This window comes from Xenopus laevis, chromosome 2S (assembly GCF_017654675.1).
Source record: "Xenopus laevis strain J_2021 chromosome 2S, Xenopus_laevis_v10.1, whole genome shotgun sequence".
NCBI classification, from domain to species: domain Eukaryota; kingdom Metazoa; phylum Chordata; class Amphibia; order Anura; family Pipidae; genus Xenopus; species Xenopus laevis.
In genome coordinates this window covers 13,701,994-13,990,351 of record NC_054374.1, presented here as the reverse complement: position 1 = coordinate 13,990,351, position 288,358 = coordinate 13,701,994, and the positions used below count along the sequence as shown (strand labels likewise).

The window sequence follows — 288,358 nt, the reverse complement described above, 5'->3', positions numbered from 1 at the left end:
TAGCCTGGTATTTTTATATATGAAGAATCAACATAAATCTGTTCCACTCTGCTTGTACAGTAATTAACCTAAGGTAGGAAATACATTTGCACACAGTTGGTAACATACAGTGGGGCAGTCACCTAGGAGACAGAATGACAGGCCACTTTGGCCACCTATTATTCAAATTCTGCTCTCCTGGTGATTTTTACTGCTTGCCTGCCTGTATGAAACCAATAGTACTGGGCAAGGTTGGTTCAGTTTAATGCTGTGACCATTCAGTTCGAAACGAACGATTCGGAGGATTTTAATTCATCGATCCAATGATTTTCCTTCGATAAAAAAAATACTTAGAAAACTTATGGGGACCTTCCCCATAGGCTAACATTGTACCTCGGTAGGTTTTAGGTGGCAAAGTTTTTTTTAAAGAGACAGTACTTCGACTATCGGTTTTTAGTTCAAATCGTTCGATTCAAAGTTGAAGTCGTAGTCGATGGTCGAAGTAGCCAAAAAAAACCCTTTGAAATTCGACGTTTTTTTTCCTTCTAATCCGAGCTAAGTAAATGTGCCCTTAAATATACCCAATACGACTGTTTTATCTCCAACAAGAATTCATTATATCTTCATTAGGATGAAGAACAAGTTCATCTTTCAATATTATACAGAAAAAAGAAATCATTTTTAATCATTAGAATTATTTGATTAAAATGGAGTCCATGGCAGATAGTCTTCCTAATTCAGGAGTTTTCTGGTTAACGGGTTTTCAGATAATAGATCCCTTATACCTTATAATATTTGCTGTGATTTTTCAGTTATTATTTTCTCAAGTCTATATTGCTTTTATTCTAAAACATTTTTACTTCTACAAGTTAATAACATTAATAGATGCCTTCATTTATTAATGCCCCACCCATGTGCATAACATTTCTGCTGTACTACATAGAGATGCATGTGTTTCTGGCAATTCGTTAAAAATTTTCCGCCTCTCTATGGTTATTATCAAGTGCTTTGTCTTTTCACTATCACCCCTACATAATAAAATAAAAGATTAATTTTGATGTAATTTTATGCCTCTGGAATAGGCGATTTAATCATTTCACCTATTTAGCATTTATATTAACGGAATTATTGGTTTTATTCCCACAACTGTCTGGCTGCTTAATATTAGATGCCGTTTAACCCCACTTGTATAATATTGTATGAAGACATTCTAACAATCTGACCCTCCCCTTAAGGATTTTACTTTATCTGCCTTCTGTCAGGTACCAGGCGAAAAATAAGACAACGAAATTAACAAGGAATTTAATTTACTACTTTGGCAAATGTGGACGGAAATGAAAATGTCCCTTTGCCATTTATCATGAAACAAAGGGGGGTTCATAAGGTGAAACACATTTATTTTTAAGCATTGGGACATTTCAGTGTTGTAGAATTGCAGTTGGGAATTTTGGCTTTTCGCAGATTTTGCATTGGAGAGTCAGTTAGTAACAATGGGAGCCACAGAAACTGCTGTATGTACTGAACATACGGAGCTCATATATTAAATCCCAGTTATTTATACCCCCTGCTTTATTTATTTGAATAAAACAATTGCTAGCGATGATGCTGGACATTTTCTTATTTTTAACATAATTACAGAAATATTGGCAAGAAACGCAATTTAATAAGCAGGCCAGCCTGTTAGGTCATATTTTCATTCCGGGCAGTTTGTGCAGCCAGATGTGAGTTTGTGTGTTATTTACATTGGTTTCACTGCCACAATAGTGAAGCGCTGAGTGTATAGAAAGCCAAACGTATTTCAGGGGTGGCTGCAGGGGAGCTATTTAAATAGGTTGTGCAACAGCCTCAGTGCTGATTGGGGCAAAGCAGAACCCAAAATTCATAGTTTTTTTTATTGTTACAAATTCACATCTATGTTTTATTAGATCAGTATAAATAGAATTATATAAGAACTACACCCATCTTCCTTGGTTTTTAAATGTTAGCCCCTTGCAGAAGTACCCCCTGCCATAGGGCGCCAGATCCCCCTGCAAAATAATCTTCAGAGGGGTCTGACAATGCCCACCCAACCCCTCTCTTGCTTGCACTGTAGTGCACAAATATTGAAAGAAGAAGAGATGCTGGAGAGACTTCTACGCTATAGAGAAAGCTGACCCCACTGTTTCCCCATGATAGCAAGGTTTGTATCCTCTGCCCTCTACAAACCATGTTGGTGCCTGTGCACCCTATACTGGCTATGTACCTGTGGAGATGCATAATGTGGGTTGTGGCAGCCATCTTTGTTCATGTGACAACAGTTTGTGTCACCCTGGCCATTTTTGAGAATTAAGATATGGTACATTGGAAGCCAAAATGGTCCTTCCAGGGAAATGGATCAGCTCCAAAATCTGAAAAGGCCTGACCCTATTCTGACATTAACCTTTATGGGAACTACTTAAGGTGACAAAACATGGGTAGATTCACTTGTTTGGCGAGGTTGCCAAACGAGCAGACCTAGGATCGTTGTGCCCACCTTGAAGACCAGGAATGCAGGTGGTGGAATCAAGGACTCATTCTGTCAGGAATTTTAAGCCCAATTGTCATGGCCAGATATTGATGGAGGAAACCTGTCGGGGGCCCCATAAACTGGCTAAAAAGCTGCTAACTTTGTCTGTCGGTGGCTTTTATCAGCCCGTGTATGGCCACCTTTAGAGTAAAGATGTGCAAAACCTTTATCCTCCTACATTTTTGTAAAATTTGGCTTGACATACTCTATATACGATATGCTGTAAATAGGCTCTCAAATAAGCAGTTTTAGGTGCGTAGGCCCGCACCTGGGCTCTCAATTTCTAAAGTGAGGATAAAATGCCTATTTTATGATTTTGTAAGTTAAAGCCACATTTGCAACAAGCTGTTTGTGACCAGCATTTGCTTTAAGAGGGCTTCATCCCTTCAATGAAGAGCACAGCATTATCTTACACTATAACCAAATAACCTACTTCCTTTGTTATGGAACTCACAAAAGCTCGGTTTTCATAATTTTAATCAATTTCTGAAATTTTAGAAAAGCTCTATTAGAATGATATTTTCATGATCTTCCAGGAAACATTCTGGTGAAAGCCTTCAGTTCAGAAAAGGGACAATTGGAGCCTGAATATTAAACAGAACTTTACATTTTACTCCAAGAGGATACAAATAATATGAAATTACTAAGGTTGGAGGTTAAAGCCGCAATGGAGGGGGCTGATCTTTGCAATTTGCAACTCATTTCATCTTGGGTCTCATGTTTAATTCATTCAAACATTCAATTGGAGTCAAATAACCCAAACATTTATTTCTGCCATCTATAAATTTAAATATAAATGGCCTAGCCAATGGTGCAAACAATATTTGAATCATTTTTTTGTACACTCTCTACTTTTCGGCACTTAAGACCATTGGTCCTAATGTATTCTATTGTCTGCCATTTTTTAATTTAAAGGAACAGCACCCCTTATTACAGTAATAACAGTAGCGATCTTAGTTGGTTACTGAAAGAGAGATGTCATTGCATATAATGTTAATGTGACACCCAATTAATATATATCATATTGTTATACATGGCTTACTGTGAATTAGAGTACTCTTCACGCTTAATGGTAGAAAATGAGCCTACGAGGACACTTGTAAAACAAATAATAGCAATTTGCTGAATATGACAGGTGCAAAAGTATATTGCTTGTTGCTCATTAGATTAGAATGAGATACTTAAAGGCTGTTGTGTAATTTTGGTCATTTATCATTCTAGTCAAAGGCCCTTTGTAGAGCTGAATTTTGAAGAGCTGTGTACTGTTATACTGTCACAGCTGCTATCACTAAAACAGATGTTTCAAGGCCAAAAAAAGGGCTTAGCTAATTTCCATGGAAAGGCTTTTAAAGAAAGAAACGTTTTGGCACCTAAGTCTCCGAATGGGTGGAAGGGCTTGATCCAGGTGCAACAGCAGCCTACCTAAGTGATGTACAACTGCAATAAGGGAGAAAAATGATAGCGGTGAGAGAGTTGCAAAAAAATATATATATTTCCAAGATAACAGCAGGAACTAAAAGGGTTTTCGGTGTTAAAGTATACAATTAGGCCCAGTTTGAACATTCGTAATTTATTATTAGGAAATTACTTAACACGATTTGCTCCACAAGAGGGCCACAAGGGTGCTAAAAAGCTTAAACAGAGTTTCACTACGATTAGAACATCTTAACAGCTTAAAGAGTGTTGGAATCATTTTTTCTTTGGAGAATTAGAAGCCCTAGGCTACATTTACTAGTAGAGATAAGATGTGAAGTGCCATTTTTTCCATTTTTCCATATACCAATGTTTGCTGAAAACTCACGCAAAGATGTGTGGCTAAATTTTTGCACATAATCTAGGGATATGGATATGGAAACTCTGAAATTGCAGAGAAGTTATGGTGGCAGCATAACCTGTAAGTGCAATGGTCAAAGGAACGCTGCACTTTGCACTTTGTCAATGACAGTTTCTCTCTTGTACCTTGTGCATGACTCTGCCCTTCACTCCCCCTGTTCTGGAAATTGTCTGGTTGCTTCTATTGATGCAGGAGAAACGTATGGATACCACACTCCAGCAAACCAGATGGTAGCTCTAAGGTTCCCACAGTGGCCACGTCAATCGCCGTGCTGTAGGCATGTTAAAATAATAAAGTGAACACGTCATGCTCACACTGAAAGCTAAATATTATGCCAGCTGGACAGAAATGTCAGTGCAATTGTGCCCATTTTGCATCCAAAGTGCAAGCAAAAGTGCATCCATTTATACAGCAATGATGCTTGTATGGTAAGAAAACCATTGCATAGTGGGTAATTGTGGGTAAAATGCATGTTTATTGCTTTTGAAATTGCACATTGCACACTGTGGTGCAGTATGTAAATTATACTGATAACTCCTTTTCCCAGACCAATGCAGAAAGGCGTTAGGGTTATATCAAGAATAAAGTGACTATCCCTCTATTAAATGGGAAGAATATGGGAAGGGTGTTGTTATATGGGAAAAATAATTCCCCAAAAAGTTTGTTTTGCTTTCCATGGGCTTTGCCCAGTCAGCAACAACGGGAATAATAGGAAGCTGTAGCTTCTCTTTACTGCCATATCTGCCTATGCATTATTATATTTTCTGACCTACCCATTTCCCAAACCATTTGATATCCCTACTACACGGATATCAGTGGGGATTGATGAGCATTGGGATTGGTATGTATATGGCCATTTTATGCTGCTTAGGTTTAGTGACCAAGACCATTATGTACATGACCAAACCAGGTGCAGAGGAGAAGGCAGGTAAAAAGGGCATAGCAGAGGGACCCAAAAGAGTTCATTTTTCCCTACTGCTTAGGAACTCCCTGATAACCTATGTCCTGTTTAAGGAAAGTGCTCCCCATTGGCCCACGGTTAGATTACCAGATACTGGTTCCTTAGTGCATAAAATGGGAGGGATCATGTGCTCTTTCTGGACCCTATCATAGCAGAAGGCAAGTGAGCTTGAGGTGAAGATAGAGAAGAGGTTGCATCCTAAGGATTTAATTTCTTAGAGAAGGTGGGGAAACAAGGACCCCATGATTGAGGTTAGGAATTGCATTGTTTAATAATACATCCCAGGGGGATTACAGTTCCAAGGAAATAAATTTTTGCTCAACTTTTCTGTTGCCCTACCTAAGTTGTAAGTCAACTACATCAACATTTGTGGTTTTAAAGAGATTTTATGTGACCACCCCTTTAACACAAATATGGTTGGAAATTAGTGGCCACTTTGGAAATGGCTCACAAGTCGCGACACGTTTTTCTTGCTGCTTTTTTATGGCAACAGTGCACATAGTTTCTGTAATATATATATTATTCACAGGAAATGCTATTGTATCTTATATTTTGTGAAGATGAAACTAAAGTTGATATACAGTAAATTGCCATTGTATCTGTTCCATCTACATACACCATTGCATAGATTTTTGTATTGACCGCAAAATGAACTTAGCGCTTTGTCTAATTTTGCCCTGTGATGTCTAATCAGACAACGATAATGTTGAAAGCGGAAAAGAACTTGCCTTGCTGCGATAAAGCACTTTTTAATTAATTTGCTCTGCTGTTTTCTTTTAATAAGCCTTTTAATAAACCATTGCGTAGTCTAAAAAATACAGCCGTTTCTGCAGTTCTACAGAACAAAGGATCTGTGAACTGCTTCGTGCTTGGCATAGGCTAAAGCAGGAAATTATGTTCCTCACCTGAAAAAGTGATTCTCTTTATTATCAGTGTTGTTTAGAGATGATCAAAGTGGCAAGGATTGGCTACTAGTCCCATGATTTTGCTGGGAAGATGTTCAATCACCAAATTGTGAACAGCGCTTCACCTAGTGCAAAGGCCCTAATTTTCATCTTCCAGAAGGTCTTTCTGTATTCATATGTAATCAAACCATCAATCACACCTTGTTGAGCCTCCAAACAGCAAAATGCAGAATAAGCATCTGGGCACCTCAATAAACAAATAACTACCCCAGGGAAAACAGAATTAAACTACTCATAAACATAGAGATATTGTAGTTGGATACAAAACTTCTTACATTTCAAGTGCATGGCCAATGAACAACTGGAACAGACATCCTCATGACATGAGTATCACTTAAGGTGGCCATAGACGTAGATAGCTGCTCATTTTGCGATGTCCAATGGGCTTCTTCGGATCGCGGGGCCGATTAAACACACAGATGCGGCACAGATTTTTTAACCTACCCGCTCGAGATCTGCCCAACTTTCGGCCACATATCGATTGGGGAAGCCCGTCGGATGGCCTCACACACAAGCCAATAAGCTGCCAACACGGTATTTCATTGTATTTTGTTGATTGGGAGGTGGGTTTGGCTCAGAAGCTAAATATTGTTTCATGTAAAGTCAGGACGGAATGATAGTGGTAAAACATATTTCTTGACTGACTCCTACCTACCTAACATCTTGATCCAGGGACTAGTCCGATTTCTATCTTGGGGTCAGGAAGGAATTTTTTCCCCTTTGAGGCAAACTGGAGAGGCTTCAAATGTTTGTTTTTTTTTGCCTTTCTCTGGATCAACTAGCAGTTAGGCAGGTTATATATAGACTTACTGTAAAAGTTTGAACTTGATGGAGATTAACCTAAATTACTATGTTAAAATGCATCTTTACATGTATGCAAGTCAGTTTACAGGGCATCTCATATTCAAGATGTTGCTATTTATGCTAATGCTTAATATATCTCTAAATGATCACTTCTTGTCTTCTAAACTATCAAAGGGGTTATTTATGATTGGCAGAACAATGTGCAAAGTGTGAAAAATAGGCTCAATGTGCCTTGTTTTTTTATACTTTGCTCCTTGTCCTACCGTGCAACCCCTTTGGGTTTTGGACTTTGCACCCCAGAATGGATAGCAACGGTCTGCACTTTCCTAGTGAATACACAGCTTTCTGCTTGGCCAGATATCTACTGGACAGGTTTAAGAATTCCCCTGGGGTGAGGACTGTATCAGCTCGTTGATGCAGTCCCAACCTCATGTCCTGCATTGGCCTCTATTATAATCCAATCTTTGTCCTAAGGTCCAAACAATAGGATCAGGCTGATATGGCCATAGATGGCCACATCAAGCAAAGATCCACTTGACTCATTTGGCGACCTTGCCAGATGAGTGGATCTTCAGGAGTATGGCTACCTTAACACACACACATTACTCTATTAATGCATTATAGACTTATTAAGGATGTTACAATAAATACAATCAGTGATACACAGTGGTTAATACAACTCACTAAAACAAAAAGAAACCTATTTTCCATATCCAACTGTCTAGGATAAAATAAAAATATAGTGTAGGAGCTTACATTTATAGTGTCAGTTCTCTATGCAGACCCATCCTTTTAAACCAGGCGCTCACATATTATTTGCACCAACTGAAGCAGTGCTAAATTAACCCTTCTAGGATACACTGGAATGTTGTTGAACTACAATAAGTAGCAGTGCTGGATGTCACCCAAGGCTGCTGCCACTGCTTGATAAATGAACCTAATTAAGCATTATAGGAAACATCCCTCTTCAGTGTTGACATATACAAAACATTGCCTCTTTAGCATCATGGTGTACTGTACAAAATCACATGTATTTATAAAGCTGTGTAATGCTTATATGCAAATGTGAAGCCGAGTGTAAAATTCTGGCATCAAATGAGACGTTGACTTAAAGAAAACATCGCTAGTCATTGCATTCTGCCACATTTTATTGACTTCAATGGGTTATACCAGGTGAGGTTGTGTAAGATAATTTTATAATGTTCATAATTATCTTAGAGTAAAATATGTTACGCATCTTAAATATTACACAGACTAAATCATGATGCATATTATCACTTTATAATTATTTGTTCTTAAAATATTTCCATACTTAAAACCATGAAAGGACTAGATATGGCCCTATGGGAAGGACAATTAGGGGCATTTATGTGCTCCATGATGCCTGAGGGGCCCCCTGTGCTTGTATTTTGTCCCTGTGTTTTAGCTATAGTCTGGAACCAGTCAGCTCACCACAGTGCACCACCTGCAAAATATTTAATAAAGCACAGTGTCGGACTGATGTGTCGGGCCCACCTGCACTGCAACTTCAAGGGTCCTCATCCACCTCTGCCCCCACCTGCTTACTTCCATCCTTGCTGCTGTGATCAGGGGAGGGAGAGCTGTGTGGGCAGGTTTGGGTTGGTGAGGCCCATGAAGACTGGGGCCCACCAGGTTTTTCCTGGTCTCCCACCAGCCGAGGCCAACACTAATAAAGCTTAAAAGTACACTACATATTTTAGACCTAGCCCTTGGCACAAAGCAACTGCCTATGTTTCATTTGCATTATGGACAACCTACCAAATATCAAAATAAAGACAAGAAGGAATCAGTCAGCTTACTACAGTGTCCCAAATGAAAGCACTCTACATGTTTGTTTATGGATTAGCCTTGGCATAATGCACCTTTCTTCCTACAGTTCATGGCTTGACTCATAACTCATGGCTTCATTGACAAGCTACCAAATATCAAACTGAAGACAGGAAGGAATCAGTCAGTTCACTGCAGTATTCAAACTGCAATGTACATTTTTTGGACCAATCCCATGGCAAACTGCACCTCCCCTGCCTACATTTCAATATCTTCAAGGGCAAGCCACCAGTTATCAAATTGAAGACAGGAAAGAATTGGTGAGCTCCTGCAGCATCCCAACTGCAAAATGTGTATTGAAAGAATGATTTATGCCTAACCCTTGGCAAAATGGATCTTCTCTCCCACAATGGCTTATGGCCAAGCTACAAATATCAAAAGGAAGACAGGAAGGAATGAATCACCCACACATGTGCTCCAACTGCAAAATATTTATTGAAACAGCAAAACCACTTTACATTTTTTTGGGCCTAGCCCTTAACACAATGTACCTGCCCTGTCTACATTACAATTGTAACCCATTTTGGCCTCCCCCTGGTGCCAAGGTGGTACATCACAATATTTCCAACTTACAGGTCCTGGGTCCCCTTTGCAAGGAATACTGGGAATTCTTCTTCGGCAGTGCCTCCACCTAATGGGATTCAGGAATACACCTGCGGGTGGCCCCATTAGGAATAACATGCAACACACACTTTGCTTTTATAAAAACAACAACTTTATATAAAGAAAATGTAATTTAAAGGGTAAGTAAAAAGACATTTACATAATACTATATAACCCATTCCCATGGGAACCTGTGACAGTCCATTGCCTGTCCCTCCATGCCAGGCAAAGTCCTGCACTACTCATTTGCAGATTAAAGTCTCAGTCCCTTATCCCAAATGAGTACAATAGGTCCCAAGTAGCACTAGCAGCCCAAAAACCTCTCCTTCAGGATTTAGTATTGGCTCCCTCGTGGCAGGCATAAACAAAGCCTGGGTCACTAACGGAATATGCTGGATCCTCTCTTTTTCCATCCTCCTCTGGCATCACTCACGCTGGGGATTCATTCAGACGGGCAGGCTCATCTAGAGCTGGAGCAGGGATCCACAGCGATGAATCCATTCCATGAACATATGCAGCTCAGCTTCAGACATAGCTCCCAGCACTGTCTATAGCGCGAGCACACTGTTGCTGAATCCATGGCTGAACTGTAGCTCCCAGAACTGTATATAGCGAAAGCATTTCACATTCAGTTGGGAAATACGGGGCTCCCGACCCTGTCGATCAAGCTCCTAGGAATGAGGTCGCCATCCCACCCTTAGAGGCCTTCCTGCCTCTACATAGTGGCAGCTGAACTCAATATGCCTTAGTGAAATACAATAAGCAGACATCCTCCAGCAGTAATGGCTGACTAAGCACATGGCAATCTCCCGTTATAGGGCACAGTAGCGTCACCTTGTGGCTGCTTTTGGGATCAGCCATGCTGCACCAGTCACAAGGGCTCTACCCCTTAGGAAACCCTGTATCCTTCATGAAGCTCCAAATGAAATTAAGCCTGCGGGTTCCTACAAATGGTTTATGGACAAGCTACCAATATAAAAATGAAGAGAGGAAGGAATGAGTCAGCTCACTATAATGTACAAAACTGCAATGTATTGATTGAAGCAGTGAAAGCACTGTAGCCCATTGGGTTGAGCCTGAAATATGAAGTGTGATTTCACTGCTTCAATAAATACATCGAACACTGCATATTAGATGCCTAATTCTGTCCTGTCTTTATTCTGATACAGATATTGGACCTGTTCTGAAATCAGAAACCAATCAGAAATATCTGAGTTCCTATTTGTCTGTAATAATAAAACAGTATTATGTACTCAACCCCAGCTAAGAAATAATTAATTCATATTAAAAGGCAATACAATCCTATTGGCTTAAATTTATGTTTAAATTATTTTTAGTAAACTTAAGGGCAATATAATTAAAAATCACAAGTGTTATTTGAAATGGTGTTTTTTGCGAATCTTCAGTGCTGCTCACTGTAAAATCATCCACTGGCGAATATTATGTTGCTCATTATCACTAAACAAAGGTTAGCATTAACGCCTGCTCTCGAGTTTCATTAAAAAAAAAACACTTTAAGATTGCAAAATTGTATTATATGTTCACAAAAGCCATTTGTTCACAAACATTGCAAGGAAGTAGTTGAGGTCAAAAAGAGCACAAACATGGTCGCTAATGTTGGCAAAGTTGTTTTTTGCAAACATTTTTAGTGCTTATTACATTCCACCATTAAAGAATGGACATCTGAATTATGGAAAACTCCAGGTCCTGAGCATTCTGGATAACAGGTCCTATACCTGTACTGTAAACAATCAGAATAACAAACATTGGCAGCTGTACATTCTGTACAAGAAGGATTGGTATTCTACAAGCCACCAAATAACCTGAGCAACATGCTAATCCCTACTGACAACTTTCACTCTTCCTTCTGCAAATGACTAGTGACTGAAAACTACAGGACCAAGGCTACTCAGCTTCTTGTCTCCTAACTTGCTCCACAGTATGGAACAACCTGCCAGACAGTAGACCATAGGGGGGGGGGTTACTTATAACCTCCCACAATTCCTTGGTTCACTTTTAATCCCATCTGTATTCTCTGGTTTCTGCATGGAAATGCTATTTTCTAACACATGGTCTCTTCTTGTAAAATTGGCAAGGAAAGCCTTTTCTCACCTTTTTAGTCCCCAGCAGTTGTTTGTGCTTCAAAATCTCTTATCGGCTATGTCATCTCCCACCAGGAACTCATTATAAACACCAAAAATTGTGAATGAGAACATGGTTGTAAAATTTCTCAAAGGGCAAGTAATGCTGAACAAGACCTAGGGGGTTATTTATCAAAGTCCGAATTTATCTCAATATTTTATGCTACAAAATACGATCAAATCTGCTCAGGTTTATTATTAAATTTTCCCAAAAATATACTTTGCGGGAATAAAATCAGATTTTCACAAATTTTTCGGACTTTTTCATCTGATTTTCATGATTTTTTCGTAATTTTCAACCAAAAACTCTGAAAACTTTGGGGTATTGCATGAAACCCAGCGCACATCAAAAAATCATTGGGACTTCTCCTACTGACTTACAGTATATGCAACCTCGATAGGTCTGAGATGCCGGATTTTCAGATTCTGACTTTTCCATCGGGGTTTAATAAATTCCAAAAATTCGTGATTTTTTAAAAGTCAGATTTTATAAAAAAAAAAAAATCACAAATTTTTCATAATTTTTGCATTCGGAGTTTAGTAAATAACCCCCTAAATATATTTGCCCATCAAACACACATTCACTATTTCATGGCAATTAGTTAGAAAGCTTTGTATCCCTTAGGGCAGAGACACACGCAAAGATTCAGCGAGATTTAGTTGCCAGCCAACAAATCGCCACTTCTTTGGGTGACTAATCTCCCTGAAAAGACTTCCCGCCGACTTTTTTGGGGAGATTAATCACCCTAAGAAGAGGCAATTTCTTGCCGGGCGACTAAATCTCCACAAATCTTTAATCAAGTAATTTTTTCAAAATCATTTACATTTTCCTTGTACAGTTATGGAACCTGTTCTCCAGAATGCTTGGGACCCAGGGTTTTCTGGATAATGGATCTTTCTGTAATTTGGATCTTCATACCTTAAGTCTACTAGAAAATCATATAAACATTAAATACACCCAATAGGTTGGTTCTGCTTCCGATAAGGATTAATTAGATCTCAGTTTGGATCAAGTAAAAGGTACTGTTTTATTATTACAGAAATGTAGACTATTTGGATAAAAAGGAGTCTATGGGAGACAGCCATTCCATAATTTGGAGTGTTTTCCAGATAACGGGTTTGCATATAATGGATCCCATACCTGTAATGATAAAACAGTAACTTGTACTTCATCCCAACTAAGATATAATTAGTCTATTGGAAGCAAAACCAGCCTATTGGGTTTATTTAATGTTTACGTGATTTTCTAGTAGACTTAAGGTATGGAAATCCAAACCAGGGAAAGATCCCTTATCCAGAAAACCCCAGGTCCAAAGTATTCTGGATGAGAGGTCCCATAGCTTTATTACTATTAAAATCCATTTATACACTGTGTTGTTATTTTTGTTCCCACAGAATGATTTGCAGTCCTGAGCCGTACACATATATTGTGCATCTGCTTGAAAGTTTGCAATAGTGTTAATGTACCCCCTAAGGTCTCCAAACATTTTATTATTCACACAAATTAATTGAAATATCTGCTTGTAATTACTCTGCGCTGCTCTCCAGCTCTCCATTTGCTTATTACATATTACCCAGTCACAGGAGGGGTTTAAACAACCCAGTAGGAAATTGAGGAAGGTGTATGTTTTGGAAAGTTACTTCTCAGTCAGTTAATTATGGAAAATGAATCATGTTTATTTCACACGTTACACTGAGGAGCCTTCTTAGCAGCTTGAGTGCAAAACGTGTCAGCTCCTGACCTCTCGCAGACTCAAGGGTAAATGCAGAACAATACATGAAAAAATAGAAATATTTCACAGATATTTCATGTATATAGAGTGTTTGACTTAGTTTCCATAAAAATATGCAACACCTCGATCTTTATGCCAAGTATGAATAGGTTTTATTTAAAGGAACCCTTAGCAAGGTTATTGAATTTTGGGATTATGGAATTTTGTGGATAACCCTGGAAAGCATGTGTTCTTCCAGTAAAGTGAATTTGAATAGTGATGGTGTGATTTTTAGGGATGCACCGAATCCACTATTTGGGATTCGGCCGAATCCTTGGTGAAAGATTTTGACGAATACCAAACCGAATCTGAATCCTAAATTGCATATGCCAATTAGTGTCAGGAAAGGAAAAAGTGGAAAAAAAATCTTCTTTTGTAACAAAAAGTCACGAGATTTCCCTACCAGCCCCTAATTTACATATGCAAATTAGGATTTGGATTCGGTTCGGCCAGGAAGAAGGATTAGACCGAATCCGAATCCTGCTGAAAAAGGCCGAATCCCGAACCGAATCCTGGATTCGGTGTATCCCTAGTGATTTTGCGAAAAATTTCTGCGTTTCTCCGGCACAAATAAATCCGTAAATTTCAATGCCACAATTTTGATGACAATTTACCACACGCCCTTTGACTTTAATGCAATTTGATAAATAAGCGTGTCAAATTGTTGCCGGCGTCAGAACTGATGCCGGCATCAAAACTCGTGTTTAAAATCTTTCGCCGTTTTGCGAATTTCGCTGGAAAATCATAGATTTTTTGGCCAGGCAAAATGGGAGGAATTCACCCATCTCTAGATTTGAATATTAATATTGCTTGCATCAACTGTATCTTGGAAAAAATGCATCCCATCCATAGTCCTCTATGACATTCAGGACAAGGAATTCTGAAGGTTTTGATGAGGATTTATTTAACTTGTCCTGGTATTTATATGGCGCAGACAAATTCCCTCAGAATGATTTTACAACATTCACTGCGCCAGTGTAAGGTCCCTGTCACATTCACCCACACTACGGTCAATTTTATCAGAATCCAATTAACCTGCTTGTATGTTTGAGTGTGTTTTGAGTGTGAGGAAACCCTCCCAGACAAGGAGAACATACAAAGTCCTTGCAGACAGTGCCTTGCCTGGGATTACATTTGGACCTTAGCACTGCAAGGCATAAGTGTTACCCTGTGAGTCACTGTGTTGATTTTTATTGATTTAACATGATTCCATTACTGATCTTTGATGAATCTACCCCGTTGTTTTTACAGTCATCCAGGTATAATTTAGGGAATTTTCAAAGCAGGGAAGGATTCAACATTCTTCTGCGGGCCCCACTCACTACTTTTGTCCACACTGAGGTCCAACCTACACTTTAGTAAATAAAATGCTTTGGAAATAATCACTTGGTAAACCTAAGCAAGGATTTTTATGATGTAGTTTTTATTTCTAAATTACACTATTTACATTGCAAATAATTCACTCTGCAATATAAAATTTCATTCCTGAACCAGCCAATGTGGTTTTTTTTTAGTTGTAAAATTGGTGTGTAGGTGCATCTCAGGTCATTTTGGAAACAATCTCTCTGGTTCATTACAGAATGAGAAAATAGTTATTTCCAGGTGTGAAAAGAACCAGTCAATAAAACACATGTATACACATGTATTGGTCAGTTATCTGTAATCCCCTTATAATCCAAAATATGAAAATAACATTTCCCACAGTGGCCTAGTTAGATGAACAATTTAACAATACCTTGCACCATTTAATAATACCTTGCACTTTGTTGTAACTTTGTTCAGCTTTTATTCATCCTACGAGGAATGTTCAGATTCTGACCGTACCTTTCTATGCAACAATTGAAACTAACATTCAGATAAAAATAACAATCTGACAATGTTGTGGCCATTAAATAGTTGGCTAGTGTTGAGCAAAAATTATCACCAGGTTTGGCATCGAAAAAGACCCTCAATTTATTTGGCAATTTTTTTGCAGTTTCGTGAATTTAACGGCAAAGCGAAATGAGTCAGATTTGCCCCTCACTAAGTCAGACAACAATCGTACGAAAGACAACCGGACTCACGATTATATCTGTGAGTCTATGGCCAGCTTTAGTTAGCAGGTTGACATTATAAAATATTATCCTTAAATTGATTACACAAACCTTCACAAATATCTTCACATGTGTATATTTGCTGTTCTTGAGAACCGTCTGATACTTTTCAGATACTTACAGATTTGAAGTTTTCTTTGAAAAGCAGACTGCATCAGATATAATGATACGTATTTGCCAGAAATTACAAGGCAGATACTGATGCTTAACTTTGAAGGCACTCTGCAAGGTTGACATAAGACAATTGTCTCCAGTTTGCCCTTGTTTCATAGCGTACATAGTAACGCAGAGAACATGACAAGCGATGACATATAATACAGTTTGGTTGTAGAGGACACGCATTGGGGAAACATTCAAGGACATTCCAGTCTCAGAGATCCAGAAGAATTCATCATTTGCACGTGTCATATATTTTATCATTGGAGGGAACAAGGAGAACATATTTCAAGGACATGAAAGGAGGAAAATATCTATATTTAATTTTTACTGCATCAGTGTTTTTAGATGCAAAACGCTCTCTCTCTCTCTCTCTCTCTCTCTCTCTCTCTCTCTCTCTCTCTCTTTCTCTCTCTGTATATATACATGCAGCTATGAAATAACATAGTGCTTAATAATTATGCAAATCTAAATGTGTAATAACAGGGCTGGTTTAAGAGTTTAGAATTGAAACTGTAGATCATGCAAAAAACACAGGATTGTATTAATTTATTTTACTATATGTATTTTATATATATATATATATATATATATATATATATATATATATATATATATATATATATATATATATATATATATATATATATATATATATATATATATATATATATATATATATATATATATATATATATATATATATATAGTGGGTGTTTGGGTCCCATAATAAGATCTTGGGATACCAGAATTTATAAATTGCATTCCCCATAGCTTGGGCCCCTATAAAAAAAAACTGGAAAACAAAATTGCAGGACCTTATTTTGTTTGGTTTAGTCTCCTTTTCTTTTTATTTTTTTTTTTAGTTTTGAATGAAGTTTCTGACGCAACTACACCAGTTGTACCAGTGCAGCAAAACAGTACATTATAATTCCATTCCACTTTAAAACACTTTCATTTTTTTCTGTTCCTTTAAGACTGTGACCTCATGGAATTTGATTTACAAAAACCCTTCAAGGTAGGCTTGCCTGCTCAGGAACATGTCATCAGGGTGAGCTAGTACAGATGTACAGCTCTCTTGGCAGTCTAACTCTTTGACATTGTTCATGGACAGTCACTTTGATCCCATATGTGTTCATTTAGCTTAGATCCCACGAGATCAGAGTGGGCTGGACTGTAATTCGTACAGGCCCATTGCACTCCTTAATGCTGACGCAAAAATCTTAGCAAAAGTCCTGGCAACACGCTTAGCGCCCATACTCTCTACCCTAATTTCCCCTGATCAGACAGGTTTTATGCCTGGCCGATCCACGGATATAAACATTAGGAGACTGTTCACAAATATTTCCATTACACACGATAACTCTGGTAGTAGACTGATTGCCTCTTTGGATAACGAAAAGGCCTTTGATTCAGTTGAATGGGACTATCTGTGGGCCACGTTGGGCAGGGTGGGCATCCCCTCATCGTACATTGACTGGATCAGAGCATTATATCAATTACCTGTAGCAAGAATCCGCACCAATAACAAATTGTCCGCTCCATTCCCGATCCTTAGAGGTACTAGGCAGGGCTGTCCTCTCTCTCCGCTGTTGTTTGCACTAGCCATGGAACCTATGGCCTGCCGGATCAGGTCCTCCCAAGTAATTGAAGGGCTAAAGCTTGGAGATCTAACTGAAGTCATTTCAATGTATGCTGATGATACTCTATTATATTTACCAAACCCTCACCTGGCGCTAACAGAAGCTCTAGCCATTATAAATGACCACACTAATTATTCTGGACTCAGGATCAACTGGTCCAAGTCAGTGCTTTTTCCGGTAGACCCTCTCCCTCCAGACAATCCCCAAAGGACTCTGGGTCTTAACTGGGTGTCCACCTTTAAATATCTAGGGATTTGGATCCATGCTGATCTAACTAAATACACGGAACTTAATATTCTGCCTCAAATAAGATACATGGAACAGAAAAGGAATGCCTGGGCGAATCTACCGCTATCTCTAATAGGTAGAATAAATCTACTTAAAATGGTAATACTGCCGAAATTAACTTATGCATTTCGTCAATCTCCCATGAGAATTCCACACACGGTCTTCTCTAAATTAAAAAGCCTGACGCTCATGATGTACTGGAACAATAAAATCCCCAGATTAGCTCTCACCACTTTACAACTTCCAATCCGGCAGGGAGGTTTAGCAGCCCCCAATCTCTTCCTTTATTATTTAGCAACACAGTTAGTGGTTGTGAGGAATTGGGCCATTTCTGATGGCACGAATGCGTCCATAATACTTGAAGCTAAACTGGCAGGGTCCTTTGAAGGATTAAAGAATCTGCCATATCGTGGCGCCTCTTACAATATTAGGATCTCCCCCCTGATGAAAGACACTATAAAGGCCTGGCAGTTGGCTCTTAGTTATTATCCTAAACATCAACATCAATGCTCTAGCTTTGCCCCACTATGGTGTAACCCCTATCTAAAGCAGCTAGAGTTAATTCCAGACCCTCAGCTCTGGGCGAGATATAATATAAAATACATGTCTAATGTCATAGCGGACGGTAAACTTCTTGATTTTCAAGCTCTGAAGGTAATTTATACTTTACCGAATACTATGTTTTTCAGATATCTGCAATTACGACATGCCTTTGTAACTCAATTTCGTAGTGACACTGTAGACATTACACTGAATGGCTTGGAGGCTGGGTTACATAAACAGGCGTTAGGCAAGCCACTGTCGTATTTTTATGCACAATTACAGGATGCTAGGAGTGCCCCACTTAACAAACTTCGAATAAAATGGCAACGTGACATTCCTGAGCTCAAGCAAGAACAATGGGATGAATCACTTAATTTCATCTTTGAGGGAGTGATTAGCAGTAAAGACAGAATGACACAAATTAATTACCTGCATAGAGTTTACTTTACCCCACATCGTCTGCATACGATAAATTCTTCCATTAGCTCGGAGTGCCCCAGATGTCAGCACTCACCTGCGGATTTTTTCCATATGGTGTGGGTCTGCCCTGTGATAAAAACGTACTGGAGGGCAGTTGTGCAATTCATTACAGAACAAACTGGTATCTTTGTACCATTGGAGCCCAGAGTACTTTTATTGAGCCAGGTAGAAGACGTGTCTCCAAGGAGGGCGCACTGTACATTAATTTCTATACTCTGTATGTATGCTAAAAAATTGATTGCGCTAAACTGGAAATCTAGGGGTGGACCCAGGGTTCATGACTGGGAACAGCTAGTGGATAAATCTCTACCAATGTACAAACTTACATATATGAAAAGGGGCTGTCCTGAGAAATTTAATAAGGTGTGGGGATTGTGGATTGACCAGGACCCTGAGCTTGATCCACCTTGATTTCCTAACTGTATATACTGTGTTCCCATTATCCTTTACCTGTATAATAAAATCCAGGGGCAAATGAAGATGTTATGGGAACGACTGCTGGTTTACTATCTCTTCATTGTGTGTAACTTAACAAGCATTGTGGCTAGTATCACGTGAACAAATGAAGGGTTGGGAACGGTTTTGAGATGTTTTAACGGTGACTTGTTGCGAAGTACTAAAGGTAGTAAATAAGGTAATGGATACTCTGTGGATACCTGGGATTGCTGATGATAGAACTGTATTGTAATGACATTCAATGATATGTTTAGGATTTGAAGAATCTCACAGAGACCATGTTATTGCTTTTGCTGTTTATGTTTTATTTTTAAATCTAAAAGGTTTACATGATACACTTAGTATGGAACAAAAATTGTATTTATGGCAGATGTGTTAACTGACTGTACCATATATTTCAATAAAAAGAATTGTTAAAAAAAAAAAGAGTGGGCTGGACATAACTACACCAAATTTTTTTTTACATAATCATGGGCAGTTATGAAGCATTTTGAAACAAGTTAGTTTTAGGTATGGCCTGTTCAAAAAAAAAATGTATTTGCTGATGAGTTATGAGTTTGATGAGTTAAAGAGCTATGTAAAAAAAATAATCCATATATTGGGTGTAATAATAAAAAAGTCTGTGTGTATATACTGTATATATATATATATATATATATATATATATATATATATATATATATATATATATATGTATGTATATACTAAACTCAAGGAATGTGATGGCTTGATCTGATTGCTTACTTTCTTTCCTGGTTCAAAGTAATGAATTGGAAAGTCTCAAATCCAATAAACAAAGCACAAGACTGGCAAAGATGTGGGATTATCTCATATAAACTCTGACGGTCATTCTTTGAGCTGTGATTGGCTTTCTACTACAGACAATCAATTAAGTTTGTTTGTGGAACTCTGATTCTGTTTGGCAAATCTTTTCTTTGGCATCACAACAATATACATGACCTGAAATCAACTTCTTTGCCATTCACTTTGAAGATGGCATGGCATTTTATGCATTTTTTCTTGTGTTTTTTTTCTGTTCTTTGCTCTGAATTATTTTCATCTCTTTTTTTTTTTACTGCTAATAGTCAAACATTGCTTTGTAGGAAGGCAAATAATGAAACTGGCTTTTAATAGACTATTTTCTCTGCGCAAACAGAACACGCTTAAATGTATTTGAATATAATTGTAAATCATAAATAATGTAGAAACACTCCTTTTGCAGTGATAAAACATGTCTTTTTACTTGATATTTGATAACATTTTATGAACTATGGAGAACAAAACTGGATTTCCTTCAGTAATCCTTGTGCTTCACATACAAAAGAGTTAGGGTCTCTTCACTCAAAGTGCTTTACTTGTGGACCCACTTCCCTGAGTCTACATATCATGATCAGAAATCCCTGCACTACACCCATGAGCCCCAATAAGATTGAAACCCATCTGTAGTTGGGATCTGGATCTGCCCCGCTAGCTTTAGCATGTAGGATATGCCATAAAATTAAAATGGAGAAATAGTGAATTCCTACCCAGGATTCCTTTTAAATGAGGTGAAAGTCTCCTGCACAATTACACTTGTGTTTTAGAGCAAATCAGATGCAACCGTGCTAAACTAAAATGTTGCCAATTGTGTCGCTTGTCGTCAAAACGATATCAGTGTCTGATTTATTACATACAACTCTGCTTTGCTTATTAACTCTGGAACTACTGCCAGTGATTCTCAACAGAAGGTGGGAGAGTTGCTGCAACTGTGAGAACAACTATAGGGAATTGCAAGAAGAGTCTTTTGCACACAAGTAATTAATGCCATCACTACTCATAACCACAGAGTTAAGTTTTGTGTGGCTGCTATGACTGTGGTTGAAGGTGAGCCTATATGTACTTTGCACAAAAAGGTAAACAACAAACTACAAAGACATGCTGAAGTTCATAATGGTCAGATAACATGAACTTAACTATCAGTACCAGCTTATAATTACCCTTCAAATGGTATGTAAGCATTAAGGACATGGGAATTTTAGGTGCTTTTCTCATGAAGTTTAGAGTAACGAAAAAGATGGGACTAAAAATGTACAAAATTGCCTTCTATGGAAATCACTTGAAATCAGTTATTCAAATTGTGTGTGTAATTTAACCTTTCTCATCTTTCTGATTATTTCATTTTGGCAAAATAATTTATAAAATTTAAGCTGACAACTCCTATAAAATGTAATTATCATTTTAGACCAAAAATGTCTTTTGGAAGTGCTCCTTTGGATTCAGCTGTATAAATAGGATTTTTTGTTTTACAACTGCCTTCGTCATGACATTTACTGTGGGTGGCCTGCTCTTTCTTTATCGCTCCTCTTTTATTAAAAACAAAGCTACTTTGTCCAATACATTTTGAGCTATATGTATTACAAAATTGTTAAGTTCCTTATAAAAGAGCCTTTTGGCCGGCAACTCCTACAAGAAATCCATTTAGGCAACGTGGAAGGTTAAATGTTATGTCTCTGAAAAATGAAAATGTTTCCGGTGCTAGAACAAAAAAAAGGTCATTTTATTTTACCAGTAAAAAAAAAAAACGAAATTGATTATGTTTATTTTCAGAGATCAGTTTTGGTATCTGCCAAATGTAGTATTCCACGAGTTTTAACTCCAGCCAAAATCCCAGCAATGATTAAACCAGATGTATCTGTTTCTAAGAATTTTTGTATTACTACTGACAATGTTTTTTTTTTACCGGTACTTAATTAAAATTTGCAGATTTAGACAATTATGTTTAATTGGTAAAAACATTTTTTCAATTTTCATTTTTATTATAGATATTTAAAAAAAATTACAAAATAAAGTAACATACAGTATAAAAGCATTAAGAAATTACATGTACAGAGCAACATGTTAGTTATGTTTTGTTAATAATTACAATTTCAGTGTTGTGTTATTAATTACAATTACAATGTTAGAATTACAATAATAATTACAATGTTATGTTAATGTTAAATATATGTTTATAATTAGCATAAAAAATAGTAAGGCAAAGGAAAAAGTAAAGGAAAAAAGAAAGAAAGAGAGAGAAAGAAAGAAAGAAAGAAAGAAAGAAAGAAAGAAAGAAAGAAAGAAAGAAAGAAAGAAAGAAAGAAAGAAAGAAAGAAAGAAAGAAAGAGGTAACTACATGAAACTATTTCAATGAATGGTGAAATTTTTGATTTCTCAACAAGTATTTGTGTATCATATATATTTCTATATCCCTAAAATTACCGGGGTTCTATTGATTATATAAAAAAGAAGAACAGAGCTGTCCCACTCTCAAGGAATCCACAGGACCAAAAAAAATAAAGTAAAAAGCTATATTTATTAGTTGAAGTTAAAAACATCTCCATGGGCCCTACGCACTTCATACCCTAGCCCCTAGGGTATGAAACGCGTAGGGTCCATGGAGATGTGACATTTTTAACTTCAACTAATAAATATAGATTTTAACTTTGTTTTTTGAACCTGTGGATTCCTTGAGTGTCGGACAGCCCTGATCTTTTTTTTTACATATACTAGTTTGCCGGTCCCTGAAGCTGGACCACCTGATTTACTTGGTGAGCAATTCACATTCATATCTATATTGATATTCTGGAGCACCTACTTTCTTTTGTTTCAAACAGGGATGTAACAAATGTTTATATTTTTTATATCTTTTATATCTGGAAAGGTCTATTTCCTATGACGGACGAATGGCTAGTATCAGAGGGTTTATATCTATTATTTGAAACCCCCAATCCTCTGTTACGAACGCCAGGCCCAAGACAGGGATGGACTATAAGGGCAAATGGTCAACTGTGGACAATGGTCACTCATATAACTTATAGTAGGCCATACAAATAAATGATCTCCGCTCTGTTATTTAGATTCCAGAGTGTCAGCATAGTGTCAGCATGTCTCTTATGCCCTTTTGCAGAAGTTTTGCTCAATAGCTGTCTGTACCACAATGGAAATGTTTAGCCAACAGATATTTACGAGGCTGTGGACAGTTGGAACCAGAAATCTCTTATGTTGCAAAACTGCACATCTTACAGGAATGTATAAATGTATATGTCAGTAAGTCTCTTTACCAGACCATGTATGGTATTTCCGTGTACCCCTTGTCACAATTACTGTAAATGCCTTCTGAAAGTTATATAACGCTTGGACCAAGAGGTGTGTCTTTGGGGAGTCCTTGGGTGACATTCTGTGTGTTACTCTAACAGCTTACCCAGACAAAACTGTTATGTTGTATTCTGTATAAATAAATTGCCTGACTATTACTAAAGGTTTTCCTTTACCGAGTTTTGTTTTACATGAGGTCAAAATGTCACTACTAAAAATACCATCACAATGGGTCAGCAAACTATAAGGTTCCAGGAGTTTAGAGATCATAGTCAGGTACTGACTGCTGAAATTTGACTGGCATATCTACTAATAATTTGGAAGGCATTATTATAAAATGTTTGCTTTGGGGTCTGACACATTCTAGGCTCAGTCTGTTATTTCCATATATGTAAATTTAAGTAGGAGCTGTTTAATTTGGTCCCAATAAGGATGAATAATAACAAAATGCCACATAGTATGGGTGAGTTTAACTTCTGGTTGTTCTCCATCAGGTGTCAGGAAAACTGGAGCATATTTGAGATAGGCACCACTGTAAGGGTATTTTAAATGTATTTTTCTGTAACCTAGTTCATATACTGTAGCTGTTTTATAAGACTCCACCACCATTAATGAACATTCATCATCTATACAGGTGCAACTTAAGTCCCTTTCCCATTTTCATTTGAATCTGTTCATAGGAAAGTAGTGACGTTTTGTATTTTTCATTCAAATATTTGCTCAATGAAAAGGTAAGAAAAGTCTTAAATGATAAAGTAATGCAATTCTAATACTGGATATGTGTCAATCGAAGGCAGTAATACCAATATTAAATTACTGACAATGTGCCTTTTCTCCAACACTATAAACTGCTTATTTATTATTCAGTTTATACTGGCTTAAAAATATAATGAGCCATCATGATCACACAGGAATTTTGTATGTAAATTCTTCTTTTTTTTCTGATTTTGATGAGATGACAATGGAAGTATAAATAACCGATCTCAATAGGGATATTTCTGTGAACAACTGTCAATCTACATTGGTCCTACACAGGGATTAAATGCAGTCATGGGGCTGATCCATCTGTTCTGCACCATTTCAAAACTCAATGTTGCAATGTCATGTGAAAACAGTAATTAAAAACATAAAGTATAAATAAAAATACATAACTAGGGCCCATTGCTTATAGGGGTTCAAAAATATGCAAAGTCCCGTTCTTTTTTGCAACCACAATACAATATTGTTTCCTCCCATTTCAGTATACTTTTACCCTATATAATTGAGTTATTGGGCTAGGTGGCAGTACTTGGTATAAACAAAATCATTAACTTTGGAGACCATCAGAACCATCTAAAATGACCAAAAGGGCATGGTTTTTGAGCAAACTCTGTTTTTAAAAAAACATTTTGAATAAAAATGATGTATACTAACACTAATATTATATTGGGGGGGACTAACTCCCTTGTGAATTTCAGTTTTACCCCAGTGCATAGCCCACACAGCACACACCACAACCGTATCACTTCCAATTGTCAGAAATTAAATGTTCCCCAGTTGCACCTCCCAAGCTACAGAACTGCAGCGTTGTATTGGTAGCTGCCATCTTTGTTTGTGTCACCATTGTTTCACCACAGAATGAGCACATGCACACTGGAAACTTACTACTGGTAACTTACTACTTACGCAGGTGGCAGCGATGTGAAAGTCAAAGGCTTTGGGTCGGTGTGGACTGGGTCTACAGCAAGAAAATATGCACTGGGGTTTAGTTTTCCTTTAATATAATAAAAATACGAGTAAATCTACAGAGTGCTTAATTTGTCAGCAGGAATGATAGGGTGCACACAAAGCAATTAGATATACACAAACATCGAGGAAATATAGCTTTCTGCATAAATTGTTTCAAAACTAACCTGATACAGGCATGGGGTCTGTTATCCGGCAACCCTTTTTCTCTGTAATAATAAAACAGTAGCTTGTGTTTGACCCAATCTAAGATATAATTAATCCTTATTGGAATCAAAACCAGTTTATTGGGTTTATTTAATATTTACATGATTTTCTAATAGACATAAGGTATGAAGAATAAGATCCAAATTAAAGAAAGATCTGTCCCAATCATTCTGGACAACAGTTCCCCGTAGTACTTTATTTATACAAACCCCATTCATAAGAGGCCAGCTTTACAAATTGCCACCGTGCCCAAATATTGAGAAGGCATGTAGAGAAATGCATGTCAATCTGAGATAACACAATAACCAGGAGGGATAATTGATATCTGCCTAATAGGTATTTGCCTTAGTAAAGCTCTAATAGCAAGTGTTTTTGTCTCTAGGTGGGTCACTGTCAGTAAATCATCCAGCAGTGCATGTATTTATACAAACAGGATGTACCATTAATAAGGTTTATTTGCCTTGTTTTTTGTCCATTAGCACAATCATACTGGAGGTTATTTATAATTAGAATGACACCACATATCCCCCGTACACACAACTAGTCAGTCTGGACCATTTGTATTAGAAAGTCTTGACTTTTCACCTTCAGATGTTTTGTTCAATAAAAAACTAATCCCATTACTATAAACCTTGTTAAATTGCATTTCTAAATTTATTTAAAATGCTTTCCCAATGTAATTTTTTTAGATCAAGATTTTGTGATCAATGTATACGCTGTAAATGCCATCTTGAATTTTCTTCTGTTCTCTTTGTATTTCTATTTGTATCTCTTTGGCACCCATGGTTTAATATCAAACATACAGCACAAGTAGAATTTTTTTAATGTGTTAATGAATTTCCTCTTTATATTTTTCAATACATTTTATTTATGATCTCTGTATCACCCAAATGACACAGTTTGAACTCTCACATTTACAATTCCCTGAACATTAGTGATCTTATCTCTTTATCTGTTTATTTGAGTTTCCCATTAGTTAGTCCATTTATCAACGTGCTGCTTTTAAACATACAGTATTATCTAATTTATACTCCAGGCTTGCTTTACAATTTTAACACTGCCTGTTATTAATTATAGATTTGTTTATATCTTTTCTTTATTTTTTCTTTTTTTAATGCATTTAATTTTTACTTTAAATAAGACACAGTCATGACAACATCACCATTGTATTTATACCATTTATTATAATGCTTCATTTATCAATGCCCCATTCCTGTCCTGCTGTATTTTATGTTTTTAACAATTAATTAGACCCAAGAATCTTGAAATGGATCTTAGTTTAAGTCCTTTACTGTTTGAAAAGAGAGGTCAATTTTTATTGTGTCTCAAAAACATGGCATACTCTAAAACACTGCTTCTCAGCCATCTCTTTGTCATAGTAGGAATCGCTCGATAGGCTTCACTAAAGCTTTTTACAAGAAATGTTGTAATTTTGGTATATTTAAAAATATAGCTGGTCTGGCAAAGTTTTCATTGAAACTGATGTCATAATAGAAGTTTCACTTGTGTGTAAATTGGCTGTTTATTGGGGCCTATATATTATTTAATCTGAAAATATGGCACAATTATTAGAAAGCGGGATGTATCCTTCAGTAGGCAAAAACATGCTACCCTAATTCTTGTAGTATTTGTTTTCCTGCAGAGAATTATCAGATTCACATTTTATATTCAAATGGATTGGGGCTGGTTCTGATGTAAACTAGTAAGAGTGAAAACTCAATAGAAATCTAAGGGTGAAATCTAAAACTGAACAGGTTTTTATAATAATACCTGGGAGGTGGCGGGGACGCCTCCACTCCCTGCGTGCTGCTCCTGACTCAGGCCCTGTCTTCATCAGTCTGCTTCTGGATTTGCATGCTGCTAGGCTATCTTTGGTTTTATTTGGCGCGCTGAGTCTGATGTCATCTCGCTTGGCACAAAATTTGAATATTGTATACCTTGCACAACATACTGTAGGTTTATTTCCAATAGTTTCTGGGTGTGATTCTACTATGTATAAACCTGTTCTTGCCCTTGCCTGTCCTTAACCTTGTCTAGTTTTTTGCCTGTCCTGACTCTATCCTGCTTTTAACTACCATCTTAGAACATGATTCTGTACTGTGCTACTGTTGTGTTTGAGCCGGCCTGTGACCTCAACTACCCTCTTGCCTCTGATTTGGTACCGCTCTGTCCTATCGGTATTGACCCGTCTTTTCCACAATCATGCTCCTAGTTCCCCATTCATCCTGTTAATGTTTGGTTCCCTTCCCTGCCCAGAACTCTCTTCCTGGTCCTCTCACTTTAAGACCTGGTGGCATCTGAGTAGCAGAGTGCTCCTCCCGAAGCAAAAGGAACAGTTAAATGTGGAAGCGTGAGCTGAGGCCAGAATCTTGGGAAATGCAACAGTTTTTCTCATCAAATTGAAACAGGCTATGTAATCTATGAATTGCCAGACTCAATTAGATCTATCTCCTTATTCTGTTCCAGATTGTCCCATGCAGTCAGATGAAATTTAATGAGAAAATCTTATCTCACTGTTTATTACATGAAAACTCTATTGAATTCTATAGGGGAAAACTAAAAACTGAATTAGGAGAAAACTTTTTTCTCCTCAACTCGAATCTGACCTATACATTTTCATGTGAGAAACCATAAAATATAATGGAGCTGATTTAATTTGATGCCAAAAAACTTATGCTGGCATTAAGCTTTCATGCTTGTTTAACTATAGCCACTATTAAATAAAAAATAATGAGCCTACTCTACCTCATGTCAATATTAATTTTAACTTAAATTCATGATTGGCAGGTGGATTTAGTTTTTTTTGGGGGGGGGGTTTGATAACAAGGTTCCTTGAAAAACTCTTTTAAAAATAGGTTTGATTTATTTGTCCAAAGCTATAGAATCCATTTCTGTCATATTTCAACTAATAAAAAAATGGGTGCCAAAGTTTAAAAGAAAAATGTTGCATTCATACTAACTGGATATAATTGAAATGACTTGACAACATAGAATGGATTAGGTGTAAAACACAGGCAGTGACAAGGCCAAGGCAATATTCATGGATTTACTTAGAATTTATGAACGGTGGGAAGAGAGAATATACACAAATTTAATATATGATGGATTCATGGAATTCTGTTTGCTGGCTATACATTTTTCTTTACATGATCATTTGTTATCCTGCTAATTTTTCACACATGCCTAAGAATTTATGACAAGATAACATTTCCATTAGCTGTCCATCCATAAGGAAGAGATGAACACATTTGCAGACATAGATCTCCTCATATTAAACATGTTCATGGCTTTGTTCTGCATATCTTTATTTATTAGGCATGCCCATTTTGTTTGGATAAGGGTTTCTTCCAATATTTCACATATTTATCTTTATTTAACCTGCTAGCAAAACAGGAATCTGTGATGGAAGAAAGAGCAGAAAAAAGTTATGGGATATACAGCCAGATGTTTAAGCATAATATTTATCAAGCCAGAAGAATTAAAGTTGTTGCCTCTGATATATCAGGTTTTGCTACATTTCTTCGGAAATACAAACTGGACAGGAGAACAAATGTTACACTAATCTTGGCTCTTCCTTTCACATCTGGTGTTGTTGACAGGTAGCTTAGAATGCAAAGTGCAGTCATCATCAGTATACATGGGTCTAGCCTGTCCCAAGCACCACATTTTTAATTTTTTTAAATTTTTTTAAAATAAAATTCAGTACACAGTCCCATAAGGGCTAAGAAATGAGGTATGGATGGTAGAGCTATCAGTGTTTGTGCTTGTAAGCAGTGGCTATCAGTAGCAGAAGAAAGTAGGAACACTCCTTATACCTACATGTAGCAACTTTTTTTGACCATTACTTATTTACTTTTTTTTGTAGTTGTTTGTATGAAAATTGGAAACATTAAAATATGTATTGCTTAAAAATGTGCTATGCCATGCACGATCATGCTCAAGATATACCCCAAACCAAATCCACTCCTTGCAAGCTTTACACTTTTTAGATTTGGACTATCACATGGGTCCAGGATCTCCACCGAACCATGTTCTGTCTTGGACTCCTCTCTGCCCTTCACCCACACAGTGCCAATCCTATCCAGAAGTGAAAATCAGTGTTTGTAGCTAAAGTTGTTAGAAATAGACCAAAATCAGGATATTAGGTAAAAGAGTTTACCTAAATCTCAGTATTTAGTTTTTTATGTACACCTTGGGGCTTCCTTTGAATTTAAAGAGTCAATATTCACATATATATAAAACATGTATACGATCATGGGAGTAAATATGATGACATTTTATTTATACCTTGGGGCTTCCTTGGAATTTATAGAGTCAATATTCACATATATAAAACATGTATACGATAATGGAAATATTATATGATGATATTTACAAATTACTCTTGATTTGTATTATCCAAATTAGTATTGGAGAATTTTGAATTCTCCCCCATCACTGTCATTATTGAGTTTGTGTTTCTTGCAATGCATTCGATTATTTCTCACATGTAACTTATTGATTATTAGGACTTCCTTGTGGTCAGGTGAGTCATGAAACAACCAATTAAACAATTTGTGATCCCTTCTTTATTGGCGAGGACATACCTTTCACCCTACTTCCCTTACCCAATAAGTGCACAATGAGTTTGAATTAAGCTCTGTCTTAAACCTAAGCCATTTTAGTACTTCCACCCCTTAAATTTAGAATACTTTATATTACCCAATGTAAATACACATTAACCATGATCTTTGCTAAAATTTCCATTGTAAGCTACAAACTGTTATCCATTTTATAGTTTTCTTCATGTTGCAGTCATCTGTGTAGATGCATATGTTTTATTGCAGTAGGTCATGCTACTTTGACATGCCTCCCTGGAATCAAAGCACACAAATTTTACAAGATGTATACCAAGTGGACTTGTTTTCAGTATAATGCAGTTATTTAAAATGTTTCAAATCCCCATAAAAATACTATGCATTTCCTGTAATAACATTTTGAATTCATGTATGTATGTGTCTGATTTAATGTTGTGGCTCGAGTAGTCTTTTGTGATTTAAATGCTGTTTTGCACTCTATGTTATTAGGCAATGAATCTGTAAATGATAATGTGCTAATCATTTCCAGGCTGAACAAAACCTGTTAAGATATATATTTCATAGGACAATAAATCACAAATATGTTGGGACCCCAGCTCTTTACATTAATAAATAATGGTCGCAGATATATTGTACATACTGATAAGGAATATTACTGCTGTAGGAAACAATAAATAAAAATAAGATAAGATGTAAATTATTTATTTTCCTCAATGTATGTCGCAGAAATACTACTTCTCAGAAACAGTTATTTTTGGGACATTGGGGTCGATTTCTAAAGTATACTATTAGATAATGCCTATTAGATGAAGTTTTTCATGTAATTTCCATGTAATTCATATAATCTGCATTAGTACAAGAATTGAATATCGATATAAAGTAGCACTATGCATGTTTTTGTCATGGTTTATCGTAGTATGGGGCATGGAATCATTTATGGTACATACTCTTTTTTTATGTGTGTAAATTACTTAAATGCAAAAAAAAATCTTGAATGAGATGCCAAATATAACACATAGGAGCATATTTATCAAGGGTTAATTTTTGAATTGAAAAAACTTAGAAATTCGAAATCAAAAAGACCAATCAAAATTAAGTCAAAGTTTTTTTTTGTTGACTAGGTCCGTTTTCGATCTAATAGGTCCGTATTCAGCCGAATAGGTCCATATTCAGCCAAATTTAGGAATAGCACATTCGATCGAATTTGATTTGAATCCACCAATTGACTCGAAATAGGTTCTAGGAGGTCCCCCATAGGCTAAAACAGCAATTTGGCAGGTTTTAGATGTTGAATGGTTGAAGTTTTCGATATTTGAATTTTCTAATTTTTTTAAAATTCTAATCGAATTTTGACTATTCCCTAATCAAAGTACACAAAAAAAGCTCGAAATTCGATTTTTTTTTCATTCAGCTTTGACCTTTGATAAATCTGCCCTGTTGAAAGGGTTACAAAAATACACTTTAAGTCAAAACATGAGTAGGTTCCACAAAAATCCCCAAAAAAGTGTTTCTGCAGCAGCATTTTTCTGTGGTTTATTAATTGGGTTGAGTTTTCTTGTGTATTCAAGGACACTAGCATTTCTTTTATGAAATCATCAATGGACCCGAGGCCACTCAAGTAAATTTACGTGAGAAATAATAAATCTGAGGTTAAAAAGGTGACATTTACAGACTTATTTATTCAAAATTAAATAAATTTAGGAGCTTATTTATTTAAATGTAATTAATTTAAGGGTTTATTAGATCACCTTTTGCAGCAATCCAAGGAAATTACAACAAAAAATGAATCCTGAATCTGAGTTATCAATCGTAAAAAATTTCAAATTCGAATTATAAAAATTTTGCAGTTAAAACCTGGTGAACATCTGATGTATATTCAGCATTTAAGCTATATATTGTTTAAGTTTTCCTAACAGTCGAATTTGTAACAATGAATGGAAGAATTTAAGTTGTAAGTGATTCAATTTTTTTATACAAATGATTGCGATCAAGTTTTTCAATTCCAGGTTTTTTTTTCACCATCAGTTTTGATTAATTGATAAACAGTCCTCCTCATGAATGAAGAAGCTGGTTTTAACTCTGGCCTGGTATCCTTTAGCAAATTGTGCCAGCTTGGGTGTTTCAGGAAGGGTCAATGGCGACCATAAACTGTCTAAGGTCAAATCTTTTTGAAAAAAAGCCTTTTTAAATTTGAATCTTGGATGAAATTGCATTTTGAGAGGTTGCACTTTGTCTTAGTTATTGTCATTGTGTAATATGCACCTGATAAACAGGTATAAGGCTGAGTACTGATTTTTTTTTTCTTTTTTTGGTATCAGCTGTAACATTCTATGGGTTTAGTGCAGTTAGGTGGTACTGTAGAAACAGGTACAGATACAACCAAACATTAAACTTTTTTAACATTAAACACAGGTCAGTTGGCTTAAATTTGTACTAGAACTCAGTTGAATAACTATATGAAGGGTAAAGCAATGTGCAGTGTATATCTTCTTTCTGACTGCATTGATTTGCCTTCTTGTTTGCTTCTAGTTTGTTGACATTGCAAGTATTATCACCTTAGGGAGCATCACCATTTCAAGGATGAAGCCTAGAAGCCAATGATTTGGAGTCACTTCATTCTACTGTGCAAACCCTGATAAGAAGTTTAACAGACACTGACTGCAAATTTAAAGCAGCCAAATTCCAATATGTTGCCTTCAAGCCAGTCTTGGGAGTGACAAATTTGCCCTTGATATATGACCGGCACTACGTAAGGCATCTGAAACGGCTCATATAATATTACTGTAACTAATGCTGTTGTGCATAAAACCATAAACATGATTTAAGAAATATGTTTGCGGTTGCCCCGGTTGTAATGATATATTTAGTGGTTTTTACTGTTAGTCAGAGGAGTATATATAATGTTTTCTTTTTTTTTTTAGTTAATGAATTTTTATTTATGGATTTGTGGGAGCAGAGAAATCAGCAGTTTTAATGCTAAATCATTCAAACCATTAAATAGATTTGCAAGTGCTGCTTCATGTTACACAGTGCAAACTCCATTAAAACATTGGGGCCACTTTTAGGATAGAGAAGACAAGGCTCCCCAGTCTCAGAGGGCCATAAAATACCCGTTGTAATATTACTATGAAGGGTTATACTGTCTAATGCAAGTTGGTAGGAATGTATCTATTATGTGTGCAAGGTAATGCAATATATATATATATATATATATATATATATATATATATATATATATATATATATATATATATATATATATATTGCATTACCTATATATACTATATATATATATATATATATATATATATATATATATATATATATATATATATATATATATATATATATATATATATATCTATATATATATCTATATCTATATATATATATATATATATATATATATATATATATTTATTATATAGCTGATAGCATGACCCCTGTTATAAATGCAATAAATGCAATATATATATATATATATATATATATATATATATATATATATATATATATATTGCATTACCTATATATATACTATATATATATATATATATATATATATATATCTATATATATATATATATATATATATATATATATATATATATATATATATATATATATATATTATATAGCTGATAGCATGACCCCTGTTATAAATATAAGGATATTTAAAGTCACAGTGAGTCACCAGAGTTCCATGATTTGCAGAAGGCAGAAGACCATGGATGGGTTTTGTTTAACAGGCCATGAAACTGTGAGACGTTGTACCTATTTTGTTTGTTATTTTGAGAATTATTAGACTACTGGAAAGCAATACACTATACAGTATATTATATAGGTGATAGCATAACCCCTGTTATAAATATAAGGATATTTAAAGGGGTACTATAACAAAATGAAAATTTAATATCAGCTTCCTCATACTGTAAGAAACTTCTAAATACAATCAATTGTTTCTGAAATAATCAAGTTTATCTTCACTATCCCTCTCTCAGCATCTGTTTCTCTTCATTCTGTCTTCATGCAGCAGTTGGGTGTCATTGACAGTTAGATCCAATATATCTTAAAGGGGGGGTGCACTTTCCTAGCAGATGAATTAGAGTTCACTAGGGATGTAGCGAACTGCCGAGTATGTGTTCGCGAACGCCGTTCGCGAACACCGGCAAAAAATGCGAACAGTTCGCGAACTTCGAACATCCGAAAATCGTTCGATTCGAACGATCGAAGGATTTTAATCTGTTCGCGTCCGCCGCAAGTTCGCGAACGTCGCGCGACGTTCGCCAATAGGCGTTCGCGTCAAAATCGTTCGACCATTCGACCATTCGATCGCTAAAATCGAACGATTTTCGTTCGAATCGAACGATCGAAGCCATTCGATCGAATGATTTCATTCAATCCAATGGCTTCGATCGTTCGATTCGAACGACAATCGTTCGATTTTAGCGATCGAATGGTCGAATGGTCGAACGATTTTGACACGAACGCCTATTGGCGAACGTCGCGCGACGTTCGCGAACTTGCGGCGGACGCGAACAGTCGAAGTTCGCGCGAACTAGTTCGCCGGCGAACAGTTCGCTACATCCCTAGAGTTCACTCAAATAACTGATTCAAATACAAACAAAATCTAACAAAATAACTGCCTTTTGCACATATCCTGCACATAGAGAGACAGAATTTCTGCTGAGCTCTAATACATCTTCTAGGCAAAAGGAGCCCCTTGTAAGATATATTGGATCATTCATCTGGCACCCAACTCCTGAATGAGGAGAAACAGATGCTGAGAGAGGAATAGTGAAGATAAACTTGATTATTTCAAAAACGGTACAGAATTACAGAAATAACGGTACAGCTAAAGCTAATATAAAATTTTCATTTTCGCGATAGTTCCTCTTTAAAGTCACCATGATTCACCAGAGTTCCATGATTTGCAGAAGGCAGAAGACCGTGGATGGGCGATGTACCTATTTTGTTTGTTATTTTGAGAAAGAATTATTAGATTGTGTTTTACATCAGGAAAATCCAACCTATAGAATTTGTTGTTGTTGAACTTTATTCCAAACAGCAAGAGAGATAGTTTTTATATAGTCTATTTATTGGACAAGTTGGGGATTCCCAATGTTCATCCATCTATCTATCTATCTATCTATCTATCTATCTAGCTATCTATCTATCTATCTATCTATCTTGGATGTCTTTATGACCTAGGCACAAATAAATTGTATGTAAATAAGTACGCATTCTCGTTTTCTCATTTGATGCAAGTAGAATTGCAATCTAATGCTGAGTATAGCCCTTTCACATAAACCATATAGGCAAGAATAGCATTCAATCACAGATTCTATCAGGCAAAAATACCAATTTTTAAATTAGTGCTATAGTCTGATGGAATACTTATTCATATTTGCCCTGTACGTGTCTTCAAAGGGAACCTAACACATCATGTGGAAATGCATCCTTTTCAGAGTCAGGCAATGATTATTTCAGCTATTGGGATGCAAAGTAATTTGTTAAATCTGTATATCCATCTCCTTCCAAGGCAATCTTTTATCATCATTCAGTTGTCAATAACACCAGCAATGTGAATCAGTGTGCATATTTAACATTAAAAGTCAGACTCAGAAGACTTTTCGTTCTTTTATCTGCATCTCTTTAGGAAATACAAAATCAGAAAGTGAGGAAGAAGTGATATATGAAAATGTTCACACATCTGTTCCCGATTATATCATTGCTAATTGATTTACTGCACTACCTGTGGGTGGTAATGCCAAATACAGCAGTCGTATCCGGGAGAAATGGGAAAGCCATAAGAAGGAATCGTTGAAGGAATTTAAAGCTTCTCCATGAAGACAGTTGTGTTTTCCCTCACTATAGGTGGTGCTGTAGTAAGCTGTGTTTGGCCTTTATTGTCTCTGCTGGACACCAACCACACCATACATAATTGTGCAGATGCTGCTACACTCCCTTCCAGTAAATGTGTCTTTTCACAACTTGCCATTTTATTGATCCCATTGAATACAAGAGAATCTTCTCAACTTTGCATCAACAGAAATAGCCAACCGATGCAGTATCATATAGTTTTGTGACTTTCTTACTCTAGGAAATGGTTTGTCTGTGAGTGGGGAGACTGAAAAGCCAGTATGCTGGCTAATTGGCCAGTGTTCCCTCTAATTTGTTTTGTGGACTTACAAAGCTGGGACTGCGTACACCATTGTTGTTCCAACAAACATTTTGTGTGTGCACAATAAGGAGACTAGTTAATTGAAAAATGGTATGCAACTGCAGCATATACAAATCTGGCAAGTTTCTATTGAAGTAAATACTTTCAATTTTTAAGTTGTTTTGTATATATATGTCAGAGATTAAGGAAAATAAATTGTTATTGCTCAGGAAAAAACTTAACAGCAATATTTGTTCAATGATCAAATTTAAAAAAATATATAAAAAATAAATTGACCTCTATATGATGCTCTTGACCTCAGCTCTTGCCAGAACCAGCTCAGTTTTATTTGCACTTTTACATTTATTTATTTTTTTCATTTATGTTGGGCTTAGATAGCCTCTTTCTGTGTCTTGCTCTGCTAATTCCCATGTCTGTTAATCAACTGGTTTCTGCTTCATTGTTTCAGAAATCAGAAACTGCAGTGAAAAGAATTACTTTCAACACCCCTTCTGTCGTTGCTACACTCTATGTGGCTTTCACCTGATGGTATGGGACACACCTGAGCCACCCAACAGTGGATACCTGGTACTTATTAGCACAGTGCCTCCACCTAGTGGGATCTGGGAATGCACCTCTGGGTGGCCCCACTAGAAAACAGTAATAATGCAAACACAGACGTTGTGAACTAAATAACTGTTTATCTAAAATAAATGCAAAGGATGCTCAACAACAACAGTCCTGACTGCTGCATCACTAGCTAACTAAGGCCAGTGCAACCTCTCTATCTAACCAAAGAAATAAAGTCCTTTTCTCAGTCCCAAGAAACTTAAATCACTCATTTAATAAATGATGATACTTCCCAGTCTTTTCAGATATTCACTCTTCAGGTATGTCAAGCACTGCAGTGCAACTCCAGCCCTTTGGATATTCAGATGGGAATCCCTCAGATGGGAATCCCTCACTCCCTCACCAGTCAGGACTCCTCTCACACTGGCTTCCCTGTGCCAGCCTGATCCAAATGCCTGCTTTTTGTGGGGTCTTTCAGCTCTCTGGACCCACCGACAGTTCTCTCTACCACGTCTCTCTCTCTGCCAGACCTTTCTCTCAGAGGCTTTCCTGTTTCCTCTTCCTGCCAGTTACTCTCAGGCTTCCGTGTAACTTCCTGCAGCTCTGAGATCACTGTGCAGCTGGTTACTACTACAGGGAACTGTTGCAGAATGGTGGTGAAGGCATAGATTCTACACTACCTTCCCACAGACATATAGAAATAATGTTAGAAACAACTTCAGATATCACCTTTTAGGGTAGAGATTCGGGGAGATTAGTCGCACGTCGACAGATCTCCTCTTCTGGGTGACTAATCTCCCCGAACTGCCTTCCCCTGCCTTCCTGCCGACTAGATTGTAAATTGCCGGCGGGATGGCACTCAGAGCAATTCGTTTTCCAAAGTCGCAAAAAAATGCCTCACGAGGAAACTTATTACGACTTTAGAAAACAAAGCACTCCGAGTGCCATCCCGCCATCGATTTACAATCTCCTCTAATCTGATTGTGTGTCTCTGCCCTTAAAATGCCCTAGGGATTAGTGAAAAATAGCAGAAAATGTTACTATGATGGAAGATAGCCTGAACAAGAATTTTCGACACATCTCAGGGAAATCAGTGAAAAAAATCAAGGATCTCACTATTAAAATACAGTAGGTTAAAAGGCTTCCAATGTTGCCCATTTTACCCTACTACTATATTGTCCAGTGCCGTTATATTCCGCAAATGTGTTATTATTTTAATCCAAGAACACCTGGTGGTATTAGTAAATTAATTCAAACACAGAATTCCATTAAACATGTTTTTAATCAGTTTGAAAAAAAAGCTATTAACAGTTGTAAACTGAGCAATCTTTGAATCCCCCCATGGAAAGGACTATAAGGTGAATTGTGGGCAAGTAAAGTACGCCCTCTAAACAAATGTTATTGTAGAAGAATGGCAATCAAGTTTCTCTTAATTAGCTTGTCATTTTGTATTTATCATTGTAATGTTTGTTTTACAATGCTTTATTAAATCTGGCTTTTTGACAAAGAGCTGGCTGGCAGCATCTCCCGCTGTGTAGCATATGGTGTTACATCTAATGAATATTAATGCAGTCTTCTACAAACCATCTTGAGGGACTGTCACAGAACTTATAACTTGGAGTCTCCCGCAGATGGCAGGCTTTCTGTGACTTGCCCTGTTTGCTTTAGTTGCAATTCAGCTCTTTTACAATTTCCCTTTTTTAACTATATTTTTGCTAAAATGCTTAGTTATAGAAAGGAAACTTTTGACAAAATATAAAGCATAGATTATTGCCTTGCAGCAGAATGGTTATTAAGTAAATGCTGGGCATCAGAATTTTAAAGAATGTGCTTGAATAACTTTATAACATTTTCAGAGTCACATAATTACACCAGTGTGAATTCGGACACAATAGCCATGTTTATTACTCACAAAGCAGTTTCCCTCGTGATTCCAGCACATTGCAGTTGCTGGGGGAGATGGGCTTGATTCAGTTGCAGCTGATGCATCAAAATCGTTGCATTTGAATTTTGAATCAGATGCAATTGTGTTGAAAATGTTCTAGGTCCACTTGGTGTCATTTTTGCCATTTCAAACATTAGAAAGCTGTGCTAGGAGAAGGAAACCAAACCAATGATGTTTAAAAAACGTTTTAATATAAATAATGAAATGTGAATAAAAGTCACAGTGAACATGACATAACATGATAGTAAAAAAATGCATTTTTAGGCCACACATTTTCTAGCGTTCCTAAATTCTTAATATAAGAAAAATATTAAATAAAAATCTCACCACCTAAAACCTAGTGAGCCAGTAGTAGTGTTTGTTCAGCATTCATAAAAGCTGTCGACTGCAGAAAAAACGAAATCAAATGTTTCTCCATGACAAAATGTGATCAGGATTAACCCATTCGAGAATGTTAGTAAACATGGAAACAGCGTTGCAACTTTATTTTTATGAGATTATGTGAGTCTAGTCTAAGAAGAATACAATTGCAGCACAATTGCACCCATATGGACACATAATATAATCGGTTTAGTTTACTTTGTGTTGGAATTGTGTCACTTCTGGTACACAGCATTAACAATGGCATAAGCATCCAAGTAATGATGCATTACCCACAAGGGCAAGGTGGCCTGGGATCCGGCCTGGAGGCACAGTGGTGTGGTAAGTGGAAGAAGTGGAGGGTGGGTTAGATTACAAGCTGGGATGAACTGGAGGGGGATTTTTTAAAAGTGGTGCACCATCCTGGGCCTTCACGTAAATATTTCTGCCACTGTGTCCAACTCACAAAGTACATTGGCACACACTACGGGGGTTATTTATTAAACTTTGATTGCAAAAATCACGAATTTTTCGGAATTTATTAAACCCAGAGGATGGAAAAGTCAGAATCAGAAAATCTGGCATCTCAGACCTGTCGAGGTTGTATTTAAGTCAATGGGAGAAGTCCCAATGATTTTTTGATGTGCGTTGGGTTTCGTGAAATACCCCAAAGTTTTCAGAGTTTTCAGGTTAAGAATCCAAAAAAATAATGAAAATCAGTTAAAAAAAAAAACCTGAAAAAATCGTGGAAAATTAGATTTTTTGATGCAAAGCAAATTTTCGGGAAAATTTAAAAATAAATAAGCGTAAAAAACCCGATTTGATCAGATTTGATCGGAGTTTGTAGCAGAAAATATTGAGATAAATTCGGACTTTGATAAATAACCCCCTACAAGTAGCAACACCTTGCTAGGAGCATGTATAGCTGCTAGTACCTTTTGTTTCACAAAAGTTGTTGTTCAAAAAATTGTTACTTGTTTGCTTTTGTTTTGCATCCAAATTAGTGCTTTGCACTTGGAGTTAAAATTAAAAAAAGATAATTTTTAGTTTATGAAAAACTGTCTAAATTTGAAATCTTCAAAAACAGTGACGTAACTACCGGGGGAGCAGGGGGTGTGATTGGGCCAGGGCCCGCACCCCCTCGGGGGCCCCCCCGGCAGCTCACACGCCACTCTTAAATGGGAAATGCGGCCGTTTCCGGCTTACGGAGGGGGGGCGGGGCCCGGCTGCACGTCCCGCGCCTGGGCCCGCCCCTTTTGGTAACGTCTCTGTTAAAAAATATCTGTAAATAACTTGCCTTGTTTCACTTCATGCATTAAGATGAATGAATATATTGGTTCTGATCCCATATCATTTGAAATCCTCTTTAAAGAAAAAATAACATGAGCCAAATGAAGTCACAATAAGATTTGACATAAGACCCTGTAGTAAGTCCCTCTGTGATACATGCACACCACTATTGCTAATTTAAAAGATTATTCCTGCAAATTTGGTAAAGTAGAATTTTTTTTTGTCATGCAGACCTGTTAACTTGTTCATTGGATGCTGGAAAATGAATACATCCCAGCAGCTATGACAGACCGGAATTGCACATGAACTATGAGGAAACATTTGGAACTGTCTGTTCTAATCTGTGGTTGACCGACCTTCACGTTTTCTTGAGTGCAAATTAGCTAATACAGATGGAAGAAACTAAAAAGAAGTATATTTTCCACCTAAACCCCAGACATTGATTTGACGCCAACTACTGAGTCAGTTGTCTGAGAAACAGCAAAAACAAGTGAAGTGAATTTAATAAATCTTTTAATTTCTTTTACAAGAAACGCAGCGGTCACTAGTCTATATGATAAGTGCACAATGTTTCATTCCACCAGGCAAGCTTTGCTCCATCAAATACAAGAAAGCTCAGATGAAAAACCTTATTCTGCACTTTAGCTTTTTTTATTACTGTTTGGGCTAGCCTTGTTTTCCATTTTTTTTGTTTTATATGTTAGCTAATTGAGCTCCTACGCTGGCTAATAGTTCAGGGCATGTAAGAATTGCTTCATTGTAGAGAGAAAGAATTGAAACTTTTACTAAAATTTGCAAATTGGATATTCTTGATTTTGACTGGCTAAAGGCCATTTGATCCTCTGACATACTCACCAAGACATTAGGAAGTAAAATTCCCTGTATAGTTTTAGTGGCCAGTGATAGTCCAGTTATGCTTCAAACCCTGCCATTTCTAAGCACTAATGAGATCCAACAAGACTGAAAGAGGCTGTCTGCAAGTTTGGATATATGGCTCTGAACTATTAGGCTGTATCTGTATTTTAAAACCATTGGTTCTGGATGCATAGTTGGCTAAAGGACATAAAGGAATGATTTGCATGTCTCCTCCCATGATGCCTTATGTTACAGTTAAACTCTAATTTTTTGTATTAAAGCAATGCTATGTATATGGCACGAGGCAAATAAATACCTTCTGTTTTCAGAATGCATTATGCTGCATGTCTTGCACATTGAGGGTTTTGTTGGCTACTTTTATCCCGTATCACCCTAACCAAGTTAGGTTCTCTTCTATGGAATACTAGAAACACAGTTGCTTGATTGGACTGAAACTCCTCCCATTCCTGACATCAACCAGACTCCATATGCAAATGAAACGTAAATGACAAATATCCCCTCTTTCCTTTATGTATACTGCTAAAGGAATATATTAAGAGGTTAAAGTATAATTCTCTGAAAAGGTTAACTGACCCAGTTTGAAGTTTCATCCTTGCATTAGACTCCATTGTTTACTTCATTTATGAGAACAATCTTTCTTTCTTTCCTTAACCTTCAATAGTGTGATAAAAATGCATTTGTTTTCGCTATTATGGAAATTACATTGTATACCTATTACATTTAGGGGCTTATTTATTATGCTGTGTAAAACAAAATCCACCAGAAAAACAGTGTAAAAAAACAAGTGTGATATTTAACGCCATTCGATTTTCCGGTTATATTTTACACTGCTTCAGGCCTTTGTCAGTCAGTTCCCATGGAAGTTGCTCAAAGAAAAATGTGTAATAAAATGATGCCATGTTTATGTTGTTTTTTTACATGGTGATGTGTTAGTTTGTCATTTTTTACACCACATAATAAATCTGTCCTATTGGAATGAACCCCAGCCTAAGTATATAATATAAGTAAGTTTAATACTGTGATGATTTTAAAATAATAATAAGCAGTATTTCTTTCTTTCTTTAATTCATTTACATTTTCTTTCTTTGGTTTCACCAATTTTCTATCTCACTCTTATCAATTCTGGATCAGTTAAAGTCACCTTCATGAGTCAGTTGAAGGCATCATCCAAAGAAGTGGATAACTGTACATGTTACTTTTCATGAAATCATTAGTTCCGAGTTGCAACCGATAACTTCTGTCAGGTTATATAATCTATATGAAGGATCCCACGTAGGCAATTTAAAAAATTTTCCTGAGTGCCCAATCACAAGCATCCACGTAAAACAACCATTTTTTTTGAAGACCCCCAATTCAGACAAAAGTATAAATTATTTAACCAAACAGAAGTTTTCGGTTGCAACTCGGAACTAATGATTTCATGAAAAGTAGCATGTACAGTTATGTAACATTTAGATATGCATTTAGATGTGCTTATTACTTAATTTTGTTTTTACTTTTTATGACATTTATTTTTTATTAAAAAAAAAACGTATCTCCATCTATACAGTATGTTCAGTTAAGTCATTTTAAAAAATAATCCAGTTTAATGTTTCTTATAACATGATAGGAACTTAGGTCCAATTTAGTTCTTGTCTAACAAACTTTTTCATACGGAACAGTTTTGCAACAAAATTCATAGTTTCATCGGTGGCAACATTTTTTGTGGAATTTTCTTTTCTTTACACTCTGTGCAGACAGCTGTATTCAGTACCGTTCCTGATTAATGAAAAATTAAAATATGGTTTTTGTCAGCCTGATTAGGAAAATTTTCCATAGTTTTGCAAATAGTGCTGCCACCTATTCGGTTTTGACCTAAACAGTTTGGTTTTTCTTAAAGGAACAGTAACATCAAAAAAAAATTTAAAAAAATTTGTTAGTTTAGAACAAAAAAAAAACCACCAAGGCCAATTATACTTTAAAATCACAAAGTCTTTATTAAGAAATAACTTACCAAATCTCCACTTCCGCTCCTCTTCAGAAAATGACGACCATCCATCCTGTGGTGGTCGATTTCTCCTCCCTGGCTATTCACTGACAGCGTGCAGCTGGGAGAGTGTGCATCCCCTTGTCAAGCAGCGGGCTTCTTGCGGCTCTGCAGGATGGACATGGTGATCAGAGCAATTTACCAGTTGGGGGCTTCACCAATGTGCTCCTGCCAACCCTACCCCACCCCTTGTTCGGGTCTTTGGTGGAGGAGCAGCACCTGTCCTTCTCTGCAGCTCTTGCTGGTGACAGCACAGCTCAGCGCACAGAACGATGTCCCTGACAACTCAAGCCTGTCCTATGGACCCCTGGAAGACGAGATCCTTGTTGCAAACTGCGGGATCCAAGTGCCCTTTGGCAGGTCAGTTTCCTGGATCCCATGTACGACCTGCTGATCCCGGGAGACAAGTGTCACCTCACCATGTTGGACAACGACCCCCTGTCTCAGAGGCCGGGCCGCCTGCCCCCAACAGGTTTCAGTGTGAGTTCCCAGGAAGTCAACTACTCGCACCTCGGCGCCCGCAGCCCCTCCAGAGACCGAGTGAGGTTGCTGCTGCGCTATGACGGCCCCACACGCACCCTTGTCATCCCCTTCTGGCTCGAGGTGGAGGTGCTGTTCAGGTCTCAACTGTCTGTTCAGCCTTCTGAAACCCGAACAATAACTTGGCCAATAAATAAAAAACATCTAAATACAATTAATTCAGAAATACAATTCTGAATGATGCAATAAACCTTGTGTCATAACCCCACCCAACATCACTGAGCCCACCCCTGACATCATCATGCCCACCCGCAGCATCACTGCCTCGATGCCACCAGCCCTGTCCCTTATGTTCGGGTTAAGCAACCGGAAAAGGTTTGCAAACTTTTACACGGCATGTTCTAAATTTACTCACCCTCCTCTATCCCCCCTCCCCTGGCCAGTGCTTTGGGCTTTTATTGGATTCTGCCCTTCACTCCTTATATACAATTACAAGTTTTAGGTTGAAACTTAGAACAAAGGATTTCATGAAAAGTAGCATTTACAGTTATGTTATATTTAGATATGCATTTAGATGTGCTTATTACTTTTTTTAAACTTTTTATGACATCTATTTTTTATTTATTAAAAAACGTATCTCCATCCAAATGTCCAGTTAAACCATTTTATAAAATAATCCAGCTTAATGTTTATTATAACATATTATGAATTTAGGTCCGATATAGTTATTGTCTAATAAATATACAAGAAACAAAGAAAAATAATAAGTACATACACAAAAATAAGAAAGATATTATGAATGTTAAGCAAACTGTCCTTTATGTTCAGATTTAGCCACCAGATACATGAAAAAGTTTACTCACCCTCCTGTATCCCCCCTCCCCTGGCCAGATATACAATTAATAACTAAATTCATCATTCCTTATTAGTGATGGGCGCATAAATTCGCCTGGCGCAAATTTGCGGTGAATTTCCACATTTCGCCGCTGGCGAAATAAATGTGCGAAACGCGCTCGAAAATTTGCTGGAGACCCGCGTCTGAAAAGTCGCTCACGTCAAAATTCAGCGTGCCAACACTATTCAGATGCCCATTGACTTTAACCCTGGCATCAAAATTGACATGGGCAATTTCCGAGTTTTACAAATTTTTTGCAAATTTTTCTGGGGGAAATTTCAGGCTGAAACGGGAGAAATTCAACCATCACCAGTGATGGGCAAATTTATTCGCCAGGCGCGAATTTGCATTGAATTTCCGCGTTTTGTCACCAGTGAATAAATATGCGAATTTGCCATGAAAATTTGCCTTTTCGTGAATTTCGCGTCGAAGCACAATGGGACAAATTCGCCCATCACTACCCACCACTATTCCTTATGTATAGAAAATATACATACATACACATTGTCATTTTTACCTTAAGAATATTTGTAAAATAGTTCTGAAATGTTTTATCATGTAGAAAAATGTGCTTTGCTTTTCCCCCCCATGATCAGAATCTTTTTTGAATACTGAAAAATATACTTCCCATCTTCTATAGCAACTCACTAGGTGCTACATGTCAATATTATTATTTAATATATGCTTGATCTCAATTTGATTATGGATTGTGGTTAGCACTTGACAAAACCATAAAGGGCCAGATTTAATATCCAATGGTTATCATGTGAAAACTCCATTGAAGGTTCATTTCAATGAGAAAAATATATCTCCTAATTCAAATCCAGATTTTCCCACTTCAATTGAGCTTTCCTGTGATAAACCTTGGGATTTTCTCATTGAATTGAATCTGGCCCAATGTCAGGGTGCCACTGTGTATACATTCTTTATAACAAATCATGGAGTCAGCTCTTTTCAAATGGATTAAAATTCATGTGGTATACGAAAACTACTAGACAATTCCCAGTGCTGTTAATCAGAGATCATGTCCAAATCTTGTCACTAATCTGACTGACAAGGGTGAAAATGTTTAATAGCTTTTTTCCTTTTTTTATACAATATTGCTTATATTAAAAATATCAAGTAACAGGTTGTAATAATTAACTGAACAATACAACATGTTGGAACAATTTGTTACAATTGTAAAAAGATCAAACTTGTGTTTAAAAACAAGTTAACCTATTTGGGTTTAAACCTTTTCAGTCCTATTCACTACTAGAGGTAACAGTAGACTGCATCACATGCACTGTAATTGCTTCGTATATAAACTGGCTAATGCACTGGACAACTTAAGTGCGTTTATGTGAATTTTTTTTTTTTTTTCATTTTCCGATTCAGTAACATAACTTTAATTTTCTCTCCTAACCAAAAATATTTAATATTGGAACACTTGAAAATGATCAATCATCTTGTTAAACGTTAAGCCAGAATTAAATTTCACAGCTGCTGCAACTTTGGCTGGCTTGAAGTTGTGATCTGTTCTTTGTTATTGGAACAATTCATGTATGAAACCCTTTGTGAATTCGCATAAACCAATGACATATAGTATTCTGACATATGGCTACATTTTTATCTGGTTTCTGGAGGGTCAGCTTGCTGTAATGAAGCTTTATGGTTGGGGGGAAATACAGCTGCACTTTTTTTATTCAATGTGGAATTTCCAGGTTAGACGTTGCAGGTATTATTACAAAGTGAAACTGTTGAAGTCATAGAAGTCAGAGATGATCCGACAGGAATGTTTCTGATTAGGTCACAAAGCCATATGGTCACAATATCTCACAGTAAGTTGTGTGGGTTTACTAAAAATAAGTAGCAATGCCGGGTCTCAAAAGAGAAGCTAAATACCTTCAAGCCTTTTGCACGAGCCATTACAAATTACCTGCACTTTTCTGATTGCTCTCTTGCATCTGAGGAAGTTATAATAATGGACGAGATTTCCCACAACATTCTACTATATAACTGTGTTTCACATAGGTTTTTCCCTTGGTTGGTGCACACTTTTAAAGGAAAGCTATACCCCCAAAATTAATATTTAAGTTACAGATACTTTTATCATATTTAGTGACATATTAAAGAATCTTACCACAACTGAAATATAAATTTAAGTAAGTATTGCACTTTTTCATCTTTTCCCTTAAACCCCATTATTATGATATTCTCTGTGCTGCCTCAGAGATCACCTGACCAGAAATACTGCAGCTCTAACTGTAAAAGGAAGAGGTGTGGAAGCAAAAGACTGAATTTAGTCAGTTAATTGGTTCATGTGACCCAACATGTATGGTTTGTTTGGTTTGCATGTGTGCAATGTGAATCATAGGATCTCAGCTTCTGCTTATAGCAGAGGTCCCCAACCTTTTTTTACATTCAAATATAAAAAAAGTTGGGGAGGAACCCAGCATGACAAAAAGTCCCAGGTGGTTCCAAATGAGGGCTTTCAGCAGTTATTTGCTAGCCCCTGTGTAGACTTGGCAGTACATCTGGTTTTATGCAACCAAAACTTGCCTCCAAGACAGGAATTCAAAATTAAGCACCTGCTTTAAGGCCACTGGGAGTAACAGCCAATGAGTTGGGGAGCAAAATGTTGCTTACGAGCAACTGGTTGGGTACCACTGGCTTATAGTATAAGTCCCTTGACCTCTAGACCTTTCAACCTTGTTGAAAATGTAAATAGAGCTGTGATTATAGTGTCTGAAATTGGCACTGCTGTGTTTGATATATTGCTTAAATGTGCTACAGGGTACTTGGCTATAAATAAAGGCTTCAATTACTGATGTCCAATAACAGCTGTTGTACAGCTACAGAAAAGCAATAATGGAAATGTAGCTCTCCCACAACAGTATGGCTAATACAGTTGAAGTTCAAGGAATTTTGATAACTAGTAAGCAACATTGTTAGCCATTTGTCCCATTCTCTTTCTACTTCTTGTATAAAAAAACAAACTGTCCAAGGGTACTTTGCTGAGGAGCATCCATGATGCTCTTTGTGTGAATTTGAGCAGTTTTGAACTCTACTGTGCGTTTACCCATCCTGAGTTCAAATAAGGAACACCTGGGAGCCAAGGGAATATGGCAGAATGTGTTCTTCAAGTAATCTTGGTTTTTTATGAATAAGTACAAAAGCATAACCCAATACAAGAGGTTTTTAGGAACGGACAGGGAATGACTAACACCCCCCCCATAAAATGCCTTAAGAATGAGTTTGACAATCTCTGCAATAGTCTGAAAGATGTACATTAGAAGGGAGGAGTATAAACAAAAAATATAAGCATAACTGAGGGACAGCTTGGGGAGCAGTTGAACTTAATTCTCACGTCATCACATAAGGCCTGTGTCATATTGCCGACGTGACTCAGTTCTTAATTTCTCTTCTGGGAGGCTGGAAGTTGAATTGTCTATTGGAAGTGTGACCATAATTAAAAAATAAATAAATGGTCATTTACGTATGCAAGTGCAATGTTTTTTTTAATCCGAAAGCAGCATTTTCCCACAGTTCCATTGTAATTGTGGCCAATAGGGGGAGTTGCAGCAGAAGCAATTGGGCCCGGGAGGAGGGACAGACACACAGGTGCAGAGAACAACTATACAGAAGTGCAAGAAGTTACTTTGGACTCAGAGATCAGATCTACCTTCATTTTCTTTTGAGATTAGATGAAGTTTTAAAAGGATTATGAAAAATATGGGGAGTCGCCAGAGAAACTTGTGGGAGAGAAGAAGAGAAGTGTCCACTAAAGTGGAAGCACCTAGCAGCAGTGTTCATAAGGTTAAAACTCCACAGGAGATTTTGTTGAATGTTGGCAGATCAACAAAACACATCCTACAAGTCGGAAATAGTTGTGTTGGTCAAAATATAATAGGACTGATACAAAAATCTCATTTGTAAAATACACTGCAAATTTTCCATTTGACGCGGCTGTTGGATGTGAACATGGCATGCTATATCTTCATCAAAGAGATAAGATTTGAAGGTGTCTAACCAACTTTTTTCCATTGAAATTAAATATTGAGGGTCGAATTGAAAAATTTAATTTTTAAATTCGAATTTTGAGCTAATTTTAGTGTACTTTGGTGGGCTTTGAAAAGTTTTTTTTTTTTAAATCCTTCAATTCCAATTTGATCGAATACGATCCGAATTCGAATCGCACAATCAAATACAGCCTATTCACCTGAAGTTCAAAAATTCCTTTTTTTAATAAATTTCGGTTGGTCTTTTTTTATTAAAATTTCGAGTTGACGGGAGTTTAAAAAAACTCCCATCACCTCGAAATTCGACCCTTGATAAATCTGCCCCTGAATATCGGATGTAGATGCATGAACAAACTATACCATCCAGCTTTATCTGATCCAACTTAACATTCAAGCTATAGGGGGATCAGATTTTATACAGTAGAGTTCTACAAATCTTGTGTTGTTTCATAGTGTTGAATAGTGTTGCATGGCAAAATCAGATAAAATCTGACCCATAAAATCTGATCAAAAATTCTCATGTAGTTTTACCCTAAGAGACTGTATTAGGGACAACCTGTGCTTTAAAAAGCCCCACAGAAGATGTATGCAGCGATCAAGATATAAAAAGATAATGGCATGCATGATGGTGCCATTCACTGCCACCCATTAAACGGCAGCAAAACAAATTCATGCCTAATACAAGCTATAAAAAGCTTTCAAAGTACCTCTGAAACTATTATATACATAACTGCTATGGTAAATTGGAATTCCTCTTTAAAAAAACACATTATGACTTTTTGTTTTATTCATGATGCAAATAATGCATCATCTAAATCTAATATTGATGAAGTTACAAAACCTGAAACAAATCGAATGGAATTTATTGTAGGGTTAAATTGCGTTTTGTATTGTCTAAAAAAAGGGTAAGATAAAAAATTTTATGAAACCACATGATACCAAATGAAATATTCCTCTGACCCCGAGGTTGAGATCACAGGGCAGATACATTGGGTTTGATATGATTGTGGAATAAAAAAAGCAAATCAGTGTTTATGTTAATTTAATAGATAGGCTCCCTGCCAAACTTTTTCTGTGCTTCTTTCTTTACAAAACTGTCAGAATTGTGATGTGTTTGTGGTGTCTTGGTTCAGAGAGAGAGAGCAGAAGCAATGAGGTCAAATCATTATTGCATTGTAAAACAAAGGGTTCAATCATGATACATTATGCTTCAACGGAAAGACATTGTTTCTCAGTGACTACACATATACAGACAATGCTGGATTCCAACAAAGCTGCCAATTTATATTCTGCCAATAAATCCTTATCATATTTAGTCTAAGCCTTAAGGAAAGCGTGTATGTTTTGGCAGAGTAAATGTTAGAATCAAAAAAGCTTATGTCAATGAATAAAATCTATTTTCTTGTGAAAGGAAGAAAATCACATTCCTTTACTAAAATAAATAAATAAATGTACTAACATGTACTAACTAATTGTTAACACCACTTGCTGTTGCTTTATTCATCAATTAGTCATTTTGATTTCTGTAGAAGGAACTGAAAGCAGTTCTTCTCTCAGCTTGTTGCTGGTATGGCATGACTGTCAGGGTTTAATTGTGTTGTTCTTTGTATTGATTCTGTTTCTTTTGAAGCACTCTCCTATTTATTTAGCATCCAAACTTCCAGACTGTTGCCTGGTCCCTAGGGTTATTAACCTGTGAAGTTTTCAAGCTCTAAGGGGAGCCTATGGTTCAAATCCACCTAAGTAGCATTATCACCGTGCATTGAAGTCATCCTGCAAGCTCTGGTCAGCCAGTGTCCCTCTATAAACCAAGGCATCCAGGAATGATGTCAGGATACTATGATCTGGAGTTAATCCAGTTATTAAAGGTCCATTGACACTAAGGGGCAGATTTATCAAGGGTTGAATTGAAAATTCAAAGTAAAAAATTTGAATTTCGAGCTATTTTGTGTACTTTAACTAGGGAATAGCCCAAATAGTCCAATTGGTGGACTTAGAAAAATCAAAGGTCTTTTTTGGAAAAACTTCTAATCGAACTCCATCGAATGCACTATTACTTTGATTCATGCGATTCAAATTCATTCGAAAACTGACCTATTCGGTCGAAAAAGGACCTAGTCGGCCAAAAAAACCTTTGATTTAATTTTGTTTGGTCTTTTTGAATTCAAATTTCAAATTTGAAATTCGACCCTTGATAAATCTGCCCCTAAATTTGACCCTTGATAAATCTGCCCCAAGTGCTATGCCTTCTCGTAGATCATTATCTTGGTAGGTTACCTTGCCTGCATTAAAGTCAATGGGTATTTTTTTAAAGCGACTTTTTTTGTCTCTGCAACATTTTCCTATTGCCGACTTTTTTGTCACAAATTTTTGCAGCAGTTTCGTGAATTTCGCAGCAAATCCAATCTCTGGCAAAAAAATTAGCCGATCACTAGCCTCTGTTTTTTTGTTTTGCTGTATAAAAGCTTCTTCTTTTTACCAAACTGCTGCCTGCCTGTCTGTGTTCTCAGATTTCTCCTTGATCCTCACTAAACCCTTATGTCTTTGTCACAAAGAGCATTGATTCTGCCCTCTATAGGCCTGGCAATTATAGTACAAAAATGTAAATATTTAAAAGACCATAAAAATAAAAAAATAATAAGACCAAACACAAACTTTCTAAAATGAAACTCGGAGGCCCATTTATTAAAGATTGAATTTTAGTGTTAGAGCTTTTTGAAACCATGATTAAACAAATTTTCTCTAAAACCACACATGCAATGAAAGTTATTAAAAGATCAGATTATAAAAAGTACAAACAGAAAAAAAAATGGGCTAAAAAAATGCAAAAAAAAATATTTTGTAGATGAATAAAAAATGTAATAAACAGCTGTGGAGGATCCTGCACATTTTTTTAACACATAGGCAATGTGAATGGGTTCTCCTTATGATCATCCCTTGTTTAATAGACAAGTAGTTGATTGTAGTGATGAGCGAATTTTCTCCACGAGATTGCTGCAAAAATATTTTTTTTTGCCAAGCGAAACAGGTCAGGTTCACCCATCACTAGATTGGTGTTGTCTATTGCATTGCTGTTTGCTCTTGGCAGGTCTACAAAAATACTCAAGTATATGGATCAAATGTTGGTAAAGACTTTCCTTCCGTTCTCAATGTATTAGGTTCATCAAACAGAGTTGGGAGTCGCCAAACTTCCTTATCTTCATAAGTCACAATATATCACTCTGGAGAACCTATGCTTTTCCCAACAGGTAATCTTTTATTGAATTGCACTACATGAGGAAGGATCGCCTTGATCCGAAACATGTAGTGCAATTCAATAAAAGATTACCTGTTGGGAAAAGCATTGGTTCTCCAGAGTGATGTATTGTGACCTACAAAAATATTCAACACATGAAGGAAACGGTACAATGAAAACATACATTATCTATGGTAAATTAGAAGTAAATACTTTTTTAAGAAATATAAAATGAGAGGGGGGTTTCTACCCTGAGAAGCTGTCTATCGGGAAAAAGAACAAGTAAATTAATACTGAGATCATCCATCGATGCAGGTAAATTTTGAAGAAACCCTTCTCTAGGAGTATATTTATAGAGAGACAAATAAATTCACATTTCAGAGGAGATTTTTGTGACCAGGTCGCTTGACAAGAGTGGAGCATTGTTGCAAATAGATTGTAGGGAAGGAATTCTTGAGACAAGAGAAAATTATGGTCAAGGTCAAAGCATTAAATAAATCCAGAAATACAGAGGAAAAGAGCATAAACATGAAGATATCAAAATGACAAGTCAGCAGTAGACTTCAAAAGAAATTTTAAAAAAATATTCATGTATGCATATGTAATCATGTTTCATTGGGGGATAGGCAAACAAAGAAGAAAAGAGACAGCACTCCTGAGATTATAACAACAGTTACTATAAAAATGTATATAAAGATAGGTTGTCAATGTTTTCCTTTTTATTGCCAGTCTGGTTTTACAGCAAAATGAAGCTGACTTTAACATGTCCTGCCCTTTGGCTCTTTACTCCTTCATGCTGCCAGCTGTGGCTGCCTATATTCATTTTCTGTGAATTTAATATGTTCCACTTCTGTAAAAGAGACTGCTCCTTCTCATTGAAATGACTTTAGTTGGAGAATTATTACTATGCATCACCGTGCTGTTTATTTTGTAGCTTAAAACTCTGTGAATGCCAAGTTTTATTTACATATTTTTCTCAATAAATTGTTTTAACTATTTTTATTACATCAGGGGTGAATTTTTTGTACTGTACTTTATCAAACCTGAGAAGTGTATTGCAGTTCTTGAAGAGCGTAATGGAGAGTAGTTGGATAGGACTGTAAGCAAAACCTAATCTGCTGAGCTGAAAATATGGGGCACATTTACTTAGCTAGTGTGAAGGATTAGAATAAAAAATACTTCAAATTTCGAAGAATTTTTTTGTCTACTTCGACCATAGAATTGGCTACTGTGACCTTCGACTACGACTTTGACTCGAATCGAACGATTGGAACTAAAAATCGTTCGACTATTCGACCATTCGATAGTCGAAGTACTGTCTCTTTAAAAAAAAACTTTGACCACCTACTTGCCACTTAAAACCTACCGAGCACCAATGTTAGCCTATGGGGAAGGTCCCCATAGGCTTTCTAGGCAATTTGGGATCAAAGGAAAATCGTTCGATCGATGGATTAAAATCCTTAGAATTGTTCGATTTGGAGGATTTAATCGCTCGATCGAACGATTTTTCCTTCAATCGTTCAATTGAAGGAATTGTGCTAAATCCTTCGACTTCGATATTCGAAGTCGAAGGATTTAACTTCGAGGGTTAATTAACCCTCGATATTCGACCAATAGTAAATGTGCCCCTATGTGTCTGTTATAGGTCAATTGAGATTTAGTGGTTTTAAACCTTTGATATACAGTTGAATATACAGAGGAACCTAAATCTATGTTCCTATATTCAGAAGTGAACTTTACAAAACAGCACTCATTTGGGCAGTTCAAGACAGGAGCTGGAGGTACTAGGAAAGATAGACATTTTTGGAACATTAAATTGGCTCATCAGCTGGTATAATACAGTTTTCACTGAAGGAAAGGGGCACTATGCTCATGTGTTTGAATCTTACCTGATTTCCCAAAGTTTGGCTCACTGTTTACTGTGTTTGCAGTCAACGCTTACGGAAGATAATATAGAATTCATTATTTCACTCCATTTAACTTTGCTGGAAGCATTTTATTGACTGCCACTCATTTAATACAGAGGCTGGTTATTTGCATGTTGCTCCAAAATGATACTTAACATTGTTTAGGCTGCATAATGTTTCTTATGTTGGGTATTTCTCCATGGCAACTCCATATACCCTGGGAAACCAAACAGTGGCAGGCTAGTTGAAGAATGGCTGTTTTAACAGTGGTTGTACTATCTACAGATTTACTAGGCACTGATTTACAAGCTGCGAATGAATAGAAGCCTTCAACAACAGGAAGCTTTGCTATTAAAACCCTTACGTTCAGCAGGAGCCTGGAGTCAAACTGTACAGCTTACAGGAAAGCTCACACCAGGATCCCAAGTAATCATCCCACTAAACCATAAGGAAATGTCTTCATCTCTCTTACGCGGCCCTTAATCAGATATTGGCAGTGCAGCTTTGATCAGAATATAGGGAGACTTAGCTTAACTATCGTGAATGCAAATAAAAATAAACCCTGAAAATGGAGTTCTATTGAAGTGTACATATATTTTCTAAATCAATTGCTTTAAAAGTAGTTAATAACATAAGCCACATTTTTCAAACCAGGAATGCATTGTAAATGGTTTCAATGGGTACATAGTTTGGTTCTAATTTCAGTGGCAAATCTATAAAGCATTTATTTTTTAGATTTAAAATCTTTGCTAAATTTGTTTTATGATGTTTCTCTGTGAAGGCCATGAGCAAAGTGTATGATCCATCGGCAGCTGTTTTAGAACTGCTCTCGGGCCCTATGACATCAGTCTATAGTTAGGAATGACCCCTGTCAACTTCTAGAGAAAACAAAGCAAAAAGGACCTAATGATAAAATCATCTTTACATGTCTCCATCATATAAAATACAATACAGTATGTACAGGTAACAAAAATAATGTAGGAGCACAAGTACAAAATGAATAAATGTACTTGTGTTGGTGAGAACATAGTAGAGAAGAAAGGAAATGTATGACTAATGCTGGTATAGAGTTATGCCTTATCTTACCTAAGAGTAACATAATACATAGGAGTTTACAGACATTGATCATCATGCATCAGTTTTTTGCACAGTGGGAAAATAGTCTGTACCTTGCACATACACAGTAGGGCAAATTCTGTATGTTTTTGAGTATGGAAGGAAACCAGAGCAAGGCATGGCAAAATATATAGGTTCCTGTAGCAACTTCATCTTTGGATAGATTGGGTGAGCTTTGGTGAGATACCCATGTGTACTGTCTGGTACTGCCAACTTAACACCTACGTAGACCTCTACACTGCTACAGGTGCACAGAGGTAGGAGGCACACATCTTGCAACTGACTTCTTTCATCCTACACCCATGGAATGGTGGGAAGACTTCCATATCATTCCAGGAAAAAATAATGGCACATCACTAAAACTCTGTAGTTGCTATGTATTCTGTGCTGCATCCCCAGCCCTACCCAAATTATTCCTAGTGCTTTCAAAAGTTTCATGGTATTGTAAAAGATTATAGCCTAAGCCATGCCCATAAATGTCTGGCTATTCCTTTATGTTGAAATACTACTGATAGACTGCCAATTTCTTACTTCACAAACAAATTTATACACATGGACACCCTGCTGATTCTTAGCTGGAGGTTACCTTTAAAACAGATTTCATATACGCTATTTCATACCAGGTCAATACAAATGCTGAATCAGATTTATGATTAAATGAATGTTGAATTGGTATATAGAAAATATCAGTCATGTTTGTAAAGCTCATACAATTCTCTTTAACATATTAGCATTTTTTGTCGTCATGAATTCCTTTTGATGGATCTATAAGGTTTACATTTAAAATATAAAAAATTTTATCATTTGAATTTAAATATTGCATTTTTTTATATTAGAATTCCATATAGAAAATGAAGGATGCACAGCTACCTTTTCATCTGAAAAAGATGGTAAAGCAAGGGTGCAGATCTGTAGCTTGAAAAGGTCAGGCTTGTGGGTGGGGCTGAGCAAATTTACTTTCAGCCCTGGATTTAGACTTTGTTTTATGGAGGCAGGCCAGAAAGATGCTGAATAAGAAGGCTAAAAAACATAAAAGTGAAGACCAATTGATCTAGGAGGCTCAATAAATGCTTGCGTGAAATGAAACATGCCATGCTCTGGCAGTCTGCAATTTTTTGAAAAAGATATTGATTATCTCATCTGGAATGTGGGCTCTATTAGCCCACGCTAATAGAGCCCACATTCAGTGAAGAGTGGCTGACATGGAGGCAGCAGGGAGGAGCCAGTGGGAAGAATAGCAGTAAGCAGGGGGTTTTGCACAATGAAGAAAGAAGAATTGATGTGATAAAAGTAAGTCTTGATTGACTGATGGAGAAGAAGGCAATGAGGAATGGCTAATGTGGAGGTAGAGGGGAGTAGCTGGTGTGAAGCATGGTAGCGGGCAAGGGGTTATGTTGAGGAGGATACTGCCATAATGCAGAAGAATGGGCTGATGTAATAAATGTCAGTCTGGACTGGATTATAAAAAAGAGGATAATGTGGAATAGTATATGTTTTTTAAAGGAATAGGGAGTCAATCATTTTGATCCAGGGACTAGTCCGATTACCTTTTTGGAGAGGCTTCAGATGGTTTTTTTTTTTGCCTTCCTCTGGATCAACTAGCAGTTAGGCAGAAAAAAAAACGAAAACAAACTAAAAGGTTGAACTTGATGGACGTGTGTCTTTTTTCAACCTTACTTATGATGTTACTATGTTACTATGTATTTGAAATAGATGGGGGGCTGTGTTTTTAATAAAATAAAAGGGAAGTGGTAGGGATAAGTGGAAAATAATTATGTGGCTTCCAACAGAAGGGCTGATGTGGCAATGAGTAGCCTTGTGTGCAAGAGGTCACTCCATACCTCCAGCAGAGGTAGGAAAACATGTCTGATTATGAAGAGAGAGTAAAAATAAGGAATGGATGATGTGGGAGAGGGTAGTAAAAAGCAGGAAATACTATGCAGAAGAGGGGTTATTGGCATGCAGCATGGGTTTACCATAAGGCTTCTTAGGCTTTTTTTGGTATATTGCAGCTGAAGCACCGGAGAGCAAATGTTTGCTTTTCCATGAATTTCTATTATATTTTCATTTACTTATTTATTTAGCTTCTGCTCCCCATTTGAACTCATCAAACCAAAATAATGTGCAAAATAAAAATGTTGCCAGGTCCATCCAGTGCAAAAAATGGAACTCATTGGGGGGGAGGATACACAACTTTCATAATGGTTGCCCTGAGAGTGAATGCCTAATTTAGTGACCACCAAACTCCCAAACTGTTTCCTTTACACATTTTTCTGACTGCAATTAGAACTCTGCTTATGATGCAGTAGAGGGCCAGCACAATTGTGTACAGTATAAGTATTTACTTAAATTCTCTAAAAATTACAGTTATGATTGCACCATGTTCGTACTTGTCCCACTGTATCAATAAAATTGGATCATTTATTCTATCTTGCACATTGCCTGCACTTAATTCCCTATTTTTCTCATCTACCCATGCTGGCACAAAATTAAATAGCACTGTAAAGTAAATTACACCCTTCCCAAAAGACTGACCCTACTGAACTCACCACAGTCTTAAATATCTCCTGCATACTACAGCTCATGTGGTGCTGGGACATAGGGGCAAAGCAGTAAGCATGTAAAAAAGAAAAATAAAACAGGCATTTAACAGAAAAGTATATGAGCTGCTAACTTAAGTGGCACCTGTGGAGCAACTTAACATTAGGTATGCCAAAAACACGTCATGTACATTTTTTTTTTCTTTTTCTTCTCTGTAGAGCTGTACTATGATTCCACGGCTGAAAATCTGTAGAGTTACCAAATCTTTCATGGTTACTGACAACCATCATACATACCTTGTATGATGGCTTCATATTCAAAGGAATATAACATTATGCACAGTAGTGTTTATCTTCGATTTACTTTTAATATATAGCATTTATAGTGTTTATATTTATATGTATAAATAAATATATATGAATGAAACATGCCTATACAATTGGTTGCAATTTCAAAGGGACCCATGATAGTAATGGCACACGAGGGACCATTTACAGCTGCAGACACAACCATTTTTACGGAAGGGAACTTTGATGCTACTGCCACTTTTGAGCCAGGAGATAGCTCCAGGGTTCCTTTGGCACTCAGCATCAATAGGTGCAACACACTTTTGTCTAAATATTTGGATCAATATGTCTCAAGCCAAGCAACAGAAATTACCCAAGTGGACTTTCAGCACAGTTGCATCTGATTTGTGTCTGAGTGCATGCATTATTGATGTTGGCACATCGTCTATATGTCAGACATATAATCTCCCAGGGAAGTACAGCAAAGATATTTCTACCCTGCTGTTTTGTACCTCTGTGTTTTGGGGGACAAAATCTCTCTATCACGTGCAACTGTAATTTTTTGTAGGGGATCATTGCTTGTAAACTCAGAATACCATATTCTCCACTGTGCCAAATTTTCCACTTTATACATGATTAGTTAAAGGGATACTGTCATGGGAAAAAAATAATTTTCCAAAATGAATCAGTTAATAGTGCTGCTCCAGCAGAATTCTGCACTGAAATCCATTCCTCTAAAAGAGCAAACAGATTTTTTTATATTCAATTTTGAAATCTGACACAGGGCTAGACATATTGTCAATTTCCCAGCTGCCCCAAGTCATGTGACTTGTGCTCTGATAAACTTCAATCACTCTTTACTGCTGCAAGTTGGAGTGAAATCACCCCCTCCCTTTCCCCCTCCCAGCAGCCAAACAAAAGAACAATGGGAAGGTAACCAGATAGCAGCTCTCTAACACAAGATAACAGCTGCCTGGTAGATCTAAGAACAGCACTCAATAGTAAAAACCCATGTCCCACTGAGACACATTCAGTTACATTGAGAAGGAAAAACAGCAGCCTGCCAGAAAGCATTTCTCTCCTGAAGTGCAGGCACAAGTCACATGACCTGGGGCAGCTGGGAAATTGACAAAATGCCTAGCCCCATGTCAGATTTTAAAATTGAATATAAAAAAATCTGTCTGCTCTTTTGAGAAATGGATTTCAGTGCAGAATTCTGCTGGAGTAGCACTATTAACTGATGCGTTTTGAAAAAAACATGTTTTCCGATGACAGGATCCCTTTAATCAGCCCCATGTATGCATTTTTTCTATTCTGTAGTGTGCCAGTGTTGAACAATTCATATTTATGGTGTCAGTGTGAATGTTTGCCTGATTAAAACATTCATAGACAAACCAAGAAGATGTTCAAATAGTTCAGGGAAAAATGTTGGTGTCCAAGAGATTAAAAGAAGACGAATACTATAACGGTTTAATTAAGAATCTTTAAGATCCTTTTTTTTTCCATGCAGGCAGTTATTCTCAACATGAAGAAGAGATCAGACTTAAATAAACACAATTTGTCTTTATTCTACATATGGCTTTAGATTAAAGCAAGTCCAAGAGCATTAATCATGGAAAAGAACTCCAACGGGAAATTAGTTTTGAAACACAGGAATATGTGTCTCCCTTTCATTTTAGTATTCTTTCTTTTCAAACAGTATGTTAGAGCATCTTATTATTGATGTGCAATTTTAGAAGTGTATCATTTAATCTTTATTTCATTTTAATTATTCATTGAATTTAAAGATGCGTTATCAAATCATAAACATACTTAGGAGGAGCACCGGAGATCAATTGAAATTATAAAGAGAGCATGGCTGAACAAATGCTCCACATGATACTTGTTTTTGGGAGTTTAATAATTCCCATCTGAATACATCCTCAATACAGGAATATGCTGCATTTAATGAATGGAGCCTGATTGTTGTCAGGTTACCGTACAACTTTATTTACCTTTAAGCTGGCCTTGGATCATTTAACATATGTCTCTCTAATGTAATATTTATAATATAATATAGAGCAAGAAACAAGTAATATCACTGAAAGAATTAACACAACACGGACACTTGGGGGCAGATTTATCAAGGTTCAAAGTGAAAATTTGAATTTTCAAATTTGAATTCCAAATTCAAATTTTTCAAGTTTTTTTATGGCCAAAACTGTCAAATTCGACTAGGGAATTGTTAAAATTCGATTTGAGTTTTTTCAAAATTCTAATTTGATTTTCAAAATTTATCATACACTGACACTTTAAGAATTCAAATTAAACTATTTGCCACCTTAAAACTGCCAAATTGCTGTTTTAGCCTATGGAAGACATTGTGGGATCAGTTTGTTGTTTGCAGCCTTCCTGACATTCAAGTTATTTTTTTGACAAAAAAAAAACTCGAATAGAGTTTAAAAACTTGAATCAAATTCGATTCAAATTTGCTGGTCGATCCTATTCACCTGAGTTTGAAAAATTAGATTTTTATAATAAATTACCATTGGTCGAATTTTGGGTTCATGGGAGTTTAAAATAACTAGAAGGATCATATCGTCACTTATGGGCATGTCTTGTTTGATATGAAGAAAATATAACTTTTCATCATTCATACATTGATCCAGGAAAAAGCAATGAACCCTCTCTTGCACTTGTTAGCTTTGCCTCTACAGCATAACAAATAGCATTTTATCCTTACTACATTTTGGGAAGCAGAATATTTTTCTTGATCAACATATTAGTTCCTAAAACAATAATTAAGAACAAAAATGACCTTTTGTTAAACAAAGAAGATATCTAGGCATATTGCAAATACTGGGCAAATTTAAATTGCTAAGAATTTAAGAATTTTAAAAAAATTAACATACTATGGAGGTTTACTAAGGGGATTTTTCCACTAATCTGTGGTTTTCATATATTTCTTAAAATATCTAAAAAAGTAATTTATTAATTTATTAAGTGCCGAGGTGCTATAGAAGTCAAAAGAAGGTGAGCTAATCTTATTGAACCACTTTTAATCGAATCACACTTTTAGAGGTTTTTGGGGGGTTTTTTCATTAGGAATTGTCCGAAACACTTGAAATTTTAGAGGTTTTTGAGGTATTCATATTTTTATCAAATTTTCAGCATTTTTTTCAGCACTTTTATTTGGATCTTTTAATAAATTCATTGTCATTTGTGGTTTTAGAGTTTATGAGTTTAGTCATGGTTTCCAAAACCTCTAATAACCAATTACATTCAACCTTAAATAACTAAGCCTCCACAAGTTAACTACCACTTTAATAAAAGCCACTGCTATTGCTGTCTTTACACATCTGCCTTGGTAAAAGGGGTTTAAATATTGCTAAAATATTAGTAAATCTAAAGAATCAAAAACTGTTATGAATAATCATTTAGACTATACAAGAGAGACAAAAAAATCTAGAACCTGGTGTTTGATGCAAATATAGGGTATATTATACAGGATGCTACAAACCTGGGGACTTTTGGAGCACCCTGTAGGCCATGTGAACTGGTAACTGGAGATGAGTTGGAAGGTCTATTTCCCTTAGGTTCATCATCTACTCCCTCATGTACAGCAGTCCTGAGTGGGTTTTATTCCCCTAGAAAGTCTTACGTAGGGAATAAGTAGCAGGTTTATTTCTGCTTGGAACCAGATAGAGTTTAGAGTCCAGTGAGAGTAGAAAGATGGGATAGTGGGAGGGGGTGTGTATTTTATATAGAAAAAAAGTAGAAAGTAGACAAAAAAATAGAAAAAAGAATCCCAGGAGGGGACCAGTATTAGAAACACCACAACTTCGCGCAAGGCAGATTGGTTCGCAAAGTGAATTTATTTGCCCTGTGCATGGTTATATTTATAAAGCTGAATAAGTGTGGTGCAAACAGAATTGCATTTTTTTTTCACAATGCGACAATGTCTTTCACAATGTCTTTAAGAGCTTTTTAAATATGTCAAAAATTCGCAAATTGCGAATATTTATGCACACACTCTGTGACTGAAATACGCCACAATTTTGGTGGCGGAGAAAATATTTGCATAACAGTTTCCCAAAGTGCAAATTTAAGTTACTGTCTCAGCGCGCTATTTGCGAAAATGTATTCACAATGCGAATTCGCAAAAAACGGAAAGACAGGCACAGCAGTGCAATTTTTTAGCATTCAGGAAAAAACATGGGCAATACAACCATTTGTGAAAAAATATGCGCTGCGCAAACTTTATGAATGACCCCCCTGTGTCTTATTTAGAGCCCAATTGTGCCAAGGGTTTTGTTTTGTTTCATTTTGTATTAGTTTTGTCACAGAGGCTAAAATGATATAATGAAGTGGATATTGTCATGCTAACAAACCATCTGATCCTGCTCACATCTACTTAAAAACTTATAATAATAATAATAATAATAATAATAATAATAATAATAATAATAATAATAATAAGTAAGAGGGTTATTTTACTATTAGATATTTTTGCTAGCTTGGTTAACAGGGACAAGTTACTGTTCTATTATTATAGAGAAAACAGAATATCTGTAAACAATAGTAGATTTTTAAGTAGAACACTATTAGATTATTCATGCATTAGCATGCAACCCCTTTTAGATTTGTATATCTTCTTTAAGCATTTGCTTATGGTATTTTCCTAAAATAAAACAAACAGCTACCCTGCTAGTGTTATATCCATCTCCTTCCTGTGGCACTGATTCTAAAGCCAACCAAAAATGAAAAAATACAATTGGGGTCCTAATACACCAGGCTTAAGGAACACAAGCAAAGCAATTTTTGGGTTTGATCTTAAAACAAAAAAATTAGCAAATGTTATTTTTTGTTTCTTTATAAACCTATGGAAATGCATGAACTATTCATAGACACCACAGTTAATATCAGCTAATGAAACAAAGTCATTCCAAATAAACATTTGCAAATTATTAGGTGATTATCCCTCTACCTGTTTCTTTTTAAACAAAATATCGGTTTACAGGTCTTTTTGCTTTTTATATAGTTGGATCATATAGTAGCATTTCTTAAAGGGATAATGTGATGTAATTATTTCCTAATTTTGTCCTTATTTCTTTAGGACTGATACTTCAGTTTAAAGGTTCAAAAGCCTGCAGTGACCTGTGACCACTGTGACAAAAATGTACTCAAAGATAGGGTATGTAAAAAAAAAAAAATAGCATTACTGAACATTTCTACAGTCTGTTTTAATTGCCTTTAATAAACAGATTTAATTATTGCTAGTGATATAAGAGGTAACATATTTGCTAAAATCTGTAAAAGATTAGAGAAGGAAATTTGTAGGAAGAAAACAGCAGATAGCATACATTATGAGTAATAGGAAATCAAGAACTGAAGAAAGCCATGAAAGCATATCCAATATAAATAATACTTGAATTGTCAGAATATTCATACTTTTTTTGTATTCCTTAGAGTTTCAAGTGCTTAGCTTCTCCTCTGGAATAGTAATTTTTTTTGTATTTGTTTAAATTATGTCAGGCTTAATTTTCGTCATTTTTGTGAGAATTATCAATTGTTTGAAATATTGTATTTGGATAATCATGACATTTCAATTTCCAGTTTAAAATCTCCCGGAATATGAAACGATGATATAAAGTTGTAAATTAACTGTAGGAGAACAGCAGTTAAATTGTAAAAAGGTTAACATTATGGAATATGTATTAGGAAACTACTCACTGTAACAACACTGGATTTTTTCAGTATGCAAACAAGCAATTAAGATCTCAAAAAAGGCACAAGACATCTGATTAACCCACCCAGTATGTTTTATAAACAGACACGGATTCCACATATGGGATCATTCAGTTATTACACGTAAGCCAATATTGCAGAACTCAATCATTACAATATCATCCTGACTCTAAATGTGTTCTGCTGTAAAAAAAGAAGACAAGTAAAACCACATCATGTGATGTTTAAACCTACAACAGATGTGAAAGGTCAGATGCTCCAGGGCAATGAGAGAAAAGAAGCCTAGGAGATCTACAATATTTGGAGATCTGCAATTTTTTTAGCTTCTTGATCTATGGCTTAGTCCAAATGACACATTGAAGTGAGCAAGAATTTTTTCAAAAATAAATTGATATCTATATTCGTAAGGGGATACATTTATTCAACTGTCTGGAGACTAAGTCATAGATCAAGAAGCTAAAAAAAAAAATTGGTTTAGCACCAACAGCATACATTTTCTGCTTTGAGAAAGGGGCATCACACCCTTTTATTAAGAATGTGAATGAATGACTCCACAAAGACAAAAAACTAACACAAAAAATCCACAATTATACAGCCATGTTTACCAACAGAAACATTTCCATCTAATTGAGGAAAATCCCCATCTAATTCCCCTGCCCAATAATTCTTAAGCAATCTATGGGTTTCAAATAATTCTCAGACTCAAGTCAGGCAACTGAACCAATGGCATAAATCATGTTGGTTTAATGTGTATTACTAACTGTACTATAAAAGTATGAAGCTATTATTGGTTAGCTGTTGAACAATACCCATAAATCATAGCTTATAAATTCTCTTTTACATGAAATGCATACGGCTTTATCAGAGATGCAGGGTCTTTTTTTTTAATAAACATGGTTCTTTGAGGGTCTCTTCAGTGCCTCCTTTATTTTTGTAATGGATTTCCACTCCCTTAGTTGAGGAACTAGCAATGATATAGTATATATAGACCCCAAGTGTAATTTGGTGAGTGTTTTACTTCTTAGCAGTCCCGCCCCCCTTATTCATATCACAAAGTAAAATACTGTTCATTGGAGGAGTCAAGCATGTGGTACTTTCTGGGTTCTATAATAAAGGTTTTTGTACAGTGTTATAAAAATACTGTTCATACAAGTTCACATGTAAAACAGTGTTAAAGGAAAAATATACATAATACTTAAGCAACAGATTTCTATCAGATTAAGTGGCATATTAAAGAATCTTACCAAACTGGTATATATATTTAAGTAAATATTTTGTGATTTTACATCTCTTGCCTTGAATCACTATTTCGTGATGGGCTGTGTGCTGTCTCAGAGATCACCTGACCATAAATACCGCAGTTCTAACTGTAACAGGTATAAATGTGGAAGCAAAAGACAGAACTCTCTCTGTTAATTGGCTCATGTGACGTAGCATGTATGGTTTATTTGTGTGCACCGTAAATCGTAGGATCCCAGGCAGCGGCCCTTATTTTTTTAAAATTACAGTTTTCTATTTATGATTACCAAATGGCACATACTACTAAAAATGATATTATTATGAAAATGGTTTATTTACATAAAGCAGGGTTTTACATATGAGCTGTTTTATACAATATTTATTTTATAGAGACCTACATTGTTCGGGGAGTATAGTTCTGCTTTAAAGGGATCCTGTCATCGGAAAACATGATTTTTTCAAAATGAATTAGTTAATAGTGCTGCTCCAGCAGAATTCTGCACTGAAATCCATTTCTCAAAAGAAAAAACAGATTTTTTTTATATTCAATTTTGAAATCTGACATGGGGCTAGACATTTTGTCAATTTCCCAGCTGCCCCATATCATGTCAGATTTCAAAATTGAATATAAAAAAATCAGTTTTTTTCTTTTGAGAAATGAATTTCAGTGCAGAATTCTGCTGGAGCAGCACTATTAACTGATTCATTTTGAAAAAAATGTTTTTCCCATGACAGTATCCCTTTAAGTACCTATGGCAACAAAGTGGGTTAGGAAATACTTAAGGGGTTATTTACTAAACTTCAAATGTAAAAATCAGACTTTTAAAAAAAATCACACATTTTTCGGAATTCATTAAAGCCCAAGGTCTGAATTAGAAAATCCGGCATCTCAGACCTGTCGAGATTGCATATAAGTCAATGGAAGAAGTCCCAATTATTTTTTGATGTGCACTGGGTTTTGTGCAATACCCTGAGTTTTCAGGCAAAAAAGCATAAGAAATCTGAGTTTTCGGGTGAAAAATCTGAAAAAATCGTGAAAATCCAATTTTTTCCCACAAAGGAAATTTTTGGGAAAATGTAATAATAAATAAGTGTAAAAAATCCGAGCTGATTTGATCGGAGTGTGTAGCTGAACATGTTGAGATAAAATCAGACTTTGATAAATAACCCCCTTAATTTGCAGTTTGCTGTACAATATAAAAACAGAATTTTTGAGAAAATAGTAGATAATGGTAGAGATATTGTGAGGGGTTAACAATGTTACCTTGCAACATTTAACAAGCCCAGAGTCTGACCTGTTCTAATGCAGAGGTTATAACAGAGGAAGAGCAAGGACATCATTAGGACACAAGAGCAATCAAGCTTCTACCTAGTGTCTGTGATTAATTACTGTTCTAACCAATGTGACACTTGCAAGGCTCCACCGAGCCGGTTTCATGAATAATGATGGTATTAAATAATGCAAACTAAAAAGGCACACATTAACAATGGAATAGATAGTATTTTAAATAACTGAGAGCAAAGGGCACAAGCATTTGTAAACATTTATTTGTGTGCCGGTGGGCTAGGATCCAGAACCTATGCCCTATGCTACTATTTTTTTATCACTAGTGGCATTACCAGAACACAATGATCTAAAATCCGACAGTGACAATATCTGGATGTAGAAGGAACTGTTAATATATTTCTATTCATTTATGGCAAGCATAGTACACCTTGGGGTCCAGCAAGAAAACACCAATACCATGTACTTTTTGCTTTATACTGGGGAAAGAAAGTCAACAGAGGAGCTGTGACCTTTATTTGGGTATCACAGTGATTGGCTGCTTAAGATGAATCACATGCATGTAGTTCCTCTATATTGTTTATGCCCCCAGAAATTAGGTTAATGAAGTGAACAGCTGGTGCACACACACATGTGCCTTTTATGTAATTTCTGGGGACTTTTTTTCCAATCTTTTCTTTTGACTGCATTTGGTTGGAAAGCTATGATTGAGGAATAGAAGACTTTATATAGGGAAAAAGCTTCAAAGGAAAACAAACTTAGTTATCTTACACAATCAAAACATGGAATGAACCAGTATTACTTAAAAGTAGAGTTCCCTCTTGGCAATGTAGGAACAATAGCGTTAGGAATTGCTGATTTGACTGGCTTGCAAGAAACCAATTGCTAAATAACTATTTGCAAATAGCTGGGGCTCAGAAATTGGATGAATTGAAAACAAAAAACACACAAATCTCATTATATGGACAATAAACAAGTCCAAAAGGTGGCAATTAAAAACACTATTTGAAACAGGCCTAAGGTCAGGGCAGGCATAAAAATGAGCAGAGTAAAATATCAAGCCAAGGGTCAAAATCAAAAACAGGAACAGGACTTGATTCAGGAAACAGGATCGGGAACAGGAACTGGAACATGAACACAAAACAGGAGGCTAGGGAAATGTAATCAGCATATGACCCAGCACATGTTCCTGCCAATGGCAGGCTTAAAAAAACCCTACAATTGGGCTATTGCCTGCAACTGGATTAAGGATATGGGCCAGGGAACACAAACAGGAGAAACAATTATTAAAAAACTTGCCAGGCCTTGACCACATTACCTCCTGTGGCTCAACCTCGAGACCAACATACACTAGGTCCCTGGTTCTAGGCCAGAGAGTAACTGACAAATGGTTAAATGTTTAACTTGGTTGCAACCATGTTGTTGTTTGACATATTGAAAACCTGACATTTGATATGTCCACTTTGCCTAATTATTAAATATGTGGAGCTTTGAATGAATGTGGCAGTAATAATATAAAAAGTTAGATAGCTACACTTTTTTTTACAGGTTATGTTCTGAGTTTTTAGTGTTAGCATATGAATAACACTAGATAAAATATGTCAAAATTGTTAAGTAAAATAATAGTTATTGTACAGTGGTCCTTGAGAAATAAATATAGGATTAAGAAAATGTAAAAAGTATAAAGGTTAAAACATTAAGGAGCATACGGTATATTAGATTGTATCATTTATAACTGGATGTATATTCAAGCCGTTTGGACTAGTTTGTTTTTTTTCCAATATTCAATATAAACTGACTTATTACTGATTACAACTAGCAGATATTCATCTCCATGTGGAACATCTGATTTAAAGTAAGTCAAAATGGGGTGGTCAACATTTAGCACATCAATAAAGCCCTGGTAGGCTTTAATGACTAGTGGTGTGGAGTTAAAATGTTGAATTAGCCTAATGAGCATGTGATACTTTGAGTTATGGAGCTGAAGCAAACTCTGTTCATTTGAGGATATTGTATAGCTCTTTCTTTTCTTTATGATTTGCTCTGGGATATGGATCACTGGAGGCATGATTGCTGCATTCATAGCCATTTTAAACTGTCATATAAGTTACATGATCCTTTGACATAACAAATTCTGGCATAACTGGATTGGTGGAAGGGGACCATTTTCAGAAAAAGGAAAGCTGAAGTTGGGGCAGATTTATCAAAGGTCAAGGGGAATTTTCGAATTGAAAAATTCGAATTTCAAGCTATTTTTGCGTACTTCAACTAGGGAATAGTCCAAATTCGATTTGAATTAGCAAAAAATTTTGAAAATTTGAATATCGAAATGTATTATGTAATGTGACTTCGACCATTCGCCATCTAAAACCTGCCGAATTGCTGTTTTAGCCTATGGGGGACCTCCCCTTTATCAGAAAAAAAGGGGAGAAAAAAGTTTAATTTAATGTAACATTTATAAGGCACCATTTGGGTACCCTTTACCTCCCTGCCAGTCAGTCACTGATCTAAAGAAGGAAAATAATGGCTCTTTTTGTCAGCCACTGTCAAAGTCAGTCACTGTCAAAACGGAAATTTGCTCCTGCCCATTTTCATCTACTGTTCATACAAGCTTTGCAAAGATCAGTCTACTGACAGCTGGGATAAGACTTGTTTGCAATGTGGGTGGTAGCTGTATTGAATGGTCCCTTCATTCCTTTAGATTAGGGACTGCCAGGCACATACAGTTCAGTTCATAAACATTCCCCTCTTTGTTTGCACTTTTTTTGCAACTTTTAGGTTTGGTTTGGGCACTCTCCTGCTCTGGGTCCACTAGGAATTGAGGGAAGGGTCAGAAGCCACCTCTAGGGTGTATTGTTTGGCTATTTTGGAGCACATGTCAGGGAGGAAGGAGAATTATAGTAATCAGACTCTGCTGTGGGTTCAAGACTGGAGAAAGCAGCAAATCATAACTTGAACATGTCTTGCATGTATGAGCCTTAGAAGAAAGTTGCATACAATGTACTCTAGTAGCAACCCACAAATCAACCATCAAAAGAGCTTCTGTTGCACCTCAGAACACAAATTAAGAGCAGACTTTTTAAAGGAACCATGGAGAGGATTTATGTTGTGGGCCTTCTGAACAATGGAAGATAGTGTTGAGATTTAAAGTAAGATGAGTAATATTGTTTAATATTGTTTTTTATCCCTATCAGAATGGATACTTTAGGTTTCGGACTCCTTTCCTTAGGTAAGTGTTAGGATTAAGAAACCACTATGGAACACTAAGGCTCCTGTCCCTTTTAAGGTTTTAGTGAGGAGCAAGGAGGCAGTTAAGCTGGGAAATACACAGGGCAAGTGTTTGGTAAACAGGACCAACAATAGTGAGGCACCGGCAGACTTTACAAAGCAGGGAAAATAATCAGTGTAACAGCAAGTAAGGCAGAAGCACATACCATGGACAGAGTAAGGGGAGACTAAAAAATAGCAAACTCCATCGGTGTCAGTGGGGTTTTAAAGGTCTGAATTTAGCAGCACTCAGGGAATAGAAGCTCTAGTGTGTAGGGTGCATGCACCAGTATTAGAACCAGTGGTGCTGGCTCACTGACATCAGTGGCAGGTTGATGCCAAGAGTTAAGTGTAGAAGTACAGTATTTATTATAGACCCAAAGAATAGTGGGTAGGAGGAGTACCTTAAATATTATAGACTTAAAGGGTTGTGGGTAGAAGTTCACTATCTATTATATGCCTATCCATTTGTTATAAGCCTTTTCTAAGAGGTTGATGATGATGAGATGATGGTGCCCTTAAAAGGAGAACTAGAGCCTAACGAAAGAAGTATGTATAAATGCTGTACATTATGTTTTGTGCTTCTGTACCAGCCCAAGGCAACCATGGCCCTTTAGCAGTAAAGATCTGTGTCTCCAAAGATGCCCCAGTAGCTCCCCATCTTCTTTTCTGCTGATTCACTGCACATGCTCTGTGCTGCTGTCACTTACTGAACTTAGGGACCCACTCACAATATACAGTACACATAGAATAGAAATGTCACAATATAAGGCTGATTAGTAATTAATACAGATAATTACTACATGGCAGCACAGAAACCAGTGCAATTAGCATCAGCTGATATTACATCCTAACCTCATTTTCTGCTGGATAATTAGTGACGACCCCTAAGCTTAGCTTCTCAACAGCCAATCAGAGCCCACTGAGCATGTGAGTGTCACAGACACTTTCCAAGATGGTGACCCCCTGTGACAAGTTTGAAGTCCTGGATCATTGCTGCTATTGACAAGCTGAAACTTAAGCCTCGTGCAATAAGTTCAGTATATATAAAATATGGCATTTTTAGTCACATTCATGTTTAGGCTTTAGTTCTCCTTTAAGTAGAATTGGGCTCTTTGGTGTCGGCCTCATATGCGGGGATGGAACAAAAAAGAGACACCATGGAATTCTCTGTTGAGACTAGAGCTGGGGCATTGGGGCACCATTATATGTAAAGACATTTTTAAACAACACAGGTCGTTTTTAGACAAGTGTTTCTTATCTTGTAAATAGCTTAATCCAGTGTCGGACTGGCCCACTGGGATACCAGGAAAAGTCCCGGTGGGCCAAGGTGTCAGTGGGCCCTCATGCTGCTAAACATTTGACATATTTCATGGCTAGTCCCAAATTCTATGAGAGCAAAGAGGCTAAATAGATGGAATAATTGATTATAGTATGTAAAAGAAAGAGACTAGGAGAATAGAGGTTGAGTGAGGAGAGGAAGAATAATAGTACTGAGAGTGGGTCTAAGATAATTTGGTGGGCCCCTAGTCAACGGTTTTTGGGTGGGCCCCTGGTGTCCTAGTCCGACACTGGCTTAATCAGACCGGATTGTAACATGATTACAGTTTGCCAGAATGCATTTATTTTAATTTTCTCTGTTAAACATATTGCATCACATGGCCTGGCTCATGATTTGGGGGTAATGTCAGGCAACAACCCACAAACTGAAGCTGAAAAAGGATTCATTATAAAGAAAAATCTATAATACTCAATTTTCTCCATTTCTTATGTCCATACATCAAGACAAACATTATGGCAGCACACACTCAAAAATTATGTTCTCTGTCTATACTACAGAATTTTGCTATATGTGTGACTAAAAATAAACTGAAGATAAATCATATATATATATGCTTAAAACCTGGAATTCAACCCTGTAGCAAAGAGAGTATGTTCTTCCTGTGTCTCTGTGGGTTCCCCTTATACTCCAAAAATCTTCAGGAATCGGCTAATAGCAAATGAGAATTTGTCAGTTAGCACATTGGCACTATCATCAGCTGCATCAGCAATGTAGAATAATTCCATGTAAAAATTTGTGAGAAAGTCTATTTACAGGAATACAGTGAGGTGCCTAAAATTGGCATATCCACCAGTGAATCAGGGTTTCCATGTTCTTCTAGTGGATTTTCAATAATGGCAATAATTCCCCCTTTATGTTTTTAGACTAAAATAAAATGCAATTAAATATTCACAAATTAAAAATATTGAATATAATGCTACTTTCTATCAAGCAACACAATTGTGAAGGCATAGTTAATTTCTTGGATGATGCACATAGAAACTGTGCCAGCACCAAAGGACATTATCCCGGAAATCTTTTATTACACTTCTAATTGCTTGCAGCTCCTAAGATATGTCCAGGAGGGATTTATTTCTTCCTTTTGTTATGATTTCCACCAATTTAAAGTCTTCAAAGGCATAATTGGATTCTGTAGGATTCCAGCCACAACCTAACCAGAAACGTCTTAGCTTCTTATTTCTTTCTAGTTCTTTCTACTTCTAGACGTACCTATTACCAACACTGACTAACTTGGAGTTCTTAGTATGGAGTTCTGAATCTTAGACCATCACCCATCACTATTGAGTCAATAAGTTCTCAAACATGACCCCACTAGATATAATTTGCTGCTGCTGGTCATGACAGTTCCCATGATGTCCATATATTATATTACTGTACCAGCTATGTAGCACTAGTGTTGGCCATAGACTAGCAATGCAAAATTTCTAGTGAGCATTACAAGGTAAAGGCTTCCTCTACAAAGGATCACTGCTAAAGGGATCACAATTAGTAGAAATGGCATAAAGAGCAAAATCCCATTGTCTGCTGTTGGACACTTTGAGTAGATTCAGTAGATAATGAGCTAATCGTTCAGCTAGTATACCTGTTTAGGGCCTTGCAACTCCAGAATTCCCTGTGTGACTTAATAAAGGCAATACTTCATTGAGGCTCTGCTTAGTGGCATAATTATAGAGCAGTGGTCCCCAACCAGTAGCTCATGAGCAACATATTGCTCTCCAACCCCTTGGATGTTGCTCCCAGTGGCCTCAAAGCAGAAGCATATTTTTGAATTCCAGGCTTGGAGTTAAGTTTTGGTTGCATAAAAACCAGATCCTCAATGTAGGTTGACAATCCAAATAGGGGCTACTAAATGGCCAATAACAGCACTTATTTGGCACCCCAAGAACATTTTTTATGCTAGTGTTGCTCCCCATCTCCTTTTACTTCTGAATGTTGTTCAGGGGTTCAAAAGGTTGGGGATCCCTGCTATAGAGGAAGCAGAACCTGCTGTCATGGGACACCAGACAAAGGGGTCTGCTTCCCCTACCTCTATAATTGTAAGATATCCTCCCACCCCGGCAATAATCTTACCTACCTGGTGCGAGCCATGCGCGGGGGGGGGGCAGGGGATACAGCGGGTGAGCAGGTGGGCAGGTGGCCAGGTGGAGGAAAGGCCAGGTAGGTGCAGACTGGACCTCTCTGAAAATATTTTGTTTAGGATTTTTTTAATGTAATGTCCTGCCACCTTCAATTTGAAAGAAAAGATCTACATATCAAGGATGCTCTAAGAACACACTAAGAACCCTAAATTGTACCCATTTGCTGGCTAGATATAAAAAAAGAGCCTGGTTTGCTGCACTTCTCTTCCTAGTTAATAACATCTTCATATGAGTAGATAAAAGAGGACTTTAATATTCTCTGTGTGACACTAAAAAGTCTACAAATCAACCTTGTGGCTTCCAGGGACTGTTTAATGAAATACCAACTGGCAAGTGACAGTGGAGTATTTATTGTCCCCACCTGAAACATCATTCAGCATATACCAGATGTCAGGTCTCCATCAGATTTACAGCTTTGGAGAGAATCACACCTGGTCACATTTGCTTTGATAAACAGAGGATGAGTAAGTGAACAAAATTTTACAGTGTATAAACATTCTCTCCTATATACTCCTTTTTATATTATTTTTTAACTAATATTTTTATTCAACAGAATATAATTATGTTTAAAATGTATTTAACCCTTTAACTACCAGCAGTGTTGATTCTATCTTGTTGGCACCAAAGTTATAGAGTGCCAGGCAATATAGAATTTGGGTTACCTAGTCGACCACAGGGGGTTGATGGACTGAAGTTCGTATTCGAGAAAATTGTGGCACAAAAATGCAAATTTGAATGTATGTTTTTTGTTCTATTCGAAAACAAACATTTTAATGATTTAATAAAATTCAAATGAATAATTCACAAGAGATTGGCCACACCATTTTTGATAATAACATTGTAACCCAGCAGACCAACTAGAACAGACACAGGGGCAAATTTACTAAAGGGCAAAGAGGCCGCCATTAGCGAAATTTCACCAAAAAGGCAATCTGGAGGAATATTGCCAATTTACTAATAGGCATAGAGTACAATTCGCTAGTGTAAAGCTCAGCGCTAATGAAGCTTCACGCCCTTTCGCCAGGCGAATTTTCGTTCAGGCGAACGATTGTTACTCTTACAATTTATTGTGAATTTTCAAATACATTACCATTTTCGCCAGAGTCTGTTTTGCCAAGTTATACCTGTTAAGCTACATCCTCCACAATCTTATGTCAGTGACATCATATCCTGTATGCCGAAAAGTCATAAAAAAAGACAGAAAGCTGGCGTTTTTTCATATTTTAAAGTGGGATTGTGTTTAAAAGTAACTGTTAAATATATATTTTTTAACCATTTGAGGGGCATGCCACATTTGTTTTAGGGTGGGCTCACGTCTAGGACAATAGATGATCTCTTTGGTCTTTATTTATCTTCCTTGGACATTTTTAATAATAATAAGTTGCCACTTCAAGCAATTTCACCAACATACCTAATAAAGAAATAGGACAATAGATGATCTCTTTGGTCTTTATTTATCTTCCTTGGACATTTTTAATAATAATAAGTTGCCACTTCAAGCAATTTCACCAACATACCTAATAAAGAAATATATATGACCTATATGTACCTGCCCTATTCAAAATGAGCTAAGCGTAAGTGTGTTAAAGAACTTTCACTAGGCAGAAAGTAACGCTAGTGAAAGTTTGCTATGAAATGCATGCGCCAATGTATTTTCGCTGGCGGCACTTCGCCAGCTTTCGTCTGCCAAGACGTAACTTTGCATTTTGCTGAATAAGCATATGCGCTGCAAATCAACGTCTGACAAAGTTGGGCAAAGTGTGACAGAGTCTTCTCAGGTTGAAATTCGCCCTCTAGTAAATTTCCCCCACTGAATGCAGTCAACAACTAAAGGTTGGTTATACAGGATCTCAGCAAGGGGTTACAACTGTTGTATAAATGATGATCATCAAGGGGCTGTAAAATGTAGATATCAAATGCATTGTGAGACTAAAAAAGCAGATTGTCCTGTGTTTAAAACCCCCACATGGGCTAGAAAACAGGGCTGTTAGAAATGAACAACTCAGTTAATATCCTGAGACCTTTTGCTTGTTTTTCTATGTTGCTGCCAAAATTATTTTTTTGCTATAATGCAAAGAAAGATAATATGCACAGGAGAAAGAGAGAAGCAATAGCCTAGAGGTACAATTAACAGTATTCTGCACCTTTCCGACACTAAGGACATTAGCATGTGTGGTATGGTGTGTGGGATACATGCAAACGTGGGTTTTAGCATTAAAAAAAAAAGATCATCTTACGCTGTTATGTACTAAATAATGTGCCACTTTGAATTACATCTGCAGATTTTGTTTAAAAAAAAAGACCTTTTAAGAACGGCCTTCTGATACTCTCTATAGGATATTTTGATAAGTACATTGGTGTGGTTAGAGGACACACATATTTTGTACAGGTCATGGAAGGTTCTAATTTAAATCCAATTCCAACAGTAATATAAAATGACAAGGCCTATATCACTATATACTCTAAGCCATTCAATATATCACAGCAGTTTTTCTATTATACATACTGTATTGCAGTCAATAGGAAAATGTTTTCAGCAATGCCTGAGATACGGAATTACATTGTGGAGTAACTTACAATGTCCTATGCTCCATTCATAGTAAAATTATAATAATATTGTCATTTCAGGCACAAAAGTACTGTGGATCCCTAACAAGCTGGGCAAGTAAAGTGTAAAGATAACTGAACAAATACATCTCATGTCAACACAAATGAAAACAATCATTTTAATCATTAATTAATGAACCAAACATGGCCATTAAAACAACACATAGCGACACAAAAAATACAATTCCAGACTTTGAAGGTTCCTGCTAGAAATTAACAAAAAAAATAATTTTGGAATGGTTCAATCATTTTACGAAAGAAGAGACTGCCAGGATAAAATAGTCCAGTTTTAGTCAAAGAGTTGACTAAAATTAAAAGTGGATTGTATCTAAAAAAGTGGATTGTATGCAAAAAGATTGCCCGTCCATGGGTGCCTTTAAAAATAATTATTATAAAAATTAGGTGAAAATACCAACGTTTGGCAAAAAATTTTAAGCTCACATGCCACGTCAAGGCCCCTCATTATATGTTAGTCCTACACTATTTGGGAGCATTCTATGTTTGTAGTGCATTAAAATGAATTCCCAGAGCTTGTAATTACATTACAAACATTTTAAAAAATGATTAAGGGGCAGATTCACTAAGGGTCGAATTTCGAAGTAAAAAATACTTCGAAATTCGACCCTCGAATTGAAATCCTTCGACTTCGAATATCGAAGTCGAAGGATTTAGCGCTAAACGTTCGTTCGATCGATCGAAGGATTTTTCGTTCGATCGAACGATTAAATCCTTCGAATCGAACGATTCGAAGGATTTTAATCGTTCGATCGAAGGAAAATCCTTCGATCAAAAAAAGGTTAGCAAACCTATGGGGACCTTCCCCATAGGCTAACATTGACTTCGGTAGGTTTTATCTGCCGAAGTAGGGGGTCGAAGTTTTTTTTAAAGGGAAAGTACTTCGACTATCGAATGGTCGAATAGTCGAACGATTTTTCGTTCGATTCGTTCGATTTCGTTCGTATTTGAACGAATTTAACCAATTCGATGGTCGAAGTACCCAAAAAATACTTCGAAATTCGAATTTTTTTCATTCGAATCCTTCACTCGAGCTTAGTGAATGGGCCCCTAAGTATTTTCCAAAAATAGAGACTATGACAGATTTCCTTCCAGTTGAATGTAAACACTGGTTGCTAGGGATCCCTAGTAACCACATTTTGGCGCTAACTACAGCCCATTTAAGCGTCCCTCTCGTGCACTGTTATTTTTCTTTTCCCTGAACAAGGCTCCAAGATGGAGCCGAAACGTTGGAACAAATAAACCTGATTTAATTTAATCTCTTTTTGCTGCTTGCCTATAAATTCCTTGGTGTGCCGTCACCCTGAGGGATATATATATATATATATATATATATATATATATATATATATATATATATATTAAACTGAAAAAAAAATAGTAATCATTGCTTGAAAACCCAAGTTAATTAAACTAACCATTTTTTCGTATCTCCTGAACCTGGTGCCCAACTAATAATACATATTTCAGTTTTTATAGGGGTAGAAAAATGAAGTGGTCGAGATAGAGGTCAATGTAGATCAGTTATAACACAATAAGGGAGTAACAATTGGGAATTCTAGCATCTGCTAGAGTCATGCTTCGGGAATGTTCAGTAGAACATTGCTGACTCATAATAAGATCAATTTAGGCTTCCAAAAAACCTGCGTAGATAGTTAAGCAAAATGACCATTTCTTGTGGATTTTAGTAGTATATGAACCATAACCTGAGTGTCTTTATGAACAGCCTGAAAAGGTTTGAAGATGACGTGCCATGGATAGGATACAGGAAGCTCCTCTGTAAGGGATACCACCACATCAGAAGCCATCACCTTAATTGTATACTCAAGAGAAAAACAACTACAAAGCAATCAACACTCTTCTCAGTTCTGTCAAAAATACTTTCACAAAGTTTATTATAAAAATATAAATGTTTGCACTACAAATCATTTTACATTAGTCTGAGGCCTTCTACAGTTGCACCCTAAGAAACTAAGTAATGCTTAGAAAATGCCATGTCAAAGTAAATGTAATATGTTATACAGGCCTAGAAAAAGCATAAACTAGGTATATAAACAGAAATAAATAATAGGTAAATTACCTTTTAAAATACTGAAAAGATGATATTAAAGACATTTTTTGAATAATTCTTGAAGGTGTGTTCCTTTAAATATGTTTAAAATGATGGCCATAAAATATTACTAGTAGCAAGAAAATTTGAGTGCTGGCTTAGAGAATATGTGTCCTTAGCAATGAAGAATTGCTGTCCCCCTTTTGAAGCTTTAATTAAACTGCAAACCCTAGCACCCCCAGACAGCCTTCAGCTGCTTGTGGGGTGCTATGAGTCACAGTTTAACAGCAAATAAAGAGGTTAGATATTGAAAATATAAAACAATAATGTATTTTATTCTACTTTTGTTACCTCCCCAAGGGTCCCCTTGATACCGAAGGACCAAGGCCTATACTCTCACTGTCCAATCCTGATACCAGATGGGACTGAATTTAATCTTACATACATGTATGTACAAAAAACGTAAATAATACAAAATGCTCAATGAGGTCTCCTGAGATAGGAACAAACAATAGATATATTACAATGATGATACACATGAAACAAGCCACATCAACTTTGTAATAATTTTTCATAATAATCCATCCTGTTTTTAAGTAAATAATTTATATGCTGAAAACTTCAAAATATATTTTCCATGCAGACCATAAAATCAGAGGTATCCTGATGCATTGGGAGTAAGGTCCCTTTGTTCAGGTCCCACTAACATCATCAGCTTGGATAGTTTAAAAATTTGGAGCCATCACCTAATAAATTCCACGTATATCAAGCAAATTCATTTTTGCCTCAAATATCATACTAATTGACCCTTGCAGCCCTTACAATATTTAAGTGTTTAACTAGATTGTTTTTCCCTTTCTCATTTATAGCATTGTACCATTGTACCATTTACTTGTAAAATAAAAAATAAATATAACATGAATAAATCAATGTCTTCCATTGTTATGACCCAAGAACTGAAATAAAACAGTATGGGCTAGCTTTAGTAAACTCTCGATATTTGACTCAGGTCATTTTTATTTTAAAGAGTTTGTTAAAAATGTCAACAAAAGAATGGCAAAGTTTTGGGGTGACCCTTAGTTAAGGGAAATGGTTAAAAAAGATTGGGAAATTATGCTAATTTCCATTAAAATAATCAAACAAATAAAAAACGTTCAGGATTAACCTTTACATAAGATCTGTTGTAAATAAGACTAACACTAACCAGGTTCCATAAATCTTTCCCTAAATTACTTAAAAGTAAAAAAAAATATCAAACCTCAAATTCATGTAAATTTAAATAAAAACAGCACAGTTGCTTGCTATGTACAGGTGGAGTAAGTCATGTTGCCATGAAAAATTAAATGGCCAATACAGAATTTATAGTGTTGAAAGCTTTTTGACTTAATTTGTCAATTGGTTGTAGATCCTAATGTCATTTCTGGACAATGCAGTCATTGGAGAATTAAAGCAAATCTGGCATATATTCTTTATTTTAATTACTGTAACAGTTCACTATTGCTTTTAATTATGTTTGTCACACACCCCTATACAGATTTTTCAGTGGTAATTTGAGTTGAAAAGTGACAGGGTTCATAATAACAAATTAAATAGGATCATTTACACCCAGGTTGGGCTGTCTTTGTTTGGAAGGGTTATATGATTAAGGTGAATGAGTAACTCTTTGTAACATGTTCATGTTTTTGAGTCAGTAAAATTTGTGCGAATTTTAGATACTCTATTTGTTTATTAAATAACCCCCAAATCGAATTTCAAGTATATTCAAATTTAATAGAGTTAAAAAAAACTCACATGAGTTTGAAATTCGACCTTTGATAAATGTGCCTCGCTGACTAGTGATGAGCGAAATGTTTTGGCAAAAAAATTGTTGCGCATCAAAAAAAATTTCCGGCCACTTCAATCCATTCGGCAAATTTTTTACCATTATGAAAAACGGGGCAATTATCTGAATTCTCTTCCCTCACATGGGATTTCCAATGAGGAAATCCCATTTTGTGGAAATGACAATTGTATCAAGTTTTAGAAATGTGTTAGTATGGTCAAAACTTTGTTGACAATCAGTAAACATTTAATAAATTGGCAAAACAATTTAACTGCTTACAATTCTTCAGGATTCCTCAGGGGGCAAAAAAGTTATTTATGAGGAATAATGGGGCAAAAAGTTATTTTTGAAGAAATGATAAACACACCATGTTAGTGATATTTTCCAAAGGATTACAGTGATACATTTATATGCTCTGTGGAAGACATATTCTACTTTTGGAAGCTTGGTCATCACCCACCAGTAAAACAGTTTCTTAATAAACATTTAGCACCTTCAAACTGTTTAAATACATTAAATAAACTGAAAAGCACTTACATGGGGGAAAATAGCAATAGAAAGCAAACAGATCAGCGTTGCCGTAGGTATTGCTTTATATATCCATAAACCTTTTGACTGGACTACAACATTAATTTAATTTTTCTTTTCTTTATTTCTGTTAACATTTTTAGGTAAACATTAATTTTCTGATATTATTTCTATGATCTAGCATTATCTGGGAGTTATTCTAAAAAGAGGTCTTTCCATATTTTGAAGTTCCAAGTTAAAAAACATATTAAAATGTAAAAAAAAACAAAGCATTTTTTTTTACCATTCGTGTGTATTTGCAATAGATTAATTTCCATTTTTTACAATGGACTCTCATATTAACAGATAATTGGTAAAAAAACAAGGGGAATTCTGCTGTATTTTTTAGGTGTTGTTTTTTTTTTTATATATAATAAATCACATGCCTGTATTACAAATACAAGTTTTAAGGCTATATTTTGAAAGTGTCAATGAAAATGTAGACTAGTTATTGGTTTTAATTGTTTTTTTTTTTAAGATTAAAAATATGGATTCATACAAGCATTAAGAGCTCTAATTATCTGAGTCAGTGCCAGAACGAAGCAGAGCTGTACCCCAATGTATTCATATTTTCAAGTCTGAAATTGAATACATGTTAAATTATTAGAAGAACTATAAACCTAGCTGAAATGAGTGGAAACAGGAATTGAAATTAAGAAACTGGAGGTCACTTGGGATATAGGGGTTTAGGGATTGATACAAAGTGGCCATGTACAAAAATGTGCTAAGGGGGCAACAGAGCTCTTGTTACACCCCAGATGGAAGAAATATTCACTTTATATCACCATAGTGAAAAATTTATCTCAGAAACATAGCTTGGAATCATTTGTTGGACCTAAAGTCAGAGATGCCAATTTCTATAGAATTATAGAATTTTTTTATAGTATTTAATGTAATCTAGTCTTCACCAGACCAACAAAATACTGGTAGTTTTAACAAATATACTGGAACAGTTTTAACATATTTTATATATTTAGGGGGTTATTTAGTAAAACTCAACTATTTTTCACTTTATTTTTTAAAAATCAACCAAAATCCCAAACCTGAATCCTCTTAATTTACCAATAAAACCTCATTGAAAAAAATTAATTAGAATCGTGCAATTTGTCTATCGAAAACTCAACTGTATCGACTTTCGAGCCACAAACTAAAACCAGCACATACAGCCTGAATTAAGAACCATGAAGGTAAAATAGGCCCATTAAAAAGCATCTGCCTTAAATTAAATCAATAATAGCCCAGTATTGCCAAAAATATCTGCACAATATTGCAGTTTGTCTCTGGATTTTCTTGTCAAATTTTTAACATATGACATATGACAATATAAACAACACCTATATGGCCTTAACCTGATATTTTTTTCAGTTACCTATTGTCATTGGATATTCCAATATACAGTACACATGTCTGAAGCGAAAAAAAAACAAATCACATTCAAATAAATATTATTTTACAAACAAATGGTTGACTGAATATTGACTATTTTTTTCTGTCTTTATTACTAAATAATTAATTTAACATACCAATGTATAACTGGTGTAACAATGTTGGTTAAATATCCTGAAGGTTACCTGTATTCATTGTAAAACCAAAAAGAGAAAATAAAGAATGTCATTAATGTATTTTTTTAAATGCAAGATTTGTGAGTTTTCCCTGTACTCGGATGAGAATGCACTGTTTCTGTTGTATTGCGAGTCTTGTATATGCTCCATAATCTTCTGTCCAATCAGATTTTGTGTGTTACCAAAATGTAACCTTCCTGACTGAGAGATAAAAGAGTATTTGCTCCTTTTTTAAGGCATTATAATTCCAGTACAAGAGTCTTTGTGGGAATAGGGTTATTGTCCACCCCACAGTGTTCTCCTTATAGTTTTTAATAGCATGAATTGCACCTTCCATATCAAATCTATCTTCTTGTATATTTGTTTCATACATTAACAGGTCCATTCTTTTGATGTGTTTCAGGAGGTCTGAAGCTACTTGTGATTTTCTTTCTTGGCCCAGTAATGGTAACACCAACTGTCTTCATATCGCTGAAACGAATATTTAAAAGAAAGACATTTACAATCTTCAGCAGATATTTGTAAATGGAGAAATAGTTTTGAAAAATGATATGAAAATGCTTCATTGATACTAACTTACACTCTCTTACTGATGCTCTTAATTGGCACTTTGCTGGCATATGATGAATACAAGGAATTTAAAAGGGGAAAATGCTTAAAGAAGAGCAAATAAAGCATAGTATGTAAAGTTGGGAAGCCACAGAATAACATTAACAAATGCAAATATTCTGAGATTCATTTATAGAGATAAACTAGCATTAATTAACATGGTATAACATAAGGCAGCATTGCACTAGCCTACAATTATGTGCCCCTTTTTTAACATGAAATGTGTAAGGCTACAGGGATTGTGTCTTAAATATATATTTATGTGGCCTTTAAGGATTCCTTGAGTGCCCATCGTCTTCTTTTTTACACATTTTACTCTACCCAAATTCCAGGATTCAGAGTAAATCCTGTATTTTTCGCTTATGTGCATAAATAGTAATGCTCAACTCACTGCGAGTGTGCAAATACCTTTGGTCAATTTGCCATGATACAGAAGACATTTTTCCATTTACCAGTATGGGGTCTTGTTTATGAACCATGGACCAGGGCTAACTTGTGGGTTGAGTGCATAGGCACAGGATTTTCTGCCCCAGAATTGAATGTCTTTTTTATGAATAGTGCTTTCTGCATTGGACAGTGCTGTGGGCCTTGTATGAGGGAATGTGCAACAGAGCAGCTGTACCAACTGCATTAAGTACAAGGTTGTCTTGCATCTGTGTTATGCTCTTCACCGGGGATTCCCAACCTTTTGAATCCATGAGGAACATTTAGTAAAAAAAGAGCTACTGGTTGGGGATCACTGCTCTACACCTTGCACCAGATGTTAAACTAACTGTGGAAACCTTTGCCCCAGGCACAACAGGTAAGTGCCGGGGATGAAGTGTGCACTGTTGTGCATCTTAGTGCTGTTATACATGCACCAGGGAAAATGGTCAATGATCCTTCAGATATTTTTGTTGTCGAAACGTTTAGCCCTCCAACGATCAATTTTACTAAGGGAGTTGCGTGGAGGTAGAAACTGTACTTTAACAATAAATAGCAAGGGACCTTCTTACCCATAAAGAGGATCACCGCACCAGAGTCCCCCCCTTCAGACTAGAGGAAAAGAACTTTCATTTAATCCAAAGTAGGTGGTTCTTCACAGTGAGGACAGTGAGGTTGTGGAATGCACTGCCCGGTGATGTTGTGATGCTGATTCTGTTAATGACTATAAGAGGGACTTGGATGATTTCTTGGACAGACATAATATCCAAGTCTACTGTGATACTAAAATCTATAGTTAGTATAGCTATGGAGATATATATATAATTTATGTGAGGGTATTGAGAGGTCATTGTCAGTGTGTATATGTATAGATGGTGGGTTTCATTTGGAGAGGTTGATAGACTTTGGACTTTTTACAACCAGATTTAACTATGTAACTATATAACTTTTGTATTTAAAGTAGTAAAAGTTGCAAAGTTTGCCTCAGGTCTTGTAACCAATAGCAACCCAGCAATGAATAGAAGTGTTGTACAGAAAACATACATCCAAATGATTATTATGGCTTTCTAAAGCTAGAGTCAAATGGATTACATGTTAAGATTTTTAGATAAAGTATAGTAGAATTTGTGATATTTTTTTTAAGCAAACAATAAACTTCCAAAAATGTACTATGCAATACACCATTTATCTTTGTCTTTTTTATAATACAATACTGGTTTCTTTCACTCAAAAACATGTCCTGCTCTTTTTCCTAGCAGAAGGGTTGGAGGTCCACCTGTCTATTGTAGTGTATATTACAAAACATGACTGAGCTAATTTGTGTCTTCAATGACGAAAGTAAATTAGCACCAAGCTTGATGCCCTTATATGAAACCATATGCCTTTTTTAAAAGGGTTTTATGCTTTTTATAAAGTAATTTGCATTAACTTACTCTAAGGAAATTTTTGCTATTGTTTCACAGGAACTGTAAGTGACTCCAGACAAAATATCCTGACATGGTCCAGTTTGCAAGGCATCAACCCAGTCTCCTGTGGGTTGGAATACAGGGAAGTCAGCACAGTTTTGCTCCAGCAGCAGATTTGAGGGCCTGTAGGGGAAAGAAAAAAACCATTATACTTTGCACATAATCATCCTGCAGGTAATTATCAAGAGTTTAATAAACATACATAATGATGTGTAGATAAGAGGTAGCAGGATTGCACCAAGAGAAAATGAACTGTTGCTTGAGTTATTCACATTTTTATATATTTACACCAAATTTTGTTAATATCATTTTATACCACCTCATATAATTTGCATCACCGTGGAAGATGATGGGAACAGGTGTTAGTGTATCTATACATTAATACCTATAAGATGGTCACATGCATATGACTAAACAAGCTGCATTTCCTTCTTCTCACTATTTTTGCAATTTTATGTCATTGGAGTACTCCGTTCATTTTCATGTGTCCCATGTGTTCCTACTATCCTGGGTGCTTTCCCTTTATGATGGGTTCTAAAGCTCCATGGCTTTTTGTTGATACATGGTAATGTGTGTGAGCTAGAAGGCATTTCCCCTGATAACTGTTCCACTATCCTGTGCTGCAAGGGCTACAATCAGACTGCAATGTCCCAGTCCCAAAAAGCAAAAATTACCAAATGTCATATGTGGGCATTGGACCTTATGAGTTATTTTGATTGGTCCAGGTCTAACTCCTTCTGTTAATGACAGATAGTCAAATACCCTGTGCAAAAACACTTGGTCCATGTTATTTCATGGCTGTTATAGTCATAGGAACAACATAATTATATTCCATAGCAAAAAATAAGATTTTGCTGACTGACTAAAAGTGTAAAAATGGATCTGGATAAATAGATAGCAAAATAAAATGTCTCTACTATAGTTGGGTAGCCAAACATGTCATAATAGCCAGAACACTACTTCTTCCTTTGCAGCTCTCTAACCTGTTACCAGTCAGTAACCAATCAGTGACTTGAAGGGCAGCCATATGGGACATAACTGTCAAGTAGTTTTTTTAATCTGACCTGCCTACTGAGGTTCAAAAGCAAACTAACTCAACAATTATGTCCATTTTGGCCAGCCTTCAAGTCACTAACAATCAGGTTTACAGAGCTACAAAGGAGGAAGTTGTGTTCTGTAAAATGGGAAGATAAGCCTAGAGGTGGATTAACGCCTAGGCTACCCTAGGTTATAGCCTAGGGGCCCATTGGTGGTAGGGGCCCATGGGTTTTTTACTAAAAATTATTTTTTTAATTTTAAAAATCTACCGGGTCCAGGTGTGGGTCCAGGTCGCCCCCCCCAGCGTGGGGACTGGGAGAAGTAGAAGGTATGCGGCGTGTGTGCACAGCGTGATGATGCGCCTCTCTGCGTTAAGCCTGACTGGGTGTTTGGAACGCGCTCACCAGTGACGTCACTGGTGTGCGCCGAAGGTTTAAAAGAGTTTTGCACACACGTGGTCAGAGACTCAGGCAGAGCAGACACATAATCTGACTCTGTCTGCCTTCTTTTTTATTCGTTGTTGTTGGGAACTCCATACTGTATTAATCTCCATTGTCTCTTAGACAGTCAGACTTAGTCCCAGCAGGCAGCTAGCTAGAGCAAGGCACGGGGCAGGCTGGGGGCCCAATGGGCCACGGGCGGGCTGGGGGCCCAATGGGCCACGTGGCCAGTCCAGCCAGCGTAGTAGTGGAGGCTGGACAGAAAGTAACAGACTAGCAGCTGCAGTAGCAGTAGCACCTGGTCCTGCAGGACTCAGTGGCACTGTGCCAGTGGGCAGAATTAAATTTTGTGTTGTTTTTTTTTAATTAAAAACTTCAGGTGCTAAATGCTACCGATGCTAAAGTTTAAAGAGCAGAGTAGGAGAGGGGTGGTATCGGGAGAGGGGGGGATGTATCGGGCTGCTGCCACTAAATAAGTTGAAACAGTCTAGGATTGTGAGACAGACAGAGCTGGCTCGTAAGAACAGTTTGTGCTCCATAGAGGGAATTCCTGAGGTGACCAGGTCACCAGGTTTTATGGACTTAAGTGGGTAGGACACAGGAAGCTTTAGAGTAATCCATTGGAGCTCCATTTGAGGAATTTGATAAACTGGGAGCTTGATAAAAATGAATACCCATGGGAACATGGTGTGTGGTATGATATTATGCCTTAGAATGTTTGGTTTCCAAATGGATGAATGTTTATGTTTAATAGATCTGTTGTTCCTGGTTAAGAACCACTGGGTCCCAAATCTCTTAGTGAGAGTGAATGTGTTACTGAGAGATATAGATCTACTTGGAGACTTTTACTATTATACTGCAGGGGCTCAGCTGAAGTGAGGGTCTCAATGTGTTGCACCCTGGAGAGCAGCTGGAGTGTGGTAAATTAGACAACAATTGTTGAATTGCTATAAACCTATTTCAGTTTCTTTTTTTTGTAATTTAACACCAAATAGCTACTGCTGTTCACTACAATGAGTGCATCACCTTTCGACTTGTATTTTTCACTGGCAGTATATCTGAGATTCTCAGGACATTTTGGAAGTATTTATGAAGTGCTGCTGCTGGAAAGAATGCAAGATTTTTTCCCCCCTTCTAATTTTCTAGCGTAATCGGCCTTTGATTAGCTCTATCAGAAGCGCACAAGCCCTTGGAAAGGAAAGCGTTTGTGTATCTAAGCTGAGGAAAAGCAGATTATGGATGTAAGTAGTCAAAGTTAGTTTTCATAAAGATGATTTGGATCAAAGAAATGTTGCAGTATAAGGGAATTGTATTCAAATGTATTCAAATGTGGATGGTTCCTCTAAGGATTGCTAGTTAAAATTTCCTCCTTGGAGAGGACATCTGGACAGTTTATCAATAACAAGGAATTTGTCTTTCGCTACGAAGAGCTTGTGATGCACCAAGGGAATTCTGAGGTTCTTTTTTTTAATCATCTGCAGGCATCGACATTTTTGGACCAAGCTCCCAGTCAGAGGTCTGAATGGGAAATTTATGGGGAGGGTGATGTTCATCATGAGCTCACATTTAACTAAACAAATTAGACGGCTTTCCATCCAGGCAGCTGTACAGAGACCCTGCCGTTTTTCCACCTGATCTTTTACAGCTTTTCATAAATCAGTACCCACCAGGCTACAGACTGCAGTCATTAAAAAGAAATCACTGATATTATATATCTGCTCAGAGGAAAAAAGGTAAGGGGAAAAAAAGCCTCTGAACGCCAGCCCTTCTGTAAAGCGATATGTATTTTCTAAGCATTTCAAGACTTCTTATATAAGCAACGACAGCAATTTCTATGTCAAGTTTATCCTAAACATACATAGTTAGTGCGGCTTATTTATATATTATGGCCCACGTCAAAGTAAAGAGTTTCATTTTAATACTTAGAACATTTTGCTGTTTTGAGTTTTGTCGTTGCCGTGATGGATCGGGTTTGAGATCTAAAATGGGAGAGACGTGCGGATCAAGAGTTATTTCAAATATTCATGGTAGAAGTCTATGAGCAGATTCTTGTTCTCTCGTGGCCTAGCAAATACAGGGCAAGCGTTTCAGAGGAGCCAGGAACAAGGGCCTCTGCCCTCTAATGGAAATAGTTACATGTGCTTGCCTGTTTGAAATGATATGTGCTACATGTCTTTAGAGGAGGCCATGCTATTATATAAAGGGGTACATTTGCACTTAAATTAAAAAGAGAATAACCACAAAATAATTTATCTACAAATAAAATTTATTCATGATAGTACAGGTATGGTCATCTATTATCCAGAAACCCATGATACAGAAAGCTTCGAGTTACAGGAAGGCCATCTCCCATAGACTCTATTTTAATCAAATAATTCACATTTTTAAAAATGTCTTCCTTTTTCTCTGCAATAATAAAACTGTACCCTGTACTTTAACCCATCTAAGATATACTTAATCCTTATTGGAAACAAATCAATCCTATTGGATTTATAAATTTTTTTTTAGTACAATTAAAGAGTCATGATCCAAAGCACAGAAAGACCCCTTATCTGGAAAACTCCAGAGCATTCTGGATAAGAGTTCCCATAATTGTTTTTATTTGATATTATAGGTTTTCATGAGATATTTGTGCAGAAACCCATGACAAATTTTTCGTTTATTTTGTAATTAGCTCCCTACAAGCCTACAGTACCCAGCCAGCACTGCTACGGTAACTATATATACATTATTCTATGTATACAATGTATAGTTTTGTTTTATATAAATTATATTAGAGACTCTGATGCAAATTATTACAAGATCAAGGTCATCATTCATATTTAACTCTTTTTCTGCCAATAATGTGGTAACAGAATTCAAGGAAAAAGGGCAATATTTCTTAATTTTTTTTTCTTGTAGGTATTGCTTATTTACCTTTCTCTGCTGTCCCTCCACAAAGTGGATTTTATAAGGCTTTCTGGTTGTTAGAATAATTTATACTAACAATCAGAACAAAGAAAAACATTGAGGTTACCTTAAACACAGAGTTTGCTAAGGGTATTGGCAATTGAATCGACAATTTCAACTGAATAAGACCATTGCTTCTGGACAGTGCAGTCAATCACTATTCGCCTTCTAAATATAGTAGAGATTTTATGTGGTCTTGCATCTCCTGTTTTTTCCCCCAACTAGACTTAGCTATATTAGATGCTATGCCAGTTATTCTAACCACCCAACACATCAAGGAGGTCGGTCATAATTCAAAACAATGCACAATCTGGCCTTTATTTGAACACTTTGAGCTTTGACAAACAGCTTTCGCTGAAAAATTCACAAATTTCCCACGAAATTTGCAAAAAGAGGCAAAATTAGTAAAACATGAATTTTGAAGCCAGCGACAATTCATGAGCGTCAAAATTGGCAATTTGACATACACCTATTTTGTTCAATTGCATTAAAACTGTGAATTTAATTGTCACCAGGGCCAATTTTGTGAACTTATTCACCGGCAGCGAAACGTGAAAATTCTCTGTGAATTCGCGCCTGACGAATAAATTAGCCCATCACTACACACAGGCTTTTGAGGGAGAAGTGAGGCAAAACACCCATGTCGCTTGCTAGTCCCATCCCAGATGGTAAATGCAGGGTCTAAATAAAATGAATTTACCAATACTCAGGGGTTGGAAATGCATAAATAATTCTTCACGCCAGTGCCTGCCATCAATATCATGTTTCTCTATCATATTAAAGAGAAGAAGCAAATACTGAGCACTGCAGCTTTCTCGAGATGACACACATACAAGTGTAGACTAAGGGGCAGATTTATCAAAGGTCGAGGTGCATTTTCGAATTCAAAAAATTCGAATTTCAAGCTATTTTTTGTGTACTTCAACTAAGAAATAGTCCAAATTCGATTTGAATTTGAAAAAAATGTATCAGGTACTGTCTCTTTAAAAATTTGACTTTGATCATTCGCCATCTAAAACCTACAAATTGCTGTTTTAGCCTATGGGGGACCTCCTAGAACCTATTTGGAGTCAATTGGTGGACTTTGAAAAACCTAAGTTTTTTTGGGGAAAAATTTAGATTTGTATTCGATAGAATGAGTTATTACTTCACTGGAACGATTAGAATTCAGATGAATACGGACCTATTTGATTGAAAATGGACCTATTCGCTCAAAAAAACCCTTCAACTTAATTTCAGTTGTTTTTTTTTAAATTTGAATTTCGAAGTTTTTCAAATTCGAAATTCGACCCTTGATAAATATGCCCCTAAGATTCAAAACAGCCCAAAACAGCCCAAAACAGCCCCAGTCTATGGCAGTTTGGACAGCAGTCCCTCCTACATTTCTCAGAATACTCATACTGCTTTCCCAATAACATAAAACACCCCTATGGCATTAGCCTTAAATGCAAGGGTACAGTATACAGCTCCCTACTACAGTTATCCTCAGCTTCCCTTTAAGGTATTTTCTGTCTGTGTAAAATATGTTATTAAATATCTTCTGTTTTCAATTTTATTTAAGTCAGAAAGAAGTCATTGGAAGTCCAATATCTCATGTGGGTATAAATGCTTTCCTATAAAGGCGCTGAGTGACTTTGGCTTCGTATGCTATAGTGTAATGTTGCTGAGGGTTTAAAAAGAATGTACAGAGCTGACAAAAACTCCAGAAAGAATGTGCATGAAGCATACCTTGTTAAGTGTATGAAATACATTAATAAAAGGATAAAGACCAACTCTGCATCATGTAGCTGTGTCCTAGGTATCCTTTATCTCTCTAGCAGCCCAGTGAAGTGAAGATACTAAAGGCTGAATTAATTTACACAAAGTCACATTTCACTTAAAAGTAGCTGCATTCTCTCCGGCAAAATCTGTAGCTATCCAAGAGTTTGCTAATCTGCTGACTAATTATTGCCATTAAAAACAGAACATTTTATTGAACAACAGGAAATGATATGCAGTTGTTCAAACACAAACAAGATCACGTTAGTATTCAGATTAGCGATCGATGCCAGAGCGTCATGAATTACTTGTATTACTCACTGAGAGATTTAGTGAATTGCTTTAGACATAAATGGTACACGCAAGCGAATAAATTACATGAGGAGTTGACAATGTGGGTGTCACAGATGATAATGAAACAGGGTTCAGTTGACTGGAAAGAGAAGTTAGAATTAACCCTGTAAGATCTACATTCAGAGCTTTGCCTGAACCAACATCCATGGCCAAAGCATGACTGCATTTCTGAAGGTGCTGCATAGGGTCAAAGTTAGGAATAGAAACTGTGAATTCAGTTAAGGGGGGCATATATGACCCAGAATTAGTCATGAGCAAATCTGTCTCATTTCGATTCGCTGAAAAATTTCCAACATGCGAAAAATTGGCAAAATGCTTTGCATTCAATGGGCATCAATATATATCTACATGTGACAATTTTTTCTGCACGTGACAATTGTTATCACTCCAAATGGGCGTTTTTTCTTATGGCGACTTTTTTGTCTAAATGCATTAATGGGATTCTGTCATGATTTTTATGGTGTAGTTTTTATTCCTAAATTACATTAAGGGGCTAATTCATTAAGGGTCGAATATTGAGGGTTAATTAACCCTCGATATTCGACTAGGAATTGAAATACTTCGACTTCGAATATCGAAGTCGAAGGATTTAGCGCAAATACTGCGATCGTACGATCAAAGGATTATTCCTTCGATTAAATCCTTCTAATAGAACGATTCGAAGGATTTTAATCCAACGATCGAAGGAATATCCTTCGATCAAAAAAACTTAGTAAAGCCTATGGGGACCTTCCCCATAGGCTAACATTGACTTCGGTAGCTTTTAGCTGCCGAACTAGGGGGTCAAAGTTTTTTTTAAAGAGACAGTACTTCGACTATCGAATGGTCGAATAGTCGTACGATTTTTAGTTTGAATCCTTCGATTCGAAGTCGTAGTCGAAGGTCGAAGTAGCCCATTCGATGTTCGAAATAGCCCAAAAAATACTTCGAAAGTCGAAGTTTTTTTACTTCGAATCCTTCACTCGAATTTAGTGAATCAGCCCCTTACACTGCAAATAATTCACTCTACCATGTAAAATATAATTCCTAACCCAACTAGTGTATTTTTTTTTAGTTGTAATATTAGTGTTTAGGCAGCCATCTCAAGTCATTTTGTCTGGTCATGTGCTTTCAGAAAGTGCCAGGACTTCAGGATGGAACTACTTTCTGGCAGGCTGTTGTTTCTCCTACTCAATATAACTGAAGGTGTTGCAGTGGGACCTGGATTTTTCTATTTAGAACTGTTCTTATATCTACCAGGAAGTTGTTATCTGGTTACCTGACATTGTTCTGCTACTGGGCTGCTGGGAGGGGGCGTGTGATAGCACTCAAACTTGCAGTACAGCAGTAAAGAGTGACTAAAGTTTATCAGAGCACAGGTCGCATGACTGGGGGCTCCTGGAAAACTGACAATATGTCTACCTCCATGTCAGATTTCAAAATTAAATATTAAAAATCCATTAGCTCTTTTGAAAAATGGTTTAATGGAATAATGAAGCAGCATTATTAACTGATGCATTTTGAAAAAAAAAAGAATAATTTTCCCATGATAGTATCCCTTTAAAGACAATGGGCGTTTTTTCTTTATGTGCGTCGCTGCAAATTTTTTCATGGCAAATTTTTTCCACAGTTTCGCGAAAAAACTTGCAGATGCCGAAATGCACAACTTTGCTGCGAATCCGCGGCTGGCGAAAAAATTTGCTCATCACTACCCAGAATTCTTGGGAGCAGGGAGTTCCAGCAGTTATTGCTTTGGTTTGTTAAAAATGATGAAGTCCAACACTGGAGACCTCTTACCTTATAGATGCATTGGCGATAACTTTCAAGCTGCTAGGATATCGGATTAATTTATCTAAAATGCTAACAATTTCCTCAAACTTGGGTCTGTTGTTTCTGTCTTTCTGCCAGCAGTCTAACATAAGCTGATACAGGGCCGCAGGGCAATCCATTGGTGGTGGCAATCGATATCCTTCTTCCACGGCCTTGATAACCTGGTGACAAGAGTCTATTATTAGTAGTAGTATGGAAAGTTTAGTGAAAGTCTTTCCTATAAAAGGATTATTTAAGCTTTGGAAAAAAATTACTGTACCTCCTAGTTGCCAATGTGAATCATATGAAAATGACAACTCAGTTGCTTTTCACCTAAAGGTGAGAACTGTGTGAAAACTGAAATACTACAATTTTCACACAATTTCCTTTTTAAAAAGCCTTAAATCCCTCTGCATGTCATGGGCTGAAAAACGTATGTGAAATCATCCCTTTAGGCTCAGGAGTTCTTAAATGAGTAATTTTGTTAAATTGACAAAGAATACACAGGGGATTATATATACAGGCGCACTTTTTCCTCCTGGTATACTAACCCAGCATTAAGCATTTACTGTTGTTCTGTGTGAAAGGAAACATCTGATTGGGTTAATAAAATGGGTGCAATGTGCACATCTGTACAGAATCATTTGTGTTTTAAATATAATAACTTTATTCCTCCTAGAAGTTCTGTATTAACAAGATAATTTTCCAAAAATGAAGGCTTGTGGCACACTTAACATATACTCCGCCAGCATTTTTCAACAGGCATAGAATTGACTAAACCCAGCTGTGCAGTGGAAACTGACTGTCACCAGAGGCAAGGCAGATTTTGGTCAGAAAACATGCATTTTAGTATTTTTGGGTGAAATCCACCTGTAATTGGAGCAATTTCATCCAAAATCTAGTTTCCATTGAAACAAACAAAAGTTTGAAAGGTCAAGTTCGAGCAGTTCTCATCCAACTAAAAAATACTGGAGGAAAATACACTACTTTAGCAGGGTCGGACTGGGGGGCCCGGGGCCCACCGGGACTGCTGTCCAGGGGCCCACCCGCCCGGGGCCCACCTGCCCCCTACTAAAACGCGTCGGAGTGAGCCGCTCGGCGCGCATGCGCAACATCGTCGCTCTGCGCGCATGAGCAACATCGCCACATTTCCCGCAATTCTAAATATCTGACGAGGGTCGGGCCCACCGGATTTTTTCCCGGTGTCCCGCCAGGCCAGTCCGACACTGTACATGAGCCTGGAGTCTTAAGACCCACTATATGTCACAAAGAGGGATTTCAGTTCATTGTACCAAAATTTACCAGATTTAAGGGATTATTTACTAAAATCTGTAAATTTCTCATTATTTTATCAAAACCACTATGACCAAACTCCCATCTACATTACATTACACTATTTATCAATAAATTAACTCATCTGGTGTGGGAAAATCTGAATCGTACAATTTTTTTCAGATTTGACATCCGAAAACCACAAATTCTTTGGATTATTGTACGAAACCCAGTGCAGATCATGATATCTTCCAATTGTAAACAGGACATCTGCCATTTACTTCTACATGACCTCTGCAGGTTTGAGGTGGAATGCTTTTTTGTTCAGACTTTTATCAGCCTCTTTAAAAAAAAATTGGACTTTAATAAATAACCTCCTTAGTGTCTTTAATCACGTTAATTCTGAAGTGTTTTATCCAGAATTGCCAACAAGGCTACACTGTTTTCAAGCATGGTGGGTGGTCTAATCTGTATTTTAGGTATAGAGTAGCAGCCAAGCTTGCCATGAGCATAGACATGACCCTAAGTACTCCTGGCTATGCCCCCAGTCTGTAACCAGCCCACCCATACCTCTGCCTTCAATCTGCCAAAATCTGCCCCATTTGTAAGAAACCCCTTCCTTTTTTGCTGCAGTCCAGATCCCTCATGACACAGTTTCTAAAGCCTGTCCTAAACCTGTGGCCCTGGGAGCCCGAATAGACTGTAGGAATTAATATTTATGTATCACCTACTGGGCTCGAGGGTGGTACATCAGGAAAGGCAGAGGGTAGTGCACTGGTGTTTTCTAGGCTGATGTTCTAATAGATTTGCTAGTTCCTTGTTCCTAAAGGTGGCCATAGATGTAACAATTACGATCTTTCTTGGAAAAGATCTTTCCAAGAAAGATCATTCGTTTCAATACACACATGTAGAGCTAAATCGTCAGATATACAGGTAGAAACAATAGAATTCTACCTGTATCTGATGATTCTGCACTAACAATTGCCGATGTTTGGGTGCCTTCAAAGGCACCCCATCAAAATTTTCTATCCAGCCTGATCGACGAGCCAACCGATATCCAAGTCTTCTGCCGATATCGGTCGGCTCTTTTCCCATCATACGCGCACCGAATATCGTATGAAATTCTTTTTGTACAACATTACACCTTTAGGCTCAAGTCCAGGTCTCTGTTGACAATAAAAGGATCTTGTCATTATCACTTTTAAATCTGTTGTGAAACCCCAAGCAAAGAATTGAGATATCTATGTGGATTTAAGCTATGCATAAACCAATAAGGCCAGTGATCCAAATAGTCTCTAAACAAATTCTTCTAAAATTTATGATTTGTTAAGTGTAAAAACTACAAAACTCTAATTCAAAACTTCTCCAAGTTTAAGAAAAGTTCTATAGAACTCATTGGGAGCTACACTGATCCTATTGGACTTTTTTTTTGATCATTCAGACCTTTAGAGATTTACAGAATTTTTTTTCCGCTTGTAATTGTCTGAAAAACTCAAATTATTAGAGGTTTTACAAGTATTCGGATTTTTTATGCCTCGTTGAGCATTTTTAAAAACGTTTAAAAACTTTCATGGAATTTAGCGTTTTAGAGGAATAGAGTTTAATTATTTTAATAAAAATTCGACCTTTAATAAACAGGCCTCCATATAACAGAAGTAATATCACCCATCTCACTCAGCTAGAGGTCTTCTTCTACAAACATCATTCTGCTGGTATAGAAATGTGTTTGTGTTACATATTTAGTAAAGTAAACTTCTGAAATTAGATTAAGTGGCATAACAACATAAAATGAATCAGCACACACAAAGCTGCATTTGAATTCATTTCATTTTAGCATTTGCTGCATCGAGGGACTATGTGAAGGCACTGCAATTAAAATAAACAGTTGGTTAAAATGGATTGAATTAAAAAAAAAGTCAAACTGCAATATTCAAAGAATTATATAAATGTTATACTTAAAAATTGAATTGTGTCCTTTTATATTAATACAGTATATGTGTATACATATAATTCAATAGTTAGTCACTCACTTAGTGGGGTTATGTTTTTGTAAGCCAACAATAATGTATTAAAGGCTGGCATTGTACAGAGAAGCCAAATTCTCTTTCTATGAATAAATAATCAAATAGTGAAAAGAGCCCTGTGGATCATGCATACCTCATTTTTCTAATTGTTGGCAGTGATGTGCGAAGAGAAGAATTTGACCTGATTTGAATCTTGCACATGTTTAAATCAGCTAATACAATCCATGACAAATACTTAAGCGAAAGTCTATAAATCAGATAAACCAGGGTAAGATCAGCAGCCTCCAAAAATGATTCCAACTAATCTGAACTCCATCAATAAATGTTGGCCAATTAGCAAGTTCCTTGGAACTTTAGTTTGGAGTCGCTGAGGTTCTTTTTTTTTTATAAAAGAACACATGTTAAATCACAAAAAAGCTTTAGTTGCTGCACACTTTATTGAGACTTTATGCACCTACCTACTGGCACACCCTATTCCCTGTTATGATTATGGTTTTCTATGTGCAGACTAGAAGCTAGATAAGGAACTAAACTGTCTTCCATCCTATTATATATAGACAAAATCTGTCATATGGTATGAAGTACTTTTCTTTTTAAATATATCGGACCATGGATAATTTGCTGCCCTTGAAAATGGAGACGGAAATGAGATTTCCTTACATCTTGATTGGACATTTCCCAGTAGGGTCTCTCCCCGTATGACATCACCTCCCAGAGAACGATACCATAGCTCCACGCGTCACTTGCTGATGTAAATTTACGGTAGGAAATTGCTTCTGGTGCCGTCCATCTAATTGGAATTTTTCCTCCCTGTGAAAATTTTGAAATACAAATTTACATTATGTTATATTTAAAATTTGCGCAAACACAACAACAGTAAATAACCCCTCTATTGTTACTCCCTTTGTTGTTTTAATTAAAAATTCCACAACACATCTCAAACATAGCTTCTCCATAGAGCCCTAGGGGTCCCTACAGCTATTAGTATGCCTGCTGTATAGTGTTGAATTAAGGGAATAATGGGCCTCAAACTGAGAATAATGATGGTTTGATTGGCCCATTGAATATTAGATGGCTGAGGAGTAGAAGAAGTCATTTTTCGAACATCAGCTCAAGCACTGTATCTTTTATTTGGTGCTGAAGCACAGTGGTCCTCACACCGGCTAGCTGTTCCTTACCCCTCCCCCCGGCCTCATTCTCTCTGTTTAAAAAAGGTTCAAATATTTTCAAAGTATGGTCTTGTACACATTAAATCAATTCAAAATGGAAGAGGCATAGTCAAAGGAAAGTGTAGAATGCACAGCCTTGTGAAGAAATGACATTATGTCCATAGGATGGAAACACTGCCACTGGCAAACTACAAGTGGCAAAGGATTTCATCGCCTCTGGAGCAAAGTGTATCATATGAGCGAGGTTCCTTACTAGTGTTCTAGAACAATGTTTAAGCCCATTTGGGTGTTTTGCTGGCTGTGAATCCTCCCCTCCTTTAAAGGGGTGGTTCACCTTTAAGTTAACAACAATTTTTAGGTCGAAGAAAAATCTTTCGATCGATGGATTAAAATCCTTTGAATCGAACTATTCAAAGGATTTAATCGTTCGATCAAACGAATTGCGGTAAATCCTTCGACTTCGATATTTGAAGTCGAAGGATTTCAATTCGGCAGTCGAATATCGAGGGTTAATTAACCCTTGATATTCGACCATAAGTAAATTTGCCCCCAAATGTATTGAAATATATGGACGCCAATTTCTTTCCCCGCTCAACAATTTTTTTTAACACCATCAGGGTTTAATCAATCTTGAAATATTTGAGTTTTTTCCTATGAAAAAAAATTGTTTTTTCCCTTTAAAAAAATCAGACTTTAATAAATAACCCCCATCATTTTGCTTTAATATTTACTTACCCTTGTGGTATAGGCAGCTTCCGGGTCATCCTCCAGTATTCGAGACAGTCCAAAATCAGAGACTTTGCAAACAAGGTTACTGTTTATGAGAATATTCCGAGCAGCCAAGTCACGATGGACATAACCCATATCAGAGAGGTATTTCATACCAGCCGCAATGCCACGCAGCATACCTACTAGCTGGATGACTGTAAACTGAGCATCGTGTTTCTGGAAAAAATGTAGACACTTGATTAGGATGTAAACAGGCTCTCTAACTGTCCTCAGGGGCAACCCTGGGACTGCTGCCATCTGAGGCAGTAGCCCTGCTGCCCCCTCCCTCCTGCTCCATGCTTAAAACATTAGCGACAGTGACTGGTTCAAAGGGGGGTCTCATCGCTAGTGCAATCAGAGCAATAGTGCTCTCTCCCCTAACGGAGCCAAATTTCTGGGTTAAAACCCAGAAATTTGGCTCTTAAAGTTACAAAAGGCAGCTTTTTGCTACCCCTTGTAACTGGCAGCTTTCTGCCTCCCGAGGCAAGGTTCTCATGGCAGGAGCGGCCCTGACTGTGCTGGAGAAATAAAACTGGTACCTAAAATCTCTGTATTATCAGTTACATCTCAAAATAGAATTATCAAATGCTTATGGATATCTTCTTTGGAAAAATGATAGCGCTTTTTACTGCAGAGATATGAAAGGTGATGTCATTTTCCGTACACAGAAAAATGAGTACAAAGCTAACCTAAAGATATATTGAATTGCAGATTTCATCTAGAAAGAAAACAACATTATTTTTGCTGGTTTTCTTCAGCATCTTGTTGTTTGAAACAGACCAGACTCTCGACTTGGCCTAATGCAGTGATAGTGATGTATTTATATACACAGGATGTCTGCCTGCAAGTACAGACCCCGGTACCTGGTTCTATTTAAGATGTTTACAGTTTTTTATACTAATAGATTCTTAAAAGTCTAGAAAGGGAAATTGCCACTATACTGTATATATATATATATATATATATATATATATATATATATATATATATATATATATATATATATATATATATATATATGTATATATATATGTATCCCATTGACTCCATTATAGTCAAATATTCCATATTTTCAAAAAGTATTTACTTTTTCTCTGTAATAATAAAAACAGTACCTTGTACTTGATCCCAACTAAAGTTTATTTCATGTCTACAAGATTTTCTGGTAGACTTAAGACATGAAGATCCAAATTAGTTAAAGATCCATTATCTGTAAAACCCCAGGTGTATATATGTATATATATAGTATAAGACTAAGTGCATCAACAAAACAACAGGTAATACAGACAGGTGTCCACACATTGGCCATAGTTAATTCTGGTGCCTTTCAATTCAGCATTCATTGATTGGTTACTGTTTATTACTTTGTTGAATTATGCCCAAGTTATTGCTTTGTTCCTAGGGCCTGCTTTAAAATATCCAGAGAGCGTCAATTCTTCTATTGCATGTGTATTGTGTGTGTGTAGAGAATGAAGATAGAGACTATTTGTTGGATAGACAACAATATAAATAAACAAAACTTAATTGTCATTGATCCTCTAACCACATTCTTTGGTCTGTGGCAATGGCAGATATATTATTCTACTGCTGGTATACTCTCTAGGTGCAATTATTATTACAGGAAATCAGTGGACTTCCTAGGACACATCACTCATACAGAACAGGGAGGTGGTTCCGGCAGGGCTGTATTAATTAAATAATATATTACTGGTGAGTGCATTAAGGGAATAATAATTGTGCATAAAACATTTCAAGTGCCATTTAGACCATTTTTTTGCTGACTGTTCTTGCCTAAAGTCCTATGTAAATACAATCCCTTCTGAAATATTTCAGATAATAACTGAAGTTTTCCATCATCTTTTGTACATAATAAACAACATTTTGGGAAATGATTAATAAAAAGAGAAACCTCTGCCAGTTTTTTAATGGGTTCCAATAAAGATATTAAGAGATCGATATATAATTCTTCCCTGATGCATTGCTTTCTATACTGTAGCTTATAATAAGGTGTTACTGAATCTGCAGATTCTGCCTTGTATGGGACTCCTTGATCACTCTCATTCTTCTCTTCCACTGATTTCTAAAATATGGTTTCCCACCAGTTAACCCAAAGTTGTAGTGTTATGGCCAGGACAGGTCCCTAAAAAAATGTAAATATTTGTACTGGATAATCTTATTGTAAGCTAAGTGGAGTTGGCACTTAATGATGGGCCACTAAGCCTGAATTCATTTAAGTCAAAACATTTCTCTAGTGTGATAATTATCTTACAAGACACCCAGATTTATTGAAATGTGTATTTGCAAAACCAAATACTTTACTTACACGTAAAAAACTATCCAGAGAACCATTCTCCATATATTCAGTAACAATCATCACAGGTTTATCTGAAATAAAATAAATGGTTTTGTTTATATATATATTCACAACATTGTCATCATTTCAAAGTACAGGTATGGGACCTGTTATCCCGAATGCTTGGGACCTTGGGTTTTCCGGATAATGGATCTTTCCATAATTTGGATCTTCATACCTTGAGTCTACTAGAAAATCCTGTAAACATGAAATAAACCCAATAGGCTGGTTTTGCTTCCAATAAGGTTTAATTATATCTTAGTTGGGATCAAGTACAAGCTACTGTTTTATTATTACAGTGAAAAAGGAAATCATTTTTTAAAATGTGGGTTTTTTGATGAAGTCTATGGGAGATGGTCTTTCCATAATTCAGAGATTTCTGGATAATAGGTTTCTGGATAACAGACCCAATACCTGTTTATTTAACACTACGCAAGATGGCACATCTGAGTTCCCCTGAATAAAAAAGTAAAATGGTTCATTCATATATTATAGAGTTGGAAGTCAGAGGCCCATCACGTTTGCTCCCTTCACTCATATATATCTTAGGTATAGCTAGATGAGATGTATTGGATGCCAATGATCATTCACTGCTGAAAAGTAGCAGCAAAGAATCACTATGAAATATTAATTCTGAACCTAATCACAGTCAAAATGATCCAAAGAACCTATTTGTGAAAGGTATCACCACATTATTAAATGGATTTTTTCATTATGTGTTTCCAGTAAAATATTTTAATGAAATAAGCCTTAAAAATCAAAATCAGACATGGATTGACAACAAAGGAGTTCAAAGTACACAGCATGATAACATGCTCTAGAATAATCTACTTAGTAGAGTAAATGCTTGGAAAGCAATGTGTGATGGGCTTGAAATGCAATTTGTGAAACATAAGAATTATACCACTTGACATTAGGATATTTTTTTCTTGCCACGTCATTTATCTCTTGCCTGACAATATTGGGTTATGATATGAGAGTTATTATTTAACTTTTAGTCTGACCAACTAGTTCTTAATGCTTTTAATGGACATATTTTGAAAAAAAAAAAAAGTTCATGCTGTTCAAAAGAAATGATTGAAGCTTTACTATGGCATTTTGTTTAGTATGTAGGGACCCATAGGTTTAATATGCCCCTATGGCTTTAAACTCCTACCCTTCCTCCTTTTCCCTAGTTGCTGGGCGGAAGCCCATGTATCTAGTTTAAGTATTTACATATTCAATGTTATTGGCCAAGAGGTGTAATAATCACTTCCTACCACACTTCAATATAGTGTTTGGAAAGGGGTGGATCTTCCTCTTTGGCTGCTGGTGTCCTGATCGACTGGTTGTCCCCATTGAGCCTGGGTACACCAAGGCCCAGTAAAGTCATTGCCCTAAGGGGACCAGCACCTTTAGCGTCTGAGTCAGGTTGGCTAGAATCAGGTTATATCTCTTATAGACTCTTTAGGAGAGTGAGATAGAGAGTTCAGATAGCAAGAGCAGCTTTGTGCTCCATCGAGGATCTGTAGCAGGGAGTAGCTTCCCAAGGCTCCTAGATTGCCTTTAGTGGAGGGACCACACTGGATAGGGTGTGAGGCTAGACCTCTTCTCGCCGACCACTCTGCTGGGTGGGATCCGGACCACTTCAAGGTACATCTGCCTGGGATTCCTATTACTACTTGACTAGAATGCTTTATGGGAGTTACATTCATGTGTCATCCAACCTGTTTCAGCACTGCTAATACCTTTTGCATATATCTCATATGACTGTAAGTAAACCTCAGGTCATTTGTCTTGTCCATCTTTCCTGTTTTTATTGCAAAGTAGCCTGAGAGTTGTAGTTTCACTACCTAATTCCTGAAATCTTCAGCTTAGCGAAGGTCCTAGCCTATGTTGAGTCACATGTAACCCATGCTCCTATCACTAGCTGGACATTGTTGGTCTGCCTTGCCAAATTGGTGTTACAGGTATTTAAAAGATGAGAGTTAAATTAGATCTTTTGGACCTTGTGGGAATATTTTTTTGTGCTGCCTTTTGATGTCATCATTTGGGAACGCCCCAGATTAATATAGTGTTTCTATGAATGATTTTCTCAAACTGTGACTATTCCTTCCCAATGTAGGGAAAGTTGGTGCATTGTGAATGTCAAAATATATAAATATATAAATATAAGAAAGCCCCAGCTGCCACTGTCTCACAAGCAGACAAATCTCACACTCCCCATTGCCCTCATCATGTGTTATACAAGTAACCAAAAGGAGGCATGGCTTAGCATTCTATGGCACATAGTAAGACCACAGAGGATTATCAGAGTCACGTCATACATTATACATATGAGGGAGCACTGTGCCAGGATTTTTTTTAAACTAAAGTCATGAATATTATGTTCTGGCAATCCTTTAAATACAGTAGACCAGGTAGATGTATTGTTAAGTAACATAGAAAGATGCTTACAGACACCAGAGCAGTGCAAGCACACTTCCATAAGCACTAGGAATTCTGTTTTAAATAAAACTTTTTACATGTATGAGATAGAAGTAACTTGAATAATTGTGTTTTTTTTTTTTTTAATTGACTGTTTAGGTTAAATATCCATGCTTACTTTTTGTAACGACTCCATCCAAGCGAATGATGTTTGGGTGCTCAAACTGTCCCATAATGCTGGCTTCGCTCAAGAAATCTCTCCTCTGCTTCTCGGTGTAGCCAGCCTTCAGCGACTTTATTGCAACACTAATCTCCTTTTTTGAAGGGAGTTTCAAGCGCCCACTGCACACTTCCCCAAACTCTCCTAAAGGAAGAACAGGAGAGCGAAAATGAGCCATAACAAAATGAATATTAGCCTTGTGAAACACAAGTCTAAATAATGCTCTAATAGGCTTGTGACAAGCCCATGACTCTGAATCTCTTAATGCTGAACACATTTAACCATGAAACAGTCATTTACATTTCAGCTTGATAAGCTTTGGGTTGTACAATGAAGCACTGTATACGCAGGCATGGCTTCTAGACAAGATCACTGTGTTAGAACATTCTTCATCTCAAACACAATCCTGCATACCTCTGCATCCATTTGTTATGTTCCTTGCTAAGATATCAGTCACATTTTACCTGTTTCTAAACAAAGGCCTTGCTTTAGGGTGAATCAGATAGCGACCTGTGTAAAATAGTGCAATGGATGCCCTCTTGTTTATAAAGTACAATATCTTATCTTTCAGTGAATTTCACACTTTTGTTCTAATATTAAAAATATCAAGTTTGTTGTAACTTGTGTCTTTATTTACAAGGATAATGGTCAGCCAGCCAATGGTCAACAACTTCAATATGGTGCCACTGGTCTATCCAGTATTTCTCTGGGGTATATATATATATATATAGTCCACAAGTAAGCCAGCACTCTCGACATATGATTCAACTTGCCTGGGTACAGTATCAAACATTTAAATCTGTATCAAATAAGGAGGAAATGTCAGTCTCCCATTTAAATAAAAATATTTTATAATTTGTATAAGACCTGAGAGTGCGGATCCTCCTCATTTGATATATATATATCTATATATATATTTGAGAAAGGCCTCGGAAGATGTTTCGGTCTTCCTTGAGACCTTTGTCAAGGATCTTGACAAAGGTCTCAAGGAAGACCATTATGTTGGAATAATAAATAAACTTAATTTTTTTCACTATATTTTAAGTCCTGTGAGTGCCTTGTTTTACATTATATTCTATAACACTTTTCTGCAGTGTGCACCCAGGCTTTTTCTCCAATAAGTGAGTGCAGCTATTTTTCCTTTATATATATATATATATATATATATATATTGGACAACAAAAAAAGCACTCATCTGAAGAAGGCTCGAGTGTAGGAGCTGAAACGTTGCAATAAATCATTTTTTATTTTCCACCTAGCAAGTTCTGTTTTTATGTTGTCCAATTTACAATTTTTTATAACCTGCACCCTGGCAGCTGCCTATTTTTACAAGAGTGCTCCAGCTTTATGAATGATTTTATATATATATATATATATATATATATATATATATATATATATATATATATATACTGTACATATATATACTGTATATATATATATATATATATATATATATATATATATATATATATATATATATATACACACACACAAATACTAGAGATCCTCTGCACTCAACCCATTATTAATATATTAAGGACATTGAAACATTTTGTGCAATAAGCTACTAAAAATGCCTTACTCTTTAAACAAAACAGGGATTGTTTGTCCATATATTACAATACATTTAAACTGACCAACTACATCAAAGTCATCCCATATCTGGCCAGTCCTACGCTCAACTTTCATCTGATTCATTAAGAATTCTATTGCTTCATTATACATTTTACAAAGGGACTAAGTTTTACCTGCAACTTAACTTGCTGCTTTCAAAGTAAAACTCCCAAACTTGGCTGCCCTTTTATTAGACACCAGTGGGATCACCTGACTATAGCTGGAAGGGGTGGGAGCTACAAAGCTATACAGTATATACAGATTTACATAAGCCTATATTCACAGAATCGTAGCCATAAGGTATCCCAGTAAAGGATTACAATTCATTTTTTGTACAAAAATCCAGCCACAAACACTGCCCTTTCTCTAGAACAGCTGTAGATAAAAAAAAAACTAGGTAAAAATTGCTGCAGGCACTCTACTCCATCGCTGCTAAATGAACAACAAGGGAGCCAATAGTGAAAAAAAAGATGTGCCATTCCAGCCATGACGAATGCTATAGATAAATAAGATCAGGGTGATTGAATATGATGGGATTTGTAGAAGAAGAACAGCTGGTGAGCCACAGGTAACCTGCCTAAACTTAGAGAAATGTATTTATTATCATGAAAGGTTTAGCAAATTTGCCTGAGGATTTGAATTCTTATTATATTTGAATGTATAACAACATTTCCAAAGCAATATATTTTGTCTTTTGTTCTCCCCTTTGGTTATTGTTATAAAGAGTTTCATTGCAGCTGACTAAATGTACAGCATGATACAATGTTGTGGAACTGTAACTTACCTGATGTATGTTTAAATTGGCAGGACCAAAACACACAGGTGGTGATTTACAAACATATGTTCTAAATAGCGGCAGTGTAGTTATCCATAGCAGCCTATCAGATAGTTTATTTTGTAATTTATAGAAGGGATGCACCGAATCCACTATTTTGGGTTTGGCCAAACCCCCAAATTATTTCACGGAAGATTAGGCCGAATACCGAACCGAATCCTAATTTGCATTTGCAAATTAGGGGTGGGAAGGGAAAAACATATTTTACTTCGTTGTTTAGTGACAAAAAGTCACGTGACTTCCCTCCCTGCCCCTAATTTGCATATGCAAAGAGGATTCCGATTCTGATCGGCCGGGCAGGAAGATTCAGCCAAATCTGAATCCTGCTGAAAAAGCCTAAATCCTGGCCAAATCCCGAACTGAATCCTGGATTTGGTGCATCCCTAATTTATAGTAGATTGTTCAATTGCTGATTGGCTGCAACTAGAAAATGCACTTATTTTATTATATATTATTTCAATAAAACTGTTAACCAAAGATATGTTCAACCTGTGGTCATCTATCTCCAAAACTACAACACCCAAATCCTCTTACAGCCAAGAAGGATCTTTTACTATGGCGGAGATGTGGAAATGCAAGAGCGCTAAGGGGCTAAGGATCATTTATTGAAACTAACGGGCAGATTTATTAAGGTTCGAATGGTAAATTCGAAATCCAAATCAAATTTTCAAATTTTTTTTTCGTGTGTCAAAACTCACAAATTCGAATTTAAAAGCATCAACTCGAATGTAAATTTGAATGTGAGATTTATCACATCTTGACCATGGAAACAATTCTAATTCGAATATTCGCCACCTAAAACCTGCCAAGCTAATTTACAAGTCAATGGCAGACGTCAGTTGAACTATTTGAATATGTTAATTGCCTTCCTGACATTCAAGTTTTTTCCGGAGGAAAACTCGATTCCAATTCAATTCGAATTTTTGGGCCTGGACTATTCGATCGAATATTAGACGTTTGAGTTTTTCATAAATAACCTCCCATTTGAGTTGTGAGTACATTCAAATTTATTAGAGTATAAATTTCAATAAATTTGAAAATTTGATAAATAACCCCCTAAGAACTGAGCAGTGCATTGACCAATTTTGGTCAACGTTTAAACAAATTCGTAATTTGCTTACCTTAAACAACTTAGCAATTTTCATGAGCAGCTTTTGGAGCTAAGCTATAAACAGCATCTACTGAACCAATAAGCTGTCAGTCATAATGGTGTTGGCTATAATAGTTCAGCCTGTTTCAATCATCTGATCCAGCTAGGACAAAGATCACTTTAGTGTAAGTCTTAAGGAGTTTAAAGGGATACTGTCATGGGAAAAAAATGTTTTTTCAAAATGAATCAGTTAATAGTGCTGCTCCAGCAGAATTCTGCACTGAAATCCATTTCTCAAAAGAGCAAACAGATTTTTTTATATTCAATTTTGAAATCTGACATGGGGCTAGACATATTGTCAATTTCCCAGCTGCCCCAAGTCATGTGACTTTTCCCATGACAGTATCCCTTTAAGGAGTCCACAGATTGGGAAATGTCTGGACAGTTAGTAAATATGCTGGTCTTCCTCTTTCCTCTTAAACTTTAAGTAGGGCAGAAGTCACTAAGGATAAGCAAGATGGGAGTCTTCAGATGATGATGGGGTGCTAGGAGTGACATCTTGGGACCACCTGGAGGCCCAAGATTCTCCAATCCTGTTATACAATTTAACACTTCTATTTTGTAACACTTTTATCAGATTTAACTATAGCATCATACTTATTTTAATCTTGAGATCATATTATTATCTGGGAAAGATCCCTACCAACATAAATGATTAACATATGTGAAACATATAATCCTTTGCATAAAATCCAAGCAACATTAGAAAGACTGAAAAGCCGTATGAAAGCATAATTAGGAGGAGCAGGAGCAGGAAAGAATGTTGTATATTTTCCTAAATAATCATACCATGAAAATCTTCTAGGAGAAAAAAACTAGATAATTGTCTGTTGGATTTAAAGAAATAAATACAGGTACCTGCTCCTATAACCGTATCAATGGATATGCATGAAGAGTCCAGCTCCTTTGCAAACTCATGTACAGCCTGGTTAGGATCTTCATAAGTATGAGGGTCTATGTAAGTTCTGATGCCAGGAAGTTTTACTGCGAATAAAAAATAAATCATTAACATTATCGCTGAACCCAAATCTAGTTGTCATATAAAAGCACTGACATATGTTCCACACCAAAGGCATGGTGGCCACAACCATCAACAAGTCCATTCTGCAATAATAGAAATTATTTACAGATGAAGTTCAGAGGAAGAAGACAGAAAAAAAAGAAAGAAAAGAAGAAAAGGAATATAAAAGTTACTTTCATAATGTCTTATATTGGGACGTTGTGTGGGGTTTCAATTGACTTTCACCTTTCCATGTCCTTTACCTTACAGTAAATATAAATTTAAGATAAAGCATGGATTTTTTTTGCTCTTTATTATTATTATACTAGACATACAGTCTAAAAAGGCACATTTGGGCTGGGGGTTATGGCATGTACAAGTGTTCATTAGTGACCGCACCTTTGAATTCCATCATGGGCTATAAAATGAATTCTTCAGATAAAATCTAAACTTTTGCCAGGAAAATGAAACCACCAATTGTGTTTCAGTATATAAAAAAGTAGCTGTGCGAGTCTCTTTCTACCAATAAAATGATGTCATTCAGCTTCTGTACTGACATCAAAAGGGAGGCATTTTGTTATATTGTGAAAAGTCACGGCACGATTATTCTGCTCAGCGAAACTTTATTTGCGTTTCAGAAAGATTTCAGAATAGAATGGAAGCAGGAACCAGCACTGCCTACTGAGAGCAACAACAGAATGAGTCCAAACTTAAGGTGGCCATACACGGGCCGATAAAAGCTGCTGACAGACCGAGTCGGCAGCTTATTGGCCCGTGTATGGGGGCCCCCGACGGGCTTCCCCGATCGAGATCTGGCCGAAAGTCAGCCAGATCTCGATTGGATGGGATTAAAAATCCCGTCAGATCGCGGCCGCATCTGTTCGTTGATGCGGTCCCGCGAATGCTAGGATCCGATCGCTGGGCCCTAGGGCCCACGATCGGATCAGCCCGATATTGCCCACCTCAAGGTGGGCATATGGGAGGGAGATCCGCTCGTTTGGCGACATCGCCAAACGAGCGGATCTCTCCATGTATGGGGACCTTTAAGGTAAAACAGAAACTTGAAAGTCATGCCTTGCATCAGTTTATACAATACAATTGTCATATACTCTTCTAAATATAGAAGGAAATTGCTTAAAAAAGTAGTGTTTCAGGTTTATTGAAAATTTCTCCCAAAACCCTACTAATTACTTCCATCTGTTCTACATCCTGTTGGTTGAAGTCTCTGGATGTGCAGGGGAGCCAAAGGCATTCAGCACACTGAATTTTAGGATGGAAACCAGAAGCTATGCTGACCTGATAGGGAACTGAAGCCTATCTTTGCTTTTGTAACTGCAGTGCTGTGATTGGCTACCCCCTCCTATTGTTCTTCTGGCAGGGACTGCTAGGACACACCCAACCCTCAAATGAAAAACGCCATTTTTAAAGTTAATTATTATTTTTAGTCCAGAGTGAAACCAGCATCATATATTATTCATTGTCATCTACAGATTTCACTTATACTATATAAAATATGAAATATATGCATGAACCCCTTTTCTGGAACCCCAAGATCCCAAGCATTCTTGATAATAGATCCAGGTTATGTATGTACTGTAAATAGGTAAATGAGACCCAAAAACAAATGTACAGATTGCACATCAAGCCATGGACCCACATATCAATTGCTGGAAGTTTGGCAAATGAATTAGTTTTTTTTAAACGATGAACACTGAAGAAATCCTCATAATATAACATACTACAGATTAAGTTGCACATATTAAATAAATGTCAGGTTAAATCACAAAAATAAAAGAGCACATTTTGAGTCATGTTTCTATACATGGTGAGGGGCTTAGCATAAATAGTGCTCTTTGTTAAGTAAGGGGTGTTACTCTGCTGCTCAGCTGAATTGTTCCATTGTATGAAAGGTGCCATAACACGCAGCCTGTAAAAACAATAAAATTAACAAACACAATTAAGGCCAATGTAAACATCGCCCTTGGCAAAGCCATAAACTGCCTGGTAACGATCATTGGGAGCTGTGAGCCTCAAGCCATAACTCCCCAGATGGTGAAAAAAAGGGAAACGTGCGCACATTTGTCCTTTGCTTGTTATTGTTCATAAAAATATGTTCATTCAAATTGAAATTAAATTGTTGGTCATTAATCTGTAAAATGGGTCTCTCGAAAACCACAAAATTTAATATACCGTTCTATAGCTACCGATAAACTACAACTCCCAGCAGCCCTCAATTGACTTAAGGAGGCTACATTTGCATTTATTTAACAGAATTTTGTTCTTGAAGGCAGAGGCTGGAAAATGTGGGGGGATGGGAGCTGCATATGTTGAGCAATAGGGTTGCCACCAGTGTTGAAAAAAATACTCGCCTTCCTATTTTTTTTCCCTATTACAGGGGTGGTTCACCTTTAAGTTAACTTTTAGTATGTTATAGAATACCCTATTCCTAGCAAGTTTGCAATTATTTATTTTGTTTAGTTGTTGAATTATTTGCCTTTCTCTTCTGCCTCTTACCAGTTTTCAAATGGTGGTCACTGACCCCGTCAGTCAAAAACTATTGTTCTGTGAGACTACAATTTTATTGTTATTGTTACTTGTTATTACTTATCTCTCTCTCTACAGGCCCTCTGCTAGTCATCTTCCCATCTATCATTCAAACCACTGCCTGGTAGCTAGGGTAAATAAGACCCTAGCAACAATATAGCTGCTAAAATGCCAAATGGAGAGCTGCTGAACAAAAAGCTAAATAACCGAAAAATCCATAAAAAATAAACATGAAGATGAATTGTTAGTTGTCGCAGAATATCAATGTCTACATCATATTAAATTTAATTTAAAAGAGAACTACCCCTTTAATAACATTGGCATAAATCAACTTTATTATCTGCCTGGCCAATGAAATAACAGCCAGGTTGTAACCCTAACAGGGCAATGATTCATTGGAGATTCTGCCTTTATTTAGAATTTTATGGATCACAACTACAGCAGTCTTCTAGGGCACTCACTGTGCAGTGCAAGCCCAAAATGAACTGAAAATGACTAATATTTCAGAATAGCATGTTTGTCATATTAATTAACATTTGCTCTCCCTCTGGTGGCAGTCACTCCTATGGCACGTGAATTTTGCACTTCCGGGTTTTACATGCCAGGCACGTGATGGCACAGCCATTCAAGCACAGGATACACAGTAGATAACAGATAAGTACTACTATAGTTTATATAAGCAAGCTGCTGTGTAGCCATGGGGGCAGCCATTCAAGCACAGAATACACAGTAGATAACAGATAAGTACTACTATAGTTTATATAAACAAGCTGCTGTGTAGCCATGGGGGCAGCCATTCAAGCACAGGATACACAGTAGATAACAGATAAGTACTACTATAGTTTATATAAACAAGCTGCTGTGTAGCCATGGGGGCAGCCATTCAAGCACAGGACACACAGTAGATAACAGATAAGTACTACTATAGTTTATATAAACAAGCTGCTGTGTAGCCATGGGGGCAGCCATTCAAGTACAGGATACACAGTAGATAACAGATTAGTACTACTATAGCTAAATAAGCTGCTGTGTAGCTATGGGGGCAGCCATTAATATCTGAAAAAGGAGAAAAGGCACAGAATACACAGATAAGCTCTGTAGTATACAATAAGATTCTTCAGAACTTATCTGTTATCTATTGTATATCCTGTGCTTGAATGGCTGCCCCCATGGCTACACAGCAGCTTATTTATATAAACTATAGTAGTACTTATCTGTTATCTACTGTGTATCCTGTGCTTGAATGGCTGCCCCCATGGCTACACAGCAGCTTGTTTATATAAACTATAGTAGTACTTATCTGTTATCTACTGTGTATCCTGTGCTTGAATGGCTGCCCCCATGGCTCCGCAGCAGCTTGTTTATATAAACTATAGTAGTACTTATCTGTTATCTAATGTGTATCATGTGCTTGAATGGCTGCCCCCATGGCTACACAGCAGCTTGTTTATATAAACTATAGTAGTACTTATCTGTTATCTACTGTGTATCCTGTTCTTGAATAGCTGCCCCCATGGCTATGCAGCAGCTTGTTTATATAAACTATAGTAGTACTTATCTGTTATCTACTGTGTGTCCTGTGCTTGAATGGCTGCCCCCATGGCTACACAGCAGCTTGTTTATATAAACTATAGTAGTACTTATCTGTTATCTACTGTGTGTCCTGTGCTTGAATGGCTGCCCCCATGGCTACACAGCAGCTTATTTATATAAACTATAGTTGTTTTTCTCAAGCAAAGACACCAGTTTTACCAGTGCAGGGTAACAGTACATTATATTGTCATTCTTTTACAACCCTTTGATTTTTTGGTGCTTCTGTTACTTTAAGATTAGCAACATTTTTCCATTATAGGTTATAATCAAATATGTATTAACTCAAATACATAGATTTAACTTTGGATGGCATGTACAGGTATTCCAGGTTAAATTGTTAAATATTTCAGTATAAATACATTTTGTTAGTATTTCTTTTAATCTAGGAAACCAATGTAGCAAAATCCTTTTTACATTGCACAGTGGTGAGACAGTAATCTTGTAAATAATTTATATCTTATTATTTCGGATCTGGATTACAAATAATCTCATTGTCGGAGATGTCAATGTTCCAGGAGGTGGTTTTAAACCATTTCACAAAGAAAGGATCAGTTCTTATTTAATATAATAGAGAGCGGACTTATAAAGAAAGTGGCTCTCAAAGAACCACACATAAGAAAAAAAGCAGTTGGCTAGATATTGTGCCTCTGATGTTCCCTTTACAATTGGGGTTTATGCTGCAGAAAATAAGCTTACACATGCGACTGCTGATCTCTTTTAATACGAGTCCCAGAGGTTCTCCAGAGACTGGGTGAAGCTGAGATACAATGGCTATAATCTCTTCACACCAATAATTAGGGGCAGCACAAGTCGTAAATGGGTTCTGTCATGAATAACAGATAATAAACACATGCACATGTGTTAAGACCCTCTGCGCTGTAGCTCTTTGTCCTCAAATACAATCATTTTCAGTTCTGTTCTAACAGCACGATTTGCCCCCAGGCTAATAAAAAGTAAGAAGTGCTAGTCAGGCAGGGGCAGCAGAGGAGGTGAAAAAATATTTCTAGTCCTTTGAAGGGAAAGTTATAGGATTTACAATAATCTGGAGAGAGATGAAGTCTAGCTGGGCCCTCTAATGCTAAATAAGCCAGGCAGAATAGTACAATTTTACAAATGGTGCATGAAGGCTTTCTTTTATACTGCTTATATTTCTCTTGGGCTGATTGCTTGATGTAAGGCATAGACAAATGACAAACAAATATTAGTGTAGTGATGGGCGAATTTCTCCCATTTTGCCGAAAAATTCACGAATTTCCTGGAGAAATTTGAGAAGCCCGAAAAATTTGCGAAATTTTCGCAGGAGTTTCTTGAATTTATTCGCGAAACGTGGAAATTCACAGCGAATTCGCACCAGTCTGATTTATTCGCCGATCACTAACTGTGATGAATGCCCCTCAAATAATTTAAGAAGGGTCTGAATTTCCTCAAATGCGATCTACAAATAAATAATTGGTGCTGCAGTTTGTTTTGCTCTGGAAACTGGGGCAGATTCACAAAAAAGGCGAGGTGGCTAACGCTAGCGACTTTTCACCAGCAATCCAATTTGCAATAAAAAGCGGTAACTTCGAGCATTTGCACCAACATCTCTAATAAAAACGCCCACGCAACTTTAATGTACCCGCCCTATTCAAATTGACCTAAGGGGCCGATTCACTAACTTCGAGTGAAGGATTCTAAGTAAAAAAACTTTGAATTTCGAAGTGTTTTTTGGGCTACTTCGACCATCGAATGGGCTACTACGACCTTCGACTGTCGACTAGACAAATGACAAACACATATCAGTGTAGTGATGGGCGAATTTCTCCCATTTTGCCAAAAAAAAGAATCGAATTTCCGGAGAAATTTGAGAAGCCCGAAAAATTAGCAAAATTTTCGCAGGAGTTTCTTGAATTTATTCGCGAAAGTGGAAATTCACAGCGAATTCGCACCAGTCTGATTTATTCGCCGATCACTAACTGTGATGAATGCCCCTCAAATAATTTAAGAAGGGTCTGAATTTACTCAAATGCGATCTACAAATAAATAATTGGTGCTGCAGTTTGTTTTGCTCTGGAAACTGGGGCAGATTCACAAAAAGGGCGAGGGGGCCAACGCTAGCGACTTTTCACCAGAAATCCAATTTGCAATAAAATGCCCGCCCTATTCAAATTGACCTAAGGGGCCGATTCACTAACATCGAGTGGAGGATTCGAAGTATAAAAACTGTGTTTTTTGGGCTACTTCGACCATCGAATGGGCTACTACGACCTTTGACTATGACTACGACTTCGAATCGAACTATTCGAACTAAAAATCGTTCGACCATTCGACCATTTGATAGTCGAAGTACTGTCTCTTTAAGAAAAAACTTCAACCCCCTAGTTCGCCATCTAAAAGCTACCGAAGTCAATGTTAGCCTATGGGGAAGGTCTCCATAGGCTTGGCTAACTTTTTTTGATCGAAGGATATTCCTTCGATCGTTGGATTAAAATCCTTCGAATCGTTAGATTTGAAGGATTTTATCGTTATTCCTAGTCGAATATCGAGGGTTAATTAACCCTCGATATTCTACCCTTTGTGAATCGGCCCCTAAGTGTAAGATCCCTAGTGAATTTTTACTAAGCACAAACAAACGATAGCACTGCCGAAATAACACTAGTGAAAAACCGTCCAGCGTTCCCGTTCAGGATGAAACTTAGTGAATTAGCCTAGTGGTAGCAAATTTGCGCCTGGCGAAGTGGTGCGAGATGTGAAAAGCGGTCGCTGGCGTCAATTCACCCTTTTGTAAATCTGCTCCAGTGAAGGAGGGAAATAGGTAAAGGATAAGAAAAGAGAAACACAATGTAAAAGGGACAACATGATAGATTTGCAGGGACAGAAAATATTAAAGGGTAAGTGATTTATTTAATAGCCGGATAGAAGAAATTACGACCCTTTTCTAAATAATATTCTGGGTTTGCTTATGAATGTTTTTAATGGAAGTATTGGGGGTTATCATTACTCCACACTCTTTAAGATTTAGTAGTTTACATTACTGGAAACATATTACTATAATGTGCTGCTAAAGATTTGGTTTTGGAATGATTTTAAAACTGGAACCTTTTATTAATGCTATTTCAACTTGATGTACAAAAGTGCGAAACACTGTATTGAGATTATATACAGATTCATTTTATAGGTTTTAAATTTAATAAATGTGGCGCTTTACAAGACAGTCTTTGTGCCAAGGCCATTTGGCCAGGAGACGTTTTGGCACAATATATCAAAATTTCCAAGTTAATATTAAAATCAGTGCGGTTTTCTTATTTGATAAGTCTGGGGCAGGGATTTCGGAGTGTTGTGTTACTCTCGTAGCCAGGAGAGAGCCATAATTCTATTTCATACAAATCCATATTCATCTTTTAAATAACCCTGACTGAATGTGTTCCAGAATTCCAAAAACTCTGCCAACTTAAAATAACTTGAGAAATATTTATGCAGAAAATTGTTTTAAAACATTGAGAAATCTGATTTTAAAGATCACAGCCATTTAACCAAAAAAAAAAAATATATATATATATATATATATTTATTATTTTTTTTTCCTATGACCACTTGCTTAAGTGCTCAGTAAATCATATATCTATGGAAACAATAAAGTAATAGACATGTGGTTAGTAATACAACACAGCTATTGGATTCAACCCAGTTTTTTTTAGTGTGTCATTTTGAGAATAAAATATAGTACATGCTGGTCAGGAATTTGTGAGATTGTATTGCCCAAATTGTCCTGCTGGTATGTAAATTGCTACCGATGAAGGGTGTCATTTTTTTCTGTAACAGTTTAATCTGTGTGTGTTCCTAGCTCCCCATCATTTCAAGAAAATGCATAATATTTATTAAGAGTTCTTTTCCTGAAAGAAACAGAAAAAACTTTCTTTTATGAATCCCTGGGGATATTACTCAAACCCTGCTACTACAAAATTCTACTTCTGGGGTGCCTGGTTCTGAATGGTTTCATTAGTAAAGACATGAAGATGGAAATGTGGGCAACTGTGAGGTTTATTCTATTTAAATAAATCTAAGAATGTGAAACTAGGTCTGTCTTTTGGAAAAAAATTGTAAAATTGCCCATATAAGGATCAAAATAAGCTTCTGACTCCTCCAGAGTCTGTTGAGTCTATTGATTAGTAAGTAAGGTGTATTAGGGAGCACCTACCATCAAATAGAAAACAAGCGATGGTGTGCAAGGTCAAATAATTAAACCAATATAGAAAAGAAAAATAATTGACCTATTGCTTTGCATATCATTAAGAAAGAGAAAGAAGTCCAGATTAACTGTTAATCTGGACTTCTTTCTCGTTAATGGTATTTATTAAAAGTTATGTTTTAACACATGTTGTGGGGTAGACATATGACTGTGTTTTTGGACTAAGAGGGATGGGAAGGTGCAAAGCAATAGGTCAATTATTTTTCTTTTTCTTTTCTCTATTGATTAGTAGCCTGCATAGCTTATCTCAAGTAACAGATATCTGGGTGAAAGTCCTGGAGATATCTATTAGACAGGTTGGACAATGTTGCCAATTTAGGATGTTATCAACCTAGAGATGCTGTCTTCTTCTGAGGAATTTGCATATTATTATATTATTATGATCATTTTTTGTCCTGGGCACAAAATGATAATGTCAGCCTGTTTTGGATCTCCATGTGGGTGAAAATCGGGGATCAATCCACCAAATGACAAGATCTTTGATGGTTTGTTTTGTTTAACACTTGTTCTTCAGCTGCAATAATTTAGTCTGGGTGCTAATTAAAAATGCTCACACTTTTTGGGGTTCTAATTAACAAACTATCTTCAAAATTGGCTACATTTTGTGAATAGCTAACCTGAAAGTCATTTTAGATGAGATTTATGGTGAATGCCGAAGGGCTAATACATTAGCAATCAACGTGGGTGCTTTTTTCTTTTTTTTTTTTGCATAATTCACGTCAAAAAACATGCATCCTTGAATATAATTTCAAACAATATTGAATGCTTACCATTATATTTTACAATATTTTAAAAAATTATGTGGGAAAAATATTTGGTATAAATTACAATGTGTCAGATTCAATTCAGTGAGAAAACCTTATTATAATGTAGCAAACCCCTAGGAGGTGGTGGGCATCTCCATCGCCCCACTAGACCACAAAGCACATTTATCTTATGGTTTATCACATGAAAACTTTTGGACAAGATTCAATTCAAGGAGAAAAAAAACTTTTTATCTAATTAAGTTTCAGTTTCTTTTTTACCATAAATTTCAATAAGGTTTTCATGTGATAAACAGCGGGATACGTTTTTCTGAATTGAATTGCATCTCAAATTGAATCTATTCCATGAGTTTTCATGTGATAAACCTAACATTTTTCCAAAGAAAAACTTGTCAAGATGCTAAGAATTCTGCAAGAAGATCTAGTGGCAACAGAATGCTTTTCACAGAAATGTCCCTTTTTCTTGGGAATTCTGATGTAGGAAAATAACAAAAGGCACTTGTGCCAAGAGCCTTAAATGAAGTACTACAGCACTTTTCATTCAATTCAATAACTGCATTAACTGAAGAAGGATTAATGGCTCTGAAGAATGTTCTTTTAACTTCAGGACCATTATATTAACTGTCATGACAGGATAAAATGAGATAATCAATATTGCAAGTGCAGAATAAGATGTAAAAGAAAATCATATGTGTCTGAACTGAATTACATAATCTTCTAATCAGAGCTCCTCTAACTTCGTTGCAGTAATAATTAACGAGACAATTTACACATCCAGTTATATGAGCCTGGTGCAAATTGCCAGAGATTCATTTTATCCAAGTTGTAAAGCTGTTTATAGCCATCACGAAATCTGTAGCTCATTAAGCATCCTTTTTTGAAGCAATTTGCCTCATTTTACATGCAAATTTTCAAGAAATGCCTTCTACAACAGAAAACAAAATATGTTTAATTTTAAAAATTCAAATTTCCATCTATTTTTCATGATATTAGATAAGAATTGGTCATCAATCCTTTTACATCACTAGGAAAATTTTTACTCCTAACGTTTCTATTGATTTGTTGACTTTGCATGTTGAACCCCATTATATGTACTAGCCTCAAAATGCACATTGGCTTATAGTCGCGATTGGCTCCACTCAATCTTTCCATTCAAGTCAATGGCATGGATAGCAATAACCTTGCTACAATGTCTTTGTTCTGGGGCTTTCCATGGGAAGATTCTATGTAGGAGGTGAATATTTCCCATGCAACTCCAGCAGCGCAGCCCTCACAGCTAAATGGCTGCATATGAAATTTAGATGATAAATTGGATTTACATGCCGCATTTTTCAAAGCTTATCTGATTCAAAGCCATAAGGAGGCCTGTACAAAAAACAACATAACAGATAAGTTAATCATGGAAATCCCACTGGTCTCGGTGGAAATTATTTTTGGACTAAATAAATGTGCTTGCAGAATATGTCGACCTCAGTTAACTTTATCAAAAGACAGAGCATGGAAGTAGGAGAAAAGTGAAGGAAATTCCTTCCCTGTGTCTTATTTTTCAGATTTAATAATGGTTGTAATAAGTGGCTTTGATGTCTGGGAATATGTGGACTATTTATGGTCCATTATGTCGGTCTCCAGTTGATGCTGAACTACAATACCTAGAATCCCATTACTTGTGGTTCATCCTGGTAATTGTAGTTTAATAAGAGTTGGAAGCTGCACATTTTACCATCTTTACTGAGTGGTGGTGGGTAGTGATGAGCAAAATTTTTTGCCAGGATTTGCTGCAAAAAAGACTCCCATAGAGTGAAAAAAATTGTTGTGCATCAAATAAAAATTTGTTATCCATAGACAATGCATTTGGTGAATTTTTCACCGTTTTTGCAGATTGAAATGGGTCAGATTCATCCATCACTAGTGGTAGGACCATGGAGAAAATATCCTCTGTGTGCCTTTTCCTCTATTTAAACCTTCAGCTCCTTCACTGTTAATGACTTTCAGCTACCAGGTTAGCTGCCACCTGTAGGTTGTAAGTAGTGATGGGCGAATTTGTCCTGTTTCACTGAAAAATTAGTGAATTCACCACAAAATTTGAGAAACAATGAAAAATTTGTGAAATGCATTGAAGTCAATAAGCGGCAAAATAATTTTGTCAGACATCATTTTTGCCCCTGCGACAATTTTTATTTGCGCGCCTATTTTGTCCAAATGTATTAAGACAATGGGCGTCCGAATAAATTTGACGTGCAACAATTTTTATGCACGTCACTATTATGGCAAAAATTTTATAGATTTGGTTGCTTTTTTGCAGGCGAATTTTTGCTGCAGTTTCACTAATTTATTAGCTGGCGGCACACCGTGGAAATCCACTGTGAATTTGCGCCTGACAAATTTATTCACCCATCACTAGTTGTAACAGATACACTAGATACACTAGTTGTAACATTCTATCCCACCATTGATGTAATTTTCCAGTTTAAGGGCAGAGACACACACTCAGATTCGGGGAGATAAGTCAGCTAGAATGTAAATCGCCGGCAGGATGGCACTCGGATTGCTTCGCTTTCCGAAGTAGCCTGAAGTTTCCTTGTGAGACAACTTCGGGCGACTTCAGAAAACGAAGCACTCCGAGTGGCATCCCGACGACGATTTACATTCTAGCTGATGGGAAGGCAAGGAAAGGCAGTTTGGGGAGATAAGTCACCCCGAAGAAGAGGAGATTTGTTGTAATTTTTTTTCAATTATACCTTTGCAGTTAAAGGGATCCTGTCATGGGAAAACATGTTTTTTTCAAAACGCATCAGTTAATAGTGCTGCTCCTGCAGAATTCTGCACTGAAATCCATTTCTCAAAAGAGCAAACAGATTTTTTTATATTCAATTTTGAAATCTGACATGGGGCTAGACATTTTGTCAATTTCCCAGCTGCCCCTGGTCATGTGACTTGTGCCTGCACTTTAGGAGAGAAATGCTTTCTGGCAGGCTGCTGTTTTTCCTTCTCAATGTAACTGAATGTGTCTCAGTGGGACATGGGTTTTTACTATTGAGTGTTGTTCTTAGATCTACCAGGCAGCTGTTATCTTGTGTTAGGGAGCTGTTATCTGGTTACCTTCCCATTGTTCTTTTGTTTGGCTGCTGGGGGGCAAAGGGAGGGGGGTGATATCACTCCAACTTGCAGTACAGCAGTAAAGAATGATTGAAGTTTATCAGAGCACAGGTCACATGACTTGGGGCAGCTGGGAAATTGACAATATGTCTAGCCCCATGTCAGATTTCAAAATTGAATATAAAAAAATCTGTTTGCTCTTTTGAGAAATGGATTTCAGTGCAGAATTTTGCTGGAGCAGCACTATTAGCTGATTCATTTTGAAAATTTTTTTTTTCCCATGACAGTATCTCTTTAATGATTCTTACTCCATGTGGCTGCATAGATCTGAGCCAGCTTTACTGTACCCCTCTCCAAAGACATTGCTGCATTATATTACATTTAGTATGCGTGCAGTCACCATTTTCTCACATGTTCACCACTATGCAAAGTATACAAATAACAACTTACAGTGTCCATTTCCAAAGTAAAGGCGTTTTTCATCCGAGCCAGCCATTGATTTATTGTATCCACAGAACCTAGGAGGGAAAAGCAAAACAATAATTTCCTCAATGATGTAGAAAACATGTTGAAGTTGTGATAAGATTGCCTATGCATTGTCTTTTAGCCATCGCAACATGTGCTTTATATCAAGTTAATCTGTAGTGAGAGCTGGCTTTTGTAAACATGTTATTTTATGTCACCAACATTTCCCACTGCAATCTGGCTAAATCCAAACAATCTCTTCTGGGAAAAAAAATGGCGATAAAGAATTGGAATATTATATTTTTTCAATTACAAAAATATTCTTCGTATTATAGATTTGTAAAATAAAAATACATTTATTAAACATGAATCCCAGAATGCAATGATGAAAAAAATTCTAGGGCAAAAATAATTGAACATTTCTAAAAAAAAAAAATTCTTACGTTTGTCCAAATCTAGTAACCCATAGCAATATACTGTAAAGCTTTTGCACAACTTAAAAGTCAAAAAAATGTTTTTTATTATTCCAAATACATTAAAATCTATGTTGACCCCATATTAATGGCCTGGCTATTTATATGGGGTCAACAGAGATGTTTATGTGTGAATAATAACAATTATTTTTTAGGCTTTAAGTTGTGCAAGAGCTTTATATAGGTATATTTATTATCTATTTTGGTCACTGTGGGGACTCAATGGACAACTCTATTTTCTATTTAATTTGTGGGACTCTGTAGTTATTTTCTGAACCATACTAATAATTTATAGCAACCAATCTTTGTTTCCAAACAGCTGATCAGTAAATGATTGGTTGCAATGTGTTACTAGACAAGTAGCAAATTTAAGACCATTTATTACATAACCATCAAAGATTTTAGGGCTCTTAGGGAGCGTTTTTGCCCTGTGCTCCCCTGTGTTCCATGTAAATCCATTAAACTGCAGGGTAGCGCAGGACTAAACGCATGGCATTCTTATTTATCTATGGATCGGTTATCTGCACTGGGATATGCACTTTAACACCTACTGTTGTAAATGTTATGCATTTATGTGTTTTTGGGGTCATTTAATTACAGCATCACACATTAGGTTAAGTGCAGCTTTGAGGGCAATCACTCAGTTTCCTACAGTGCAGCATTTACTGCATTATTCCAGGGGCGATGGACCCAGTCTTCTGCTTTACCACTGATGCAATTGTGCATGCACTATGACAGGGGTCCCCAACCTTTTTCACCCATGAGCAACATTCAGATGTAAAAAGAGTTGGGGAGCAACACAAGCATGAAAAATGTTCCTGGTGGTGTCAAATAAGGGCTGTGATTGGCTATTGGTAGCCCCTTTGTGGACTGGCAGCCTATGGGAGGCTCTGGTTGGCAGTACATCTGGTTTTAATGCAACCAAAACTTGTGTCCAAGCCAGGAATTCAAAAATAAGCACCTGCTTTGAGGCCACTGAGAGCAACATCCAAGGGGTTGGGGAGCAACATGTTGCTCACGAGCTACTGGTTGGGGATCACTGCACTATGACATGAAAAAGATGCAATAGGTGCAGACTAGTCTCGTGACACACATATTCACCCAGGCTACTGTGGAGAATCTGGAGCTATCATCTGGTTGGAAGGTGACAGTAGCTCCAGTGTTTACTCTGGCAATAGGTGCTACAGCACTCAATTTGGAACTGCAAGCAGCATATGTTAAGACAAGTAATTGACTGCAGGGAAATTGTAGCTCAGCAACTGCAGTGTGGTAAGAACTGTAAATAAGCCCTATTGTCTGGCAAAGTCAACTTGTGCTACAAGGGTATTACCAAACAGGGTTGAAACTTGGCCTGCTGAAAAAGAATTAGCCCCTTCACAGCAATCTGCCCCTTACCTTACATGCAATAGAACAATATATTTGACCTGGGTGCAGGAACAGGGGGCACATTTTGGAGCCAATGTGCAAACTCACATGTTTTGGCACCAAAATCCACTGCTTGTGCCTGCACACAGGCTGGCACAATGGTGCGAGTAAGTTAAGGGGCAGTTTGCTGTGTAGGGGCTGATTCAAAACCTGCTTTTTTTAAAGCAGGCTGAGATCAGCCTCATGTTGAATTAGCCCATGAGATAGTGTTTCATTAATGTTATTGCTCTCTGTCTGGCTCTTGACCACCAAAACTGTGAGCTGGGTTGCTGTACTGCCTTAAGGTGGCCATCCAAAGGTAGCAATACAGATAAAAGCTGCTGATTTGGTCAACAGCTTATTAGCCCCTGTATGAGGTCCTCCAACAGGCCTAACTGGCCAATATATGTCCCCTTTGGGATGAGGACCATATTAGCTTGTTGATGCATTTTGATCAACCTGATAATGCCCACCTCAAGGTAGACATGTCAGGGAAATATCTGCTTTTTTGGAGACCTCACCAACCAGGTCCAGCATTAGCCTGCAATGTATTTTCCTGCCTTAACCTTAGGACTAATCTTGCTTTGTGTGCTTACACTGAATAACTCTATAGTTGCATCTCCTATCTAATTTTTCTCCTGAAAATGACCCCTAGGTTGTGTTTTACAAGAAAACCCAGGACCTTATAGAGTGTTCAGATAGTTCACAGTATCTTCTGTGTTTGTTACAGCCAGTTAGGTTAGACAATTCAAAATTATAGTTCACCACATAAAAACACACACTTTCTTTTTTTCAGTTTTGTTTGAACTTTCAGAGTTTGAATTTAACAAAACTTATTAGGTACTGAGGGCACACACTGATTACTTATTAAATATTTTATTAAAAAAGTTTTTCAAGCAGATAAAATCAGAAGCTCTGGAACAACATATGTTACGCAGATATCAGTCTCACCTTCCAATCAGGATATACACAACTACAGTTAGAAGGATAATGACTATTGCAGCGGAGATGCCAATCATCACAACCTGGCTATTCTGGCTAGAAATAGAAAAAGCTGTAAAGGTAATGGAATAACAGGAGAGATGCATTAGGACTCTGTAGGTGACACTAGGATCATTGTAGCATGCAAATATATCAAACAATGCTTCAGATTAATGCACATCAGTGTCTCTGCAAAACCTCACTCCTGTGTAGAATGAGATTGTATCAATATGGTTTTAGGGTAAGACTGAGAGGATGTTTTAACATGGGTGCCCAGCTTTAGAGGGGCCCTTGGGGGGAAAATAAGTGCAAAAGTATGTATGCCTGAACAAACTTTCCATTGCCAGAACATGTGCATGGCCATGAACATGCTAGTTTTCTTGCCACATTGACGCTGAAGGTAAAATGGTTTGTGAAATGTACACTTAGTAACCTCACTGGCCAAGAGTGGTATTTCACAAGGTATTTAGGATGTTAAAATGAGCTAATGGGCAGGAACAGGAAAGAATTATAGCATATTGATCCTTTAAATAGACATTATGTCACAACCAGAACCTAGTTTCCCTATGGGAAATGAAGAATTTAAGCTGTACAATTGGCCAGACTTCCAATTCCGACTCGCTATAAGTGCTTAGGAAGCTCAGTTGCTATTCCAATGCTTCTAAAAAGCACTTCCACCTTGGCAAGAGAAGAGGCGTACCCCAAAATGGAGGCAATGGGTAATAACAGCTAAATTTAAAAAGACCATCACATAGGGAGAAAATACAAGAAAAAGAAATATACAGTAAGGTTAGCTCTCCAGACCCCACCAGCTAAGTGGTAACTGGCTCATAAAGAGAACTTTTATATACGTTCAGTTCTGTCCAAAAGGCTAAATTCATTCTTATTAGATTATTAGGGTATTTCCTCTGGATTTATTCGTGCCTTAAGGTGCTTATGTATTTGTGAATCTAATGATTGTTTGATACATGTAGTACTCTTGTAAATTACACAGACTCGTGCTGGTGCTAAATGATCTCACAATGTACAGATGAATTACTTTGTACTAGTGCATGACCTCTTATCTCCTAGTCCGCAGCCAAAAGGTATAGAATTCAGATTAAATATACAGTAAACAGCCATTTCTCTGTTATTTTAATAACAACTGCTCCCAGGCATGCACATGACCAGTCTGAAGTTCTACCAACACAGTTATAAGCAATTTAAAATGCTGGAGATTAAAATATTAATAAAGAAGTTTCAAGCTCTGTGACAGAATGTGCTTTGTGTGCTTGTGAATGTCTGAGAACGAAAAACAAGGTTTGCATGGGTTATTTACCGTTTTTTAACTAGAAATGGGGGAGGCTAAAGAATGAGGGGGTTCTTCAAATACAATTTAATCAAAAATGCTCTGCATTAGAATCAATTTGGAAGTGGGAAAGCAAGCAAACGCCTTCTGGACTTCAGATAAATGAGTGATGTGTTTAATGTGAAGTGCCATACAGCCTTAATGCAAGCAGCCACATTGTTTGCCTCCATTGAAATATTTTCTAGAGACCAGAGGTTTTCAGACTTTTCCAGTTCAAGGTCCCTTTGGAGGTATGACATTTGGTCAGGGCTTGTAACAAAGTTACAGATGTATACAATTATTACTGGATGAAGTTGATACTCTATTCAACCACAGTTCCAAGAATATCTGGGGAAGACAATAACTCAGATCAGATTCAAGATCTCAAGCTCCTCCATGAGTACCTAGGAGAGATAATTGTCATTCTGCCCAAATAACACCCTAGAAGATCAGACTAGACCACCCAGTCATATGTCTACCATAGACTAATAAATACTAATCAATACAAGGTGTGGGGTTGCAACTATTTGCCTTTTTCCATATGATTTGACCTTACCATAGACTGCAATGAAATCAGTCAACGACACTGAAACTTTACTGAAAGCACCTCAACAACATCAACCAATTTTTCGATTTCCACTCAAATGTATAAGTGTAAATGTGCAGTGAATGATTTATCTGTACACACATTACCACTGTGTAACATTATACTTGGCTTTATACAAATGTAAACCTGTAAATGAACTGAACGTTCGCATTCAAATATTTAAAGAGTTTATATAATTACTTACAATCTGGACTGGTTTCAAACTCGAACTTTCGGCTATTTGAGCCATAGCCGGCTGCTGTCCTGGCTCGGATTTGGAAAATGTATATCGTATCAGGTTTAAGGCTGTTGATTGTCACATTGGTCGTTCTTGCCCGTAGAATGGTGTAACTAGTTTCCTGCTCCTGCTTTTGGATACAAAATTGACTTGTTCAAATTCATGGCCTCAGTGTCTTTATGACAAAACCAAATCCTTTTTAATGAAATTGTTACATTTTCAAAAATATGATTTTGTTGGCAAAATGTTTTTAAGTGATGGAGAATTCTCCTTGGATTTACAGCACTGAACTTTAATGAATTTTTGAAGATCTGCCAGAAGACTTTACTCTAAGTGTAGAGGGGTCTCAGAGAGTGCCCATGTGTCCATTTATTGCACCCCCTTCCCTTGTGTATGTTTTTTGACTTTAATGAGATGCTTGCACTGGCTTCACATAGCTAAATTCCTTGTAGAATCACTGCCTAGCATCCAATGCCTAATGGAGGATTAAGATGTGACATCATAGACGACACCTTTTTAGGGAGCTTATATCCATGAATAAGGACATAACCCATTCATTTATTATGAGCTCTCGATTTAATTGTTTAGACCTCACTGGGTCTTGAATCACTGTGCAAGAACCAATATTAAGCACCAGGTTAGTATTAAGCACATCCGCTAGTGTGATTAGATACATTGGGGGGAAAGACAGATTCAGGGTAAATTTATTCGCCAGGCATGGATTTGCGGCAAATTTATGCATTTCGCCATCTGCAAATTGTTTTGTGAAATTGCTGCGAAAATTCTCTGGCAAAAAAATTTGCAGCATTTATTTTAATGCATTTGGACAAAAAAGTTGCACGTGTATAAATTGTCGAGCGCATAAAAAATGTCCCACATCAAAATTATTTTGACTCCCATTGACATTAGAGCATGTAAAAATTTCACAAAAAATTCACGAAGATCTGAAGTTGCGCACAGGTTACCGAATGAAGTTGCGCTAGCGATAATACGATAAGTAGTCCGAAGTTATGCTAGTGATGCCTAATTAGCATTCGTAGTGAATTAGCACAACTTCGCCTGGTGTTAGGGTGCGAAGTAGCGCTAGAGTATGTCTACTTCGCTAGCGAATTTACGCCAGGGACCATTACTAAATCGGCGAAGTGGCAAAATGACGTCACTCTGGAGAATTTTCACTAGCGTTAGCCACTTCGCACTTTGGTAAATTTGCCCCTAAGATTGAGCCACTGTTTTTTGTCATAACAATTTATAGAAAGGATAATGCAGACACTCAATGGGGATATTTAGCAGCATATCTTCAAACATGTTCCAACAGAGATTCCACATTTCTTAACTATTTATCGCCATAACTTTCTTAAATATCACCCAAATGTGTATTCTAGTAATTTATACTGTACACACTAGTGAATTGCAATAACCTTTTCTTAACTGTGCAACTCTGAGCAGTCATCTTTGAATCATTACATTAATACCAGCAGAAGAATAATAGTCATTGCAATCATGCTGACTTGTCATTCGTCCCACCTTTTCATAGTATTTAACTTCATAGTCCAAGATGATCCCATTTGGATGTTCTGGCTCCTGCCATGATAAAGAAATGCTGTTCCTCGAGGTCCGCTCCTTTCTAATTATAGTGACAGGAGATGGAGCTGTAGGCAGTGGGCGTAAAGAATGAGAAAATATTATTTATCATTGCCAAAGAGTAATGACTTGAATACAAACAACAATAAAGGATTTATTGTAGCTACACTACCTATTTCTCCAGTTTTAAAAGAACCTTTTACAAAACGAAAGCAATTTTAGCTTAATTTACTGACACAAGTGCATTTCAGTTAAACTTTTTTGTTCTTTCCCTTTTGCATGTGTATCCTTCCAAGTTATGACTATGTACTGTACATTTATTTGCTAAAACTGAATAAAAAAAAACTACTACAGCATTTCAGAGATATAAAGATACAGTTTTCAAACTCTATTTTCTGTTTTAACCAGTGATTAAAGTAAAGAGCCATTTTCATTATTTATTTTCCCTATGGATTTGTCTAATGGAAACATTTAGAGCTGAATGGGGTTTCCCAAAACCACCAGAGAAGAAAACGCCACTATGGCCAGTAACAGGTGGCGCCTAATGTAGCTGAACATAATGCCATCAGGTTTTAGAGCATGCATGGGTGGGCCTTGGGAAAAAAATGCAAACAGATTAAAATATCATGTGAGTAATGATGGGCGAATAAATTCACCTGACACTAATTTGTGGCGAATTCCCATGTATTGCCGGTAAAAATTTGCCTGTAAAAATTCGCCGTCGTCAATTTCCAATTTTCCCGATTTGCTCAATTTTTTCGTGAAAACGTTTGAATTGCTCGTTTTCAACATTCGAATTGCTAGATTTTTTTAGTGAAAACGTTTGAAATGCTCAATTTTTTTGTGAAAACGTTCGAATTTCACGATTTTTACGTGAAAACGTTCGAATTTCACAATTTTTTCGTGAACTTTCTGATTTCACGATTTTTCGGCGTTTCGCGGGAAATTCGTGAATTTTTCGGCTAAACAAGATTCGCCCATCACTACATGTGAGCATTGACAGACACTTGGGGGCCCATTCATTAAGTTCGAGTGAAGGAATAGAAGAAAAAATACTTCGAATTTTGAAGTGTTTTTTTGGCTACTTCGACCATCGAATGGGCTACTTCGACCTTCGACTTCGAATCGAATGATTCGAACTAAAAATCGTTCGAATATTCGACCATTCGATAGTCGAATTACTGTCTCTTTAAGAAAAAACTTTGACCCCCTAGTTCGCCACCTAAAAGCTACCAAAGTCAATGTTAGTCTATGGGGAAGGTCCCCATAGGCTTGGCTAACTTTTTTTGGTCGAAGGATAATCCTTCGATCGTTGGATTAAAATCCTTCGAATCGTTCGATTCGAAGGATTTAATTGTTCGATCGAAACGATTATTCCTTCGATCATTCGATCGAAGTATTTGCGCAAAATCCTTCGACTTCGACATTCGAAGTCGAAGGATTCTCATTCCCCAGTCGAATATCGAGGGTTAATTAACCCTCGATATTCGACCCTTAATACATCTGCCCCATACCATTGTACGCAACAGTCATTTCTCCACTACAGTGACATTAGCCATTTCCTTTTCCTAAGATGCCTAAGTCTTTCAGACTGGCTGGTCACACGATTCTATATTATCTCCCATCACCCAATTGTGTTAGAAACCAGAAGGGAGAACATAGTGTGACATAATCTTGTTTGTGGCTCAATCTCGGTGCAGTGGTTTTTTTTTCTCTTTCAGGCTCCATTAATATTTTACTAGAACTGACAAAATGTCTAATAAAAGACACAAACAGAATCCTATTTTCAAAAATAAGAATTAAATAAAACTCACAAAGTAGTAAGGTTCATTTGACGTTGAGCGTAGTTGATTTTTAAAGCATGCTTGAAGGTGGACTAGATGTTTTATTTCATACAATTGAATATGTGATGTTTTATTTGTGAGCTCCATCAAACTAAGAACTTTTCCAAAACCAAACAACTTCCTAATAACGATGAGCAAATCTGTGTCGTTTTGCTTAAAAATTAGCAAAACTGCTGAATTATTTGTGAAAAAATTGTTTAACGTTCAGGGGCCGATTCATCAAGAGTCGAATATCGAGGGTTAATCAACCCTCGATATTCGACTAGGAACTAAAATCCTTCGACTTCGAATATCGAAGTCGAAGGATTTAGCGCAGATAGTACGATCGTACGATCGAAGGATTATTCCTTCGATCGAACGATTAAATCCTTCGAATCGAACGATTCGAAGGATTTAAATCCAACGATCGAAGGAATATCCTTTGATCAAAAAAACTTAGGAAAGCCTATGGGGACCTTCCCCATAGGCTAACATTGACTTCGGTAGCTTTTAGCTGCCGAACTAGGGGGTTGAATTTTTTTTTAAAGAGACAGTACTTCGACTATCGAATGGTCGAATAGTCGAACGATTTTTACTTCGAATCCTTCGATAGTCGTAGTCGAAGGTCGAAGTAGCCCATTCGATGGTCGAAGTAGCCCAAAAAAACTTCGAAATTCGAAGCTTTTTACCTTCGAATCCTTCACTCGAAGTTAATGAATCGGCCCCTCAATGTCTATGGCAAAAAATTTTGTTGCGGCAACTTTTTTGGCACAGTGACTTTTTTGTAGCAAAATATATTAGACTATGGGTTACTTTTTTTTCTCATTTCAATTGCATTAAAATCAATAGGCATTTTCTTCTCAAGTTTTTTCTTGCGATTTTTCTCTGTATATTTTGTTTTCGCTGCAAATTTTTGTCGCAGAAAACATCCACAGATGCAGAATTTCTAAGCAAATTCTTATGTGGCTAAAAAATTCTCTCATCACTGCTAATCTTGACAATTTGACTAAATAGGGTAAAAATTGTACAGTTTGTGTCTAATGAAATTATGCCAGCGATAGACTATATGTTCAAATGCCCAGTATGATTGAGATATTAGCAGATATTTTAGGTAGAATACAAGCAAAGTCATTTAATATATGGAATACTATAGTAAACAAAGAATAAAGTATATGTATGAGAGAGATACTGTTTGGGTACATCCTAGGTCTGCTTTAAGTTCCCCTTTAACTAAGTCTGGCCTGGCATTAAATCTCAGCAGCTGGGTTATAGCCCTAACACACATATCTTCCAGCATATCCGGAAACAAATGAACTGAGATTTTCTCTAAATGGAGAACTGGTGGCAACGAGGCAGATGTTTTCAATACGCTACTAGATCATAGCTAATGAAAACATTTGTGCTATTAAAGGAGAGGAAAATTAATAGAGCTATATATTGAAATTGTCAAGAAAGTAAATGTAACATACTGCCCCGTGGACTGAGTACTAAAGTGCACATTTTTATATGCTTTAATATTAACTCTTTATTCAAATGCAGGAATCCGAAGACATGCCATTAATAATTATGGAGTCGTGGAAAACGCTAAGTGCCCTTAATGGGAATGTGATTTAAAAAAGATTAGTGTTTGAATGCCAATAAACGAAAGGATTTATTTTTTTACAGTTGAAACACATTTCTCATGATTACCTTATATGTTAAAATATCATTACTGTTGAAGATATGTATATGCGGTCATTCTTACTGCTGGGACTGCAATAGAAGCTTCCATCAAACGTAGCCTGCATGACATCTTAATAGTGACAATTCTTGGGCACTTTCCCCTTTGTCGGTAGGGATAGTCCAACAATTGTGGAAGGCTAATGGAAATTTTTTTCCAACCAAGGACATTAATGTCAGAGAATATTATCTAGAATACACTCTTGATCATCATTAGTGAAATTGGCTACAGTCTATTAGTGTTTGAGTATGTTTGGGTTGAGGTGGGGGATCTTGGATTGGCTACTCTTGGCCTTAAACTTGCAGAGGTATAAAAAAGTTGTAGCCTATGTTAATAGTTTGAGGTATAGTTCAATGCAGTCTCTCTGCATCTTCCTGACAGATGCACAGCTTCAAACGTCCAACTGAAGTGGAGTGGAGTACGTGGAGGTAGGTTTACACAAAGCAGGTAGATTCCTTATTGGCTATTAGACAATGGAAGGTTTCATCAATCCATTGCTTAGGAATGCATCCCTAATGTTGCTGGACTAAATGCCTTAACCCTGGATAATTGCTGCTGGTTGTAGACTAGTAACATTTGAGTTAACAGTGCTTAAGTAATTGTGTTTACATCCCCTTTAACAACAAGTGAAAACAAGACTGCAGGAGATCTGCTAACAGCTAATTATCACGGACTGTGAAACTGGCTTTCCTCACCATTATGGGAACTTTATTCCCCTCCTATTTGTTATGAAACTGTTGGGTGCACCTGTCATTATAGTTAATTAAATAACTCAAAGACATGACAGACATGGTCATGCTAAGCAGCTGCTTTAGTCAAACATAAAAAATATTATAAAAGGCTCTCCAAATTTTAAAAACCATGGTAACATGCACCCACTTCAAGTTTGTGAAACATCAGCCACCTGATAGTTCGTCTTGCAATCCTTGCAGAGCTCATTAATGATCTTCTAATGTCAAGCAAAATAATTATCTACTGCAACATAGTCCTTACTGCTACACTTTTATTACATTATGTGAGGAGAACACAGAGACGAAACTGGAAGAAGAAGTACAGTAGGTTTGATAAAGATATGATTACACTAAAGAGGACTTGCACTATGGAATTCTACAGCGATCACTGTATGCCATGAGACAAATGCAGTTTGGCAGTGAATATCTATGGATGAGTTGCTCAATATCTGACCCATCGCTTAACTAAACATGGCATCTATGACCAGCTTAATAGATGTATAAATCAAATAATATATGTTAATATTTTAAATGGAGATGCTTCACTAACCCATTATTTTTTTATGCAACAATCCAAATTGATATCACATGACAATCAATGTTTTTTCTCCACAGGCACAAAGTAAACTTACTACACCCACATTTTTACCCATACTGTCACATCTCTACTGGAGAAGTCTACAGCTCAGCAAACCAGCCAATATCCCAGAGCCCAGAGCAGGAAATCTGTAAAAGATGTAGCTATTAAGTTGTGGTTGCTCACAAAGTGGCGCTGTGGTGGTTCAATCCATACAAAGACGTTAAAAGTGTCTGCGATTAACAGATCTGATCCTCAGTTCTCCAACTTAATGAGTAATCCACTGAGACACTCACTGCCCATATTATACGTCATTATTTTCACTCTATGTTTTGGCAGAGTTTTCAAATTACAGGGGTCTATTTGTTTCCCGAATTTAATAAAAGAATGACCCTCTGCTATTTCCTGATTAGCCTTTACTAAACTACTAAACTACTACTTAAGTACTTTTGGCAAATTATTTTTAGCACATTATGGACTGTCCATGTAAATCAGTCTCAGCAAGAAATGTTTCCACCTTCATGCAAGTTAGGGGGGTTGCATTGAATTATTGAAGTATTGAAGTAGGCCACATTAAAACAGAGAAACCTATTATAATTGCAACAAAAGAGTAGCTCCAAAGTGATGTCAGTAAGTTCTATTTATTATAGAACACTCAGCTACTAAAACTTGAAAAATTGTAGAACAGTTTGCCCTCATCATGAATTTATTGAATGTATATGATCTTACTTATCATCAAGTACATGGTACTCAAATTATTACAGGGAAAAAACAAACATATCAAAATGAAGAATTAAATATTTAAAGGACAAGGAAAGGTCAGTATACTCGGGGATGCCAAGATGTTAGGCACATTTCAGCATATTCATTGGGGGAGAAACTTTTCTTTCTCAGACCAGTGCTCCTGTTCAATAAAAGTGAATTCACTAAGAGCTACTCTGCCATCTTCAAAGCATTTTCAATGCTCCCTTGTAAAAATCAGTCCCATACCTGTACGACCAAGTTTTAGTTGTGATACCAGGGACAGATTTATCAAGGGTCAAATTTCGAATTTGAAAAACTTTAAAATTTGAATTCAAAAAGACCAACCAAAATTAAATTAAAAGGTTTTTTTGGCAGAATAGGTCAGTTTTCGATCTAATAGGTCAGTTTTCGAATTACAAATTCGAAATTACAATTCGAATTGTATGAATCAAAGTAATAGCGCATTCGATCAAATTCGATTTGAAGTTTTTCCTAATTTTTTTTGGACTTTTCAAAGTCCACCAATTGACTCCAAATGGGTTCTAGGAGGTACCCCATAGGTTAAAATGGCAAAGCAGCAGGTTTTAGATGGCGAATGGTCGAAGTGGAATTTTCAAAGAGACAGTACATGCTAAATTTCGAATTTTTAATTTTTTTTCAAATTCGAATCGAATTTCAACTATTCCCTAGTCAAAGTACACAAAAATTAGCTCAAAATTCAAATTTTTTCAATTCTAATTTTCACTTCGACCTTCGAATTTTGAATTCATGTGAGTTTTTTAAAACGCAATTCAATTTGAATATACTCAAATTTGGTTATTTATAAAAAAAAATCGAATATCTAAAACGAATTTATCTGACCCGAAAAGTGTAATAGAATTCTAATCGAATTCGACTAAACACGATTTGAGTTTTTTCTCTGAAAAAATGCAAATGTCAGAAAGGCTACTAACGTTGGTCCCTGAACCTCTCCCATTGACTTATACGTGACCTTGGCAGGTTTTAGGCGGCAAATAGTTGAATTTGAGGTCTTAAAGGTCTAGAGTGTTATATATCTAGAAATTTTAATTAAAACTTGTATCGAGTTTGGATAATTCACAATTCAAAATTGAGAGTTTTCAAAAATTCTAATTCGAATAAGAATTTTCAATTCCACCAGCAATAAGTTTGCCCCTACGTGAATACAGGATCAATGCAACTTTTACTTAACAGGCACACTAGTGATATTTTAAAACAAGATGCACTATGGTCTTGATTTTTTATTTATCTTGAAATTATTTAAACTTTTACCCCCACCCCCCCCCCCCCACTGGTACAGTGGTTGGTTTGCTAAAAATCATTGACCCTATCAATATGTAAATGAGTAAATTAAATGTTAAAAGGTATTGTGGATGGGGAGCACAAAAACTTCTTGTATGCTGAGAAGTGGGGACAGGGACCTACTGCAAAGAAATGCAGACTTCAGGAAGAGCAAATTGGGCAGCAGACATGCTGACAAAAGATGCAAACTGATTATTTAATAAAGGATAAACCACAGTGAATATTGAATTAGATAACTTGCAGACAAATAGGCACTACAACTTTCAAATGCAGGAACATGTGTATGTGACAGAAATATCTACAGCTTTACTGCCACCCATGGGATGCCCAGATGAGGAAACATCAATCAAGCCAGTATCCTATGTTAGACCTTATATTACTGATCTGGTGGGTAGGTCTAATTTGTAATCTACCAGGGCACTAAAGACTCTATCAGTTATTTTGCAATACTTAGTAACAGGTACCCTTAGGTGACTAATCTGGAGATCTACCATTGGAGCTGCAGGAAGACAAACCAGCTCTTTAGTTCCCAAAGTGGCAGGTTCTAGAGTCATTCCCTACAGGTTTACTTTAAAGCATCACATGGCAATTGCAAATCAGTAAATGACTAAGCAGGATTCACTGCAGACGTATAGAAATCCAATGGAATGAAATCATTGTGTAGGGCCCTATAGGGATACAGGCCCTATAGAGTTAATCTTTTCACCATTTCCTTGGGTTATTGGGTAGAATCCCTGTTACAGAATAACCTTTACAGTGATAGGCTGAGAGATTTGATGACACTGCTCTGACTCACTCCTATATAGTGTGTGCAGGGAGTGGCCTCTTCCTCTTTTGCCTCTGGATGCTGATCCAGCTGGATGTGCTCAGGGGGACTGAGTGCAATAGGCCCAGAAGAAGGCATGTGTCCAAGTCGGGGACCAGGTAACCCCGTGAATGAGGAACAGATATACTAGGGCAGACTTGTCATAGTCTCTCTAGGAGAGAAAGGCAGAGAGGTGAGAGAGAAAGAGCAGCTGAAGCTCCAACAAGGATTTGCAGTAAGGGAGGAGCTTCCCAGAGGCTCTGTGTGTTGCCTCCAGTCAGGGACCTCAGTGAAGAGGGACTGTAGGGTAGAAGCTGCTTTCCTGACAACTTCCAGGAGGGAAAGGTTGTACTGCATTTGCCTGTGTACTCTCTGTGTGAGCCTGCCTTGTTCTGTGTGAGCTCTCAATATGCTGTTTTCCTCAACTCCTGCGTGAGTACTGAAACCTGTGCTCATTTGCCCTTTTTGGCATAATAAACCGTTCCTGATTGTTAAGAATCTCCTGGCACCCAAGTTGTTTTTGTGTGCACAGTAGCCTGGGGGGGATGTAGTTGCACTACACCATAGAGGGAACACTTCCACTTAGCGAAGGCCCTGCCCTGGGTGTAAGTCACTTGTAACCCATGCTCTAGTGTTCTAGCTGGTGAATTAACCCCAAGTGGCCCAAATAGGTGTTACAATTGCTTCAGACTTTACAAAACTTTTGTCATCACATTGCCTTCTTGAAATCCTTCAGAATGTTTACAAGGGCCACAAGAAACGTAGTAACATCCTAACAAAGCTGACCAAGTTTTATTTAATGGCAATAAAATGTTTCTAAATGGGGCTTCCAATGCACACATCTGCTCCTTTGTACTGCAGGTTTTCGCTGATGTTTGGAAGGAAAATAATTAATCTTTTGGTAAAAATACCACTTTATGAAGTCTATTCAATTGCCTTATCAGTTGAATAATCATGTCTCATTACTTTTATCTCTGTAATCAGAGAAAGAAAAATGGATTTTATTGCCGTAACCCTGTCCTTGAGGATTAGTAATCTAAATCCATCAATCTACCCCTAGATTGGGGGTCACTGCTCTATCTGTCTATTTGTTTTCTATTGAGTCTCCACAAGTGATTTGCTGCAGACCTTCTCTAAGTCTGAAGATTTACTGTAGTACAGTTCTAGTGTAGTTCACTTTTTATCATAAACATGAATCTTTTATACATCAAATTATGACAACACTCAATTAAGCAATGGCTTTCTCTCATTTGTATCTGTTGCTTAAGAATCCCAAATAAGTCATTTGGAATTGACCATGAGGTCTATAGAAAGCACACATTGTGCTTTGGTTTTAAACTGTGGCTCATAGTATGTTACTGAATTATGAGACACCCATTAATTTTAACATGCTGCAGCCCGTACCCAATAAGACACATCCAGACAACCAATGGAAACTTTCCATATAAAATCCCATGATGCAAGGTATACTCTCAAAAGCAGACATTGTTATACCCATGCTGAAGAATTATAGGTTCATGAAACTCCTTGGTGACTTTGTTTATGCTTACATCTTACACTTGGGGGTATCGATGGTTAGATATAATTATTACAATACATGTAAATAATTGTGTAAATATAGAGAGTTTTGGATAACAGGTATTGGGATAACAAATCACCAGCCTCTACTGTTGTCCCCAGTCTACTTACTGTAGACACAGAAACAGATTTTTTTTTAGTTAAAACGCTAACTTAATTGCATAGTCCATACATCTATTCCCCATCCCTATGATGGCCCAGTATATACTTACTGGGAATTTTTATTTTTTAAACAATGTTATAATCATTAGTATGGAGCCTCCAGAATGGAGTGCAAAGAGTTGTGCCTGTCTCAGCTTTGGCATTGCTTACATCCAGCAGCGCTGCATACAGGAAGGATGGTTGGTGGGTGGCACATGGGAATCCCCTGGTACACCATTATCTTGCGTATGATTTAGACCACACAAGCTGAGTGTTTGGTGCTCACATTTTCCCCAAGGTGCCTGAATACTGCTCATATCACCAAGAAGCCTATAAAAACATCAGGCAGAGTTATGCAGCTCGTGGAACACAATTATACACAAATAATATTTTCAATGTGTCATGTGACACAGAAGACATCATTAAACACTGTTTAAATGGCTTATTATTATGGCTCATGATGGCTCTCATGTAATCATACAAAAAGGGTGTTTGGCAACATTTACCCATGTGATAAGATAATGGTCTATAGAGACAGCCTTCAGTTACCTTCATACAGCAAAAGATGATTTGAAAAATGACATAGAGACTATGTCTGCCATAGAAAAATTACATTTCTCAACAATCCTTACGCTTTTGTGTTCTCGAACATTCTTTGTTTATTGGTGGCAGTTTAAAAGTCAAAGACAAATTTTGAAAAGATGAACATTTCCCAGGTTCTGAATTCAAAACGTAATAGGTAACAGCTGCAATAACAGGCCCTGAACTGCATATACTGTATATCAAGCCATCACTTGACTTTTACTGCACCTACTCTTTGCAGGCTCTTTGTATAATGGCATGTGGGAGAAACAATAAATATACCACACATTAAACTCTGAGATGGCGCTAATATTCACGCAAGTAAATATTTTATGGGTCATATTTGAACAATAATATAGACCTGTAAATCAAAGGAGATTGTAGAAATGTATCAGGGTTATGACCGCATTTGATGGGACTTGTAGAAGAGAAATGCCTGGCAGGCTCCAAGTTTTCACTCTCTGCTCTACTGAGAGCAGGAAAATCGCACTCTATGGGACCAATATATATATATATATAGGAGAAGAAAAAGAAGAAGAAAAATATCTGACAGGACAATGGAAAATAGAATGAATTTTGTTCAGCAACCCTTTTAAAATAAAGCAAAAAACTGCATGGTACGCTACTCTAAGGTGCAAACACGAGGTTGTGCTAGGAACACACAGGAAAGGTAAAATGGCAGTGCATCTTATGTTTGATTTTTCCTGTTCCACTGCATTTTCTTTCTAAAATTAGAGCATAAAAAACATAGAGACTGGATTCACTGGGAGTGCCCAAAATATCAGCACACCTGCAATGAATCAGGGTTTTATTGTCCTTTAAAAGTATTACAAACAAGCTCTGATTTCCGTGAGGAATGGACAACCCATAGCTATTTGTGGGTCAGTTGATTGAACCAAATCAGTAAGCCACTGATTTAAATTGACTGGGCCAGCTCTACGAGTATGGGATCTACCCGATCATGTATCAAATGTAGAATTCCAAAATAAATATACATTTTCACTAATGTTACTGTATATATATTAGCATAAATATTTGTTGCTAACAAGACTATTTAAATTTTAGTAGCCTTAAGCATGGCACTGTAAATTAAGGAAAAACCCCATGTCCAAAAAAACCCTGGTTCTAAGCATTCCAGATTTACATACTTCTGTTAGGGGGTTATTTCTCAAGGTCCGAATTTATCTGAGTATTTCTAAGTTAGAACTCCGATTGCCTGAATGGACCTTATTTATGAAGAAAAAAGCCTCAAAAAATAGGGTCGGCCAAACTTCCCCGCAAAAAACTCAGAAATCTATGAAAAAATCTTAGTTTTTGGAGTTTTTTGCGCAGAAACCACAAACTAATCGGATATTGGTTTGGACATCAGTGCAGACACTGGGACCTTCCCCATTGAGCTTTTAGATGCCAGAGTTTAAGGTTCAGAGTTTTTAGACCATCAAACTTTAATAAATCACGAAAAATTTGTAGGGTTTTTTTCCCCCCCAAAAACCACAAATTATTCGAGGTTCGAACATTTGGACCTTGATAAATAACCCCCTAAGTGTTATTTCCTTTGTTATACTAGTAGATGCTTCCATTTAAGGTTCACAGTTCAAGGTACAGGATGCACAAATGCAAGGGTGCTACAGATCCGTGTAGCACCCATCATTTCCAGCTACAGTCAGGTGATCCCAGTGGTGGTCAATAAAAAGGACATTGGTGTTTTAACCTTGGAAGCTAGTTGCAGGTAAAACTGCAAAAAACTTTGTAAACTTTATAATGAAGCATTAGAATTCTTATGAATCAGACAAAAGTGAGTGTAGGACTGGCCAGACCATAGATGTTGGCCAGCTTGAATATATTGACATATTTAGTCAAACGATACCTGTTTTGCTTAATGGACTTGCTCACCTTTGAGTTAACTTTTAGTATGATGTAAAGAGTGGTATTCTCAGAAGATTTGCAATTGGTTTTTATTTTTTATTATTTGTGGGTTTTGCGTTATTTAGCTTTTTATTCAGCAGCTCTTCAGTTTGCCATTTCAGCAATTCGCTTGCTAGGGTCCAAATTACCCTAGCAACCATGCATTGATGTGAATAAGAGCCTGGAATATGAATAGGAGAGGCCTGAATAGAAAGATGAGTAACAAAAAGTAGCAATAACAATATATGTGTAGCCTTAAAGAGCATTTGATTTTAGATGGGGTCAGTGACCCCATTTTGAAAGTTGGAAAGAGACAGAAGAAAAAGGCAATTATTTAGGAATTATATAAAATAAATAATGAAGACCAATTGAGAAGTTGCTTAGGAACCTATAACATACTAAAAGATAATTTAAAGGTGAACCACCCTTTAAAGGGAAAAGCATTTTTTGTAGCTTAATGCACCTTGAGTCAGAGAACCTCTTGTTTTTCTATGGAATGTACAACTGCCTTGAGGAGATGTTATTTTGAGGACTTCCTTTTGTGTATGGTTTCTACACACCAAACTGGTTAGCGCCTAATGACTCCAACACCAGGCTGAAAATGCCAAAATGTTCGCCTATATTAAAGTCAGAAACTCTAGTTCTGTAAAAATGGTGCTTTGTAACAAAACACGTTTTTTGCTGCCTTTTTCCGAGCCCTCCCGAACATCATCCTGCTTTGGTCATTCCTTCAAACAAAGTTTATTACAGTAAATTGCAATCCAAGCCTATAAAAATCCTCAATTTTCTATTCACTTTGGAGCCAATACAGCATCCTATAACTCATGTTCAACTACAGATAACCACAATTATGTAAAAACACTGCTATAATGTACTTTATGTGTATATGTGTATTTTTTTTTAAAAAAGTCTCAATAAATTAAAAATGAATTGAATGCTCTGTCTCACAGCAGGATATGAAAATCTCTTGAGATAGAATAGATTTCAAGAAGACTATGTAATTTATTTCCCTTCTTGTTTCAATAAAGCAGTCCACTTTATCTATAGTTTCCTATGGAAACAACTCAATAAAACTTTCCGAGGTAACAAATGCAGGTTAGGTTTAATGCCTGTAGGAAACAATTGAGATTAATGGTCAGTCCATCCATTTGAGATACAATTTTGTAGCTTTGCCAAACACTATAATATAGAACAGGCATTCCTAAGCTGCAGTTCTCCTGTTGTTGCTGAACTATATCTAACATTAGCTACTTACAACCAAGATTTGTTGAAAGACCTGTAAAGTTAGTTTGTAACAGCAGAGATGAACAAAACTTTTCAGAAAAGTCAGAGACAAAAAAGGTAGCAATCGCGCAGGAAATCGCATTGAGGTGATATGTTTATGTAGGTTTTCCTTTATCCAGGTTATAATGTACAGAATCTAGGGGCACATTTACTGTTGGTCGAATATCGAGGGTTAATTAACCCTCAAAGTAAAATCCTTCGACTTCGAATATCGAAATCCAAGGATTTACCGCAAATGCTTCGATCGAACGATCAAAGGAAAAATCATTCGATCAAATTATTAAATCCTTCGAAACGAATGATTTGAAGGATTTTAATCCATCGCTCGAAGGATTTTCCTTCGATCAAAAAAAGCTTAGAAAGCTTATGGGGAAGGTCCCCATAGGCTAACATTGGTGCTCGGTAGGTTTAAGGTGGCGAAGTAGGTAGTCGAAGTTTGGTTGAATGGTCGAATATTCGAACGATTTTTAGTTCGAATCTTTTGATTCAAAGTCGAAGTCGTGGTCGAAGTAGCCAATTCGATGGTCGAAGTATTTTTCATTCTAATCCTTTAATCAAGCTTAGTAAATGTGCACCTTAGTGTTTAAAACCAATTGAACATGCTAAATAATAGAAGAAGCCACTCTGAATGACATATTTTTAGGATTACTTGACAAAGTCCATTTGCTTTAGACCTATCAAATGGTGCATAATGGGTTGGGTAACCTTCTCATTGGGTATAGATAACTTGATTCCTAGGGAATAGATAACATGAGGAAGTCTCTGAGGAACCTAAAGTAAGAAAAATTCTGCCTTTTGGCAATAAAACTCTCATCCGGTTTCTTTTCATTGATGTTGACCGTCCTTAAGTGATATGGTTTATCAAAAATGTTCTTAAACATAAACCCATGAATACCATATTTTGAATATATAAATAGTTTTTTATGCATATCTCTGAGTAACTACATATTACATTTATATACTGTATATGTGATTCACATACTCACCCGCCTGGTTCGTAGTGATGCTAACTGCAGCATTATTCCTACTGAGTACACTTTGATCAGACACACCATTAACTGACTCAATCTCAAATGTATAGTTGGTATGGGCCAGAAGATCTGTAACCGTCACAGTGGTGTTGGTTAGCCCACTTTGCCGTGGGATAAATTTTAGATTGCCCTTACAATGTTCACAGAATTTCATGTTAACTCCACATCGCTTGCAAACAACATTAAAAGTGATGTCCTTTCGACCACCAGTTTCCATCGGCCAACTCCAGTCTAGTATTACTGAGGTCTCATTGATATTGGAAATAAGGTTTCTTGGTGCAGAGGGTGGACCTGTAAAACGACAAACAATATAACACAAAACATTTCTTTAGTTCTGGGTTGAGGTGACAAATTTCTTCACCAGTTGAATTTTATATTGATTAGGGGAAATGTATATGAAGATAGTCAATGGTCTTGAGCAGTTTCTTCTTTCCATCTATTGGGACACATATCCAGTATACCAAATGTTGGAGGGCAAATTATTTGAAAAAAAAAAAAATATATATATATAAAAATTCCTTGGAAGGTTTTATCTGGCCCGTGGGCCTGCAGTTGGACTGCTCTGCTCTACAGTTAAAAAAAAAAAGTAAAACAATAATAACAAAGCAATTTTGTAGACCATTGTTTCTTAAAGGAGACATTTTGTGAAAAAAACAAGAATGTACCAGTGCATTAAACGCTTTTAAACATAGAAGGAATTTGCTTTAAAACGTTGTGTTTCTGGCTGATTATTTCTATGTAAATATTTCTGCATGACTTCGAATAAAATCCCCCCCCCCCTTCTCTTCCTCTTCTCAACCCAGATCTTCCCTGAATTCTCTGGCTGTGCAGGGGAGCTGGTAGCACTCAGCTCACTGCACTGTAGGACAGGATCCAATCAGCAGCTAGCAATACCTGATAAGGAACTGAAGCCTGGCTTTGCTTGTGTGACTGCAGGCCTCTTATTGGCTATCCCTCTCCTACTGTGCTTTTGGCAGGGACGGTTAGAACACACCCACCCCTCATTTTAAACTCTGACAGAGACCATAGAACATCTATGGGGAGCTCCAATAAAAATAAATGATTTTTGAAGAAAAAAATAATTTACAACCAGAAGTAGTGATTGGTGAATCTGTGCAGTTTTGTTTCACTGAAAAATTCACAAATTTACCATGACATTGGCAAAATGGTGAAAATTCACAAAAAAATCACAAAAATTCACAAAAATTCACAAAATGCTATCAAAACAATTTTGATAGGCGACAATTTTGACGTGAGTGACAATTTTTATACATGCAGCTCAAATGCATTAAAGTCAACGGGCGTCGGAATAACTTTGACGCTCAGCAATTTTTTTTGACTTAGTGGATTTTTCACCAGCGAAACCTGGAATTCGGCACAAATTTGTATCACTAGCCAAAAATAAAACCAACATCATATATTATACATTATTGCCTACAAAATTAGGGGAGTTTCCATTTATTCTATACTGTATGTCTCCTTTAACCCTTTGATGTGTATTCAATATATTTGAGGGTGATTTCTGCAACAAAACACTAATTATCTGAATCTTCAACGGCCATGATAATTAGGGTTTTGATGAAAATTCTTTCCTAGAAGTATTGACGCAATTCAGAAATGTTTTAGATATTAAATGTCAATAAGATGTATTACAATGAGGAATACCATTTCATCCTCTCAGTTTAATTATAACCCACAGTACAATTACCGCTAACAAACAAAATGGCAATAACAATAAAATGAGGAGGCTGTTGTGTACAGTCATCCTTATATTTTGTTACACTGCAAGAGAAATTAAGACCAATGATGTTCTCTTCTCAGGGGGACATTGCAGATCACCGGAGAAAGGGTTAAATAAAAACAAAAACATTCCCAAATGTTACAGAAATTATAAAATGAGGCTAGTGGCTTCAGTAAAGTTTGGAGGACATTACAATGGGGATTGTACAATGTACAATAAAATCTAGATTCATTATTACTGAACCAATGCACTGTTAAACTGCCTGTTCAACTATACAACTCTGGCGTTTCCTAAAGCATTTTTATGAATGAAAATTTAGTGGTTCATTTATTTGCAATACAAATGAATGTTTTGTTTTGTTCCAGAAATAAAACAGGCAGATAAATCATCTGCATTGCTAATATATATATCCAAATAGAAAGATTTCGGGATGTGACGTGGGGATTTGACTAGTCATCTAGCCAAATACTAAAAAACTACCAAAAACTTTTGCAATAAGCAGATGGTTGAAGACAAGTAGGCAGTAGGCAAACAAAAGATTGAACATACGTGTGCATGCCATTGATGGAGGATCTTTATCTGCTCTGTAGAAGTTTTTCTCACAGTTGCAATATGTTGCCCCATCTTCCTGAGTAGAACTATATGTGGGGCATTTGGTACATTTAAGGTTTCCAGTAAATGCTTTGTAAAATCCTGGTCTGCAAGCTAGAAAAGAAAAATACAGAAAAGTAGACATGTTTATTAGAGGGACAACAAGTATAGAGAATTACCTTCCTACTGAAAATAACAATAAATAAAAAATCAAGGTAATATTTATTGACCACTTTTTACTATGTGATACAAGGAAGGAGCAACATGTTACCTTTTATGGAAGATCCAAGCATGTAATAAAAAAACATATAGCCGACTTGGGAAACTAGAGCGATTCTGGACTCATAAAGGAGGTAGCACGGCAAAAAACTGGGCTTATGGCTGAAGAAAGTTTTTCATGAGGGGGCTTTGTCTGGGGTTATTGCCCATAATTAAAGTTCTCCATTTTATAAACTTTACATCAATAGAATCAGATGTAAGTAATTAAATATTAACTACTTAAAGTACAAGGAAAGAAGCACTCCATTAAAAGGGACCTGTCACCTATAATAAAAAACTGTATAATGAAACATGGATCCCAAATTTTTTTTAATTTTCTTTTTTAATTAAAACATCCATGCCTATTATAAAGATGTTTAAATATCTGAGCTGTCACTCAAATTTTACCTGCCCCGCCTCCATACCTGAGGCATAGAGGTGGGGCAGTCAATTACTTTCACTTTCCATTCAGCAATTCCTGGATGTCACTGCTCTCCCCACATTCCCCTGTCCCCTCTCACACTCTATAATTGTGTAGGGCACTGGGTGTGGGGATTAGGTCCCCCATTCTGGAGCATACACAGGATATTGGGGTGATACACAAAATGGCTCCTGCCTGCTTGCTGTAATTGTGTAATTCCAAGATTGAAGGATAGACAATTTAAATAATAAATATAGTATAAGTACAGTTTATTTTGCTCAACGAACACGATAGAAAAGAATTTGAAATCATTTCTTAAGGTGACAGGTCCCTTTTAATGAGTAAACAATGAAATAGTAGATTGCCTTCTCTAGAAGAAAATCAGTTCCAATAATTATCTGCTACATTATTTTATACACACACACAGTTATCCAGAAAAGTCCAAATTATAGATAGCCCGTCTCCCATACACTCCATTTTATCCAAATAATCCCAAATTTTTAAAAAAAAATTATTTCCTTTTTCTCTGTAATAATAAAACAGTACCTTGTACCCCTCCTCACCTATCTATTTTGTGCTACAATATTTGCTATCCCTACCATCTCCTACCTACCCTTACTATATCCAGAACCAAGGTCAGTCACTTTAGTTTGGACCTCCCTAGAACCGTCTGAAAATAAAAACTTAAGGCTGACAATTAACAGTTTGGAGCCATGCTATGCTGTTCTGTTTCAACGTTTACCTAATACATTAATTCCTGTAGTTTCCAATGTATACATCCTCTTCTTTGTGGCTACTTCCAAAACTAATGAGCCTTTTGCCTTTGTATTGTATATATTTGTTAGAAAAGTAAACTCTCATATATCTTATTATTCATTTATCTAACTGTTTTATTGAATGCTGAGTGCATCTTAATAAAGTTATAAAGAAGTTTTGAGTGGTGAATGTTTTTCGCTACACCATTTTTTATTTTTGTAAACTTAAATAATTTACCTAAAAGCTTTAATACAGAGACACTGCACAGTCTGCTCAAGGTTATGTGCCATTTACCTGTCTGATTTATCTGCACTGAATGCTTTTATCTGTTTCAGCAAAATGTGTAAGTATATTTATGTATGTTGAATGGATAAATACAAAGTAGAGTATACTGAAGATAGCGTTTATCTTTGTGCTCTTAAAAAGGAAAATATATATCTTATTGCTAGTTTATTGTAAAGACACTCGTGGATGGTTCACAGTAAAATTATGTATTTTTCACCTGTAATTATTTTTCTGAAATCACCACAATAAATACTATGTGCATAAAAAATGCATGTGAAAAAAAACACCCAATAAGGATTTGAAGGATTTTACATCAAAATGCAGAGAAATTCACCTGTATTGATTTCAAGCAGAGAAAAATGCAATTCGTAAATTCACTCAATTAGCTAAATTCAATCAATGGTTAGCTTGATCTCTGGCTTCAGATGACTGAATTAGTGGCTGGACAAAATATGAAGACTTTCAGACAATGAGCAAAGCAACAACCTGATGTTTTTCTACAAATTCTAAATACAGAGGGAGAAGACTATATTCAGGACAGGAGGGTAAACATTTTCTAAATCCTAATAGAAGCATTTCAAAGATGGTGCCTATTTTAGCAGTGGGATAACAGTCTCTGGGAAGGGAGTGTGACTGTGGGATAGCAGGTATAGTAGGGAGAGATGGTGTCTATAGTAACAGTGGATAATAGTCTCTGGGAAGGGAGTGTGACTGTGGGATAGCAGGTATAGTAGGGAGAGATGGTGTCTATAGTAAAAGTGGATAATAGTCTCTGGGAAGGGAGTGTGACTGTGGTATAGCAGGTATAGTAGGGAGAGATGGTGCCTATAGTAACAGTGGATAATAGTCTCTGGGAAGGGAGTGTGACTGTGGGATAGCAGGTATAGTAGGGAGAGATGGTGTCTATAGTAACAGTGGATAATAGTCTCTGGGAAGGGAGTGTGACTGTGGGATAGCAGGTATAGTAGGGAGAGATGGTGTCTATAGTAACAGTGGGATAATAGTCTCTGGGAAGGGAGTGTGGCTGTGGGATAGCAGGTATAGTAGGGAGAGATGGTGTCTATAGTAACAGTGGATAATAGTCTCTGGGAAGGGACTGTGACTGTGGGATAGCAGGTATAGTAGGGAGAGATGGTGCCTATAGTAACAGTGGATAATAGTCTCTGGGAAGGGAGTGTGACTGTGGGATAGCAGGTATAGTAGGGAGAGATGGTGTCTATAGTAACAGTGGATAATAGTCTCTGGGAAGGGAGTGTGACTGTGGGATAGCAGGTATAGTAGGGAGAGATGGTGTCTATAGTAAAAGTGGATAATAGTCTCTGGGAAGGGAGTGTGACTGTGGTATAGCAGGTATAGTAGGGAGAGATGGTGCCTATAGTAACAGTGGATAATAGTCTCTGGGAAGGGAGTGTGACTGTGGGATAGCACGTATAGTAGGGAGAGATGGTGCCTATAGTAACAGTGGGATAATAGTCTCTGGGAAGGGAGTGTGACTGTGGGATAGCAGATATAGTAGGGAGAGATGGTGCCTATAGTAACAGTGGATAATAGTCTCTGGGAAGGGAATGTGACTGGGGGATAGCAGGTATAGTAGGGAGAGATGGTGTCTATAGTAACAGTGGATAATAGTCTCTGGGAAGGGAGTGTGACTGTGGGATAGCAGGTATAGTAGGGATAGATGGTGCCTATAGTAACAGTGGGATAATAGTCTCTGGGAAGGGAGTGTGACTGTGGGATAGCAGGTATAGTAAGGAGAGATGGTGCCTATAGTAACAGTGGGATAATAGTCTCTGGAAAGGGAGTGTGACTGTGGGATAGCAGGTATAGTAGGGAGAGATGGTGTCTATAGTAACAGTGGATAATAGTCTCTGGGAAGGGAGTGTGACTGTGGGATAGCAGGTATAGTAGGGATAGATGGTGCCTATAGTAACAGTGGGATAATAGTCTCTGGGAAGGGAGTGTGACTGTGGGATAGCAGGTATAGTAGGGAGAGATGGTGCCTATAGTAACAGTGGGATAATAGTCTCTGGGAAGGGAGTGTGACTGTGGGATAGCAGGTATAGTAGGGAGAGATGGTGTCTATAGTAACAGTGGATAATAGTCTCTGGGAAGGGAGTGTGACTGTGGGATAGCAGGTATAGTAGGGATAGATGGTGTCTATAGTAACTGTGGATAATAGTCTCTGGGAAGGGAGTGTGACTGTGGGATAGCAGGTATAGTAGGGAGAGATGGTGTCTATAGTAACTGTGGATAATAGTCTGTGGGAAGGGAGTGTGGCTGTCGGATAGCAGGTATAGTAGGAAGAGATGGTGCCTATAGTAGAAGAGGTAAATGCAAAGATCTCAGAATTACCCAACCTAGAGATGTCGGTGATGTACAACTCTTAGCAATCACTTAAAACCCACCACTAATGTTTCCCTTTTATGTACCTGATAGACCTTGCTAACACTGCCCTTACTATACAGTCTTTCTGCCAATCCCCCTCATCTAATTTGTCTGTTACCTCTAATGTTAATATGACACTAAACTCCAGTTTAGCAAATGAATACCATTAGTTACCACAAAATCCATCTCACCTAAGGTTCCGCTAGGTGTTGAAGAATAAATAATTCAATAATATCCAAGCATGTAAGATTATTTTTCATGCAATATGCATGACTGTTTCATTATCCAAAGTGATGCAATTTATTTTCCATAAATAAATCACCTCTGTGTTTCATTTATTTTATCTCGCTTATCTAAGTGCAAGATATCAAATGCTGACTTTCTGGGGGTTTGAAAATTTAATATACATAACATTAATTAACAGCTTTCTCCTGATAGATTATTATGCATAAAGATGGCATGCGAGCAATGACATATTAACACATTCTGTTCTGAAAGAAAGACGCACCTTAACACTAAAAAAAAATTAAAAGAAGGCGAGAAACGGCGATAGTTGCTTTCTTTGATATTCTGTAATTAACACTGTGCCATGTGCATATGTTTTCAAAGTCATTTTGAAGAAGCAAAGTGACAGGTCTCACACCCAGGAGCCTTTAACGTGTTATAATTTCTATATATACATGAAGTAGAATAGCCATGGATTTTATGCTGATTAGAGAGACACATCTAATTTGATTCATTTTTCAATAATGTGTCCAATTCACATTTCTTTTTCAATATAAATAAGTTGTGGTCATTAACCACAATTGGGGTATTTGTATGTTTAAAGGATTGGTTTATAACTGATAAGTATAAGTTTTATATGACGTAAAGAAGAAAGACATTTGTCAGCCCATGATTCAATTTCTCCTTTGCTATTTCCCTGAGAGCAAGTTCAAGAGCACAAAAGGGTCCCTATCCTTGCATAGAGCAATCACACCTGGGGCAACAGCATGTCTAGGCTTTATAAACAGACAAAGGGGGAAATTCACTAATGGGCGAAGGTTTGCCAGCGACGGCTTCACCGCCTTTGCCACACTTTGCCAGGCGCAACTTTGCACAGACAACGGTAATTCACTAAGTTGCAAAGTTTCAACGCCAGCACCGAACGCTTGCGAAGTTACGCTAGAATTACTACGGCAGGCAAAGCGAAGTTGCACTAGTGTTAGATAATTTGCATATGGTGGGAAGTTAAATTTCAATGGACGTATATGTTGCAGCAAATACATTACACTACACAAGCCCAGGGAACCTTAATAAAAGAAAACAAAGTTGTTATATTGCCCTTCACATTAGCCCACAGTATAGTTCATGTTCCATATCTTAGGAAATGTAGGGGGGAAGGAGGGTTCCCAAAAAAACATGTACAATCTTTTTCAGCCTATCACCCTGTAAAAAGGAATAGACTCCAGCGTTCTTTGGTACTTAGAAAAGATTTCAACTTTTTTTGGACCAAGTCCTATCTAGTCCTATCTACTCTATTGCACTTCGCCTGGTCTGAGGGTGGCGAAGGCAAGTCTGGCGATAGAGGTTACGTTGAGTAAAAACAAAAACCAAGTTAATTTGCATAGTAACACTCTTTCGCCAGAGTGAAAATACGCCTGGTGTTAGAGTGTGAAGTTGCACTAGAATCTCCTTTGCTAGCGTAATTACACGCCCGTTAGTAAATCAGCAAAGTGCCGAAATGGAGTCACAATGGCGAATTTTTGCCAGCATTAGCCACTTCGCCCTTTAGTAAATTTCCCCCAAAATGTTTTAATGGACTGCATACCTTTGTGGCATAACTATAAAGCATGCAGACCTCATGGCTGGGGAGGCAGGGAATAAGGGGGTCCCATACAAAGGGGTCTGCTTCCTATAGTTCTAAAGGATCCCTCCCCTGCAGTTCTCCTACCTTTGAGTGGGGACTCTGAGGGATTGAGCCAGCAAGGCACGAGAATTGGCCAGTAGGAGGTGGTGGAGAGTAGACAGGCAGTGGCGGGAAGAAAATTGTGGTGACCTCGGCCCCTCCCAAGATTTTTTTTGTTGGGGGGTGGAGCACACTAGTTACGCCACTAATGGACTGCCTCTCTTTTGCAGAGAATATTCAGGTTATTTTATTATTCAAGGATTATATTGTACACAAATGAGCAATTACATTGATGACCTTTAATCTGTTTCTGCATGTCCCCTGCATTCACTTTTGTTTATTCTCAAAAGTCACTTAAGACTGCTTACTGTACACAGTACAGGTATGTTATCCAGAATGCTCTGGACCTGGGGTTTTCCAGGATAACGGATCTTTCCGTCATGTGGATCTTCATACCTTAAGTCTACTAGAAAATCATGTAAATATTAAATAAACCCAACAGGCTGGTTTTGCCTCCAAGAAATATTGGTTTGGATCAAGTACAAGGTATTGTTTAATTATCACACAGAAAAAGGAAATCATTTTTAAAGATTTTAATTATTTGGATAAAATGGAGTCTATGGGAGATGGCCATTCTATAATTCAGATAACGGGTTTCTGGATAACAGATCCTATACCTGTACTAAGGCCGCATACACTTCATATGAACTGAACAATTTAAATCTGTTATATAAACTACACAACGACAGAATAAATATTTATGAGGTCTCTGTTGTTTGGGTTACTCATCTAAAATGCTAGAGAGAGAAACCCATGGATATTTTAAGTACAAGAAACAGCATAGTTCATGTTGATTCTCCCCATTTTTTCTCAGATCTCTGGTTTAGTTCTCAACTCAACATCTCAAAACTGAAAATTAAACACCTTCCTAATCCAGATGACACTATTTTGACCACAGCTGGAAATAAAAATCAAGGTAACACTAAAGAGAACTGAGACTGAAAAGGCATTTGACTTTTTTTTATGAAATGTAATTTATTTAATAAATTAAATTATAAAAACACTAAACTAAACACAACTGGAATATTAATTCAAGTCATGTATGCTAATTGTATTCAACATCAAGATTGCATTGCATTGTATTAAATAGGATGTATTACACTTTGTTTGACGAAAGACAACAATTTAAAGATTCATGGAACATGTGACTGTAAGGTAAAGGAAAGATTGACACCACATTGAATGAAGCATGATTATAAGTAATTATAAACAGAGAACTCCCTGATGGCAGATTTTATATTGTTTAAAATTGAGATTTTAAATTGTTAGTGCCTAAAACCCTTTTGTTTATCTAATGGGCATGAAGGGCAATGGTACATGGGGCCAAGAAGCTCCAGAATATAGAAAAATTCAACATGCCAATTTTCAATTTGAATAGAAAATCTATTTTTATGTTTGGTTTCCCCTGTACTCGATGTTAAATAAGACTCGGAATAATAATTATTAAGAAAATGTTACCAAGTGTCAATGATAATTAGTGTAACAATAACTGAACCAATGCTTTAGGATTTACTATTAATGTTCCATGCTGGAATAACTAGTTTCAGCTCTGAGATTGATTGTCAGAATATCTTCCCTCCTAGACACTGGGGAGTAAAGATTCGGAAAATTATTAATGCACAGTTATACTGACAGAAAAGGTTTGGATAAATCCAAAAACATATGAAATTGCTAAGGATCCTTCTGGATTCCTCAATGCAATCTCTGATAAATCAGCCACTAAATAAGCATGTACTCACGCTAAAAACAAATCTGCTTGGATTTTTAATGTTTAGATGTTTGTAACCTTCCGACATGATGATCCAAAATATGTAAAAGCGTCCCAAGCATTTATTTTTTTAAATATAGCGCCCTAAATACCCTCCAGGCAAGCTACTGTAACATATTTCCCAGGAGTGCTGAACTAGATAGCATGATCCACCAACAGACTGGCCAACAATTTATATTCGAATATAATGCAGACTTATGTGATTTTAATATTTGTCATTATAATTTTAAACATAAAAAATCTCAAAAGGGAAATTCCATGTCTTAATCCAATACTTTTGGATCCATGAACACGTCAACAATCTTTCAAAAATGTCCTTACCTAATTTCTGGAGCCTTAAGTCAATCTACTTAAACCGTTTTTATATGCTCCTGTATATACACTTGTCAATGAGGAGGGAAAAAATGAACAAAAAAGATTAAAAAGATATATATATATCATATCACGATCACCCAGTTCTCACAATTGTCCTGTATAGTAGATTATCTCAATTCAGTTGTATTTCTTTTGTTAAAGAACTGATGTTTTTTCCTAGAGCCAAATAATTGCTGAATTGAAAATTAAGGTGAGTATTATATATGCTGTCTGCTTGACCTACAGTAACAGTACAGTAACAAAATTCAGTATGAGATCATTTTCAGCAATGGTTTTTTTTTGTAGTTTTATTAAAGAAAGTCAACATAATTTTCTGAGTGATAGTAAGGGGCACATTTACTAAGCTCAGATGAATGAATAGAGGGAAAAAAACTCGAATTTCGAGGAGTTTTTTGTGCTCCTCTACTATCGAATTGGCGTAAATTCGCCTGAGTAGAATGATTTGAATAGATCGAGCGAAAAAACGCTGCGACTATTCGCCCATTCGATAGTCGAAGTACTGTCTCTTATAAAAATCATTCGACTGCCTACTTCGCCAGATTAAACCTACCGAATTGCTTTAAAAGCCTATGGGAAAGTCCCATAGGCTTTTTTCTAAGTTTTTGATCGAATAAAAAGGCGTTCGATCGACTGAAAATCCTTCGATCGAATATTCGATCGATCGACTATTCGCCGGGCGAATATTCACCCATTCGACTATTCGCCATTTGTCCGTAAATTCCCTATTCGATTCTATTCCCCAGTCGAATTTCGAGGGATTTAACCCCTCGAAATTCGACCCTTGATAAATCTGCCCCTTAATGTTTAGAATTGTACGTGTTTTTATGCAAAAATAAGTAACTTTTAGGGAAATGTGTTAAAATAAATGAGGTCTTCATAGATTCTGCATCAAAAAAAAAAAAAATTTGCCTACCTTATGGTTACAAAATCCCTTAATACACTGCTTGTACATGTCTAGAAATATGAAGGATAGATTGTAGGGAGCACAAAGGAAAGAGTTTTACGCAGTTAAGTGATAACGTAAGTGAAACAGCAAGCTTCCAAGAATGCTTACATCCCTTCATCAGGCAAGCTGCGTATTTTGAAACTGAAATGGAAGACATTTATACACACAGAGCCCAATGCAAAACACATCAAAGGAATATTCAGACATAAACAAATCTAGTGGACGTGGAAGCGAACAAATTAAGGGGAAATGAACCCTTATTTATAGAGAGCTTATGTTTACATTCAGTTCTTAGAAAGGTTCCATAAAACATATTGGTTTGGGTTATTCTGCAGTTAAATTCTTATTTATTTGCATATATTTATATATTGAATGTGTATGAGTGCAGAGGACCTCTTGTATTTGCCTATATATATATGTGTCTGTGTGTGTGTTTTTTAATTGCTTTTGTCTGTAATATTTTATTTCCATCACATTTCCCAGCTAGAATATGCCCTTCACCTTTGTGCCTATTTGCCAAGTTTTGTCAAGGGAATATAGACTAAGACAAATTATATAAATGTTTTCTTCAGGCAAGAATTTTGAAATGATGATAAGGAGTTCAGGGGAAAAAAAGACAGATTGGTCTTCCAGTCAATGACCATATAAGGATTTCTTAATCCCTCTGTATTTTTTTTTTCTCATTATTTTAGAATTTTTGACTGAAATACCATAAATTCCCCGACTCTCCTTCTATTTTATCATGTATGGTTATTACTGAGTAGGAGGCAGTATAGAGGTAAAAAACAGAATGTTTATATATAACTATATTTATATAGTTATAAACATGTAAATGGTCTAATATGTTTGCATCTGACCAGTTCTGTGTGATTTACAGGATTTTCATAATTTTAAGATATATCATTATTATTTTATTAGGTTTTGTAAGGAAAATGATCATAGTAGTAGGAATATTTCAGCAAGATTTAAAACATGGCTTCATAACTTCAGAAATATCCATCTGACAACACTAGGGGGATCCAAATTTTTTACTATACAATCTAAATATTTAGTGAAAAGAAAATACTTGAATTTTTCTGGATTTATTATACATAGAGGATGGAAAAAGTCAGAATCCGAAAATCTGTCATCTCAGACCTGCTGAGGTTGTATACGTCAATGGGAGAAGTCCCGAACATCCTGATCTGTGCAAAAAGTCAAAGATTTCATGGTTTTCTATCAAAAAATTAGATTTTTCAGGCAGAAAATCTGAAAAATTTGTACTATTCGAATTTCATATGATTTTCAAGTTTTTCGCGTTTTTTTCCTGAACTGGAATTTTTAGTTAAAATGTATTGATAAATAAGGGTAAATAACCTGTGCAGATTTGGTTGGAGTATATTTCAGAACATTAGATAAATTTGGATTTTGATAAATAAACTCCTAGGCTAGGAGTTCGATTTCATCTTATTAAGAGCGACAAAGCCATGGGTTGGCTATCAGTGTAATAATCGCACATAATATGAAATGACATCCAGCTGATATACATGTCTGTTGTGACATTGCACACTGATGCATGAACAGATCTCTAGTAATGAGCAATGTAAATCTGGCCCTGACAATTCAGCCATGTGCCAAAATACCAGATTGATTTTTCCTTCCCCACCTGATGTCCTCCCAGCACGTAATATTCAAGATGAATAATTGTCTAAAAGTACAAGGAGAAAGTTTTGATGCTGTTTCTCCGGATCTGTCATTCTGGTTTATCTTACAAAATGAATAGCCGAGAATAGGAAAAAAATGAAGATTTGCTAAAATATACCTAATGGTGTCACTATAGCACTGACTGCAGAAAATAACGGATACTTCATTGGCTATGTAACTGAACAGAGGATTGCTGCCAGCATTGGTTTTTAATATTGGGCAGGGTGGGCATTTGATTTGAGCACACTATGACCTGTTGCCCAAGATTTGGTAGTTTTCCACTAGCTAAACTCCAAATCCACATCTTTCCTAAAATTGTGGTTCGCCTTATTTGCGTTGGTAAAAACAAAGCATAAAGTTTCCAAACTTGTCCTTTGGTAGCACCAAGAGATATGCATGAAAATGCTAGAATAAGCAATAACCATGCTTACCAATCATGCTTATGTTCTGGCACCATAGAGGTTATTTACAATTTTGCAATCATATTGCTATATTTTTGATCCATAATGCATTGTTTTTTTCCATAATTCCAGCTCAATTGCAGCAGCATCTGATTAAATTTCACCTGATGCATTAAATGGATGCAATTGCATTTTTGGAATAGGGGTTGCATTACTTTTGGGACACATCTAAAACAGAATTTGCATACCACCGTGTTCAGGGGTAGGTCCAAGGTTCCCCAACATCAAGAGGTGTTGTTGTGCACCATTTATCAGAAGAGGAATGGTGGAATAAACAGGCGGAAGGCTTGTAAGGGAAATAACTTCATCTACAATAATGCTGTATATCATTGCTCTTACTGTACTTCTGTCCTAAGTCTTTCTAACAGCTTGATTTTACCTAAACTATAATTAGGCCACTGAAGATTTCAATTAATAAATGTCACCACCTCTGGATGCACAAATGATCTACATCTTTGAATCATGACTGAAAGCAGCAAGATTGAAAAAGGTAAAGGCAATTGTGTGTTCGCCTGTTTCATACAACACAACACAATGAAGCATAGAAAAATAGCATTTTTAGGTTGAAATCATTAATACTGACAATTTATTAGGATTGGCCCACCAGATACCTGACAACAGAGACCATCCATCCAAATTATTGTCGTTATTGTTTCTCTATTCACAGGGGGTTATTTATTAAAGTCTGAATCCAAAAAAAAATCTGAAATTTTAGTGGAAAAAAAAACTTTTAGAGATTTATTATACCCCGTGGATGAAAAAAGTCAGAATCTGAAAATCCGCCATCTCAGACCTGCCGAGGTTATATATAAGTCAATGGGAGCGGTCCCTATCCTATTTGGAAGTTTCTGTGGTCTGCCCTGGAATTAGCCCAGAAATCTGACTATTTTCAGTCTTTTCTGGCAAAAAATAGCAAAAATTCTAACTTTTGGAGAAAAAGTCCAAAAAATAAACAAATTTGAGCGAGGAAGAAAAATTTGAGGAAAAAAATCGTAAAATTCAGATTTTCACTCAATTTTATAGAGGTTTTACCCAATCTGATTAAATCATGCTTTTTAAATAATAACGTTTTTTTTATTTATATGCTTTCTTCTACTGGAGGTTACTGACTTTTTATTCCCCATCTTTCTATTCAGGCCTCCCCTATTCATCTTCAAGTCCTTTTTTCAAATAAATGCATGGCTGCTAAGGTAATTTGGACCCTAGCAATCAGACTACTGAAATTTCAAACTGGAAAACTGCTGCATAAAAAGCTAAATCTCTCAAAAACAGCAAATAAAAAATGAAAACAAACTGCAAATTGTAATATAATGTCACACTCTGTGGCATACTAAAAGTTAATTTAAAGGTGAACAACCACTTTAAGAAATAACAAAAATCACAGTTTTTTTTTTTCATAATTAAAACAAATAGACAAAATGTATCTTCCACACAAACTCTATTCCTTAAGCTCATGTTGAACAAGGCGGTTATTCTGTCCCTATTAATGATTGGGGCAGTTTACATGAAATTCATGGAAGGCAAGGTCTACCTTTTAATATGTTTTCCCTTGAACTAAATTCTTATTTGAAATTGGTGTAAAACTGAGCAGAAGCAACCATAGTACAAGTTCATCTTCCCAACCCCAGGCTGCCTTGAAACAATCAAGGGAATAAGCAGAAGCATTTTCAGCTTTGTAGCTCATTTAATTAGAACAGACTGTATGTTCATATTATCAATAACATTCAAGGTAATTCAATTCAGCTTAATTATCTTTAACTCTCCAATGAGGTGTTCTGACAACAATATTACAAATTGTGTGATGAATTGAGACAACCTAGAAGCTTCAGATTAAAACAAGTGAAACATAAAACAGTTTAGAGAAAAGGCAGATTTATCAGTTTTGCAGAGATTTTCATTTGAACCTCGTAACAACTGATTTGGATCAACGTCAGCCAGCGAGCCGGTAACTATTAGCTGAATGCAAGAACAGGAGGCTCAAATTGATCAAATAGACTGGGAAGGATTAAAAAGTTCAATATTTTTTTTCCTGATCAAAATGTTCCTGACGATGAGGGAAGTTATTAAAGGGGTGGTTCACCTTTAAGTTAACTTTTAGTATGCTATGGAATGGCTAAAAGCAAATTTGCTATTGGCCTTAATTTTGTCTTTTTTATAGTTTCTGAATTATTTTCCATCTTCTTCTGACCTTTTCCAGCTTTCAAATGGGGGTCACTGACCCCATCTAAAAAACAAATGCTCTGTAAGGCTACAAATCTATTGTTATTGATACTTTTTATTACTTATATTTCTATTCAGGCCTCTCCTATTCAAATTTCAGTGTATTATTAGGGATGTAGCGAACTGTTCGCCGGCGAACTTGTTCGCGCGAACTTCGACCGTTCGCGTCCGCCGAATGTTCGCGAACGTCGCGCGACGTTCGCATTTTGAGTTCGCGTTCGATTCGAATACAAATCGTTCAAATTCGTTCGAACGATTGTAAGCATTCGATCGAATGAAAAGCATTCGATCGAATGAAAAGCATTCGATCGAATGCTTCGATCGTTCGATTCGAATGAAAATCGTTCGATCGAACGATTAAAATCCTTCGATCGTTCGAATCGAACGATTTTAGCGGGTGTTCAAAGTTCGCGAACTGTTCGCGAACGTTCGCATTTTTTGCCGGTGTTCGCGAACGGCGTTCGCGAACACCAAATCGGCAGTTCGCTACATCCCTATGTATTATTCAAATCAATGCATGGGTAATTTGGACCCTACCAACCAGATAGCTGAAACTGCAAGCTAGAGAGCTGCTGAATAAAAATCTAAATAACACAAAAAACACAAATAATAAAAAATGAAAACCAATTGCAAATTGTCTCAGAATATCAGTCTCTACATCATGCTAAAAAATTATTTAAAGGTTAACAAATCGCCAAATCAAAAAGTTTCCTAGGTCAATTCTTCAGGATGAGTTTTACTTTGAGCTACAAGACAAGGTTGTTACTGCACATCCTATGAGCAATGGTGAAATATCAACTCACCAAATTGGTTCAGATCTCAAAACAATAAAAGGATTAACTAAATGTATTCAATTTTTTTTTTCATAAATTGTGGTATTATACTATTCCTTATATTTTGATACAGTTTTATGTGATTTATGCCTGCCTTTTCTGCCTACTTGCCTATACAGTATATATATGGGGCAAAGTTATGCCTTTATCAATCCTTACATTAAAATTCAGCAAATATCCACTTATTGGGAGGGCAGATCTTCTGGGGCAAATTCACTAAGATGCGAAGTTGCGCCAGGCGCAACTTCGCCGCACTTCGCCGCACTTCGCCAGGCGTAGTTTCGCCAGCGCTTCGCAAATTCACTAAAATCCGAAGTTGCGCACAGGGGTAGGGTAAGGTTGCGGAGTTGCGCTAGCGTTGATTCGCTATATAAAGCGAAGTTACGCTAGCGAAGGCTAATTTGCATACGGCGCGAAATTCAAATTTCAATGGAGGAATACGTATCTGCACTACAAATGCCTAGAAAACCTTCAAATCAGCAAATAAAAATTTTATTTTGCCCTACACATGTGCCCACTGTCTAGGTACGTTGCCATGAGTCAGGAAATGTAGGGGGGAGGAAGGGGAGCCCCAAAAAATTTTCGATCTTTTTCAGCCTATCAGCCATCATGTAGAAAACACGCCAGCGTTTTTTGGGACTTAGAAAAAAAATTTACTTTTTTTTAAACAATCCCTATCTACTCTATTGCGCTTCGCCAGGTCTGAGGTGGCGAAGGAAGTCTAGCGTAAAAGGTAGCGTTCAGTACACTGCGCAAGTTAGTGAATTAGCGTAGTTTCGTCGCTAGCGAAACTTCGCCTGGCGTAAGGTTGCGAAGTAACACTAGCGAAACTATGCCAGCGTTCGTTAGTGAATTTGCGCAGTAGCGAAAATGCCAAACGCTAGCGAATTGACGCTAGCGCTCGGCGCTTCGCGGCTTAGTGAATTTGCCCCTCTGTGTGTGGCCAACACTAATAGCAGTTAGTATCAGAAAAATATTGTTAGGTTGAAGCAGGACATGATAGCGATTTACCAGCTATTGCAAACTAATTCCAGCTTAGACCATTTGATGAAGTGCTAAGTATTTAAACAGATTTACTTAACATCCATTACAGTTTGGGTTAATTTTATTGATATGACACTATCCCTTCATTATAACTAACACAAAATTAAAAAAAATAAGGGCCATTTGTTGCTTAAGTATTCATTTTAGGAGTATAGTTTTCCTTTAATCATTCTTAATAGCCAGTAAGACACCTACAGTATATGTTCAGTAAACCCTGGTGCATATGAAGCATGTCAGGAGATGGAATATATTGTGTTACCTCATGACATGGTTTTTTTTTAGAAAAAAAAATTTAACAAAAAAAGAAAAAAGAAGTCTATGTAGACTCATTGCTCAGGGGGTTATTTATCAAGCTCGAATTTATTTCAGTATTTCTAAGATAAAAATCCGAGCGTCCAAATGGACCTTATCATTCAAAAAAAAAAAACAGGTTTGGGCAAACTTCGGACCTTTCCCCAAAAAGTTTTCTGACTTTTTCACAAAAACCACAAATTTTTCGTGTATTTTGGAATTTTTTGGGCTAAAATCCCCGAAATCATTGGATATCGGTACTGACAGCAGCGCAGACAATGGGACCTTCCCCATTGACTAATACAGGACCCGAGAGCTTTGAGATACCAGGTTTTCAGGTATCTCAACTTTGGACTAATTAAAAAAAAAATTTTAAGGTCTGAAAAATCAGAATTTTTCGGATTTCGGGTATTCGGAGCTTAATAAATAACCCCTCAGTGTAGTAGCTCAGGGTTGTCTGGGCTACTGCATGCTCATCTGCAACTTCTATTATTTGAGCAGATATTTTCTAACATTTGATAAGTGCTTTGTACCGTGATCTCTTATTTAACTGTGAGGGGGTAACTCGTCAATATATTTTGATATGTAATAACAGATCTAGTGAATAATAGCAATCGGCAGAGATATGTTCTAATGCTCAAAAATATGTGGGGTTTTAATACTCTTCCATATAAGTTGTATTCTTCTTTTCACATGCAGATGCCTAAGGCATCAGGGTCTGTCTATGGTAATCTAACAGGGCTATGACCCATAGTGCATTTTCTTGCCCACTTGTAGGACAACCATTAGGTGACATCAGGGCACTGCAGTCTGGGGACCCATGACAGAGGGGGCTCTAAGGGATATGAAAGTGCAATTTATTATTCAGGAGGCATATAGTGGGCAGGGTTTCGCTCAGTGGGGCAGTCACACACCCACAGAACATTTTGCTTTGCTGGGAACCCATTCTGCTTATTGGCAGGTCACTAACTGTGGACCAAAGGGCCCAGCTAAAAAACTAGTATGTAGCCCTGTGATTCCTAATGACTAGATGCAAAACTGCTCTCTCCTCAGGCAAATACCTTTTCTTGCAGCCATTGGGAAACAGCAAAGCTAAAACACGTCAATGGTGTAATCACTCAAAAATGACTTATTCTGCTATTCCTATTGCCAACACTGAAAATGTATGTTTGGTACTTTGTCTACCAGGGAAATGCTCGATTCCCTTCTTCGATATTTCTTCAGGTATAAAGAAAATATTGTGCTCACATTCCATGTTTGTTTTGTTAATAGGCTCTGTCATCTTACACATCATTGTTTCTGAATAGAATACAACTGAGCCATTGAAACTCTAACAACAAGGTATAAGGAAATCCTGATATAAAACAATTATTCAGTTCATAGTCCAGTTTAACTGCAAAGCATTCACAACAATATGCCATTAATACAGTTTTTCGTTAATGGACAACTCTTGAGGAATTTATGAAAGTAACTTTGACAAGCATTTTTTATAAAAAAAAAAATGATACAAATCGTCACTTTGATTAAGCTTTATTTAAATTAGAAGTAATATATATATATACATTTATAATTCTGATTATATTAGTTTATTTTATACAAATAAAGAATGAATACATACATTGTGTCATTTTGTGAGGAACAGTGCAGTGTCTGAGCTTTATATCCGAGTACAAAATAAAAGATTATTGCATTTACTGAAAATAAAGAATTTTGGTGGAAATTTTCAAATTCATTTATAAAAATCAAAACACTTCCATTTGAAAAATGCTTTGTATCTGAGTACAAAATATCAAATTATTGGATTTACTGAAAATAAAGAATTTGGTAGAAATGTTTAAATTCATTTATAAAAATCAAAACACTTCCATTTGAAAAATGCCTTGTATCTGAGTACAAAATATCAATTTATTGGATTTACAGAAAATAAAGAATTTGGTAGAAATGTTTAAATTCATTTATAAAAATCAAAACACTTCCATTTGAAAAATGCTTTGGATCTGAGTACAAAATAATAGATTATTGAGTTTACTGAAAATAAAGAATTTGGTGGAAATTTTTAAATTCATTTATAAAAATCAAAACACTTCCATTTGAAAAATGCTTTGTATCTGAGTACAAAATATCAAATTAGTGGATTTACTGAAAATAAAGAATTTGGTGGAAATTTTTAAATTAATTTATAAAAATCAAAACACTTCCATTTGAAAAATGCTTTGTATCTGAGTTCAAAATATCAAATTAGTGGATTTACTGAAAATAAAGAATTTGGTAGAAATTTTTTAATTAATTTATAAAAATCAAAACACTTCCATTTGAAAATACTAGAAATTCCTGCTCTGTGAAGAGCCCCTCTCCCCCACCACCCGTTGTATTGCTATTCGTTATTTTCTTTTACATTTTTACATCTGTGCTTTATACATTTGTTCACTGGGACAGACTCACTTGTTCAACCTTGTAAAGCAGTAGGAATACTCAATACCTGATCCAAAACATTCCTGCTAGCAATGATGAATGATGAGACGTGTAGGCCCAACCGCAAATTCAAATCAGATTAATACTCATGGTAGCTAAGCAGTAGAAGAACCGGCTGACTACTCTGCATAAGGCACATATGTTCCTATAAATAAGTGGCAAATTACACAAAATGGCCAGGGGGTTGTATTTTTAAAGTAATAAATAAAGTGTGACTTTTTCTATATATTGGAACTGTAAATGTATCCCTTGCTGATACATTTATGTTGTCTTGCTGCCAGTAACAAATTCCTTGTGTAGTTCTATTGCCCACCCACACACCGTCTGAGGTGGAACCTACTGATGTGCATTTGAAAGGTTCTTCAGTATAAGAATACACATAAGTGCTTATTTTCTAATGGCCAGTGCAATCCATACCATAGGTAGTTATGGGCAAATCTGTGCCGTTTTGCTTCGCTGAAAATTTTTCGAATTTACCAAAAAATGTGCAAAACGGTGAAAAAATTGCAAAACGCATTGGGGGTCAAAATTATTTTGACACGTGACAATTTTGAAGTGAGCAATTTTTATACAAGTGACTTTTTTGTTCAAATGCAGTCAATGGGTGTCCGAATAATTTTGATGCACAGCAATTTTATGCACACGACTATTCTGACGCACAACAATTCTTTTTCGCCACAGTTTCAGGAATTAATTGGCTGGCGGCAAAACATGGAAATTCATCGCAAATTCATGCCTGAAAATGTATTTGCCCATCACTTCTTACAGGGTATATTTCAAATAGGTTGGTTGCCTGCCCCTCAGGGCACATGTATCCAACAAACAGGACAGGAGGCAGAACTCTGGGGCTCAATGAAACACAGAGGAACCTTGCATTCATAGGTGCTCCCGTTTTGTTGCAATGATACACAAGTAAATTGCATGCAAGAGGGAACCCAATTCCAAATCTTTAATGCATAGAATTAATATTTCTGAGTAAACTTAAATTTAATACATTACAAAGGATATATTGTGTGTTACAAAATATTGTGGCGTATTATGTTTCATATCTTTGAACCTGTATATATATATATATATATATATATATATATATATATATGTAGTGATGGGCAAATTTGTCCCATTTTTGCATCGCTGAAAAATTTGCGAAATGTCGAAAAATTTGTGAAACGCTGCTGGTGTCTCGTTTTGGATACCGGCTTCCATTTTTGGACGCTGGTGCACATTTGCTGGCGAATTTTTTGTGCATTTATTCGCCGGTGGTGAAACACGGGAATTCGCAGCGAATTCCATCACTATATATTTGTTTAACACAGAGTAATCCTGTAGAAATTATTTTTTTTTACAGATATTCTGATACAGTCTTAAGATATGGAAGCGTGCAGGCAGATTTAGTGCTCAGGGAATTGAGATTGTCCTGCGTTAATAGCTAAGCTAATTAAAACAAACCATTCTGCTCCTGGATACTCAGATATAAGTTATTTAATTACAAGTCTCAAGGAGTGAAATATCACAGCTTTTTCAGACACAGATTTGTGTCTTGTGATAGCTCTTCTGAACAAAGATCTGATATCATTCATGGTCGTATGATGCAGATTGGTGGTCAAAGAACTGCTTTTTAGGTAAAAATAAATCCTGATCAAATTGGAAACCTTTATTTTACTGGATTGATTATGAAGCAGTGCAAAGCCTGCTATAGAATGTTTGTTATGGTGTATGAGGATCCATATCACAATGAGGCATACTTGGGCAGTAAGGTATATGTAGAGAGAGTTTCTCCAGCTGTCTCATGTCCCACTGAGTTTGCCAGTGTCCAATTGCTTCTGATTTGGAAGTACTGCTCTATTGGCTAAAATTCCAGTCATAGTATTGGGGACACCAGACTAAGCAGCTGGAAGGACACGGATAGAAAGAAAATACAACTTTGTTTTGTCTAGAATGTACCTTTTTAATAATAACAATGTATGGTTTAGTGTTTGAATTTCTCAGTTTGCATGCAATTTGTTATGTTAAAGGATCTTCTTATTTGGGATGTTTTATTCACACAAGATAATGTATCTTACAGCTTGTGTTATCACTGTAATAGATGTGGAGCAGATTTCTTTGACAAATATACATATATATATATATATATATATATTTATATATATATATATATATATATATATATATATATATATATATATAATTATTATTATTTTTTTTTTTTATTACAATTCTCTCTCTCATAGACAGAAACTATGGTTGAGCAAGGGAAAAATTGTTAGGTTGGGCGTACATGTATCATATTCATTCTTCATATGTCCTTGATTCTACCATGACTGAAGTGCTCAGTATGAATGAGATGCCCACAGCATAACAAAAAAAATTATTTTATAGAGGTTTATAAAATGCTGTACACGAAAAAGTAAGTGGTATTTATAAAGTTGTTGTTCTTTTTACCCCTAAATTAGTTAAAATGCAAATGCTGCAAACATCCCACAGCCCACAAGTAAACCATGGGTAGGTTCTTAGGGGGAAACATGAAATGAATAAATAGAGCCTAGTGTGACATGGTGCCAAAATTGTTGAGTTTTTTTACAATGTAACATTTTTAAACCCTTTTACAGATATGTTGTTTTAATAGGTTAATAAACTGGGGGTTCAGCTGCATTATTGCACCCCATTTTACAAGTAAGAAAAATCTCTGTATTAGGCTTGTTATTTGCACTTTGGAGACTGGCCTATGCCAAGATCTCATTAATCACAGCTGTACTTGTAAAGCAGACACAATCAATTAGTGTGCCAACATCTATAGGAAAGTTGACCCCATTTACAAATGTAAAACTAAAGAAGGACCTATTATACCTAAAAGAACAGAAAGAATAGAAATACACTTCTATTATTTCCACGACCCCTTTTTTTATTTTCTATATTTTGCAAAGTTATTTTTTTTGAGATTAACATATTCTGTGTCCTTATATATTTCTCTGCACAATTCCTCCCTTGAGAATAATTTGTCAAAGAGTATTTCATGTATGGCATATCAAATATATATATACAAATATCATAAATATATATATATATATATATATATATATATATATATATATATATATATATATATATATATATATATATATATATATATATATATATATATATATTCGATCGTATGGTTGCCAAATTCGGTGAAAAAACTTTGAATTCGATATTCGAATTTGAAGTTTTTCAATTCATATAATATCATATATATATATAATATATATATATATATATATATATATATATATATTATATATATATATATATATATATATATATATATATATATATATATATATATATATATATATATATATTCATATATTCGACCGTAGGATTGCCAAATTCGGTGAAAAAACTTTGAATTCAATAATTGAATTCCAAGTTTTTCAATTCGATGGTCGAACTTCGAAGTTTTCTGTACTTAGAAATTAGACCCTTGATAAATCTGCCCCCAAGTGTAATGTCAAACAGAACCTCAATGTAGGTTGACAATCTACATAGGGGCTACCAGATCACAGCACTTATTTGGCACCCCAATAACATTATTCATGCATGTGTTACTTCTCAACTCATTTTACTTCTGAATGTTGCTCAAGGGTTAAAAAGAGTTATGAAGTAAAATAGTGGTTTTCCCTCCATGGGCAAAAATTAGAAGTCATGTTTTTAATTGTTTCATTTAAAGGCAGCCAGCCAATATTTGCTTTTCCTTTCTTCATTTTCTATGTACAGTATAACTATATACAAATAATGTTCTTTTATTTTATATATGAGGCCAACACAATGCCTTCCTTGACAGATAATTGATTAGGGCTTGGTAAGAGATATTTGCTACTGTGCTTCTTCAACTTCACTCCCAATGTTTACTGATGAAAGATCTTTTTTAGCCTTAACAGATACAAGTTCATTGTTTGCTGGAATAATTCATTTTAACTTTGATCATCATTTTGCCTAAAAGGCTAACAATTAATTTAGTACTTGTTATAAGTTTTACCTATAAAATAAGTTAAGCCTTATAGGTTAAGCCGTATATCGTGTACTTATAGAAATGCATGTTGTTGAAATACATTAAAGTTAAAGTCTACTATTGCCTAATTATATACAAGCAGTCTCTGTGAAAGCTGCCTAAAGTTCCCTGTAAGCTCTCTTATAAATGATAGTCAATTAGTTTGCAATCGATAGCAAAAATTAAAGCAAAGCCATAAATGGTCAGATATATGTCTAATAATTTATTTTTCTGGAACATTATTGAACCCCCCTCACATTTTAATGGCACAGACCATTTTTTTTAAGGAAGAAAGAGTGCTCAAACTATTTCTGGCTCTTGTGAGAAATGCTCACAGGTGCCAATATAATTATATAATATAATATATAATAATATAAAGTATCCATTCTTATATTTTGCTATGCAGTTCTACTGAGAGTCAATGCAAAAAAAAAAGAGTAATACATTCCAATTTAGGTAACTCAGGCACAGAGAGATAAAGTCATTTTCCCAGGAGAATATTTAATGTAAAATTGGCCTCAGTTGGGTAATTGGTTCTAAAGGTGACTTTTACAGAGTAATTTAATATTATCCAAGACAGCCAGTAAATGGAGAGCTTTTGTGCAATCAAGGATTTATTGACTGATTTGGATTCTGTTTTATTACAGTCTGAGATGTAAAACACACTTTGTAAGCCCAATGTAATATTTACAACTCCCTCCTCTCGACCATAATAAAGCAATTGTAATATTCACTGACTCAGGCCCTGTTATATTCGTCTACTTTCTCTATGTCACATGAGTCTACGCTTCCAAAAAATCTATTATCACACAAATAGATGGCATTTTACAACTTAGAGACATACAATATCTTAAAGGCAGAGTTCCAGGAAGGGCTCCTTATTTTAAATCACTACTATAAAATTAGACATTTTTGTAATTAAATGTACTCTACACATTTTTGCATATATTTTACAAAGCTTTCCTCCTATTAGGTGGAAATACAATACCCATTTTTTCAGAAGCAAAATGAGATATAACCTATAAAATCCACAGGAGCATAATCCCTAAAAAAAGTTAAAAGCATAAGTTACTTGTAAATAAAAGAAGATATATGTTTGTAGTCATGATCTGAAAAAAACAAAGAAAGAAAAGTGGTGATTGTCCCCCATGTAATGGTTGTACTGTGCTATTTGTTTTTTAATTGTATAATAATGCTATTAGTTGGAAAGCCTTCGTCCACCTCTTGCACGTGTTCTCCTTTGCATTATAGAGCTGTTTGAAATTGTTGGATGTGAAGAAGACAACCGAGAATTAGAACTTTTGGAAAGTTCCAGTTCTTTAAGCTCAATAAGACGCTGAAAAGTGGCAGCCATCTGATTATTTGCCTTGACAAGCTCGGCATTCATGGCTGCTGTTTGACGCGCTACTGAAAGCATGCCTTGGGAAAGTGAGAGAATGCTCTTGTGAACCTTGTTTAAAGCACCAGTCACTGAGTCCATCTTTTTCTCTATCCTCTGGAAGCCCTGCCTTAGAACATTGCACTGGTGCCTTTCAATTTCCACAGAGTCTCCCTCATGTCTGTGGAACAACTCTTGCACCTTCTGATTCAGCTTTTTTATGTCATCCTTATTCCGTTTTTTCATCGATTCATCTTGTTGTCTCTCCAATATATCATCTTTCTGTGATAGTGAAGGAGGAACTTTGGCAGTGCTACGGACTGTAGAGCTGGATACGTCTTTGTCAACATCCTCTTCCACTTTCTTTATTTCTGAAAAATAAATATATTTTATATGACCCACTATACTGTGATATAAAAGCCAGAGCATAATGACTTTAAATAATATCGACCAAACTTAAGGGATTTCATGGAAACAAAATAGAACCACATCCAATGATATGAAGGTGCTGTCCTGGGGTATGTCTATATCATCTATAGTGGTGGATTCAAATCTACAACAAGCTTTTTAACTTGTAGGGAATGATTAAGTACCATATATTTCAATGTCATAGGGAGAAAAAAAAAGACGCATGGATGGTGAAGTGAAAATACAGTAAATTATAAACTTCTTGTCTTACCATTAAGTGTGGCCAGGTCATGTTCTGCTGAGTCCACACTTTCCACTTTGCTTCACAGCGTTTCGTCCACCTGCCTCTCCAAGAGCGTCAGCTGTATGAAAGTTAATGATTTCCCTCCTGTGGGCTTGGAATGCCTGTTTACTGCTTTTATGTCTACTTTTAAATGGTTCCTTAATTCAGTTGAATGGTTGCTATTTTGTTTGTACAGATAGTTCTGCTGACATAATTTACTTATGCAAGAAAATATTGAAGGCAGAATCATCAGTGAAGAGGGAAAAACAAGAAGCACATAAAACTGCTAGTATTGGCTAAAAATATCATATGCATACTCAACAATCATTGCAAGAATTGTATTTAATATGTGAAGTTACGGAGATGACATATTGATATATGGGAGATTTGTGATATATTTTAAAGAATAAATCAGACAGAGGGATCACGTAGTATTTATATGCCAGGGAGACTATTTCAATTCAATGGAGAGACTTAGCCAAACAAAATCTGCTAGCTCATGATCCCAAAGAGTGCTATGAGGACGCATTCCACTGAGTTGGATAAAAATGCACACACTTCATGGTAGGAACAAATCTTACATAGTTACATAGTTAGTTACATAGTTAAATTGGGTTGAAAAAAGACAAAGTTCATCAAGTTCATGCCCTCCAAATGAAAACCCAGCATCCATACATACACCCCTCCCTACTTGTAATTAAATTCTATATACCCATACCTATACTAACTATAGAGCTTAGTATCACAATAGCCTTTGATATTATGTCTGTCCAAAAAATCATCCAAGCCATTCTTATAGTCATTAACTGAATCAGCATCACAACATCACCCGGCAGTACATTCCACAACCTCACTGTCCTGACTGTGAAGAACCCCCTACGTTGCTTCAAATGAAAGTTCTTTTCTTCTAGTCTAAAGGGGAGGCCTCTGGTACAGTGATCCACTTTATGGGTAAAAAGGTCCCCTGCCATTTGTCTATAATGTCCTCTAATGTACATGTAAAGTGTAATCATGTGCCCTCGTAATCGCCTTTTTTCCAGAGAAAACAACCCCAACCTTGACAGTCTCCCCTCATAATTTAAGTCTTCCATCCCTCTAACCAGTTTAGTTGCACTTTGTCACTGCACTCTCTCCAGCTCATTTATATCCCTCTTAAGGACTGGAGTCCAAAACTGCCCCCCATACTCCAGATGAGGCCTCACCAGGGACCTATAAAGAGGCAGAATTATGTTTTCATCCCTTGAGTTAATGCCCTTTTTTATGCAAGACAGAACTTTATTTGCTTTAGTAGCCACAGAATGACACTGCCCAGAATTAGACAACTTGTTATCTACAAAGACCCCTAGATCCTTCTCAGTTAAGGAAACTCCCAACACACTGCCATTTAGTGTATAACTTGCATTTATATTATTTTTGCCAAAGTGTATAACCTGCATTTATCAACATTGAACCTAATTTTCCAGTTTGCTGCCCAGTTTTCCAATTTAGACAAATCACTGTGCAAAGTGGCAGCATCCTACATGGAACCTATAGTTCTGCACAATTTAGTATCATCTGCAAAAATAGAAACAGTACTTTCAATGCCCACCTCCAGGTCATTAATAAACAAAAATCTGGTGAAATATAATATATAGAATGCACACTGCCACTATGGATTTCCTGCAATCCTCCATAACTTGATAACATTTTTGCTTAAATTTTAGTGATGGGCGAATAAATTCGCCTGGCACAAATTCACGGTGAATTCCCGCGTTTCGCCGCCGGTGAAAATTCGCCGGCGTCAAGTAAGATTTTCACGATTTTTTTGTGAAAACGTTTGAATTGCTCGATTTTTTCGTGAAAAAGTTCGAATTGCTCAATTTTTTTGTGAAAACGTTCCAATTGCTCTATTTTTTCGTGAAAACTTTTGAATTTCACAATTTTTTCAGTGAAAACCTTCGAATTTCAAGATTTTTTCATGAACTTTTTGATTTCATGATTTTTTGCAAATTTTGTGGGAAATTCGCAAATTTTTCGGGGGAATCGAAACGGGAGAGATAAGCACATCACTATTAATTTTCATTATTCCAATTGCAAGAATGAAAAGCAGATTAAATTAAAAGACCAAACTATTTGCAGAATTGGGAATTGGGAAATCCGTGGTGACTACCATCTGACCCTCTCCTTGCAGCTTACAAATCTTTATGCCCCCCACTGGGAAAGCATGTGTCAGCATGTCAGCAATGGGCTAAGAATTAAAAGGCTACAGCTATATTTAAGTATAGGCTGGTAGGAGCTGAAACATATATCTGTGTCAACTATTTTAGCATTATTTGTTGCTATTCATTAATGTATCCCTGTAATAATAGTTGTGTGTATTAGATTACCTGAAATGAATGAGTATCATTTGTGCTTCCAAGTTCTTTTTATATATTTAGTTATATATATATATATATACTATAACTTTTTTGGTTCTAGGCACCCAGCTTTATTGATCGGTGCAATTGATATTTAACATACTATAACGTTTTGCCCATTTGTATTTATAATGTTTGGACCCAGTAACATGTATGTCACTTTGATATATAAGCTTACAGTACCTTTGAGTTCTCACTGTTAAATCACTATTTAGACATTCAGTCTTTTGTTTCCTTTCCTTTTAATAGTGAGCAGCAGTCTATGCCCAAAATTCCTGATGTTTTCCCTCTCCTATCAAATGTCTATTAATTGCAGTTTCAAGCTGAGCTTGGATTCCTTCTAGTAAGATCTTTGGGAGAAAACACGTCTGGTAATGCTCTTTATAGTGACATCTGTTATTGTACTTGCACATGATCACTGTCTGCAATTTGCCAAAATATATGAGCTATGCTTGAAAGATCTTTTTCCGTATTTTTTTTTCACATTTTTTTGGGCATATTCATATAATTTTAGTCACAGTTTGATCTATATTGTAAATGCCCATCTATATGTCAGTGCCTCTTTTGGCAGCTCAACCCGCAGTCCCTCGTACTGGAAAGCCCCGTTTTTCTCTGCACTGAACAGCCAGAAAATGAAACAAAGTTTGTAACTTAATTGGCTTTTGGCAGAGAGCCCAGAACAGCCACAGCTACATTTAAGATACTTTTGTAACAATTTCGAGACAAGCAAATAAGTAATAGTAACAATATAAGATAAAAGGTCCTTTGGGAGAAGTTAGACTCACAGCTTAAAGAGCAATTCACCTTCATTAGCAAAACTGTAATAACACATAAAAACCACAGAAATATGTTCAAACTTTTCATAACCTGACAAATTTTGTAAAATGAACATGGTAATTAGGGGGTGTGGCCACAAAAATGGACATGAACAAAAAACTTTTTGATGTGATTCGTACGCCTACTTTTTTGTACCTTTTCATTCCCAAAATGTTGGGAGGTATGCCAGAATATACTTTTTCAGATTCACATTTCTTTCTGCTTGAAAAAAATAGTTTAGTCTTAGATGCCTTTATGTTAGTTTGCAACAGATTTTCCATCTAACACTACTGACTTACCAACAGAAAGCAACATATGGCACAATGTGAACATTTCCTAAAGCTGCCAAAATTGACACAGTTTATTTAACAAAAGCAAAGCTTTGCGCTACAGTCTCCAGCAAGACAACACATTCAGTGAATCAAACATTGCAGAAGCTAGAGGTACATTGCAATGCCTAATCAACATTCCATGCACAGACTACTCTGTTTTTAGGTTTGTAAAACTGAAACTCTAGTTGGTCAATAACTCACTTGTGGGAGGTTATCGGAGAGGAAGCAGTAGGGGTCACACTTTCTCCTGCCTCTCCTGCATGGTTGATTGGTATAACAACAAGTGATCTAAATAGACATTCACATTTGGTCACATTGCTCCTGTAATAACATCCCAATAATATATGAGTTGGCTCAAACTGTTTTTAGCTGTTTCTGGTGCAACCTGAGAAATATTAGTAAATATATATATATATATATATATATATATATATATATATATATATATATATATATATAGTTAATGCATGGGATAATGGAATATGGTTTTGGAAACGTAGTAAGTAAGCTACCAGTAGATGGATAGATAGATAGATAGATAGATAGATAGATAGATAATAGATGGATGGATGGAGAGAGAGAGAGAGAGAGAGAGAGAGAGAGAGAGAGAGAGAGGAGAGAGAGAGAGAGAGAGAGATAATAGATGGATAGATAGATAGAGAAGATAGATAGATGATAGATAGATAGATAGATAGATAGATAGATAGATAGATAGATAGATAATAGATGGATGGATAGAGAGAGAGAGAGAGAGAGAGAGAGAGATAATAGATGGATAGATTGATAGATAGATAGATAGATAGATAGATAGATAGATGATAGATAGATAGATAGATAGATAGATGGATGATACAGAGAGAGAGAGAGAGAGAGAGAGAGAGAGAGAGAGAGAGAGAGAGAGAGAGAGAGAGAGAGAGAGAGATAATAGATGGATAGATTGATAGATAGATTGATAGATAGATAGATAGATAGATAGATAGATAATAGGTGGATGATAGAGAGAGAGAGAGAGAGAGAGAGAGAGAGATAATCAATGGATAGATAGATAGATAGATAGATAGATGGATGGATGGATGGATAGATAGATAGATAGATAGATAGATAGATAGATAGATAGATAGATAGATAGATAGATAGATAGAAAGCTGGGCTAATTAACACTCTTTCAATTAATAAATCACAAAAAACACAGATTTTCAGCAAAAAGTATGTCCAGATAAGCCATTTTGAGTTAACTTATGTTTAACAGAGTTCTAAGGTCCCCTTAAAATCACATTGTGTTGTAGTAAACTGACTGCTTAAGAAGAAGCTATTATTTATTGATAAGTTGTATTGTCTTTCTCTTTTCCTGATGCCGACAGAAAAGGAAGAGGCCCTTGAGAATGCATTTCCTTACGCGTGCAATAAGACAGCTTTTAAATGTAAGTATGAATTTAAATGTACAACGTCCTTAGACTTTAATGAGATATTCCTTCCAGATGGAGACAGTTCCATGTTTGACTTCATTAGTAATGTAATGAGCAACACCCAGGCATGAAAGGATGATAAATGGCATAAATGGACACACCTGAGAAGACTAGAGCCATGGCTGCCATGGGAATGCACTATATGACAGCACAATTTAATACATGTAAGGCTCCCCTAGTTAAATCAATGTATTGTATAAACACATATATTCTTTTTAGCAATTCATGTGGTACAAGATTTGTTTTACTTTCACTTTATCTCCCCAACATCCATGTAAATTAACTCTGTGAAACTACAGCAATCAGCAGCTGAGGTCACTGCAGCATCACTGAGTTACATGTTTTGTACCAAGGTGTAGGATGATCCCATGTATTTTAGGAAGTTGTGTATAATCACACACCCTACTAATGCTGAAATGATGTGAACTATTATACAACTGAAGGAACCCTCTATAAGATCCATTAAGCCTACTTAACCATTGGGCAATCCAATATGGCAGCTTCCTATAGTTACAAGAAGGCCAACAAAAGCGAATAGATAATGACCTAGTTTATGTGGATAATACTTCCTTGACTATACCTTATATATTTAGTACCGGACTGAATGGTTCATTACTAATAACTTCAACTTCATTTAAATATAGCACTACCCAGATTAATCAAAACAAGTGCTCTCTAACATAAACGTTCAATATTTGACCTGGTACAGACCATATAATCAAACACTCAGGGGCTCAGTGGGTGCCATAAAGCTACACTGTGTTTTATTAGATGTTCCAGCATTAATCTGATGCCAAAATATTAGTAGCAATTTTATGCAGTGACTTAAAATTCTGTTACTGAAAATGAAAATTGTCATTTACTGTAAGTCAGGCTATGACTAGATTGAATATTTAATATTGAAGCTACAATAAGGCATCAAAATGGCAATATGAAAAAGAAAAGTGTAGTGAGGTTTTCTCCTCGTTTGCAGTTTTTTTGGGGTTTTTTGTGTGTATAATTGAGAGATCACTATATAGTAATATAACAGAGACACAGCACAGTGATATCAGTCTGATATGTGCTCTCCGCAAAGTCCTTTTCGATTAGGTGATTAGCAGCACCAGGTTGGTGTGGATCCACTTGTCCACCGGATAAGTACAAATATTTTCTAGGATCGGTGTGCTAGTAATGGATTTGTAAATCCCGCACATAGCACAGTGATATGCCTAGTCTGGCATGATATTATAGTAGAGTGTCTCTGTATAAAGGCTACACTATAAAGTGGTTGTCAGACCATTCACGTGCAAGTCACACCTAATTTCATTTTATTGTTAGGGGGATTGTGACAAAATAAGCGTTTATGTGAAATGTTGCCTGAGAAAAAATCCCAGCTTGAAATGAACAGGAAAAAAGAAAAGAAGGATATAAGAATATAGTCATCTATAATGCATTAATATTCAGTTATAGTGATGGGCAAATAAATTAGCCAGGTGCAAATTTCTGGCAAATCTCTGCGAATTTGCGAAACTGCGTCAAAAATTAGCCGGCGAGAAATCCGCTGTGTCAAAAAAATTTGGGCGCGTATCAGAATAGTCAGGCACATAAAAATTGTTGTTCCTCAAAATTATTTTGACCCCATTGACTTAAATTTCGTGAATTTTTCACCGTTTCGCAGATTTCGTGAGAAGTTCGTAAATTTTCCGGCGAAATGGGACAAATTCGCCCATCACTATTCAGTTAGCTATAAAGACAAGGCCATAGACAATAGGGGTCATTAACAATTGCAGGTGCAGTGATCCGCCACTAAAGTACCCGCAGTCAAAAAAAAAAATACCCAAATAGTTAAAGATACTATGTCAAGGCACTGTTTGCCCAATATAATTGTGCTTTGTGTGGGTCAGAATAAATGGACCCAAGCCCTCACAAGCAGAACCATACCTGACCCAGTGTGGCCACTCTGTTTACAGACCTGACCCGCCCATGTCTAATGTCACAAAAGGGGGTGGGGCAGAAGCTAACCCATAAATAGAGGCTGCCAGGTGGAAACCAGCACAGTAATGTCACGGATGCGGAGAGAGAAAGGAAAAGCTCCACCCAAACCTGCCTGTGACCAGACAGTCTAGTATGGAAGTTGGTCAAAACCCAATTGGCCCATGGGTCCTGTGGGTTTTGGGCCAGCCTGAACATCACTAGTGCTTTGCCCCCCTTATTCCTTCCAGCCTCCCATTCCAAATTTAGCACAGTTGCAACTATTGATCCATGGAAACCCTAAATCTACTGCCAACTCCAAATCATGTGGTAGCATCTACTTGGTGAGCACTGCTGGAATCATGGGAAACACTGCTGCATTGTGGGCAAAAACATGCCAATCGTTGAAAGACTACAGTACCAAAGAAAGTCCTGGCAAATGATAATGTTTACTGATTGGATAATTGGAATGGGATAATTCTATTATCTTATCTTGACACAGATATTTATTCATGCAGAAGAGAGTGTTCCAAACTTCATAAACTAAAGGGTTCTTCATCTTCCTACTTGCTCAAAAGATATAACCGGTCTTTATTTGTGCATACTTGTCTGCCAGCTATACACACACAACATTTGATTATATTAATCTGGAATACTGTATCCAGAATGCTCTCACCTCCTCTGGGACATTCCCATCTCTACTGATCAATGGGTAGAGAAGCACAACTTGTCACTATTGAGGTGCTTGGATTTGTATGAGCTGTTCAACAGACTTTAGACAAGATGACAAAGATCCCTGGGGCTTTCTGTGTCAATTGTCTGCTGCCTTCATATTGATTGTAAAATAAACCTGTGAGGCTATTTTTCCACCACTGTCATTGAGATCTAGACAGACTGTCTATCCAAGCATTCAATGTGATACCAGCAAAGCAGACCTTATATGACCTACTATTCCTTGATGTATTAGTGAAATGCTGGACAGAAATCCTTAAGGATTATAATGAGTTCATCACAAAATCCCTATGCAGTCAAGATAAAAAAAACAATGCAACAGTATAACTCAAGCATTGCTTGATCTCAAATCTAACCTTTAATATCTAGTAACAGAACTTACAATTGACACTGTTGACACTATTCCCAATATCTGAGCATCTGTTTTACTTCCTGAGCAAATGAACATATTAAGGACATTGATTATACATTCTGACTGTAATGACTGTGCTTGACAAGAGCCAACAAAATGGCACAAGCAAGTTATATTCTCTTTTTAAAAGCTCATTAAGGGTCAAGGAATTCGATTACACGGTATTGATTATTGTTTGTTGTGATAGGATACAAGACATTTCCTCTAAGGAACTATTTATCGGTGACAGGAAACATTCTGGTTACACTGTGCACCTATGGCTACAATCTCAGCCATAAAATGTTCACAATTGCTGCTTTATACAAGAAAAAAAGACGTCAGGTGCAAAAGTGTGCCGAAACCAACAGTTTTCCTACACTTTCATCCAATATTGCACTTTCAAGAACAACATTAAAGCTGGGGGGGTTAGGGGGCCATGGCCCTCCCAGAATAAGTGTGAATGGGCATCATATCAAATCATCTTCCCCAGTACCTGCCATGAACATAGTGCTGTCTGTGCATCAGGCAGGCAGGAGGTGGTATACAGTATATATTGTTGGTCTCCAGCACTCAAACTTTGGTCTCCAGCACTCAAAAAGGACATTATTAAATTAGGAAAGATGCAGAGAAGGGCAACTAAGCTGGTAAAAGGTATGATAAATCTTAGCTATGAGGAAAGATTGGCCAAATTGGGGTTGTTCATGCTGGAGAAGAAGCACTTAAGGGGTCATAGGATAACTATGTATAAATATATAAGGGGATCATATAATAATCTCTCTAATGTTTTATTTACCAGTAGGTTTTTCCAGCTGACACAAGGTCACCCATTCTGATTAGAAGCTAAATATTTGGATGGGATTTCTTTTACAGTGAGAGCTGCGAAGATGTGAAATTCTCTCCCTGAATCAGTGGTACTGGCTGATACATTAGATAGCTTTAAGAAGGGGTTGGATGGCCTTTTAGCAAGTGAGGGAATACAGGGTTATGGAAAATAGCTCATAGTACAAGTTGATCCAGGGACTGGTCCGACTGCCATCTTGAAGGAATGTTTTCTCCCTCTGAGGCAAATTGGAGAGGCTTCAAATTGGTTTTCTTGCCTTCTTCTGGATCAACTAGCAGTTAGGCACATTATATATTATGTTATACTTAAAAGGTTGAACTTGATGGATGTGTGTCTTTTTTAAACCTAACTTACTATGGCATCCCTTAACTTGTGGCTCATTCAGACATACAAGTTAGGGAGCACCAGTGGGATCAGGGTTCAAAGGAGTCCTGTACTTGCTACCTGTTCTATGGTGCAGGTGCAGAAAGTAGCAGAATGATTGAATACTAATAGACGCAATTTAGGATGCCTTAGCGCTCCAGTCCTTAGTAGTAGTCAATAAGCCCATAGAACTTTTTTTAAAATGGAAGTAATTCTTTTTTTTTCCAAACTGCTGTAAGGCATTCAAATTGTAATCTTGACTGCAAATGTCAAGTTCCTTACATATATTTCCCTTTTATGATCTCAATCATCATTCATCTCCTAACACATAAAATAATATAAAGGTATAAAACAAAAACATTACCACTGGAAGGGAGGGGGGAGCTATGATTTGAAAAAGAACATGCCTGAAGCCTGAGAATGGCAAGAATTGTTGTTACAATGCAGCCCACTCCCACCAGTTGCACCACAAAGATGTTTATACTAAGCTCTTTCAAGATGTATAGTCTCATTTAGGAAAAGCTGGATGTCACCAGCAATCAATTAGCCCAGATCCTAAATGGACGCAGCCCAAAAGACTGCTTTACATCAGTGAACACTGAGCAAAATGAGCCATTGCTCCAAATTTTCAACATCATTTACCCCGTGCATTTATTAAACAGCCCTCTAAACTCTTTGCCAATTATCCATAGAAGCCTGCAGGAAAGAGGCATACCATAATGAATCATAGACAGCTAGAGATCTTTCCTTTATAAATCACTTCTGTCACAGAATGGCTTCAATGTAAATATTATATCTGACAATCGGCACTAAGCCGATCTTATCTGGATGTATATAAACAAGAAAGGACTGCAGGACTCTCTTTAATGACAATAGCTTTATAATTGATTGATAACCGATTTGAAATCCCCCAGTAATCCTTCTTGAAATTGCAGCATATCAAACACATATCTATTATCCAAATTGCATTAATCTATAATTTTATTTCTTGAAACTATTTCATGAAATTCCAGGAAGGTTTGGAAAGTAATATAAACATATAAGGATCTTTTATTTAAAACATTGATTGACTTTTATAGTTTAAAAAAATTGAAGATAAGTCACTGTGTAGTGATGAGCCAATGCATCTTGTTTCACCGAAAAATTCAGGAATTTACCACGAAATTCGCTAAACACGTTGAAGTCAATGGGCATCAATATTATTTTGAAGAGGCCAAATTTTGTCCAAATGCATTAAAGTCAATGGCCGTCCGAATAATTATGATGCCAGCCAATTTTTATGCATGCGACTATTCTGATGCACGCCCAAATGTTTTTCACAGGTGCCCCAAGGGGACTGATTAATCCCCTAATAATAGCAGAACCAATAGCAAGAAATCAGCAGAAAGCATTTACTACTGGTCACCTGTTTAAAAACAAACATCTTATTGCTTCCAATAAGTTACGGCTCCTGGGAAGACTTACTGTCTTTTATTAAATATGGGGATACATTTTTCTTAGTACACTGTACATTAAGGGGCAGATTTATCAAAGGTCGAAATGAAAATTCAAATTTGAAATTCGAATTTACTATTTTTTTATGGTCAAAACTGTCAAATTCGACCAGGGAGTTGATTCAAGTTTTTTTTTAAAACATTTTAATTACATTTTATAGATTTATCATACTCTGGCCCTTTAAGAACTTGAATTTGACTATTTGCCACCTAAAACCTGCCAAATTGCTGATTAAGTCAATGGGTGAGGTCCAGGGATTCATTTGGAGTTGTTTGCAGCCTTTCTGCAGAGTTTTCTTGCAGCGTTTTTTGCGGAGGTAAAATTTAATTCAAGTTTCGAATTCAAATAGAGTTTTTGGGTCATTTAATAAATTAGATTTTATTATTACATTTTGATTCGTCCAATTCCGAATTTATGGCAGTTTAGGGGAGTTTTTAAAAACTAACATGAATTTGAGATTCGACCTTTGATACATGTGCCTCCCCTAGTAGTGATGTGTAGGTCAGGAAAACCCTAACCTTAACTTGCAAAATCTTTACTGCATCCAATTGTAACTGGCAAAATGTTGCCATTGTAGGACCCGCGTCCTACCAGTACCCACGTTTTCTCACCCTGTATGTTACTGGACACACCTCTAGTTCCAATCTTCAGGAGCAGAAGAGGAGTGTACGATCCCAGTCTGACCTGCACCCAACCATATCCCCAATGGTCACCCATATTTTAACCCAAATACGCCCAACTGGTGGTAAACCTGGAGGTCAATCAAAATTAAAGATCAATTGCTTATCCAGCAAACCCCTAGATTCCAATGGGCAAATTCACTAAAGTGCGAAATGCCAGTGTGATGAGTAGATAGGGATTGCTTCAAAAAAAGTTGAAATTTTTTCACAAAAAACGCTGGCGTCTTTTACTTTTTAAGGGTGATAGGCTGAAAAAGATCGTAAATTTTTTTGGGGGTACCCTCCTTCCCCCCTACATTTCCTAACATATGGCACATAAACTATACAGTGGGAACATGTATAGGGCAAAATAACAACTCTATTTTATTTTATGAAGCTTTTCCCGGCTTGTGAAGTGTAATGTATTTGCTGCTACATAAATGTCCATTGTACATTAATTTGGCGCCGTATGCAAATTAGGCATCGCTAGCATAACTTCGCTTTGATTGACGAATTATCGCTAGTCCAACTTCTCTACCTTTCGCCTCCCTGAGCTCAACTTCAGATTTTAGTGAATTAGCGGCGCCCTGGCGAAGTGCGGCGAAGCCAACACTGGTGCCACTTCGAAGGTAACTAAATTTGCCCCCAAGTATTCCAAATAACAGATGCCATACCTGTACATCCTTAAGTTAGTGACAATTTTTCAGTTCTGTTCTAGAATCACATATTAGGTTACCCACATTATTCTTTAGCATACCTTCCAATTAGTTCCTAGCATAGTCATTAATGGCAACGTGCCTTATTCATACATATTTTCTGTTCCTTTACCTTAAATAAAGGCAAAAGTCATGTATCTATAATGTATGCTTTTACTAGGTTGATTGATAGTTTTATAGATTCCAATGACCATATCACTCTGTGCTTATTATGAAGTTAGGATTTAATTTTTTTTGTTGGGAGGCATTAGCAATAAATCATTTTTCTATGAAGCATAATTTATTGCTTCTAACCCCTCAACCAGCTTTCAAACTGTCATAGGGTTAAAATGAAAGGCAGTAGAAACTATTCAAGGAAATTGCATTTTCACTTTAAAGTTGCACCCTTGGTGCCCAAATGCTGTCCAGATGGAACACTACAAAACTCCTTTTGTTAGGGGGGAGATCTGGTTAAGGATGCCATGGATTTTCTTGTGGTATACAATGCAAAGCAAGAGTACAGTAAACTAGAGCCTGCATTACAAAATGCATTGATCTTTATTACTATTTAATTGTATCATCTAAACTGCACTTCAGGAAGCAAAGATTAAAATTGGAAGGATCTAAAACTAACCACCATAATATATATATGTATATTTACCCAATATAGCAACACAATCTGATTTCTGGGAAGATGTAAAGCAAACTGCAAGATGACTTTCTTGGGTGAAGGATGTTGAAATAAAACAAAGAATGCCCTCCTGCTGTGACAACACCTGGTAGTTTACTTATTCTATGAAGAACTGGATTGTTGAGGTATGGGGGGCCTTAGTTCTGTAAAGCTTTCTTATAATGCATTTAACTATGCATATTTCTGTGTCCAAGAATGCTTTCAACTCGAAACACTCATCATTTTCCATTTTCCGTATGCTCAAATGTTCACAATACCATCAATATTTTTTACCCATAAAAAGCCTGAATCTCTAGTGCTTGTTAAAAGTTGTGTTACCACAACAGCATTTAACTAGTTTCATTCGCAAAGTGGTCTGCATGGTGGCAAGTGTTTAAATTAATCTTCTCCTTCCTCCTAAAAGGGATAACTCTTTAAAACAAAAATGTAAATATCAAACGTGCCTGATGGATATCTGGATGATCCTTGACCAGACTTTGTCTGCTGACTTTGTCCGGAAGGACAGAGTATGCAACTGTTATGAGCCCATGTACAGCCACCTTTAGTTATACCATTGGGAATCAACAGGATCAAAGTTATAAAGTATACAATACCTGAGAAATTTTTTAAAAAAGGGCCCTCGCCATAACTTTTATCCTTTAAAGGGGTTGTTCACCTTAACTTTTAGTATGCGAGTGATAATATGAGGAATTTGGAGTTGTTTTGTATTTTTTATTATTTGTGTTTTTTGAGTTATTTCGTTTTATATTCAGCAGCTCTCCAGTTTGCAAATTCATCTAGTTGCTAGGGTCTAAATTATCGTAGCAACCGTGTATTAATTTGAATAAGTGACTGGAATATGAATAGATGAGGACCTGAATAGAAAGAAGAAAAATCAAAAATAGCAATAAATTTGTAATTTGTTTTATAGATAGGGTCAGTAACCCCTATTTGAAAGTTGAGTCAGAAGAAAAAGGTAAATACTCACAAAACTATAAAAAATAAGTCCAATTGAAAAATTGCTTAGAATCTGCCATTCTACAACATACTAATAGTTAACGTTAAGGTGAACCACCCATTAAACCCTATAATTAGTATGAGCAATTGTTACTTGGCAGCACCTCACCCCATCAACATCACATGGCATGGGGGGAAATGAAACGTTTATTTCCACATTACTTCCATTGGTTGAGTTTGTAACACCTAGGGGCACATTTACTTAGCTTGAGTGAAGGATTAGAAGGAAAAAAACTTTGAATTTCGAAGATTTTTTTTGGCTACTTCGACCATCGAATTGGCTACTTCGACTTGAACAATTCGAACTAAAAATCGTTCAACTATTCGACCAAGTGATAGTCAAAGTACTGTCTCTTTAAAAAAAACTTCGACCACCTACTTCGCCACCTAAAACCTACCGAGCACCAATGTTAGCCTATGGGGAAGGTCCCCATAGGCTTTCCTAGCAATTTCTGATCGAAGAAAAAATTGCGGTAAATACTTTGACTTCGATATTCAAAGTTGAAGGATTTAACTTCGATTGGTCGAATATCGAGGGTTAATTAACCCTCGATATTCGACCCATAGTAAATTTTCCTCCTAACAGTTGTTCCATTTTTTTAAATGAATGATAAGAAGATGTTCCTACTAGGGCCAGTTTTATAGCAGGAATACCAGAGGGAACCCAGTGAATAAAATAAAAGCCTTTTAATGTGTAAAAAGGGTTGGATATTTTCAATGTCCCTTGAGTTCCAACTGCCAAAATCCCCCTTCTAACTGGATTCCCAGGCTTTCTGAAACACTAGAGGGTTCCCAATAAAGAGCTTGAAGAACCTAAATTTTTATTTGTGATCGAAGTACATTCTACATATTTAGGGTACAGATACTGAAATATTAAGTAAATTAAGTTCTGCATAATTTGTGAGCTCAATGTGGTGGAAGAAATTATATTGTTTTGGCAGCTGCTGCATTTCATTACAACATCCACTATAAGATACCAGCCAGTTTGCAACGCATTAATGAATATAGGGCTTCACAAATGTACATCATTTCCTGCAATGTGTGGGAATGGAGGTTTCCCGCTGTATGCTGCAATAAATCTTATTTAAGAAGGTATTAACTATGAGCTATTCTTTCCCCAAACGTCTGATCCCCTAATTAAATTGAGCATTTTAAATTATGTCTGTGGGGCATATTTTATGTTACTGTACACAATTCAGAAGAACATTTAAGTGAACAATGGCGTGTTTTGAAAATGATGGAACTTGTGAGTGCCTTTTTTTGAGTGAGTAAAACAAGGGTAGTCTGATGTCTGAGTTCATTTTTCTTGATAAATTGGTCACCAAGGGCACTATTCCACATGTAGGATATTTCAGTTTAACTTGATATGAGAAGATATGGGTGAGGAACAGGTGTTGATTACCTCATAGGAGTTGCTCACATTTCCTCCCCCCCTGTACTGACTTATTGAATTGGATGATCACATCGCTAAATACTTAAAATGTAGCAAAGATCCCTAATTTTTCATAAATGTAGTTGTAATTTATTTACTTTTCAAAAACAGATCCTGTTTCAAAAACTAGTCCTCAGATTGAGAAAGATAGCAACATCCTACCAACATCCCTTCCTATTTAGACACAATTCATAAAACTAATACTGATGAATCTCCCAAAGCATGCAAGCTCTTCATCATCACTTCTACAAAGTGCTCTCTTATATCTGCTCTCTTAAAATGTACCAACTATATATATATATATATATATATATATATATATATATATGTTTTCTGTCTTTTATTATTTAAAATAAAAAACATTTTACAATGCCCTAAAATCTGTAAAAAAAATGATGTGAAAAATGTGACACCTATTGAAGGTTGAAGTTTAGTGGTATTAGAATGCCATCATGAAGTTAAAAGATCCAAATACAAAAGTAACTTCCATTGACTTCTACGTGACCTTGATAACTTTTATTTGCCATACTTTTGTATTCTTAGATTACAAGGTATACTTTTGTATTCGTAGATTTTAAGGTTTTACACTTCATAAATAATATAAAAAATCTGTTCATAAGCACTAACAACTATCATTTGGAGAAACAAATGTTCTATGTATGTTCTTAAATTGGCCCCATAAGGTAAGATGATGTCAACAGCTGATATGAAGGTTAATGTTCCAGGTTCTGATACTTTAATATTAAAGACAGAGTTTTAGGGGCCGATTCACTTACTTTGAGTGAAGGACTCGAAGTTAAAAAACTTCGAATTTCGAAGTTTTTTTTGGGCTACTTCGACCATCAAATGGACTACTTCGACCTTCGACTACGACTATCGAAGGATTCGAAGTAAAAATCGTTCGACTATTCGACCATTCGATAGTCGAAGTATTGTCTCTTTAAAAAAAACTTTGACCCCCTAGTTCGCCATCTAAAAGCTACCGAAGTCAATGTTAGCCTATGGGGAAGGTCCCCATATAGGCTTGCTTAACTTTTTTTGATCGAAGGATATTCCTTCGATCGTTGGATTTAAATCCTTCGAATCGTTCGATTCAAAGGATTTTATCGTTCGATCGAAGGATTATTCCTTCGATCGTTCGATCGTACTATCTGCGCTAAATCCTTCGACTTCGATATTCGAAGTCGAAGGATTTCAATTCCCAGTTGAATATCGAGGGTTAATTAACCCTCGATATTCGACCCTTAGTGAATCAGCCCCTTAATGTTTTTACATTAGTCAGAATAAGGGGGTTATTTATCAAGGTCTGAATTTATCTCAGTATTTCTAATATCCAACTCCGAGAAACTCCGAATTTCTGAATGGACCGTATTTATGAAGAAAAAAGTCATAGGGTCGGGCAAAACTCCGAAAACTTTGGAGCTTTCCCCCGAAAACTCCGAATTGTTTGGAGTTTTCCGCAAAAACTATGATTTTTTTTTTTGCGCTGAAACCCCGAAATCATCGGATATCGGTACGGACACCAGCATAGACACTGGGACCTTCCCCATTGACTTATACAGGACCTCGAGAGCTTTTAAAAGACGGGTTTTGGATTCTGAGTTTTTAGACCATCGGACTTTAATAAATCTCAGGGTTTTTTTTATACCCCAAAAACTACGAATTATTCAAGGTTCGGATATTTGGAGCTTGATAAATAACCCCCTAAATGTATACAATGTCAGGATAGTTTGGAATAATTTCTCTGAAGAGGTTTTAATATGGTGCACAATTTGGTTAAGATATCTGGTGTAATACCCTTAATAATGGATTTCAAAGCTGGAGGGGGAATACCACTATGTAAGGGGATGATGTTGAAGTAGTGTCCTGATCTTGACTGATGTACTGTTGTCTTTGACAAAGATAAGTGAAATGAATGAATAAAGGACTGAATATTAGGAAGAAGACGAGGGTGGAGTTAAAGAGTCCATGAATGCAGTCAGCATGGGAGGTTGGAAGGCAAGTGGTGTCGTTGACAGTGATGAATACTTCATAAGTGGGAACAGTGGCTGAAGGAAATGGTTTTGAAAGGTTAATTTAAGATAATGGATGATGGTGTATTTAAAAAAAAAAGTTAGCTGAAAAAGTTTATATTCTTGTTTAGGAGATATACAGTTACACTGAACTCATAAATATTTGATCTATAAGTCAAAATCCAAAGCCACATAGATCACACTCATTGATGACTTATGAGAAATGTATCAAAAATTGTAGTATGCATATATGTCTTAATATGCTGATGGTTAGTACTTTTGATATTTTTCTATATTAATTTTAAGTTTGAAATATTGATATTGTGCATCAGTCAGGGTGCTTGAATGACCCTAGCTGATGCAGTTCGAGTGGGTTTACTGTCTCCATTCTTACACCAATGTGAGGGTTAACTAGAACCTACAAGTAGTAAAAGAAATACAATAAAATGTAACTAAATAATCCCCAAACTCTCTAGCATTGATAAAAATCCAATAGGACCCCTTGATAATCAGAGATACTACATATTCACACAAATCGTGTGATGCTGGGGCTTTAAAAATATTTCCATAAATGTTACTCTGTAAACCATGAACAATTCGCAACTTTTTATATGATGAATTAGTTTAATTTACTATATCTAACTCACTGTATCCCAACTCACTTTAGCATAACTCTGACACTGTTCAGTAAAAGTTCCATAAATCATTCGCAAAGTGAAATGGTCCTGAACGCAGTAAGCTGCTAATAATGCTTTTTGATTCCTACTATTTGTCATTGCTCTCTGGTGCCTTCTTTCTGCCATCTAATACTGAACGTAGTGTATTTGCAGCCGCAGCCTGAATGGGTCACATGGAAGAAGATAACGGCAGTGAATGATTTTAAAAAATACTGGTAACTCTACAATATAGAACATTTATCAGCAGCAAGAATTCACAAATTAACACTTATCTGTTGATTTGCTCCAGATCTGCCGTATTCATATGATCATTGGTCTTCTTACACAGAAAGCGTCTTTATTAATCATAATTTAAAAGCCCATGGCTAAGTACCATATCGGTATGAAACGCGTAGGGCTCATGGAGATACATTTATACTTTTAAATTATGATTAATAAAGACGCTTTTTAACTTACACTTTTGACCCTGTGGATCTCTCTTAGGGGCCGATTCACTAACTTCGAGTGATGGATTCGAAGGTAAAAAAACTTCGAATTTCGAAGTTTTTTTTGGGCTACTTCGACCATCGAATGGGCTACTTCGACTACGACTTCGAATCGAAGGATTCAAAGTAAAAATCATTCGACTATTCGACCATTCGATAGTCGAAGTACTGTCTCTTTAAAAAAAACTTCGACCCCCTAGTTCGCCATCTAAAAGCTACCGAAGTCAATGTTAGCCTATGGGGAAGGTCCCCATAGGCTTGGCTAACTTTTTTTGATCGAAGGATATTCCTTCGATCGTTGGATTAAAATCCTTCGAATCGTTCGATTCTAAGGATTTTATCGTTCGATCGAAGGAATTATCCTTTGATCGTTCGATCGAACTATCTGCGCTAAATCCTTCGATTTCGATATTTGAAGTCGAAGGATTTTAATTCCTAGTCGAATATCGAGGGTTAATTAACCCTCGATATTCGACCCTTAGTGAATCGGCCCCTTAGTGTTGGATAGCCCTATTTTTTTGCTCTGTGTATCGGTTTGCCACTCCCTGAAGATGGGGGTCTGGGCCTGTGCACCTGTACCACACAATCAACTTGGTGAGCTATTTACTGTTTCATTATGGAGTACCACTCATTCATTTTTTGTTGCAATCATTGGTCTTCTTAACATTGCAGGGCCCTGCAGGACTAATTAAGCTGTTGGCTGGTCCAGAGGATCAGGGCAAAGTAGCAATTTCTCAATATTCCTAAATATATAGTAAACAGTGAGTCTTGAAATGTGCCCACAGGCCTAAGTTTTTAATATTTTCCAAATTAATAAGTTATGATCATATAAAATGAAAATCTAGCCTGTTAATGCAGCTAGCAAGATCAGGTCTTTGCATTTACAAAGATTTCTTAAAGGACAATTCAAGTGGAAATCTCCGGGGGTGTCAATTTGTTAGGCACCCCCAGTAAATAAAATGTCTAACCTTGGACATCATCCCAGCATGTTTTATGGGAGAACCACTCCAACCATCTTTACTGAATTTCCCAAACCAAAAAAAGTTAGTAAAACGGAAGAAAAATACACAGAATTGTGACATTTAACCAACATATCAACAAATGCATTGAAGTCTAGGTCAATGTTATGTTGCATTTTCTCTAGTGGAAAAAGCTGATTGGTGGGAAATCAAATTTCACTGCAAAACTGTACCATTTCGCTCATCCCTATTTTCAATGGTTCCTAACATTTATGCCTTTACTATGTTGTGCATGTATTGGCCCTGGAACATCACAAGAAATCATTAGGAAATTCATTAAAGATGGCGGAGTATATGGCAGAGACCAAGACTAGTGATTATAATAACTGGGGGTTATTATGCACTTTAAGAACACAAAAGTCTCGATAAAAATAATTTCTATGTAAAGATATAAGGATCAATGACCAAAGTGTAAAAGTCTTTCCTGTAACTTATAAAATACAGGGAAAATATGGTTAATATCCAAATATAAATATTTAATACTTTGCAATAAACAGGATGCATGCTCAGTGTTTTTCATTCACATGCAAAATAGTATCTTATAGCAACTGGAAATGCATCAAAGAACCTAATATCTGCATGAGCAGCATTTCCCTCTTGACCCCTTGGGATCATAAGACAATTGAATGGAGCAACTCTTCCCCTTGACAATCTCCCATTAGCCTTTATGCCTGTTGCAGCTGTTACATGTCCCGGGTTCAGCTGGTAGGAAACGCACAGGGAATAGAACGATTAGCATTTTCACAGCTTATTCCCAGTCCCATTGATTACACATTCATTTGAATTAATTCAATTTTAATTTTGTCCCTTTTCAAATATTATAAATCAAGTTAGCATGGCGTTGCAATGTATACTGAATTATTACTGTTGTGACTTCGAGGGGTTTGATCATAGAGTCAGTGCCTAATTATGCCATCTTTCATTCCAAAGACAGGAAAAGGCAAATGACTTTTCACAATACTTTCAAACAGTATTCAACATTAAATAATTAAACTGTTTAAAAGAAATCACTAAGTAGCAAACTGTTGCTTTTATGCCTGAAAATCTGAAATAGTAATTCAATGGAAAAAGCAGTGTGGGAAAAAAAAATATGGCGATAGAAGCCCTCTCCTAATCTTACAGTCTTGGGAGACTCAGGCCATTTGTCTTTTTCACATATAGTAAATGGGGGGGAGCATTTAGGAATAAGTAATTATGAATTTAGATATTAATGGGGTGATGTAATATAAGTGACAACATTTGCAACAGGTCAAATAACCCACAGCAACCAATCAGTGAGTAGCATTTAACCAAATAAAAGCAAACCTGCTATGGGTTAGTAGACCTGAGGCAAAGTTTGTAATTTTTATTACACCACCCAGAAATTATAACTATTTTTTTGTAAAAAAAAAAAAAGTCGAGTATTGATTTTTGTAAAAAAAAGTTGAGTATTGAGGTTTGTGATACCCAAAGATGAATAAAATATTTGATGCTTTGAAATGGAAATTGGAAACGGTCCACAAAATGAAGGCATAAATTATGACCCCCACATTTTAAGAGGAACTTAATTTTTGGTTGACTTAAGTTATATTCCTCGTTACTTTTGAGTCAAGCAAAGATGCCTATCTATAGATCAGGAGCTCCCAAACTTTGGGAGTGGAACCCCAATGTAACTCAAAACAGTAGCAGGGGGTAGGGGCAAGCCCAAAGTCTTTTCTTGGTGATGTTTGGGGAACCTCTATTTGTCTGCCAAGATTTACACGGAAGCCCAACATTTATTTCAGTTAGTGTACAACTATGAAATTGCTCACATTGTGAGAAAAATGTTCTAATATTTAATTATATACATGAGTGATCAGCAAAAACCAAATTATTTTGGTTTGCTGAAAAATTAGAGAAACCATAAATAATTTGTGAAATGTTGGCATTATACATTTGATTCAATGCGAAGGTGACATTATTTTGCAGTTATGGCACTGTAGTCCTGCAATAGGCTATACTTTAACCTAAATATACAAATATGGAACCAGTATATGCAGTGTATTAAATGCGTTAGATGAGCTTACCACTGAGTACAGTGGGCCCAGGTGCACACGACTCAGACCTTCAGCAAAGGGAGCAAACACCAGGAGACATCAAAAGAGGCCGGCACAAACCTGGACCCACAAAATAGTAGAGCCAGAGTTAGATTGTAAAAAGTTAAAACGCTTACATTTTACTTAGACTAAAGCTGGCCATAGATGTTGAGATTTTTAAAAGATCCGATCCTCATCGTGAGACCACGATTTTCTCGGAATGATTGTACGATCCTACGAATTGACCATCAACTAAAAAGACCAATTTGCCAGGAAAACAAAGGGGAGCTGCCTGCTTGGCCCTGCAAAAATATATACTGTAGTTTGCCCTGGGGCCGACAAAGATTTTTTGACCTGGCCGATCAATTTCCTGACAGATGTCGGCCAAAAAACCGTAAGATTTACGATCGTTCGAATCCCACTAACCGCACGATAATTTCGAAGGATTGTTTGCACTTCTCTAAAGTTGGTCATTCGGCAAGAAGAATCGTCGCGTCTATGGGGAGCTTAAGGGGCAGATTTATCAAGGGTCGAATTTCGAATTACACAAAACTTCGAAATTCGACCATCGAATTAAAAAACGTTGAATTCAAATATCAAATTTGAAGTTTTTTCAACAAATTTGCCAATCCTGCGGTCAAATAAAAATCGTTCGATCCAACGATTAAATTGTTTGGATCGAACAATTCGAACCAATTTAGCGATCGATCGAAGGAATTTTATTCGATGTGTAAAGACTTGTAGAAGGTCCTCATAGGCTAACATAGCACTTCGGCAGGTTTAATTTGGCGAAGTATTGAAGTCAAAGTTTTTATAAAGAGACAGTACTTAGATTATCGAATGGTCGAATATTCAAATGATTTTTACTTCGAATCGAAGTCGAAGTAAATTCGAAGTTGTAGTATCCTATTCTATGGTCGAAGTATCCAAAAAACTTACTTCGAATTTCGAATTTTTTTACTTTGAAAATTTCCTCGAATTCACTTCAACCCTTAGTAAATCTGCCCCTAAGTGTCCTTAGAACCAAGGCCCTAAGGCCTTGGTTCTTAATTATGGAGAATAAAATGTAATCTTTTTATCCTTTTACAATCTGACTACGGCTCTACTATTTTGTGGGTCCAGGCTTGTGCCAGCCTCTCCTGGTGTATACTCTAACCTACCTTGTTAGAGAAGCTCTTTTCTACTATGCTACAACTGTACATAGACTCCATATTGCTAATTACTTCCAGACATGGCATCTGGGCAGAAAGGCATGGGAGAAGTCTGGAGTGGGCTCTGATTCCATTGGTTGTTATGGAAGGCAAGGGGCTCATAATAATGATGTTTGTGTTTTTTCTGCATCTTTTTCTCTCAAAACAGAAAGCATAGCTAAATTCTAGAGCAGATTTGCTAAATGTTTTGCTGCTGGCAAAACAGAATTGTGCCTCAAAACTTTACTGGTTGAAATAGATTCCTCCCTAATATCTACAATCAATCCCATCTACTCCAATAAACCATGTAGGTGACTGATGTACTTTGGGTCATCTCACCTCTCATACTACCTTATACATATATGGCCAACACATCCCTTCATATTAATATGCTGTACTGCTCACATAATATTTAATAACAATAATAATATTTAATAAAAATAAAAATACAGAATTGCCAGTGTACCTAAGTTCGGTTAGAAATAATATTGTTTCCTTTTCTGGGAACATATACTATATATACGTAAGATAAAAATAGATGACATTGCTGCAAAACCTTCTGTGCCATTTCAATTTAAAAAAGTTCCGAATTAACATATGGACCTTGTCTATAATTTATTGGCAAATAGATGAGCAAGAGTCTCATATCCGAGAAATGGAATAAAACTCTTTAATAGCAGTGGCAAAGGAAATGAATAGTCATTTAATAGAAAGACACCAAGTGTAAATCAAGTTTTGTTTTCTTTTGCAAAATCTTAATGCGACCAAAGTAACCTGCAGAAAAATATGCATTTATTTGCCAATAAAATATAAGCTGCAAAAAAACATTTTATATTTCATAGCAATGCTCTTATGGGTACTAAAAAAATAAATCCACAATTATGTTTTATGCTGCCCAATAAGAGTTTTTATAATCTTTCTTGTAAAAGTTAAATAAATGTAAATTAATTAATATGCACTATGGGCTGCATTTTTTTATTATTTAAAATGGCTGAGGCCAATTGAAGCATGATGATATTTAAAACACAAAGGCTGCACGAGTGGGCTCAACTTTCAATGCACTTCCCACTTGTTTAAAGGGGAAATAAAGGTTTCTTAGAAGGTTAGGGATAATTATAATCTCTTTAAAAAGTAACTTTTTAATATTCATATTATTTGAATATTTTCTTCCATTTAAGAAGATATAGGGCAGATTCACTAAGCGCCGAATTTGAGCTAGCGTCTGCTTTACTCACATCGCAACACTTCGCCAGGCGTCGATTCGCCAGCACAATGGTAATTCACTAAAATCCGAAGTTGCGCCCAGGGCAAAGTTGTGCTAGTATTACTGTGGCAAGCAAAGCGAAGTTGCGCTACCGTTGGCTAATTTGCATATGGCAGGAAGTTTAAGTACAATGGACGTATATGTTGCAGCAAATACATTACGCTACACAAGCCTGGGAAACATTAGTAAAATAAAATAGAGTTATTATATTGCCCTACACATGAGCCCAGTGTATAGTTTATGTGCCATATGTTAGGGAAGCCAGGTACCCCAGAAAAATGTACTCTCTTTTGCAGCCTATCACCCTGAAAAATGTAAAGGCGCCAGCGTTTTTTGGGACTTAGAAACATTTTCTAAATTTTCGCAGCTGCATGTACCTGCTTCATTTGTAATGCTCAATATTCAAGCATTTGACAACCACACAAACATTGTGTCTGGTGACATTACTCTTCCCACCATTGTAAATTGGTGTTGTAAATTTTCCAAAAATTGTAATGTGTGCCCTGCCCTTATACACACATTGCTCTTTTATGGAATTTAGTCTAATCTCTAACATTTCTGGGAAGAATTTTGTTTTATTACTATAGAGAAAAAAAAAATCTTTTTTTAAAAATTTGAATTCTTTTATTATAATGGAGTCTATGGGAGACAGCCTTTCCGTAATTCAGAACTTTCTGGATAACTGTTTTCCAGATAATGGATCCCATACCTGTATATAACATACTAAAAGTTAACTTAAAGCTGAACCAACCCTTTAAACTACAGAGGCAGATGGTGCTTACATTTCATTCATTGTGGAACTAATTATTATTAGTAATAAACAATAATAACAAACATACAGAATTACATACATAGCAACCAGTAATGATACAAAAGGGTAACCCTGCCCAAAAGAGCTTATAAAATAATAAGTGCTGGGCGAATTTATTTGCCAGGTGCGAATTTGCGTGATTCGCCGCCGGCAAATAAATTAGTGAAACGGCCACAATAATTTTGCTGGCGAAAATTTGCCGGCGTCATAAAAAAAATGGACGCCGCATTTTCGCCCAAAAAACGCTGAAAAATGGCAAACATTTTTTGAAACGGCGCCAGCATCTCGTTGTGACGCCGGCGTCTGTTTTTGACACCGGCGTCCGTTTTTCTGATGCTGGCATCAAAAACGAGACGCTGGCGCCGTTTCACAAATTTTTCGCCATTTTGCGAATTTCGTATATTTTTCGGCAAAGCGAAACGGAGCAAATTCACCCATCACTAAAAATTATTATGAAAATATTGAGGCTAATAATAATACATACGCTGTTAACATTAATTAATAAAAAATTCTTTCATGATGCAATTGTTTGCTAGTTTAGTGGTTATAATCCTGTAACACTTATTTTTAAACACAATGCTCCACATAGTATAAAACCTTTCTTTATGCATACATGAGAATGCTGCACCCACATTTAAAATATTCAGTGTTCAATACGTTGAAATATCTACATGCATGCCAACTAAAGGAAAATATTATTTTAAGATACATAGTTTGCCCTGTTTCCACACTTCTAGGTTTTTTTTTTTTTAATCAGAATTCCCCATTGGGGAATGTCAGTGAAAGCTCAGCGGATGTACAAGCCATTACTTTTCAGTCTGCCATTACTTTTCAGTCTGCCATTCCGAACTGACACTTTCCAATGTGCAGTCATCCATCATAGTCATGTGTTTGGATGTCCCATACTGGGAGCTGGCAGTCGGCATCAGTTCTCGCTCAAGCAGATTACCAAAGCTTTGCTTCAAAACAGCCTTTCCAAACCTAGCAGCGAGGGTCGTTGGGAACGGACTGCCTCAATAACTCTCAGGCTAGCACAGCAGGAAGGAGTATCACATCATGTTATTGGTGGCTAATGAGGAACAAAGCAGTTCTCTGACATAGATATATTGATGAGATCTAACTCACAACGCATGCTTCATTGTCAAAGAAGATCATATTGTGCTTTACTTCATTCCCTAAAGTCTTCTATATCCCATATATTCATGTTGAAAGTGGAATTTTTGCTACCAACAATTGCATAAATATAATATTGAAAAAACATAACCTATATAATATGGGAGAATCATTTAAATTGTCCCTTTCTAAAGTGACCTTAGTACATTTGTAGTGTTTTATTAAATAATGTTTGAGTCTGCTGCACCCCAGTTGTGCAAACCTATTCATTTATCATTTTTCCACTATCCTATAATTCATCCAGTGTGTCACTTTGAAAAGTTTTTCTCTGGCTTCCTCATTCATCTTGAATTAGAATTAGATTTAAATATTTAAACAGCCTTTTCTAATAGTTTTTTTATGCTCTGCTTCTGACCTTGCACAACAGGCCCGGACTGGCTATCTATGGGTTCTGGCAAATGCTAGAGGGGCTGCTGTAAGATACCGTAGAAAGTCAGTATTTAGTGGGCTGGTGGCGGCTGATTGGGCCTCTGTGTGGTCAGATTGGGCCTCTGTGTACGTGAAATGCCAGGGCCTATTTTAATTCTCAGTCCAGACCTGTTGCACAATGATCTCCCCTTGGCTCCAGCTTGGCTCTTCTTTTTCCTCCAAACCTTTACCTCCAAACCATTAACTTCTCTTTTAAGGCCCAACTGTTCAAGTGTTCTGAAATTGAGTCCTCCAAAGTGTATTCAAAACAAAGTCCATACTCAACGTAGATTTATGGATGCTCATAGATTGCATATATCAGTTAGGAGGACCAGTACTCCAATATTTGTGAGTATCAAATTATTTTATGCCGTCTTCTTTCTGCAATAAAAGACCCTCCTAGACACCTTTTATCAAGGATCCCATCTATCCATTCTAACAACCTTGTGTTTTAATGCTGACAATGCCATTTAATCCTGCTTTTTAATAGTTATGTGCTGTGTAACTTTATACAGTGGCATGTATAAGTTAGAGACACACTGCTATATACAAGAACAGCAAAATAAGTATTTGTTTTGGTCTTTTTCAAAATGTATATCTTAAGACAGTGTAGAAAATTGCAGGCCTTTCTCTAGGTATACATGGAAATAAATGGTTTGGGCAAAGTTTAAGCCGTGCCATCATTTGTTACTGTGTTGTTTTACGGTAATTGAAATGGAGAATAAACTATATTTATAAATAAATTGCAGTCCCTTTATGTTGGACTATTCTGTTACTTTCACAACCTTAATCCTGTTCTATTTAAAGGCCAGGAGCTGCATTCCAAAAGGCTAGGGCACCAGAGTTTAGCCTAATTAGTTCTGACCAGGCTGTGATTATATTTCCCTCACAAGCCAATACCAACACTGAAATCCCTTGACATGTTTGAAACCCTTACAGGGGTTGGTAATAGGCACCAAAAAAATAATGTTCATGCTACAAATATTGCCAGATTTAAAATAAATGTTCAAATCAATCAGATGAAGAATCACACCCGCTGTCATGCATCCTCCATCTCTGACTCAATAAAATGTATGTTTTTGTGAGACAACTGTGACACGTTTTGGAGTGATTAAGTACCTAAGGTGCAATGATATGCATCCAGATTAAAAGCTTCACTCAGAATGCCCTAGGGGTCTCTTTGGAGCCAAATTCTTTAGTAAATGAAACACTAATGAATAGTATGTGTTTCCAAGAATTCCTATACTATAAGAATCAAATAGATGTTTTTTAATAAATGATTTTAAATGATTTTAATAAATTGAGTTTATGATCTCAGACACAGAAGAAACAACTATGCTCTAGCCATACAGAATCTTTTTTCCATGTGTTTTTTTTGTAGATATGAGTTTTAAAACAGAAAATTAACATTCAACACAATAGAGTTCTACTAAGACACAACAATAACCATATACATTCGGTATCATAAACAGTATATCCACAATATACAGTATTGTGTGTTCTTTTGTGACAAAAGTTTCAGTAAAATGTATAACCAGAATAGGATATAAAAATATCAGGGTCAGGGAAACAGTAGGACATTAATTTGTTTGCTTGAGCCAGCCAGCATTACCGGCGTTTTCTTTGGGATTATTATTATGGCCCTGCTGAAAGATTAATTTTTATCCAGGATTATTTTTTATTAGCAGATTAACTAGCAGATTTTCTCTAGGTTTTTCTCCATTTATGTAAACAAGATTCACAGTCCATGCTTAAGAAATGCAGTTTACAGCACTACCATTGCCATGGGATTTTTGTACACAATAAAAGGAGTTTTTGCACAAAATAGAGTGCGGGTCTATTCAATAATTGTATACACAGAATTTTGGACCCTGCACCCGAATTTAACTAAGAGATTCCGGATTTGAGTGTGGCTGCTACAAGTTGAATATATATATATATATATATATATATATATAGTATATATATATATATATATATATATATATATATATATATATATATATATATATATATATATATATATATATAGTCATTTATTTTTATAGGATTTCAGAAACCGTGCAGCAAAATACACACAGTGTTGTTTATGGTAAAATGCCAACGCACCGAATGCCCTTGTGACTTACCACCTGTTTTTGTTACATGTCCCCCTAATTGGATAGCAAAACAATAATAAATGTGATAGCCTGCACTCTTTACTGACTGAAATGTCTGTTTCATGTCAATGTCTGCCTGACTCTTTCTCTGGCTTGGCCTTTTTGAATTGTAAAACAGAATTGGTTAATTGCTAAAGAAAAAAAAAGATGCATTAAAATGAATTATGATTAAAGATTTATAAAACATGTATACTAAAATTAATAAAAATAGATACCAATCTTTTCTTGTTCATAATATTTATATTAAGCAGATCCACCTCATTGTCCTTTTCTGCTGTCCTTGACCGTTGATATGATTCATAATTATACCATCCATTTGAAAAATAATAATCTTTTTTCCATGCGCCTAAAGGGAAAAATGACTGGGCCTCTCTGATCTACATTCTTTAGTAAGTGTAATATTCTCTAATCTATTTATATTGTTTTAAAACTACTTTTTGCTATAATTTTTTTGAGATTCATCATGCTGAACCTTCGATTTAATGTGTTTGTTTTGCATTTTTTTCTAAATAAGTAATTATAATAATTTCAGAAAAAGGCATTTTTATATCTTTCCCATATTTCTTAAGCAAAATATAATTTTCGAAGCTAACAGATCTAAGCGGACCCATCTGAGAATGTTATAATCCATTTGCAAAAATCAAACCAACATCAGCTTTGTTCACATAAATGTGCTCTTTACAATTACTTTTAATATGTTATTGAAAGAGTTCCCACCAAATGTATAGCAGTTCTTTCAAGTATTGAAACAAAATACCTGCACTTTTAGTGGAATACCCACAGAAAATTATTTTAGAAAAAATGCAATTATGGGTCTATAACTGATTGAAATGTCAATGAAGATAAAACATAGGTGGAAAAAATACACAATGTAATGTTGAGGGCTTCCAGAATCAATTGAACTGTATGTGCAAAAATGATATACAAAACTTTATACTGCGAACCTATTTTTCCTGAAAGGGATAAAGCTAATTTATTGGATTTTTTGACACAAACATTTGGTTTACATACTGTAAATAAATCAGGTTGGTGTACCAACCTGACACTTAACAAGTGATGATTAACAAAGATGAATACATTTAAGGCGGTTTTAAATGATGAATTCAGATGATGAATTTTGCTAAAGTGTATTCACTGAAGTCTGCCATACCATCAATGGACCTATAGACTTGAGAGACAGACAACTACCGAAAGGATTTGTTAGTTTCTCACGTACATAATTATTGTACTGAAAGAAGAAATGTGAAAGGAGTCCAAAACTTGAAGTTAGATCAGTCAAGATAAATATGACAAAACATAGGAATAAACAAACAGTCCAAGGTTTAGGGTCTAAAATCTGTTAAACACTCAGTTTGGCTTGATTGACTATCATGCATCCCAGGCCAGGACCTGTTTAACTCAACCAACAATCACAAAGCAACCACATCTAAGAATGTAGTCCCAGAGTCTACTGTGCAAGCAGTTGCCTACATGGGGCATTTAGCCCTAGGGCCTAGGCAATATACAAAGGGTGTGGTGGCCATATCTTCTCACATTGCCAAACTGTAGTTAATTTTGTTTGCATAAAGATTCATTTACAATAATTATGAAAACACAGAAATTTTTGGCTGCCACCATTAATCTTGGCAGATATTTCGCGAAAGCATTGGCAGTCGGCGAAACGTGCAAATTCACAGCGAATCCATCACTAATCATGGCACAATACTATATAGCTGGAGATCTGTGCCCATATGCAAACATAACCTGGGCCTTAGTCCTAAGCATCAAGGCCATTAATGAAGCTTATAAACCCATTTCATAAGCTTCTGCCATGGGACAAGCAGCTGATATAGGGTCCTGTTGAAGTGCAGTGATCTGGGCACTTATGTAATCCCCACCCATGTCCAATCTGAGCTGAAACACTGGAAGCAAAGTTAAGGCATTTCAAAGAACAGTTATGCTTAAAGTTGAATATCCCCATATAACATGGGATTCAGCTTAAGTTCGATTGACGTTAAAAGTTCCCCTGGTACTGATTTTCAAATAAAAGTAGACGAAATAGCCTTCTTCAATTCTCACCTTTGCAGCTAATATAAATAGACAATAAAAGACATTTCAGTTTAAAAAGGCTCAATTGGGAATGACGGGCACTCATTTTTAAAGGTACTGACTATATATAAACAAGAGGAAAGGACATTCCTGACCTCAATTCAATAAATGAGTTGCAGACCACATCAGCTAGCGGTACTACCGATCACTTTATCATCCCTTGCTGTTAATATGTTACAAATGCTTGAAGTTATGGAACAGTATATATGGGTAATGCTCAAAGATATGACCCAAACAGTAGATTGTAACATTTTATTTCAACTGGATTAGAGGTTATGAAACCAGTTCAAGTACAAGTTCTGACATTTTCAGGGAATAGATGACTATTTTTTAAAGAAAATGTTAGGGTACTTAACAGGGGCTTCACAACATACCGACCAATTCTTTGATGATGACAATGATTTGTACAAAACAATGTCACTAAACAGAACCTGTAACAGGCCTGTAACACTGAAAATCTAGTGGGTATTAGGTAGAGTGCCCCGTGGGGCGGGGGAGGGGGTGGTTCACACTTTATTTATAAAGCTGTGTAATATGATTTACACCAGAAAACCATTGATTGTGTAAATGTGGTGTTTCATATTTACATAGTTAAATTGGGTTGAAAAAAGACAAAGTCCATCAAGTTCAACCACTCCAAATGAAACCCAGCATCCATACATACACCCCTCCCTATTTTTACATAATTATATATATATAATATATATATATATTATATATATATATATATATATATATATATATATATATATATATATATATATATATATATACTATAGAATTTAGTCACAATTACCTCATAATTTAAGTCTTCCACCCAGGGGTGCTTCGCCAATGAGACGAGTTGAGGCTGTCGCCTCAGGTGGCAGTGCCCCACTAGGTACCAGGGGCAGCAAAAATGCTGCTCCTGGTACTTTAAGAGCGAATTTCCGGGGGAGGGGGGCAGCAGCAACGGCTGCCTCAGGCGGCGGAGGGGCCAGGATCGCCCCTGCTTCCACCCCAGTTTAGTACACTCTCTCCAGCTCATTTATAACCTCCGGTGTCCAAAAAACTGCCATTTGAGGGCTCACTTTTCCTATGCCCAATTTCAGATCCAAGGAATTATTTTGGTTTATAAAATATGAAAATTTACTCTTCTTGGCTATATAGTTTGGAAATCATATTTCTCACGTAACAAAATAATGTAATCTCAGCACACCACAACCAGACATAAGATATCCTCCATGGAAATATTGATGATTTCTCAGCATGATGAGAATTGTTCCAGTAATTAATAATAACAAGTGATACTAAAGAAAGATATATAGAGACAAAGTGATTCACATGCTAAACCGAGTGTACTTAACCGATGTTCCATTATAGAAACATAACAAGTGTTTGAAATACAATTTGGCTGATATGAGAAATCTGTTCTAACATTTACAGTGAATCAATCATTATGCTGCCAGTATAGTGCTGTTAATTAAAATAGATAGATGACTAATAATTATGGAAATATTTCTCTTGTCATTTTTGTACCTGGTATGTTTACCAGTGTTTGTTTACACGTTAAGCCTGCTTACAATTCAATGTGGCTCAGGGGTAATATTCCCAATTTTAACCCTAAATTGCAAATTCATGAGCAAAGAAAATGGATGTGACACTGTCATTTTCAACAAATAATGTTTGAATGCACACCCATAAGTAAAATAATTTGCATCTCCTAATTATTTAACAGATAAAGTCCACAGTAAGGTTTTTCCATACATACCACAGTTGGCTCAGACAAACTCACTGCTGTGAGCAAATCTTGAACATTCTTTCTAAATAATTGCACAAAAACATTTTGTGCACGTTGTTTCTATATTTATTTTTCTGCACAGACTATGTAGACATGTAAATAACAATACCTTACCTTACCTTGTAACTAGTGATGGGCGAATTTGCGAAACGGCACCGGCGTCTCGTTTTTGACGCCAGCGCCCGTTTTTGACGCTGGCGCCTGTTTTTTTGACGCCAGCGCCCGCTTTTTTTGACGCCGGTGCCCGTTTTTGACGCAAATTTTCGCGGGCGTTTCGCGAATTTAGTCGCTGGCGGAGAATCGCGCATATTCGATGGGAATTTGCGCCTGGCGCATAAATTTGCCCGTCACTACTTGTAACCTGGGTCTGGGTAATTTAATGGTATGGATTTATATTGCCGATGATTTGTTTTTTATTAGATATTTTTTTATAAATGACATACACTAAATTAGGAGAGAGATATAAAACAGCCCACTCCCCCCAAAGACCTGAGAACTTTTAATCCATATTTAAAGCTTTTGAGGTTAAACAATTCACATTGCTACTAAAGTAATTGTTCAAAAGCTTAAGATTATCATTCCATAACTAAAACCAATATATTGATTTTTTTTTTAAAAGAAATGGGTTTTTCTTTCTTCTAATAAACTCTACTGGGATTAGAATTTGAGAATGTTTCATTCTCTTAGGAAAAACAGCTTTCCTAGAATAATTGCTTGGTACCTGTCATCTCATTATTAGGATCAAATTACAGTGAAATCCTCAACTGCTGGATTTTATTTTCTGGCAAAACATCAGAGAAGTCAAGCTATTTCCCAAACTAAAAAGGAATAAAATGCAGCCATAGATATGCCTGTCTAATTGCACCTTCCCACATTATGCTTATTTAATAAAATATAGTAAGCTGCACTTGCTTGCTTAAATGAATGGAAATGTATGCTAGGTAAATGTTACAACTTATATGTTCCCCATCCCTCAAGACTGTAAGCTTTATATTTTATTCTGTAAGTAATCCTTTTTTGTTCATTTATTGCAAGATCCCTGTTTGTAAAAACCTCCGTTGACTGTATAAAACATTAATTAAAATCTTGGCTGCTGATATTTTAAATTAAATACTTATTTTCAGTTTTTTAACTGCCTTTCATAATGATATGGTTAATTTCCCTTGCTATTGCAAATCTACTTTATATCTGCCCTTTGCTCTTCTATCTGTTTTGGCTTCTTACCATCATTTACATTTTAGCACAAGTGGTCATTCCAATTTTCTGTGGTTCAGATATTAAGGGTCCGATTCACTAATTTCGAGTGAAGGATTCGAAGTTAAAAAACGTCGAATTTCGAAGTTTTTTTTGGGCTACTTCGACCATCGAATGGGCTACTTCGACCTTCGACTACGACTATGGCTACGAATCGAAGGATTCGAACTAAAAATCGTTTGACTATTCGACCATTCGATAGTCGAAGTACTGTCTCTTTAAAAAAAACTTCGACTCCCTAGTTCGCCATCTAAAAGCTACTGAAGTCAATGTTAGCCTATGGGGAAGGTCCCCATAGGCTTGGCTAACTTTTTTTGATCGAAGGATATTCCTTCGATCGTTGGATTTAAATCCTTCGAATCGTTCGATTCGAAGGATTTTATCGTTCGATTCGAAGGATTTTATCGTTCGATCAAAGGAATAATCCTTTGATCGTTCGATCGTACTATCTGCGCTAAATCCTTCGACTTCGATATTCGAAGTCGTAGGATTTCAATTCCCAGTCGAATATCGAGGGTTAATTAACCCTCGATATTCGACCCTTAGTGAATCAGCCCCTAATGGTGTCCTTTTATATTAAAAAATATCAGTCAGTTGGCTGTGATGGTGACTGCTGCATATGTTCATTGGTGTAAATGTAAGGTAATTATATAGGTAGCTCATAGCAAGTCACTGTATGAACTATATTTAATACAGACTATTGTTCTTCCTTTGCTTCAGGTGGTTTAAACAAAACATTTCAGCCATATTAAAAATGGTATTCACAGCGTACTAAGCACAGTCATTTTTTTTTTAAACAGTAGGAATACTGATATCATTTAAGCCACCTTCACTACACCACTTATGAATATACAGTAAATATGTTGTTCTTTAGGAACTTGAGCAAGTGATTTTATATGTTTGTTTGAAATAACGATCTGGGCCCAGGGCCAATATATTGCAGTAGTTGGGCCAGAACATTTTTTTTTAAGGTGGTTCCATTTTTCATCTTGTTTTATTAGGTTTGATAAAGCAGAACAGTTGTAAAAATGCCCGCGTTATGCCCTCCTCATGTTCCATTACGTACACCGTGAAGGAAGAGAGAAGATTGAAAAGTTAAAAAAAACTAAGTTCCAACAAAGATTGATTACCAAGCTGCAATGTAAAACGATCGCACGCTTTGCAAATGTTCCAACAAACTCACTGTCGCTCAATACATTTGATATCTATTTCCTCATTATTTAGCTGTCTGCCATCAGCTTGTTTTGATAACATCCTCCAGGAAAAGAAATAGGAGCACATATGTGAATTGTTTGTAGTCAAATCATCTTTCAAGATGGCTCTTGATTTAAGAGCATTTTCTTAAAATGTTATCAAAACTTACACTTCCCGGTACAATCGCTCGCTAAGAAAGTCTAGTACCAGCTGTCACCATTGAAACATTAGCCCTTATTAGCCAGCAAAAGTTTGCAAGTGGAACTAACAGGAGACTTTCCAAAAACTATAAACACTTACGCAAGTGGAAGGGAGGGAAAAGGAGAATGACAGAAGTGCAAAGTGTACGGCAAATTACCTTCAACAATGCTGTTTCTGTGACCAAATGTCAACTCCCCCCTGATTTAAAACGGAATCCTTTGGGGTATTGCTTAGAAAGATGTCAAAACATGGCAAAGGAAAAGGTTAAGTTGAAGTCAGAAGGATGTTTTGAGAGCTTTTATCATGCATACATTGAGATGTTTGTACTTCATACTATAGTATTGCTAAATCTGAATCTGATAAATGGTAACTAGGGATTCTACTTTACGACAGATGCATTATTCATCTGTATAGTCAACATGTGACATGCTTTTGAAGAAAATGTCAGTAGAAAACAAATTGTAATTAATTCAAATCAATTTTAAAATCTATTTTAATGTATGACCAGTTGATAAGAATGTTCCCTTCTCGCCAAGATGACCATCATAAATGTAGAAGAATCTAGCTCTAATGTATAGTTTTGAAGGAGTCACATTCAAAATTCACATTTAGGGGCAAATTTACTTAAGGTCGAATATCGAGGGTTAATTAACCCTTGATATTCGACTGTCGAAGTTAAATCCTTCCACTTCGAATATCTAAGTCGAAGGATTTAGTGCTATTCGTTCGATCAAACGAAAAATCGTTTGATACGAAGGATTTTCCCCATAGGCTAACATTGACTTTGGTAGCTTTTTGGTGGCGAACTAGGGGGTCGAAGCTTTTTCTTAAAGAGACAGTACTTCGTACTATCGAATGGTTGAATAGTTGAACGATTTTTAGTACGAATCGTTCGATTCGAAGTTGGTCGTAGTTGAAGGTCGAAGTAGCCCATTCGATGGTCAAAGTAGCCAAAAAAAACATTCGAAATTCAATGTTTTCTTTCCTCTATTCCTTCACTCAAGCTAAGTAAATGGGCCCCTTAGTATTATTATAATGGTTTTGGTTATTTTGGAAAAAAAATATGCACCATAAAACATTAAGGGGCAGATTTATCAAAGGTCGAGGTAAAAATTCGAATTTCAAGCTATTTTTTGTGTACTTCAACTAAGGAATAGTCCAAATTCAATTTTAATTAGAAAAAAATTAAAAAAATTTAATATTGAAATTTATCATGCACGGTCTCTTTAAAAATTCAACTTCGACCATTCGCCACCTAAAACCTGCCGAATTGCTGTTTTAGCCTATGTTGGACCTCCTAGAACCTATTTGGAGTCAATTGGCGGACTTTGAAAAATCAAAGTTTTTTGGGGGGAAAACTTTGAATCGAATTCGATCGAATGCCCTATTACTTTGATTCGTACAATTTGAATACAAACTAATATGAACCTATTCAATCAGATGTGGACCTGTTTGACCAAAGTTAATTTTGGTTGATTTTTTTGAATTAGAATTTTGAAGTTTTTTCAATTCGAAATTCGACCCTTGATAAATATGCCACTCGATGTACTGTCTCTTTAAAAATTTGACTTCGACCATTCGCCATCTAAAACCTGCCAAATTGCTGTTTTAGCCTATGGTGGACCTCCTAGAACGTATTTGGAGTCAATTGGTGGACTCTGAAAAATCGATCAAATGCACTATTACGTTTCGAATTTGATAGAAAACAGACCTATTCAATCAAAAGTTGACCTATTCGGCCCAAAAAAATTCGAAATTCGACCCTTGATAAATATGCCCCTAGAGGCACATTTATCAAAGGTTGTATTTGCAATTCATGTGAGTTTTTAAAAACTCCCCTACACTCCCATAAATTTGACCAATTGAAATTTATTAATAAAATCGAATTTATTAAACTCGGATAAATGGAATTGACCCAAAAACTTGCATCATATTTTAATCAAATCCGATTCAAATTTCAGTTTTCTCACTGAAAAAGACTCAAATGTCAGGAAGGCTGCAAACAACTCCAAATTGATCACTGGACCTCACCCATTGTCTTAAAGGGGAAGGAAACCTCGTCGGTGCTAACCCCCCTCCCCCCCTCCCGTGTATTACCCCCCCTCCCTCCTCCCCCCTGGCCTACCCCTCCCGCTGGGCAAATGCCCCTAACTTGTTACTTACCCTTCTGCGCAGGTCCAGTCCAGGGAGTTCACAGGCGACATCTTCTTCCACGCGATCTTATTCCTCCTTTGACCGGCGTTTTGGCGCATGCGCAGTAGGATCGTTTCGCCGGTACGGATCTACTGCGCATGCGCCAAAAGTCACGCACATGCGCAGTAGATCGTACCGGCGAAACGATCCTACTGCGCATGCGCCGGTCAAAGGAGGAAGAAGATCGCGTGGAAGAAGATGTCGCCTGTGAACTCCCTGGACTGGACCTGCGCAGAAGGGTAAGTAACAAGTTAGGGGCATTTGCCCAGCGGGAGGGGTAGGCCAGGGGGAGGAGGGAGGGGGGGCAATACACGGGAGGGGGGAGGGGGGTTAGCGCCGACGAGGTTTCCTTCCCCTTTAAACAGCAATTCGGCAGGTTTTAGGTGGCGAATAGTTGAATAGTTAAAAATTGTCCATTAAGATTAATGCAGCTCCCATAGACTTCTATGGGACCTGAACTGCACATTTTTCTATTAGAGCTTTTTGTTGTTTTTACACTTAAAAAAAGATTTTTTTTTTTTAAAAAAATGAATTTTAGTAAATCAGCCCCTTAATGTTTTTCATAAACAGGGGACAAAATACTTTTTATATATTGCATTTTCCAAAAATGTTTCTTATGTTGCTGATCCAATAGGTATGACATAAATTTTGCAGTGTTTACATACACTGATAAAGCTACTTGGAATCGTAACTAGTGCAAAACTTAAAATGACAAGTTATGGGATAATATAATAAAATATGGAAACAAATAAAGAATGCATATTTGCTGCTACTAAAATAACATTTCTACAATAGGAAGTGTTATTAAATATACTGCACATTGTACAATATTTTTTCCACTGCCTGTTGAGTCGCTAAATACACACAAAACTTGTATTAAATACACACAAAGATATTGTTTGCACAAAGGAAACCATTGTCATATCGCAAATAGTTTCCCCGCTAATGACTTTTATTACATTTCCGCACAGAATCTAAAACAATTAATTCAACACAAGTGACCTGTTCTTGTATCATTTGCTAGCCAAATGCCGAATGGTAGGGAAAATAAAATTGAATGTGCCGTAAATGATATGCAAGTCAAGTCCTGGCATGTATTAAGAATATGTCCCAGTGTTTTTCTATGCATATTCAGGCCCTCAGTGTCAGCTCAGTTTCCTTGAACATGCATAATATCCCACAGACCTCTAATAAAGAACCAGATGACTAATATCCACAACTGTTATTGTGAATTGGTATGTCATGCATTAATACTAATATGCAACTACATGAAAAAACATTTCTGAAAGTGAAATCATATTTTATAGAACATAAATGAAATTTCGCATGTGCTAGTCTCATGTTTCTTTGTGAATTATCAATAGGAGTGGGCTGTAAGCATCTAGTTGGGGACAAAGTTAAAAAAAACTTCAAGAATAACCCAAGGTTTACATTCAGTGAGCAGCCTTTTCCATAAAAATGGAAAGCTGGAATAAAATGTAATCACCAAGGCAAAAGAAAAGAGTTAAAGGGATACTGTCATGGGAAAAAAATATTTTTTCAAAATGAATCAGTTACTAGTGCTGCTCCAGCAGAATTCTGCACTGAAATCCATTTCTCAAAAGAGCAAACAGATTTTTTTATATTCAATTTTGAAATCTGACATGGGGCTAGACATTTTGTCAATTTCCCAGCTGCCCCTGGTCATGTGACTTGTGCCTGCACTTGAAGAGAGAAATGCTTTTTGGCAGGCTGCTGTTTTTCCTTCTCAATGTAAAATTTTTTTTTTCCCATGACAGTATCCCTTTAAAGAAAGGTCTATACAATCAAACTTAATGCCAACTTTGCTACTTGTGTTTGTGTAGCAAAACTGGCCAGGATAGGTTATACACAATTAACCGTCTTTTAATGCTTCTAAATATTTTTACATATCTGTCTATGTGTACCTAAAAAAATAAAATTCTCTTGTTTTATTGCTTTCATATGTTGACTCTGGTACGTCCATATACAATGCTTTATTTCAGGCACAGGAAGCCTTCAGTACACCAGCTGCCAAGAAACTGAACCAGGCCCAGGAGAGCATTATTGTTCTGCAACTGCTGGAGTGACTAACATTTCCTATCCCCGCTTATTTCTATGAAATATATGATATGCACTATTATATAAATTGGAAATGATGAAATAAAATGTAACAATAATTATTACCTTGGCAAGTAAAGCCTCTCTCTTCATAGCCAGCATTGCACAAACACTTTCCAATGGGAACAAGCCATTCACCTTCAGTACTGCAGTACATTTTGGGGGGATCTTCCTCTTTGGAATGGTTGACACAAGAGCCTTGAACCTCCACCAGAGAATGGGAGTCCATAGGAACAGTATCTGGAAACATGGCCAAATTCTTCACAGTAAAAGGGCACTTTTTAAAATAAACCCGCACAGATACTAAGGCAACACAGGCACCAACATCCTGAAAAGCCAGATAAAGTCCTTTCATGCTTATGGGTCCCACTTCTCGTACCTCAGTGTTAAGTTTGAGAATTCGATCTCCAAGGTCCATCTGTGTAAAACTCTCATCGGCTGCAATAGTGTCAATTTTGGTAAACTGGTTCTCTCTAAACCTAACCCCCTGGTCTTCATCTGATTCCATGTAGTAGAGGTTAAATGTTTCTTTGCACGTGCCCAAAACAAGAGGGATACTGTTGCAGTCTCGTAATGTAAACTTTAGCTCAATATAGATCTTCTGAGCAGCATTGCGTGGAATCCAGTTTGTCCTAAGCCAATTATTTTGATTATGGTCCATAACATTGCAAACTTGGTAAGTCCTTATGGGTGTGTAATTCTCATCAACTCCACTGATCTCTTCCCACTAAAATGAAAAATAAAACTGGTCATCCAATATTATTTAACAACTAAACATGAATATTCTAATCTCAATCAGTAGCTGTTTGACCATTGGAGAGTATGTTCTTCATGCACTCCATGCACTAAGGATACTTAGAAGCACTTTACCCAAGGTTCAAACGAAATCAGAAATTATTTAAATAGTGCACCGACTTGAAGGATCTGCTTGTCGGCCAGGTTAAAATTAAAACAGCTTCCACTTTTAAGAAAAACATTACAAACCAAACCTGTAGGTAGGACACACTAGGCATACAACAGTTTTACTGTATGTTGTTGTTTCACAAAGAAAATTTAGAAAAGAGAATACATATTAAGCATTTTTTTAATATTATTTATATATATATATATATATATATATATATATATATATTATATATTAATACATATTATATATATATAAATATATATATATATATATATATATATATATATATATATATATATATATATATCATTATATATTATTTAATATAATAGCATTATGGCTCCTACAAGTAATCTTTACACATATAGATAACATTTAAACATATTATCACATCATTATTTTCATTACAGTTTAACTATTTTTTCCTTAACAACCTACAGAGAAGTAGTCTTTCCGTCCTGAGCATATGCTAATTATACCCATAATAACACATTTTTATGTAAAGAAAGTAGCATGTACATATTATTAAGATTGCTGTACTGTGTATATAGAAATATGTCTCTGAAGAGTATTTGAAATTTGGTAATGATGAACTAAACGGGCCTGAAAATAACAACAGCTGGCTCTGTTCAGTGTGGCATTTCTCCAACTCCCAAACGTCTTATTTGTAAACAGTGAAATTTCGCCAGTTGTTTAATATTCAGAGCAAATAAACAGAAATGAAAGAACTACAGATTGACTATTGAGGATACATTTTCAAGAACATTCTAGTATACTGATGTGTTCCAATTTTGCATACTGTATAATATTTGAATTTAAAATATCAATTTATATATAATTGTTAATAGATTGTAAAGAGATTGTAGAAATTGAGATCTAAACACTCAAGACTGCATTTTATATACACAATTCCAAAAACTAGAAGCAACAAAGATGGAATTTGTCTTTTAAGAGAAAATATGGACAAGATTTACGGTTTGCCCAAATTGTATAACCATCCTCCATTAAGGGGACACTACAGAAGTTACTACTAAGGTCTATGAATTATAGGGGTTATTTATCAAGGTCCGAATTTATCTCAATATCGGCTGCTACAAACTCCGATCTAACCCGCTCGGGTTTTTAACGCTTATTTATTATTACATTTTCCCGAAAATTTGCTTTGCAGGAAAAGTTCAGATTTTCACGATTTTTTTGTGAATTTTTCTAGTTTTCACCCAAAAGCTCCGAAAACATAGTGAAATTACCCGAAACCCCCAACACAACCAAAAATCAATGGGACTGTTCCCAATGACTTTTATGCAACCTCGACAGGTTTGCAATGCCATGTTTTTATAATCTGGCTTTTTGCCCTCAGGGTTTAATAAATTGCGACAAATTCGCGATTTTTTAAAAAGTTAGATTTAAAAATAAAATCACCAATTTTTCAGATTTCAGGGAATTTTGGGTATTCGGAGCTTAGTAAATAACCCCCATAGAGTATATTTGCTATTTTTATCCAACACAACATTAGTCCTCCAATGCCCCTGCTGTACCTGCTGCCCCTATATACATGCAGTAAGATACTGGTACTCCAATGCCTCTATTCTTCTTCCAAGGGCAGTTATTTGTAATCTGCCTTCTGGTCTTGTGGTAATATCATGTGCATGGGTGATTTACATGGGTAGTGGGAAACTTCCTTATCAGACTCTATATAATTTTTATACAGACAGCGTACTGCAAGACGAAAACTCTATGAAGGAGAATAAAAGAAATTGAGCAAGTGTATAGTGTCAGTGCTATCAGAATATCAGCAAATACTGAGGGGCCGATTCACTAACTTCAAGTGAAGGATTCGAAGGTAAAAAACTTCGAATTTCAAAGTTTTTTTGGGCTACTTCGACCATCGAATGGGCTACTTCGACCTTCGACTACGACTTCGAATCGAAGGATTCGTAGTAAAAATCGTTCGACTATTTGACCATTCGATAGTCAAAGTACTGTCTCTTTAAAAAAAACTTTGACCCCCTAGTTCGCCATCTAAAAGCTACCGAAGTCAATGTTAGCCTATGGGGAAGGTCCCCATAGGCTTGCCTAACTTTTTTTGATCGAAGGATATTCCTTCGATCGTTGGATTAAAATCCTTCGAATCGAACGATTCGAAGGATTTAATCGTTCGATCGAAGGAATAATCCTTCGATCGTTCGATCGTACTATCTGCGCTAAATCCTTCGACTTCGATATTCGAAGGATTTTAATTCCCAGTCGAATATCGAGGGTTAATTAACCCTCGATATTCAACCCTTAGTGAATCGGCCCCTAATTGTTGATTGGTTTAATGTGTTACTAAAAATTATGCCAAATTTGCATTACATTTTCCCTAGGGTGTTAATCTATAGGACTATATGATTTTTTAAAACTGGACACTGCAAGAATTCTTGAGCTGTATCAGGTAGACTAAATGGGGAAAAAGGTTAAACTGGATGGCGAACCTCTGTTATTTCATGTTATTTTGTTTGTTTTTTTCTCTCTGAACTCTGCATTCACAGATTTACAGGGTTTAGCAGTTATGTGGTTGGGTTTATGGTTATAAAAGGTTTGGGAGCATCAGTGTACTTGAATATGACCAAGGACATGTAAAATGTTCAAAAAGAGTCAACTTTTTATTTGGGAGCAGATTTATTAAGGTTTGGTAAATTCAAATTTGAATTCAAATTTTCAATTTTTTTTGTGTCACAACTCATAAATTCAAATTTATAAGCACCAAGTCTTGTGTAAATTCAATTCAAAACGTGATATTTGAGAAATAATCCCCTTAAAGTAGAACATCTCTACAAAATGCTCAGTAATAACATTAAAGTATATATTGTAATCTATGTTTTTATTAAAACATAAATAAATGTATGGTAGTTGGCAAATTACCCCAACAATCTGAAAAAAGGGTACCCAAGAGAAACTGAAAAAACTCTGTACCAGATAAATGTGCTTTTTACTTTCTTAAAATTGAAATAACACATTTCCTACCTTATTCATAATCTATTGGACTAGTGCTAAGAATCACAATTGAAAAAATAGAAATATATATATATATATATATATATATATATATATATATATATATATATATATATATATATATATATATATATATATATATATATATATATATATAGCCAGCCATAGGAAATGAATGACATTGACTTGATCATTGCTGCTAGTGTTTGAAATCATAATTACAAATCCTCAGATGTAAGACAGCTTCACCAACGATGAGATTATGCTGCCACATGCGTTTGATAACCATAAATTTACACCTCACTGTAAGCACAGCTTGAATGAAGGTGAATAATAAATCCAATGTGCAATTAGGTATGCAAGAAAATGCAAAACAGGGAAGGAAGTTAGAATGTGTTTTTCACAACATTGCTCAAGCTCTAATTATTTTTAAAGTATTCATTTTAAATCAAGCTTGGCAAAGAAAGATTTGTAACAAAGTTTTTTTTTTTTTTACATTGTTGGACAGCGTTAATATAATAATACGTTGGATGAGGAATACAGGGTGATGTTAAGCATTAAAAAGCTCTACACTAGGAAGAAAACCCTGGATAGTTACTGATGCACCGACTTAGGGGGAAAAAAAGTAATTATCTTGTCAATCATTTCTAAGAACCAAGCAAAGGCATCTCGAAAAAAGACAATTGTTAATTTCAAGGGAACATAAAATCAATCTCTTACAAGTATATTAAGCTCCACCAACTGCCCTCTGCTATTTAAATGAAGCACGCCTCCCTGATATTCTTTTTTCATTAGCAAACACTTTGCAATCCTGACAATTTTAACAAATGAATACCTGCCACACACCTTTTCTATTCTTACCACATTATTAGCTATTCAGCATATTTATAGAAGCTGAACTTCCCTACAACAGCTAGCATGCATTGAGTTTATTAAAAGTTTCCTTTAGGTACCAATGCAGCAAACATTCTTTATCGCATGGTAAGAAAAAGACCTTTAAGACCTCATATGCTTGTATTTATTTTGGAATAAAAACTGATGAAAGGAAAAATGATGGACATTTTTGTTTCTGCCTATATCATGCATAGAATAGCTTCAGCTTTTTACTATGATGTTTTGGCATTATCCACTACTCTAGAACCCAGGAACTTTGAGTTTAGGCCAAACTTACTTTGACTTAGGCCCCATGATCTCATCTACTATAAATGTCATTCATTATGATCAATTCTGCATCACATAACGATCATATAAGATTCTTTATTAAGAGCAAACCCACTATTATTATCAGGTTGCCAGTAACTGAATTTCTTATTTTCACTAAATGCTGGGAATTTAGACATTATATTATGTACCCAACACAATGCTATGGTACTATTGTAAAGTATGTAAACTTTAACTATACCTTCCTTGTCAATTTCAATTTCCTTTATTTTAGCTGGCCACCTATCACCATATTAGCTATAGTTTTATATAATCTAGCATACAATACCATGGTGAGCGCCAATGTGCCTCTAACCATCTAAAGTTCAGCTTATTATATTACAATTATGTGACCCTTTATCCGGAAACACATTATCCAGAATGCTCCAAATTATGGAAAGGCCATCTTCCATAGACTTTATTTTATCCGAATAATCCAATTTTTTTTTATTCCTTTTTCCTCTGTAATAATAAAACAGTAGTTTGTACTTGATTCAAACTAAGATATAACTAATCCTTATTGGAAGCAAAACCAGCCTAATTGGTTTATTTAATGTTTACTAAGGGGCCGATTCACTAAGGGTCGAATATCGAGGGATAATTAACCGTCGATATTCGACTAGGAATTAAAATCCTTCGACTTCGAATATCGAAGTCGAAGGATTTAGCGCAGATAGTTCAAACGAACGATCGAAGGATAATTCCTTCGATCGAACGATAAAATCCTTTGAATCGAACGATTCGAAGGATTTTAATCCAACGATCGAAGGAATATCCTTCGATCAAAAAAAGTTAGGCAAGCCTATGGGGACCTTCCCCATAGGCTAACATTGACTTCGGTAGCTTTTAGATGGCGAACTAGGGGGTCGAAGTTTTTTATAAAGAGACAGTACTTCGACTATCGAATGGTCGAATAGTCGAACGATTTTTACTACGAATCCTTCGATTCGAAGTCGTAGTCGAAGGTCGAAGTAGCCCATTTGATGGTCGAAGTAGCCCAAAAAAAACTTCGAAATTCGAAGTTTTTTACCTTCGAATCCTTCACTCGAAGTTAGTGAATCGGCCCCTAGATGTTCTACTAGACTTAAGGTATAAAGATCCAAATTAAGGAAAGATCTATTATCCGGAAAACCCCAGGTCCTGAGCATTCTGGATAATAGGTCCCATACCTGTATATAAAAAAAACATTGCAGAGATTAAAACTGAATTAAAATAGGATAACAATGTACAGCATTTATAAGCTTTTATTTTGAATAGCAATGTTGTCTGTTGTTTGTGCAATTCAGGATCTGTAATAGCTTTCTAGCAAGGTGACAGGTCATCCATAATCATTTTACAAATGTCTGCATATTCAGTGACATGTACTTGCAATATTCCATTTCCCAGAGACATGCTTTGTGATCTCTTAAGACACAAACATTTCATGGCACACTGATAGCAAAACAATATTACCATACAACTGTGTGTTCTTGAACTTCACAGGACCAATTTAACAACCAGGCCAATGATTAGTCTTGTAAAAAACAATACATTCAATTCAAAGAAGGAGATATAGCATGAGAAGTGATATGAGGAGCAGGCTTAAATACTGTATACTGAATAATGTAGATAAGAATAGGAATGAAAGCTTTTTTTTGGTATATTTACAATTGGGTATATTCACAGTAATGCATAGACACTTTGAGGGCTATTTACTAAATCTTTAATTTTTTTAATTGATTTTTCTAAGAGAAAAAATTTACTCCAACTAAAACTCATGTAAAAGTCTACCTAAATGTTTTCAACCTAAATTCTTCGGCAAATTCATAGTTGGGAGTTAGGTGGAGTTTGTTTTGATGCAAAAACGGGAAAAAATTCAAGTTTTAGTAAATAACCCCCTTATTATTTATGGTGTTACGTCATCCCCACTATGAAAATGTGTGCACTTATTTGTTCACATTGGTGTATAACATGCACAACAAGGCATTATTAGGCAACATTAGACACCTTGGAAGTTCTGGGGAAAAAAGCAGCATTGTGCAAAAGCTTAGTGACCCTCTTCTGAATTTTGCACATTGCAGTCGGCTTCATACATTAGCCCTTGGATGTGTTAAGTGGCTACAACTCACATAGTGAATGAGGAAAAGTGAGCAATAATATATGTATTCAGTCAAGATCTGTGCACGTTTCCCTTCTTGGTGTATCTCAGGCTCCTTTTACTTACAAAGTCATAGCTGACACAACAAATGAAATGTACAAAGTATAAAAGCTTGTGCAGATGATTTGAAGTCAGTGCATAAACAATTTCTTGTTCTATAAATAGACTGTCTAAGTGGATAATGGCTCAAATGTGGATTGAATTCCTGTGTTGACTCTTTTTCAACACCTTTGGAAAGTTACTTTATTTCCCTATGGAGGAGGGCAAAGGTTTTGCCAACCTTTAGGTCCTTTGGTCCCCTAGGCATAACTTGATAAAAGGCCGTTTAAGGCCTGAAATGTTGCTGCAATGCCCAGAAGTCTGCAATAAAGGCAATTTTAATTCAAAAAGATTGAGTAGTTCTGTTCAATTACAATCGCCCCTAGGCATAACTTAGTCAGCTAGAATGGGTGCTCAGTTATAAGAGGGAAGTGGTTTCCTTTTCCTGTGTGTAAGTATTCTGCTGGTAGTTCAGTGACTGGCTAGTAGATGTCACTATTCTATTTTATAAAAGGGGAAGGTCCCATGTGCTTAGTCTCTTTGGGCTGCACACTTGCAGGAGAAAGTACAGTGTTGCTCCATAGGGCCTGGAACAAAGGAAGGTTCCAGAATAGGAGAAGTAAATGCAAGGGCAGCTCTGCTATAGTCACTCTAGGAGTGAAAGACAGGACCAGGAGTTATTTCGTGAGCAGCCAGAGGCTCCGGCAAGGACACCAGGAGGGTCAGTACCCTGTGGTGACAAGACCAGCTTAGGAACTCAAGCGGTTTGGCTCAGGGATAGAGATATCCTTGGAGGCTGTGAAGAGATACATATATCTGCATGTTATTTAATGTTACAGTGTTCTACAAATAAACCTTTCAACCATATACATGTGTGTGGTTGGGGATCTGAGAATTTCCCAGGGAGGGATATTACAGCCCAGTCTGTCCTGACCCTGGGTGGAGGCAAGGCATTTTATATTGTACCTGCTCTCCCCTGTAGCAAAGACACAGGACTCCTATAGTGCCACAAGGAAGGAAATCAGTGCAATATTTCTTGCAGTAGGAGAAAAGCAGTATACCTATGTATAATAAGCACAGATTTTTTTGAACAAAAACTTACTGTGTATAAATAGCAGTACCAAATAATACAGTTATAATAATTTGAACATTATTAGATATCCTTTTTGTTTTCTTCTTTTTAACTACCTCTTTTAAATTCTTTAAAATCATGATCTGGCTTAATTTACAAAAAATTCAGATATAAAATCGTGTATCAAGGAAAAGTATCAACAAAACAGTGCGGCAATTCGAATCATGCAACTTTTTTGAATTGTCAGCTGAAAAACTGAAATCTATCAGATTATCGAACTAAAACCACAGATGTTTTGGATTATCGAATGAAAACTATGAAAACGACTTCTTTTAAATTCTTTATTTAGTGAAGTGAAATTCTGCCACATTTTTTACCTTTCTAGATATTAAATAACAATGCTCTAGTTTTCTGTCCAGCTCCATACACTAACAACTTACAGCATGTGACCTGCTCTGTTATTGTCCATAAACAGTTCCTGAGACATTTTGTTTAAAGAGGGTAATGAAATTGGTTTGTAGATTCAGATTCCTAGGCAACTCCTTAGAATATTTAAAGCATATAATTCTGTAATCGGCTCTATTTACTATTGTGGCGCCAGTGGTTTGATATATAATTGTGTATTTGTTAAATATATAATCATACTTTTATAGTAAGATGCAGATGGCATTTGTGCTGTGCAAAAATATTTCAAATAACATTAAGAAGGGAAAATATAATTGCATTTTTTTTCACAATTCTATTCATCTTTTAGCATGACCTTAAATAGTTCAATGAAGTTTCATAATTGTTCCACTGTGAACAGAATTTATTTTTAACTGCATGGTTGCATTTCTTTCTTGATTTGATTTCCTTGCTTCTTATTTTGTCTGACTGCTAGGGTGGCCTGCACAGACAAGAGACTTGTGTAACATTTTCTCAACTGTCTTTATTCTTGTGGTTTTGTGTCAAATGTACAGTGGTGCTTTCCATCCCTATAGTCATGTCTTGTACATCTGCTTTTGGAATTAGTTGACTCTACAAAAATACCGGCTTCAGAGGTTCTGTCAAGATTTTTCTAAAGGGACTCTAATTTAGAGGATATTCTCAAAATCCATCACAGTCTAGATTGCCAAATGCTTTCTATGACATGTACAAATGTCTTGCTTTACAGAATGTCCAACTGTAAACTGCTAGGTTTCATGTTTGATAGCTTTTTATAAAAACAAATAAAGCAAACTTTAACTCTCAGGGGCTATTTATTACATTTTCCAATTATAATTAAAAATTTAAATTTAACTTAACCAATCATGATCTGGCTTAATTTACTAAAAATTCAGATATAAAATCACGCATGCAGGAAAAGTATCAACAAAACACTGCAACAATTTGAATCATGCTACTTTTTTGAATTGTCAGATGAAAAACGTAAACGTATCTAACTAAAACCACAGATGTTTTGGATTATCGAATGAAAACCAGTGTCAAACAGCCCGAAACTCTCAACAATCATGAAGGCAAAAAACATGTTCCAACTGTAAAAGGGACCATTTGCCACTGACTTTTATAAGACAGGTTTTAGCTGAAGTATTTTCGAATGTGAATTTTTTAGGAGCTTTGGAGCATAATAAATCACAAAGAAAAGAGTTTTTTTTAGGCTTAATAAATAGACCCCTACATTTCCAATTTTCTAAATGGGCATGGCCTGGCCAGTGTACTCACAGAAAATTTGGCACCCACCAGCCAAGTTGGAAATTGATAAATACTGGGTACATTTAGGTGTATCTTAAAATGTGTTTTTATGGATGTTAATGCAACATAACCTTTAATTCTTTATTTTACACTTGGTTAAATAGTTGGCGTTCTTAGCCTGTAGTTCAGTCTTGGAAATAATAGTAATATGTTTTTTCTTTCAAAGAACAAATGTGGATGTCCTTATGGAAAGTCCACCAAAAGAATAACTGGCATATCTTAAAAGGCCAATGCTTATTTTAATCTCTAACAATTATATAACCGATTTACAAAAAGTATTCGGCTTATGAGTTTATTATGGCAAAGTATTTATATTAATAATTTAATTTATATAAATAGGTAACTTAAATAAGTAAGTAGCACACCTTTATACTATTTGTTCAATCAGGCCATTCGCCATAATGCAAACAAGCACAGCTCACAAGTATACAAACTCTGTGGGTGTGGGATCATGCACAGCAATAAGCCAAGAGTGCCTAAACCAGCTCTAAAGCAGTTGCACATTCACTCCACTCCACGTTAACAGAAATGGGCTGGGCAGCCTTATTTCCCTTTCATAGAAGGAACGTAGATACAATTTATTTTTTATAATAATGCTGTTTATTATAAATTGAACCCTTGCTGTTGCAATTATCTTAATGTTCCTTATTCCATTTTTCCAACACCCTTAATCAAATTTCCACTCATTTAACTCAGCATGTCTTAATTAACCACTTTTATAACAGATTTTTTAAACAAATACCGTAGGTAAGATTTTTTTTATATACTTTGTAAGGACATTTTTCTTAAACTGCTGATCAGGACTCCTAACTAAGAACATGGTGAAACTTGGCAGTCTCATGCTTTTCCCCAATTTAATTTTGTTTCGTAACTTTGCAGATACTGCCTTCAGCACAATAAGAAAAAGAAGCTACAATACGAAATAGAATATTTTTTTTAAACATATTACAAATTATTACAAAAATAAAAGTGGTTTGCAACACACTTCTGGCTTCATTGCTTTTGACCAGATTGTAATATTGTCCTGTTAAATGTCTAAACTGATGAATAATCTTTACCTAAACCATCTAGTATTTATAACAGCTATGAAAACCCTAATTATTATAATTTTATTTTACTAAAGAATATTATATCATTAACAGAGTGAAGACATAAAGACACATAAAAGGCTGAGATGCATTTAATTTTAAAGGTATTGTTGCGTAATTATAACCACAAACATATGCAGATCTTCTGTCTAAGCATTCCCAAACTTCTCCATTGGCTCCACTAATCTTGGTTGTCAAATGCATGATCAAAGTTTTGGAACAAGGCAAACTGGTACCATGCCTATGTGGGAATTCAATCAATGATGTTTTGGCTTCCACTACACAAATTGCAGGGCATAACGAACTGTTACACACAGCTGTGCAATCAAGGAGGTCCAGAGATGGTTAACACAACAAATAACTATTTTTTTGTGGATGAGTGAAAAGAAATAACATTTCTGAAAGATGATAAATTAGTCTGAGTTTCTAAGGGGGTCATCCAGTGCAGCTAGATGTGTCCACAACATTTTTAGAAAATAGAGGCATTTATACAACCACAAGATACACTTTGGTTGACTGAAAGAATCTATCTAGACTTTTTGGTTACTAAAGGATTAATAGTTGGTTAACTAGAGGTGGCCTTTTTTCTACCTTATATGATCATCAACAAAGCACAAAAGTTTTTCATTTGCCATCTACATACTCCCCACAGAGAGAATTTATATCAAGAAAACATTTTCTGGTGGCTTCAATAAGGGGCAGATTTCTTAAGGGTCGAATTTCGAATTGAAAAAAAAAATTCAAAATTCAAATTCAAAAAGACCAACCGTAATTAAGTCAAAGTTTTTTTTGGGTTGAATAGGTCCATTTTCGATCGAATAGGTCCGTATTCAGCCGAATTCTAATCGTTCGAATCGAAGGAATAGAGCATTCCCCCAAAAAACTTTGAGTCCACCAATTGACTTCAAATAAGTTCTAGGAGGTCCCCCATAGGCTTAAGCAGCAATTTGGCAGGTTTTAGATGGCGAATAGTCAAAGTCAAATTTTTAAAGAGACAGTACATGATAAATTTCGATATTCGAATTTTAATTTTTTTTCAAATTTGAATCGAATTTGGTCTATTCCCTATTCCATAGCTTGAAATTCAAATTGGCTTAATTCGAAATTCACCTCGAACTTTGATAAATCTGCCCCTTAATGTTGTGCATGTTATCCTAAGCTAATTGTATAAATTTATCAAGAATGGAATTTGTGAGTGTGAATGCTTTTCTACCTTGGATAAACTCAAATTCCGGAGGTTTGGGTATTTATGAAAAAATCAAAATGTCAAAAACTCAAATGAAAAACTACCGGGAAAAAAACTCGAGTTCATGTCCCGAAGAAATTCGAATCCATCAATTGATTGTGTTTATTCACCTGAAAACTCAAATTGATTGAGTATTTGGATAAAAACCCTCAAATCAACCAAAAAACTAGAGCTTTGCCTAGGACAACTCCCATTGACTTGTATATGACCTTGCCAGCTTTTAGATGACAAATTTTTACATTAAATTTTCAAGGTTTTTCTTTGCTTATTAAATATCAGGCATATGAGTTTTTCTAAATAAAACTATAAATATATAAATAAAATATAACTTGGATTAGTTTGTTTGGGTGCAAAAATAAATTAAATCTTGGAAAAAATCTAATTCGATTGATAAATCTGCCCCTAAATGATTGTCAGGGATCTGAAACAATACCCTTATTTATTTTTCATGTGATAACTTGCAAGATCCTCTAAACTGGATGCTTAAGTCATAGGTAGAATGCACTGGAATCATAAAGAGTAGTTCAAAAAGTCACTTTAAACTGAAAAGTATGAAGTGGCTTCAAGCAGAACACCCACTGCAGAGAATGACTTTCCTTGTTGACTACTTTTGCTGTGTACACTCATATAATGGCAAAAAACAGAACAATAAAAATGTAAATTAACCTAGATCAAAAAGATATAATCCACCTGACAAAACTGGTTGGAAAATTTGGAAAATATGTTATTATTATAATATTGCTAAAGTATTTATATCATTGGCATATTACTTAAATATATGCATTAGTTCATGACATGTGTAGCATACACTCAGCATAATGCAGTCTGTCATTTGCTTTACTGGAAACCATGTGTTACTGGTTGAGTTCTCGGCTGTGTGGTCAGGTTCAAGCTTCTCTGCCACACGTGTTATGAGAATTAAAGAACCATTTGGGCTTATTTACCAATACTGGGAAAAATTGCAATTGGACAGTAACCCATGGCAACAATCAAATTGTTGCTTTCATTGTTCTACTTGCAGCTGGCTGAACAAAGTGAATACTGATTGGTTGATATGGGTTACTGTCTAAGTGACACTGTATGTATTGTTTTTATGCTGTAAAACAAATGCCAAAATTGGCTGATATTTGTTAATTCAGTATTTTTGGGCAGTTTTTCCCTTTGATACACGTGCTGCTTAACCCTGGATTTCATATACACTTTTCATCTCATTACTTGTATAAATTAGGGTAGAGGCTATCAAGCTGCTTAATGATTTATGAAGGATCCAATGATCTGAAACATGTCATAGAATAAACTTCGTGAGAATCTTTTGATTATACTTTTGGTCTAAATTTGCTGTTTATTTCCTTCTTATTGAGGAACTTGTGCTACGACTTTCTCAGCTTAGAGAATATTAAAATTATGTGAATCTTCCTATTCTAAAACACTCAAGTTCTGGTTAACTAAATACACATTGAGCAGAAGTGCTATTATTAGTAATTTAAATTGAGTTTTGAATCCAAAGGCTAACTTTGAATAATACAGCAGGACAAGTAGTTATTATGTCAGGGAATTGTTCCTGAATCGTGAGGAGTTAATTAAGCATAGCGAGGGTGAGTGCTCTGTTCACAAGGGATCACTTTCCTCATGACAAGAACTACTGCATTAGGGACTTGTGTTGAAGGATTGATGGTAATTCACCAAAAACAATCACAAGCCCAATGTGGCTTGAAGTTCGTATCTGTGAAATATTGTGATGGTGGAAATATATGCATTTTTTAATCCAGATGTGCACTTAAACTGACTTTTACAATACTGCTTAAAAGAATTATATGCTGTGTATATACTTCAGCCTCTGGCCAGCAGTCGGAATCACATGACAAGCCAATATAGGCCCACTGGCCTAGAACCATATCCCCAGTACAATAAGATCCTTGACAGTTGAGATTTTCTAGGCCACCTATTTGATATCTTAGTTCTTGTATTAGTAAGGAAAAGCATCATTTTGGGCCATTACATAAGCCACTAACCTGGCAGGAATCAACAAGTCAACTTTAATACGCATGAATTGTCAGCTTCAGGCAGAAAACATCCTTGATAAAATAACCAACTTTATATTATTACACTCTGTATTTGTAGTGATGGGCGAATTTGCGCCGTTTCGCTTCGCCCAAAAATTCGTCCGAAAAAGAACGGCGAAAAATTCGCGAAACGGCGCCGGCGTCTCGTATTTGACGCCGGCACCTGTTTTTGACGCCGGCGCCCGTTTTTTCGACGCCGGCCCCAGTTTTGCCGCGAATTTTCGCGGGCGTTTCGCGAATTTATTCGCTGGCGGCGAAACGCGCCTGGAATAAATTCGCCCATCACTATGTATTTGCCCTTAAACTGCATGGGGCATTTTAACTGAAGTTATTTCATGATAGTTACCATATTTGCAAAACCTCTTATTTTTTCTCTTTCTACCCATGTTCAACAAGCAAAAGTTTTTAATTACATGTACAGTTATTATTATGGGGAATTTGGAAATACTACAATTAATATACATTCCCCCATCACCTATTCATACATCATACAATGTTTATATGTTCTTCTTCTATTCTGTCCAGTGAGGATTCCTAAGTTGAATTTTTATACAGCAACTAAACAAGCCTAATACATGTTGACAACCCAAAAATGTAAATAACCCAATTGCAGAGTTCCTGATAGCTTTTGACAGATGCTCGTGTCCCATTGGAATTCAGTAATAATACCATGAAATTGAACCTGTTCTGCTGGAAACTTGTGTAAAATGTCTGTTTAGTACTGAGGAAATTAGATATTTCTCATATAATGTTGCGTTTCCATTGAGTGTTACATGTTAGTTATTACAGGATGCATCAGAAGCTTTTTTTGGTCTTCCTATAATGAAGTACATTATAGAGAAGCCAGTATGTTATATAGTAAAACAATTATGTAATATATAGTAGCCATGGATTTACTGCAAAATTCCTAATTTTTTTCACAAAACTGGGGTAAAAACTCACAGCGGAAAATTCATTTATAAAAAAAGTTGTGCAATAAAAAAAAACCACTGCGACAAAAAATGCAAATGGCGAATCTGTCCCGTTTCGCTCTGCTGAAAAATTCACAAAACAGTGAAAAATTAGTAAAACAGCGAAAAAATTCAAAGTCAATGTGGGTCAAAATAATTTTGACGCACAACAATGTTTACACGAGCAACAATTTTTATACTCTCGACTATTTCGTCCAAATGCATTGAAGTCAATGGGCATCCGAATAACTACTGTATTTTATTTCTTTGGGTTGTCCCACATAAAGTACACTTCAGCACTGCAAAGGTAAAATGAAATGATACATGTACATTCTTAATTATATATACAATATTATATATATTATGTATAATATATAAAATATATGTTATAATTATTCAGCTTTTTTATGATGCATATTTTAATACAAACGAATATGCAATGTTTGGTCAGCAGCAACACCAGCTCAGTTCTGCAGCATAAAGTCTACATATTGTGCAGAAAGTAATGGATGATGCAAAATTGTGCTAAATGTAATAAGAAGTGCAAAGGTTGCTCTAATTATTGTCAACCTTACCAGCTGATCAACAGATAGCATTTAATAATATACTGTTTCAAAGAAAATGTTTTTCAGTTGGTTAACATGGGTTATTAGAGCTGGAACAAACATTGCAGCTGTCACTGCATTGTCCCATTGTAGTGTATTCATAGAGTGTGTCATATCACTGTACCCCCCTCCAGGTAAAGTATCTTGACAAATGGACATGCAGAGGCCTAATAAAGGTAATTAGTGGTTTTTAATTACAATTAAACTCCATTCCTCTAAAACTATGAATGCCATGTCATTTATTAAAAGTTCAGACAAAAGCACGAACAAAAAAAATTGCTGAACGAAGCTGTAAAGATGCTCCATAAGGATCAGCACTGCTCCAATTGACATCTATGGGAACTCAACAGCTTATACTAGACACACATTTTTAGAGGAGAATACGATTTGTGAATAAATATATACATTTTCGAAAATCAGCCCCATAATCATATTGAATTCAAGACGTCCCACCTTCTAATGCCTGAGTTTCAAGTAGTATTAAATTACATTTGCATATCAACAAAGCCAACTATATCAACTTTCCAAACATTTTCCCTATCCTATGGCTGAATTCTTGCTCTTCTTATTATGCCGAGTTCTGCTTCAGTCAGCTTTGTGAGAATCAGTTCATTTCTGCAGCACACATGAATGTAGCAGTGTAAGTCAATACTGTACATCATGGACTTTTGTCATCTCATACTGACAAATCTGCATAAATATGATGTGCCAAGAATCAGTTAATGTGCAGTTGAAACCAAATAATGAAAAGTGAGAATTATTTAAACGATTACAATTCCAGGTAAAATATATCTGTTTCTTATCAAGGTACATGTTTGGCACAGAGGGCCCTCACTCCATTCATCATTGTCAATGCATGAAGATGCTAATTATATCAAATTGTTTCCCCAGTCAGAGGTCTAGAGGTAATTCATGCATGCCAAAAATAGCACCTATGAATAATTGTGCATAATTTGTCTTAAATGCTCAATCAGTTCACTTTTTACTTTCTGTAATGTGATCAATACAAGCATATTTTAATACAGCAATAAAGATGTATAAGTACACATGTTCAGTAAATGAGGCAAATTAATGTCCTTGAAGGAGAAGTTTAGTAAAAATGAAAAGCAGGAAATTACTCGTACCACTTTACTGTATATTTTAGATTTATCTTCAGCCGTAACTTATTGTATACAGAAATATCAGTAATCATTTTGCTACTGGACAAACTCTTTCAGATTCGATTTGTACAAAAGAAATTGGCAGTATTTTGTTTCTAATGATATGGTGTAAATCACAGCCACTCTCAAAGCTCTTGGACACACATAGATTGAAATTCTCCAGTATATACTTTATAGAATGGCTGCCATCTTTATGATATCACAGCTATCTTCTACATCATCCTACAAACACCACCTTTGACAACTGATCAAATATTGAAAAATTCAAGATTTTATTTTGCTCATGTGTCTCTATTACAAACAGAATATAATTCACTTGACCCTTTAAAGGATCGTTAATAGCTCAGCTGACCAATATTCTCAGTGTTTAATTAATTTTTTTTTCTATTGTTCCCTAATGGTTCGAATGTCACTAAACAGCAATCCACCACTATATTTAGTCACAATGTCATAAAAATACCAATATTCAGAATTTCATCTCTCTCCATCAATGTGAATAAAGCAATTGTTATAAGAGAGACTCTCCCTAAGGTTCTACTTTCAAAGAAGTTCCACTTACTGTAGATTGTTGCACTAATGGTCATATCTGTGCTGAATCAATAACAGTCATAGCAACTCTAGACTGGACAGCAATGGATACTGACTTCCCAGGACAGCCTAGCCTTTTCTGCCATAAATATCACAACATATGCATCTCTATGCACTCACCAATGTAATTTGTTACGCATAAGTCTAATGTATTTATTTTTAATATATTTTTTATAATGTAATACTTTGGTTTACTATGGCAAATTAAATGCTATTACAGCTACATGGATAGACTTAGCATAGTCACTGGATTTTGTGTACAATTTGTAAGTTTAGATCATGCCCAAAAATATTAATAAGAAAAGTTAAATGGATACACTCTATAAATGGCCAGTAAAGGCCAGAATTTGCTGGGTATAATAAAGTGCTAATTGCCATTTTTACGATTCCAAGTCTTTCTGATGTTTGTCTGAAGGGAGTTATTTCTGACAGATTGGAACCTGTTTATGACTTGGTTAGATTTTGACATTAAAGGGGATATTTTCCCTGAAATGTACTTGTAGCATTCTGTTGATGGTGGTATTGTAAGGGAATACACAACTGGGTTTTATTTGTTGGAAATTAATTGGAAGCTCAGTAGTAGAGAACCTAAATAGTAGGATAAATGCATGAATTATACATTGATTTTTAATAAGAATTAAATCAATAATGTGAACAGAGAGAGTGTGAGAGAGACAAGTTAAACTGTGGCGAGAGAGGTAGAAAAAAAGAGACTAATGTTGTTCAGAAAGAAGGAGATTTCATCATGTTTTTCAAGGGTTATTCAAATTGTCAATTTTTAGATTACATTTTTAGATTTTGTTTCTGTGTTTACATTAATAAATCACCTATGTTATGGCTAATAAAAGAAAGGGTTTTCTGCAACTCATTAAATGCAGCACTTCTTCACTGCAATCTGAATTTTTATTCCTGTATAAAAATTATAGGTTAAAAAGGTAGATATGTGCCAGAAGCTGACAAGAGGTAGAAGTGCCAGGATGTCAGATATTAGAACATAGAACTTTTTCCCTGATGTTTTCACTGAGTCAGATCTAATCCCTCTGGTGCCTTCAAGATGTCCATTATGGTTTTTTTTCCTCCTTTTCCCCAGTGTAAATAAAATCAGTTTTGATTCACAAAGTTAAAATTCATTTTGCATTTCATCTTACATTTCAGGACTCATAGCATATGCCAGAACTGTACTATTTCTTTGAAACAAACAAAAATCCTTTGGTCTCCTTTCTGAGATTGTGACATTATTTTACAGTTCAGCATTGTACCTTAGGATTTCAAAATATCTGCCAAAAAATGTTCTTCAGAGACAATGGTTAAAGAATATATTTAAAACTCTAATGAAATGGTATAACTCAAAGGCTAGAAGACACAACATAGATGCATTTTCAGTATGATGGTTTTCTACCATATGGAGCTTAAAGGGATACTGTCATGGAAAAAATTTTTTTCAAAATGAATCAGTTAATAGTGCTGCTCCAGCAGAATTCTGCACTGAAATCCATTTCTCAAAAGAGCAAACAGATTTTTTTATATTCAATTTTGAAATTTGACATGGGGCTAGACATATTGTCAATTTCCCAGCTGCCCCAAGTCATGTGACTTGTGCTCTGATAAACTTCAATCACTCTTTACTGCTGTACTGCAAGTTGGAGTGATATCAACCCCCTCCCTTTTTCCCCCCAGCAGTCAAACAAAAGAACAATGGGAAGGTAACCAGATAACAGCTCCCTAATACAAGATAACAGCTGCCTGGTAGATCTAAGAACAACACTCAATAGTAAAAACCCATGTCTCACTGAGACACATTCAGTTACATTGAGAAGGAAAAACAGCAGCCGGCCAAAAAGCATTTCTCTCCTAAAGTGCAGGCACAAGTCACATGACATGGGGCAGCTGGGAAATTGACAAAATGTCTAGCCCCATGTCAGATTTCAAAATTGAATATAAAAAAATCTGTTTGCTCTTTTGAGAAATGGATTTCAGTGCAGAATTCTGCATGATGTCCCATTACAGTATCCCTTTAATAAAGCCTTTAGATATATGTAAATGTGCATTCCTGGACTCCACAAGATGAACTTTACCGTTATACAGTTTAAACATTTATTTAAATATCTTTCACATGAGTAGTATAAACAGTAAAAAAAACTCTGAGTAAAAGAATTTAGTTTCTGCTGAAGTTCAAAAAGTTGAGGTCTCACTATAAGGCCATTCATTGGGCATCCACTTTCATTCATATGTGTGGGGGTGCCATGCCTTCCCGTGCACATGCATGAGGTTACTTTTTGGGTTTATTTACTATGTCCTACTTTTACAGCAGGAAAACAAGTAGAGATCCTAGTTACTATAATAACAAACTAACATATTTCATAGAAAATGAGACTCGTATACAGGTATGGCATCTATTATTTGGAATGTTTGAGACCTGGGATTTACGGATTTTTTTGCATAATTAGGATCACCATTCCACATTTAAACATTAAATAAACCCAATATGAGTGTTTTTTCCCAAGTATAGATTTATCAAGCTTAGTTAGGATCAAGTACAAGGTAGTGTTTTCTTATTACAGAGAAATGGGTAATAATTAGTAATAGACGTTATGGTTGATGCCCTTTCCATAATTTTGAGCTTTCTGAATATCTGGTTTCCGGATAAGGCATCCCACACCATAATATAAGCTTAGACTTAATCAGAATATGTACAACAATAAATTGGATACACATACAGAATCTGCTAATGAAAAAATCCCACTTTGTATGACTTGTTCTATAAAGACACTGTATTGCTGTATAGCGCTGGGTTTAAATATACTGTATTATGTTAAGATCAGTTGCCAGTACTGTCTGGAATTAAGTCCAATCACGTAGTGGAATTTGTATGTGAACTTAAGGCCAAGAGGATTTGCCAAAAATGCTATTAACTTGAGGCTAAGCTTTACTGAAATTCTATAAAAGAAAAACATTAGTAAAGAAAAAATAAGTTGGAAAATGACCCTAAGATAAATTGTTTTTTTTTCTCTTTGGATTTATGAAACCTAATTTTCTTATTTGTCAGATGACACCATCAGTAGTTATATGGTCAACATCCTAATTCCTTATTAAAATGATTTATAACTTAGAAGTGAAAAATGTTTACGATGCACTGTTAATTTCTAAGCATCCAATCATTCCTCTACAGCTCTTAGTACAGATGCTTGTACTTTGGGAATGTCTACAAAAGCTATTGATGAGCCACTGGAAGGACATCAACCTGTTTGAAATTCTGTTTTTACCTGTTAATATTGTACAGGTATGGGACCTGTTATCCAGAATGCTCATGACCTGGCGTTTTCCAGTTACTGGATCTTTACATAATTTGGATCTACTTACCTTAAGTCTCCTAAAAATCAGTTAAACACTTTTTTTCATACCCACAGCAAAATTCAGAAGCAAGTTCCCCAAATGACAGTTGCTCTTGTGGATAAGTCAGAAGTTGACTACTTCTCTAATGGCTATTACATTTAATGATGAAGTAATTCTTCTGATACATGGAGCTATTATAATTGATGTTTGTTGGTGTGTCTTCATAACAGTATAGTGAAGTAGCAATATGTACAGATGGGGCAATTTTTATCTAGTCATGTGTCACAAATGGTTCAAAGTATCCTATACAATGAAGTAGTCTTAATATATCCTGTTCATTATTTATCATTTAAGTAGATATAGTTGTGACATGGTGTACAGTGATGCTTTGTGTGAGCCAGCAAAGTTTGCTCCATCTGTAGGCATTACTGCTTAAGAATTTATAGGGTTTAGCCTTGCCTGACTAAATGCCTTTTCACAAGGGCATATTCATTTTATAGATCTTTCTAATATTCACAAAAGTGAACAGGTACTGCACTATTGTAAATATATCCACTACCTTAAAAGTATGCATCAAGAATTATGGAAATATGGAAAATATATTAAATGAAATTACTAAATGCTTTGTAGTTTTATAGCATCTTCATAACCACAAAGAAAGCACAGTCAACAAATATATATGCACAGAGCAGGAAAGAGAAATTTAGGGTCCTCTGGAATTGAAGAATGGAGGGCCCAATTTTAATGGAAAATATACAATCCAGGGGTTTTCGACCTACTGTCCCCCAGTCTTTGTTGAAATCCAGCATTTTATTCACTGAATTCCTGATGGTATATTTCCCAAAATCCCAAAATAATTATTGTACAATATAATGTGCTCCCACAGAATAAAACATTGGGTACGTGTTCCCACATTTGTGGTCTGCATTCACACTGACAGATTTGGAGAAACACAAATCTCATTCAAGGGGGAAATGGGAGTCCCGTAGAGCTCAAAGGAAAGACTTGGAAGAAACCACTGTAAAAGCTGTTCTTGCTTTCTGTGCTTTACCTCTGCAATAACAGCTCTCCAAACCGCTGGCAATGAAACCTAAGCTGCCCAATCTGTTCCAGAAATGGAAGAAATGATTGATCACTCGAATAATGAAGGCCGGCATCTCAGCTCTCTAACACAAGCAGGGTATACACAATGTGTCGGCTACTTGTCTAGAGTTCCCCTCACCAAAGAGATACCACAACTAATCAGGAGCAGACCAACCACACAAATAGGGGGGAAATGTGCTTTAGAGAAACCTATCATTTAGCCGTGCTCAGAAAACATGAAACATTCAGTCAATAGTAATAGTTTATAGAGTTTTCGTTCTAGCACTTCATTTATAATGAGAAAATGGCTGTGCTGAAATATAGCAAACTGAGATATTGTAAAACCTGGTCAAATTATTATCAGCCTATGCAGGAAAGGCCTAATTTAAACTGCTGGATAAGGGTTTCCAGCTTGAAAAAAAAAATAAAATAACAGGCCCCTCATACAGAAATAAAAAGACGTATACAGAAATTATAATCAATTAGAAGTCTGGCTCAATAAATACTCTCTTGAATTTTTATTTTATGCATTTTTTATTATGTTAACCTTACAGAGATTTAAAAGAAAAATGTACATTTATTTTAAATTGTTGCTATTATTTCAACCAAATTACTTTGGTTACCACTACATTACACAAATCTGTCTCCCGACAGCAATACAGAAATGCTTAGCTCTGTTTTCTTCCTTTTCTGCTCTCATTTACTTAAAACTCAAATTAAAATGCAGTTACTTATAGATTTAGTTTGAGTTGCCATATATGCTCTATTGTCTTTATTGATTTATATTTGAAATTGAAATATTGAAAGCTTAAGGTATATTTGTATTACTTTTGCTCAACTTTCTGGCTGATACAAGCTTCCTTATTGCCTATCACAGGTCTTCTAACAGTTACATAGTTACATAGTAAAATTGGGTGAAAAAAGACAAAGTCCATCAAGTTCAACCCCTCCAAATGAAAACCCAGCATCCACACACACACACCCCTCCCTACTTTTTTACACATAAATTATATATACCCATATCTATACTAACTATAGAGTCTAGTATCACAATAGCCTTTGTATTATGTCTGTCCAAGAAATCAGCCAAGCCATTCTTATAGGCATTAACTGAATCAGCATCACAACATCACCCGGCAGTGCATTCCACAACCTCACTGTCCTCACTATGAAGGACCAACTATGTTACTTCAAATGAAAGTTCTTTTCTCCTAGTCTGAAGGGGTGGCCTCTGGTACGGTGATCCTCTTTATGGGTAAAAAGGTCCCCTGCTATTTGTCTCTAATGTCCTCTAATGTACTTGTAAAGTCTAATCATGTCCCCTCGCAAGCGCCTTTTTACCCTCATAATTTAAGTCTTTCATCCCTCTAATCAGTTTAGTTGCACTTAGTCTCTGCACTCTCTCCAGCTCATTTATATCCCTCTTAAGGACTGGAGTCCAAAACTGCACTGCATACTCCAGATGAGGCCTCACCAGGGACCTATAAAGAGACATAATTATGTTTTCATCCCTTGAGTTAATGCCCTTTTTATGCAAGACAGAACTTTATTTGCTTTAGTAGCCACAGAATGATACTGCCCAGAATGAGACAACTTGTTATCTACAAAAAAACCCTAGATCCTTCTCATTTAAGAAAACTCCCAACACACTGCCACAAACAAGATAATGTATTATTATCTTGCAAAAAACAGCAAGGGGGTGATGTATGGTATAATTGAATAGAACTGTAATTGTAACTCTCCATAGTAGTGAGAAACTCACCTAGATTAACCAGCTTTTGCACCTTCTGGACTATAAATTAATCACCCCTCAAATCTACTGCTCATATAAAGACTTAAGAGGCAGGGTATAACAAAACTCCATGATGAAACCTTCAGTTACATATTAATTGTAGTTCTGCTCTTTGCTGTATGCAAAATGTTCTTTGTTCCCTTTTCATTCTCATGGAACATTTATTGACCCAGAATGCTCTGCACATGCATGTGCTGGCAGCCTCAAAGAGAGAACAAGATGATGAAGAGGAGGAGATAACACAAAAGGGAAATTGAATGGGGAAATCAACTGGAAATTATTTTCATCTGGCAGCCCAGATAGGCAAAGATAAAATGACTTAAATAGCAAGGAAATAGCTACTGAAGTGTAGTCAAAACACCCAACCATCTGTATAGCAAGAAAACACTTTCGTTGTGTGTTCCATTTAGAGACTGAACCCACCAAAAGTTCCAGTGAAAGTGCATGAACACAAAATACATTATGGCTTAAATGTGTTTTGATTTGACATTAGGAAGAAAGGGACAGATACTTACTTTGTACTGGTTTTAATTATGAACGTTGAAGCAAAGAAGCCTGTTTGTAATGCTTCAAATGTTAAATCAGTACTTATACACAATAACATATTGACAGTCATATAAAGGAATGATGATGAAGATGGAGACCATCTTAAATGTGTACAGTAAGGGAAAGATCAACTGCCAAAGAGATATGAGGTGTGTCCAAAAGTGAACAGGTAAAATGGGGCTATAAAGATTTGAATTAATCAGTATTTGTGCTTCTAGTTTAAAAGAAATATATTATTTGTCCAGGAATTCTTCATAATAACAAAAGAGAAAAATGCAAGTTGTATGGGCAACATACACATGGCATTCAAGGTGAATTTTTAAGGGAGTTTTTTTAAAGAATGCTTTTTATTGAATTTTAACAACACATAGAAATTAGGGGGGGAAAGAGGGTAGGAAAGAGAGAAGAAAGAGAAAATAATAAATAGCAATAATTTGGCCGGAGGCACAAATGACAGTTACAGTGAGGTCGCTAGTGATTCAGTCCATGGAGACCAGACATCTTCAAATTTCCCTGGACACCCTCTCGCCACATAGGTAAGTTTGTAAAGTTCCAATTGAGAGTTGACAAGGGCGATCCAGTGCTGCAAAGTCGGGGGTGATGGTCCCATCCAGTGAAGTGCAACAGTCTTTTTACCGTAGAACAAAAGCAGTCTCATTAAGGTTCTAGTTCGGGCTCTGGGTACCATGGAGTCTACTAATCCCAACAGACAAGTGGCAGGGTTAAGTACCTGGGGCAGGGCTAGTTCTGTTCCCATAAATTGAGTGACCTGGTGCCAAAACCTGTTCACAGCAGGACAATGCCACATCATATGAAGAAAATCGGCTAGCTGTGCACTACACCTCGGACACTTAGGTAGATCACGTTTACCCATAGCATGCAGTTTTTGAGGGGTGAGATAGGTCTGATGCACAATTTTAAACTGAACCAGTTTGTCCCTAGTGCTGACAAGGGGTTTGTACAAAGAACCAATAATTTCGTCCCAGTCATCTTGGGCTAACTGAATCCCACTGGCTTCCCATTTATATTTAACTCTAGGGCGTGGATCATATTTCCGAGATAGGAGCAGCTTGTAGGACTTAGAAAGGAGCTTCACCTTAAGTGGGCGGGAGATCAGGTCCTCAATGTCAGGAGACTGCACAAGTGGGGGCGTGGGGAACTGGGCAGTGCACAAGTGAGCAATCTGCAGGTATCTGAACTCAGAAAGGTTAGGATGGGAGGTGGCCTGTTGCAGGAGGGGAAAGGTGTTCAAAACATTGTCAGTGTACAGGTGTTTGACATGTTTAACTCCAAGTCTAGCCCACGTCCCCGCCTCCGAAAAAGTAGAAAAGTGCACTAGATTACTATTGCCCCACAGGGGCGTTTCGGGAGAAATACTCCCTGTCTTGTCCGTTAGGTGTAGCATGACATCCCAAGCTCTTTTAGTAGCATCAAGCACCGGTGGTAAGGGGCTGATATCCTTCCTGCACCTATACAAAGCATTCTTAAGGCTTTCTATAGAGGTAAAGTAAAGGGCTTCCAAGGTCGATGCAGGATTTTCAGTATCAAAGCATCGCCAATTAGCTATATGAGTACTCTGTGAGGCTAAATAATACAACTCATAGTTAGGGGATGCGAGGCCTAGATTTTCAGGCAAGGCATTCAGAGTTGCGCGGGAGAGTGTCGGGGTCTTGTTCCCCCAGATGAATGCGGACTGGATACGATCAATCTCCTGTAGAGACTTTTTCGGGATATGACACGGAGTGTTACCCAGAACATACAAAAATTTCGGCAGGAAAACCATCTTGCAGATGTTGATTCTGCCAATAAGAGTAAGGGGTAGGTTTGCCCAGTGGTCCAGGGTCAATTTGAATTGGTGTAAAAGTGGCTGGAGATTGTGCAATAGAAACGTGGATGGGTGCCTATGAATGTGTAACCCTAAGTATTTGAAAGAGTGAACTACTTGCAGTTCACATTGAGGGTCCAGCATATCTGGGGACAGACTGTCTAAAGGAAAAATCATAGACTTATTCCAATTTATTTGGAGGCCTGAGAAGTTCCCAAAACGCTTGACAATACCCAAGGAGGACTGCAAAGAGATGTGGTGATCAGCAAGATAGAGTAGTGTGTCGTTTGCATACATTGAAATCTTTTCCTCAACTGTTTTATAGAGAAGGCCTCTGACTAGGGGGGATTGCCGAATCTCAATGGCCATAGGCTCGATGGCCAGGGCGAAAAGGAGGGGAGAGAGAGGGCAGCCCTGTCGGGTGCCCCGGGATAAGCTAAAGGCAGGTGAAAGTATCCCATTAACCCTGATGGCTGCCTGGGTCTCCTTGTACAGTAATTGGACCCATTTTATGAAAGCAGGGCCGAATCCCATTCTAAACAAGACTTCCCAGAGGTAAGGCCACTCAATGGAATCGAAAGCCTTGGCCGTATCGAGGGAAACCACCAATCTGGATCCTACATTCTCATGAGGCAATTGTAAATTAAGAAATAGCCTTCTAAGGTTAAATGAGGTAGATTTGGTAGGCATGAATCCAGATTGGTCAGGTTCCACCAAAGTCGACACCACCTTGTACAATCGAATGGCCAACACTTTAGCAAGGATTTTAACCTCGATATTCAGAAGGGAGATTGGGCGATAGGAGGAGCATAGTAGTTCATCCTTCCCGGGTTTCGGAATAAGGACAATAGTCGCTTCAGCAAATGATTTTGGAAAGGAGAAGTCCCGAAAGGCAGAGGATAGTGTTTCATGGAGAATGGGGACAAGTTCCTTGACATGAATCTTGTACCAGTCTATAGGAAAACCGTCCGGTCCGGGGGCCTTCCCTGAGGGAAAGGATAAAATGGCTTCATATACTTAAATTGATTGCGCAAGGTGTCTCTCCAATTTGAAATGGCCTAATTGGAGGTGTCCACATATACTTTTCAAAATTTCAACAAAACCAGATGGGACTTATCCTCCAATAGTATGGGCCCAATTATTTGCAAAATACACACATAATCGTATTAAGGAGTAAAGATAAAAGGCAATATTTATTTAACTACCATGCCACAGATACTTAAAACCATTTAAAATAAATAAAAACAGCGCTGCGCTGGTTCAGGGATCCCTTTAACCCCAAATAACCACTTATAAAGAGGACTCCTCTATGTAGGATTTGGTGGAAATTTGATTATGTCTAGGTGGCTCAACAGCCAGTATTCCAATCAAGCGTTAGTAGATACACATGTAAATCCAATTGTTCATGTGAGGGAACGAAAGTGCATCCTTATAATTCACATCCGCAAGATATTGCAGAGAAGAAAATCCTGGTTATATAACACTGAATAGCGTGCTGCAGCTTAGTGAAGGTTACTATCTCCCGCGGGTACAATAGTCCCCGTGATGGTTTGCGGTGCAAAGCCAGTATATCAGGTTTAATGTCTTTGCGGGTAACTGGATTTGCCAATGTCTACTGTCCCATCCATATATTTACAGCCGCCTATTGCTCTCAGTGGCCAGCTGAGAGGTTGCGGCTTCGTGATACTGCGATCACTGACAGTCACCGTATTGTGCCAGCCCAGGTGTAACAGTTATCCCGGCTATCACCAGACCCGAAAATAAAGGTATACAGACCACGTGTCTTTGGGAGTTTTTCACCCGATAATTTCCGCGTTCCATCAACTGGCAGGAGATCTTCTGTCTGCGCACTTAAGTTCCCAAAATAGGGGAGCAGGGTATCCCAAACGACTCAGTGTCAGCGCTGTGCCTCGACAGCTGTTTCGCCACTCAACGTGGCTTTGTCAAGACAAAGCCACGTTGAGTGGCGAAACAGCTGTTTTTTTCTTAGTTAGTTCTATCCTGTATAGATTTAGGCGTCTAAGAGCCGACGCAAATTCTGCATGACTGCCCAATGATGGGTCAAGTATGTAAGCAGATTCGGATTCCCTCACAGCCAATTCCAAAGTCTCCAAAGCATCCTTACCATGTGCCCGCACCGCAGCTATAGATGCTATTAAGTTACCTCTCAGAACAGCTTTGAGAGCATCCCACGTAATTTGGGGGGAAGCAGACAATCGGTTATCCTGCCAATAATGTGTAATGGCGGTCGTGGAGTTGGTTACCACAGTCTCATTCTTTAACCAGAAGGGGCTAAGTCTCCACTGCCTAGAAGTAGGGTCTGGAATCAGGGCTAGCGAGAGGAGTAAGGGAGCATGGTCGGAGATTGCTCTGGGTAGGTATCGGATCTCACGTACTTTAGGCAAGAGATCTGGGGAGAGCAGAGCCAAGTCTATTCTAGAAAGAGAGTGGTGAGTGGCCGAATAGCAGGAGAACTCTTGTCTCTCGGGGAACTTCCACCTCCAAACATCAGTCAAGCCATAAGCCATTGCCCATTCTGCAAGTTTCGAGGTGGTGGGGGCCGTTGTAGAAAGTCTGTCCATAGCAGGATTGAAGCAGGCATTAAAATCTCCCATAATGCAAAGGGGGGCCGGGGGAAGTTGTACTATACCCTGATATATTTCCTTAAGCACCACATCAGTGAAAGGGGGGGAATGTATACATTCACCAATAGAAGAGGGTTTCCAGCTATGGTACATGCCAATATCTGGTAACGGCCTAACCTATCAGAGCGAATATCAAGAAAGTCTAAAGGGAGGCCCTTACGGATAAGGAGAGACGTACCTCTAGCATAAGAAGAGAACGTGGTATGATACGTATGGGACGCCCAGGGTTTGCGCAAAGCCAGGACCCTATTCCCTGTCAAATGCGTTTCTTGAAGCAAAAGAATGTGAGGGTTGTACGTTTTGAGATAGTTAAAAACCAATGCACGTTTAACCCTATCGTTCAAACCTCTCACATTCCAAGATACAATAGTTACTACAGACATGGTAACCCACAGAGACAATATATACTCACAATCCCCAATTCGACTCCATGGCACCCAGGCGACACCTCGATCATCAAGGTAAGTTGAGAGCAGACATTCCAGCCAAAACCAAAAAAAAAACTAACAAGACAGAAGGACAGAGAGAAGAGAGGGAGAAAGAACACAATACAAACCCATACATACCCCAAAAACACCCCCCACCCTGCCCAGTCCTGAAAGTACAGCGGGCTTAATATCCCAAACGTCATGGAACTGGAGAAAGTGGTTGCCCATAGCTCAGTCGCTACCAGCTGAGAGATCTGCGAAAGCGAGCCGTGGGCTGGAAATCAGCAGGACCAAAAGAACAGCTGATGGACAAAAAATTGTAGGACATCTGAACCTGGCAAACACGTTTCCACTGTGCAGATACGGATCTTGAGAGGGTCCCAAACCAAACATTACTCTTGGCCGAATGGTGGTCAGAGCCTGTGAAGAGGAGTTAGCCACTTGGTAAGTTATATAAGGCGTACGGCAACGCCGGACTCCGTGTGGGAGGCTAAAACGGACAGGAATAAGGCAACTGTCATGCCGATCAGGCGTGGAGATAGGGGTATCCTCAGACTCGGGAGCAGGGTAGCCATAAGTCGGATCAATACAGGGCACAGAGCCACGCTCAGCCATGCAAATTGAGGAAACTTCCACCCAGAGGGAGGCAATCAAGGCACACAACGGAGTCCAACTATAGTCATTTGTAAACCAGAAAGGGTAACTCGACACAGAGGACAAGCCACACGCCCAAAAGTTGTGTAATTGCATAGCGTCCGTGTGAGAAAAAATACAGTAACAGCTTAGTAGCCCGTAAACGATACAGCAAGTAAGTACCTGTAAGCCCACAGGAGCCAGGCCAAGTGTGAGCGGCCGCACCCAATTAGTGGAGGAGCCAGGGGAGCCCGATACGAGTCCAGGTTAGGGAGGGTTCCTGAAGCGACACTGTGGGTCATGGCCTAGGGCTTCGTCTAGGCCTCGCTTCTAGCCACTCCAGGGCGTCTTCCGGAACGGAAAAGAAATGAGCCTTGTTGCCCTCCACGACTTTGAGTCGCGCGGGGTACAGCATGGAGTAAATAAGATTACGATCCCGCAACCTTTTCTTGACTTCAGTAAAAGTGCTGCGTAGTTTCTGCAGGTGCGTGGAATAATCCGGGTACAAGGAGATTGTGGCGCCGTTAAACTCAAGCTTCCCCATCGACCGAGCTGCGGTCAAAGCAGTGTCTCTGTCCCTGAAGTGCAAAAGTCGGATAAGGAACGGGCGTGGTGGGGCTCCCGGTGGTCTGGGCCTCCCTGGGACGCGGTGTGCCCTCTCCACTGTGAAGTGCGCTGTGAAAGTGGCCTGTGGCAATAGGGTCTGAAGCCATGATTCGGCAAAGTCCACCGCATGCTCACCTTCCGAGCCCTCTGGGAGACCCACCACGCGGACATTGTTCCGCCGCTGACGGTTCTCATAATCATCTAGTTGCGCAGCCTGTAGCTTGAGCTGATGGCGCAGGTCGTCCAACCGCTCTGGGAGCGGCCGATAGGAGTCTTCGAGATTGCTCACTCTAGCCTCAACCTCCGCTGTGCGTTCCCTTATAGTCTGCAGGTCGACCTTAATGAGAGACAAATCAACCTTCACCTCGTCAATTCGGGCAGTCAAAGTAGCCTGACAGGTTGCAATGGCGGCCAAAACAGGAGCCATGTTTGTATCAGGCCCAGGCCCCTCCGACGACTCAGGTGGAGAAGGAAATTTTTAAGGGAGTTTGACTTAAAAACCCAAGGGGATTGTTCATTATAATAGGGATATAATGGAACTCTCCATAGCAGTAAAGTACTTATGGATGCCTCAACTATATTAAGAGACTATACCAGCATAAATAAGAGGTTCACAACTTCTAAGCACAATTCTACATTTCTGGCACACCTTAAAAATTAAAAGTTAGCTGCCAACAAGTACACTACGTGCAATATGGGATATTGTCATAAACTCACAACATTAATGGGAATACCACAATACAAAACCTTCTCCAAAGTAAATATTGACATTTATGATGTGAAGTTGTGAAATATGTAGTTAAAAGCCTTGTCTGCCAGGGTGAGATGTATGAATTCTATGGATAACATAATATTTTTTTTTTAAATTGCCTGTTTTCACCTTTGTAATGTCAGGTCATATATTTGATATTTTTGCCATATACAGTGATATTCACAATTGGTTAGTTTTCAAAAATGATTTTCCTGATTGGTATTTAAAAATATTTGGAGCAGTAACAGAAATCTATGGACCCAATTTATCAATATGTCTGAAAAAATGCCAGCTCAGTTACAGCTGAAGGTTCCACATTATGTTTCACAAAGAAGGGGAAAAGCTGATTAAGCAAGCATGCAACAACCTAACCTTTTTATAGGTCATACCCTGCATTCACATAATGAAATGTGTCACTTATAGATCCTGGGGCAAGACATATAAGGGGAGCGGAAAAAACTCTGCTAAATTTAACACTTTAACATTTATAGAAATTGTGATAGAAGGATTCTTGCCAATTATTATACTGAAGAAATATATAATGGTGGCATCTCCCTCTTCCGCCTTCATGTGGATAGCTTGGTACTGGTTGAGATAATAGAAAAATGTCCTAATATATTACATATATTTATATTTTTGCGGTTTGGTGTATTTTACAGAAAATGGTATTTGTTGTTTTAAATTACCTACAAAATTTTCCATACAAAAATACACATAAAATTTGAGAAAAAAGCCAATATTCTAGGGGCTAAGCAATATGCAAAACTTTGATTGCTGCTACGTGTAGTCTGCATCAAAATGCTGCTATGAAATCCAAGACAGTATACTTTAATGTGGCCATAAATTCACAGATATTACTGTACAAAACAACGTTTCGCATGATATTCAGTGCATGTATGGTGGAAGGCGAACAACTGATATTGGCAAAAGACTTGCAGGCCTATTTCTCAAAATTCTAATTTCTGAGGTTTAAGAGGTTTTTTATTCTTCAAACAAACTCACAATTAAAAAAAAAACTTGAATGTTTGCTTATTTTATTAATAAATCAGAATGTAAAAAATTTGTTGAAAGTTGAATACAATTGTGGGAAAAAACTTGAATTGATGAGTTTATATGCACAACAAAGCTCTCAAATTAAAAAAAGGCTTAAATTTTGCCTACGATACCTGCAATTGACTCCTATATGAATTCGCAAGCTTTTAGAAGCTGGCGTTATACAAGTTTTTTTATGATTAATAAATACCAAATATTTGAGGTTTCGAAAATACAATATTACTCAAATTTGTTTTTGTGAAAAAACATTTAAATTGTGGCAAAAATTTGAATCTGAACTTTGATACATCACCCCCTTGGTTAATGGTGGGCTCGTCGATTGGCCAAGTCGGATAATTTTGTTCATCAGAAAATTTTTTGAACATCGGCCAATGTTTATTGCTGAATCAGCAGATACAGGTAGGGGCACATTTACTAAGAGTCGAAGTGAATTCGAATTTAATTTTCGAATTCAAAAACTTCAAATTTCGAACTAATTTTTGGGTACTTCGACCATCAAATAGGCCAAATTCGACTTCGACTTCAATTCAAAGTAAAAATGCTTTGACTATTTGACCATTCGAAAATAGAAGTACTGTCTCTTTAAAAAACTTTGACTTCGCCGCCTTAAACCTGCCGAACTGCTATGTTAGCCCATGGGGACCTCCTATAACCTATAGCCAGTATTTGGCTAAGTTTTGAGAAGTCAAAGGATTTTTTTGTAAAATCTTACAATCGTTAGATTAAATCGTTCAATTAGAAGTACGATCATACGATCTTAAAAATCCTTTGACTTCGACTTTGAATGTCGGACTAGCCTATTTGATGGTCGAATTTCGAAGTTTTTTTCACTTCGAAATTCGACCCTTGATAAATCTGCCCTATAGAGTTCTATTGTTTCTACTGGTAGTTCGGATGATTCAGCTCTAAGGGGGTTATTTATCAAGGTCCGAATTTATCTCAATATCGGCTGCTACAAACTCCGATCTAAGCTCGGGTTTTCCACGCTTATTTATTATTACATTTTCCCGAAAAAATTTCCCTGGAAAAGCTCAGAATTTCAAGATTTTTTCGTGAATTTTCACAGAAAACTCAGAATTTCTGAAGTTTTCCTCCGAAAAGCTCTGAAAACATAGTGAAATTGCCCGAAACCCCCGACACAACCAAAAATCAATGGGACTGTTCCCATTGACTTTTATGCAACCTCGACAGGTTTGAGATGCCGAGGTTTTATATTCGGGCTTTTTAGCCCTCGGGGTTTAATAAATTCCGAAAAATTCATGATTTTTTAAAAAGCCTATTATAACACAAAAAAAATCACAAATTTTTCGGATTTCCGGGAATTTCGGGCATTCGGAGCTTAGTAAATAACCTCCTAAATGTCTGTAATGAAAATGCACAATCTTTCCTGTGACCCATGGGAAGAGAATAATTGTTACGTGTATGGCCAACCTGCAGTTGCTCCCTATTAATATCTTTTGGAAATACAAAGATTCCCAGGTGCCCTGACTGCACTTTCCTTAGGCAGACAATTTCCCATTCAAATGAAGTCACTGCAGAAGAGAAAATTAGTTTTGACAAATGTGAAAGGTGGTTAACATTTTCTATGTGCCAGGGGGGGGGGGGTCAATCTTCCAAGCACAGGGTGTGTAGACAATGTTCAAATGAATTACTGATGTCATTTATCTTATAATAATTGTCTGCCAGATATGACAGTATTTTCACCAGACAAAGTATAAAAGAAGCATCATCAGCTGCTACCAGAAAATACTTCAGGAATAAGTGAAGTGACTTGATCCATTGCTAAAGTTTCATAATGTGCATGTAGCAAATGGTACAGATTCAATACAATGGATGTCCTGGTTTATTTTATGAAGCAATCTTCAACTGAATTAGGAGAATCTAGGCCAGAATATTTTAAGGATCTTTTCCCAGCTCATTTATTTTATAAAGGGTTGCATGGTGTGTATTAAAGAAAAGTTTCCTAAAATGCCTCCGATTTAGATCAGGTTTCTTAGCAATAAAAAATGACAGAGTTGACATTTAAAAGAAGCAAAATTTCTTTATACACTTTTCTACATTGTATTCATACAACCATATTTGGTGAGAGTATAACTGGTGCAAAACATAACATAGCAAATTAACATGTCAGACTGAACTACAACTTTGCCTTTAATAGATATAATCTCTGTATTTCTATGGCTGTGCTTCTACATTTGCCCTCGCCCCATCTCACCATTCTGGGTATGGATGAGAAAAGCCAAAGAAAGACAAAGATATGTGTTTTTCCTGTGCAAAAAGCACATTTTTCCATTTTTCCAGTTAAGGCACTGATATATTGGCCTCCTTTACAGTGAGCTGCCATGGGAATCAAATAAATCTGAGCTGTTTCAGAGACAGTGTTAAGCCTTAAACACTAAGGATTAAAAATAATAAAATAGAGCCCTGTTCATGATTAGCACTCAAATGGTTAGTGCTAATATTTAAACATAAATAAGCATTCAGTTAAAACATAATTAATTACATAAGGGGCATATTTATCAAAGGTCGAAAGTCGAAGTTAAAAAAACTTCCAACTTCGAATTCAAAAAGACCAATCGAATGGAGGTCTAAGTCTTTTTGGGGTCGAAGTGGGCCGAATTCGGCCTACTTCGAATTGTACGATCATACTTCGATCGTACTTCGATCGTACTTCGATCGTACTTCGATCGTACTTTGTACTTCGTACTTCGATTTGAGTTTTTTTTAACTGCGACCTTCGATCTCCCAAACTCTCTCAATTGCCTCCATACAGGTTGTAGGAGGTCCCCCATAGGCTAAAACAGCACTTCGGCAGCTTTGAGGTGGCGAATGGTCAAAGTCGAAGTTTTAAAGAGACAGTACTTCAAAAAAATTCGACCTTTCAAATTACGAATTTCAAAGTTTTTTCAAATTCGAATCGAAGTACACAAAAAATAGCTCGAAATTCGAAGTTTTTCACTTCGAAACTTCACCCCGACCTTTGATAAATCTGCCCCTAGGTGTTTGTTTAAATGAAAAAGAAATAAGATTTATTTTTACTGATTCCCACCAGAGTCTAATACCATGTCTGTCAACTTAGCCCTAACTAGCTCTTTATTTGGCAATTAAGGTATTAATGTAATCTTCTGCTAGACAGTTTGTCTTATTTCCCCAAACAATTGAAATGCCTAAAGAATAAAAAAAATGTGACTGAAACCGTTCCCTGAATAATTGAGCTGATTGTTCCTTGATGGTTTCCATTTAGAAAGCAGGATGTGGAATTTCAATATCAGTCTCAGCTGTCACCCACCATTAGCAATCAGGTGTATGTCATATTCCTGTTTTACTGTTTATTTAGGGCTCATTTATTTAATTGAGTGATTTCTACACAGCAGAAACAAACAGATTTGATGGTTACAGAATAAAAAGGTACAACAGATTAACAATCTCCTATTTCCTTCATAAAAACAATTCATTGAATGTACATGTTTTGCATGAATGTGTGTATTAATTAAAAATGTAATGACTTCCAGTTGGAAAATCAAATTTCTACAGCCAGTTGTATATAAAATAATTAAATGGCTTCCAACGTTTTTTTTTTATCCAGGTCTCAAATGCTTATCATGTTCAAGGGCTATGCATCACCAATATGAAACTTATTATAGGTGCAAATACAGGTATAGGGTCCATTATCCAGAAACCCATTATCCATAAAGCTCTAAATTATGGGAAGGTCATCTTCCATAGACTCCATATTAATCAAATAGTTCATTTTTTTAAAAAAACATATTACCTTTTTTTCTGTATTAATAAAACAGTATTTGTACTTGATTCCAACTAAGATATAATTCATCCGTATTGGAGGCAAAAAATGTTTTAGGACATTTAAGATATGGAGGTCAAAATATTGGAAAGCCCCTTATTTGGAAAACTCCAAGTCCTGAGCATTCTGGGTAACAGGTCCCATACCTGCATTAATGTTTATTTTTTCAATACCACCATTAAAATGTGTGTCCTGAATTAGAATGTAATGTTTCTAGTTAACATGGGGAAGACTATTTACTAAAACTTGAAAAATTAGACCAAACTCCCGAACCCAAATCCCCTTAATTTACTAATAATTACTAAAAGTTGTGACAAAATCATTGACTATTTGAATCGTGCAACTTTTTCATTTTGAGGTACGAATTGTACGACTTTTTCAAGTTGAGATTATAAACTGGTTTATTGATGAAAACCAGTGCAAACAGCCTAAAATTATTGAGAATCCTGAAGTTAAAAAATATGTTCCAATTGTTAAAAGGACCATCTGTCATTGACTTCTACAGGTTTTAGCTGAAGTTTTTTTGGAAAAGAAAATAACACAATTTAAAAGTATGTGATTCATCAGCTTATACAGTAAATGGCCTTTAATGTTATTAAGCAGGGAATTCAGACCTTAATAGTAATAAGCAAAACTGGGCTAGTTTGCTTCACTAGAAAATTCCAAAAACTGCAGAAAAATTCACAAAAACTACCAAACGCTGCAGATTGCATTTTCAGTGCATATTTCTTGTGCTAATTTATTGGCTGTTTTGTTCTTGGATTTTTTTTTCATGCCTGTTGAATTGAAGTTAATGGGTGTTTTTTCTTGCACCACATGCATTGACTTCAACGGGTGTTTTTTTTTTCTCCACTTTTTTCTTTCGGCAAATGTCAAAGTGCAAATTTTTTTTTTGCATGTAAAATAGAGATTTTTTTTCCCAGCTAAACAAAATTTGTGGCAAGCTTTTTACCATAGATTCAAATAAATGTTTGCTAATCATGAAAATGCTAATTTTTCCACAGATCTCTATCAGGTATCTGTATCTGCAGTCCTTAATTATAATAGAAAAAAATCCATGTTTCAGGATACTAGCACATTTATGCTAATTTTATTTCCTTAAATTTTAAAATTTAGTGCAAAATTAGATTTTATGTATTTATATAGGAACATTCTAAATGTAATTTCATGGAATGGTTGGTTTAAATTTGTTGAATTTTACTGCCCTGATAAATATAAATATTATTTATTTGTCATTGGTTCAGCAGCAAATATAACTTGTACTGAATTTGCTTTTTGTTTAGGTAATTCAGATTTCTGAAGTCCCTCATGTCTATGACGCAGGTCAAAACAAAATAGTGAATACTTTACCAGGCTTCCAAGCACTAAGGAAAATAGTATTAGCAAAATGGAAAAGTTTGAATGTGAAATTCTTTAAGGAAGGAAAACAGACTGAAAAAGAAATATGCAGGTAAAATCTGCATAAAATATGAAGCCATAAGTTTTTCCAAACATGTTTATGATTCCAAAAATGGCATCAAAGGTTCAGTGAATAATCTATAACATTTTGATTGTCATCGAAAGCTTTGCAATGCCTTTTATCTACTTTAAATGAGTTCTGAGACATTTCACTGTTGCCTAGAAGTTTGGGTTACACTCCTTTTACAGAGAAGACAATGATTCATAGTATAGACAATGCTATTTTAGAAGCTTTGGCATATTGTCAGCAATGAGGTGTGCCAGGAGAAGCAGACACAATGATGACAGATATATTAAGTACCTGTGATATAAAGCACTCATGGTGGGAGAACAGATATAATTACGTTGGCTGCTTCATGATACATTTAATGAGTAGGAAAAGTACAGTGTCATCCTTCATACACATACTAATTTAACCCTCTTCTTCACAATCTAACCTGCTAACACAGACTGCAAGTTGGCTGAGCTGAAAAGAATCTTAAGAAAGGTATACATACACCCCAACTAGAATATTCAAGGCATTTAGTTCCTACCCATCTGGATCAACATTTGTCACTGGTAGGCTCCAAACAAACATATACAATTCAACTCTGGTACAATCATACAAAAAAGAATGTGTATGTTGAGAAATAAGACATAGTTGTGCTTCATTGGGGTTATCATTCAAACTAAATGGAACTTACTTTTACGGGGTTATTTATCAAAGTCCGAATTTATCTCATTATTTCTATTAAAAAAGCCCAACCAACTCCGAATTGCCAATTGGACCTTATTTATCATAGAAAAAGCTTACTAAAATTGGTACAGGCTGATTTTTCTGCCAAACGTCAGATTTTCCTGCCAAAATCTGACTTTTGCCACCAAAATTCGAAAGAATAAAATTTTTGACCTAAACTCAGCGTGGATCATGATGTTGAAATGGGACCTGTGCCATTGACTTCTACAGCTTGACAGCTTGGTGATGGCAGATTTTCGAATTCTGACTTTTTTCAGCCTCGGAGTATAATAAATTTTGGTCAAAACAATTAGAATTTTTCATAATTTTTATATTTGGCGTTTGATAAATAACGACCTTAATGTAGTTTGGGACAGATTTCTTTAACTGATACATTTTGGTTATACACACGCATGACCATATTGTTTATAGGCCACCACAACTGAAACAGCAAGCACAATTTCAGAAGTCTTTGCCTGGATGAAACAAAGTATCATTACCCGTGTTCTAATAGAGGGAAATATTCTTGATGGCTTACCATTGTAAGTAGTGGAGAGAGCATTACACAGAGGCACCATTTATGCCTAGAAGAGTGGCCTTATGTATGCTAGTTTAAGTTCTTCTCTTAATATAAATACAGGGGAATTCCCCATTTTAATATTGGGGGGGGTTCAAGATAACATTGTTGAGGACAAAGCACAGTAGGCATGTGAAGACAAGGGTCACATGGGTAGAATCCACACTAGACAAGAGCTAGAATGTACTGTACAAGGAAATTGCTCTTGGAGGTATAAATTGAGGCCGAGCCGATGGATATCACTGCCAATAGTGTAATCACTCTGTCTGATCTTGACCTTAATCCTGATAGAGAGTATGTGCCCAAAACTTAGACAACAGTAAATCTCCACAATTATGAGTATCAAGTTGGGACTTAGATCCCTGAAATGTGATAGTGATAATCACACATAGGCTATAGATAGCCAGGGAGTTAATGTAGCAATAAGGTAAGATGATGACTATCATCTTGATGGGGCTTTAACATTTTTAAACTATGTGTTTTAAACTAAAAAACAGTGTTGCAATAATAGTATTTGATGTTCAATAACAGCTGGAAGGCCACACGATTCGCATTTTTGTTCTATACAGCACCAATCCCTGCCCTGTCCCAGCCACTCAAATAGCAGATAGGCTCTGAAACCTAAGGAGATAAAAGCAGGGGACATATCTAACAATTTTTCGGTCAACAGCCAACTATGTAGTTAATACTGGAGACATCAGTATCACAGCTGCCATAAGCCTTTCAGTAATGAGTGGATTCTGTTTAGGGTGGTGTGAAATTGCAGACTTGTTTTAACATGGAAGCCAAGATGTCACATCTTTCATCTGATGGACCATCTCCAGTAAAGTCCATGAGATATTCTTCCTCACTAGTGTTGTTGGGTCAGCATTCTTTTTCCATAGTAATGGCTGTGCACGTCCATTAAATGTTTGAGGTTTAAAAGCAAACCATACAATGACAAATGCTCCTGTGGTATGTACATCTCAATAGATGTTCCAAAAATAATCAAAATCGACATCAAAAATGTCATCATTGGCACAAAAGTAAGTGTAACAAGACGTATATTTGTTCTATCAAATGCATCTGTTTCTCCATCAGAAATGTAAACCTTCCCAGTGTAGAGAACAATGTGTTAGTACATCTGGGGGCTTATGAAAAATAACTAGCGATATAAATGTTTCCAGTTTGCAATAATAGAAAAAGAATGTCTTTGTTTTGCCAGAACAGCTGCCTAGAAATAGGGTCCATAGTATTTTACTGGGCAAGTAAGTTATTATACATTTACTGGAGCAATAAAACCTACCTACAGCCAGATGAAAGTAACAGCTAGTAATGTCTCTGTATTCTATACGTCTGTACTGTGCCCATGAGAAAGAAAGCCATCTTCTTTTACACATAAACCAGTAAAATACTTAAGAGGCAAGCAGGTCTTTATCTCATAAAACTATCATATAACGAAGCACAATTAGGCCAAGGAAATTAAAGTGATTAGTGTCATTTGTAAGAATAGAAGAGTGACATTGGTTAGAATATAAGCATTGCTTCCTTGCCTCAGTAATTTGGAACACTGCTTTGTACTTTATGCACGGAGGTCTTTGAAATGAGATAAAATTGACCCATTTCTTTATTTTACAAGTGCCACTATCCATACCAGCTGTCATCATAATTGGTTATAAGGATGGTGTCTTTGTTCTCAGGAATGTCTTAGTTGTGTTGGTAGTGCCCCATTATTTAAACAAAGCAGGACTCTTCAGCTGTTGCTGGACTACAGGTTCCAAAATCCCTTATAGAAACAGAGACTGTCAAGAGATTCTGGAAGTTGCAGTTGTGCAACAGCTAGTCTGCTATAGGTTGGCAGAGCTTTTTTGCCTTACTACCAGTGGTTTATCTACAGGAGAAGCAGCCTCCCAAGTGGGATCTCAAGGGATATAGGGGAATGGTATGGAACCACATTGGATCTGCTCCTTCCCACCTACCTGAGCTTAAATCTTCCAATATATGACAATGGAGGAAAGTGGGAATTATAGGTCGCATGGTAGAGGCCTGGAATTTTTTATTGACAGGGTCCCAGGTTAGATATTTCCAGAACAGGAGGAAATTACCTATTTTTCTTCTGTTTAATGGACCCTTGTTCTCACTCCTCCCAAAGACCAAACAAAGCAATCTCTGATGTTGTTTTGCTTATAAAAAATTTGCAGAGGCAAATAATAATATTAGAACTTCCATTCCTTCATATAAAGTCCAAAACTATAATGTGGTTTTCACACCATAAGCTAAAATACAGGCTATAGCATACTAATAAGAGATGGTAATTATTCCCTTTAATCCAAAGGATAAATATGAGGACTAATACCTGAGGGATATAATTACTAAATACCATTATTTCCAGCTTGGAAGTGATTACAGCAGGGCCGCTCCTGCCATGAGGCAAAAAGTCACGTCTTGTAACTTTAAAAGACAAATTTCCGGGTTTTAACCTGGAAATTCAGCTCTGCTAGTGCAGAGAGCGCTATAGATGATTATTAAGCACGGAGCAGGGGAGGGGCAGAATCTGGCCGCTGCTGCAGCCCGAGGATAACAGTTTCTTAAGGTTTTTAAAAGATTACATTTTCTACTTTGGAATTAACTATTTCCGGTTTTCTATGCATAGTTTCTATTGACTGCAAATAGAATATCCAAAAAAGAATATTATTCATCACTTCATCAGTAGCCTAGCCAGAGAAAACTGATTTTGGTGACAAATTCACACATTTTAAAAATAAAATATTTCCCATTCTTTTAAAAATATTTTCCATAGTTTCATTTTAGCATCAAAAGTGGAGACTGTATCTGGGAAATAATACATTTAAGAATGCAACACCATGCCATCGGATTATACGAATTTCCATCCGATTTAGTAAATGTATAATTTTCACAGATTAATGTTATATTATTATGTAATTAACACTGATATTTTTTAAACACTAGAATTTATTTATCGATCCATCTACGGTATGCTTAATCCCAGTTATCAATAGTCATGTCTATCATGACATAAGGGAGAAGCTAAGGATCACAATACACATGCAATTTATCAGGTCAGGATAATGGAATTATTAACCAGCGTAAGTGATGGGTGATGCGTTTCGCTTCGCAGAAAATGCGCGAAATTCGCGAAACGGCGAAAAATTCGTGAAACGGCGCCGGCGTCTGTTTTTTACGCTGGCGCCCGTTTTTTTTACGCCGGTGCCCGTTTTTGACGTTTTGACGTTTTTTCAGAAAAAAAAATTTTGACACCGGCGAATTTTTGCTGCAAATTTTCACTGGCGTTTCGCGAATTTATTCGCTGGCGGCGAATCACGCAAATTCGCGCCTGCCGAATAAATTCGCCCATCACTAACCAGCGTATCTAGATGTCAGAGGTGTTACGATCTCTACAAGAAGGCATATTAGTGATAAATATAATTTACATCATCCTGTATTGAGAACAACATATTTCTTTCAACATCCAGTGGAGAGTTGGCAATTCTGCAATGTACCATGAAAAAAAAAAACAATGTTGAAATAGTATATTGTTTTGAAATAGCATTTTTCCATTTCACAATCTAGTAAACTCACCCCATGTGATGGGTAGGAAATCCAGCCCAGCTCCCCTTGAATTGCTTTCGAATCCAGAAGATTAACTACAAAAGAAGGTACAATAAAAAAGAAAAAGGAATGAGACATTTGACTGTGTCCAGTTAACTTAAAAGATGTGTTTATTTCGAATTCCACAAAGACCTCATTTTTTCAGGTGGTGTTACGGATCAGAGCAAGAAATTTACAAACCAGCTCTATTGGGTTGAGAAAGCAAGACCACAAAGGAGGCAGGAGTTTTAAAAACAAACAGCCAGTGTGGCCCAGCTATTATTTACAGACAGCAAGGCAAATAGCAGTAATTAGATCAGCTTAGACCTTCTGTCTATGAAACGTGGTATGCATTTCGCCTGGGATTCCAAAACAGATTTGAAATTACATTTGTTCTGTAATTTAACATATAATGATCTGTAAAGAGACAGCAAATATAAAAAATCTAGTCTAAAATGAATTAACAAGACACTGGGGCTCATTCATAAACTTAACACAGATCAGAATGTTTTGCACAGTGACTATATTTGACCTGCGCATGAGTCTATTTATAAAGCTGTGGTGTATTTAATGTGCAAACAGAATTTCAAATTTGTATTCCCACTGCGAATGTCCATAAGGGCTTTTTAAATATGGCATAATCGCAAATGACAAATATTTATGCAAATATTCTGCTTTTGTCGGAGAAAATTTTTGCAAAACAGTTTTTGCAAGTTGCAAATTGAATTACTGTCAATGCTATTTTCCCATACAATGACCTTGCACAGTGCCTGCACTCACGCAAACACCCGACTCATTTGCGAATATTTTTGTGCAATGCAAATTCACAAAACAAAATGAAAAAAACACGCACAGCAGTGCAATATTTTAGCATTCAGGAAAAAACATGGCCTATAGACCGTTACAACATATTGAAAATAAAATTGGACCCAGACAAAAAAAGGCTTTTCACAAATACATTTCTATAGGGGAAAAAAGATTATTTTTTACCCCCCCCTGGTAATTATAAAATAAAAAAGCTATTGATTTTTGAGAAATCTGTCCATACTAGTGATGGGCGAATTTATTTGCCAGGCGCGAATTCGCAGCGAATTTGCGCGATTCGCTGCCAGCGAATAAATTTGCGGAACGCTCGTGAAAATTCGCGGCAAAAATTCGCCGGCGTTTCGCTAATTTTTCGCCGTTTCGCGAATTTAGCGCGAAATTTGCTAATTTTTCGGCGAAGCAAAATGGCGCAAATCCGCCCATCACTAGTCCATACGTCTATGTCAAATGCTAAGTGCGAAAATGAAAATATTTTTATATATAAAAGTTTCTCTTGGTTTCTTGGTTACTTGATCTCTATGTACTGTATATATACTGTATATTTATATATATATCAATGTAAATGAAAGCATCCTTCTTATGTTGTCTTTTTTTCCAGTTATTCACGTACATTCACTTAACTCCAACCTAAATAATGAAAAGCTAATTTTTCAACCACCACGAGACACAGGAAAGAACAATATTTTGCAGGTTTTAACCATAACGAAGCAGCTGGGATTCAGCATAAAAACACCAAATGTCTCAAGCACTTTTTGTGTGGCTTTCTAACCTAATATCCTGGATGTATATACAAATATCTGGCATTTTAAGTAAATAAATTAGCTAACAACCTGCAAACGTGAAGCTTGCAATTGATTTCCCTGTGACATAATCCAGCAGATGTACTGCTGCAACCAATAGACGTGGTTAGCCTGCCACACAAAGATCGGAAAAACAATAATATACACAGTTGAATAGTACCATTATATTATCCTAATGAAACTCAGAATACCTGCAGGAATTCATTAGTAAAACATGTGCCAACTGAATCTAATCTTTATCCTGAAAAATTTATGATTTTACAAAAATCCCCCAAAGTAGCTTCTGATATGTTTAATCTACTCAAATTAAATTTATAGTCTCTTTTTCATGCTCTTTGTAGAGGGCCACTATATATTTACTTCATTTATAAATAGATCATTATGGTATAGTGTAAGAATTCATCTGTTAGGAACTTAAAGGGAAAGTATCTTCACAAATTAAGTCACAAAATTGAAAACAAATATCCTAGCAAGCCATTCCTTATTCTCTTGGATATCAACAGTTGTAAGCTTTGGTTTAGAATAGGTGGATGGTAAAGTTATAAACACAAATCAAGAATAATAAATATTTGCAGCTAAATTAATTCATGGAATATTACAAGAAATAAATTACTATGGTAGGATTCGTTTTCCTTCAGCATAAAAAAGACCCTGCATGTATTTATCAGGGAAACTTGCCTGCTTTTTAACATTGTCAGTGGCGGAACTACCGGGGGAGCAGGGGGTGCGAGCGGGCCAGGGCCCGCACCCCTCAGGGACCCCCCGGCAGCCCGTGCGCCACTGACAAATGCGGCCGTACGGAGGGGGCGGGCCTGGCTTCGCGTCACGCACCAGGGCCCGCCCCCCTCTAGTGACGCTACTGAACATTGTAATAGAATATATTGAATAGTTTTTATAATTATAATCAGTGGTATAACTAGAGTGCGCTGGGCGCCTCTGCAAAAAAGTCTTCAGAGCACTCTGATCCCTATCCTCCTGACCACTTCCCATCCTGCCTCCACCATGTCCACGTCCCGCCTCTTCCCCACCCACATCCTGTCCCGACTCTGCCCACTCCCACTGGACATCCCCTTTCCTTGCTGCAGGTAGCAGAGCGGCTGGAGAGGAGGGTTTTTTTATTAGAGGAAGCAGACCCTACAGTCTACGCCCCCTGTTCACCGGGACACCCTGCAACTGCGGGGTCTGCTTTCTCTATAGTTATGCCACTGATTATGTTTGTTATAGAGATTAAAGAATTGTATTATTGAATGACAACTTTGTTTATAATAATATAAAGCAATTTCTGAAAATCACACTAGTCATTTTTCTTTGATTACAGTAATGAATCTCAGCATCGTGGACGAGAGGTAACTTTTTTTTCATTGTCATTAATATTGATATTGGTCACTGCAGAGGCCACCCATGCTTATTATTGTCAACACCCAGGCCTCACCCACATTCCAAAATTTTTGGAACTAAAGACAAACGTTATAGAGAGTATTACATGTTCCCCCCCAAAGAGAAAAGTTATAAGTAAGAACAATCAAATGGCAAGATTTATTTTGAAATTTAAAAGAGGAAAAATGAATAGGAGCAGGCGCCATTGCCATATAAAAAGAGCAAGGTGAGCTCAGCTGCACAACTTGAGAAACTGTATTTTAGATCATAAGGTTTATATAAGGAAGGATTTTTTTGACTGCATTTGTGGAGGGAAAAGGAGGAACACAATATAGGGTTATTAAGCCTTCATCCTGCCAGTTGATTTAGAGCAACATTCAACTCCCAACATTCTCTGACATTGGAATGATTTATACATTTACTGGTTGGGTTCCTCAAAACCATGCATTCTGCACCCTTGTCTTAATTTGTTTGACTAGAGAAAAGAGAGTGCAGCAAATGTGTGAAGGTACTTGAATTTAATGTATCCATAGCTTCCCAAGGGTTAATCAGGATTTAGAATTTTTCGAGCCCCCTACACACTCACATGCATACACAAACATACAATCACTTTTGCTATACCTCTACAAAAGCTCACTAATGATACTGGGAACAGCTGTTACTCTATTCATGTTATTTTGCTGACTTTGTACAAATAGGATGGGGTGTGTATTTAACATGATATTTCACAAAAGAATATGTTGATTTTGGGCACTAAATCATACAACCGGTGGTTATTTCATATTACTTTTTGGAAAGATTGATCATTCTTTGGGTGGCCCAAGCTCTAAAATACTGGAGTTATTCCAGATTCTCAGATCTCCTTTACTAATACATGCTTAATCAATTAGATCAGACTTTATTATCAATTGAACAAACTGCTCAAGTTTGTTTTGCCCTTAAAAACTGACCTATGTTCAGCCTCCTGGAGTTAACTTTTGACTCTCTGCTTTTACTAACTGTGCTCATAGCAAGCCCTACATACTTGCGTGGGTGCACACTGAATTCTTTTAGAAAAACAACAAAGTCACAAACCACTTTTAAAGACTATTATGACTATTATGATTTTCCTTTAAAGGAAAGGCATCTTGCACTTGTGGTTGCCAGATGTTAGGCACCCCCAAGTGAATGTATTGACTTACCTAAAACCTCGGGCCGGTGCTCCTATCAGCAGAAAACGACACCGGCCCAGGGTTATACCAATGAGCACCACGGAGTGATCCTCTTCCGGCTTCTTCTTGCTTCAAATTTCCTGGGGCAAATGCATGCACACTAGAACAAAATAGCCAACATTTTAGTTAAAATTCGGCTTTTTTCGTTCTACTCCGCATTCGCAGCCATGTGAAGAAAGCGGAAGACAATAGAGAAGCGCTCCGTGGTGCTCACTGGAATAAACCTGGGCCGGTGCAGATTTCTGCTGATAGGAGCACCAGCCCGCGGTTTCAGATAAGTCAATACAATCACTTGGGGCTGCCTAACATTGCAGGATGCCTTTCCTTCTCCTTTAACATACAGACAAATTACTTTGAACCTCTATTTAAATTAAGTTGGGAATTAGTACGCAGTTTGGGCACTTGGGTTTTTATACCTAATATCAAGGATTAAGCATCTTCCTTTTTGAAGAATCTAAATTGTATATATAATGACATTTTGTTTAAAGTTTCAGGGATCAACCAGAAATTGTACTATACTACATATGGAAACAAAAAACATGAAAAAAGCTACCAGATAATAAAGAGTGTTTAAATTAATTCTTAAATTCCAGTGCATGGCTAATTCAAACACTTATTGGGCTTATTGTGAACATTTAGGGGCAGATTTACTAAGGAGTGAATTTTCAAAGTACAAAAAGTATAAATTTCAAAGTAATTTTTTGAATACTTCGACCATCAAATAGGATACTACAACTTCGAATTGACTTCGACTTCGATTTGAAGTAAAAATCGTTTGATCGTTCGATCATAAGATAAAATCGTTCGAATCATACGATTCGAAGTACGACCAGAGTATGATCGTACGTTTGTACTACGATTGTAATACGATCATACAATGAATAAAATCCTCTGACTTCGAATTCGAATGTCAGAGTATTCTATTAGATTGTCAAATGTCAAAGTATTTTCCACTTCGAAATTCGACCCTTGATAAATCTGCCCCTTAATCATTGGGTGTGGGTAAAACAAAATCAGAAAATGCATGTGAGTTTTTATTTATAAACTTTGCGCAGCGGAGAATGATGGCACAGTGAATACCTGTGCACGGTAATATTTATAAAGTTTAATAAACAAATAAATATGCACTGAGCAAACTTTCTAAAAGACTTTTTCTGGCAGCGAGTTACAGAACTCACATGCTCCCAGCAATCAGTTACTCATAATTCAGCCATTAAGTTATTTATTAAAATCAAAAAAGATCTCACTATTTTCTGAAAACTATTTTAACCAAATCTGCACCCCTATTTTATCAATACATTTTTTAGAGAATTTCTTATGCGTGAAAAAATCTATAAAATTGTGAAAAATTTGAATCATACAAATTTTTCGTATATTTGTCGCCGAAAACTTTGACTTTTTTGGATTTGATGATCAGGATATCAACGGGACATCTGCCATTGACTTCGACATGAACAGCAGGTCTGAGATGGAGTACTTTTTCTTCAGACTTTTAACACCATCGGGTTTAATAAATCATGAAAAATTTGAGGGTTTTTTTTCTACGAAAAAATGGTGGTCTGACCAGAAAAAAAATCAGAATTTTATAAATAAACCCCTTAATGTCAAAAATATGGGTAAAGCACCTTTAAGTTTATTTTGAATTTTATGACATTTTATCTTACTGTGGGGCATAATTTAATTTAATTTTAACCATCAAATAACACAAACAGCAGGAGTAAATGCAAAAATTTTGCTTTTTTATGTAAAAAAGTGGTCAGTGTTTATGATCCATATATTCATTTCAGATATATAATGGTTTTGTTTATAAGAGGGTTATTCATATAACAAATGTGATTATCAGCACATCAAGCAACATTCTCATTCTCAACATCAAGAATAGCCACAGAACAATATTTTTTTTTATTCAAAATATACATATTAATATACATATTAATGCATATTACCATTACATTTTGGTAAACTTGTGTAAGCCACAAAAAGGTTAACAATTTTAATAATAGTTTCAAGGAGAAGGATTGAAGGAGAACTGTAATAAATGTGTCTGCTAATTGCAAAATAAATGTTTGCTACTGAACAGGTACAAGAAAGGAATGCTCACTTTGCTTGTACAGTTATTTAATTGCTCAGCATATTAACATCAATGCTTTATTAATGAGAGAGTTAGCTAAAGCTCCAACATTATAATAAGAAATAGAAATAAATGAATTGATGAAAATACTAATGGGACTAATTTACATGCAATCTTCAGTTTTTTCCAAGTGGTTCTATTAAAAAATGCTTTCATTTTTAACACTATGGAGCACAGGAAAGAGTTATCCAAATTGTTAATCCCCCCAATGAGTTCTAACACCCTGCTAAACTCATAGCACCAACATTCTTACCGGCTGACACGTTGATCCAAATAATAAGGGGCAGGTGTATCAAGGGTCAAATTTCGAACTAGAAATAGCTTCGACTTTGAATATCGAAGTCGAAGTTTTTTTACATCGAATATGGCCATTTGTGGTCAGAGTAAAATCGTTCGATTCAAAGGATTTCATCCATCAATCAAACGATTTTTCTTCTACTTCAATAGGCTAACATAGCACTTCGGCAGGTTTAATTTGGCGGAGTATTGAAGTCGAAGTTTTTTAAAGAGACAGTACTTCGATTATCAAATGGTCGAATAATCAAAGTGTTTTTACTTCGAAACGAATTTGAAGTCGAAATCGAAGTTGTAGTAGCCTATTCGATGGTCGAAGTATCCACTTCGAATTTCAAATTTTTTTACTTTGAAAATTCCCTCAAATTCACTTCGACCCTTGATAAATCTGCCCCTAAATGTATCAATTTGTTAAAATCTTTCCTGGCAGTCAGGAAAGTGTTAATCACTTGCAAACCATCAAACTGTTGGAAATCCCTCTGAATTCCTGTTTTGGATTTTGTAAGTCTGTTCCTATATTATATCATGTTCAAATTCAATATGATTTGTGCCTTAAATTCACACCATGTTTATTAAAACAAAATTGCTTTACAGCTTTGTCTTTTGGATACACTTATGTAATAGATTAATGGTATATAAAAATGTAATTAGTTGGCCCCACTTACATATGCGACTGGCTGCAGGAACAAATTTGTGCTTAAAAATAAATCTGTCTCTGAGCTTTGAATTTAGCCACTTAAAGTGAGAGCCTAGTTCCTATTCTCATTACTTGTGCCACATGACTTATGTTAACATAATTTAGTGTGCTGAAAAAGCTTGAGCTATATTTATTTTTGTATTTAGGAAATATTAACCACTTCCTCGATTATCCCCACTTAAATGAGATATATTTTTCCCCAGTGGTGAATGGTTTGCTGAATGTTTTGCCATTTGCTCACACTAAATTAAAATCCACTTGTTATTCCTTCTTTAAAAAACACCTAAAAGGGAAGTAGTTATTGCGTCTGTTAAACCAGATTTGTAGCCACACATTATAGGAAAACGTGTTAACAGAGTCAGCATCTGTTTTTTTTCGACATGTGATTTGTTTGCATTAAATTAAAAATGAAAACAATAAATCTGTTACTTGAACAGCTTTTTCTTACTTTAGTGGTTTATTACAAACTATAAATTCATGTGTATAAATTAAAAAAAAACTTGATTTTTATGTATACTTTATATGTAAGCATAAAATGGGGGGTTATGGGTTCAGAGACTTCGGGGGTTATTTATCAAATTTATGTTAATTTATAAATATACTATATAATAAATTTGAATGTACTCCCAACTCGAATGGGAGGTTATTTATGAAAAAACTTGAACGTCTAATATTAGAGCGGAAAATTTTAATTAAATTCGAATAGAGTTTTCCTCAATTAACATCTTCAAATGGGTCATCGGACCTCTGCCATTGACTTTTAAATGAATTTGGCAGGTTTTAGGTGGCAAATATTTAAATTAGAACTGTTTCCATGTTCGAGATGTGATTAAACTTACATTCAAATTTAGATTCGAGTTGGTGTTTTTAAATTCAAATTTAAATTTAATTTTTGAAAAATTTAATTTACCATTCGAACCTTAATAAATCTGCCCCTTCATTTTGTGAACAAAATAGCTAAAAATGTTTTCACTGATTTAATTAAATAAAGACATAATAATTATTTCGAAGAAATTTATTCTTCATCTCTAATTGCAGAATAAATACTACTTAACAAAAATAAAAAATACTCCATGTGCTCCCCAAAAATTATTTTTATGAACTAAGATGCCAGATTTATTTACTTTTTTTGTGCTGAAAAATTGAATCCAGTGAATCACAGAAAATTGACATTTACATTTTGATTTCCATGAGAAAGGCAATCTATAAGCCTAAGAAAGTAATCTCTAGAAATATTGCGGACTGGTATATATACAGTATATTGAAACTGAGAAATATAATGACATACATTTATTGATAGTGATGGGAGAATTCTTGGCGAAGTGAAACGGGACAAATTCGCCCATCACTATATATTGATTAGAACTGCTAATTAGACCTTTCTCATTAAGACATTTCAACTATTGGAAAGGAGGAGCTAAAGGGGTTAGTTTGATTTATATTCAAAAGATAAATGGGCAGGGTAAAATAAAAACAAAATAGTTAATTTTTAGTGATGGGCAAGCTTTGGTACAGCTATGATGCAAAATTCACATTTATGTCACCAACAACAATTTTTGTGAATTTGCTTTGTTTCCTGGGGGGAAAAATGCTTTAAAATAATATTAGAACTTAGATGCAAGAAACCAATCCTTAGAGATGGAAATAGTTCGATTAGAGGGCACTGTTTACAAAAGCTTGCAATCCAAACAAATAGTTAGTGATGGGCAAATTTGGTGGAAGAATTCGTGAAACGGCACCGGTGTTTCGTTTTTGACGCCAGCATCCGTTTTTGACACTGGCGTCCATTTTTTTGGACGCCGACGTCCGTTTTTGTCGAAATGGTGAATTTTTGCAGCGCTTTCGCAAATTTATTTGGCACGAATCACAGGAATTTGCCGCAAATTCGCACCTGCCGAATAAATTCGCCCATCACTACAAATAGTATGTTTTCTAAAATAAAACTTAAAGTAAAGAATGAACATATACATTTGAACTGATATGGAATTATTAACCATGTTATAGAGCAACCAGTAAATTGTGCAACTTGAGAGCTGTTTTACAGTTATTTTATACCACAAGTCTACCTCTTACTTATTATGTTCACACATCAGTTTGAAGGTTCCACACTTGTGTGAGAATTACACAAAATCTTTTTATTAAAAAAACATAAATGACAGTGCAGCCCTTGCATGAAAAAGAAAAAAGATCATACAAATCACAGAGGAAACAGCACTGCACAAGCCAAACTGTGTTTTTTTAAACAGGGTGGCCCATCAAGATTTAATGGTTTTTATAAATGCATTCCTACAACACGATACCCATAAAAATAATGTAACTCACATAATTTTGTACACTAGGGTTATAAACTCCTGCATGTTCAGCTGAGTTACAACTCCCAACATTCTCAGCTAGACTGAAGCTCTTCATGGCTCTAATGAGGATAGACATGGCAACTGTTTTTTTCTGGAACATTTTATGCTTTAGTTTTTTATAACAATTCGAACTCAACATGTAGAAGGCAGTTTATTATCAGGCGCTACATTTTTTAATTTTCTGGACCTTTAAAATGTAGAATTTAAAGTGCTACCTCATTATTTGAGATCCTTATGACAGGTTTGTGAATCTCATTAGGTTGTTGATGTGATCCTCACTCCAATGTCCTGTATCACCATAACAATGATAGGATTGTTTGGTCCCGGGGCCAAACAATTGGATCAACCTGATATCGCAAACCTCAAGGTGCAAGGTCGCCAAACGTGCAGCTCTTTCAATGCATGGCCACTTCTAGTTGATCTTTTTCTTTAGTGTGAACCATTTAAATTATTTATATAAACTGGTTCTGCATTTCTTTGAATTCTGAATATCTTAGAATTACTTTACTCTAAAATTAGTTTTAGTTGTATAAAAAAAAATGAAGCCCGCTGTTAAATTCAAAAAGTTTGTCAAACCATATGATCATGGTCCAAGCCCATGCGAGCTTCATGCAAACAGAATCGAATTCTGGTGCCAAATTCCCTTTAAAAATGCATTTCTCAATTCTTGCCACCTGCCTCAACCCTTTTGCCCGTTTTTGACTACGCCTTGCCTAATCCTTGCCTGTACCTCTTTTTTGGACTTTTACTATTTACGCACTAACTCCTTGTCGATTCCACATCAGAAAGCCCGGGGCCACTGGGGTTCCCTGTGCATCTGAGTTGACCCGCTACTTTCAAGGTTCCTGATAGACGAGTCTGTTACAGCTACCACTTAGTGCAATTCACTAACTGTTTTTTAAGAATTCAACAGAAGAGATAATACTGTATATGCTATGTCAGCCACAGAAAAGAACATGCTCTGTTACATCTCTATCCATGTTTATTATTCCTAAATGTAGAACAAACAATACCCCAAAAAAACACATGTTCTTAATTATACTCCTTTTTCAAGAGTTTATGTAAATAAGTGTTTGTTTATAGAGTTAATAAAGCCAAGGGTGGTACAACATAAGTATTTTGGCAAATTAAACAAATGCAGAAAATACAATTATTGCACATTCTGTAGCTTATTGTCTCTATAGAACATTCCCTCCTTGCATATTTGCGTTAAAAAATATTTTTGGAAGCAGACTTATAGATGGTGTCTACAGAACTAAGCAAAACAACATTTTAATTGTCTTATACATATGGCACTTCCATGTAATTGCTAGCAGAGCAGAGAGCTGCCAATGAAGTAATATGGCAGCTTTTATTAATATGTACAGGTATTATTCGGAAACCCGTTATCCAGAAAGCTCCAAATTATGGGAAGGTTGTTTCTTATAGATTCCATAATAATCCACATTTTAAAAACAATTTACTTTTTCTTTGTAATAAAGAAACAGTACTTTGTACTTGATCCAAATTAAGATATAATGCATCTTTAAAGGGCATGTCAAGTCTAAAATAGAATAAGGCTAGAAATGCCGTATTTTGTTTACTAAATATAAACATGAACTTACTGCACCACAAGCCTAATGAAACAAATAATATATGCTTTCAAAGTTGGCTACAGGGGGTCACCTTCTAGTAACTTTGTTAAACATCTTTGCAAGACTAAGACTGTGCACATGCTCAGTGTGGTCTGGGCTGCTTAGGGATCGTCATAAACAAAGCTGCTTGAGTTCTGCATGGCTGGAAAGTAAGGCGTGGGCTCCCCCTGCTGTTCATAAGTATGATTGTTTCCCTGCAGAGCAGTTAGGGACCATCTGACAATTCCTATCCACAGCAGTAAATGAAGGGAGAATTTCACTGCATACAGTCAGGTTTCTTATAAAAACAGTACATGTTTTTTAATTAATGAATATTGGAGGTTTTTTTTTCATTAAAGAAAGTAAAAAAGGAATTTTATTTGTTTGCCTTTACATGCCCTTTAATGAAGGCAAAACAAGTCTACTGGGCTTGAATATTGTTTAAATTATTTTCTAGTAGGTATGAAGATCCAAATTACAGAAAGATCCATTATCTTGATGTATTTTTTCAAAATCATAAAAAATTTAAATGTAAGAAGAATGTTTTGTTGTAAGACAGACTGAACTACAAAAGGGAGCTAATTGGGGGTCATTACAAGTGAAAATAGACACGCGTTGTGCAGCAATAAGTAGGATAGTAGAATCCACATAAATGAACCTGAGAGTATTTATTGGTGTGTGTTTGTTACACTCCTAATAAAGGAAGATTTGGAGCAGAGTTCTGTTACCCCAGTGTCCTCCATTCATTTGTTCACTATTTTATTGGCTATCTAAGATACACTGTAGGGATGGAGATTAAGTTACTGATTAATACTGGTGACAATGTAGAAGCCATGTCAATGAAGAAGTTATGCTGCCAGTGAAGCAATATGGCAGCTTTTATTTATATGTACAGGTATGGGATCTGTTATCCAGAAAACTCTGAATAACTGGAAGGTTGTCTCCCATAGACTCTATTATAATTAAATAATCCAAATTCATGAAACCTATTCCCTTTTTCTTTGTAATCAAGAAATAGTACCTTGTACTTGATCCAAACTAAGATATAATTCATCTTTAATGAAGGCAAAACAAACCTTTTGGGTTTAATTATTGTTTAAATGATTTTATGTAGACTTAAGTAATGAAGATTCAAATTACGGAAAGATCCATTATTCGGAAAACCCCAAGTTCTGAGCATTTTGGATAACAGGTCCTAAACCTGTATAAGGCGTATGGCACAGCGACAGACAGTGACCTGTTATCCAAAATGCTAGGGTTTTTTAGATGAAGAGTCTTTCTGCAATTTGGATGTTCATGCCTTAAAGCTACTAAAAATATTTTATACATTAAATAAACCCAATTGTTTTGCCTAGAGTAAGGATCAGTTATAGTTCTGATATGGGATATGTTATCCGGAAACCCGTTATCATTAATGGATTCCCATAGACTCCATTTTAAGCAAATATTCAAAAATTTTAAAATGATTTCCTTTTTCTTTGTAAAAATAAAACAGTAACTTGTACTTGATCCCAACCAAGATATAATTAATCCTTATTGGAAGCAGAACCAGCCTATTGGGTTTATTTCATGTTTTCATTATTTTCTAGCCAAATGAAGGTATGAAGATCCAAATTACGGAAAGATCAATTATCCAGAAAACATTAGTAGTTAATTTAGTTGGAATCAAGTACAAGGTACTGTTTTTCATCACTGAGAAATTGGAAATTTGTTTTTAAAATTCTAATTATTTGATTAAATGGAGTCTGTCTAGGGGAGACAGCCTTCCCATAATTCTGAGCTTTCTGGATAAGGGGTTTCTGGAAAACTAATCCCATGACTGTATTATTCGTTCAAGCACATAATCTGATTTTGATCTGGGTGCTGTACGCAATAGCTCATGTTCTTTGAGTGCTTGTGTAAATGACAAACTGAGCTTAGATTGTAAGCTCCACTGGAGCAGAGAGGGACTGATGTGACCAATTTACCCCAGTTGTATAATTCAGGGATCCCTAACATTTTGAACCCGTGAGCAACATTCAGAAGAAAAAGGAGTTGGGGAGCAACACAAGCATTAAAAAAAAGTACCTGGGGGGCCAAATAAGTGCTGTGATTAGCCATTTGGTAGCCCCTATGTGAATTGTCAAGCTACATTGAGGCTCTGTCTTGGCAGTGCACCTGGTTTTTATACAACCAAAACTTGAAGCCTGGAATTCATAAATAAGAACCTGCTTTGAGGCCACTGGGAGCAACATCTAAGGGGGAGGAGAGCAACATGCTTGCGAGCTACTGATTGGGGATCACAGTAATTCATAAATAAAATATTTTTTTAAAATCATAAAAAAATTTAATGTAAGAAGGATGTTTTGTTGGAAAACAGATTAAACTATATGAGGGAGCTAATTAGAGAAATTACAAGTGAAAATAGACACTCAGAATCCACATAAATAATCCCAAGGGTATTTTATTGCCTTTCTAAACTACACTGTAGGGATGGAGATTAAGTCGCTGATTAATATAGGTGACAATGTAGATGCCATGGTAATAAAGATTTTATGATTACTGACAGTTTACTCTAAAGAAGGCAGTTTACTCTACAAGCTGTTTATGTACAGTAGCTCCGCTTGGAGCTGAGTAAATTGCCTTGGATAGAGTTTTTTGCTGATAAATCTGCCAGTTTGTAAGTGCCATCTATTTGCATAACGGCTGTTGCAAGAGGTCTTCATGTTCAAGTCACCACATCTACAAGCAATTGAGCAGGTAATTGTGAAGTGCTAATCAATTCCACGTGCAAACAGTTCACTCCCATTGCACATTTCAGAATTGTTTCTCACTTCCTTTCACAGAAAATGTGTCCCACCATATTTCCACTACAACACAAAGCATTTAAAGTTCCTCCTCCTTCTCCTCCTCTGTTCTCTCTCTTGACAAACGCACATTCAGATAGTCACATATGTACACTATCTGCCTTGTTTCAATAGAAGTGTTAAGCAGATCCACTGTTGTCACCTTTTCTTTTTGCACTTCTGTCGATTGACCCGAACAAGACAAAACAGACGGATCTGTATAACACCTCTAGAAAAGTCACGTCTCTCTATTTTACTGAGCTGTAAACAAGTCCGGAGCTGAACTGAGCTCAAAAGCCATTGTGCAGAACACTTTAGTAATTGGAAAAAGACTCATATTGTCAAGATGTGATTACTGATTCAGACAAACAAGGGTGTGAATTCTGTTCTTATTGTGCTACCTTACATAGGTCTGTTTCTGTTGGCAACTACAGTGGAAGTCTTTATGAATATTTGGCTTTCTCCAAAATCATACTCCCTTCTGAATGTGTTGCCACATTATACAGAAAGAATAACAAAATTAAAAATTAAAAATTATTTATTGTGTGTTATTAATGCCTTGGGGATGGTGGTCCAGATGATGCAGGAAGGCTGGTAGCTTTAAAGGGCAAGTCAACCCCAAAATAAAAATTTCAATGTAAGTTTATGAAAAATTGGCAAAGTTATCTGTGAAAACAATTGACATTGAAAGCAGCATTTGCTTAAGTCCTTGTTTTTACTTTTTAAACAATGTCTTAGTTCCCCAGCAAAGACAGGTCTGTTGATCCCCTGCTTTGTTTTACATTAGATAGATAGATAGATAGATAGATAGAGAGAGAGAGAGAGAGAGAGAGAGAGAGAGAGAGAGAGATGATGATAGAGAGAGAGAGAGAGAGAGAGAGAGAGAGAGAGAGAGAGAGAGAGAGAGATAATAGCGAGAGAGAGAGAATAGCGAGAGAGAGAGAGAGAGAGAGAGAGAGATAATAGCGAGAGAGAGAGAGAGAGAGAGAGAGAGAGAGAGAAAGAGAGAGAGAGAGAGAGAGAGAGATAATAGCTAGAGAGAGAGAGAGAGAGAGAGAGAGAGAGAGAGAGGGAGAGAGAGAGAGAGAGAGAGAGAGAGAGAGAGAGATGAGAGAGAGAGATAATAGTGAGAGAGAGAGAGAGAGAGAGAGAGAGAGAGAGAGAGAGAGAGAGATGATGATAGATAGATAGATAGATAGATAGATAGATAGATAGATAGATAGATAGATAGATAGATAGATAGATAGATAGAAAATCTACAAGCTCAGTGTAATTATTTCAATTTAAAAACATTTCAATAACTATACATACTTTAAAACCATACAGTAAAAATAAACCTGTTCTCACACTCACACACACATGGCAGCTTTTATTGAATCTCATTTAGAACAATAAACATTCAATCCAGATTAAAATGCATAGTCAGGTTTAACTTCAGCATCAGCATTTATATTTCTTACATGTTTTCATGACCTCTTGGCACAAATTTGGTTGATATAAGTGAATACAAATTTTAAATATGTTTTATAAACTTTTATGACAGCATCTTATTATTTTTTAAGGCTTTGATATTTTAGGGTTTTATTTTACTTCTCCCTCCAGTGTTAAAACGTAATGAAAATCTCTGTTTCAGTCGAATGTTGAAACAAACCACTTTTACCCTATTTATATATCTGTTAAGGCTGTTTTTGTTTAATTACTTCTGGCTATTATCCTATTTAAATATTCCTTTTTTTTAAGGCAAAAATTATATTTGGTTTGATTATTTTAATATTTGTTATGGTCTTAGAAAAATACTTATGGTTTGCAAATAAAAACTACTTGTACTTACAATATTTTTCTTAATTTAAGAAAGTCAATAAACTTTTGGATCAAGGAGAACAACTTGGAAGGGAAAGCATAAAAAAGTTACTTTATTGGACATGTTCATCTTCAAAATGTTTTTTCTGATTTTTTCTCATTAGAAAATCCAGTTAGGGATGTGATCAGCAAAATAATAAAAAAAGTAATTTAATAAAATAATAGGTTATTTGATAATTAATTAATATTTCTTATTATTTATTTACTTAATTATTAATGATTTATTAGGTTCAGGGAAAAAATAATTCCATGGATTTTGAACAAACTGAAAGGATTTGTGAGCATGTTCCTGTATGAAGAAATGTGTTTGCTGGTCCTTTCTTTGTTTGAAACCCTCACAAACAGCAGTCTTGTTGTACATTATATCTAAGACAATAGCTACTGTATTTTGTAACAAAACATCAATCCACAAGCGTTTCAGATCCTGTATGTGAAAGACTTGTTTGTTTATACCAGTGTAGACGTCTGGAATCCTACTCCACTTAATTAGCAGGAAGATTAAGATAAGAAGGGCAAAGCAAGATAGAAAGATAATCCAAAGTAGATCATAAACCAAGGCAGTTTATTTAAGACTGTATGAGGAATCTGAAAGGGAAGGAATTCTTCAAACAAGGACCAGAAAGGAACTAAGTTAGTGACATTGAAAACTAGGAACAGAACAGGACAGTACAGAGTGGAGGTAGAGAAAGGACAGGCAGGAGTGGGAAAGAGTTGCACAAAGTCAGAACAAACAGGAATAGGACAGAAGAGACACAACAGGCAGAAGAAGCATGGAGAGGGTATAGAGACAGGACAGGCAGTAGCAGGATGGAACAGATGCAGAAACAGGACAGGCAAGAGCTGAATGGAACAAGGGGTATGGACACATCAGACAGAAGCAGGGTGGAGCGGGTGTAGAGACAGGCAGGAGCCAAATGGACCAGGCATAGAGACAGGACAGGCAGGAGCAGAATGGACCAGGCATAAAAATGGGCCAGGAAGGAGAGAAACTGAGCAAATGTAGTGACAGCTTAAGCAGGAGTCTGATGGGCAGGTGTAGAGACAGGACAGGCAGGAGCCAAATAGACTGGGCATTGAAACAGGACAGGCAGGAGAGGAACTGAGCACAGGTAGTGACTAGACAGGCATGAGCAGAATGGATTAGGCATATAAACAGGATAGGCAGGAGAGGAACCGAGCATATGTAGTGACAGGACAAGCAGGAGCAGGATGGACCAGGCATAGAAACAGGATAGGAAGGAGAGGAACTGAGCATATGTAGTGATAGGACAGGCAGGAGCAGAATGAACCTGGTATAAAAACAGGACAGGCAGAAGAGGAACTGAGCAAATGTAGTGACAGGACAGACAGGAGCAGGATCGAGTGGGTCTTGATACAGGACAGACAGGCACAGGATGAGGAGGCACAGAGACAGGACAGGCAGAAGGAGCCTGAAGAGGGTGTAGAGACAGGACAAGCAGGAGCATACTGTAATGGAGCAGGGGGTAAACACACGTCAGGCAGAAGTAGGATTGTACAGGTGTAGGGACAGGACTTGGACAGGACCAGACAGGACAAGGAAGTGAGGTAGACTAAGGGTTTATTGGCTGATTGGCAGATTGGCTGACCTTACATGATAAATAAGGCTGCTGGGATATGACTGGTAGGACAGCTAAATAGATCAGAATCACCAGAAACGTGTTGGCAAAGTAGTAAACCAAAAGTTACCAGGAGGTTTCCGGTTTGAACCCTAGCAGCACCAGACAGGTTGTAGGGAAACTGAATATCTGCTGTATAAGTCTATATCAGAAAGTGAATTATTAAATACACATTTTCTGAAGACAGTGATCCTTTAACTTGGATTTTTTTTCTTTGTTTCTGATCTTTTGCCATCTCTATTTTCAAAGTACTATAATTACTCTGTCCCAGTGACACAGTCAAACTAGATTCTCGGTCAGTTCCGTGACAGTTACAGTTTCTAAAGAAAAAAAAGCCACATTGTATACAAGAGGAGACCTCCCCTACATACAAATGCAAACACAGCTATTATTTTGATGTCTGTTCCAACACAGCAAAGCAGTTCCAATTTGCAAGAAATACACAGGGATTTGGCATATACACATATTTACTATGTGACAAAATATGAGCCAAAGCTAATCCGTTACCTTGTCGCTGGCAGATCCTTTTATTTTCTGTAGGGGAGACAGGAGACACAATGGCGCAGTCAATAGTTCTATTTAATTCATTATTAAAAGTGCCAGTTCTAATGAACCCGCAGAGAGTGGAATATTGTTTTAGATTTAAATTGCCTTTTCATTAGCGTGTCTTTGTTAAGGACAATATAAAGGCAACAAATAATTTTTATTGTCACAACATGCAGATGTCAGTGGTTTTTCTTAGTTTATAACTATGTTGCTGAACTATGCACAGCACACAGACATGCCGGTGCCAGGCTCATTTTATGGTATCCCTTCATAAGGGTTTAGAGGGTTGTTTTTGCTGTTGGTATACCTGGAGTTTCCCTAATATCAGTCATATTTGAAAGACATCATGTTCAATAAGACCAGACCGGACCCGAACCCGCAACCTGCAGCCATGGGTGTCCGCAGAAGAGGGCAAGAGGGGGCAGTTGCCCCACCCTGACTTTTCCAGCTAATTCCAAATAATTGTCTGTAAATTTAAATCTCAACAACACAAGACATTTTTTATACTTCCCCCCCTAATTAAGTTATCATCATTGGGATAGGTCATCTTCAATGGGACACTACCCTATGTGATATAAGCTTACTTGCCCCCACCTGGAAAATTTTCTGCGGACACCCATGCCCACAGCCCACGACCCGAACCGCAACCCCCATATCTACCCACTTTGTTCCGCTACCCGACCTGGACCCACAACTGCCTTATCTGCAACCTGACCCGCAACCCGCCGACCATCATCAATCAAGAAGTGGTGTTGCTGCAAACAGGAAGTGACATCATCAATAGTGGGTGGGACAGAAACAAGTTTTGTAAAATTTTAATAGGAGTAAAATATAGACAATATAACATAAGATAAGACATTTAGATGAGACCCACAACCCAACCTGCAACCCGCAAACCCACAACCCTCAGACCCTCAGATCTGTACCCGCACCTGAAAATCCTACCCTCATTCCGCAGGCGACTTTTTTTGAGGGTAACCCGTGGGTACCCAACCCGTTGCACAGGGTCGGACTGGGGGGCCCCACCGGGGCTTCTGCCTCAGGGCCCCACCCCTGGGGATGCTGCCTCGGTGGCTTCTGTCCAGCAGCCAAACCGAGCACACTCGCGCATGCACGTCAGCGAGCGGCAGCACGCATACTGCTTTTTTTTTTACTGTAAGGAAGAAAACCAGGGTGCGGATCTGGGCTGGTGGGGCCCACTGAGTTTTTTTCCCAGTGTCCCGCCGGCCCAGTCCAACCCTGCCACTACAGGACTCTGCCCAAGGTATGGATGGGCAGGTAGGTTCTTGTAAGTAATCATACCTCCCAACATTTTGGAAATAAAAAGAGGGACAAAAAAGTTGACACGTGTAGTGTGGCAATTTTTTTGACCACGCCCACTTTTGTGGCCATGCCCCCTAATTACCATGTTCATTTTACAAAATTTGGCAGGTTATAAAAGTTCGAACATATTTCTGTTTTTTTTTTTTTCAGTTATTACAGTTTTGCTAATGAAGGTAAATTGCCCTTTAAGATGTGAGTCTAACTTTTCCTAAGGGACCTGTTATCTTATATTGTTACAATTACTTATTTGCTTATCTTGAAATTGTTACCAAAGTATCATCTGCTGATGTGGCTGTTCTGGGCTCTCTGCCAAAAGCCAACTAAGTTAGAAACTTTGTTTCTTTTTCTGGCCGTTCAATGCAGAGAAAAATGGGAATTTCCAGTACAAATGAGGGACTGCGGGTTGAGCTGTCAAAAGAGGGACTGTCTAAAATAAGGGGAATTAAATTATAAATGAACGCCTTATTATTGATTTAGACATAATCAAATGAAGGTGTCTATACACGGAAGGGTTGCCACCTTTTGCCGAGCATTCTGGATAAAAAGTCCCATACCTGTACCTGTTTGCTTAAAGCTTAGCACTTTATCATTTGCAAATCCTTTCCCCCATGCAAATTATATTTTTACTTTACAATAAGTCTAAACAGATAATAGTGTTATCTTTAATGAACCAGTGTGCAGAGGTAGGTACTTTTTTTTTTCCAACAGGCAACTAGTTCATAATATATTGTTATTCGGGTTTTCCCCAATAGAGTTTTCCCTTCAATCAAATCTATTATTAGACAACAGCAAAGCCTAACAGAAGAAGTAGAAACTGTCAAACAGCCCCCAGCGTTAGGAAGCCCTAATTCCAGGCAAGCAGAGCAATCAGCGATCATCCATGAATTGTTTGCTGTTTAACTTGGAACAGCTCAGCAGTGACCCTCGCAGGCGGCACAGTTCGGGAAAACAAGAATACTCCCTTACTGAACCAGCACCAGCACGTCCCCAGGCAATTTCAGAAACCAGGTCAATCAGATAAAAATAGTTTTGTTACAGATTGATATGATGACAGAACATGCTGCTATCTTGAGTGAGAAATGTTTTTTTTTTTTTTTATAGATCAGATGTTGATATAATAAAAGGGCTCTAATAGGAACCCTGCTTTCTTCTGCACATATAATGAGTGATAATAGAAGGCTACCTTCCTAAGGTGTCATGTTATAATTGAGCCTGACCTTGTATGGCAATGGCTTCAGGGAGCACTAAATATAGGTTTGTTTTTGGATTGGTCATTGCATAAGAATTTACGTATCCCGCACTACTTGTGTACAGTTTACTCTAATGTATACGTCATCAGTGAGGAGCACATCTCTCTGACCTATGCCAAAATAATTTTCAGAGAACCAGCAGCACAGGCAATGGCTCTCCACTTGGTCTGCAGGAAAAAAGGAGCTCTGTGTGAAGTGTGAAGTGTTCTAGTAAATGCCAATTAGGTCTAGTGATGACTTCAGGCAATGGTAATGGCAACTCTGCAATAAATACACATTGCCTACTGGGATAAGATAGCACAGGGCACATTTATATAATAAGATACTGCATATACTATGCATTAAAACCAGAACATTCGTATATTACTACAGTATATATACTATATATATATATATATACAATATTCCTACTGTGGAAAATGGTTAAAGTGCCATTTTTATCACCATTTTGCCTCATGGCCAGGATATATGAAAATCGATAGGTGGCTTTGTTTATTCTTGGGTTGCGACACTTATAAGACCCAGTGGGGATCATTAATATATTCGCACAGTGAACAGATTTGCCCTGCACTTGTTTATATTTATAAAGCTGGACAAGATTGGTGTATTTAATGCGGGATTATAATAGCAATGTTTTATTTGGCATATGCAAATTGTGAAATTTTACACTCGGTGTATGAGTGACAATTGCCAAAGTATATTCATCAATATATTTGTGACCAACGAGCATAGACAGTGTTCACACTCTCACCAACACTCATGTCATTTACCAATTTTTCTTGTGCAGTGCACATTTCATTGCGATTTATAAGAAACCGTGCACAAATCAACTAAATGTGAAATACTATAGATATAAGTTGTGTAAACGTTATAAATGGTCCACAATTTATAAACTTAAGTACAGCCTGCCAAGTGCAGTTTCAGACACAAATCATTCTGTTTTATACCCACAATGCACTCTTACACCCCCCCCCCAGAATTCCAGTGTTATTGAATCCATATGGCATCCATATCCATCCGTATCCATCCATATCCATCCGTATCCATCCATATCCATCCGTATCCATCGGATGCAGCAAAACAAACACCATTGTCTGAGTGGGGATTCTGCTCAGGCACAAGTCTGTTGCATCTATTGATGCAGAAACCCTGGAATTATTGCCACATTCCAAGGATGGCAGCCGGATGGATACAATGGAACTTGGGGCAACCACAAAGAAGTGCAAGCAGTATGAGCAGAAACAAGTACCTTTAATGAATATCATCGATATGCCCAATAGTTGTATCCATTTTAGGTGACCCCGCTCAGCTCTGTTCATAAATGGTCCCTATTATTATTACAAAGAAAAAGGAAATCACTTTGAAAAATTTTGTTTATTTGATTATAACAGAGTTTATGGGAGACAGCCTTTCCATAATTTGGAGCTTTCTGAATAAGAGGTTTCCGCATAACGGATTCAATAACTGTATTTCCATTAGTAATAACATAGCAGAGAATGAACATACAGGTATACAGCACTTTCCATTGTTCCTGTGCTTGTAGTATGAAAGAATGGCAAGTAAAGTCCAGTTATTTTGCAAATATCCATTTTCTCAGGTCAAAAACGGCTTCTACCCCCGCTACATTTCCTTTTTGCATGGGCAGGCCTAACAGCCATAGAGGTACAGTACTTAGGGAAAGTGTTCATGTAAGGCAAATATGGCAACTGGCATGGGAAACCCAAACTGTAATTAAGTCCTTAGATTTGGTAGATATGAATCCTTCAAACTGTTGCTGAACTAGACTTTGCTGAATTATATGCCATTCATACATAAATAGTATAGAATATGTTCTTAGAAGACTTCTGCGTGGCAATGGTGCATTAAAAAACATTTTTGGATATGTGGGTCAAAGAAAAAAAAGGACTCTGGATAGAAATCTGGCCGGAATTATTCAGGAAATATTTATTCTATGCTCCAGGATTCACACTTCCTAATTTAGGAAACCCAATAACTTTCAGATGTGACCGTTCTGTATCTGTTATTGGCTGTGCATCTGCTACTATATATATATATATATATAGGATATAAAAGATAGCATCGCTCCAAAAAAGGAATTTAGGTGCCATTAGCGTGCAATTGATATCTTATGTAAGCAACCCTAGATTTCTTCACATGCACAAAAGTTGACAGTAGGTGAAATGATCGTAATCAAACCATCTTCTTTATATATTATGTTAAGTGAAATACACGGGTCTCGGTTTTCTCCCCCTCCTTTTTCATTGTCTCCTTTGTGCAGTAATCCCATTTACTAATTGCATTTCTAAGATGCAGTATTAATATATCTGCCGCTGGGCCAATTCCCTGTAGCAAACACTGAGCAACTCATTTATTCTTTCCCCTCTTTTTTTTTTGGTTTCTTCAAAAAATGTCTCTCCACTTTCAAAACAATATCTCTCTTTATCTTCTCTTCTCCTGTAGAGAGTTTATTCAAATGGAAGCCTACATCCTTCATCGTGTGCTTTTATCGCAGCAGATTTAGCAGTTTAATCTATAGTTAAATATCCCTGTATGCCCCGATTCTGCTTTCCTGCGAGGGGAAATTTTCCATCTTTTCCACCATCTTCTATTTCTTCTGATTTATTAAGTATCCATGTATATATTTATTACATATTTTATACAACCAAGAATTAATATGAGCAAAGGTCAAGTAAGGAGGCACGTGGGAAGCAAACTCTTGCCTTAGGGATGTAGCTTCTATAACAGCCCACGACAACAATCATATTTCCTATTTAAAAGAATTTTATTTGCTAAAATTTTGTATTAGTTTCTCATTCTCACATTCTGCAGACAAGTGAGAAATTGCCACAAAAAAAAAAAAAAAAGCAGCAACCCCTAGAATATAGGTTACCTACACGACGTGCCTAATTGGCAAAGAATAACTTAAAACCATTGTGTGAAGTTCAGTTATAAAAACAGATGTTACAGAGACTGAATATTCAATATAACAGATAACATTGCTAATAGAGACCTCCCTCTTTCACACCAGCCCTTAGCATTTGATCAGTGCTAATTTTATCTAATTGTTGCGGCCATTCATTAATTTTGTGCCTTGTTTCTGTATTTTTTTTTAATTAAAACTAAAAAATAAATAAACAACTAAATTCTTCTTATTTTATTTTATTTTTATTAAAGGCAAAAGCCCTGTAACCAACATTTCCAATATAAATATTTTCTGCTGTTTTTCTTCATTTAAAAACAAAATATTATTGAAGCAATCCAGGCTGTCAGTAACATCTTAAATAAATTTGCTAATAATCCTGTAAATGACCCGGGTCAGAAGTTAACTGTTACAGGTTATGAGGCAGGGGGATTAAGCTCATGCCCTTAAGCTTAGCATAATGCTTTAAAAAAAAATGATAAACCTATTACTAAGAGGTATAAATGATTCTGGAAGAACTGGGACTTTGTATTCAGACACTAGCGTTTCAAATGTATATTAAACTTCCATTAATAACGATGTTTTTCTTCTGTTATTAAGAATAATGCAGATGTTAGTAATGATGTTACTTTTTTTTTAATGTATCTAACTTTTAGGGTAAATTAATAACTAATGACTGTCTATAGATATATTATAAATTATTTATTTATATATAGGTATATATTTGTTTGGTGCTGCTGATTTTAATCGTGGGATGATAACGTAGCAGAGGTATGAGACCTGTTATCCTGAATGTTTGGGACCTAAAGTTTTCCGGCTATCGGATCTTTCTGTAATTTGGACCTTGAGTCTATTAGAAAATAATTTAAACATGAAATAAACCCAATAGGCTGGTTTTGCTTCCAATAAAGATTAATTACATCTTAGTTGGGATCAAGTACAAGCTACTGTTTTATTATTACATTGAAAAAGGAAATCATTTTGAAAAATTTGGATTATTTGATTATAATGGAGTCTATGGGAGACAGCCTTTCTGTAATTCAGACGTTTCTGGATAATGGGTTTCTGGATAACGGATAAGGGACAATATATTATTATTCGGGCTAAAAAATAAAACTTTGTTTATAATTCTTTACTTTCTCATTGTTAATCCCATCTATAAATAGTTGCGTTTAGTGAGGCATAGGGATGGGCGAATTTAACCCGTTTAAAAAAATTTGCTGCGGGCGAAATTTCACAGACGCCCATTAAAGTCTATGGCGGCAAAAAAATGTTGTTGTACGGCTTTTTTTTGATGCACAACGCCATACAAGTCTATGGGCATCATTTTTGCGGCGAAACAAGGCGAAAAAATTCGCTAAATCCCTAGTGAGGCATATAAATAATGACATGTTAGACTTAAAAGGAAATCGTCTTCACATCCTCAGAGTATTTTTAATCCATGTTTACATCTTTATTATAAACTTTTAATGGGACAATGGTTTGGATTTCTGGTTGCCCAAAAAAATGTTGTTGACTTTCAACAGTACAAAAATACATAGCAAGGTGCACAATGTAGCTCAGTTGTAAGTAATGGCAGAGATTCACGACAAATAGAATTAATATGTCTATTTAATCCCTAACTGTGTGGCTTTCAGACGACAATCAGGGGTATTAAATAGGGTGTCACTTCTTTCTAAGGCTTGAAAACTGCAGTGAAGTCCATCTGTTCTGACAGCAATGGCAATTTCATGTTGGTCATGTCGGAACAGACCATTCTATTTCGTTATGAAGCAAAGCTTCTATGACCTTATAACATTTGCACGGTATAAAAGCTTAAAGTCATAAACGTAGATCTCATTTCCAAAATAGGTTTAAAGAACACATTGGCTTGGTCAACTATATGGCATACGTACTTTCCGTTCTACACCCAGGCATAGGAAGAAAATATTTAGTCTACAAAAGTACGACACACTCCAAATGATTCATGTCAATAAAGGTACAGCCATGAATTATCCTTAACTGATTTACCACCCTATGAAACAAACTGTTTGCCCACCCAAACAGTTTCAACTACAGCTAGAACAGATTATTTCAATTTGTGAAATTCAGCAGCCGATAGCAAGATACTGTAGATAGAGTTATATATATAAAATAATAAATGTGGGCTGCACACCTCGATAAGTTGGAAGACATGGGTGCGCTTGTCTGGATGGGTCTGTTTTCCATCGAATCGATTCGTTTTCGATCAAATTCGAATTGTACGAATCAATGTTATTGTGCATTCAAATTGAATGATTCAAAGTTTTTCCCCAAAAAAAACTCAAAGTCCACCAATTGACTAAATAGGTTTTAGGAGGTCCCCTATAGACAGGTTTGGCAGGTTTTAGATGGCAAACGGTTGAAGTCGAATTTTTAAAGAGACAGTACATGATAAATTTCGATATTCGAATTTTTGAATTTTTTTCAAATTTCGAATATTCCATAGTCGAAGTACACAAAAATTCACCAATTGACTAAATGGGTTCTAGGAGGTCCCCCATAGACAGGCTTGGCAGGTTTTAGATGGCAAACTATTGAAGTAGAATTTTTAAAGAGACAGTACATGATAAATTTCGATTTTTTTTTCAAATTTCCATAGTCAAAGTACACAAAAATTAGCTTGAAATTTGAATTTTTTTTATTAGAATTTTCACTTCAACCTTTGATAAATCTGATAATTGTGTAAATTCTGCGAGTGCCATCACTTTTTTGACATTTAATATATATATATACATTTAATATATATATATATATATATATACATTTAATATATTTATATATATATATATATATATATATATATATATATATATATATATATATATAATATATATATATATATATATATATATATATATATATATATATAATATATATATATAGCCAAAGGACGATGTATTTATTGCGGTAAGAGGAACAGTGGGAGAATATTTTTCCTTGAAAGACAAACAAATTACCTAATTTGAAAGCAGGTCAGTGATTTGTTTACCCCATTACTACTAAAGAATCATACTGTATGCTTATTTTATACACATGGATAGTAGCATTACAATTCTGTTGTTGCACACATACAGGCCTAAACACACACACATACACACGCACAGGACTTGGTAATAAGTAAAGGGGACAATACAGGAGTTTTGTCCTGTAGCATAAGAAAAGATAAAAACAAAACAAGCCACTGGTTTGGAATCAGTACTATACATACTAAGATAGTGGAAAATGATTGTGCAATACATTAGTGCAACATATTTGGGCATTACTCAAGGTCATTTTGTGGCCAGGGGATCCTTCTAGGATTTAGGGCCTGCAGCAAACACTCCAGAATTCATGGAAAAACACACAAACATGCACACACGTATACTGTATATGGAAGCACATACACACACTTCCTCGTTATTATCTCACTACACCACAATGTTTCATGTATTTAATTCCCTTTTTCATTGCATTCTTACAACTAGGCCCACATGACTCTAAGCTCCATGGAGCAGGAACGTCTTTCCATTAGCCTTAACACATTATCTAGAAGGTAATTATTTATATACTATTAGGGGCACATTTACTAAGCTCAAGTGAAGGATTCGAAGTTTTTTTTTGGGTAATTCGACCATCGAATAGGCTACTACGACCTTTGACTACGACTTTGAATCGAACGATTTGAACTAAAAATTGTTCGACTATTCGACCATTCGATAGTCAAAGTACTGTCTCTTTAAAAAAAACTTTGATTACCTACTTCAGCACTGTAAACCTACCGAGCTACAATGTTAGCCTATGGGAACCTTCCCCATAAATTTTCTAAGCTTTTTTTGATCGAAGGAAAGTCCTTTGAATCGATCGAACGATTTTTCCTTTGATCGTTCGATCGAAGTATTTGCTGTAAATCCTTCGACTTCGATATTCCAAGTCGAAGAATTTTACTTTGATGGTCGAATATCGAGGGTTAATTAACCCTCGATATTCAACCCTTAGTAAATGTGCCCCTTAGTGTGTTGTTGATGTGCTGTTTTATTGCATAGTTAAGCATTGCCTTTACTTGCATTAGCACAGAGGGCTTTTTCATTATCTAATCTAAGGAGCAGGCGCTACACACACACAGTGGGAAACAATTTTAACCTGCAAAGTTCCATTACCATTACAAGAGGAAGAAAGAGAGGAACAGACCCTGACATTCATTATTCCAAGGTAAAATACTTGTTTTCCTACAGGATAACATCGGCCACATCTATTCATCAGAAAGTACCCTATAGTTACAACTAAATACATGACTTGGAATGATGAACTTACTTCTCGCAGCAGCCAATATTGCTACCTACAGTATTACAGAAATGTACAACACACAAAGGACTCAGAGCGTAATGGCTACAGATTTATCCCATTCATGTGGCTCACTTTAAAAGTTCCCCTGCTGCAGTTAAAGATACACACACAGTAAATTCTGCCGCACAACATAGTTTTACGCACGGCACCCTTTTCCGTGTCCTAGGTCAACATCCGTAATGGTCTTTGTGGACTTGTAAAGAAGGTACAGGTATGGGATCCGTTACCCGTAAACCCGTTATCCAGAAAGTTCTGCATTATGGAAAGACCGTCTCCCATCAACTCAATGTTATCCAATTAATGCAAAATTTTTAATTTTTTGTAATTAAACAGAACCTTGTACATGATCCGAACTAAGATATTAATAATTGCTGCTTATTGGAAGCAAAACCAATTTATGGGTTTTATTTAATGTTTATATGATTTTCTAGTAGACTTAAAGTGATACTGTCATTGAATTTTTTTTTCCAAAATATGAATCTACATTAAAAGTTAGCTATAGCTCACGTTGATATTTTTTTGCTGAGCGTTCTGCTTTTCTAAGTAATTTTTACTTAAAGTTCATAAACCTGACTGTTTTGCCAAACTGCCTGTCCCTTCTCAGTCTGTCAGTTACAGTTTCTAATGTTAATCAGCACAAATATGGCAGCCCCCTGATAGAGGAACATGGGGGTAAGAAAGGTAATGTAAAAGTATCAGGCAAATACTTTTATGGCAAAATCATAAATAGCATTGAAAGACAACATTATGATGGCTATAAAAAAAAAGGTTATTTTCTGGTGTGAGTATCTTTTTAAGGTATGAAGATCCAAATTACGGCAAGATCCATTATCCGGAAAGCCCCAGTTCCTGAGCATTCTGTATAACAGGTCCCATACCTGTACAACAGAACTGCAACACTTCTAATGACAACCGGATCAAGTTTCGCCGAGAATCCACTTTAAAATATACGAACCACGAAATTAGCATTCGGTGGCGTTAAAGGTATCGCCGGATCATAACGTGATCGATATATTATTCTCAGGTTGTGCTATTTAATAAAAGCCCCCTCATTAGGGACAGAGATACAGAAAGGGATACTATTCGGATATTTTATCACATAAAAAACAAAAAGTAACAAAAATCTAATCCTTTTAGCTGGATACTTGGGAATCAAACGTCTAAACTCTTTGTTTATTTTTCTATGGAAATCCTTTGTAGAGAACAACTGTAATTCCATAGAATCACCTATACACACAGCAACAACGACTTCACCCAACTCCGGGTGCCCAGGAACAGGCTAGAGAGCAAGGCGTAGAGTAAGAGCAAACTGATGGAATATTGCATGCCTCTGTTCAATTTAAATAAGCAGGTACAAATGTATCAGAGCCTTTCACGGAGGCAAATGCAGCTGGGAAATACAGTATATACAAAGAAAGAATGAAAAGCTTCCCATCAATTATTAAAACAAGAAAGAGCCTATCACTGAGCGGACTCGCTTTCTGTGCTAAAGTCAGATATTTCTGCCAAGGAATTTTTTTTACCTTCATTAGCAGGATGAGGAATCAGTTCCCCTGAGCAGCTGATTGAGATGGAGCAAAGCAGGAGGATGGAGAAGAGCTGACAATCCATGCTTGGAGTTGGAGTACAGAAGGCAGTGGAAGGAGCATATCTCCACTAAGCATGCCACTGATGTGACTGCAGCTCTGATTGCTGAAGAAGTTACCATGCTCGCTGAGCAGCCTGATGTCAAGTTTGACACTGGAGACAAGGAGGAGTCTGCTGGTTGCCTGCTGCTCCACTTTCCCTGCTCCGCTGGGTCCTAAAAGCAGCCGACTTCCAGCAAGGACACCTGGGAGTGCCAACATGTCAGGTGACTGGCAGGGGGATCAAAGGCAATGAGGTTGTTTAACCTGCTTACGGTGTTGGAGGAAAAAAAAAAAAAGGAAATGAAGTGCAGCTGCCATAGTGCAAGCACAGATTGAATTCATTTCTCAGGGGGGGGAAGACATAGATTGCCTATTTACCCTTTAAAGAGGAGAGATCTCTTTAAGTTTCACTGGCATGTCATTAAGCAGCAGGAGAAGAAATTAAAAAGAAAAACATTTATAATGTGAGTGTTATGGAGGAGTCCGTTTTATTATTTGTTGAATGGCTGAAAATGAGAATAAACCTTACAGGTGAATGAAGTGAGTTGTGTTGCTACTATTGTTGAACACAATCAGATATACAAAGGCAAATTTAGGATGTTTAGTGCTTTACATTGTAAAAATACAGTAATAATGAAATTGATATATTGTTTCCTGTCCAAAAAAGTCTTGTGCTGCCTAAACTTGCTGCCTATGTATTAACATTATACAATGAACCCTGGCTTAACCCTCTCCCTCCCGACAATGTAAATTCTGCATTGTCAGCAGGGAAGGGAACAGCCTGACAATGATACAAAATCGTTCATGGTTTAAGGCTACGCCAAAGAAATGATAGCAGATTATTGAATCTGTAAACTCTTTAGAGCAGCCCCTCCCCCCATGTTGGCTTTAACACTGTGGAAACTTTACAGTCTGTAAATGTTTCAGTAAAATGTTGTAGTTTGTTTACATAAATTCTTATGTCCTACATTTGTAACTTTGAAGTGCTGTGGGAGGTGATGACACTGTGGATTGCTTATTTGTGTTTTCTAGCAATGCCTAGCAAGTGAAATCACCTTGAAATGTCAGCAGTGAGAGGGTTAAAATGGTAAGTGAAACTGCAAAATAGCATTTGAGAGCTTTTCTACTGTACTGTCTACGAATAGAGAGAGAGAGCGAGAGAGAGCGAGAGAGAGAGAGAGAGAGATAGATAGATAGATAGATAGATAGATAGATAGATAGATAGATAGAGACAGATAGATAAATAAATAGATAAATATATAGAGATAGATAGATAGATAGACAGACAGACAGACAGACAGACAGACAGACAGACGGCCGGACGGCCGGACAGACAGATGATAGATAGAGATAGATAGATAGATAGATAGATAGATAGATAAGATAGATAGATAGATAGATAGATAGATGATAGATAGATAGATAGATAGATAGATAGATAGATAGATAGATAGATGATAGATAAATAGATATAGATAGACAAATAAATAGATAAATATATAGAGATAGATAGATAGACAGACAGACAGACGGCTGGATGGCTGGACAGACAGACAGATGATAGATATGTATACTGTACTGTCTACGAATAGAGAGAGAGAGAGAGAGAGAGAGAGAGAGAGAGAGAGAGAGAGAGAGAGAGAGAGAGAGAGAGAGAGAGAGAGAGAGAGAGAGAGAGAGAGAGAGAGAGAGAGAGAGAGAGAGAGATAGATAGATAATAGATAAATAGATAGATAGATAGATAGATATAGATAGACAAATAAATAGATAAATATATAGAGATAGATAGACAGACAGACAGACAGACAGACAGACGGCTGGACAGACAGACAGATGATAGATAGATAGATAGATAGATAGATAGATAGATAATAGATAGATAGATAGATAGATAGATAGATAGATAGATAGATAGATAGATAGATAGATGGATGGATGGATGGATGGATGGATGGATAGATAGATAGATAGATAGAGATAGACAGATAGATAAATAAATAGATAAATATATAGAGATAGATAGATAGATAGATAGATAGACAGACAGACAGACAGACAGACAGACAGACAGACAGACAGACAGACAGACAGACAGCCGGACGGACAGACAGATGATAGATAGAGATAGATAGATAGATAGATAGATAGATAGATAGATAGATAAGATAGATAGATAGATAGATAGATAGATAGATAGATGATAGATAGATAGATAGATAGATAGATAGATAGATAGATAGATAGATAGATAGATGATAGATAAATAGATATAGATAGACAAATAAATAGATAAATATATAGAGATAGATAGATAGACAGACAGACAGACGGCTGGATGGCTGGACAGACAGACAGATGATAGATATGTATACTGTACTGTCTACGAATAGAGAGAGAGAGAGAGAGAGAGAGAGAGAGAGAGAGAGAGAGAGAGAGAGAGAGAGAGAGAGAGAGAGAGAGAGAGAGAGAGAGAGAGAGAGAGAGAGAGAGAGAGAGAGATAGATAGATAGATAGATAATAGATAAATAGATAGATAGATAGATAGATATAGATAGACAAATAAATAGATAAATATATAGAGATAGATAGACAGACAGACAGACAGACAGACAGACGGCTGGACAGACAGACAGATGATAGATAGATAGATAGATAGATAGATAGATAGATAGATAGATAGATAATAGATAGATAGATAGATAGATAGATAGATAGATAGATAGATAGATAGATAGATGGATGGATGGATGGATGGATGGATGGATAGATAGATAGATAGATAGAGATAGACAGATAGATAAATAAATAGATAAATATATAGAGATAGATAGATAGATAGATAGATAGACAGACAGACAGACAGACAGACAGACAGACAGACAGACAGACAGACAGACAGACAGCCGGACGGACAGACAGATGATAGATAGAGATAGATAGATAGATAGATAGATAGATAGATAGATAGATAGATAAAGATAGACAGATAAATAAATAGATAAATATATTGAGATAGATAGACAGACAGACAACCGAGCGGACAGACAGACAGACAGATTATAGATAGATAGATAGATAGATGATAGATAGATTTAGACAATAGATAGATAGATAGATAGATAGATAGATGAGGCCCTTTGCTGAAGTCAAAGGTCATTTTTCCTTTAAAATAGAAAGCAGTGTACAGCCCCCTACACCACCACAAACAAACATAACTGATTCATTCTTACATAACTTGCTATGCTAGCCCTAGTGAAACTTACAAGAACTAGAAATCATCTACTGGTTTATAAGTTTGTCTTGGCCATGTCTGCGTGAACTCAAGATACACTTCTCATCCCCAGACATCAAGGTGATACTGATTGCTAGCCAATGAGGGCCAAAGAATCTGTGGCCCAGACACAGTGTATATTTCATATTTGTATCATGATGATCGTGTAACAATGAGCTCAGAGATATTGGGTTCCCTTTCCAATATTGAACCACGTCCTCTTTTATTCCAGGAACATTCTGTCAAGATATTATTTCAACCCCTGATTTAATCTTTTTCTGTGTCCCCATTGATTATCCTTTGCGTTTTATCTTTGCCGCATTCCTGCTATTTATATTCTTACATACCATTTGTGTCTTTGCTTTTCTGTTTTCTTCAAAATGTGTTTGTCAGCTTCTATTCCCGCCCTATAGGAAAAGACTGAGCAGCCAGAGACATATTCACTGCGCACCATGCTGGGTCGTCCAACACATGCCAGTAAACTCAAACCTTTCATCTGTGTCAGGGGAAAAAAAACACATGTCCACATCCACATGGGAAAGTTATCTCCTTACCCAATAATCTAAATATCCAAAATATCTCTTATCTTAACCATGGCTAAGAATAACCAAGAGAAATGCTTGACATTGCACTCCCTAGTTGTGTTTTTATTGCTTGCAATCTACCTGCTTTCCATAACCCAGAAGGGCCAATACATTTATATTCTGTTCTCACTATAATCTTTGACTTCCACCAATAACCCATGTGCATTGCTTATGTTCTTGATTATTACTTCCTTTTGTGTTTTAAGCACTATGCCATGTTAAGTTTGCAGTGTCCCTTTAAATGACAACCATATTGTCAATCGCAAAATCAATCAAATCAATGTTTACAGTGCACCATTAAAGTCAAGTAAAACACTGTAATTTGATACAATGACGGCATATGGTTTCTTGGTCATTTCCCAGAACCAACCCAATTTATATTACACTTAAGGCTCCCCAACTCTCTAGTCCAGTGATCCCCAACCAGTGGCTCATGAGCAGCAACACGTGGCTCTCCAACCTCTTGGATGTTGCTCCCTGTGGCCTCAAAACAGGTGCTTATTTTTGAATACCAGGCTTGGAGACAAGTTTTAATTGCATAAAAACCAGATGTACTACAAAAGAGTGGTGGTAAATGGAACATTTTCTAGTTGGACCAGTGTTGTTAGTGGAGTACCGCAGGGCTCTGTACTAGGTCTCTTGCTTTTCAACTTGTTTATTAATGACCTGGAGGTGGGCATTGAAAGTACTGTTTCTATTTTTGCAGATGATACTAAATTGTGCAGAACTATAGGTTCCATGCAGGATGCTGCCACTTTGCACAGTGATTTGTCTAAACTGGAAAACTGGGCAGCAAACTGGAAAATGAGGTTCAATGTTGATAAATGCAGGTTATGCACTTTGGCAAAAATAATATAAATGCAAGTTATACACTAAATGGCAGTGTGTTGGGAGTTTCCTTAAATGAGAAGGATCTTGGGGTTTTTGTAGACAACAAGTTGTCTAATTCTGGGCAGTGTCCACTTAAGACTTAAATTATGAGGGGAGACTGTCAAGGTTGGGGTTGTTTTTTTCTGGAAAAAAGGCGCTTGCGAGGGGACATGATTAGACTTTACAAGTACATTAGAGGACATTATAGACAAATGGCAGGGGACCTTTTTACCCATAAAGTGGATCACCGTACTAGAGGCCTCCCCTTTAGACTAGAAGAAAAGAACTTTCATTTGAAGCAACGTAGGGGGTTCTTCACAGTCAGGACAGTGAGGTTGGGGAATGCACTGCCGGGTGATGTTGTGATGCTGATTCAGTTAATGACTATAAGAGGGACTTGGATGATTTCTTGGACAGACATAATATCAAAGGCTATTGTGATACTAAACTCTATAGTTAGTATAGGTAAGAGTATATATAATTTATGTGAAAGTATGGAGGGGTGTGTGTATGGATGCTGGGTTTTCATTTGGAGGGCTTGGACTTTGTCTTTTTTCAACAAGATTTAACTAGTAACTGCCAAATAGAGCCTCCTATAGGCTACCATCCACATAGTTTGCACCCCTGGGAAATTTTGACATTATTATGTTGCTCTCCAACTTTATTTACATTTAAATGTGGCTCACGGGTAAAAAAGGTTGGGGACCCCTGCTCTGGCCTATGCTTGGCATGGATTATAAAAACTGACAGCCAATGAGGCTCAAAGAAACTGTGAATTTTAATTAGGGGTGGCTCTAGTAAGACACCTCTATAGGAAAAACAATATCTACTTCATATTTTTAAAATAGTGACCATGTAGCTATGAGTTCAGAGACATTAGGTCTCAGAACCTGACATTGTCTGTTATGCTTGTCTTTTCCCAGAACCCACCCAACTTAAATTACAGACTGGTTCTACTAAGAAGGTTTATCACCTCTCAGTTAGGTAAGGTACAAGCTGGTTGCCAAGCTTATCCACAAGTACAAATTATGGGTTGGCACACTAGTGCTCATAGATTATAAAACAGTCCAAGAAAGGGAGATTTAGCAACTCTCAGAGTTCTGGTTGAAGAGTAATGAACACAGATGCCCCATGTACCATTTCCTCCAGACCTGCTGCCATTTTACCTGCCATGCTAGGTAGCTGAGCCCTGTGACAGTTACAACAGTCATCTGGTATGTTATATGACAGATACAGGATATAGGAGTGGGGTAGGGAAGGAGATGGAACATCTGCCTACCAGGCCAAGTGCCTTATGGAAACTGTAGGGTAGCTACACGGCTTCCTGTGGTACTAATCAAGCAATGTACTATGTGTATAGTACTGCTACTGTCTGCAAACCTTTAATAGAGTCAGCTCTGACCTATTGGTGGAGACCCAAGTTTTTTAACCTATAGCCCTCCAGCTCTTGTTGACCTTCATCTCCACTGCCAGCATCCCCAACAGGGCATTGTTCCAGAACTCTCCAGATTATCCCAAACATTATTTTTTCAGCTGCTACTGGCACTGCTCCAATAGGGAACAACTGATCTTCTTTACCATCCATCTCCACACAGCTGATAATTTGCAGGGACCCCACATACAGTAGAGCCAATGGCCCTAACCTCTGCCTCCGCCCACCAAAAGAGAACTTTCTTCCATGGAATCCTAACACTAAACAAAAAATAAGGTACAGGTATGGGACCTGTTATCCAGAATGCTCTGGACCTGGGGCTTTCCAGATAACAGATATTTCCATAATTTGGATCTTCATACCTTAAAGGGATACTGTCATGGGAAAAAAACATTTTTTCAAAATGAATCAGTTAATAGTGCTGCTCCAGCAGAATTCTGCACTGAAATCCATTTCTCAAAAGAGCAAACAGATTTTTTTATATTCAATTTTGAAATCTGACATGGGGCTAGACATTTTGTCAATTTCCCAGCTGCCCCAAGTCATGTGACTTGTGCTCTGATAAACTTCAATCACTCTTTACTGCTGTACTGCAAGTTGGAGTGATATCAACCCCCTCCCTTTTTCCCCCAGCAGCAAAACAAAAGAACAATGGGAAGGTAACCAGATAGCAGCTCCCTAACACAAGATAACAGCTGCCTGGTAGATCTAAGAACAACACTCAATAGTAAAAACCCATGTCTCACTGAAACACATTCAGTTACATTGAGAAGGAAAAACAGCAGCCTGCGAGAAAGCATTTCTCTCCTAAAGTGCAGGAACAAGTCACATGACCAGGGGCAGCTGGGAAATTTACAAAATGTCTAGCCCCATGTCAGATTTCAAAATTGAATATAAAAAAATCTGTTTGCTCTTTTGAGAAATGGATTTCAGTGCAGAATTCTGCTGGAGCAGCACTATTAACTGATTCATTTTGAAATGTTTTTTTCCCATGCTAGTATCCCTTTAAGTCTATCATAATGTAAATCATGATAGGCTGGTTCTGCTTCCAATAAAGATTAATTATATCCGAGTTTTTTGGATAAAATGGAGTCTATGGGAGACGGCCTTTCTGTAATTCAGAGCTTTCAAGATAACGGATTCAATACCTGTTAAACAAGCTAATGGCAAAGACCATTCATGCTCCTTTTCAATAATTGTAGTTCAACTACAACCAGAGGACAGGCTGTAGGAGCGAGTCCCCATTCTTGCTAATCTACAACCGGAAAGTTGGTTTCCTTATTCTAAGCGCCAGATGATGGTGAAACAGGTATACACTATTATATGTGCTCAGTCATTTGTTTACATCTTTTTATTTAATCCAAAACAGGTTGAAATTCAGTTGTGCCTCTGGAAAAAAAAAAGCACTTCTTGTGGGAATTAAGGAGATCTGAATGGAAAAAGTAATTTGATTTTATATCGTTATTAACACCGTCCACACAATGCAATTAACCCCTTTAAGAGACTTTTGTGTAACTGAATATTAACAACATGTGTGATTTTCACTCTGCGCTCTCATAAATGTTTTGTGTCAAATAATCACAACATATGGCCCTTTCCTGGAGTCAAGGCCTTCCCAGCTTGATGTCCTTAGCATAATGCAATTTCTCACTGTGATTCTCTATAAAGAATGGTTTGTTTAACCCGGATTTGTTTGTGATTTACGAGTGTTGAAATATTATATAACGTAGGTTGGAGTATCAAGCTACCATCGATATACTCATATCCGTAGCCTGGCTTAGCACTTTCTTGGTGTGATCCAATGTATAATAATGTCATGGCTGATACTACTGTAACTGAGAATTTAAAGGGACCTCTCATATGCTGATTATGAAAATTATTTTTTAACCCCTATCAACATTTTTACACAATTTAATACATTTTTAGAAAACATCCTTCTCAACTCATCATTCGTTTTATGCATGTAATTAAATATATAGGTGCCTCCAGGAAAGGTATAATATGGCCATGCTTCCTGGAGTTCCTGCAGGTACCTGACTCGTGGCGCTTTCCATGGCTAGAATAAAAGTCTTAAAGTGGTGTTTCCCCTTTGAATTAACTTTTATTATGTTATAGAATGGCTAATTCTAAACAACTTTTCAAATGTCCTTCATTTTTTCTTTTTTATAGTTTTTGAATTATTTGCCTTCTTCTGATTGTTTCCAGCTTTCAAATGGGGTTCGCTGTATTGTTACTGTTACTTTTTATTACTAATCTTTTTTATTCAGACCGCCCCCTAGTCATATTCCAGTCTTTTATGTAAATCAATGCATGGTTGCTAACAAGGTTTGAACCCTAGCAACCAGATTGCTGAAACTGAAGAGCTGCTGGGACCAATTCCATGAAACAATGAAAAAAGTAAGAAAAACTAGTAGAAAGCAACAAGAAAAGCAGCTAAATAAAAGGAAACAGAAAACCTAAAAAACACAATTTTCTTTTTCAGGGAAAAGATATTAATTCATGACAGGGATGCTGATGCCGGCTGCGAAAAATGTTAAAAAATATTTGAGCTGGTGGAAAAACTGCTGTAGGTGCCTCAAAATGTATCTGTCAGACTGTAATTCCCAGTTGGATATTTCAGCTCCTTTAGATTAGTCTCCCTTCTGCCAATCCTTCAGTCAGTAAAGTTTTTCCAGCCCGTCTACTCTGTGCTGGGTTGGTGCATTTTACTGTCAGTCCTCTAATTGGACAAGTTGCAAAGGCTACATGTATCCAATCAGAACATAACCAATCTCTTCAGCATTGGGTTTGAAGGCAGGACCTTAGATTTCCATTGTCACTTAAAGGACCAGTGAACAAGGGAACAGGGTGTTTTTATTTTATTTCTTTTTGTTTTAGGCTTCGCCTTCCCTATCCTTAATGAAAATCCACCTATGTCCCTGACTGATATTATATGTGTAATATAAGTAATTTATATATTTATAATCACTTAATTCACTAATACAGATATGGGACCTGTCATCCAGAATGCTTGAGACCTAGGGTTTTCTGGATAATAATTTGGATCACCATAATTTGTCATTTAAACTGCAAATAAACCCAACAGGATTGTTTTTTCTCCAATAAAGATGGATTATCTCCTTGTTGGGATCAAGTACGAAATACTGTTTTATTATTACAGAGAAAAATTTTTTTTTTAAAAAAAACATTTGAATTATTTTATTAAAATAGAGTGTATGGGAGATGACCTTCCCAGAGGATCTTTCTGTATAACGGGTTTCCAGATAAGGGATCCCATATTTGTTTAACAATCCTGTACAATACAAGGACAAATCAAGCACCCATAACTGTTATCACCTTGCTACCCCTTATAGACTATAGCTGGTAGCTTTATGCTTCATGATGGACCTCCATGATTTTGGTTCTGTATTTTTTGTTCAGTAGTTCTTCCCTGCCTGCCCGCTTACTCTTTTTTTGTGATTGGTTTTGTTTATATTGAAGTTGACGTTACCCTATATGACCCCTGAAAGAAAATGAATCTGATCATTCTATAAGCTTAAGTCATTATTGAAGCATTCCCACCTCTCCAGAATAATCCATCATAACTCAATTGTTTTCATCAGGATAATTGCTTGAACATAACAAAACCAGTTCTTGGAAAGTGACTCCATGTACTAGAGCAATAGTGATTAGTACAATGATTAGAACGAGTATAATTACGCAAGTTGAGACTCTTCAGCACCATAATTAGGACACATGTTATAGAGAATACCATAAAAATCAGATAGTCTGTAGTTTCATGTGACATGCTACTTGGTCAGGAACACTTGCTTCTTCTATAAGCATTCTGCAATT

At 36.5% G+C, this 288,358-nt stretch overlaps 1 protein-coding gene across 3 annotated transcripts; it reads right to left on the bottom strand.

Moving 5' to 3' along the window:
• Positions 1 to 76,923: 76,923 nt before the first annotated feature.
• Positions 76,924 to 278,857, bottom strand: LOC108709206 (ephrin type-A receptor 3). Of its 3 annotated transcripts, none has more exons than XM_018248850.2 (17): positions 278,263 to 278,857; positions 248,724 to 248,788; positions 206,184 to 206,844; positions 142,497 to 142,652; positions 140,162 to 140,497; positions 125,909 to 126,033; positions 124,352 to 124,514; positions 122,204 to 122,306; positions 119,361 to 119,428; positions 106,544 to 106,669; positions 102,042 to 102,227; positions 99,428 to 99,489; positions 97,072 to 97,281; positions 95,828 to 95,977; positions 91,860 to 92,053; positions 83,512 to 83,667; positions 76,924 to 81,517 (listed from the first exon to the last, which is right to left on the bottom strand). In XM_018248850.2, the coding sequence occupies exons 1-17, from the start codon at positions 278,348 to 278,350 to the stop codon at positions 81,412 to 81,414; spliced, it is 2,955 nt and encodes a 984-aa protein (XP_018104339.1). In that variant the 5' UTR covers positions 278,351 to 278,857; the 3' UTR covers positions 76,924 to 81,411. The 3 variants fall into 3 exon arrangements, with proteins under 3 accessions (XP_018104339.1, XP_041439306.1, XP_041439307.1); XM_041583372.1 differs by having other exon boundaries at positions 124,352 to 124,511; XM_041583373.1 differs by lacking the exon at positions 76,924 to 81,517 and having other exon boundaries at positions 83,508 to 83,667.
• Between the last annotated feature and the right edge of the window lie 9,501 nt (positions 278,858 to 288,358).

Bases quoted from the DNA above. Each gene is read 5' to 3' on its own strand.
- LOC108709206 (XM_018248850.2), bottom strand. From the start codon at position 278,350: ATGGATTGTCAGCTCTTCTCCATCCTCCTGCTTTGCTCCATCTCAATC. The intron at 99,490-102,041 runs GTAAGCATGGAT...ATTTTATTTCAG, and splicing joins GGATGGAGTCGTTACAAAAA to ATAAACCTGTGATGATTGTT. The intron at 97,282-99,427 runs GTAAGTAAAGTA...CATTTTTTCCAG, and splicing joins CTCTGGATAGTTTTTTACGT to AAACACGATGCTCAGTTTAC.